The sequence below is a fragment of the Coturnix japonica genome, chromosome 4 (assembly GCF_001577835.2).
Source record: "Coturnix japonica isolate 7356 chromosome 4, Coturnix japonica 2.1, whole genome shotgun sequence".
Taxonomy (NCBI): Eukaryota; Metazoa; Chordata; class Aves; order Galliformes; family Phasianidae; genus Coturnix; species Coturnix japonica.
This window is the reverse complement of record NC_029519.1, coordinates 81708828-81997185: the sequence shown is the minus strand read 5'-3', so window position 1 is coordinate 81997185 and position 288358 is coordinate 81708828.

Here is a 288358-nt window from a genome sequence, read left to right as displayed (position 1 = left end):
AAACAAATTGAGGCCATCACCTCTCATCCTATTGCTGGTACCTGGGAGCAGAGGCTGACCCCCACCTTGTTCCAATGTCCTTTCAGGGAGTTGCAATGAAGGCTCCCAAGCCTTCTCTTCTCCAGGTTGATCAGTCCAGGTCTGACCCCACAGAGCATCTCTTCTCCCTGGGACAAAGTGAGAGCAGCATGCAGATCTCAGAGTCCTATTGGAGCCTATTGGAGCACATTGACGACAAAAGACCCCTCTGGCAGCCTCTCAGATGCATTTGCACTGCTCCTTTCACCACATCTTCCACTTAGGACCTGTGCTCAGGTGCATATACCTGGGGGCATAGCATGAAAGCCCAAGTCAGCTCCCATTGTAGATAGGCACCAAGTTCCTCTCAATAAGACTAAGTGAAGAGCTGGGAGCTGGACATGATATCTTTAGCAGGGAACATGACTGAAAACCCATGTTCTCGCATCCCAACCTTGTTCTTGAGTTGCATTTATGCACCCCTTTGAACACTAATACCAAAAAAAAGATTAATTGCCCCCCGGAGAGGCCAACCTCCCTCCAACATTGTGGAAGGAGTCTAGCAGAAGAAGCCAGAATCTGCTCCCTGTAAATCTGGAAATAAACCCAAAGCAATCTGTGCACTGAAACACACCAGAAAGCAACCTTTGGCTCGGATAGCAAATTCTTCAGCAGCAGCTGTTGCATCACTATAGGAAAAGGAGGAAAACAAACGGCTTGGTGCCTATAAACAAGGGCCATTGTTAAATGTACTTGAGGATTTTCGTGGAGACAGCATCGAATTTCAGGCTTCCTGCTACTAAGTAAACGCTCTCTGATATGTGGAGGCTGCTCCTGTCTCTGAGTTTGCAAAAAGAGGAATTGTTAGTATGTTAAAAATGTAACAATTATCTTCCTTCCCCGCAGTATCTGAACTTCATTTTGCCTTGAGCCAGGGTCTGAGGTAGAGAACAAACCCAAAAGAAACACAGATGCAAATTCTGAGGCATGGAGAATTGCTTGTTCCAGACTGGAAGACCGGATTCATTCTACTCCCATTCACCTGTGCTGTTTTAACCTAAATCAGGTTGTGCTGCAGGGGGGTTTATAAATGGGGTTGTGAATTCCCCATTGGATGTGAGTGGGTGCCAGACTGGGTTTGGGAATAAAACACAGCACACTATTCTGGATCCACACTCAGTGCTGGGCCTGACCACACCAGAGCAGTGTTTGTTCACAGGCAGGCAATGGGTTGGACCCCCCTCCCTCTCCATGGCAGTGGGTTTGGAACCAGATGATCTTTAAGGTCCCCTGGCCATTCTGTGACTCATTCCATTGTAAGAGCAGTGTTTCCAGCCACGATTAAAACCAATCTCCTCTCCCATTGTTTCATAGCTGAGTTCAACTCTCAACTCTCACCTGCTGCGTGATGGTACAGTGAAGTTCTGTATTTTATATTTAAAGGGGTTATCAGGAAACCAGGGGATAACTGAGATTGGAGCAGATCTCTAGAGGTGCCTATTCCAAGTCCCAGACAGAAACAAGTCCCCCAATTTTGGCGTCATCCAGAATTTTGCTTGGGTTCAGTCTGTCCCATCATCTGTGTGATGAGCTAACATGGAAAAAATAGGAGCCACAACGTTCCTCTGCCAAACTACAGGGATCTCTTTCAAGGTTCTGAGCTAAAAACTAAACCGATGTGGCCAGAAATGGGGACGTGGTTTATTCACATTGCTATTTTCCGTGAAACAATGTTAATGCCTCGGAGGCACACTGGAACCACCAAATAAAATGTGTTTTTTTGTGCCTTGTCACGATGGCCCTTGTGTTTGTCTCACAGCCTAAACAGACTAAGGAGGCAAGAAAGGTTCCTGGGAAGGCATTTGCCAAGAAGGCCATTTGGGCTGCAGTGCACCCTGACCACCCAGTGCGCTCTGTGAGCATTGGAACTGGAGATGTTTGTCCCACCATGGAGAAGCATCTCTGAAATGGGGAGCACAACACTGCTGTAGTAACTTGAACTTCACTGCCACCTCCCAGGGTTGGTACTGAGGTCTTCTGGGGGGCACAGTGGAACAAACAGCTTGGATATGGGGGAAAAAACACTTTAGGATCCCAAGGGCCTGGGTTTAGGAAACCAAGGACTCTGGGAACATCAACTCGCATCTCTCCTTTGGCCAACCCACTACATTATTACCCCAGATAAGATTGATCTTGCTGGCAGAAGATGCAGATCCCCCCTTCCCCTTGCTGTTCCTCAAACTCCATCCCTGGAAACCAGGCCTGACCTTGCTTAGCTGGAAGAATCTTAACACAAGCATCTGAGGGTTTAAAGCAAGACAAAAGCAGTTCCTGTAAAATCTGTCAGGACTGATCGAAACCATATTGGCTGCTTCAACTTGAAAGGCCCTAATCTCCTAGGGACAGAGCAATGGAGGGTTGTAGGATTCTTAGAGCACTTATCTGCCTTCACAGCCCGCATCTGGGTGGATTTAACCTCGATCCTGCCTGTGGAAGCAGCCACTGGATGTGTGCAGCCCATCTCTGGATCAGGGGGAGGGGAGGTTACGTTCCTGTTGTCTCGAAAGGAGACATCATTCATCCCTTCAAGAAAACACTCCCTGAATCTAAACAGCATCCATAGCAGCTGCTCGAGCCCTCATCCATTATTCCCCCCCACGCACAGTGATCCTCTTGTATTAGAAAAAAATGAAAAGAAAAAAAAAAAAAGGAAGAGAGAGAAAAGCCCTACCAAAACCTGAAGTTCTGAAAGTTCACTCGGAAGACGCATTCAGACTTACGAGACATCCATGGCACACGGCCAGCATTGGAGTGACCTGTGGGCTGCTCCCCCAATGGGACTCGGATTACACCGACCATCTCACTCTTTCCAGACAGGACCATTAGCTCTCGACCCTATCGATCATCCACAGCTCTCTCAGATCCTGCATGGCTGCCCCACATGTCCCTCCTTCTCCCCCGGCTGCCCCTCACGACGTCGTGCCCCAGCTCCAAGCTTCTCTCTTTCAGGCACTGAGCTCATCCCTCTTTCATTACACGGTTTGTTTTTCCTTTTTTTCCCTTCCTTCTTCTTTCCTCCCCAATCCTCTCCCCCCACCCCCCCTCTTTTCACTCCTAGGCTGCTGACACGTAGATTTATAGCCAAATGTCAAAGCTTTCTGGGTCTTGGACTAGTTCTACTTACTCTGGGAAACTTCTGGAAAAAGAATTCATGGGCTGGAAGGGCTTAAATGCATCTGTGGCAGATTCAGCTCCTTGCTGTTAGCACCCTTCAGAAGAGCTGAATGCAGGCCAGGTTTTGTTTATTTTCTTCACTAAATCCCCTTCCCTCTCACTTTTTTTTTTGTTCTCTGCTGGGGAGGGAAAAAAAGAAAAGTCTGATGGAACCTCTGACTCCCAGCATTCCCATTTCTTTCCCTTTCAGCATCTTATCACAATTCCTTCTCACTCCACCGCCTCTCTCCACCACTTCAGCATCCCCATAAAACGGGCTCCGTGGCTGCTGGAATTTCCCTCCCATCATGATGATGGCCGTGGCAGTTAGCAGGTTCTAATTCACGCACTCATGCACAGAGACTTGGCCACGGCTGCTCAGTTCTCACCAGTCTCAGGGTGGAAATTCCTTCAGAAGCCGAAGACCTGCTGCAGCCAGCCGGCAGGGTAATGGTCCAGAACTAGAGTCACCACGTTCATGGCTAGTTTAACAACTTATTTTGCTTCCAGCACCGCACACTTCTTGCCCAACCCTCAGAGGTATCCAGCTTTAGACCAGAAGCCCAATTTTAACCTGAAAAGGTCAACCCCCAATTATTCAAGCTCTCATTTCAGTCTGCATGTCTAGTTTTGAAACCAGGGCAAAGCACAAAGTTCCAAACTTAAGTTGGAAAGGCCACCAAGGCAAAGCAGAGAGCACAAACTGTCCATCCACAAGGATGTGATGCCTACAGCTGTCCCAGATCCCTTTTCCCCCAGAGCTGTCTCTCATACACTGATGAAGTAGAGTCCTGGTCCTCTTCTTGTTGTTCTCTGGCTGTGGATCTGTACAAAGCATGGTCTGACTGAACAGTAGGATCTTCGTTCCATTCTTCTCCAGCAGAATTCAAAGCAGCTAATTTCCCAGGGACAGAACGCTGGAGACAGAGATTGGAAGATGCCACGTCCTTATGAAAAGTCATTCAAACATTGGTCATTCTGAAACCCAGAAGAAAACAAACAAAGAAGTTTCCAGTTTAAAGTGTGTTTTGCAGCTCTGCAGACCACACTGATGCTTCTACAACTGTCTGGGAGCACAGACACCTAATGTAGCGATAGATGCTTGCATTGTGCACACCCAGCTGTAGGGGTCTGTGTGTGGCTGGAAGAGCCCATCATGAAAACCCAGAGGATGGAAAACTCATGATGGTAAAACTCAGATGTAGTGGGACTAGCAGTGCCACCTGTGTCCTCTATACAAGTTCACTGCTGCATCACCATTATAGAAAGAGATCCTTTTATGCTTCTTTGGTTACCTTGGCATCTTTCTCTTTCTTTACTTCTTTGGAGCCTTGGTCTTGGTGGGAAGATAAAATACTCCTGGGCAGCAAAACCTGTGTTAGGCTCCCTATAACCAGTATTAGTTCTTAAATCTTGAGATTTCTATATGCCGGTGAATATCAGCAAGTAAGTGATTGCTCACAGAGCACTGTGGAGTCCTTGGTCTCTGTCTCTTCCCCTTGGGCCTTGGAGAAGCCACTCTGCAAAGGTCTTTGGTAGACCCCGAAGCTGCTAAGCTTTTCAGCTTCACTCTTCCATCAGTCCTTAAGGTAAAACCTGCAGTCATGCACACATGTGAGCAGCCTCGCAGGGTTTGATCTGTAACCTGGATCACACCAGCTGGTCTTCATCTCATCCAAATGTAGACGTTGACAGTGTGGATTTCCCTACCTGTCATCTCGATTTCCTGGAGGGTTTGTGGCAGAAGCGGGAACTCGCAGGCTGCGACTCATCTGACTTATTTTAGGTATCTACATCAGAATGAGGTGAATCATGCCTGAAAGTTCCTTTTTGTTTCCCCCATTAACTGTTAAAAAAAAAGAAAAAAAGAAAAAAAAAAAAAGCCCAGTCTAGACTAGATTTGAGCTGCTGGCAAGACATCCGTGATTAAAAGCCAGAAGGACAGGTCAAAATTTCAGCCCGGACAGAAAGAGAGACGTATTGGAAGACAGAGGTGGATTTGTGAGTCATCCGCACAGACGATGTGTTTGTGGATGAGGTTCCCTGAGAGATGGGGCACACAGAGGGAAAGGAGACCACGTGCAAAGTGCCACTAACAGCCCCATAGGCAATGAGCAGGGAGGTCAGGTGAATCCTGCAAAGGTGACTGAGAGGTAGGAGGAGAACCAAGAGGGAAAGGAGTAGCAGAAGTCAAGAGGATCAAGAGGAATATGACCTCAAAGAGAAGAGTATGTCCAATGCCAGTGGGGCTGGTAGGTCCAAGCCATCCATGCATGCAAGGCAGACCTGAAGCTTGGCTGGGAAGAGTCTGGTAAAAAGCTTGATTGCAGCAGTTTCAGTGAGGTGCAGTAGGTGGATACAGGAGATGTCTTGAATAAAAGATACAGTGAATCACAATAGACTTCAGGTTTGAGAGAAGTAAAGCAGTGAGAAGTGGCAGAAAAGGGACAAAAGATGTGACAGAAAATTGAAGAGCTAAATGAGACAATGGGAAAGAGATGCTGGGAAGGTGTCGGTAGGGAAAGAAAGGCAAGAGAAGATGAAAATAACTGATGAGAAATGTTTATGTGTGCAGAACCAAAGGGAAAAAAGCCTTGATCTGTACGTGGTGACAGTCTGTGCTTTCACTATGGTTTGGCTCTGCTATGAAGTGCATAGACAGGTATTTCCAGGAATATGCAGAGTTAAGGACTGAAGAACAGTGTCGCCTTTTGGATGCAGTATAAACCTTGCTGCTGAAAGCTGATCTCTAAAATGAGGAGTACAAAACGATTTTCCTTACGGAGGGATTGTTCCATAGAAATGAGTTTCTTATATTTGCTCTACTCATCTCATGCTGCTCCACCTCCATCCTGGTGCACTCCAGTATTTCCTTTCCTCCTTACTGCTTCAAAAGAAGTCTAGCTAGTAGGTCAGGAGGGTGGTGGTTGCCTTCTACTCCATTCTCATGAGATCTAACCTGCAGTATTGCATTCATCTCTAGGGTCCCCAGTGAAGGACATGGAGCTGTTGGAGTGGGTTCACAGGAGGCCATAAGGATTCTCAGAGGCTGAAGACAGAACCTATTGATACAGGCTGGAGAAGAGAAGGCTCAGGGAAGACCTCACTGCAGCCTCAAAGGGGCCTACAGGAAAGTTGGAAAGGGACTTTTTGCAAGGGTATGTAGTGAAAGGACACGCAGTAATGATTTCCAACTAAAAGAGAGTGCATTTAGGTTAGATTAGATTAGGTATTTAGAAGAAATACTTCACTCAGAATGTGGTGAGGCTCTGACACTGGTCCCCAGAGAGCTGAAAGTGCCACATTGCTGGAGGTGCCCAAGGCCATGGATGAGGTACTGGGCAGCCTGAGCTGGTGGGAGACAGCCAGCTCACAGCAGAGAGTGGGGCTGGGGGGGCTTGAAGGCCCCTTTTAACCCAACCACGCTGTGATTCTATGTTTCTATGAAAAAAAAAAAAAAGAAAAGAAAAAAGACCCCAAAGCATAACAATTACAAAGATTAGGGAAAAATAAGAATACCAATTGCAAAGACTGTTGATGTAGGGCAGCCAGGGGCAGATGATCATGGGTCGACTGATCTTAGTAGTCTTTTCCTATATTAATGGTTCTATGATCCTATGATTCCATGACTTCTGCAGAACAGAGCATTGTAGATCTCTGTAAGGTGCTCTACTGTTTTAACACATCATATGCAGTGTCCTCTGCTCTACTCTGCCCACTCTGTGCCTCTTGGAGGGATCTGAGCATGGTGTGATTGAACCAGAGCTTGGCAATGATGCTGGTTAGCAGCCTGGTGGTACATCCAAACCCAACATTAGCTGCACAGGGTGAGCAAGAATGCAGAGAGAAAAACTGTGCTAGGACAAGAAGTGCAGCCCAGCTTTGGTGCAGTAATATTTTGACAGGATAGGGGCAACTCTGCAGGCTGATCCTTGTGTTCTGGTGTGTGTGCCCCATTGGGGCTTTTTAAAAATATTTTAATTTTTAAATATATTTTAAAAAATATTTTAATTTAATTTAATTTTTTTTAAGGAGGTTATAAACAAATCGATTTGGGTTCCCTCAGCCTCATCCACCCTCTTTCCCCCAGCTCTGAACCCTCCTTTCACTCTGCCGACAACCAGATGCTAATTTGTTCTCCCCCTGACCTTGCTCCTTCCCCTCCTGATTTGAAATTAGCTTACTAAAACATGTTTTCTTTTAAGAATCCACAGCCTAATCCAGAACAAACAAAACACATTTTCGCAAACCACCAACTGCATGAACTTCTGCCCTGGCCTTGACCGCACTCTCTCCTCCCCTCTCCTCCCAGCCCCCCCATCCCGCCATCACCATCCGACTGAGGTTTCCAGGACATTTTTATTCACTGACGAATACAGTTGCAAGAGCTCAGAAACGGTGGAATTTTTTTGGCAGCCGCCGGAGATGTTATTTTATTTACTTTCCTTCTGCATGCATGGATTTGGAGCGGTAGGTTCGGAGACATGCGTGATGAAGATGGATTTGCACACGTTGGCTTTCTTCGGCGGGCTGTGCTGTAGGTGGAGAAAAGCCCTGAAAGGGAGAGCTCTCCGTTCTTATTAATCTTAGGGGAGGAGCTCTTAACGCTTATTAACCTTAGGGTTTCAGAGAACAGATGGTTTGGGACCTGAAGCATTGAAACGAGACCGAGATGAGGCTGCTGGAACAAAACCGTTAATTATTCCAACAGCACACAGGTCAACCGTTGCCCTTTTTTTCTGCATTTCCTATGAATGGCTGGGTTGTTTGGTTGTTTATCTTTCTGGTTAAGAGCTTCCCCCGCTCCCTCCAGCACACACAAATTCAGTCCCAGAGAAGGTGAATGTTGAATACCAGCACTCTGCACCTCCATTCCCTTTTCAAAAACTCATTGTGACTTGCAAAAGAGAGAGTGAGTAGGGGGCAGCCCTGCTTTAGACGTGGGCTATTGCTTTACTGTGCTTTGGCTCTTCCTGTGGAGGGGTGTCAGCTCTGTCTCCAGCCAGGTAACAAGAGTTGTGGGATCACAGAATGTTTTGAGTTGGAAGGAACCCTTAAAGACCATCTGGTCTAACTCCCAGCAATGAACAGGGATGCCCACAGCTTCCATCCAGGGAACACTGCTGGCTTGTGGTCACCCTGTTAACCAGCAGGACCCCTAAATCCTTCTCGTAGCTCCTTTCCATCCGATCCTCCTTTAATCCATACTGATGCATGCAGTTATTCCTCTTCGGGTGTAGGACCTCTTGTTGAACCCCATCAGGTTCCCCTTTACCCAGCTCTCAGCCTGCCTAGCACTCACTGGATGGCAGCATGGCCTTCTGCCACTCCTCCCAGCTTCATGCCATCAGCAACTTCGCTGAGGATGGACTATATCCCTATACAGGGTAATTGATCTTAATGTTTGGAATGGACCTGATTGGAGTCACAGCTTCAAGGGATAAAGTTAGAAAGAGCCAGAGGTGAATCCAGTAAAACCCCTTTAAATGTCACCTTGACCACAATTCCTGAGTTATAGGATCTCTCCATAGAATCATGGAATCATAGAATGGTTTGGGTTGAAAAGGACCATAATAATCATCTGTTTTCAACCCCCTGCTATGTGCAGGGTCACCAACCAGCAGCCCAGGCTGCCCAGAGCCACATCCAGCCTGGCCTTGAATGCCTGCAGGGATGGGGCATCCACAGCCTCCTTGGGCAACCTGTTCCAGTGAAGGTAGAAGGTGGCATATGAATAAGGGATATATTTTCCTTCCTTTCTCCCTCCCCTCTTCCCTTCCTTCGTTCTTTCCCTCCCCTTTCTTTCCTTCCTTTCTTCTTTTTCCTGTTTGCATCTCCCAGCCCTGGGCTGCAGCAGCAAAATGTTTCACTTCCATGACAAAGCGTTGATTTCCAGTGGCACTGGCTAATGTTGGCCAGTCCCACTGGAGCCACACTGCCCAACCACAACAACAGAGCTTCCACCTTGTTTTTCTGCGGTGGCTCTGGCAAAGGGCATGTGGTGTCAGCTGTGCCATGGGAGAGGAATGGGCTTAGCTCATCCAATCCGCTTTGATGGTGGGAGGAAGGAAAGGGGAAAGATGAGAGATGGACACAGGGCTGGATTCCTCTCTGAATCTTTTACCACATTGTTAAAAATAAGTATCTCCAAAGAGACATTTGCATGACCTCGCTGTCCTGGTGTAGCTGCTCTTTGGCAGCGACCAAAGCCTCTGTTAATGATTAATACAACTCAGGAAATGCAGATTATTAAATCTGCAGCTCTGTTACCTGTCTTTACACGGAGACACTGGAATTATCTACAGAGTATTTAATGAAACACGACTTTGAAACCATCAACCCAAAGCACAGAAGGTTCTCTGGGTATATAGGACACCTGCCTGCAGAGCAACGTCCAAACCCAAATCAGGGAGAGCAACGCAGAGTAAACAGATGAAATTACTCAGCCTTGGTTAGAATCAACAGATCGGATTAAAAGGTTAACAGAGTCACTTCTCACCTTTTAATCTATACATCTCCAACAAACAAAAGCGAGAAATACAGCCAGGTTGTCAGGGAAAGCAAATATTGTTTCCTTAAATGTTTTCATGTGTTAGAAATCTAATTTTCCAAGGAAAACAACTTCAAGGCTGTGCTTCCTGACTGTCCTAATTGTCATTCCCCATTCAGAACTGCACATGCTGCTTCAAGAAGTCAGATTCGAGGGGACTGACAGGGCTCTCTGCCTGCCCAGCTTGCTCCTAGCTGACCCTGCTCCATTTGTTTCAGAATCCATGCCTGCCAGGTTACTTTGCTGAGCTGAATAGCTGTTTCAGATCATTTTTCTCCAGCAGTCTTAACTTTCATTTTCCAAGTGGAAGATTTTGTGTATTCATTTCCTGACCACGCTACTGATCTCTCCAGAACGTTTTTCTTTATTTTTTTTCCTATCCACGTCCTTGTCTCACTTTCAGATTTCATTATGAGGATTTCTTCAACTCGGTCTTTAAGGAAGATGTTAAGGGGTAACGAGTCAAACCAATCAGCCTCTCCTTGGACAAACTGATAGGACAAATGCCACCACAGCTCTTTATGTGCATATTTGTATACATAGAATCATAGATTAACAAGGTTGGAAAGAACCTACAAGATCATCTAGTCCAACTGCTCTTCCATGTGTGCATATATGTATACACAAAACCAACACAACATCAAAACAGTGCTTGAGTGGTGATTCCAGCTGGAGGGTGCTGGGTATGCATGTAAACAACAGTACCTTTGTAAAGAGAAGATTACAGCAGAATACACAGATAGATGGACAATAGTTTCGGCACTTTGGGCAGGCAGATAAATGCTCCCAGGTCCTGTAATGGAGACAATTCAAGGAGACCATCCTGAAATCTCAGCCTCCCTGGTCTTTTCTGATGGTAGAAAGAGAAATCCTTGTGGCTCTAAAGAACTCACACTGCTGTGTAAAGCCTCTGTAATGTGAATTCCAGTAGAATGAGCGTCTTTTCAGTTTAATACAGCTTTATAGGAAATATATCAATGGGGATGCTGTGTCTGTGTGTACACTTGAAAGAATTACCAACTACTTGATAGGACTGCAGAGCCATGGATCACAGGGAACATCCTCACCAGAGGTCACACCAGCACCAGCGCTATTCCTTTTTGCTAAAGCAAGGACACAGGAGGGAGAAACCAGGCTCACACTGCAGGCTGAGCAGCCAGGGGAAGCCCTTTGGAGCAATGCTCTGGAATAAGGTTTGTCCCAGCTCTTTGGCAAGCACTTGGGAAGAGTGAGGCTGGTCCAAGTCTTTCTGGTCTGGCTGGCAGTGGGCATCCCTAGGAGGAAATTTTCTCCATGCAACACAGCTCAGTGTGCTCTGCATCAGCTTGTAGCCAGCATGCTGACTTGAACACTCTTAGATGGAATGGCAGCATGTCTGGAACATCCCAAGCAGACTGAACCTGGAGGTTAATTGGATCAAAGCATCTGGTTTTGATGAATAAAACAGCAAATAAATAAAGAAATAAAATAAAAAGATAAAATAAATTTTAAAAAGAAAAAGAAAAAAGAGAGAAGAAATAAAATAAGGCACATTGCTAAAATCTTGCAATAAGTAAATGTTATCTCTGAAGTCGAGGAAGGAAATGAATTGCTGCATGAAGATCCCATATTTTGCTGTTGCAGAGGTCCTGTGTTCTCCCGACCAGGGCTCAGCTTTGTGCTGTCATCCTCAGTCACATTCATCACCACTCCTTCCATTCTTTATTTGTAACTTCTGTATCAGGGAATCGAGTGTCTGTCAGTCAGCAGCTGGTGCAGGAAAATGGCTTCCTGGGTGAGTTCAAAGCTGAGTGGTATTTGGGATATGATGGCATCTTGGTTGTATTCCAGTCAAGGCTATGAGAGATGGTGAGTCTCAGAGGTTTCTTCCCAGCATCAGCCTCACCAAGCTGCAAACACTTTTGGAGGTCATGGAACAGTGCAAAGCCTCTCAGCCCATTATCCCATCATCAAGGCATCTGACGTGGTGTCCCCCACATGTGATTCATCCCCTCTTCCTTCCTTTGCCTATGACATTTTTACCCATAACTGGGGTCCAACTCATCCTCTGAGCCACAGCACCAGCTCAAGAATATACTTGTGCAACCCTAGGTCGGGATTTGTAGCTCTAGGAACTGCTAGCCAGAAAGTCCTGTAGTGCTGGTTGCTGGTAGTTCTGGTCCCACTAAGGTGGGTCCAACCATTGGGCAACCAACAGCTGTGTCCATAGAAGGAGAAAGCCATCAGGAGACCCAGAATCCATGTAGCACACTGGGGACAGCCTGGTGTAATGGTGAGGTCAGAGCTGGCTATGAGTTTCCCATGCATGCAACAGAGGGAGGTGGGAGAATCATAGAATCATAGAATGGCCTGTGTTGAAAAGAACTACAATAATCACCTATTTTCAACCCCCCTGCTATGTGCAGGGTCACCAACCAGCAGCCCAGGCTGGCCAGAGCCACATCCAGCCTGGCCTTGAATGCCTGCAGGCATGGGGCATCCACAGCCTCCTTGGGCAACCTGTCCCCATGCTGGGGGGAGCTGTATCACTGTCCCATCTCCTGTCAGAAGCCTTCCAGCCTTTTTCAGGGTAGAGAACGCTTCGATCTCTGCTGTTTCCAAAATTGCAACCAGATGGGCTCCTGCTCTCTGGCCACTCAGCCCGGAGGAGCTCTGACTCAGTCTCCTACATTCAGATCCAGAAATTCCAGCTCCCTGCAGGACTTCTCCCAGCAGCTCCATGAGAGGCGGCACAAGGCTGGGCAAGCACTGGTCACAGCAAGACCTTGTCCCACATCCATTAGCAGGGTGACTAATTGTGCTTGCCAATCTATATGCCAAGCCGCACTGCTGCTCCTGCTTTCCGATGGGGTGAGGCCAGCAGTCCAGGGGACCCCCAGATGTCTCTTTCAATGGAAATTATTTTATGCTTCTATGAAATTCATTTTCTTGGAAAACTAGGAGTGTGTTACTTGGTAGTGATCAGATCTGTCATGCTGAGAATGGGTTGTTTCTTACTTAATTCTTTAAAAGATTTTTTTCTATTCTATTCTATTCTATTCTATTCTATTCTATTCTATTCTATTCTATTCTATTCTATTCTATTCTATTCTATTCTATCCTATCCTATTCTACCCTTCCTTCCTTCCTTCCTTCCTTCCTTCCTTCCTTCCTTCCTTCCTTCCTTCCTTCCTTCCTTCCTATCTTCCTCCTTCCTCTCTTCCTTCCTTCCTTCCTTCCTTCCTTCCTTCCTTCCTTCCTTCCTTCCTTCCTTTTTTATTTACTTCAATAATTACTGTACTGACCTAACAGAGAGAGTTTCTACTTGGATGTGCTTACATAAAAATAATTTGCTGTAAATTTTCCATCTCCTAAAAACTGTGAAGCCCTGGCTCCTTGACCTTGGCAGCTCAGGGATCACTCTACAGACTACTCATCCTTTTATTATATGGCCCGTTACCAGCAAAACCCTGACTTGTTTCCAGTAATTTAGTCCTGGGTGCTGATCCAGACCAACAGACCAACTCTGAGAGGTCTTCACCAAATCTCTTCAGCACTCACATCCAGGCTGCAAACCCTCCCATTGCACAGCATGGCTGTTTTGTTGGCTGGGGTGAAGGGATAAAGGGATAAAAGATGTTACTTCTGCAGCTGGTAATGGAGGCAGGTTTGTAGACAGAGGCCTCCTGCCTTCCATGTGCAAAGGAAGGTTTTCTCTTCTGAGGTTGCATTTACCATGGGACAGATCTCCCCAGCATCACATCAGCACATGAAGGGCAAATTCAGGTCCAGAGGGATCTGTACTGTCTCCTCCAGCACAGGAGTCCCTTCCTGTGCTCCTCCACTAGAGGGAAAGCCTGCTGCAGTAAGCCAGCCTCGCAGCTGGGCTGCAGGATCAGCATGGCTCTGCAGACAGCAGCCAGGCAAACCCCAGTGCTTTGCTAGGAACTACAGTAGTCTCTTACCTTGTTCAGCATCCTCTTATTTGTTCAGTATTCTCTTTGTTCAGGGTTATTCTATTCTACACTCTTACTCCATTCTCTCCTATTCCTTCTCTCCTTGGATATATCCCCTCCTAACTGCCTTCCCTGACTGAGGAAGGTCATAAAATCACAGAAGTGACCAAGGATGGTTGTGCTTGCTGTACTGGCATGGAGGAGATTTTGAGAGGTGCAGAAAGAAGGCAGCTGGCTCCATAACAGAGTCTGTGGTGGTAGGACCAGGGGAAATGGTTTCCAGTTGAAAGAGTGGAGATTTGGATTGCATAGAAGGAAAAAAGAGAGGTGGATGCCTTGTCCCTGGAGACATTCAAGGTCAGGCTGAAGGGGATCTGAGCACCTGATGGAGCTGTGGATGTCCCTGTTCACTGCAGAACTGGATCAGACAGCCTTTAAATGTCCCATCCAACTCATGCCATTCTATGGTTCTATGCTTCTAAGATTGATTCCTGCTTGCAGATGGTTCTCCTGAACCTACTACCTGACCCTCCTGTTTTTTAGGGGCTAACTGCACCTCTGAAAGCCACAGTCTTAGTGTTTCTCAGGATCACAGCATGTGGGGCTTTGTCCCAGGACAGGATCCCTGCAGGTCTTGGGCTTTGCAACGCGTGTGTTGTTCCCTTGGGCACAGCTGTCATTTTCCATTTTCCAGCAGTGGCATTTTTCCAGCTATGTCCTTAAAGAAAAGCCTCAACTCCAAGCTATAGAGGTTGCATTCGGTCAGAAACATTCCCTCCTTAGAGAGAAGTTAAGGCAGTAAAGCTGCTATTTTCTCTTTGCCTATGTAAAGTGCCCTGCAATGCTTGACTGACCACAAGTGGCCAGGGATTGTGTCTCACATCTCATTCCAGGGATGCCCCACTAATAACAGATGTCTTCTCCACACCATCCTGGGTTCCTTACTCCTGTCCCATGGGCACCGGGGTTGGCCCTGCGGCATCCCCAGCGGTCAGTGGGATGCAATAAGGTACAGACCACGCCAGTGTGCCAGGAAATGGGAACCCCTGAGGCGTGCACACTGTTTGTGTGACGGGGTGGGCTGGCCTACATCACCCTATGCTGTATGGGTACATTCCTGGGTGAGCCTTGGTCAGCACACTGCAATCACAGCCTGAGCTCGGAGGGAAATCCACACCCTGTTGCAGCCTGATCCAAGCAATCAGCTTGCCACTGGCAACACAAAAGCTTCATTTTCTTTGTGGTTGCTGCCTGAGCAGCCCTGAAGCCTTTTCTCCTCCCTGGTGGGATGTGCTGTGTGCATGCACTGGGGCAGCTGTGCAGAGGGCTCTGTGTGAACACTTGTGCATGCATGCCTGGGTTGGGCTTTTCAAAGAAACTCCATCCCTTTGGGCTTGCAGCCTTTTCTGCATTAGAATCCCTCTGATGTTGCAGCCAATGGGTTTTCTTGGCACTCATGTTCAAGGCAGAAGCATGCACTCAAAGGGTTTTGAAGAAATCCCAGTGGAAGAGGGGGAATTTTGCATTCCTGGACTCAGAGCTCCTCCAGTCAGTGCAACCCTCTCCAAAGCCTGGTTATGGGGGCTGGAGCCATACTCTCACTATTCACCCAGGCAGAACTCAGCCAGCATATGAGGATGGAGGTGGTGGTGTAACCAAATCTGGGGTGCTTTCAGATGAAGTGGTTTACTGGGATCTGAAGTTTTCTTGCTGAATGAAATAAGAGGGTCAGAGAATCCCATAGCAGTCCCATTCTGTCTGGCTTGATCTCTCTGGCTCAGCCTTGCCTCAGCCTTAAGCAAACCATGGTGGGGTTGCTCCTGAATTGGAGTGGCTGCTCCTTCATGAAAAGGGAAATCAGGGAGGTCAGAAAAGGTTTTGAAAGCCTGAGATTTTGTCTTTCTGGGATCAGATTTGCAGTTTACTAAGTATAGGACAAAGAACATGGGAGCAAGGTGTTAGTAGGATCAGGTAGGACATCACAGGGAAGATGCTCTCTGGAGCATCACTCCAGCAGCTTGGTATTCTCTAAGTTTAATTTGCATTTTCTATCTCCCTTTCTACATCCCCTACAGGCACCAGCTCCCTTAGGATCACCCTGACCAGGTGAGGCTGCCCTTCTGTTGCTTCTGCTGCTGCTACTTTTTGCTTTTTGCTGTGGGGAATTTGCCTAGCCCAGGTGCCAGTGTTCTCTCTTCTCATTAACCAGGAAATTTTTCTAATGAATTTCAAATTTTTTGTTGTTGTTGTTTTTCTTCTTGAAGTGGGAGGAAATGGGACCAGATCTGGGTTGTACGTGGCCAGGCTGATTGCATTCCCTGCTCTTACAGACCCACTCGGAAGAGAAGCGGAGGAAGATGAGGATGGGGTGCTGAGAGGCTCTCCAGTCAACTTGACTTTTGCATCAGTGTCTTGTTAACGTCGCAGATAATTTTCCCCTGGAAATAACCAGAAAAATCTGCTTGGGCCAAAACAGTTCAAGAGTTTAGAAAAATGAGGAAAGGATGGGGCCCTCGGCTTCCTTTGTGAGCATGTGATCCTGGTGTCAGTCCCTGGCATCTCCCATCCCTATGGGGAAAAGAAAATGTTTGGGCATAATAAAAAAATAGAATAACTTGAAAAACAAACCAGAACAGTGTGAAGTGTCAGAACCAAAGAAAGCAATGGCAGCGCTCCCACTGCTGCGAGCAGGCCTGAGGTTACAGCCTTTCTTCTCAGAATCTACCAGCATGGGAAGGGGACATTTCTGCAGTGCTGAGAAGGAAAAGCCCTCATTTCCCAAGGCAAAACTGTCTCACAGCAGGGACTGAAATGGGAGGGATGGGCACTGGGTTCCAGCAGACTCTGGTAAGGAGAGGAGAGGAGAGGAGAGGAGAGGAGAGGAGAAGGAGGGAGAGGAAGGAGAGGAGAGGAGGGAGAGGGAGGGGGAGGAGGAGAGGAGAGGGAGAGGAAGGGAGAGGAGAGAGAGAGGAGAGGGAGGAGAGGGAGGAGGAGAGGAGAGGAGAGAGAGACGGAGAGGAGAGGAGAGGAGAGGAGAGAGAGGAGAGGAGAGAGAGAGGAGAGGAGAGGAGAGGAGCAGGAGAGGAGAGGAGGAGAGATGAGGAGAAGGAGAGGAGAGGAGGGAGAGGAAGAGGAGAGGAGAGGAGAGGAGAGGAGAGGAGAGGAGAGGAGAGGAGAGGCATCATGACAATTCTGGTCCCTACAGGATCAGAGCACTGGGACAATCACAGTATTACATTCATTATGACTGTCCCCTGCTACCTCAAGTAAAAGAAGGTTCAAAGATCTTTGTTTGAGGTTTCCTATGATGGTTCCATCCAGTTAGCTCATCTGGAGCTTCTCACCTTTATCCCCTTTGTACACAAAATCACAGAAGCCCAAATCTTGAAGACCAAGCCCAACCCACTATGGGAGCAGAAGCCAACCTTCACCTTGCCACAACCTCCTTTCAAGGAGTTGTAGAGAGCCAGAAGGTCACCCCTGAGCCTCCTCTTCACCAGACCAAATAATCCCATCCTCTCTTCCACTCCTTATAAGACTTATGTCCCAGACCCTTCACCAGCTTCACATACAGGTGTCCAAGATGCAACAGACCAAGCTGAAGTGTTCTTCCATCCTATGTGTCCTTCTTATGCCTTGTTCTTGGCAAGGCAGCCCTTGGGTGCGTGCTCATCCCACATCACCACCTGGTGCTCCCAAACCTGGACACCAGGCATCTCTCAGACACCAGGTGGGGATTATCAGACAGTTCTGTAGTCCATGTGTTCTGAATTGATTCAGCTGATTTTAAGAGTTTGGTGCAAACCACGTGCAGCCACCAAGCTGTATCCAGAGGCAGCTGAGCAGAATTGCACAGCCTGTGTCAAGATGGAAGATGTAATCGTCCCCCCCCTGGTGCTCAAGTGCGTAATTCCTTAACATCCCTCCAGTGGATTCAGGTTGTCATCTTCCCACTGTGCATAAATAGGGTTTGTGCACATGTAGGGTTCATTTGTATGGGAGATTTATGGGTGCATTAACGTGCAGATTCGCAGATGAATTCACTCCACAGATGAACATTCATGTCCTCGTGTCTGATGAGATTCAGCCAAAGCTGGTAGCAAGCCAAATATCTGCTCTGCCATGCTTTTGATCTGCAGTTTCATGTGACTATTTCTCACTGAGAAAAAAAAAAGCGGGGGGGAGTGGGGGGAAATATGTAGCTGAATTTGGGTTTATTTGTAATTATATCTGACTGAAATCTCATCTGACACTATCAGTTATGAACAGCCTACCCTCATAGGCACAAAAGAAGAGTACATGCCAATTAAACACCATTGAACATGCATAGCTTTCCTCCAGTCCCACCCCAGTGAATGCAGTTCAGAAGACTATGGGACATTGTGCAAAGGGAACCGTGTTACTTTGCTTTAGGGTAAAGTTTGCACTTCTGTTTTGTTTTCAGCTTGGATTCTGTGGGTTGCCAGTTTTACATGGGGAAAGTCTGAAGATAAGAATAACACCAGGAGGAAAAATGTTCTTGGGACATTTCTGGTTCCTCCAGCCCAGGACACTGCTAAATATTTCCTGTCTCACGTCCTCAGTCAAGGTTGATTGAAGAAAATGCAACCGCGATAAGCAACCAAGGTCTGAAACTTGTCCAAACCCAAACCTCTACAATTTCTGAGATTTACCAACTAAATAAAAGAACTCTCAGTCATGTTCCCATTTTTAAATGCTGGACGAAGGACTTCCTGACTTTCAGTTCATGCTGTAGGATGGTTAGCTGCTTTGTGTTCTCTGTGGCTGGAGTTCAGCCAAAACATCAGAACTTGAATCCAAATTTCTTTAGAGTTCCAAACTTTGAAGGATCTGTATAAAGCCAGTGTGGTCATCCAGCAGTAACTTTCCTCTCAACTCTAGAGTTTCATCCACCGATTCCTACCTTGAGGTCACTGCTTTCTGGCTGAGCAGCTCTGCTTCAGAGATGTGTGATGCAGTCTGGGGAGAGCTGGCTATTTTAAAGCCAAGACCCAGACATGGAAGTTACATCCAACATAACCATTCACCTCGTTTTAGACTGTTCAAATTTATATGTTTTGGGGTTTCCAGAAATTCTGCTTAGGAAATCTTCCCATGGCTGAATGGAAGGTGCCAATTCTCCCTGCATCCAGACTATATGTCTCATCTATTCCACCCTCTATAAATGATTCCCCCTTTTCACTCTCCTTTGTGGCTCCTGATGCTCATGTAGACCAGGCTTTCCAGGAACACTGGGACTGTTGATGTTTTGTCCCAGTTTTGTGATAATTGGCCATGTAGACTTTTGTCTGCATCATCTGGCAGACGTCTCAGGTCCTGGACACTCAGCAGGGACTGAGCAATCTGCTGGCTGCTCTATATGTCTCCAATGGTGAGAGAGTCAATGGGGTTTTACAGGGGCCAGGGTTTGAAGCCCCTCAAAGCCAACAGATTTGATATGCAGAGCCTTGGTTTTCATGTGTTTTTCTTTTTGCAACATTACTGAAGACTGCTATCAGACAACACTGAGATCCAAGCTAAAGGAGAACTCCTAGCTCAAGAGGAGAAGGTCAGCTTACTCTCTTTTGTACAAAATATTTGGTACCAAGGTACCCAGAAAGGAAATGAATTCAATATGAGTTCAGGTTTTGGTAGACTTTCACAACGAAGAAAGTAGAAACTCTAAGCAGTGTGGGCTAGGATAGGTTTTTTTCAATCAAATTCACTATAAACAAGGCAAAATGAAAGGAAAACCGCAAAGCAGTTTTGTGTGGAGATGCCAACATAGGGATCAGTGCTCTGTAACGGTGCCTCTGAAGAAGAATCATAGTAAAATTATTCAGGTTGGAAAAGAGCTCTAAGATCCCCAACCCCAACCCATCCCACCATGCCCATAACCACGTTCCTCAGTGCCACATCTCCATGGTTCTTGGATACCTCCATGGATGGCGACTCCATCACTCTCTGGGCAGCTGTGCCAGTGCCCGACCACTCTTTCAAAGAATAAATGTTTCCATAGGACAACTTCTTGGGGGTTGAACCAGAAACTGATGGATGAGGTAAAGCCACAGACCAAACGGAAACACTACCTACCCCTCAAGCTTTCTGAAATACACCAGACAAGGAAGGGGTGATCTTTCACATGAATTAAACACCCTAGGAGCTTGAGAATGCGTTGGAGATATGCTAGGAAGAGACAAGGGGAGAAAAAAATGCAACTGTATGCACTTACATCAGAGAGAGCTGTGAGACGGCATCAGCTTTCCTATGGCAAAGTCTCACTTATTGTCTGCATTATTGCTGGATAATGCTAAGGTGTCTCTCAAAGTGCTTCCAGGCATAAATGTTCAGTGCTTCTATCCAGGCCTTAGTAACGAAAAATCTCCCTGTTGCAGATTTATCTGGTATTACAGGAAATCCCCTGGCTCTGCAAAAGCCGGCATTTCTCCCATTGGACAGGAGGTTCTGTGAGAAGTGTCTCAGCCACCACATCTGCATTAAAGCACGAACTCTTCTGTGCTAGGAAAGGCTTCTTGCTTCAAGCTGAGTGCTATAAAGGAAAAGAGGAACCTCCCGATTGACGTCAAATTTCAAACTGCTCTGTTTTGATATTTCGGATTTTACAAATGCAATATTTTAAATGGCCACATGGCGTGACTTTTCTTTTTTAATTAAAAATAATTCAGATGGAAGAGTCAACATGCATCAAAATGACTGAAAAGAAATTGAGAGCTTTCAAGCTTCCTTTGTAAAAGTTCAAACACGGAGTATTTCAATAAAGTCCTCCTTTCCCCATCTCTAGATTTCTGGGTGTCAGCACTTGGAATATTTCAGCTTTTTATCACAGTTTATGATGGGAAGCTTGCTGAGATTTTAAAATAAAATTCACAGAATGGGGAAACCATTTCACACCCAACTGTAACACCCTGCAGACAGACTGTGTTCAGTTAAAGATGCTAATGTTGTGAAAAACAGATTTCTTCACCGCCTTTGACTTTTGCAAAGCAGACAGCAGTGTGGGATTTGGAGGGATCTGGAGTCAGGCTGCTCTTCTACATCATCAACAGAATTGTTTACTGAGTTGGCTTTACATGAATACCTTGTTCACATCTGCTAATAGCCCAAAGGTAATGGGCTTACATCAAGCCGGAGTCTGAAGAAAGTGATGTCTCCCAGGTGTCCTTAGGATTTGTAAGGAGGCCAAAAATGAGAGAAGCAGAATCTACGGAGAATGTGACTTTTCTGAAAACTTCAGTGGAAATGGCAGCTTTCTTCTGCCACTGTATTGTGCTGCGAGTCCAGGTTTGGATGTGCTGTCCTATGGTCACTGAGCAGCTCACTGAAAAGAGAGCATTAAAATGCTGTCTGTTTTGATTAGCACCACTGGGAAACACTCGTGAAGGTATCGATCTCAGAATCATAGAATGGTCTGGGCTGGAAGGGAATGAAAAGTCAAAATCTGACAAATGAAAGCTGACTGTGGTAGGAAGCTGATTTGATAGAAAGGTGGTATACCCTGAGCCGAAAAAATCAGAGTGTATTTCATTCATTTTCATCTCCCCTTTACGGAACCTTAACTTGAAAAGGATGGATAAACAGGGAAACCAGAAAGGGAGCTTGTTTGGCCAACTTTGACTGAACAACTGCTCCGCTAAAATCAAGAGTCAGAATGAGATCTTTATTCAGTACAGCCCGAAGCAAACTCCTCATTAGCAGGATGAGGTAATTGCTTGGGGATTGGGACCCCAGACAGACGGCTTGAAGCCTCCACAAATGGCCTTTTGAAGCTTTCCATCTTCCTCGGGAAACATGGAACCTCTATCTTCTTTTACTAGAGGTTTTCAGATGAACTCCAAACAAGCTGCAAGTTGGCTCCATGCCACGGTATTACTAACACAATCTGGCAGGAGGGCAAACAACCTCACATTGAAAAAAAGAAAAAAAAAAAGAAAAGAAAAGTCCTTGTGCTATAACAAGTTGATTCTGTTGGAAAATTGCAGTCTATTGTCCGGTGCCAAGAACATCCAAATCAGGTAGATCATTGGCTTTATTTTGCGGGCGGCTTTGATTTTGTAAGAATTTAATACTAATGTGTTTGGAGCCGTCAGTGCGGGGCTGAACTTCCCCCATCGTCTTATAACGTCTGGGACCTCGCAGCAAAACACCACGTGGTCGTGTCAGGTAGGGGGATGAGGAACAATAGGATTACCTGGCATGAGATCTTTTCCACCACGCGGGCCAAGGAGGCCCAGAGCTTATCCCTTTGGCCTTCCCAAAGAGGAGAGATCAAATGCTTTGCTGTCTTAGGGATTATGGAAGGAAGGGAGTGTGGTTGAGCACTTTCAGCTCAATAGATGAGTTGGGCCTGGCAGGAGAGCGGTAGAGCAGGAGGGAGCTCATGATGGAAAATGAGAAGGAAGGCGATATGGCCGGTGGCTGAAGCCTGGGACATTTGGTTGGAGGTCCTCCTCAGGTCAGAAGTGGAAGCAGCCTGCTCACACCACAGAATCCTCTTGGGTGTGTTAGTAAAACTGGAAAGTCAAGGGGAGAAGAGTGGAGGTTGTTTTGTGGTGGTGACTTTTCCCTGCTCTGCTCCCACATTAAGTGAAACCAACTGACCCTACATGTGCTGCATGCTGGTCATGAAGCCATGGATGGTTATGGTCTCCTGGTCAACCCTTGGAAGCTATTGATGTCTTGACTGGGGGTTTGTGGCATTAAACTTATTGACTGAATCAGGGACAAGCTGAAAGAGTGCCAGAGAATAAAAGGGTGATGAAAGAGAGGGAAAGTGGCTCTGTACTTTCAAAGCTCCAGGTTTCTATGGTTTATGTTAAGGGAGAAACACAGTGAATGAAAAAGGATGTGAAAAAAAGCATTTGAGCATTTCTACTTCTTTTTTGTGAGGGTGTGTGTGTTTGGGTGGGGGGAGAGGGGCATGCAGGTAAATCTTGATGAAAATCTGGGCGTGCTATTGCAGGTTATCTGCCTGTATTATTGTAGAAAATCAGGTGGAATCACCTGGTGAATTTGTGACTGAGCTTTGCATTTTACAGGGTCATGGGATAGGTAAGGCTGGACCTCAGGAAGTGCTTAGTCTAACCTTCTGCTTAGAGCAGGTCAGCTAGGAGGACAGACCATGTTGCTCAGGGCTTGATCCTTCAAGGTCCTGAATGCTTTAAGGATGGAGACAGCACAACTCACCTGGGTAACTTCTGGCACACCTGGCTTCCAAATTAATCAACACTTCAGCAATCAGCAGGGAGTTCTCTTTGCCTGCGTTATAACTTCCTGAACATCTTCTGTGTGTGGAAGGAAGATATGGGAGACTGAGAGTGGATGGACCCTCCCAGGTGTCCTGGGGACAAGTGCTGCACTGTGTAAGTTCTACAGCCAGCAGACCTGAAAAGCCCGAGCAGCTTCTTAATTCTGCCAAAGTGGGAGGTGTGTGTGCCTCCTGCACCCTGCCAAACCCCATCAGTGTCTTTCCCCAGCTGTTACCTCATCTGGCCAAGCACTCTGGAGCAGTTTGTCTGTTCTTTCTCTGACGCTTTTATCTGATTGGATTTTGCTCCTGGCACAGCTGTGGGGCTGCTGGGTGACCTGGGGTAAGTGATTTCTTCTTGCTAAAATGGGGCTGGGGCTTTCTCTGCCAACTTGGGAGTGTGCAGAATGGTGATCACTGGGGTAATGGGGTATGACACCGGGACCTCTGCTTCTGGCTGGTGGGGTGAGATGGGGAGGGGAGGCAGATGGATGGGGGCTGTGACAAGAAAAGCCTAGAGTTGGTGAACTAGAGTTTTTCACAGCTAACCTACACTTCAAGCAGCACGAGTGCTGTATACTGACCTGGCCAAAAGGTCAGGGAGGTGATCCTGCCCTTCTAATCTGCACAGGTGAGGCCATACCTGTGTCCAGATGTGGATTCTTCAGTACAGGAGAGACATAGACCTGTTGGAGCATATCCAGAGGGGGTCCACAAAATGATCCACAGAATGGAACACCTCTCCTAAGAGGGCAGGCTGAGAGCTGGAGCAGTTCAGCCTGGAGAAGAGAAGGCTCTGAGTTGATCTGATAGCGACCTTTCTATATCTAAATGGGAGCAACAGGAAAGAAGGGGACAGACACGGTGTGTGGTGATAGAACAAGGGAAAGGCCTCCAAGCTTAAAGAGGGGAGATTTAATTTGTATATAAGGAAAAAGTCTTTTACAGTGAGGTTGGTGCAGCACTGGAATAGGTTGCACAGAGATGTGGTTGATGCCCCATCTCTGTAGACTTTCAAGGTGAGGTTGGATCAGGACCTGGGCAACCTGATATAGCTGTGTATGTTCCTGTTCATTGCAGGGGAGTTAGACTACATGGCCTTTAAAGGTCCTTTCCAACTCTACTGATTCAACGATTCTATGATCCTATAATCTCTGGAATGGTCTACTCTTCTTCTCCATCTCTACACTCATCTGACTTCAACTCCAACCTGCCAGGCTCAGCTCTCCTGCTTTGACAACAATCTATCCCATCTCAAACACATCCCATAATGGATATAGTCACCCTGTTAAATCATGCAGTCATATAACATAATCATAGAATGGCTTAGGTTGGAGGAAACCTTAAAGATCATCTAGTTCCAACCCCCCTGCCATGGGCAGGGTTGCCAACCACTGGATAAGGTTGCCCAGGCTGATTTCCTTCTGGAGTGGGAAGCTCAGCTGTAATATACGAGATCACTTATACAGACTCCCATTCTATCTGCACCCAAAATGACTCGTGTATTGGTAATTCTTTAGCACCCTGGATGTCTTTCTCAGCATGGGACTGAGCAGGAGTGTGGTCCAACTTCCCTTCCCTTCCCTTCCCTTCCCTTCCCTTCCCTTCCCTTCCCTTCCCTTCCTTCCCTTCCCTTCCCTTCCTTCCCTCTCATTTATCTTTTTCAGGTGTGTGCCCAGAAAACCTTTCTTTTCTGGGAAGCTGTTCCACAGGACTGGCAGCAGCCTCAATCCAGTAACTGAGCAGGGCCATTAGGAGAAGATACATCAGGATTTCTTTCTTTTTTTTCTGTCAAAAATCCATATTCCTACAGGTGTGAAAGTTCCCTTTTCCCAGAAATCCTGACAAATGGAAAGTCTCTCCTTAGCCAGGCTGATGCTTTTTAAATATAAATATCACTTGAAGCATACAAATGGGGAGACAGCGTGAATGTCAATGAGTGGAAATGACCTTTCCCTGCTGAGGCTCAGTGTATCCATTCAAGCCTGTGGATGCAAGAAAAGATCTGAAGTCTTGTCCTGCTGAGGCAGGGAAGGCAAAATGTGTGCGTATGTGTGTATGTGAGTCCAAATATGTGTCCAAAATATCGAGGTGGCACAGAGTCCTGGCTGCAGCCTCCAGTCTGGATTTTCTTGATGAGACATTAAGGCACCAGGATTATGTGTTTGTGTAAGGAAGAGAAATGGAGAAAGGGTGCTTTGTTTTATTATTGTTATTTTTATTAAAATAAAAGGGAAAAACATATTATGTTAGGAAATTAGGAAAGCGTTTAAGTTTATTTCTGGAACAGAGCGACTCACCCAACATTCACTCTAGTTGTGGAAAATGTAGATTTCCCTGCAGAGCTTGCAAATGAGAAACTGGGGAAGGAAATGAGCCATTCTAACAACAGTGTAACTCACCCCAGGGCATTTACCTGCTCCTGCACAAGCAGGAGGACATCCCAGAGTGACACAGGATTGTGGCTGAGAGGAACAGAGACAGTCCATGCCCCAGAGCAATGACAGAGAGACCAAAGGGTACAAGATGCTGCCTTCACTGTAGGTCTGTTCTTGGCTTTAGAGTTGCTCTGGGCATCTCCTTGTGAAGGGCAATTCACTTCCAAAGAGGGGTCACCCACTGGTATGTCCTTAGTGTTCCTGGTTTGTTCCATCACTGCATCTTAAATGTGTGTGTTTGTCCCCCCTTCCTCCCCCAACTTTCAAACCTTCCAAAAGTTGGTTAGATGGAGCAGACCAGTTTCAGCCACATTGCACAAAGCAGCTGGAAGGTGCTTGATGTGGGATAGGGATCGCTTCACTTTGTTCACCAGGGTGAAGATGCCTCCACCAGAGCTACTGTAAGTGAGAGAAATTATGAATTCTAGTGTGCGGTAGTCTCATCAGAAACAGAAAACAGGCAGCTGAGACCATTCGGAGCAGTCACACGCTATTTCTCTGGCTGCACAGCTAGTGGAGTGTAGGTCATTAGCACAACATCAGCAGAGCAGACGTCTACATGACATTAATACTGATTCAAGTTCCTACAAAAGCTGGCTGGGCAAAGACGTGGAACAGAGACCCAGCTTAATGTCTCTGTGGAGTCAAGGACATCATAGAATCATTAAGGTTGTAAAAGAACACTAAGATGACTGCTAACCCATCCCAACATGTCCATTAACCATGTACCCAAGTGTCACACCTCCATGGCTCTTGGACCCCACCACTTTTGAGCTCAGCCAAAGCAGCAGCATTCAATGGATCTGCATGAGGAATTCTCCACTATGGGAGATGCTTAGAGCTGGGTTAGCATCTGTCTAGAAGGCAGGGAAACAAGTGACAAGATCTCCTCTGCATCCAGAAGAGAGATACAAAACTGATCCAAGGGGTGGAACACCTTGTTTATGAGGAGCTCAGAGAGCTGGGGCTGCTTAGCTTGGGGAATAAAAGGCTCTGGGGAGCTCTGATAATGGAAGAAGGAAGGGGACAGACTCTTTATTGGGCTATGTTATGATGGGACGTGGGGAAATGGTTTCAAACAAGAAGAGCGGAGGTTTAGATTGGATATTAGGACAAAGTTGTTTACATAAGGGTGGTGAGGCACTGGCACATGTTGCCCAGAGAGGTGGTGGATGTCCCACCTCTGAAGACACCCAACATCAAGCTGGATGGGGCTCTGAACACCTAATGGAGCTTTGGGTATCCTTGTCCATTGCAGGGGAGTGGAACAGAATGGTCTTTAAAGGTCAAGAATATATGATTCTATAGGTTTTGGAGTCTCAAGAGGACATTCTCTCTTCGAATTTTTTTCACCCTGTTACAGAGTGACTGACTTTGCACCCCATCTAAGGACAGAATAACAAATGTGAGAGAAAAAAAAACAGTAATTAAAAACAGAGAGCAAAAAGAGAAGGATGCTTTTTTTTTCAGAGAACGGTCTGGTCTAATGTTCCAGCAGAGCTGTGCTTGGCACAAAGCTGGGCAAAGATGGCTCCGTGCCTACTTCCATGTCCAACTGAAGTTGGTCTGAAGCTAGAGAACCTCCAGACTGGTCCCTAGGGAGCTCTAAATTATGCTCACAGTTGTCTTTGGCTCTTTCAGGGGTGATTCACAGCTTTGTGGACATGAAGGAACCCTTGGATCACAGAACTCAATGTCCCGAATAAGGCCATGAGATTTCTCTTCTTCCTTTTTGCTGCTTCAGGCAGTCACCGATGTCTCTGCTGAACTGCAGGGGATGTGATGGTGGATGTGGAAACTGGGAGCTCCTGACAGCTTACTGGCAACAGGGTAAGATGGTCTGAGGTGGCCATGAAAACGATGCCGCTGGTGCTTCAGAGGATGACAGAATGAAGGTGGTCTTTTGGCATAGCGTGTTGTCAAGATGTGGACCTCCTTGACAGAAGATGTTGCTGTGATGAGTAATTTTCGTGTCTAGAAGGAAAATCTGGGGGAGAAATGTTGTGTTACTGATCAGAAAACTTGCTCCCTGGGCTTCAGAAACCACACATCAGAGGGGACTGGTGGCAGGGACAATGCTCTGGAGAAGCAGCAGTACATATTTGCCCTCTTTTTGTATCCTTGCTGAAGGACCTGCTGTTGGCCAGAGCTGAAGACAGGAGATCATATAACTGAACACTTCACCCAAATATCCAAAAGTCCATAAGCCCATAAGGCCACCATTATAGAATCTGGGACTTACAGAAGATGACTATGAAGAAAACAGACCTCAGAGGATCTGAGCAGAGTCTTGAGCCCAGCTAACACAAAGTCATGTGCTGGAGGAGCGTGAGAACTGCTGGTGCAGCCTTGCAAATGTAGAACCAGGGAGGTCGGGGCACATGTGAACTGCCAAGGCTGGAGCAGAACTTCTCCCCCTGGGCTGCCGTGCTGTGGGGAGGGGGAACTGGGGAAGCACAGCAGCATGACCCAGATGGCTCCATATGTGGGGTGGTGGTGAGTCATGGCTTGTGTTAAACAGAGGCTGGAGAGGGGTGATGGAGGAGCACATGAGGCTTTGCTGAGGACACGAGGAGCTCAGCATGGAGGTGCCAGTGACATGACAGAGTTCTCCTGTGTGGAAAACGTTGTTTTTTGTTGTTGTTTTTTTTAATCTCGGAGGGCACCACAAATAAGTATCAAGTGCAAAAGTAAATCTTGATATTAAAAGGGGCTAGGCTGTGTTAAAATACAAGCCTTTGGCTGATTTCCCAAGGGATCACAAGACCCAGCTCCACTGCCTCGGAAATAGGAATGAAGCTGCTGCAGATGTCCCTCTTAGAAATCACAGGATCATAGAATCACAGAATCACTAAGGTCAGAAAAGGCCTCCAGTATCATCTGGACCACCCTATCATGCCCATTGACCACATCCCTTAGTGCCACATCTCTACTGTTCTGGAACCCCTCCAGGGATGGTGACTCTACATTTCCCTGGGCAGCTGGGCCAGTGGTTGACAACTCTTTGGAGAAGAAGTTGTTCCTGACATCCAACCTGACCCTCCCCTGGCACAACTGAGGCTATCACCATTCATCCATCAACACAAAATCATGACAAATCTAAGGATGAACTGTAGGGTGTGCAAACACCATGGTGGTTTATCTTCTAGCTCTGGTATTCATCTTATTCAAGCACGCCCTTCTAGATCCAACTCTGCTTACTGGTTTCTGCCTTTTAATCCTCTAGCTATGCATTTGGTGGTTATGAAAGAAAAGACTTTGCATCCTATCTTTGCCCCCTTTAACAAACAGTGCTTAGCCTTTGGGATATGAGGATATTGTGCGCTCAGAGATAAAGTAATTCCAGGAAAGAAGGTGTTTCTTAATGGCAACCCTAAAGTAACTTACTCTGGGATATAGACACATCTGGTGTTAATTCTTCCAGTGAGTTCCAGTGAGAGCTGAGTGGCTTTTTTTCAGAGGTTATAGGACTGAAATGATACAGAAATTCAGGGAATTGTTTCCTCTGGGAGTAAAACAGTGCCGAGGCCTTTTTTTTTTAAATAATAATAATAATAATAATAATGAAGCATTTGGAATTCTGGATTTCAAAATGATTCCTTGTCTCAGCATGGAATTCAAACAATTTTTTTGCAAGGATTAAATAAGCTGAAAACAAAACAGAGCACCTTGGAGTGAAACAAAACATTCAGAGTTGCTCTGAAATGAAAATACAGTATTATTTGTTCTCCAAAATAAAAATAGAAACAAATCTCTCTTTGGGGTTGATGTTCAGCTGATCCACTTTTCCAGCAATTCAGCTCTACAGCTCTGCTCACTGTTTTTGGAATTTTAAGAATGAAGGTAACTTCTCCTTCTGCTGGCATGGACAGGATGGAGCAGCAGTGGGGGTGTATGTGTTTCTAAACAGAACACTATTACAAAGCTCACAACATCTCTCCAAGCACCTGGCAATGGGGTGAATACTGGTGGGGTCACTTTTCAAACCAAATATCTGTGGATAGTGAAAGTTCACTCTCTAGACAGCAAGATACATTTCACCCCAGTCCCTGTGTTTCATTTTTCCATAGAACCTGCAAAAAATACTGTGGGTACGGAGGGTACGCTGCTGTCTGTTAAGACCTATCCAGAAAGCACAGACCACACTCCCTTCACCTTTTGCTTTATCAAAAGTTTGTGTGTATAGAATTATGAATGAGACAGAAATATCACTTTTTTATCTTCCTCTCCTCTTGAATTGGAGTAATCATCTTTATTTGAATGCCTTGTTCCCTATTTTTCCCAGATCTCCCTGACAGGATGATCTTAGTGTCTTTCTGAACATCCAGGCCCAAGAAGAAGGTGCAGGTTGTGCCCACAAAGACATGGTTTTGTTAGTCAAGTTTGAAATGCTATTCCTTATTCACAGATAGGGAAGGAAGAGTTATGGAAATTAAAACTCAATTAAGTCCTGCCCAGGTTCTGGTGCATGGTGTTTTCCACTGGTCAGGTACTTGTGGTGCTCAGAGATTTAGCAGAGGCTGCGGTTGGACTTGATGATCTTCAAGGTCTTTTCCAGCCTGGGTAATTCTATGATTCTATGATTCTGAACACCTGAAAATGGCCCTCAAAATCTTTAGGCACTGGAATTTGGCTGCTGATATTTGAATCCAAGACATTTTTCAGAGATAATAACAGACAGGAAGGTTGGTGGAGCTTGCACTCAGATCTCCCAGCTCTTCTTCCACCAGCTGAGCAATTTCCCCTCTATGATGTTTCTAAACACTGAATGGAAGGAATACCTCTAAAGACCTCATCATGATTGCACTTCCCATTGTGCAGTACATGTGTAGTAGAGTTGATGCAGAAAAGGGAACACACAAGGCCTCCAACCTGCTTGAACAATTGTTTCTGAATCACAGAATCACAGAACCACAGGGACTTGGTGGGACCTCTGCAGATCCCCAAGTTTAATCCCCCTAAAGCAGGTTCCCTACAGCAGGTTGCACAGGAAAGCATCCAGGTGGGTTTGAATAAGGGTCACCCTGTTGGCCACCAGGACCTTCAGGTCCTTCTCCGCACAGCTCCTTTTCAGCAGCTCAGTCCCAATATGTACTGATGCTGCAGTTGTTCCTCCCCAGTAGCAGGACCCTATACTTATCCTTGTTGAATCCCATCAGGTTCCTCTCCGCCCAACTCTCAGCCCACCCGACTTTTGCTGGATGGCAGTACAGCCTTCTGGGGTGTCAGCCCCTCCTGCCAGTTTCGTGCCATCAGCAAACTTGTTGAGGGTGAATTCCATGCATTCACCCAGGTCACTGATGAAGACATTAAGCAAGAAGGAATGAAAGCTTACCCACTGCTACACTAGGATGGCTAAGAGCAATGAAACCTTTTCCAGTCCCAGGAAAGAGGATGCTCTAGGAATGCAAAGTATTCTTCAAGTTAAAATTGTACTTTCTCATCCATGCGTAATTTAAGTTTCTGAGCCTTTGGAGAGATTGAACTAGTATGTATGTTCTGGCCTGGAAAACTTCTGTGCCTGTTGATGTGCTTTGAGCAATTCACAAGCATCTGGGAAAATCCTCTCAGCTCTAGTGGAACAAGAACAACTATAGGGTTGGTTTGAACTCGCTGGCAAGAAACAAGTCGAGAATTGAAGAGCTCAAGGCTCTCTGCTGAATACAGAGTGACTTCTAAGAAGGAGCTGGAAGCAATTCAGACCTTCAGCAGAGCTCCGGAGGCCTAGGAGCCCGGCTTGTAGCCCAGTGCTCATATCCAGTTCATGTTCGCGGCGGCTGTAATGGAAAACAGCAGCCACTGATAAGTAACAATGGCCACGCTAACGCTGAGCTCAAACAATAGGAAGGTTCACACAAGCTACTGCTCTGGCAAGTCCAGAATCCCAGGGGCACCGACTACACGGCAGTTTCGCTGGCAGCAGAAGCAGAACATCTGAAATGCTCATTAAGAGCTGGTGAATGTACTATGGCGAGACGCTGTGGGATTGACAGGGAATTGAACAGGCTATGGGACCCTACCCCACGGCCTGGGAAGAAAACACAGAAATGGCTCTTGCAGCCTTTGACAAGGACAGAAAACAGAGTAAGAGGCCAAAATTAATGGCAACGTCCACCAAGGACTTTAGGATCACTGTGACTCTCTCAGGGATGTCTGGTTGTAGATACTGGGCTGTGGTCTCAATAAGCTGCAGATGTGGCAGGTCTACAGAAGAATCTCGTGGGCCATAAGGTCAAAAATCACAGATATTCAAAGCCCAGCCCAGTCAAAATGACCAAGCGCCTCCTACACTAACTCCATGCCTTATGATGGAGCAGCTCTGCCCCATAGTCCTATAGGGCTAAACCATTTATCTCAAGTTTTTTGTTCAGCAAAGGGCCTGACTGCCAAATCCATGTAAATGCAGACTCATATGGTTCAACAACAGGGATGGAGATGTATCTGTAAGACTGACCAAGCCTGTGTCCATCCTTTGTATTTTTTTTTTTAATTTGTTTTTGTGAACAAAACAAATTTGGGCCGATTTTTTAATGTATTCCATTTCTTTGAACTCAGATGCTTTCATTACCTGGTTTGGAAATGAAGCCAGCAGTGGTGTTGAGCAGCTCCTGGAAGGAAAACTGTCACTTGCCTGCAGGCAAACTTCATTTCCACTCAGAGAGTGGCCAGAAGACCAATTTTACATTGAAGTCTTACTCCATACCGATAGATTGGCTTTGCCTGAGAGTGAATCTCCAGCCTGGGGACTTTAATTTTCTGGAAGGTGTTTCTCACACAGCTGGATGCAAGAAACATTTCAAGAGGAAGCCTGATTTCATGAACTTTACGGTGAAGATTAGCAGAGGATTTGGATGGCATTCCTGGCCTAATCCTAGAAGTGCTTATGCGGGCTTTGTGCTGGCTGTTTGCACTGGATTTGGAAAATTGGATTGGACTCAGAAGAACGACATGTTATTTCAGTTCTGGCATGCTGAAAAGAATGTAGAGAAGCCCAGCTCTCTGTGCCTCAGTTTCCCCTGTGCAATATAGTCTCATTAAGACAGTCTTCTCTGCTTTCCAGAATTAATGAACTAATAGATAAAAATCTAGACAAAACCTATGCTGTTAATTAATGGCTCAGTAATATCAGTCATGCCACAGTCCTTAAACTAAGCGTAGCACAGAGCCCCCTGCTACACCACCCAGCCAGTTGCAGTCTGTGCTTGCCACTTGGCTGCATGGGAGTTTCCCAGTACATGATGCATGTGGCTCCCTGCTTAGATTTGTTGGAATGATGATGAGAGAAAAGGATTGAAGCAACAGGAGACTTTTCTGATCTTTTCTCAAGGGAGAAGGAGTAAATAGAACAGCAAAGAGACAATATATGCTTGGAATAACTACTTCTGTCCCTATCAAGCCTCCAGGACCCAGTGAAAGCATTTATATGCACTTAAATGTATTTCTTATCAGCGCTATTGGCTGAAGAACTGCTGAGCTTTCCATCCACTGGTGACTGCCATTTATTTCCAGGAGATAGGGTTGGTCTTCCTGAGAATCAAAGAATTACTAAGGTTGGAAAAGAACTCCAAGATCACCAAGTTCAACCCCAGCCCATCCCCAACATCCCCACTGACTGTGTATCACTCAGTGCCACATCTCCACTGTCAATGAACAACTCCAGGGATGGTGACTCCCCCACCTCCCTTGGTTGCCTGTGCCAGTGCCTGACCACCCTTTGGAGAAGTATTTCCTACTATCCAACCTGTAGCAATCTCTTTATGGCAGACCATGACCCATTATAGAAAAGTAGAGCCATCAAGCAGCTCTGTTCAAAGTCCTGAGGGTCCTGAGATGAGGCAGTTTGATGCTGCCAGAGGAACCTTTCTACAGGCATTGCAAATCCAGCTGTTCTCCACCTGCAGCATGGTTCAGAGCTGGCAGCTGTGTGCAACAGCATCACAGGTTGCCCAGTGAGGTTGTGGATGTCCCCTCCCTGGAAGCATTCAAGGCAAGGCTGGATGGTGCTTTGAGCAACCTGGTCTAGAGGGAGGTGTCCCTGCCTATGGCAGGGGGTAGGAACTGGATGTTCTTAAATGTCCCTTCCAAACCAAACCATTCTGTGGTTCTATGATCACGGGGCTGCTGATCTATGAGGTGGCAGCATCTTAGTTTTGGCATCAGTCACTTGCATATACCCTCACAATGCAAAGCTTCTTCCCCACCTTCTGCTGCTGAGGATCAGAGCTTGCTCCAGATGTTCTCCATGTCCACCAGGAGCAGGATGTGAAGTAGCAGATTCGTATGGGATCATAGGATTCGAATCTGGAGCATCATGGAAAAAAAGCCTTGGGTGAGTCACAGCCCTCCCAAGTGGATTCTTGCATGGCCATTCCCCTGCAAGCAATGGTCCTCTGCTGGACATGACACTGAGGCTTCAAGGGAGCATTTAGCATGTCTTTGCATCTTCATCTCTCTGTCTTCCCATGCTCCACTTGACCCTCTTGGGAACTGAATCTAACATGGAAAACAGTAGGATGAGACTCTCCATGGCCATCAGGGTCCTTGCTCTTCCCCAAGTGTGGGATCAGCTCTACCCAAGACAGTCCTGATCACGAAGCATCTGGCCCTAAATGACTTGCTGACAGGGGAAATCCAGGCTGGGCTGGAGATCTGAGGCAAGACCCGTGCATTGTTCGAGCCTGGCAGTCAAACAACACACTGGTTTTTTTGCTGGCATCCTTCACAGGGTGATTTTTTTCCCCCAAGTGAGTTTATGGCTCAGCCAGAGGCAGTAGTAACGTGCCAGCACTTTAACAAGGCTTTCCTATAAATATTTCTCTTTTAGCTTATGATAAAGGCAGTGTCTACTCAGATGGAGGGGAAGGGAAAGGCTGGGGAAATCTATTTGTTTTCCCATTTAAGCAAAACCACACATCCTCGTAATTATAACCAGGGAGGGAAGCAGCATCCTCTGGCAATCATGTTCCTCTTAACGTGCTTTTTTGTTGGAATTATTTATGTCCTGTTAGTGGGAAATATACGGAGTATGGTGATAGTAGAGAACAGCCTTCAACTTCTGTAATGTGAAATGGTTCCCATTTGTGGCTAAAAGAAAAGCCCTAGAGAAACAAATAGAAAACAATTGGTCTTTTAGTATGTCTGAACATCTGTAGGATTACATTAGAACTGCTGATTGGAGGGAAAAAGTCTTTTTCTATTTTTTTCCTTTAAATACTGTATTTGTTTTTAAAAACCCTTATTTGACATCATATATTCTTATTTTTTCTTTCTGAAAACTTGCTAGCTGCCTAGGTGGCAATGGGGAAGATGCAAAAGTTGTGCTAATGGTGGCTATTGCCAGTGTTTCCCAAAGCAACGCTTATGAAGTGGTCAGAGAGGAAAATCAGAAACATTGACTGATGTCACACTGGATTTGAGTCTACAGTACCATGAGCATCTATCTCACAGTATTTGGAATGTTTTACCTTCTAGCTCCTACGGGAGACAGGAAAAATACATTTCTCTGCTGGAGGAAAACTCCAGAATCCTTTTGCAGTTCTTAGGAATCAATGAAAGGGAGCCATGGGGAGAGCTGCATGCCTTATGAATTTATTACCAATGGATCCATGCCCCGAATTTCCAGAAGCCTGTGTGCTCTTATGCAAGTTTCATTTAGTTATTTACTTATTTATTCATGTCTAGTAGAAGAAAAGCTGGCTTTAGGCAATGCCTGTGCAGCTTTGAATGTGCTGTCATTAGAGCACCCATGACCACAGGACAAACAGCCTCCTGCCCTGGGTTGGCTCAGTGATTATGACATGAGGAAGCAAAGATACAGGTATTTATATAAACAGACTGTCAGAGACTCTTACTTGGTATTTGCAAGTCACACTGCAGTGCAGCCATAGGTCTGGTGTCTTCTCCTGGACTTCTATGAGTGGGGCAGGTGGAAGTGAGGACTTTGGGACCATTAGGAGGAAATACGGTTTCCTTTGGAAGCACCTTCAATGGTTGTTTGACAGCAGTGTGTAGTAAAGTGCAAAGTCTACAGAAGACTGTTGCAGATAAAGCACTCCTCATGTATCTGGTGTAGATTCTCCAGCATCTAAAATGGTGACTGAGGCCACAAAGCAGCCAAACCCCAGGACATAAAGTTGCATCCTGACCCAACCTCACACACATCCCTTCAAACACACATGGCTGCAGAAGCACTCATAGCCCTGATAATTTACTTTCTACTGCTATGAACGAAGTCCAAGTGTTGGCAGGAATGTATATTATTATTTTGGGGTGTAAAAATACTGATTTATCTCTATCAATATTTTTTCTACAAAGTGTTGGCATTGACGAAGATGTCAACACAAACACTGCTTGAAAAATACTATAAATATTTTTCATTTTCATGAAGAAGATGGATGTTATTTCTCTGGTTGCAAATGTATTTTTGTTTTGGAATGTAAACTAATAGTGCAGAAACTATACATTGTAGTTTAAACTAAACCGCAACGGGATGTTTCCTAATTATTAAAATGAAATTGCTAACTCAAATTAATTTTCCTCTCATTTGCTGTTTGAGATTAATTTGGAGATTGCTTTCCCTGCATTTCAATTGGAGAACATGTTTCAGTATCTCAGCTTTTTTCAGGGACTGTAAAAGTCACATCTCCCCTCTGCCTATTTTCCATAGATAGAGCAAGATATAGAAACATGGTGGGGAAAACTGAGTCACCCAAGCCCTCATGACAAGAAGTACATTTTATGTGCCCACATTCCTATGCTCCTCCATCCCTCCTCCCTGAGCCCCATTGCCACCAAGAGCTGTAAAAGCTCTTGTAGACATCTGGGTGATTAGTTGTAGATTTAGACAACTTGCTGTAACTGCTGAGTGTTATGTTAATCTTACAGGAAAGGGCTCTGAGTTGAGGGGACAGATGTTTGTAATATGGATGTATTGATTACAAAGAACTGGGGCCCCACCCAAAAGGCAGCTGCATTTCATTGTAAGGAAGGACCTCTCCTCTCTTCTCCTCTTCTTTCCTCTCCTCTCATTTTATTTCCTCCAAATCCACTCTGTAGCCTAGAAAAGAAGGAAAGATGTACATGTATGGCAGGTCTGCTAAGAAACCCTAATGAATCGTTTAATCTCTCTACGCTTCAGCTTACCCACCTATAAAATGGGCCCAATGCTATGAACTATTTCTCAAGGTTTTTGGAGTTTCTCCTGTTCAGCTGATAAGATTCTGTTTCCAAATCAATGACCGTGAGAAAGAGCAGAGTACGTGAACTCCAGCCTGGAACAAATAATGCCAACATATCGGCATCAGGCATGGACAATGTGAAAAATGCACTTCAAATGAAGTCACCTAAATGTCACTTAACACCATTCTCCTGTGTATCCCTGCCCAGATTGAACACAGTGGGAAAACATTCCCCACCCTAGCTCTCATGGGCTGCTCAGAGATAACATCCCCATATCCCAGGGCTTGCTGGTAACCCCATATCGGTGTGACAGAGTTGTTCTCAAAGGGCTGAGAGAGGATGACTACATCTGTTATTCTTACTGCATCCAGGCCACACTGCAGAGCCTGGTGTGGAGAGTTGGCTCTTGGAAACCATCTCTGTTCACGATTAAAGATATTTTCTTTAGAAAAGACTTGAATGGCCAGCGTGGATTAATTTTTCCTTCCCTGTAATCGAGGTTAGTTAACATTTGCATGTGGTAATCTTTTTCATAAGTTCCTGGACATAAATCACTCGTCAAAGAGAGTCTGGTGGCTTGGAAGCAGGGAACAGCCATCCAAAACACCACTGTGTGGGCCAAGGCTTGTGTGAGCTCCTCTCTCTCCAGCTGTAAATATCAGCAGAAAAACGAGTCCAGCCGTGGTGAATGGCTGGATTCAGTGCAGAGAAATGGCATTTCTGGAGGGGTGGTGTTGGAACTAGAGAACCAGCGCGAGAGGATTTGGGTTCACTCTGTGAAAGTCATCGGGAACGTATTTGTGTGTCTCCCATCCAAAAGCAAAATGAACATAAAACAGGCATTGGGCATTACCACAACAGCCTGGTCACCTGGTATTGAAGCTCATGCAGCCCAACAAAACAATAAACATCATATGGACTCTTTGGGCAGAATGTTAAACTGCAGCAATAAATGCATGCACGTACATGGACTAAGATTTATGTGCTCTGGGACATAAAGGAAAGAATTCCAAACTAATTAAAGGCCTGGCTTTGAAGCAAATGTCACCATTTAATGTCACCATTAAAGCTTTTCCTGAGTAAATGGGCTAGGGTGGTCTGCTACACTAGTTTGTATTTTCACCTTGAACTATATCACACTAACTTTCCCATGAGCTCTCTTTAAGCTACTCAGACAGACACAGCTCTGATGTGTGTATCCAAGGGAACATATCACAGATAATCAGTCCCTTGTATGATTACAGAACAGGACAAGGAAGCCAGGATTTGGTTCTGCCCCCAGTTCTGCTCATTGTTTTGGGAGTCTCTTCACCCCACAGGGAAAAAGGATGGACCCTTGTGAGATGATGTACTTGCAGCTTCCTGCAGAGCATGAGAACACTTTATACCATGGTAAAACCTCCAATCAACACCTGATAGCGAAGAAAGCTTGAACTGAACACACTGAACCTATACATTCATTGGTTTCCTTGTTGGGTTCTCCCCCAAGCACTAGTGAGACCCAGCTGCCCGTCATACATTAATTACAGGACATCCAACACCATCTGAGGGGCCTCCCAGGCATGTATGGATCATATCTGAAGTCTGCATTGTTCAGGGGATCCAAGCATCTCGTGGGGATGTTGGAAGCTGGCCATACAACCCCATGGGATGGAGCCCATGTGCATTGTTTTAAGCTCTGTAAACATCATAGAAAAATAACTGTTTCTTGATGGATGTTTCTTTCACCTGGCCTAAAACTCAAACTAGTCCAAGAAAAACCTGTTCAGCAGGAATTCAAGGAGCAATAAAACACATGTTACTGAGTTATCAGACCTAGTCCTGGTCTAGTGTGCTTTGCCTCTTACAGCCCCACTCCACTCCACTAACTAGGCAGAGAGCTACTAAAACATAACCCCAAGTTTATTATGCTAAAACTGCAATAAATCTGTCATGGCCATTCAGGCACTAACATACGACCATGGAAAATATGTTGGCCTAAGATTTGATAGCAGCAGATGGGCACGTTGCTATTGTTTCATCATCGTAAACTGGGGGGAAATGCTTACTTACAAGGATCCAAACTCTGTAGGACAGATCTTTGGCTGGTGTAAAATGGCCCAAAGCCAGGGAAATCCATGGAGCTCCCTCAGTACAAACCAGCCAAGGATCTCAACCTGCGCTTCCCATTGCCATCTCACATGGAAGTAAGAAGGGCCATCCTGGCTCTGTCTGGAGGGTCATCTAATCTGTCCTATCTCTGCCATAAAGCATTCTTGTAGAAATGGAACATAATTGACCCTTTCCCCAAACACCATTTTCCAGCTTTTGGCTACTAATGAGTTAGGGATGTTCTGTGCCAAATGAACATAGTCAGTACCCACCAACAGCTCTGTCTCCATGATTTCTTCTGTTCACTATTGGAAAAGTGATTCGTATTTATGGGCATAACAAAGTCATTTGACTAAGTGCTCACCTGCAAAATCATACAACTTATGTAAAACAAACAAACAAACAAACAAAAAAAACAACCAAAAAACCCCCCTCTTTTTCTGTGTTTTAAAATAGTTACCTGAAAGTTTTTCACCATCTATTATCACTTGCACAACGAGAAGACATGCACAGTGATCTGCTTTTCATTGCTTCATGTCACTCGTGGTTTGGTGGACATTAATGCTACCCACTTAGACATAATCTATTGGCTAATCTATTATGGCCAGTCGTGCCTTTTCAAAAGTGGAGATTCCCTATCTACGGGTATTATAGAATCATAGAATGATGTGAGTTGGCAGGGACCCTTGAAGGGGAGTCTGTCCCCTTCTTTCTTACAGCCCCCCTTCAGATAATGAAAGGCTGCCAAGTATTTAGAACTTCTGTTTCTCTGATCCATAAACTCTGAAGAGGGCAAAAGGAGAAAATCATCCAAAGATGGAAAATGCATAAGGTGTTTAAGCTGTGGCCTAAAAATCACTGCATATTTTAAGTAAGTCTACAGTTAAATCAGTTGTAGGTAAAAAAAAATAATGAAAAAGACTTGAGAGTCTGACTGAGAATGACACTGTGAGAAGAACCGAGGCGCTGCCTAGTGAGTCCTCATGTCAACAGGACTCACAGGCATCAGGAGATGACTTTGGATCCGGCTGTCAGAGCTCAGCCAGGCATGGAGAGCTACAAGACATCCCTGGGGCTGGGGAGCACAGAATGCAGCAGCCAGACATAACGGAGGTCCCTCAGCAGAGCTGAGTGTGTGTGTTTGCGTGGGTTGAAGGGGTTTGTGTTAGCAGAGGTGGATGGCTGAAACAGCAGGGAATTGTTGTTTTGGTGCTCTGCTGTCTTACAGTTCAGTTATTTGCAGAGTGGAGGTAAAATGTGATGGAGAGGTGGTATTGTCACTAAGACAGTGGCTTTACAGAGCTATAGAATAACCTCAGGGGTCATCTCTGATAGCTGCTCTCATAGCAGATTTAACCCTACTTTGTCCATTGCCTCTTATCATTTGCAGTGCACCTGCCAGGAGAACCTGGCTCATCTTTTCTTAGGGCTTCATTTAAGTATTTCCTGCTATATGTGAGATCCCCCTTTTTGGCTCAAAAGCAGCAGTAATAGTGATGCTGACAACAATAACAATAACAAGAATCACAGATTACTGCCACCTACAGTAATAATAATATTAACTGGAAACAATATAGTACAGTCTCCAGAAGCAGAAGGAATATGTGATTTCAGTGAGAGATATTTGCTCTTGCTGCTTCTAGTCCAGAAAATACGTAAGGTTTTGGCCTGTGATCCTTATAAAATCCCCGGAAAACACTGTGGCAAAAACCTTATGATGCTGTCTGTATTTTACTAAGATTTTCAGGGCCCCATTCTGCTGAATTTTTTCCTTTTCAAGAGGGGTAAAACTCAGTGAATTGTTTTCTTAATGAAAAGGGGGAAAATCAGCGATGTTTTCTATGAACTTGTCTTAGTTTATCATTGGTAGGAGGAGTGTTCTGTAGCTAGTTAATATTTCTGGATGTAAAATTTTAACAACAAAATAAAACCCAGTAAAAAAAGACCTGAATCAAGTCTAAACCTCCTCTCTTCCCATTTGAAACTTCTGCAAGGGCTGAGTTTCTGCACCATCAGACCCAAAATGAGTCTCACAAAAAGGAAATGCTCATTCCCAGTATTGGGGCATTTCTTGGCACAGCACTGGGAGATCTATTTATATGTTACATTTCATCTATGCCTTCCCAAACGCAAACATTTATGGATTTGGGGAAATTCAGCTTCATAGTTCCGTTTTCTTTAATATAACAGATTACTGTGGAGATAACAATGGCTTTCATGCTGACATGTGACTCAATTTTTTTTACAAGCTTCAGAGAATGACTTTATGTCAATAACAGTAAAAACAAAACAACATAGAAAATCCATCACTTCTACCTGAAAAATATCTACCCAGTAAATTTTGCTCTATCCATGCTTCCCGTTCTCTTTTGGCAGAAGCAGATGCAGAAATAGAGAGCAAAACTCCTCTGGACATCAGAGAACGCACAACTGAGCCATCGAGAAGTTGTGAGAAGGTCTGGATATAATGACAGCCAGAAGGTTGGAGAAGGGAGCAAAAGAATGCACAATCTGTACATGCCGTGTCCTTATGCCGTGCTAAACACCCACAAAGACCACTGCTGGAACTAGGATGAAAGGCTAGATGGACTTCTCCTCTATTCTATGGCCATATTTATATTTTTATGAGCTGGCTTCTATCCAGTCAGGTTAAAAGTCATAGAATCACAGTATCATTAATGTTGGAAAAGACTGTTAAGATCACCAAGCCCAACCCCAACCCATCTTCAACATGCTCAGGAACCATATCCCCAAGCACCACATCACCATGTTCCACACTGGTGACCCCTGGGGTTATTCAGTATCAGGGTGGAACAGTCCACACATTCATTTGCAGGTCTGAAAATCAGGATGGTCTGGAAAGAATACAGATTATTTTTTGAATGTCTCAACCTGGCATCTTTTACATGGGATGTCCAACATTAGAATACTTCTTGCTCTAACTTGTAACAAAACACATGGCAAATAAAAAGGTAGTTCTTGCTAAGGTGAGTCCTGATACTTACAGTGAAATCCACTCACCACCACCTGTATTAGAGGAGGGGAGGATGGGGAGAATGGGAACACTGCTGCACTGATTAAATCTGCTCACAAATCCATATGTTACGTTATTGGAAAAGGGGAGAAGGAAGAAGAAAACAAGCATTTGTAACAGGATGAAATCTGGGAAAACGGGACCAAAAACTCTCCGTAATTCAAAGCAGTTGTGGGAGTTCTGAGCCCATAAGCCATAAATGACTAAAACATGTCCCTGCATTTTGAATTATGAAAAAGATATTAGGGTGGGTTTTTCTCTCTTTTTAATGGGATTTGATGGAATGCCAGAATATCAGAGTTTGGGTCTTTCTCTTTATTTTTAATTTTTTTATTTTTTATTTTTTTTATTTTTTTTAATGGCTCAACTTGCCAAATGTGCTCGTGAATGCAACTTAGTCTAAAAACACACCAACTCAGGGGGAAAAACACAGACACACAAAACTTGTGTTGTGTTACTCGGCATGTAAATCTTTTTCACTTGAATTTAAATAGTGAAATAAAGCATAAGTCCTCCAACAACCTGGTAGGCTTTGCCTGGAGCTGGGGCTGGGATCTTCTGCAAGTTGGAAGCAGCTCTTTGTTCATGAATGACTCCCACTTCTGAACGAAAAGCATCTCCTCCCTCCCCTCGAAACATTCTCATTTCTGACTTAATGTCGCCATTTCCCATCCTGCCTCAAAACTGTGGCACGTTCCCAGAGCTACCGATTTCTGATGGCTTTGTTTGAGATGAATTCCACCTGCTCTTTAACTGGTGGGGAATGCTGTGTGTCTGCAAATCATGGCCTTTTTTGGGAATGTATGAACAAAAAGGAGCTGATTTGTTTGCCAAGGCAACGTGTTTTTTGCATGCAAACTCACAATACATACAGATAGTGCACAGTTCTGTCATGAACAAGAACAGCAATAAATTTTCACAAGGTACAAATTTCATCCATGTATCAGGCTTATCCTTCCAAGCTGTCAGCCCGTATTGAGAGTCCAATGCTATGTCTGCCAATGAAACATTCCCTCTTTAGATAGTGGGGCAACGTTTATTACTGTTTTATTTGTTACAGTAGTTGCAGAGATGTTTTGGATGAATGATATCCAGACATATAACAAACTCTGTCTTAATGATGGTGGTTTCTGAACTGTGGTTGGCGGATATCTCCAAATCCTTGGAGCCCATCAAAGGTGTATGCACAAGAAGCCAAGAAGCATCAATGTATTTTCAGAAAGCTTCAGATAACTCAATAGAGATAAAAATGCCTGCAGTCCTGCAAATAATAAAACACTGAAAAACTACCAGTATAGGAAATATCTGGGGTCTCTGGAGTGGTGCTGCAAAGAGAACCAAAAGCACAACTCTGACTTGCGAATGTTTGTCTTTGTCTTTCCAGCAGGTGACTTCTTACTTCTAATAAACTGGGAGTACTCATTTTTAAGACTCTGTTCAGTGACAGTTTATGGAGGCTGAATATATGACCAGCAGAAATGGTGAACACGTCCAAGTTATGGGTTTGAGTGCTGCGGACAGTAAGAAGCACATCAGTGGAAAGCTCTATAAATACTTCTACTCAATTTCCTGCACTGTTGGGTTGTATAATACTCCCTAGCTCTTTGTGAACAGTTTACTGATTCTTTATAGACTAGACACGACTGAACTCCTGGATTTATGTGGGACCAACAAGTTGCTGCAGGCCTGGAGCATCGCCCAGGCTGAGTTTTTGCCGTATTGATTCTACAAAATTATCTGTCTTCTGCTCAATCATAAAGCTCCCCAAAGCTCGGGAATACAGCCACGAAGAAGCAGGAGCACATTTGATAAAGACTCTGCAGTGCCTTTGCTGGCAGAGCTTGCTGCAAGTTGCATATTTCTTTATTTATTTATCTTGGATTACTCCAACATAGCCAGCATCCAATCTGGGACCTTTGGGCACCCTCACACATCATTAACCAGCACCAGTCATTACTTGGCATGTGCTCGGCGGTCAGAAACTGTCCTCAGCTTTATCGCAACCAGCCTTTGGGACTCTCCAAGCACCTTATCAAAGCAAGAGGGGATTTTTGGTGTCTGTTCCACAACCATCCACCAGTTTCAGAAACGTCAAGCACTCGCAAGACCTTTCCTTCAGCTCTCTGAATCACTTTTTTGGGAAGAAGCTCTAAGAAATGGGAACGTTCTTGCTGGGAATGGAAGCGCACAGGGATCTGCTTTGGCTGGGGGTGGCTTGCGGTGCTGTTTGCAGTCACACAGGGGGGTAGTTCTTCTGCAGGGAGACTGTTTAAAGGAAAAGGTTTGATAAAGCCATGATTCCTATAGATACGCTGCCTCTTTCTTCATCAGGACAGTGATTGAAAACACCAGTTGGCCGCGTTGACTCCCAGTTTTCGGTGTAGTTCATCTGACAGATTTTCTGCAGGGAAAGAAACTGCCCGGCATGTCAGAGAGTCCTGGCAAGCACCACGAGATGCAGGAAATAAGAGCACAGAGAGATCACAAAGCTCTGGAGAAGCTGCTCTCCTGCCAAGCGCTCCGAAGAAAGCCAAACATGGCTGAACACTGTGGAAAAAGAGTTGCCTCCACTTTTTGGAGCAGGATGGCAAGAAAAAAGGTCATCCGACCACAGAAGGTTCCCCCAGGTTCTACAGTACAAGCTGACAATCCCAGTGGGAGGGTGGGCATCCAGCTGTAACGGTGTTGACTTAAATGTGTACCTTGGCTGATGTGCTGGGTTAAAAATGGAAGGCTGTAAACACCCCCTGATCAGCTGCACAGCTCCCATTGACGTCATGGTGATGAGTACAGAGAGTTCAGGGCCAAACTGTGGGCTTTGCGTAGTACGGAATATGAAGTTATTATTTATTATTTGTTGAGTCTGTCATTATTGCCTACAGCCCTGCTCAGTGGGAAAATCTGCTTCTAATGACTGCCAGCATCTGCCCCTCTGTTTTCTTATAACCTTCTCCTTTTCTTCATCTCTTCACCCTTTCTCACATCTCACATTCCTTTCTGGAGGTTTCCCACCTGCTTGTCCATGGCGTAGTAGATGCTCCAGGTGTCTTCATTAGACAATGAAAATCAACCCATCATCTAGAAGCTACACGATGTTCTTCACTCCTCCCTGCTCCCCACACCTTTTTGTAGGATCCTAGAATGGTTTGAGTTGGAAGAGACCTTTAAAAGCCCTCTGGTTCAACCCCCCAGCAATGAACAGAGATACCCACAGCTCCATCAGGTGCTCAGAGCACCCCTCAGCCTGATCTTGGGCCTCAGGATGAATTTTGAGCCATTGCACTGTTTTTGGGTGAAGTCTTAAGAAAACTTCTCCGTCTCAGCATCCCATGGATAATACTTAGAGTTTCTCCATGCATTCCTAGTAGATAAAAATGGACTCTTTGTTTAACACCTGCAGTGTGAAGTTAAATGTAGTAGGAACACATTGCGTGAGCCAGGTGTGCAAGTCAGACAGAGTGGAAGTTTGGTATTGGCTGCTGTGTGCTGCATGGCACAAAAGCTGATATGTAAAGCTGGTGGATGAGGTTTGGGGGGAAAAAGGTTATTCTGTGCAGAGAAACAAAAGCCTGAATGTTTTGTACTGCTGATTCCTAATGCTCAGAAGTCGTGAAGCAGCACCCCATTCCCGTTCCCCTGGTACTCCTCTTCCAGTTGACTTAAAAATCATGAGTTTAGAGAAGGAAAAGAAGAACAAAACAAAAGCCAAGAGGTAATGGTGGATTGTTTTTATTTCTTTTCCAGCTTTTGAAAGCTGAATGCTGTGGAACTTTTATCACCAACAAATGGGCCAGACTCTCACTTACGTTTTGAAAAGAAAACTGAGATTCTCTGTTATATCACTCTGGATTTGGCAGTGTAATACCATGACAGTCAGAAGACAGTCTTAAACAAGCAAAAAAGGTTTGCTAACCAGAACTCAAGCCAGCTGGCTGCAACAGGGCTCGAACTCTGCGCTGTCATCTGCAAATTAAAATTATCAATGGAGAAATATATTGATTCTACAACATCCCTCCTAGCATTAACTTGTAGAAGAGAATAAGATTTACTGATCAGTTCCTTGATCCCAGGAGACAGAGCACCTGCATCCCATTTGGAGCTCTGCCATTATTTGAAAATTTGCCCATCAATGTCTAAAACGATGTTATAATAACAAGTCCTTTCCTCATCTCTAATTTCTGTGATTTTATGAGTACAGCCCTATGCTGTCTAAACTTCTTGGGAAAACATTCAGGGCATGCCCATGACCGTGCTTTCGAAAGAATTTGTGGGATTATGTCAGACAGTTCCCAGTGAGCCAACATCAAAGATATTGGGTTGCAGTTTTTAATAAAGCTTAACTGATCGTGACAGCTAGTTCATTCAATAGTTTTGAGCTGACAGGATGGATTGGAGGAAATACCCAATTACAGAAGATTATACGTGTATGAAGACAATGGGTGCTGCTGTGTTTTATTTTTAGTGAGAACTGGAAAAATAAGAAATTGAAATAGAATTAAAGATGAGGCTATAAAGGAGATCAGATCCAAACATGGTGTTGATACATACAATTTCAGATTATCAAGGGACACTTTGGTTACACAAACAGAAGGAGCTGCATAGATAGAAGATGGATAGATAGATGGGAAGACTGATTGCTGCACACAATGCAGTCATCTAGGGTGGTATTTACACTGACAAGCACCAGTGCACACTGTTTGGGTCAAAAAAAGGCTATTTAAACAGCTACCGCACAGCACTGTCTGATTCTGGAAACACTTTAAGCTGTATTGACATCTCCTAAATTTAGGAAGATCTACATTTGGAACAGAAATTTGGTGGCAATGTAAAACTTCATAGTCTTTGGAAGGAAATACAATTTTCTTTTATTTATTTTTTCCTTCTTTTTCACATCAGCTGGACAACACCATCACTGACTGCCTCCTGCTTCAGTCCACCTCAGTCTCCCTGACCTCTGAATTTTGGGGACATCCTTCCCACTGAGCTGGAAGCATTTCTGAGCATCTCCAATCATGCTCTTTTTGGTGTGTCTGTCCTACCCCTTGCAATATGTTTTGATGCTGGTCTCATGTTTTGTTTCTAGTGCTTACTCATAGAATCATTAAAGTTGGAAACAATCTCCAAGATCAAACTCAACCCCTACCCATCCCACCATGCCCACTGACCACGTCCCCAAGTGCATTGAGAACCTCCATGGTTCTCAGACACCTCCAGGTGCCCTCTTTCTTTATGCAGCATCACAAATTCTTACTAATCCAGATGCTAGTTATGCAGTTCAGCAACTCAGACACAATAGCATGAAGACAAGAATGTGCCCATGTTGGCTTCTGGTGGTGGATCTTAAGCCTTGTCATGGACGAAATCTGTTTTTCAGTTCAAAATTGCTGCTTTAATGATTTATCCCCCCGCCCCCCCCCCCTCTGTCTTGACAAGGTTTGCTCAAACCTGGGAAGATCATGTGTCAAACAGATATGGAATCCTCAGGAAAAGTATCAAATTAAGTATCCAGTGGCAAATTCCACACCAAGCAGGTTGTGGGAAGGAGTTTGACAGACTTCCTTACGATTCATTCTGGGACACACTGAAGTATTGGGGTGTTCCAAGAAAAATAATCAACATCATTACATCTTTCATTGGCCAGAGGGCAGCCTCTGTGGGTCATGAAAAGCAGTCCCACTGCTTTTCTATGGGTTGAAGCAGATACTAATGTGAGACAAGGATGAATTTCATCACCCATCCGATGTGGCACCAAATCCTCTAAGGGAAAGCAGAGACAGCTCTGGAGCAGATCATCAAAACATGTCATCCTTGCTGCTGACAGTACTCTTGAGCAACAGTTCAACTGCTCAGCAGGAAGAAACCAAACCATTGTCCACATTACAAAATCCAACGTGAGGTTAATAGCTGGTGATGAAAATAAGACAATGAGATTCCCAGAAGCTTCCAGTTCAAGGCTTGCCTTTTTGAGGGCAGAAGGTTACAAAAGGTGAACTTATTTATATGGCTTGGCAGACTTGCGATCGGAGTGGAAATTCAGGAGGAAATAATGTCACAAATTGGCACAGTAGCTGCTGATATTCAGGAGCCTGGATCACTGAAAACCTACAACTGACAGATCAAACCCTGGCTCTTCAGCTCAGACATCCTTTCCACACAGATGCGAGTGCTGGAAATCCACCAAAGGTATAAAGAAGATACCTCAGTGCTGAGGAAAGAAAAGGCCCAAGGAAAACAGAGCAAAACCCTGAGGATTAAATGGAATGAGTCTGTAAGAAATACTGGGATTCCTCAAACTTCTGACAACCCCTTATCTATAGTGGGATATATGCAAGCTATGCAGAAAATATGAAACCAGAGTGTCTGCCACAGCAGGTGGGACACTAAGCAGCAGGAGAAGCATAGGAAAGAAGAGGCTGAAAGAAAAAGAAATATCAAAACCCACTCAAATGGTGAAAAACGGGAGTAATTGCCAAGGAAACAAGCAAAGTACGGTAGAAGTCAGAGAAGAACACAGAAGCTGTTCAGTACCCTGAAGTTTCATCTACATTAGCAGAAGTTGATGACCAGGAACAAGACTTGAGCAATGATTTGATGACTTTGTTGATATGGTTATAGAATAACTTAAGCTGGAGAGAATCTCTTGAGGACTCTTATTCAAAACTGCTCAAATCAGGGCTGAGCCTGGTTTGGAGTGTGTGTGTGTGTGGGGGGGGGAGGGTGCCCTTTTGTATTTTAAAGATGAGCATGGCTCTACCAATTCCCTACCTTCCCCTCATGAAAAAGAAGACAGCAATAAAATCCCTAGAGGAATTCAAGGCCAGGCTGGATGTGGCTCTGGGTAGCCTGGTCTAGTGTTTGGTGACCCTGTACACAGCAAGTGGGTGAAACTAGATGACCTGTGAGGTCCTTTTCAACCATTCTGTGAACATTTTCCCTTAAATTTCCCTTCCTTGGGTTTAGCCACTTCCAAGTAACAGCCTCCCAAGAAGTGCCCATTATCAGAGGATGACTTCAGTCAAGGACTTTTTGTAGCTGGAAAGATGGATAAAACCATCAAGATTATGGATGACACCCCCCTGGAAGCACGCAATGCCAGGCTGGATGGGGCTATGAGTGACCTAGTCTAGAGGGAGGTGTCCCTGCCTATAGCAGGGTGTTGGAACTAGATAACATTAAACATCCCTTCCAACCCAAACCATTCTATGATAACATAAGCATTAAGTTGTGAGGCTTCTCCTCTTTTATTCATCTGCTTACAAAACACACTTAGTTCTTGATAAAATGGCCATGGGGTTGAAATTATGGTGAACAAAATTAGCACATCTATCAGAGAGAATACTGGATGGCTACAGCCCTGTGAAGAGAAGGACCTCAGGTAAGCCACCTATATACAAAGATTTCATGAAGCAACATCAGGAAACAATCCAAGAGCCACCCAGGGCCCCATCCAGACTGGCCTTGAGCATCTCAAGGGATGGGGCACCCACTGCTCCTCTGGGCAGCAGTGCCAGGGCCTCACCACCCCAAATGGGAAGGAATGCCTTCCTAATATCTAATTTAAGTGTTCCCCCTTGCAGTTTATTGTATGCATGAGATGTACACAAAGCTCACCACCGAAAACTCCAAGTCAGTAAGACTTACAAGGCCTCTTACTTCAGCTTTAAACATGGAAGAGAGAAACACAGCTTACCTTTTCTTTCTCTACAGTAAGCTGATAAACGTTGAGAAGTTGGAAGGATACTTACAGGTAACTCCTTCTGGAGTTGCTGATTTTGCTGTGGTGTATAAATCTGCATGGAGTGCAAGGTTTTTCTATGCTGGGGGTCAGCATGCTTGATTTTCTGGGCTGAGGGAGGTGGTTGGTAAATGTGGCTTTTTCTCCTTCCATGTTGTTAGGGAGCAGTGTAGATGGCATTCAGCACACTGACCCTCAGTATGGCTATAGCTTAAGAAGAAAAGGAAAAGCAAAATAGAGGTAGAGATTAGATGTAGTGATTCTTACGGGTCCCTTCCAACACAGAATGCTACGTGAAACACAGGCAAGAAAATCAGTGAGCCTTGGAAAGGGAAGGAGAAGTAAAGAGAGGAGAAAAAAAGGGGCAATGTGAAAGCAGGAAAATTGAACTATAGACAGCAGAAAGGATAGTGGTGGGGAAGACAGGCTTTCAAATGAGAGTATTTTCAACGTGAGGCTTGGAAAAGCAGGGAGGATGGAGTAAGGAAGCCCTGTCAGGAGGGAAGAGGCTGCATCCTTCCTGGGTTTGTGAGTCCTCTTGCGGGAGGAGGGACTGTCTTTATTTCTTCACTTTCCTTCACAAAATCTGCTTTGGAGCTAATGGTCTCTCCAGCCCCAGACACAGCTCAGCAAAGCAATTTATCCATATCCCACAGCTCCCCCCATGCAAACCTGCTTGCCATCCACGTGCGATCTGTTTTGACAAAAAACAAAGCTGAAGTCTCAGCGACCCCTCCATGCCCCCCCCTCCCCCCAAACCTCCCCCCTCCCACCCACACGTGTGCACGCAACACGCTAATTCCTAACCAAACAATTCAGGGGCTGTTGGCTGGGTGCGTGTCCTTTGGCTGCCCCGGTGTAACCCCCAGAAGCAGCGGAATTAAGCCCTTCTCTTTAAATATTTTTGAATGATTTGCTTCAGTGAAAAGTGAAATCTGGAAAAAATGCTGTCATGTTGCAGGAGTGGTGTGAGACCTCCCCTTAAGCCTCGAACCCCACGAGAGCCATTGCCTCCGCTGGGACCAGTGGCCAAGACCAAAAAGTGCCTTCTGGGCTCCCTTCCAGCTTTAAAAACATATTATTTATAGTACACAAATAGCCAAGGGGAACTTTGTTTGTTCTTCCCATCTGTGTGCTGCAATCCAGGCTGCAAACTGGCGTTCAGGGTACCATAGGTGATAACCTTCCATGGCAAAACCAAAGCATGGGGCACTGCCTCTCACGTGGGACTCATCACAAGTGGCTGCAGAGAGACGGGAACAGTTTTCACATTGCTAAGCCAGCTGCCGCTCATCCCATCTCTCTGCAGAAGGAAGCATTGATTTCTTAATAAGTTTGGTGGTTCCCTAGATGTCCCTTCCCTTCCCTTCCCTTCCCTTCCCTTCCCTTCCCTTCCCTTCCTTCCTTCCTTCCTCCCTTTCCCTTCCCTCCCTCCCTTCCCTTCCTTCCTTCCCTTCCTTCCCTTCCCTTCCCTTCCTTCCTTCCTTCCTTCCTTCCCTTCCCTTCCCTTCTTCTTTCCCTTCCTTCCCTTCCCTTCCCTTCCCTTCCCTTCCCTTCCCTTCCCTTCCCTTCCCTTCCTTCCCTTCCCTTCCCTTCCCCTCCCTCCCTCCCCTCCCCTCCCCCCCTCCCCTCCCCTCCCCTCCCCTCCCCCCCTCTCCCTCCCCTCCCCTCCCCTCCCACTTTGCTCTGGGTTTGGGGGACCATGGGGCACAGATGCTTTGGCACTTGCAGGCTGTAGACAAACCAAACCTTGGAACCAGCCTCCCATATCTGAGTCAGTCAGGTTGATGACAATGGGGCATAACAAGCAACTCTCAGCCAGACTAGGGTGGTAAGAAGCAAAAAGTCATGTTTGGAGAGTAATATTTCCTCAAAGCAGGATCCTCTTTCAGCTCTGGAACAGGTATGTGGGTTAAAACAAGCTTTGCCTACACTGAACAGACGATATGCTTGAGGGCACTGTGCCTAATTCATTGATGCTTTCTGCTTTTCAAAGTGACTGCAATGGTGTGAAGGCTGTTTCCATGGTGTGTTCATCTACATTTTGGCTGTCCTGTGGCATAGCATGTGTGTTTGACCATGCAAGGTGCAGGAAGAGTGTGGCTATATGGTACCAGAAGGCCATGCTCTCTTCCTTCTTGCTTATAGGAAGAGGACAGGTATGGGAACCACACTTAGTCCTGCATCAGAGTCTATTTTGGAGGAGATTACATCACTCAACTCAATGCACTGGAATAATAACCTTTGCAGTGAGCATCAATAGAGGGAAGAATGGGACCAGGCTGGGAAACAGGGAATCAGAGATATTTAACAGGGCAGAGGACTCTCAATCTATTCTTTAGATGCAAACACAGGCTGCATGCTGCACTATGGATTTCCCAGTGGAAACTTCTGCTCTGATTAGTACAAACTCTGCCTTAACCAAAAAGAACTGCACCCATTGTGAACACTGCAGGGAATGGTCATGGTGTGCATGTTCTCATGAGAGTCTTATTGCAGGTCTCCAGGATTTGGAGCACTAAAACAGGAAGTTTGCAGCTCTTCCTCAGTCATTTTGAGCTTCCAATAGGGAACACAGGCAGCACAGCTGATCCAGAACAAAGTACAGCAGGAGCCTATGGAGGATGTGCCTTCTCCACAGCATTGACCAGCACTGCTCTGAGCTTCAGTGAGATGCAAGAAGTCCCTGAAGGTAAACTGAGGTCTGCCATGGAGAAAAGGAAGCCAGAGGATTTGAGCTCTCCAAACACATTCCAAATAAATATTTGGTAAACTTGACACACTTTGGCTATATCATTTGCTTTTCTCCGACCTTTTCTTCCACATCTGCCTGCTGCAGGCTCTTGCATTGAGGATTTCTTCACCAGAGCTCAAGAGTGTGTTAGATATATCCAGACTCCTGGGCTTACCTTGTACTTCTTAAAAGAAAAAGATGGAGACGCTTTACCCCAGGGGATGATTTTAGGAAGCCTGTTGGAGAAAAGCAAAGGTATGAAGAGGAACAGGAACACTTGCTGTTAGTAGAGGAACAGTAAATGAGCATGGGGAAGGAGAAGGGGATCTGTGCGGATGCTCTGATTCAGGATTCCATCTGCCACCATGCTGGAGAACTAGACACTTCCCCAGGTGATTCTCTCCCTTCTGACCTTGTCCTCTGAAACTGTGGTTCACCTAAGTTCAGTCTGATCCCAGCTGTTTTGTGTTTACCTCTTTTCTTCAGTCCTTGAATACAGAGTATTAGCATAATATGTTTCATCCACCCCCCCCTCCAAAGTTCCCTTGGGAGAGAATGAATACATCAACACCTCCCACTGACTCATAGAGGTTGAGGGGAGCTGTTGATTTTAGGTTGGAAAGATTGCTAAAATTAAATAAACAATATGCCAGACCAAAAAAAAAAAGAAGTTCCTTTGTCCATAACTCTCTGGATCCACTTACAAAATTTTAAGCTCACCAGAAACCAGACCTTTGTTTGGAGAGGGAAACGAGGAAGGGAAACACTAAGATGTTAGTCGACACGTACAGGAAGAAAAAAAAAGACAGTGAATAGAAGTACATGTATCCAGAAAGACCTTTCTGGGCCACTGAACCCACCCCAGGGCAACACAGGCAACCATAACATAGCATTGCTTTCCTAAAGTGATTGAGCCTACATTTAAAATGTTGAGGTTATTCTCTCCCAATGGCAAATATCTCAGAGGATAATGCTGAAACTCCAATGCTCACAAACTTTCACGTCCAACCTAAATTTATCCCCACCCAGTTTATAGTTTTGCCAACACAACTTCTCTGATGTATCCTCATTTATGTTTGTGGCTAGAAAATGCTCACAACCTCCTCAGCTCTCGTTTTGCCAAGTCAAATCAGTGTTATGTAGAATCATAGGATTGCTCAGGTTGAAAAAGTCCTTTAAGATCATCAAGTCCAACCACAGACTAACCATACTACCCTAACTCTATAGGAAGATTTCTCTTTTTCCTGGTCCTCCATCTGGTGTTCTATAATCATTAAGGTTGGGGAAGAGATCATTCAGTCCAACCATCAGTTGTCAGTTGCTTTTCTTTGGGCAATCAAGCATCACCAGAACTTGGAGCAAGGTTTGAGCTTATCTAAACCAAAGGAGTACAGGCCTGGTTTGATGAACCTCACAAGATTTTCTTAATAATTGAGCTCTGTTAGAATGTGTTGCAGGCTGACTAATTTCTTAAAAGTGGAGGTTTTTGGTTTTTTTGCCTTATGTCCAACTATAAAAGGGGGATTTCTGTCTGTAAGTCCTGAATTGCAGGGCTTTACGTTGCTATTTTCATTTTGCCACTTACCAAGATTTCATGTTTCTTGCTTCCTACGTAATACTGCAGTCTTTGCTGTAATGAGAGCGCTTCCCTTTCAGCAGCAGATTTTGTGAGAGCACATTCAATTTCTCAGAGGGAGGATTTGTTCAACAAACCTGATTCCAAAAGTTGTCTGTAAATTGCTCCGTTATGTGAACATCTTTCAAATCCAATAGAAACTTTTGACAATACCCATTTTCATCTCCTCTCCGGACAGTTTTGATGGAATTTCTATTTACTATTTAAACTCCTCTGTTCTTCTTAACTGAAGACATTCTGTGTGTTGTCTTATCAAAGGCTTGACTGAACTCTGGACATTTGGGATCAGCTTCGTTTCCTTTATTTGTTCCCATGTGTTGCATGGGAGTTGAACTGGATGACCTTCATTGGACCCTTTCTACTCAACAGATTCTATGATTCTATCTACAAATGTCTCACTTTGTCTACTATTTTTATCTCACAAAGACAGGAATTTCACAGAAAGTTCATTTTTTTGTACTGTTAATGAATCCTTTGATTAATTACTTCTTCACCATTTTTAGTGGAAACCCCAAATGGTGTTTTTTTGCTTTATTCTTTAGTATACCTTACTCAGAATGCATTCTTTCTCTAATCCTTACTCAGTGGTTGCATTTCTTATTCCTGTATCCTCTTTTTATCGGCATAGCTGAAAAAGTTTCTACTTTCTATTTTAATAACTCTCATCAAGGAACAAATCAAACCCTTCTTGACGGTGCACGCTTTCCCCAAAGCCTGGCTAGTCAGTCTGTTTTACTGCTGTTATATGTATCTTTTAAATTTATTCCGTCAAGATACCCTGATTATTTCTATTCTGCAGGATTTTGTTTTGGTCTGGTTTTATGTTCCCTTTCCATGATTCAGATTTTTCACATTCAGAACCGTCTAGCCTTCTGCTGCTGTTCCTTACCCACGTGTTGGGCTCACTGTTATCAGTTAAAAACTCCCAGTGTTTGTGTGCTGATGAAGGGGTTGGGGTACAAACTGGAAGACCTTGAACTGTGTGTTCAGAATATGAAATGAAACGTTAAAACTATTTAATAAGGTTGGTAGGAAAAAAAAGAAAAAGAATGGGAAGTTCTGTTCCTAAGGAAGGACAGAGATAAAGAAAGAAAGGAAAATATTTACTGTATATACTTTAAAGGTGTGAAAGGCTGGAAAGAAATGAAAATGGATTTCTTTTTTATCAAAGTAACATGATAGGAAGCACAGCAGGAGGGGCAAAGCCTGTTCTCAATAGACACTGAGGTGTAGACTTGGAAGGAGACAGCAGATTCTGCAGGATTACAAGACAAAGTTTTTGGAAGAGCCGTGTTGTTATGCAAGCATTGAGTTTCATGTCTCCCTGTCTACCTACCTAACTGTACGTTCAGGAACTTATTGCTAGATGTGATCACTGAAAGGTTTCATCATGAGCATATTCACTTCTTGCAAGGAAGTGCTGTACACAGACGTAGTAGAGTTGAAAGGTGAGGAAAACTTTATTGAGAAAGTTCTTTGCTTCCTCATCATCTCATGTGTTTTGCAAGTATATACTGGTTTATGACTGTATAGTTCAGTCATACGTAAATTATCCTAAAAGACAATAACACTATTATATTCTAGCAATACATTGCTTTCAAGTGACCCCTTTACATCTCTGTTTCAATCCTAACTTGGAAATCCTTTTACTTGCTAGACATAAATTCCCAGCCCTGTGCAGCCACAAGCTCTTTGTTTAGAAGATAAAGGAATGAATCACTTTAGAAATGCTCAAGTGGTTTACAATATGCAATGAAAAATAGACATTGTGTTTAAAATAGATGGCTGTACAGTGTGTTTTTTTTTAATAAAATTGTGTTTTGCAACTCATATCCCATAGAGGACAGCAAGCTGACAGCAACAGAAACATGAATCCAGGGTGAGTCAGGGTCAGTTCAGTTTCAGTACGTGGATCACTCTAACCCCTTTGAGAACTGTACTGTTCAGGAACTTATATACCAAAAAAAAAAACCCCAACCAATCAACCAAAACCCTGTGAGTGTGTGTGTGTGTGTGTGTATGAATCCTCATCCCCAGGACATAACAACTAATTTTTTGTCCATTGGCTCATTTGTTTATAGCACGTCCTGGATGGCTCTGTCACATGCCTTCCTGCCTCGAGGCCACCAGGTTGCAGGGTACGTGCCCTCCCTGCAGGCTGAGTTCTTCCCTCTGCAGCACAGGGAGGTTCACGGTAGGGTTAGTGGAGATGTGAGCCTGGTGTCAGGTCACCGTGACACAGAGTCAGGCAGCACAGACCTCGTCTTGTTCTACAGGTCCCAGTAAAACAGCACCTCCAGGCCCTGAGATTTATTATTGGAGGTTATTAATTCCTCAGGTTGTGAAAATACGGGATAACAAACAGATCCTGGCATGCTTTGTTCATTCTTTCTCTCTCCTGCCTATTCCCTCCCTGTTCGCGTGCTTCCTGAGCACGAGAAAAAGGTTAAAAGCACGAATCCTAAAGAAACTTTGGAAGTCGGGGATAATTCCATGTGCAGTCTGGATCTTGGGAGAGTTGCCTTCAGTGCCTTGTCCATAAACTGTGTGTGGTCTCAGTGAAGTCATTGAAAGTCCAGATTTTTCCACCTAGCTGTGCTGCCTGAGCTGGAAGCCTAGGATGGAGGAGGAGATTTGCTACAACTCTGTAGAGCCTTTGAAAAACAAGGTGACAAGGCAGGATGATGGGCTGGATTTCCCATGTGATAAGTAGAGTGGGGCTGAGTTGCTTCAAAAGGCATATGGTGGTGCAAATCCCATCCTGGTGCTGAGTCACCTGCTGTTTTTCCCTAGATCTTGGTACAGGGAGGTGGTGGGGTCCCTGGAGGTGCTCCAGAACAGTGGAGATGTGGCACTGAGGGACATGGTCAGTAGGCATAGTGGGACAGGTTGGGGCTGGAGTATCTTCTGATAGACTGATTGATGATCTTCTCCACCCTTAGTGATTCTGTGGTTTCCAGTCTGCTTGCTGTGACAGAGCTGTCTGTGATGCAACAGGGACAATAAAAACCCCAGCTTCCTCCTGGCACTGAGCAAGATGTTGTATACTTGTAATGACAGCCTCTAAACGTTCTGATAAAGAAAGAAGCTCAGAAGACACAACCAGATTGGTTTTCACACACTTTTCCTGTGGCTTGTTAACAACTTTGCCTGACAGTCCAAGGGAACGCCCTCACATTGTAGTTTAATGGTGCAAAGTGCCTTCTGGAGTGCAGCTCTTTGAAGTGAGGTACATTCCATCATCAAGCCTCCTTTTTGCTTCCAGTGTGGCAAGTGCCCAAAGCTGTTGCAGATTTAATAGGTAACTGCACTTAGATTGATTTCCCTATGATCTAACCACAGAGCATTGCTAGCAAACCTTTTCTTGCAGATCTAGCTCAGCTTGTCTCACATCTGCATGCACTCCATGCATGGCTAAGATGCCATCCTCATTCCCAGGTGATTCTAGGTGGCAAAGCTTCTAGCCAGAATGAAATCAGGATGAATTACTTCCAATAATCCCACCAGCATGTCTGATTAAGGCTGGTGATGCTGGTAGATCACTGTGGTGGCAGCCAGGTATGTTGTGTCTCAGACACACTGTTGTGTGTGCTCACACATGCACATAGTCCTACCACATCAGAGGCAATTGCATCTTCTGTAATTTATCCTCTGGTAAAGTCTAGCATAGATACTTAAGAAAAATTAAAGGAATGACCAAAATGGTGCCATAAGGTTCATCAAGTGGAAAAGTCTTTTTTGGTTTCTTTTTATTGTGTAGTAATAGGTCTTAGGAAGAAAAAACTCATACTGTTCATCTGGCATCTTTCCTTATCGTGCCAATTTAAAGTGAGTCACCATAGTCCTCTCTGAATATTCTCCCAGCTCCTGGAAATTGCCAAGCACAGCAGAAAATGTGAGACATTGTAGAAAGAAAAATAATGATGAAAAAAGAGCTCTCTGATATCCCCAAATGACACAAGACAAATCACATTTATGAACTGAACAAGGGAGGTAAAGAAGGGAGGGAGGGAACAGCTCCATTTGCTGGTCCTAAAACCCAGGCTGAATCCTGAAGAAACCCCTTCTGAGTTATGAAAACACAGAGTAGACATTCATTCTGGTGGTGTTTCTGCCTCCACCCTCTCCATTTACACATGCTTTGGTGTTACTGCAGTCTTCTAGGATCAGACACAGAGTCACCACATCTCCGGAGAGCACTTTGCTTTCCATTTGTCTTGAGCCAGCCATTATGGATTGTGAGTTTTGGAACCTGAGATCTTGCCTAAAGGGCTCTGAATAAGTGCCACACGGAATCCTTTTGCCTAATAACATTTTTGCTTTGTTCATACTAGACACGATGGAACCAGCCTTCCAGAATCTGCTTCAGGCCACTTGGGTTGTGTCTACATGGCAAAGAGAAGCAAAGCACCTAGGTCTCCAAACCAGCACTGAGCCCATTTGGTGCCTTCAGATTGTGCTGTAAAGAGGTCTTGCACAGCTATTCCACACACAAATCTCAGGCTTGCACGTGCTGCAAAAGCAGGAATCTCAATCGATTGCTCTACTGTCCATTATGCCTCTGTCCCTCCTCTCACTGTAGACCACAACTGAAGTGAGATGTCATTCGAACCCAGAGATCCTGACTACTTCCACCTTCAAGCACTTATTATCCTTGCTATTGATAGAGTAAGGGAAGTGGGTTTTGCAGACTCACAGCAAAAAGACCCTCCCTGCTATAGCGAGGGAACATGGCCCAACACAGAGGAACAACAGGGAGTGGGCTGGGAAATGACACACAGCCTTGGTGGTGATGCTTCACACATGCCTGTCTTGTTAAAGCACTCTGTCTTCAAAGTAATTGTTCTGGACGCATTTGTGGTGTTTTATGGTTGGGAAATACTCACACAGAAGGCAAAAGAGTATATACTGGGGTAACAGCCACTGACTTCTGACTCAACTTTCTTAGAGCAAATCGTTGTTCTTTCCCAGAAAATTGGGGTCAGTATGATTTCTTTTTTTGTTATAGAAGCAGCAGATGAGTGCTGTCAGCATTTTCTTTGAATGACAGAACAATGCAGGAAACATTTGATTTTCCTTGTAATTTCCAGCTTTGCTGACCAGACGCAATCTTTATCCCTTTTGACTGCTGCTCTTTACAAATGCATGGCAAATAAGTCTCAATGTAACAACACAGAAAAATAATGAATAGCAAGATAAGATACTGAGATATTTCAGATGTCCCAAAATGGGTTTATACATTCATAAAGAAAGAAACATGAGCTGTTTTTGTTGCCTATGTGCCTTTATACAGCTGAACTAAAAGAATATAGTGAAGACTAATGGGCATGGGGGGGAAGGGTTGGGGTTGGACTGGATCACCTTAGGGGTCTTTTCCAACCTCAATGATTTTGATTCTATGAATATACTGTGCACTTATTTTTTTTTAGAGTTTTTGACTGCTGTACCACCTCAGCACCCTTCTTGCCCACTTTTCCACCCTGTTTTCTTTGTAGATCTTAATGACCTTTTCCAACCTTAATGACTGGAGGAAATGGCCACAAGTTGTACCAGAAAAGGTTTAGATTGGACATAAGAAGGAGCATCCCTTCCAACCTAAGCTGTGGTATGTGTCCCTTGCTTTCATATCTCTTGAAATCCCATGTCTTTTTTTTTACTATAGGATCCTATGTATTATGTTCTATAGAGCCCTACATCTAGAGGAACCCATATGTTTTCTCTACAGGATCCCATGTCTTTTGATTTATAGGACCTCACATCTTTTTTCTTTCTATAGGATCCCATGTCAGTCTTATCTTTGGTACAAAACAGAAAGACATCAGTGAAAACATGAAATAATATTAATGATATCCATAGTGGAGTGGATGGTCAATAGATGGTAACCATATCCCTTCCAAGTGTGATATGGGAGACAAGATTTTGAGAGGAACCATTTGCTGCGTGCCAATTTACCTTGATAAAGGAATTCCTTGGTATCTCCCCTCCTATACTGACCTTACGCCAAAGGGCTTTGGGCAATATATAGGATCCAGACTGCCTCTGAATTTTGGGATGTTGCTCCTTGCTTTGCCTTTTGCCATCCGCAGAGTGCTGCCATTAGCACCTCATAGAGGGGTATAGGGAGCTGAGACGTGTAAAATTCTTGGGCTGTAAGTGCTTGCTATTATTAGATAAACATTCTGAAAAGCTCATTCGTACAAACATCTGCATTGTAACTTAGGAAATTCCTTTGAACTGAATAGCACTCAGCCACTGGTTATGACAAATGTCCTCATGTGGGATGACCTCCTTTTGCTCCCAGAAAGCCACTGCACCCCACAGAGTGACAGAGTGAACCCCAGCTCCCAAAGGCATCTCCAGGACTGGGCTTTATTCCTATTCTTTCCCTTGGAGAGAAGGAAACTGAGGCACTGAGTGGTTGTAGCAATCGATACCATGGATAAACCCGTGTTATCTCCAACCTGAACACATATCTGTGTCCAGCAACCTGAGCTGGTTTAGGTAGCATCTCCAAGAAGCTTCTCTGTTAAAAATCCAAACTTGGCTGTCGTTTGGCTGATGGCTACTATCCTCTTTTGGGGTCTAACTGAAAGGCTCTTAAAATAATTAGAGACATTTGTAAAGTAACTCATCTGGGCCCTATACTACCCTCCAAATGCCCCAGATGAGCTGGAACTCCACAGCTCACATGCTGGATGGAGGCTGTTCCCCACGTGAGTTTTTCTGTTTGGGTTATTCTGATTACTGTTTACTTTTCCTCCTTGATTCCTTCCTGCTGGGAGCACATGGCAAGTCCCGATCTGCCCTTCTGACCCAACCTGGAGATGCTATGCCTCTCTTATCCTTGCACTGGAGTAGCACAGTTCATTGTAGAAAAGAAAATGATGCTGATCTATTCTTGTTTGTTTTCAAGGGTGATGCACAGGGCTCCATAAATAAGCTCTTGTTTAAAGATGACCCAGAAGATCTCAGGCAAAGCTGGAAGACAGCATCTCCCGAAGGCACACAAGTATCTGAAGAAGCCAAAGCAATAAAATAGATGAGCTATCTTGTGCTGTAAATTTCCAATTGGAAATTGGATTGACTGGGAGTGCTCATGGACTCTGATGAAAAGATTTCATGTTTTGGTTGAGAGATGCTCTAAGGAGAGCTCAGATTTGAGGGAAACCTGTGGGAGAATAGGTTGGGTTTTGGATTTCTACCTGTGGGCCATGGATAGCTGGGGTCAGTGGTTTCATTCCAAGCAGGATTCAGCTTGAGGAAAAAAGAGCTTTGTCTGCAGCACACAGATCTCCAAGAGCCAGACTCCCATAGGGAGCCACTTCTCCACTGGAAAAACTCCATAAGGTGAAAAAAGATGACAGCAGACAACCCCTGCCAGTCCAATTAACTCAGGCTTCTCCTTACCCTGAACCTCACTGGGAAATTACATGAGCTCAGGATCTCCATAGCAGAGAGCAGAAGTCACATCCTCTGTCCCCAGAGTGTTGCTTCCAGTCTGGCTGAGGGAAGACCCCTGTGCTCACCCCTAGATTCACAAAGTGCAAGCGAAGGACTTCTGGTTCCCTGCAGTAGAGGGCAGCAATGACACATACACACAAAATAACCACTAAATGACAAATGGCTTTGGAAAATAATAATAATATATACATATATGTTACATGCCTAAAAAAAAAATAAAAAAAAATAGTGGTGGTGGAAGGGAAAGCTCAACTCTGCCATAATAAGTTCTAAGGTCAAGGCTTTTCTTTATTTTTGCAGTGAGTGATTTCATTAACATCCAAAACAGTGGGAGCAAAGCAACAGCAGAGACTGTTGGAAAGGGGATGTAGCACTGCAGGCTCTGAGTCCTTGCTATCATAGGCTACAACAGGAATCCTCGAGCCCTTGTTGCTTCCCAGCAGGAACCCTTACATCTTGTTGCATCCCAACAGGAAACCTCGAGTTCTGTTGCTTCCCAACAGGAATCCTCAAGTCCTTGTTGCTTCCCTGAGGGACTTGGAATTAAGAACAGCACAAGGGAAAGTTTACCAGCTTGTATGAAATCAGACCTGAACCAGCTCCTTGTCACCAGCTCTGTAGCTCTGGGGAGATTGGATTGTATTTAGGCTCCCTGTTCCAACTCTTCCACTAAAGCTGAGGTCTCAGGATAAAGAGTGGCCTTAGGAAACCTGCCCAAGGCTACTGTGGCATCAACAGCTGCTCAGGGTATATGACTTGGAAGGTGATACAGTGCTGCTGGCATCCACACGGTGCTTTTGATTTGATTCTTTACAGTACAGAAAGTTGGGCTGTAGGTACCAGTGCAAAGTGGACACCAAACCTGAATGGCACATATAAAATGACAATACAAAGTGAGTGCAAGGCAACAGGGGGCCAAGCTGGGAGTACAGCTACACCTGAGGACTGTGCTAGTGAAAAGCCAGAAAGGACTTCCTGGATAGTTTCTTCTAATTTATAGATACCTCCAGGGCATCCAAACATGCAGATATTTTTCTGGATCTCTGGGCCATCTGATGGCCTTTTCTCATCTCTTTATATCCCACTTTTGGGATAGGAAGCAATACTTGTGACATCCTCTCACTGAAATCATGACATACACATCTCAGAACTGCTAAGACTGTAGAAAACATCTTGGGTCATGAAGCCTGACTCCAGCCCATCCCCACCTTGCCCATGTCCTCAAGTGCCACATCTCCATGGTTCTGAACAACTCTGGGGAGAGTGACTCCACCACCCCTTGGGCAGACTGCACCAATGCCTTTAAAATCATGGGACTTTCTCTTCTTTCTTGGAGTTAGGAAAGACAAAGCTCACCTGGAGTCAAATCTAGTGAAGGATGTAAAGGGCAGCAGAATGGGATTCTACAGGTACATCAGCAGAAAAAGGAAGAATGGGGAAGATGTGGATGTCCTGACACACAGAGGGGCAGTATGGAGGCAAGAGCATCAGTGGAGGAGAGTTAGGTTAGGGAATGCTTAAACAAACAGCTTCAAGCTCATGGAATTTGATGGGATCTACCCACAAGAGCTAAGGGAGCTGCTTGGTGTCATTTCAGAGGCATTCACAATTATCTGTGAAAGGTCACAGCAATTGGGAGAGGTGTCTGAGAGCTGGAAGGAAGCCAATGTCACCCTTAGCTTCTAAAAAGACAGGGAGAATCTGCAGAGAACCAATACCACTGTATATATATGTATATTATAATGAGAGTAACTGAGAACTGGACCAGGTTCTAAGAGAACTTAGGGGGGCTATGGAGTCCTGAAGATAATCAAAACCTGAAAATGTATGGCCCAAGAAATGGGTTGGAATTGACCCTGCTTCGATCAAGAAGCTTGGTCTTCATGATTACCAGACTTTCATTCCAACCTCAACCTTCCCATGATTCTGTGATATGGATAAAACCTGAAAGGAACATAGAATCATAGAATCACAAGGTTGGAAAGGACCTACAAGATCATCTACTCCAACCGTTCTCCCTTTACCATACCTACAGAAAACCACTAAACCATATCTCCTAGCTCCCTATCCAGACGCTTCAAATCCATCTTATTTTACTAATTATTATTAATCCAAAACATCTTCAAATCCATCTTATTTTACTAATTCCAACAACTTCCCTATAACACCATGCACAGAAGTACTAACTAATAATTTTAATCAATGAGTTGTTCATGCTTTGGTAATGGTTATATATTACTCCATCTGTCCACTGCGCTTTGCAGTAGTCTAATCTTACAGAGGTTCAGTGATTTTCAGGGCCTTAGGTATCCAGTTCCAAAAGACTGGCTTTTCAAACAGAATTCTATTTGAAATTAAGAAGGAAAAGAAGGAAATCTCACCATGCAGAGAATTGGCACCTACATCACGCCCTATAAATGCATTCATGGAGGAAGTATTCCAACCTTCAAACAGGTTGCCAGACAATCTGACCTAAGCCGGGACGACTGAGCAGAAGAATTTGAGGAGGTCTATCAATGTTGCTTTTTCACATACAAGTTTTATTGTATTGTCAACACATTCCTGATGCCTTTCAAGATGAATGCACATTTTCCAGATTTGATTTCCTCTCGGCTTCTTTTGTGGCTTCTTAGTTCAACTGTGCGAGGAAAGGGAAACTAAATTAAATTTAAGCAGCTCGGAGCTCTGCAAGGGGTGGTGCTCGGGGTGTGTTGGCTCCCATCCGCATCTGCACAGGCGCCGCTGATTCATACATATGAACAAGGAGGTGACAATCATTTATTTCAGAAGCCTGGCCATTCATTGTAGAAGGCTTGTGCCCCCCTCCTGGTCCTCCAGGGCCTCCCCCTCCAGAATAATAATAATAATACATGATTGAGGGAATCATATTCTCAGAAAAGAGGCTCGGAAATGGTTCTGTTGCTCTTCGGCAAACTTTCAAATAAAATAAGAACTTTCTATTCTTAACCATCATTATGGGACGGAATTTTCCCACACTGAGCAGAGAAAATAGCTCGAGAAGGATTCAATTTCAGTGAGTGTCACAGGAGGCCATGCAGCCCAACAGGTTCGGCACTGCGAAAACTTGGGAAAACCAGCATCTATTCCTGACTGCTCCAGTGCTGACTTTCTCAATGTCCCATATGTTACCCGGACCAATTCACAGCTCCTGGACCTTTTGAGCATGATGTTACTTCCCAATGGCATCTATCTTGAGTTTGTGGGTGATTCTCTGCAGTTTTAACAAGTGCATGAAAAAAAGTGAGGATCTTGCACAGATTCCCTTGTAGAGAGGTGGCAGAGGTGTTGCCTTCTTACGTTCTTCCACCTGCAAGTGTGTGAGCATAGAGTGGACTTCTCTTGAATGACACGGCTTCCCTAGTTTTAGTGGGGATAAGTGCTGACAACCCCTTCCAGAGATGAATGGATGGATGGGTGGGTGGATCAATGGAAGGAAGGAAGGGAAGGAAGGTATAGGTATAGGTATAAGGAGAGAAGAACGATATATTTCTGTGGGATCCTCTTGTTAAAATATTGGCAGTGCTTCACTGAGTTTAGGACAGGAAGTGATGAATATTTCACTCAATGGAAACCACATAGGGGATTTGAGCTGCTTCGAATATATTTGCCATACCTCCTACCAGTTCACTAGACATAACAGGAAACTGAACGTTTTATGAATGTGCAAACCTACCTGCCTATAAATAATACAGAATAACTTAAGCACAGAGTTAAAAGGGGCAGAGCAGGTTGAAAATGTTACTGATCTCTATCCAAAGCAATAAGCCTTCATGCATTGTCTACTAGGATATTGCTGTACCTTTCTAGAACATGATTGTTTCTGGAGGTTAAGCAAATCACAGGCCTGACTGGAGGGCGGTATGGAAAATGCAAGAGTTCTATATACCATGTTGGATGGGGATCTCCATGACATATGAGAGAGAGAAATCCATTCCCATGATCTGTGGCTGGGAGGAAAGGCAACAAGCTTGAGTGAAGGATAGAGAGGACTTCCCATCCTGGGCTGTGTCTGCCAGGAAATGTAGATGTGCAGATCTAGGTCACAGGCTTCTCCTAATGCTGGAAAAAGGCTTCAAACCACATTGTGCACCTCTCTGTGTGCCTGTCCATGGACACTGGTGCTATAGTCATGATGGCAAGGTGGCACAAGGTGTCATGATTATTAATTAAGGTGTCAAGCAATTAGTGAATAATTGCTATTAAAGTAGAAAATGTTCTCTCCTCATATAGATAATTTCCACCAAACTGCAAACCCTGTCCCTTTAGCTGGTTATGGAGTTCTATGATGCTTTTCCTTTTAAATAAATACAGAGTGTTTGGACAGGGGGCTTGACATGCACTGAGCTCACACCAGTCCTGACAGCTCTGAAAAGGTGGGTAACATCTGTCTCCCTTCTCTGGACTGTATTTTGGAAATGCCCTGGGTAAAAAGAAAAGTCTGAATGCCTTTCCAAGCGATGACTGAGCTTGAAGCACTTGCTGTCCCTGTACTTTGCAATGTGCTGTTTCTCCACAGCTCTTTCCTGTAGGGAAAAAAAAGAGAGAGAGAGAGAGAGAGCAAAGTATGCAAAAAGAAAAACATTGCCAGATTTTCTCCTCAGAGCTGGATAAGAAAATACAGGTGCTAGGTGGTTTCCAAGCAGCAATAGCATTTTCACTCTGGTTGCAATGCTGGAAAATCTTGAAGTGCATGTTTGACCTTTCCATTTGGGAATAACCTCATTGAAATGAACAGTTCAAGCCTGAAGCTGCATGCTTTCAAAAGCTAGGTCAATATCTTCCCAAATGTTTGCAGGACAGCACGTCTCCTCTGTGAGCTGCCACCCCAAAGAGGGAGATTCACCAAAGGCCTTGTTAGAAAGACTGCTCAGTAATTATGCCAGAGGATTTCTAAATCAGTGGGGCAGATGACAGAGCGACTGTGAAGTGGAAATAAAGCTCTGATGCTGCTTTCACTGGTGAAAGAGCACGAGTTTAGGAGTTCAATCTGGTTATCCAAACATCCTCCCAAGACAGAAGGCTGTAGCCAACATACAGCAAGGAAAGGAGCTGAGAGAAGTGCAGGATCTTATGGTAACTGTTTAAAGTAATCTGCACATCTCTGAGTTCCATTCAGCAGAAATTCTGTATCCAGATACCTGAGGAATCAGGAGGCAACTGGATGTCCCTGAGAGGGGTCATAGAATCATAGAATTACCCAGGTTGGAAAAGACCTCAAAGATCATCAAGTCCAACCACAGCCTAACCATAGTACCCTAAATCTAACAACCCTCTGCTAAATCATATCCCTGAGCACCACATCCAAATGGCTCTTAAACACATACAGGGATGGCGATGGGTCCCTGCCCAAAGGTCCCCATAGTCCTGGCAGAGGATGGATGAGAAGACACTGATGGTTGAGGAGCAAGATCTCCTAGCAGAAAGCAACTACCCCTTCCCTGGAATGATCAGTGCATAAATCATTCATCCCCTTGGCACACTTAGTCCTTGGTCTCTCACCCATACTGAATTTCCTCCCCAAATCTGACAGTGCTCATTGGGAGCCCACCAGCAGCATCGTGATCATTCCAGGCACAAAAAGGAAAGGACAGCTTTGGGTCAAGAAAACATGCACTCAGAAGTCTGTGAATCGCCCACATACAGCAGAGATGTTGGTTAAAGTTAAGCATCTGCCCAACATCTTGGCTGGGTTCAGGTCACATTGCTGATGAACAGTTTATTTCATGAATTCCACTCTGTCAATTAGCCATTAACACAGTGCACATATCTTTGGATGCAAATATAAATACGTTCTGAGATTTGTATAAATGAACGTGCACCCCCAAATATTCATTATTTTAAAGCATTTACTAATGTATTTTCAGACTAATTCCTGGTATTTGGATCACTGCCACTGTTAATACTGGGCTGCTTTTAAGCTTAATAGTAGAATTATATTTTAAAATATATGTTCTCTGAAGCCGATTTAATGTTTTTTTAATGTTGAGATTTCTTTACAATTGCTTTAAAAATGACCTTTTGACCAAAGAGAAAACACAAGAATAATTCTTCCTTTTATTTCTGGGCAACACGATAACGTTTAAATGAGAAAAAAAAAAAAGACATGAATGCCCCCCAAAACCTAAAATCTTTCAGTATATATATTTTTCCTTGTTTTCAGCAAGAATTTTTAATTTGAATGTGTTGAAACACCACATTCTTTATTCCAAAGACTGCTTTTTTTTTTTTGCTTTTTCTTTCCTAAACAGTTTTTGATGTGTGACATAGCTGTTATTTTACGAGAAACCTGAAACATTTCGCTGGAAATTTTTACTGGAGAAAAAACAAAAGTTCAGTTTTCAAACTCTTGCACTCACACGCACCAATGGTATTTTTCATTCATCCAGCCCTGGTCTTTACTCTGGATCTCCGGTTGGAAGCAAACAGCATAGGGATAGAGCAAATTAGCTGAGCTAATAAAGCAATTCAGATTAACACAGCAGGAAACGTTCCTTTCTCTCATTCATCAGCTCCTCCTTGAGGTAGTCTGGGCTAACGTTTAGTCTCTAAGATTTTTAGAGCAGGGTATGAGCATCATCCAGTTGTGATCCAGATGAGAGAAGGAGAGATGGGTGGGGGGTGGAGGGAGGATTAGCTGCTCCCTTGTCAAAGACCATCACCTTCATAGCTTGGCTCAGACTCAAGAGCTGTCATGAATTGTCCTATGGGACCCGGCCGGCTGGTGAGGTCAATCACATCCTTCCCACAAACCATTCTGCTCAGACTCTTCCTATCACGATGGTGCCTTCCAGTCCGATCCGACGGCAACACTAAAAGGGAGAGGCGTGGGGGATGTTTCACTGCTGTGTATTTATAGCGATACCCGAGCTGGGCTGTGGTCACTCCAGCGCTGCAAGCATGATGATAGTAAGGAAAGAATGTGTCCAGGAGAAAAGGGTGGCTCACAAACAGATGGAGGGAGCCCACAGACCCAAAATCTAGCAACACTCAGCAAAAAATACATTACCACATGGGCAAAATTCTGTCTCCCCCCTCACCTCATCACCACTCACATTCCTAACATACAAGGTGCTATTGTTTTCCAGCCCTTGATTTACTCTTCCTAAGGGTGCTGCTGTCTGGAATTAGATGTCAAGAAAACGTGGCTTCGATACTTACTGTCCCCCCACAAATTACCCCTTTCTTTCCAGAAGCATCACTCCCAACCAGGATTCCCCCAGCAGATGTTTGCATTTCTATTCCCTCTCTCCTGTGGCTCCAGTTACAGAACTTGAGACACACCAGGATTTCTGATGGATTTGGGTCCTTTATCAAAGATGATAAATTTGGTTATACAATAGCAGAGAAGTGTAGGAAAAGAAGGAATAAGGGGACAGAGGCTTCTGGTTTAAATTCTGAGGAAACTCCCGGTGTTGAAGGAGAATATTCTGCATTACAATGTAGTGGGTTGCAAGGATGTAAGATCTGTAACTGCCTTAAGACACTGAGAATGCCTTTGAGTCAACACCCACCTCTCCCAGTCTCAGTTATCTTCTCAAAAGGACAGGGAAGTTTCTTGTTCCTGGGTTTCAAGTTGCCTCTCCAACTTAACTACACAAAATGGGTTACACCATAGCAAAAGATGTGGTACTCAGGGATATGATTTAGTGTAGGGTTTTTAGAGTTAGGGTACTGGTTAGGCTGTGGTTGGACTTGATGATCTTCAAGGTCTTTTCCAACCTGGCTAATTCTATGATTCTAAAGCACTTGCGCTGGGCTGGTTGCAGCACCTGTCCTATAAACAAAATAGCGATAGATTGGCTTGGGTTGCAATGTTTGGGTTGGAAAGCTATCTTTTATTTCCAGTTTGCACAGATGCAAATGATAATTCAGTGCTGGTGAGTTAAGTTTTTTGGTTCATTGCCCTTGGCAGGTATCATCAGGATTAGTCGTGGTCCAAGACCTCTTCTACCCAAAGACCCAAAGGATGGGGGTTTGCAGGTGAGTGAATGACACTGTACATTTGGAGGTGGACATCACTTCTTGCCCGTGGGCAGATCCTTCTGCTATCTTCAAAGTGAGCTATTATTCTGAATTAGATTTGCAAGTTTCCTCAAGATTCCCAGATGAAGCCCTGTGAAATTCATAATTTTAGTACCTGGTAGTTAGCCAAGTAATCGTTCGTTCCAAGTGCCTCTCTTTTTATTTAGGCATGTTCCATTTGTTTATTTACTAACCTTTTAATAGACACATAAACGTTTCACCCATCGTCCCTGTAGATTAAGGCCAGATGGGATGACCTTATCATAGAACAGATGATGCTGCATCTTTTCCACAGCTTTGTTTATCGTGTATTTTGGAAAGACATCAAGCCTTGGTTTAAAGGCAGCAACTTGCAAAGAAGGTGGCATACTCATTAACAAAAAAAATCAAGTGATTAATGCCTCCCCATCCCTGGAGGTGTTCAAGGCCAGCCTGGATGGTGCCCTGGGCAGCCTGGTTTAGTTTTAAATGTGGAGATTGGTGGCCCTGCATGCAGCGGGAAGGTTGGAGCTTGATGATCCTTGAGATCCCTTCCATCCCAAGCCTTTCTATGATTCTGTGATTAAGTGTTCTCTCCATTAAAAACCTTTGAAATCTTTTTGTGTTCTGAATGTGGCTGAAGTGACGGAGTTTGTTGGTTTGTTTCTTAATTTAAATTGAAAACACCCAGTTGGTGACTTGCAACCTAGCGGAAGCAAAGACATTCATTTCTATGGAGAGGCTCTGCTTTGTTGTTACTGGCATGTTCAGCACATTAAGTAGACACATTCTGGAAATATGCTTTTGATCAGAATGGTGATGATATAAGATAAACCTTCCTTACAGAGCCGCCGAGCCAGTCAGGACTTGTCTTTTATTCCATGAATGTCATTAAAAGCAAAGAATTCTAGTTTTCATCAAAATATTTAGCTTATGTCAAAACTTGAAGTGTTGGAGAGGTTTTGGTGAAAAAAAAGAAAAACAAACCTTCCCCATTTTTTGGCAAACAGAAAAATGTTAGGGGGAAGAAAGCTAAAACTTTCAGTAACAGTGAAAAAGTCAGTTTTTTATATCTATAATTTCTCAATGGAAACTTAAAAACGGTCAAATTTTGGTGTGTCAGTGGAAATTTTCGCTCTGATTCAAACCAACTGCTTTGAGTCATTGGGAGCCTCTTGAGATCAGACCTGCTCACTTTCTGAGGGTGTTTCTGCCTTGTAATTGAACATTTCCAGAAGGAATTAAGGACCTAATAGACTTGGGGGTCATGGGTATGCATGGGAGGACACAGATGCTGTTGTGTTACGCTGGTTCCAATGCAAACCTGTTCCCTGTCCCCATTTATAATTCAGGATCAAAGGTGTACACAGGTCTTTTGTTGCAGATAGAATAGACTGTGCACAGATCATGAAGAAAGGAGCCACAAGCCAATGAGGATAAGAAGGAAATGTAAGCCATGGCTAGCAATGGGAAAGAGCTACTTCCTTCCTGCAGCTCTTGCTGCTTTGAGGATGCTTTGCTCTATCTCCTGTATTGATGCTGAAGTGTAAATGATAGGGGGCAAATGAATCCATGTGCAAGGATGAGTTCCTACCACAGGTGTCTACATACACAATGAGAGCCTTTCTATTTATGTCTGTATTCCCTAATAATCCCTTTACTTATTAACCTATGCCAATGAGGCTAGAGAAGGAGGAAGAGATCCTAAGAACTTGTGAAGATAAGCAGCCAGATGGAGGCAGGGTACCCTCGAAGGAAAGGCTGCAATGTAAACATGCCCCTTATTAGTCACCAGAGAATCCACAGAGGAGCTCACCCTCCAGACATAAATCCACAGCACACAGAGCCAGAGGGCTGCGTGTTGCTTATAAATAACAGCTCTTGTTACAGCAGTAATTTGAGCAGCGGGAAAGCAGAGGCATGCTATGACTGCACTTGTTCTCTGCAGAGAAGACATAAATCCACATCTTCTGGTCTGCGTAACAGCACAACACGCTGCAAGCACCAGGAATGGCTCCGGCAGTAAATCACGGCCGGCTTCCAGCTGCTGTTGCTTCAGTGATTTTTGCTCAGCAGTTTGTGCTAGGCTGCATGTAGCAGCGTTGTCCCTAGAGGATGGAGGTGCAAAGGGTCAGGCCTCCTTCTGGGGGAGGCAGGAGGCACAGAACCCTGACTTCAGGCTCTACACTGCGATGGGAGGATCTGGAGAAATGTTCCCATTAGGGTATGATTGGTCATTGCTTTGTCACAATTAGTTTACTCTCAGTTTTAGGAGAGTAGAACTACTTCAAATGTCTGGGAGATGTCTCAGTTTATAACCATAGAATCTATGGTTATAGAAAATACCTCTAGGATCCCGAAGCTCAATCCCAACCCATCCCCACTGTGCTTGCTGACCATGTCCCCAAGTGCCATATCTCCAACCTCCAGGGACAGTGACCCCATCACTTCCCTGGGCAGTCTGTTCCAGTGCCTGATTGCTCTTTTGGGGAAGAAATGTTTCTTAATAGTCAGCATGACCCTCCTCTGGTGCAGCTCGAGGCCATCATATAGCCCCAGTAGCTGGAAGTTAGAAGGCTCAGAGCATCCATGCCCTTCTGTGCTGGCACATGGAGGCCACACTGAATGTCTCAGGATGGCCACAACACCTCTTAATGCTTTGGGGTTTTAATTAAGTCACAACAGCCTTCCTCTCAGAGCTAAATGACACCCTCAGGCCATTTCCATGTATGCTTACGACTTCCATTATATGGAATCAAATTACTTGCTCATTTTCAATGTAAGATAGTTTCAGTTTTCAGGGAATTAATTTTTCTCCTTACCAGGGGTAGGTCAGGAAGATACGGGTTTGGATGACAGTGAACAGCAGACATTAGGAACCTCTCTATAAATCAAGGACAAAAGGAAGGAAAGTCATTCCTGTCAGTATCTAAAAGGGGTTGTAAAAAAGAACAAGATAGACTCTTTAGCAGAGACTGCTGTGATAGGACACGGGGAAATGGTTTCAAACTAAAAGAGAGGAGATTTAGATTGGATATAAGGAAAAGGTTATTAATATAAGTGTAGTGAGGCTCTTGCACAGGTTGCCCAGAGAGGTGGTGGTACCCCATCCCTGGTGACATGCATGGGATGGGGCTCTGAGCACTGATGGAGCTGTGGGTGTCCACATTCATTGCGGGTAGTGGGAACCAGGTAATCCCTGAAGAGCCTTCCAGACCTTTTATTTCTCTTAAGCTATTTGAGGGCCATGGGCCTTACTGCAGAACCACCCACGAGCCAAGTTCCTTCCCTCAGATTAGAGCAGGCACTGTGGAGGTAATCACTATCCCAACGGATTTACATACTAAAAAGCTACCTCTCTGAGACATAGGAAGAAGTGTCTGAGCCAAAATCATGGAGCAAGTCAAGCATCAGAAAAAGGAATTAGCTTCAGGGCTGCTGACCCCTAACCCATGGTGACCAGACCCTATTGTTAGTTTTGACTGTATACCCTTGGTCTTTCACATGCCACTTTGCTCTGCCCAGGAAAGGTAAAAGGCATTTGTAATAGGGCACAATTCTGTTGCCAAATGAATTCCTCCCTGCTGCAAATAACCCTTTGATTTGGGGAAGGGAGCAAGCTATTAGTGAGCCACATGCAAGTGCTTCAAGGAGAAGAAAGGCAACAAAGGCTGAAGCTGGCCTGAGTTCAATAGCAGCAATTAAGAGCTGCTATTTGCAGGCAGGGTGAGTGTGAGGTAAAGTCCTCGTTGTGCAATCCTGGTTATTTCTTCTGAGCTGGCCTCGTGGAAACGTTGGCAACGCTGCTTGCACGGTGCAGACTTTCTAGCTCGTGCCAGGAGCCTCTGCTGCAGCCACAGGTTCTCTTTCTTTATGCAACTGCGACTGTCATAAACATTTCTGTGTGCAATGGTTTGCCTTGACACTCAGATTTTCTCTGCAATAAATGTTGACCTTTCCTGCTTTCAATTACCAGTTAGCGTTGTGTTGGGTATACTGTGTGCATGTTGTGGGTTCTCTAAGTGTGTCATAACCTCTTTAGGCTTCAATGAATGAACAAGAAGCAATTCTCTGGAGTCTCCTCCAGAGCTCAGGAGAGGAAGCAGAGCTGTGTGGTCATTCTGAGTATATCCCTGATTGCATCTGCATGCATGCACCATGCACTGTGATCAGAAATGCCCTGCCAGTTCCCTTTTGCTTTCTTCTCTAAGAGCTTTACCTGTATGATCCATGGCCCCTGGACTCTGGTGCATCCCACAGCCACTATACCTCAAATGTTTTAAGTACCAGCCAGCAGACACTCCAAGTGATCCAAGATTACTGGATTGCTGATATCAGTTGTATTTGGGGTTTGGGAAGAAACAGCCAGAGCCTCTCGTGTTCAGGAATGAGAGAGTTCAAAGGAGGGTAGAAAAGAGTGAAAAAGGACAAAATAAAAATAAAAATAAATAAAAATTAAAATTTAAAAAAAAAAAGGTAACAACAGTAAAAATGGAGAAGTTTTCTTTAAAAAGTTAAAACAGTAAAAGGAAGAGGAGAGGAGGGGAGAGGAGGGGAGAGGAGGGGGGAGGAGAGGAGGGAGAGGAGGGGAGAGAGGAGAGAGGAAGAGGAGAGGAGAAGGAGAGGAGAGGAGAGAGAGGAGGAGAGGAGAGGAGAGAGAGGAGAGTGAGAGGAGAGGAGGAAGAGGAGAGAGGAGAGGAAGGAGAGGAGAGGAGGAGGAAGGGGGGAGGGAGGAGAGAGAGGGAGGGGGGAGAGAGAGAGCGAGAGCGAGAGAAAGAGAAGAAGAGAAGAGAAGAGAAGAGAAGAGAAGAGAAGAGAAGAGAAGAGAAGAGAAGAGAAGAGAAGAGAAGAGAAGAGAAGAGAAGAGAAGAGAAGAGAAGAACTTCTTGATTCTTCTTCCATTTTTCATACCTAGCAGTATTATAATAATGCCACTATATTTGATAAATTTTATCTCATTCTCTTCATAGAGAGAAATATCAGTTTATCTGGGTTTCTACAGGAACAAGAGAATCAGTCCTCTTCATGGATGGCTTTTAGGTGCTGCAGTAGCAGCCATAAAAGAAAGGTTGTCCTCAGTATTTGGTGGAAAACATCTACGGGAACCTTGGGAAAGCTGACCAACGCTCCCCTCTGTCTGCTAATCTCCTTGGGGATAAAAGAATGGAAAATCAGGCAATGGAACATTTATGGCTTAATTTCCATAGTTTGGATGACATCCAGTGAGGAGAACATGATACACGGCATTGTAAAAACAGAAGGTGAGAGAAAGAAAAAGAAAGAAGCGAGTCATTGTATAATAAAAAAGGCATGGTCAAATAAATGAAATATCAAGCAGCCTGGCAGGATTTCAGCGTAGTGGGTTAACAGAACATAGCAATAATCAACTCAAAGCAAGCAGCTTGGCACGGGAGGAAATCGAGCAAGTGAAGTGGTGGATGGGGATATGGTAATGAGGACTGATGTGGTAAAACACCAGGAAAACCCTCTCTTGAGGGGGGCACAGGCGGCAATTTTCCTGTGGCTGAAGTAGCTGACAGAGTACCAAAAGGCGATGCCAAAGCATTGTAGGTCAGGGAGGAACAGAAAGGCGAGAGGCAGAGTAAGTGAGAAGCAACCAAATACAAACACAGAGAGGAAGCCGAGGCTTTGAGGGAGAAGATAAGGGCAGCCAAAAGGCACTCTGAGCTAATGGATAAGCAGTATAAAAATGTGCTTTTACCAGTGTTTCGGGAGAAAAAGGAGGCACAGGGCACAAGTGACTCAGGCAGCTGAAATACCATGCCCTTTATATAACCCTCCATCAGCAAGGGAAAGAAAAAACTAAACCAAGCAATGAGGGGGGAGGGAGGGGAAGTTTGTTGGTTTTTTTTTAAGGAAAAGATGCTTGAACAATTCAGAATCAACCTGCAAAATATCTGTTGGTCTGAAAGATCTAGAGAAATATGTGATAGAAAGATCTAGAGAAATAGGAAAATGGGATGAGATGCAAACTGGCCAGTGCCAGGTGATACGGATCTGGGAATGCAGTAGTTACAAGTGACCAGGTTTTATATAACGCCCTGCAGAAACGGGTTGAGAACAGGGAGCTTGGAAGAAACGAAGGTTGTGCCAGACTTTCAAACAATCACAAGAATTTCACTCCTGGTAATTGCCATCCTGGAAATGGTAGCCTCTGACTCAAGTACAATAACCGAATAAGTATGAAGGGAAAGGAGTTGGGAGTGAGCCTGAAGCTGGAGCCTGACCACTGAGACTGAGTATCAAGAAAACCTTCCTGGAAATCAGAAATATTAGCCTATGGAATAGCCATCTCAAAAATACGATGTGAGAGCTGTTTGGCTGACAGTATTTTCACCTACAGGAGGTGGAGGACAGAAATCCAAGGAACAAGCTTGCACTAGCATGGAGATGGATTGTAATGACTCTACAAAGCTTTCATCTATTGGACAGTTGGATTTGATTATCTTTTTGGTCTTTTTCAACCTTAATGATTCCGTGATTCTAATTTCTAGATAGCAAGGGTATATTATTGGTGTCTTGAAAAAATGCCTTGGAGACAAGAAAATTGCAGGTTGTGTACTGGTATTTCTGCAGGTAATGTAGATTGCACTTGCATTTTGAGGATAGTTGAAATGGTAACCTCCATTTTTTTGTCTTCTTTTACAACAGCTTTTTTAAAAGAATAATCAAAACAAAAAAACTGTGAAAATGTTATTTCAGAAGTTTGACACCCATCTCTGTCTTTCAGTGCTCTGATAGAGAACACAAAGTTCGGTATCTTAAATTCTGGTCCCCTATGTTCTTCCCTCAAAAAGCCATCTCTTTCTTCTAATGCGGTGCTGCTGTGCTTAGTTGATGGAGAAAGAAAGATGAGAAATGGATCCCAGAATGATCAAGTGTTGTAACTCCCATGGGCGTAGCTATGGTTCATTTATATAGGAGGAGGTGGCAAATTATGGAAAAATAAAATCTCAGAAATAAGCAGAGATGCTGAAGAAGAAAAAGTGAGCTATGGGAGGCAGAGGGGAAGATGAAGGCTGTCTGTGAGTGTGGGTAGAGAGGAAGACAAGGATGGTCCTTGATGGTCAGCAATCAGATCAGAAACTGCCCATACAATGCCCAGACTGCAATTCTCATATATCAGATGCCAGGATGCTCCTCTGTTATGCACATACAGCTCTGGCTCAGCCTCACAAGGTAAAATGTGGCACAGGTTGAGCACAACTGAAGTCCAGAGTAATGCCAGAGGTGTTCCAGCTGTGGGGAATGTGTTAGGTCAAAAAGCCAGGGGAAAAATTGCATAAAAATAATAAAGAACTGCATTCTCCTACAGGGAGATATTTTGTTCGAAGCTGTGCAACCAGCACTGGCAGTGAACTTGGCTGGAGAATGACATTCTCTTTCAGTGGATGCATCAGTCACAGTTTTTGCCCATTCCTCAAGTTCCTTCTCCCTGCTAACCAGCATCACTCCTGCCTTCCTCAGGCTGAGTCTCAGCGGGTTCCTTCTCATCCAGCTCCCTGTGGTGGGCTGGCCTGGGGGATGCATGGGGTTGGATCTGCTTGGAGTGTTTTTTTAAGCATTGTTTATAGTTTACTTCTCTTGAGCACTTGTGTATTTTTGTTTCAGCCCACTCACATGCACAGCTAGCAAACACATAGGCCAGGGCTCCATGCAGTCCCTTAGCACTCCAGGACTCCGCATCGTTATCTGAAAACTGCAGGAGACAACTTTTATTTGAAAAGAAAACAGTCATGTCAGGCTATTCCTCACCCTGCTGCCTCCGCCTGAAAGTCCCCATTCCGCACACCAAGTCTTTCTTGGAGAGCAATTTTGCATACCGAAGCTAAGATTGCTCTCAAAGATGCCAAAGGAATTTGGTTCCTTGGCTCCCAAGGAAGTGCTTAGAAATGAGGTGTACACATATCACTGATCGCTCTGAATAGTTCCACTGATAACATTTTCAGTAGGCTCATCCTCACCCTACACTGCAAGGGAAGGTATTTCTGTCCTGTGTATGCTGTTAGATATGTCTTCAAGATGCTTCTTTGACCCAGCTTATTCAGATAGCAGCAATCCTTCTCCTACAGAGTCTAATGGAAATAGGTGTCAAGGTACTGATAATATAATAATTGTAATGCTGTTAGCTCCTCTTCCTGGGTTTTATGCTCTTTCTGGACATGGGCTTTGCTGGATAAGGAGAGGAAGACAGTGGTGATCCTTCTTGCTTGGTCTCTTTTGGAGACCATACTTCTCACATAAACACCATTTCCAAAGAAACACAATTTCACTGCTTTTGGAAACTATGGCCAACTCTTGCTCAGAGCTGCAAGGTGTTCTGCAGCAAAGGAAGTCCTTCTTCACCCTTTGGCTGCCTGAAGCTCATTGACAGTGAGGGCTGTGATGAAACCATGTATAGACTATCACAAATACACATACATATTCATTGTTCATACCAATGGAGAAGGCAGAGGAAGGATTTTAAGGAGGAAGGTCACAAGGCAAAATGAAGAAAAATTTGGATTTGCTCTAAGGAAAATATGTGAATGTGTGTTGTGTTTTGGAGTGGTCTCCCAGTGGGAGAAGTGTAAGGGTGGAAGCCCCATGACTTAAGTCATTTGAAAGTGGCCAGGACAAAACCCTTGAGACTATACAGCACGGAAAATCCTGCTGTGTCTGGGGACAGCGGGAGGACCAAATGATTTAGTGCAATAGGTCTTTTCCATCCCTGATTCCAGTGAATCTCTGAGAACCCTTTGGACTTAGTGGGAACCATAAAACCAAAGACCCATGAATATAGTTCACATACCAGGATGTTCATATCATTGCTAGACCTTTGGTCCTTTTGGCAGAGCTAGCCAGTGGACCTGGGAGTCCCTCCAGTATCTTTGGTGATTTTAAATCCTAATCCAGACATCTGCTGTTGTGCAAGGGCAGACCAAACTGCAAAGTGTGAAGAGAAACTGTAATTAATGTACACAACTTGTTCTTACTTGTTTCATTTCACATCTGATTGCAGATGGTCTCCATCTCCACCTTCCTTACAATGGAGACAAGTCAGCTTGGCTACTTGCACATATTCATGCGACAGTGGCAGGACTGTAGTGCAGTGGATGTGAGCAAACCTATTTTATCTTTTGTTCTCCAATTACTTTTAATGGAAGTTTGGGCAAATTCCTGTGGCAACTGGAAGGTATTTAGTGGAGCAAAAGCCTGAAAATAGCTGAGGACTTGGTGTTGGAAAAGATCTGTTAATATGAGCATTTGTTGCTCTCATGAGGAAATCTAAGTACCATAAGACTGAAATGACAAGTGGATACAGCTTTGATTTTACATCCCATCCACATAATGATAATTCCAGCAGAATAACTCACCTTTACAGCAGGCAGAAACACTGTCTCCACAAATGCACAAAAATAATCTGCTAAAATGAGAGGTTTTGTTGCAGTTTCTTGTCATTGGCCATTTCCTGTCAATCTCTGTAAGGATTTTCAGAAATTTATAGGATAATAGAGAATGCTGCCATTTTTTTGGGAGCCAAACTGTGCAGAAAGTGCCCTAAGCCCTTATGTACAAGTGTTTGAGATGCTGTCAATAGATTGCAACCTCTTGAGTTGAATGGAATTGGGAATTTATAAGTGGAAGAACTTAAAAACTGGTGATTAATTCTGGAAATCTTGATCAGCCCTCCATGTTACCCATGAAAAAACTGTTTCTTTGCCCAGTTGTGGGAACAGAGTGTGCCAGGGCTTTGGACACAGATTGGCCACTTGCTGCATCTGCTTCTGCACAATTCACTCATCTCAGAAAATTTGTCAGGATACACAGAGGGGGAAATAATTGCCCAGACAGAAATGAGCCCTGGAAGTGTCAAAGCAATAGCCATAGCAAAAGTTTTAAAGCACTCCCAGTGTGGAATTTCTTAGGATAGTCCAAGGAGGTTAAGCTCAGGATTAGTAGGATTAAATGGTGCAATGGAAAGATGAGAAACTATTTCAACAGTCTATGAGGTGGTAGAATATATTCTCACAGAATGCAATGGGTGAAGCACTAAGTCTTTCATGGGGAATAACTGTCCCCAGTTCTAGTTTTGGGCCAGCCCCTATGACAAATACTTGCTAAGCTTTGGAGCATGAAATGTGAATATTATTACATACATAGTATGTAGCAGTGCACCACAGTACACCATCATTGTCTTCCATTGGAAGATAATAGCACCTTTCATGGGATGGAGAGCTGGGTCACTCTACTCACTCACCTGATTCTTATATGCTTTTTCAGAGCCAATTAGTCGTTATTCATTATTATGACCTGGAAACACTCTCTCTAAGGGATTTTAACACCATATTTCCCTCTCTCAACATCTTGCTGTGAAGAGGTAGTGTGCCATGAAGGCACTCATCCTTGTGTGCAACCTAAGAGAGCCATAGCAAGGAGTTGAGGAATTAAGACTGTAGGTTTGGTTTCCAAGCTAGGATGAGAAGAATCCACTCACTGAAACATTCTGCCTGGAAAAAAAGACTGCCAGAGTCATCATCTATTGCTCTTATTTCAGAGAAATTAAGCAAAAGAGTATCAAATTGGGTGGTATTTTAGAGTGGGAACCCACAGAGCATAAATTAAGTTTTCCAGAACACGGTTTAAGTGATGCAACAGAAACACCTCTTCTTTGCTGGTACTAAATTTTTCTTGCCAGAATTATCTGGAGGGTCTTTCTTTCGGTAAATCCCAGTCACCACTCCCAAGTTATCCAAGTTCTTCTGTGTCTCTCTTCTCTTTAGTAAAAGTAGATGTTAGCTGATTTCCAGTCCAAAATCTGATTCATATTCTTCCTACCCACATTTATTTTTACAGCAATTTTAACTGGACACAATTCTTTACTTGGATACAGTCATTCTCTTCCCTTCCTGTGCTAAACTGATGAGGGGTTGCACACTTTCCAGCTTAGAGGCAGATGCATTTTAGAGTTGGGTAATGCATCCTTTATGTTCAGTGGATATACTAACAAGTTTGGAACCAATGTTATGTAAAGTGCAATGTGGAGGGAACTTGCAGAGCTACTCTGCAGAACTTAATCAACAACTGAGAAGTTCTGTTCAGCTTTCTTCTCTTCACGTATTAGAGCCATAGGAGGAACACTCTTTCAGATTTCTGCCTAGGAAATGGTGTATTCCAGTCCTGGAACTCCTTATGTGGATTTGGGCAAGTCATATCTCTTTGCTCTTGACCTTGAACAAATAGGGTCAAGAGTGCTCAGTACTCAATAAGGGAAGCTCTCAGAAATTCTGGGACTTGAGTTCTTCTTTTTAAACATGCACACTAAGAAGCGCCCTGAATACTTTCCTTCTTTTCAGCCAAATCTTCACTGTCTTCTTTTATTTAACAGTAATATCAAGTTAGATGTTCATTGAATCTTTGGCTTGTTAGGAAAAAATGAACCTCCTGGAGTCTGCCAGAACCTGCAACAGGCTGGGTATGATGACAGAAGCTGCCACCAGATTGCTTAGCAATTCTTAATACTAAGTAGAGGAATGCTGAATCGTTTTGATGAAAGAAGGTGCAAGCTAATCAGGAATAGGCAGCAGTTTGTATCAGGGAAGATAATTTTTGCTAAAAAAATCCAAGAATGTTGTTGGATTTTTGCTCAAGATACACTTTTGTCCCTGGAAAATGGGTAAGACAATATATGTCATTTTCTGGATATATATGATGTCACATGGGGCAGATCACAGGTCTGTGCAGCTCTGTAATGTCTGGTGATGGGCATATCCACTTGTTTCAGTTGTGACAGGCAGTTCCAAGGATGTGATGATACTCAGCACGACCTGAACCGTGGTCTCACCAAGGCCGGGACCAGAAAGCCAGACTCTGTCTTTCATTTTGCACCATGTAGAAATGTCAGCTCCTCTTCTATTCCCTTTGCCCTCTGCTGATTCAGCATAAGGAATAATCCTGCTGTAACTATGGCCTTCTCATAACTGATAATTTCTCCATTTGGAGGAGATTAGCCCAGCAGCTTACTGTGCAGCAAAAAGGGAGAACCTTTGCCATGTGGGGACACCAGCATTCATTCACATCCAAGGAAGCAGTTCGCCACTTCTATTCCATCTGAGCTGACATTTCACCATCTCTGACTTCAGCAGAAATGGGCTCCAGCTTTTCTATTTTTATTTTTCACATGGTCTTCCTTGCTTGCAATGCTTTAATCAAGGAAAACCAAAATAAAGCTTCTCTCCATCAGAGCTCAGAAAGCCCCTCTGAAGGAGGAAGCTGTTGGAGTCAGCAGACATATCAGTGAAAGAATGAAGGTCATACTTTGCATAATATATTTATCTTGGAAAACATAATTTTATTCAGGCTATCCAAGAATTCAAGTGCTGAAACTAACACTAAGTCAACAGCACTTATAGTAATGAAATAAATTCTTTATAACAATCCAGCAGAAGGAGTTGACAAGGGTTTTGAATGGCTTGTTTTTATTAAAATTCTTTCATTCTTGCAAACCAGCATTGTCTGTGTTTCTTGGATGTGGCCAACGTAGAGACACCGTGCAAAGTCTAAGCTGGAGTTTATTTAGTCTGCCTGCCTGCAGCAAAGAAAAATAAAATGCTTAATAAAAGATTTCCTTCTGTGGGAGACCCTGCAATTTGCAGATTGTAAGATAAGGGGGCTGTTTAGAGGAAGGTATAATTCTACATCTAAACAGAGATGGCATTCCCAGTTGAAGTTAATAGGAATATATCTTCAGCGTTTGGTTAACCACAGACCTGAGTGAGAGCCACTAGAATTGAAAGCTTAAACTGTTCTTAATTGTACTGTAAAGCTCAAATGAAAATATTTTTTATGCTCGGCCTTCTTTAATCTAAACATGATTTAAATTCATCTGTACTATTTACCTACTGACAGCAGTATATCAAGCCTCCATTTCATGACCTCTCACTGTAGGCTGCACTTACATTTGAAGTTTAATTTCCAGTGGCCCTAAAACTTGGACATTCAGTTTTGTTACCGCTACACCATTTACCTGAGCAGCAAAATATGCCTTTTACTTCAGATCATGTTAACTTTGCCTGGATATATGTTTCATTAGTGTTGCTAGGAATGATTTTGCGGGTGTGATTGCTGTTACTACTCTTAGGCTCTCTAGGCAAGGGGGTTATTGCCTGTACAATAAATACTTTGAAAGAGAGCGTGTACTGAAGGACGTTTTGCAGACACACTGATAAGGTCTTGGAAGATGAAAATGTTCTGAATTTCAGTGTTCTGACTCCCAGCCTCACTTTGCAAGGAGCATCACATAGCCCTGTACCCCATAATTCCATGAGGCTTCTCTTCCTTCCCACCAGCCAAAGAACTTCCACAATTTTGCAGTCCAAATATCCTAACTCCCCCAGCCATAAAACAGCAAAGAGAAGAAAAAATCCTCCTCCGCTCGCTTTTGTAGTACTGAGATGAGACGAAATGTAATATCCTTCTTTCAGAAGATGACCTAAAAAGGAAAGAACTGGTCAAAGTCATTTCAACAAGCCTGCAGCAGCGCCAAGAAGACAACTCATGTCACCTGCATTCCTCTCTCCTACTCTGACCACAAAATCATGATGCATTTTCTTCATCTTCTTCAAAACGCACCATCTGTCAACACCTCATAAAGTTCAGACCAAGTTAAATTTTGCATCTCAGTTAAATTTCCAGTGGTCGCCATGTCAAAATGTTTGGATCTTTAGAATGAGATGAAGTGGTCCATATATCTCAATGGACTTTGGTTGAGATTAAAACTGAAATCTCAGGCCCCACCAATCACTGAAGGTTTTTTTTTGCCTAAGATCTGTGATTCTGGTTTAATAGTTTATGTAACTATGGCTATCCTTCCTCTCTTTTCTTTGTTTCATCCAGTAATCAACTTAGCTTGCACTATCTGTCTTCAGATCCAGTATGCTGTCAATATGGATTTGTTGGATGGAGGGTTCTTTCCAGACAATCCCATTCTGTTGGCTTCTGGAACCGCATTACCATTCATACTTCTACCCTCTTTTTCACATTATTTCCTTTAAGAACAGCATTTGACTGTTTGCATGACATATTTGCAATATGACATCTATAAACTGAGTCATTAGGAATTAATATTTCTTCCCTACCTCCTTTTAGGGTCAAATTTTTGCAATCTGAGCCTACGTTGAGCAGACGTATCCCACAAATAGCCTTACTATGCCAGACCCTCTCTGGGTATAAATGGTTATAACATCCATCTATTTTCAGATCTTGTACAATACCATCATAATGGCTTTCAGTGTGTCTACACTGTTTTGCACTAGCTGAGGTCCCAGCAAACAGAGTTTAGTGCTACCACTCTTGGAATAAGGTGTGATACCGTGTTTGAATCAGTTGCCTGCCCTAGCCCTGGAGAAAGAATTATGTGCTTGAAGCCACTATGTTAAAATGTCACTTTCTTATACAATACTGTTCCCAGGACAGCTGTAGGTTCCAACAGCTTGCTTTATGGGAAAACCACTTTTTAAAATTTTCCTTAATGTTTTGGAGTTTATCCAGTTAGAAGAACTTCAGGTTTCCAAACTGAACCAAGGGATGAAATGCTGAGCACACTATCTTGATGACCACCACAGCTTGCGTATGCACAACTTGATTCTCAGACCGCAGATTGAATTCTGCATTGATAGGTGATCAATACACACTAGATATAAATGAGTTTTCTATCTTTGAAGGGAAAAAGCCTTTTAAGAGCTGCAGCATCCCTCTCTGCCATTCTGGTACAATCTTTTTTAGAATTACCTGGGATTTTTGAGAACACATAGCCAGGGTGAGCAATGGCAGAGGCCAGCTTAAGGTAGGAGACCCGTGTCTGGTTCTTGCACTTTCAAGCCAGGGCACACCGTTGGATCAGTGGTTAAAACAAACATGGGCTTCTGTAGTAGGAAAGAATGATGAAGCACGGCATTTGCTGAAGTACAAACTGTTGTACTGAAGTGTTGCTTGGACCACAGAGCCCAGGGATCCAGCATGAAGCATTAAAGCTGGGGGGAAAACCAGAGGAAATTAATGATTGAATAATGGATTCCAAATGTTGCAGTTCAAAGTTAAATCCTAATAATACAGTCACTTAAGGGTATGTTGAGCTCCAAAACAGATTGTTTTTCAAGGCAGAGTTGCAGCAAGGAGGATTCTGGGTAATACTATCTGAATTCCCAGTAAGGTAATAAGGGAAAGATTTAGCTACACTGAACACTGCTCTGAATCTGTTTGCTTCCATGCATGCAGGAACAATCGCGGAGCGCTCTTCCCAAAGCTTTGCTTTCTGTGTTGACTGTTAATCCTGGTGGCAGGTGGCTGCCTGCCATCTGGAACATCTTTGCCCATTAAGATTCTCCCAGAAAGAAAGAAAATAGCTTACTTAGTAGCTGGGCCAGGTTTTCAGGAGAGTGCTTCTGTACAGCAGCCTTGGGTCAGTGCTCACGGCTAGATGGATTGGCTCAGACCATTGGCTCAGCATATGGGACTACTTGTTCCCCTCTTCGAGGGAGAATGAAGCAGTAAGTCTATGGAGATGCCTCTTCTCCCAGATCCTTATTTCACCTCCTTGCTATATATCTCTGCTTCACTGGAACAGGTTGCCCAAGGAGGCTGTGGATGCCCCATCCGTGGCATTCAAGGCCAGGCTGGATGTGGCTCTGGGCAGCCTGGTCTGGTTGTTGGCAACCCTGCACACAGCAGGGGGTTGGAATTGGATGAGCACTGTGGTCATTTTCAATCATTCTATACCGTTCTTGAAATTACCAGGGGAGCCAAGGCTGTATTCATTCAGAGTTTAAACTTAAGTCTTGCAGGTCATTTCTGGTTCATCTGATGTATTACCACAGGTTGCGTGCCTTTGTAGAACACACAGATCCTCAGGAGGGCAGAAAATCCAAGAATTAGACTTCTTTTGTGTCCAAGAAACAGAGTGCAATTTGGTGGTCTATTTCTTTTCTCATTCTTTTTGCTTCCTTTGTTCCTTCCTTTGAAGGTTACAATTATTTACAGTGGGTTTGCACAGAGAAGGGACTAATTGTAGGATACACATGCAAGTAGCTCTCGGACATGTAGCCATCTTGCTTTCACTTTGAAGTAAGCAGCAAGACCTTAAAAGCTGTCCAAAAAAATTGAGGAACTGGTCTTGTTGTTCTTAACTCAGGTTCCTTTAATTTGAATCAGTTCTGTGACTGTTCCATAGCTTGCTCAGTGTGTTCATACAACACCTAGCACTGATGAATCCCAATTGCATCCAGCCAATGTTGTGTTAATAATGCCTTCACTTTTCCAAAGGCAATGGAGCTAAATGTTATCAGCGTTCATTCTTTGGCTTAATCCAAAGCATCTGATCTCAGTGTAAGGCAAATTCACGGAGAGATTTCAATGACAGATTAAAATAGGAAGTGAAGTAGTTTGAAAACTAGGTGAAGAAATCCTCAAGGAGCTTTCAAATACTGTGGATTTATCACTTTGGACATAGTATCAGGAGAAAACTAAACAGAATCTTCAAACATGAGGCCTGTTGCTCCTATCACTGCTGAAGGAAAGAAATGAGATTGAGGAAATGGAGGAAAATGAGTGTTTCGACACAGAATCATAGAAGTGTAGAATATCCCAAGTTGGAAGGGACCCATAGAGTTCATCAAGTCCAGCTCCTGGCTCCATACAGGACCACTCAATATTCAGATTTTTGGCTCTTTTGGCTCCAGAGCACACTGCTGACTCAGATTCAACATACCACCAACCAGAACCCCCAGATCCCTCTCTGTGGCACTGTCTTCAGTGTCTGTCTCATCCCACAGTTTGTAGACGGAGCCAGAGCTGCCCTGTCCCAGGTGCACAATCAGGCACTTGTTCTTGTTATACTTTATGCACTTGGTGACTGCCCGGCTTTCTAATCTGTCTAATTTGTCCTCAATTATTCCTTTTCTTCACGTGGCTGAAATAGAAATGGATCCATTGATCATAGAGTTAGAGAGGTCTCCTCCCATTTAATGTGGTTTCCATATAGTTAGGAGGGGAATGGGAATAATGGACAGGACCAGGATCCCTATGCTGATGACCCTATGTCAAGGGTGTACTCATGCAGTGCTGCTGATGCCATCAAGGCTGCCAGTTTTAAAGCTGAAATCTTTACCTCTTATCTCTAGCTCACCTCCTAGAATTATCTGGCTCTGCATTGTGTACAACAAAGAATCAACTAGGTACCAAAGTTAAGTGGCCAGGATATTGGAAGCCACATGTATTTACCAGACCACTTTATCTGAGAAGGACAACGTTAAGAGTAAAGACTAGACAAGGATGCAAGAGGGAGAGAGGTGGGCTCCTTTGCACTTACTGTGAGAAACACCAAAGGAAGACAGTGATTGCAGCATGCATGCTACCGTGAAGTCATCCTGTACTGAATTCACAGCTCCAGAGAGCCTTGAGGATATCTAACCTGGGAAACCTGACGTGTTTGTCCCTCATTGCATGTGCTGCACCCAAATGGTTTCCAACTGGATTCACTCTGATGAATCTCATGTCCCTCACAGTGGCTTTCATATGTCATAGCTGACTTGCCCTGCTGGCTATGAGGGAATCCAAGCTACTCTTGTTAACATCAGAGAGACAAAAGCAGAGGAACGTTCTGTGACCTCCTTCTCTAGCTAACTGCTCTTTATAACCTTAAATCTCTTTTTTTTTGGCTTCTTGGGATGAAATTCACATTTGTTCAGACTTATGTACCTGCAAGCAGAAATGCAACACAATATAAGAAGGATGAGAAGCATTCCCTAAAACTCTTGCTTCCATCAACTGCATCCAGTGTAGAGTTCCCCCAGTGCTCAGCACTTCAAAGGGTCGGGTCTTGTGTCAGCATGTGCAATATAGCCTTCCTTACTCACCCAGATGCCTAGATCAGAAGGAGAAGTTCAGATAAGCACCTGAACCCCTAACTGTTTATCTGAAGGGAACGCTAACTGAAGTTGGCTCATCACTATCCAAAGCAACCTGTGGAAATAACTTGAACCCAAATCAGGCATCTTGGAAGGATCCTATGCATTATGCTATAGCTAAGGTAATCTGAAAAAAAAAAGAGAAAAAGAGTGCCAGATGGAAAAATAAAATATGCCAGTTTCCCCTACACGCATAAGCTATATTTGTGCTGCCTTGACATAGCTCTACTTCCTCGCACCATTCTTTTATATCCGGTTGACGGATATTTTTCCATAGAGTGGTAATGCTAATCTTGGCAGAGGCTGAGAGCAAATATAGAAGCTTCAATGCGTGCCTGGAGATTTCCAAGCCATCGGGAATCATGCCTAAGAACGACTCAAGAGCAGCGTGAGGAAATATAAAAGAGTCGGAGAACTGGAGAGAGCTTGTTTCACATTCACAAATCCCCCAGTGCCACTAGGTTTTAGAAGGTGAGGGGAACCCCGCCATCTTAAATGATAGGTTGCTGCCGAGCCGGCTGCCAAGACATACCTTGGCAAGAGTCCTCATCAATTATTATCTTATTTCTTTTTACTTCTGCTTCTGCTACAGATATCTGGCCTCAATCATTACAATATCAAGCACCCTACCGTCTTTAATATATTTATCTTTACCACATCCTCTAAGGCAGGCGAGTGTGCTGATCCTCAGATTACAGAAGCAGAAAAGGACCAGAGAGGCCCAGGCTCACAAAAGGACTTAGACACTTATATTTCATTTAAGACAGACTTTGGATCCCTAAAGAAACAGTTCATAAAATCCCCATTTACCTACTTAAGACACATTCGTACGTGCATTACTTTTGAATACACAACTTTGACTGGTTTCCACTGCTGTGATTTGCCAGAGCAGCCACCATCTCAACAGCATGAAACACCACTTCAGTCCGTGCACAATCCTGCTCCTCGGGGAGATCCCAGCACAAAGAAACACCAGGCACTCACAGACCTATTCATTAAAAATGTGTAATCTGAAGGAAATTGTTGTGCTTTTTGCAAACAGTCCCACTGTTACAGGGCTGGGAGGATGGAGCTCAGGTACCTTCTCACATTCTTGCACTCTGCTCCCAGCTCTGTTTATAAAAGCATCTTATGAGTTAGGAGTGCCAAAAACACGGACAGAGATGGAAGCAAGAACCAGCATCCAGTGTAAGCCTGCAAAACAAATACATGGGTTTGGTCCAGTTGCCTGAGCAGAGCTATCCTACTTAGTCTCCAGCTCCCACTGGTCCAATGCTGTACTGACAGCCTCAGGAAGGTATCTCAGATACCACCAGGTATCTCAAATGTTTCTGGGCATCTGTGCCTTCACAGCTAAATTGGTTCCACTAGATAGGAAAGCTTGAATGCCTGAGGGCATGAGGAGCCTGTGCAGGGATTAAAAGGACTTCTCTGTGCTTTGAATCAGTCTTCACACCTTAAGGAGGAGAAAAAGGTGTTCTACCAGGTCCTCTGCTGGGCTAAATAGACATATTTCTGTAAATGCAGATTGTATCCCTAAGATAAGAGAAAAACAAAGCCAATATAGACACAGAATTGTAGCATGAAAATTTACTTATGAGCTCTTGGTTACCTATAGATGAATGATGCTGCAGTGGAGCATTCCCTTCCTATTACTGGTGTGTGTTTTTGCTTTTCTAATGAAAGTGAGGTGTAGACACATTGGTTGTTGCAGTGTGGCCTCAGCTTTTATAAACAGAACAGAAGTAGCCCAGCGAAGGATCCCTTTGAGGCTGCAATCTTCCTTTAAAGCCCCTGCTCAACTACTGGCATAATGCTCTTTGGGTTCAGTGTGAAAGCAGCTTAACTTGGTATCACTCAGCAGCACTCAGAAGAAGCAGGTTCCTTTTTCAACCCCCAATAACCTGGCCTTGCACGTGCAGCTGGCACCTCAGCTGATCCCAGCCCTCAGAGGGTCCTCACCACTGCTGGGAAGGCCATTGAGCCCCAGCAAAAATTCCTGACTGGTGTAATCACTTCTACTTTGGTCTATCTGAAAATTTCCCCCCCTGTAGTTTTATTTGAATGTCACATTCCTTTCTCCCGCTCCTAAAAAATAATGTTCTTTAGGACTTTGACCTGCACACGGGTGGTGGTACACTGGTAGCAGGAGGGTTATCTGTTGACGTGGGACAGCATCCAAGGGACTGACGGGCCCCGTGTTAAAAAGGACACATTTTTGGTGGATAACTCTGCTGTGGTGTATATTTATTACACTCCTGGTGGCTAGTGAGGACAGGTTTTTCCAGAGTGCTGCCTGCTAATATTAATGGCCGAGGGTGAGGCAAAGCCCACATGAACCAGATGCTGGTGAAGCTGCTGTTTTGCACTTTTGAAAGGAAAAAGGTTGCCTTGTTTGAGGTTACTTCCACAGCACCTCAGTGCCTGGGATTTAGATCCTTGTTTACAACAAGATACTCACCCATAGGCAAGTCATTTTTTCACTACAAAGCATCATTACTTAATAATGTAGGCAAGCGCAGAAAAGCTATATTGCAGAAGTGACCTCTAGAGGCACGTATGGACATCAGAGCCTGCTGGATAAGCTCAATTTCAAAGGAGGAATCAAGGAAAATTGAATCACTAAGGTTGAAAAAGACCATTAAGGTCATCTAGACCAACCATCACCCCCATAACCACCATGCCCACTAATCACATGCCTCTGTGCTAGTGGAAGACTCAGGATGGACATGAGGGAAAGGCTCTCAACAGCAAGAGCAATGAAATTCTAGCAGAGATCACTTGCAGTCTGCCTGTTAGGATGGACCTGTACAAATTTTGTAGGATGGGAATAGCTCTGACTGCTGGAGAGCCTCTGAATCTTGCAATGCAACTGCACTTGGTTGGTGTGGGACCACCAACCAAACCAGCCACAGGGATCCATGTGTAGCCACTACTGAGCTGGGCTAGACAAAGTGATATTGTCAAGGTGAAAGGCTGTGTATCCCATTGCCAATGCCCAGAGTCATCCCATCTTCTGTCTTCATTTCAACACAAATGTGCTTGGACCAAAAAATAATATAAATAAATATAAATAAACATAAATAAATATAAATACATATTCTCTCTCTCTCTCTCTCTAAATATATATATATATATATATATATATATATATATATATATATATATATATATATATATATATATATAATTTATTTATTTATTTAAATGAGAACTGTCAGAACTCTAATGTTCAAAAGTAAGGGGGGGAAGGTAGGGGGGTTAGGGTGTAGCAGCAGGGAAAATTAAAAGACTAAGTTCTGGATATTCAAAGACTTTATTTTTGGAGTTGGGAGGGGAACAAAAAAAAAATGTTGGTTTTCTTTTTTCAAGTATCTATTTCTGTTTGAACAAAAAAAGAAAAAAATTAAAAAAAATTAAAAGAATAAAAGGAGAAGAAGGAGAGGGGGATGGAACTGTTGATTTGTTTCTGCCAAAAAAATGTAATTCGTTTCTCCTTCATTGTTTCCAGAGTCCTTTGCCATTTCAAGAGGTTCTCACACCCACACAGGAGTATCTCATATAGCCAGGCAGCAGACTCTTTCTGCGTGACCCTTCGGCCATTGTTGATTTATGAATTATTTTTATTAATAGCATGTAGAAAAATCCCAAAACTTCAGGACTTTCCCTTCTTGCTCTTTCAGAACAAATCCAAGTGTCTCCATGGAGCTTCCCTCATGTATTGCAAGAAGTCCAAGAACTTTTCCATGCTTAATAAGGAGAATGGATTTAGGGAGTGATCCCTTGTTAACCCTGTTTATCATTGATTTACAAGCTGCTTGTCACATGTGCAGACCTCTTGAATGAGGTTCAGATCAAAAGACCAGTGATGTGATCACCTATCATTCTGAAGTGATCAAGCAGTCTAGACTTAAATCCGCTTCTGGATGTCAAACAATCTCAAGGTTAGGTGTGAGACAGTCTTGAATTTCAGATAGCCCAAGCAGAGGCATCCCTCTTTACTAAATTCATACCAGACCCAACTTTGGATCATCTCTCTTAGCTTGCTCTGAATTAGCAGTTCCCTTAGAAGATAAACAGTCTGAATTTTCAGAAGTGTCCTCAAGCTGGCGTTTCAGGAGGATGAGTATTGTCAGCCAGACAAACATCTCTTGATGGAACTAGCAGGTGTCCTGAAGAACTCTGAAAAATCTGGATGGAAAAACACAGAGAAATTGTTAGCAGATCTCTGAGTGCTGGATGCCGTGACCACGTAGATCATCTTGTTTAAATGAGGAGTGTTCAAAAAGAGAATGCATGCTTTCGGATGAAGAAAGATTAGCCCATCTCACCCACAAATATGAAGTGCAACGAGCTTGAGACAACATGCAAGAGTGATACTTTCCTCAGATGTGCTAATAATCAGGTATGAGCGGCATCCTACAGAGGCAAGAGAAGAATGAGCCGTGTGTTAGAATGAAAGGTATGTGAGGAAATAACATGAGAGGGAGTCAGGAGGTAATGAGAAGTGTTTGGGTCACTGGAGTGGGTGAACTTGTCATCTCTATACCTATGGACTTGTGCAGATGAAGCTATAGGTGTATGTGTGTATATAAGTGTGTTCAAGGCCAGGTTGGATGGGTCCATGGGCAGCTAGATCTAGTGGCTGGTAGCCCTGTCCATGACTGGGAGCTTGGTCTTTAAGGTTCCTTCCAACCCAAGCCATTCTATGATTCTATGGTAAGTATATGTTTATGCTAATGGTAATGTCTCTTAAAAAAAATAATAAAAAATGACAGTCTGGAATTTCATGAGATGGAGCCAGTGCAGGATATCAGATGGGAGAATCATTGTGATAGAAAGCACAGAAATGAATGTATTGAAAAAAAATAAGTGGGAAAACTACTCAGATGACTTGGCTGTACCCAATGCAATGAGCAAGTACAAATATCTTAAGAAGCTGAGCTATACATCAGATAGGGCAGTGCTGTCAAGGTGAATTTTATTTATTGATTGTGCTTAGGGTATACTGTTGACATCTGAACTTAGATTAATGGGGGAGTTGTCCAAGACACTAGAGACCAAGGTTTTGTTTTGTGGCCAAAGTACAGTCTGTCCTAAGAAGCAGTGATTAATGTGAAAGCCACTCACTACTTCATCTTCTGTGTGGAACTGAAAGTTTTCCAGCATCCAGCTGGGTACCAAAGAACACAGTCAGATGTGTCAGGTTCTCCTATCGGGACCATCTATGGCCCTCCACCTACGGTGGATGCTTTGTTCCTTATGGCTTGAAACAAAGAGTGATGTTTTGAGAGAAGAAGTGGCTGCATTCTTCCTGCAAGAGGCTGAGGGAGGGGTGGACATGTGGTGGAGATGTGTTGCTCTGCAGTCAAGCACAGCAGTGCTGACAGAGAAGAGAAATCCCAGTCCTCTTTCTGGCCCTGCACTCTGGCTGTTCTCTTTCCATTCATGTTCCCTTCCTAGGCCTGCGCAGTGCTGATAACAGTGCCTGGAATTATCTCACCATCTTCTTTGTTGTGCAAGATCTGTATCTTCTTTTGAAACCTTCCTCAAAGCCAAGTCCTTTTGGCATCCAACTCTGACCCCGCGTTTCTCAGCCAAAGAACGAGGCGAGGAATGGGTGGTGGGTGAATGCTGGGTAGCAGAGGATGGGGAAATTACAGGTTGGGTTGGCAGCCACCCAGACACTGGCCAAATCCAGCCAAAAGGAAAGAAGAAAGAGATTCACAGAATGGAATGAAGATGTTCAAATAAAGCAAAGCAGAGCCGGAATGGGAGGTGCAATTACTTTGCTTCTTCCTGGCTCTGCCAAAACCTTTGTGGGAGTTATGTCCCTTTTTCTATGGATGACCTCTTCTCTGAGAGGCAATAGTTTCACCTTTTGCAAAGGCAGGATAAGCACTGAGGAAATGAAATTCATTTGGAAAGCAAGGAGGCAGAATGCTGGCTGAAAGCTTTTCTGAATCAGGGCTGTTTGTGCTGTTGCTGCTGTGCAATAAAGGGATGGGGAGACAATTTGGTGTTTCCCTGCTCATTTTTGTTGTGTTCTCAGAGATGGCTAAAATGAAGGCAGGCAAGGGGAGAAGGACCCCAACATTTCATTGTGGAGTGCAATACTTCTTCCTTTATTGTGTCTGCACTATGGAAAATTAATGACGGGAAAAAGAATACAGAAGATCCCTCCCATATCTGTTCTTTGGCTCTTGGGGCTGGAAAGCAGTGTGACAGATTACGTGTGCATTTCCTAGAAGTTCTCCCTTCTGCCTTTTGACCTCTTTAACACATCAGCATGCAGCCATCTATCCCACACATGTCCTGGCAGCAGCTCCACCTCCCAGCTCTGCTGAGCAGCCCTTTTTCAGGGCAGGTGTTGTGAGACACTCAAAATGATCTGGAGGATCAGGCATATCTAAGAGGGGTGGATTCCTGTTCTTCCCCAAGTAGAGGGTCTCACACACTGCAAACCTCATGGTTTCAGATCTAGGCATTTGAGTACAGACACTGCACCTTTATAAGTCTTAGAAGTGCACTGGTTTATATGTGTGTTTTTTTTCCTTCATTCTCTTATGCCATTCAGTCTCATAAGGCTAACAGCATGGAGATGGACTTAAAGATCCCTATGGGTACCTTGCATCTCAGCTGGAAGAAATCCTTAAAGGTCAAAGCTTCTGCTTTAGGATAATGACCCAGGGAAGGAAATACCTTACCTGTAGGGTAAAAACTGTTGTAGAGGCAGTAATAATTGCCTGGAGGGCAACAGACCTGACAGGATGAGACTGGATGATCTTGGAGGTCTTTTCCAACCTTGGTGATTCTATGATTCTATGATCTATTTTATCCTAACTTTGCAAAGCTTGATCCTTTTGAAGACTCCTGAGAGGAGCAGTTCAGTTCTTCTCACCAATAGCTGGAGATGGATAACCAAACCTGGGCATCATGGCTTTATGCAACAGATATTGTAGAAAATAAATGTATTCAGGCTAACAGAAGAACTGGAACACAATGAAAATGCAATTTAAAAACAGTATCAAGTTTTAGAAAGAAAATCCTCTGGAATTCTCAATGTTAATTTTTGTAATGTAGGGAGAAAAGCGTATTCTGATTCTTTTTTGAGCTGAGAAATTCCAAGATCTTTAGCCAGCAAAACAGAGAGAGCCTTTGATAACTGTATGAGCCCTTTGAAATTGCTAATATTATTTGAGCTGTTAACTCTATTTTATTTTAAATGAAACAAATTCCATCCAGTTCTAATAAATGCTTTGTTTCCCAAAGGGAAACATTATCATTTATGGCTTGTCTGGTGATCTTATCTAGCACAAACATCTCAGTGCTGCACAGTGAAAACCACTGTCCTTATCCTGGAGGTCTCTATAGGCCCTTGTGTCTTTGAGCCCTGTTTCGCTGACCTGCATAGACTCTTGCCATAAGCAATTTGATGGAAGCCAAATAGCTATTTTTGTAAATGAGGATGTTGCCAATCTCAAAGAGATCGAGGTGATATTAGGGCTGATAACACAGTGTAATGGAATGAAACTGAGCAAAGGGAAATGTGGTAATGAAGACAAGCATTCCATGAGCAAGTACAGCCAGTTTGTATGACTGTCTCTTCAAAGGAAACTGATATGTGAACTCTTCAAGCCTCGCTTGGGCAAGGCAGCCAACACTTACTTTGGAGTCATTTGGGACTGGAGGAATTGATTTGATGACATTGGAGGTTGCAGGGATTTATATGGTGAGGGCAGATTTTTTTCTTAATGAAGAGAAGCAGGATTCAAGCTGAGGTCCCACTGTGAGGAGCACCCCAGGAGCATCAAAGCACTTTGCTTTACCTGGATGTATTGAAAGAGAAAGTGCTCTTGAAATGAATTGAAAATGCCACAGTTTTTTGTCAGCCTGGGCAGATGGCTTGGGACATTTTCTGAATTTAAGAGGTGACAGTATGACAAGCAAAGTGATCAGACAGCATTCATGAGCTTTTACCAGAAGTTTTATAGAACAACCTGAGGGTCTCACCTTGAGATTTATAGACTAATAACCTCCTCTTTACGATGGGCTCCAGTTATGACCATTATTCTTTCACTCTTTGTGTGCCAACACTGACATATAGTCACTTCTCTTTTGAGTCACTTCTCCTGATTCTGCTTTTTCCTAACCTTTAATTTTCTTCCTCTGCAGACTTTTGCTTCAGTGTCCTCTAATCTCCGTGGGGTTTCCTGGGGAAACTCCAGCACTTCCTCCCTCCGGTCATCATTTATTTGATGGCCTCATTGGGAAAGTCTTCCAAACTGACGTGAGGTTATCAGAAAATGGCTTTTCCATTTTTCCCTTATCGTGGTGTACTTCCAGTCAATGCCTGGGATCCCCTATAAACATTTGGTCCCAGGGGTGTTCCTCTACCACGTGATGTTCTGAGAGCTCTCCCATTGTCATAAATTAGCAGTGAGATCAAGTCTGATCTAGGTGCTCTTTCTCAACTATGTCTGACACCAAAGCAATTAGGGAGATGCTCTTCCCAGTTCTGCTGCCAACTTTCCTTGGTTATCATCAAGCTTTCTGAGTAGGTGATCAGCCTCATCTTCTTCTCCTGGTGTGACTTATTTGAATTTATTGAGTGGTTTTTTTGGGGGTTCAGACACTGCCTACCTTCCTTGTGCAGATGGCTTTTTCTAGACTTTATCTGTGTGTTTCTGGCTCCTCAGAGATGGTACCTAGCTCACTGTGCCCTGTGCTCTTCTAAGTCATGGGGAAACTGATGGAAACAGAGCACATCTCAGTCTTCAACCTATGGCTCCGAGCCAAGGGAGTTGCTCACATCTACACATGCCTCAATCAGCATCTTGCTCCTGCAAGCTTCCCTTCCATCATCCCACCTCAGGGACCAGAGAACACCTTGGTGCCCATCTCCTCAGGGTGGCTTCTTCCTCTCCTCCAGTTCCCCCTTCCCTTTCTCTTACCCTACCAGCTGGCTTGGTGCAAGCAGCCAGCAGCTGGGCCTCCTCCCAAAATCTCCCTGGCACAAATGCAACTGCTGAGAGCATGCAAGACAGCTGCCTGGTGTCTCTTCCACAAACCCCCCTTCCACTCTTCCTGACCACCCTACCCATTCCCTTAGCAGCCTGGCTGCCCACCTCTCTCCTGAGCCACCCTAAAAGCATGGTGGCCCACACCAATGCTTGGCATCATCTCTTTCTTCACCCAATTCTCTGCAAGTGCAGCGACGTGGAGCATTTCTCCACCCCTCCTGCCACATCCTGCTGGCAGCCAAGTAGGATGACGATGACACAGTAGGGCTCGGGTACGTTTTTTGCTCTGTCTTGTCCCACAGCCAACCTCTTTGACCTCTGGATGAACCCAGTAAAATAGAGTGTCTTTGGAGAGCGCTCTTGCCGGTTTTACATCTGTGACCAGTTGCAATTTAAATTCCCCTTCTGTCTGGGAGAGGAAATGAGAGAGGAGCGAGGAAGAGTGATAGTTAAAACTGGGGGAAAAAAAATAGAAGAAAGGAAAAAGAAAACAGAAGCTGGATAAGAACAAACAAGAAACAAAGGGAACTGAGGCAAATCTTGTGGTTGGAAAGAACTTGGCATAAAGTGGAATAAGTCAATGTTTCATAATATGCTAATATCTTTTTTCTAAGAAAACAGTGGAAAAATAATAGGGCCTTATCTCGAGTCCATCACTACTTCACATGTAGCTTTGCAAGGTCACTGTCAGGGTGGGAATGTGCTCAGCATTTCACTGACACTGGCTGAGAAATTGTCCAACGTCATGGTATGACAGGTAATTAAAACTTAGTGCAAAGGGCAGGTCACAGCCCCAACTGCACGTCCGATGGTCAACGCAAACAGTGATGGATCACCTCTGGTTGAGCTGGTGAGGATTGAACTCATCACTCTTTCTGCTTAAAGCTTCTCCTGCCTCCAATGGGCAGCCAAACCTCTTCTCCCATAACAGCAGCACCATCACAATAGCACTATCAAAATGGTCAATCGTGGAACGTCTGGAATGGGACAGGGAAGCAAATGGCATAAATTTGCCCAGAGATGGGACAGTTTTGACTCATTCATTGTAAAATTATTAAAGGCTCCGCTGCTGCTTTTGAGAGCTACCAGGAAATGTTGATCTGCACTGTTGTGCTTCATTTTGTTTCTGCTTATGATCATTACACTTGGTGAAAAACTCCACTGAATGCAATGAGCAGTAAGTGAGACCAGGACAAGGACACTGCAGTGATTCAATCTGCCTGTGCTTTCCAAAAAACATCTGAGATTTGGATGCTACAGTTGTAATGAGGCAAGAGGATTTTAAGCTTTTAAACAGTTTTTCAGAGTACTTTTAGTTCTGACAAGACAGCAGCCTCCCAGACACTAAATGTGCTTATACCATAAATTGCCTGGGGAAAAGATTGTTCATCTTTATGTATTTGTATCGATCTAACATTAAAATCTCATTTTCACCTAGAATTGCTTATTGCTACCCAAGTTACGTAGTAAAAGAGTATAACAATAATATGTTAAGGCAGGAAACAGTGCTACGTATTTCAACTTTAAAAACAAACAAACAAACCCAACTTTATTCTAAATTAAAGAAAAACTAACTACCTCATTTTCCTTAGCAAAGATGCTTTGATAATTTTCACTGGGAAAACAAACAAACCATTTTCATTTGACTTTCAGGTTTCTTTGTGTTGCATTCATGTCAGATTTCTTGTAGATAAATGAAACGTGAGGTGCCACAGAGGTGGAAAGTCTAACAGCTCTCAAATGGGAAATATTCAGGTTTCTTGTCTGGAAATGAAAAAGTGGAAAGAACCCAAGCTCTGGGGAGTCCAATGCTCTCAAGAGGCTCCAGGATTTTGGGAGTGTGTCATGGAGGATGGACATCTGTGGTTCCCAAAGCTTAGGTCAGCATAAAGAGCCTGGTGGGACTCTCAAGGTTTTGGAGGCTCAACCATCTGACCAGCCATGAGGTGAGCTGGTAAGAAATCAGGTGGAAAACCCTTTCCTAGCATTTCAAAACCAGCTGGTCAAACTGTCCACCACTTTGAAGTATTTTACTATGGAAGAAATGCTTGTTTTCTGATTAAACTACTTTGTAATTTTACCTAAAATTCCCCAACCAGCCAGAGTAAATAATAGGTCTTGAGCCTTGGATTTATATATATATAGGATTTATATGTATATATATATGTGTGTGTTCTTGAGGGAAGTATAGGCAGGGAGAGAAAAACAGTAATTTTCACAAGACTGAGGCATGCTCAGGACAGCAGCCACCAGATTCCAGCCCCCATTTTAAAACACAGAAAAGCAATGCTATTCTCTTTTCCATCCCCTCTTCCTGTCAAAAATGCAAATGGTTTCTGTATCCATCCAGGGGCTTTGCTGACTATTAGCTCAGCTGCAGAGCGTTCAAGTGGAAAGCTGCAGAGCTGAGAATTGCCAGCAACTTCTCCCAGCACCATTAACTTGTTACTCACACAGTTTGTCAGTGAAGTGGCTGTAAGGAGAGTTTTTCTTTTTTTGTGATTTTTTTTTCTCCTCATTTCCCATTCTGAAAAATCATAGGGAGCAATCATTTGCCTCAGCTGAAACGCAGCTACCTCTGGAGAGGCACATAGTGGCAATTTACCATCAGGCACAGGTGCATCATCAGTCTAGGGAAGTAAGGTGGAATAAGTGCTCCAGCTGATGCACAAGAGAGTTTAAAGATGGGATTTGGATATTAAGACAGGCTTCTTCACGCCAGCTGTGTATGAGGTGCTTTGTCTTCATCTGCAGAGCTTTCCTTGAGTCTACTGCCAATGGAAGCTCACTCTCATGGCATCCCAAGGAGAACAACTTGGCTATTGCAGTTGTGCTACTGGACCTGGCTTAATCACCACTGCATCAATCTATGGTGGAAAGACTGTGTGTGCTCCATGTTTTAAGCATCTTTGGGATATGATTTTAGAGGTACCTTTATCTCCAACTGTTCCATTTTTTATCTCTGAGAAAAATCCTGACCTGAGCTCCTCTATACACTGCCTGATGGCTGACAGCAGAAGGAACTGAGGAACAGTGAAGCACTGGGGAACCTGGCAAAAGAGATAACATTGTGTGGATAAATGAAAGCTCATTAGAATAAAGGAAGAAGAATTAGCTTTAAAAGAATAAAGACTGCTAGTTTGCTTGGCTCCACCTTGACTCCATGAAAGACACGTGTATTAGGAAGGCTCGGTGTAAATCTGATGATTTTCCAAAGATATGATGTGTTTGGATCCTGGATCTGCAATGTCTGCTTTCCATTGAGACTGTGTCATAGTTCTGCCTTTATTCTGTGGTGTTCTCTGAATCTGTTCTGTCTGATTGTGGTCACATTCACTGTGGCTTCAGAACACAAAGGCCCCTCACCTGTTGTCTCTCATCCTCTGCCAGCTAATGCCAGACACTTCCAAAGAAGGTGAGGAATCACACTGCACATCTGATCTTTGCTCTGCTAAAACTCTGCCCTAGATGGAGGGTCTGAGATCCAACAAGAACATCCCATAATCCAGAGGTATGATGGTTAGAAGTTATTCAGTCTATCAGCCCGTGTATTTATAAGGCCTTCAGTATAAATACACAAGAAAAATCGGATGACCTTAAGCACAGGAGTATTAGAAATAGAATGAAATGTAATAGTATGGAGTCGAGCACTTAGATACTGATAACAAGAATAGCTGCTTTAAGCTGGGGGCTCAGCCACTGGAAACAACGAAGTTACAGGGGAAGGATGTGGATGCATGTGTTCATCACAGCACAATTAGGCACTGTTGATGGGATGCAGTCATGGAAAAGCAGAATGCAGTAGCTGAACACAGTACAGAAACTATTTATAGTGAAGACAGTGAAGCGTTAATAACATGGGACAAGATTTCCCTTGGCAAACCAGAGACAGTTCTGGTGCTCAATCTCCAAAAAAGGTGATTTTGTAGTGGAACAAATAAAGAAGTGGGCTTCTTTGGTGATCAGGTAGACAGAAAGCCAGTCCAATGGGAAGAAAGAAGCAGGGCTTGTTTTCTTTAGCCTAGCAAAAACAAGGATGTGTTGGTCTTTATTAATACATGGGGGAGGTAAAAATTGCAGAGTGTGACAAGTTACTCATGTTAAAGGACAGTGCTAGGACAAGAACAAACGGGTGTAAACAAACGGGGAATAAATTTAGTCTGGAAATTAATATAAGGTTTCTAAAGCTCTCATCATCTTGGACATCTATTCTTACTGCGCCTTCCTCTCTGGATTTGGCCACTACAAAATTCCTCCACTGCTTCTACAAGGTCATTGCCCTCACCTGTCTCTTCCTGTCTCTCCCCTTGTGTTTCTTTTTCTGTCACATTAGAGGTGTTGCTCAGTTTGTTTGTCTGCAGTGTCAAAGCTATTCCTCCTAATCCTTCTTTCATCTTCAGGCTAGCACTAAAGCCAAATCCTTTATGATTTCTCCCTTAAGTATCTCCACAGTAGATGATACCACCACCTCTCTGGGCAACCTGTCCAGTGCTCCATCACCCTAAATGTAAGTTCTTATGCATGTGAGTACTGAACTTTCTGTGTTCAAGTTTTAGGCCATTGCTCCTTGTCCTATTGCTACACACCACTGAGAAGAGACTGGCTTCATCCACTTGCCTCCCACCTCCGTAAAGATGTTTATAAACATGAATCAGATCACCCTCCAGTCTTCTTTTCCCCAGGCTGAACAGACCCAGGTCATTCAGTTACTATCACAGAATTGTAGGGGTTGGAAGGGACCTCTAGAGATCATCGAGTCCAACCCCCTATTGGGTATCTGGAAATGAGCACAGGGTCTGTGTTGTGCCACTTTGAGGGTCAGAAAATGATCCTGGACTTTGTAGTGGAAGAGATGTAGCCTCTAATGTGGCATCTGTTATTTGCAGTTATGTTCCATTAATCCATAACTCAGATAAAAGCTCATTTATATTGTCAAATTATGTCTTTTCTATTATAGCCTTGAGCTGAGCATTTTATGTTTTACCTTCCTTCTGTAACAACTTGAAGACAGTGATTTTTTTTTAACTCGTAAATTCGGAGCCAAGTAAAAGCAGAGGATTTACAGCCCCAGACATTGAGTATCTGCAGCTCAGTGATGTCAGGGGAGGAGCACAGTGGTGTACCTCTTCTCTTACTGCCTTTGTGTGCCCAGTCCTCTCTGCAACAGCTGCTCCAGAATATAGGGTGGTATTTCTTGCTCTCCCGTGGAGATCTGAGTCCATGTTGCCTCTCTCCTAATCACTTCCCATTCATGAGGAAAGGGGAGGAAGCAAAAACCAACATGTTTCAATTCAGTGGCAGGGCTGAGACCCATTCCCTGTGCTTTTTGCAGAGGATCTGCTGTTTAGGGATGCAAACTGATGTTTAACCAATGGATCATAGAATGAATTGTAGAATGGCCCGGTTGAATAGGACCTCAAAGATCATCCAGTTTCAACCCCCCTGCTATGTGCAGGGTCACCAGTCACCAGACCAGGCTGCCCAGAGCCACATCCAGCCTGGCCTTGAATGCCTGCAGGGATGGGGCATCCACAGCCTCCTTGGACACCAGTGACAAAGACCTTGACTGTTAAAAAAGGCAGTGACTTGCGTGAAACTTTAGAGGCAGTTGGCTCCAAAGATCAGTGGTTGTGTGCTTCATCTTATGCTATGCCCATATCATCTCACACATGCCCCCTTGCTTTTTCCAGTCCCAGGGAACAAAGGATCTGCCCTTATCAAAGTGGCTCATTTTACTGACTTTGCGGTCACTTCCTAGAACAGAGCTCAACAGCACTGCACAGTAAGATGTGTCAAACTCTCAGCAGTACTCATCTCTCTAATTCTGCATTGGACTTTCTACAAATAGCCTTCATTTTCCAGGTGGAAATGGGAGCCTGATGTCCCTCTGAAATGTGGGTCAGGTCATGAAGCTCCCAGTAGCTGCTTGCTTTCTGGAATCGATCCTGCCCTCTTTCCCTCTCCTATGGCTGTCAGCACAAGGCATCAGTACTATGTTTTGGCCTTGGCAGGCAGGCTGTGTTTCCACTAAACACCTCCTGGAGAGTTGCTAAGTCACTGACTGAATGGTCTGCATTGCTGAGCTGTCTTCCAAAGCTGGCAATTAATCACCCAACGCTTGAGCTGGCTAAAATCAAAACTACTGAAGACAGAGAGACAGCAAGAATGACAGAGCAGGGAGTGAGAAAAGAATATCCAGCAAATAGGAAAAGAAGAATACAAGACCCTTCCTGGAGTTGCCTGCATGGTGTTCTCTGACGCCAGTCTAATCTTCCCTGCTTGAAACAGAGCAGCAGAGTTCAACCAATGTGACTAATGTCAGTGGGAGCCGTTGCCATCACCTTCAGTGCTATAATTAACAGAGGAAACATGAGTTTCACAGGCTCTCAGACATGATCTTAGCTTGCTGGGGAAATGAACCAATGATGATGTGCCCGTTTGTGTACGCTGTCCCCTTTGCTCCCTCCCTCCCTACAAAAGTCCCATTCCCGCCCCACACAAGAACAACAGCAGCTGTGTTGGTATTTATATTCACTCCAGACTGGAAAATCACCACCGACACAGAGCCAGGCCCTGCCTTTGCACAGACCTTCTGCCAAGTGCTGATGCTTGCAGCTCCCACAGCATCCTCTTTTGGTTTCATCGGCTCCAAGCCCATGTCGCATCACCATTCATCTGCTGCTGGTGGATGATGATTGTGCACATCCTACCTGCAATAGGTTTGGCATACAGGACGCATCTCTTGGCCCACAGCCTGTTCTCATGCTGGCCTTTCCTAAGAGCTCCTTCCTATGGTCAGATTACGTGATGGAGGAGACAGCTTGCCCCTGTTGCCCACTCACATCACCAAAGGATGCACACCAGTGTTGTACACTTGGTGCTTACTGGTTTATATAATGGGTGTGCACTGGGCTGGTGAGCTGTGTAAGTACAGAACTGAATGTATACCTATCACATGAAAGTATATATATCACTAGCTTGGCTATGTCTCTGTTCTCCATAGGAGACAGGAGAAAAAAATAAGACTGTGAACAGGCTTTTGCAGAACAACTCACAGTATGCTGTGTGGAGCCAAGACATATGTTCTCTCCTCTTATAGATCTCTGATGTGTCTATCAGAAATATATGCCACAAATACATATATATATATACAGTAGAAGTTTATGATAATCCAGTGAAAACTAGATCACTAGAAGCTACTAGAACAAATGGTTAGTCAGGGCATATAACCACACCATTAGATGAAAAAGAAAAATGGTTAAAAACAGCCATAGATATGACCCCATGACCACAAATAATAACCTCACTACCCTGGAGTTCACCCTCTCCTCACTGGCAAGGCCCCATACTAATCAAGTTTCACTCCCTCCCTCCCTGGCCATGCTCCATTCAGCTCAGCCCCATCTGCTCCTGCTATTCTGAATCTGTACCAACCAGGAGTTTCTGAGTGGAGACTTGCAAGACTGACTGCAGCCAGCAGGACTAAGGACACCCAAGATTGCTGAGCAATCCACTTCTTTCTATTTTTCACATTATATCCAGCTTTTAGAGTCGCAGACTCGTAGGAGGTGTTGAGTGCTGGGTGGAGGGGTTGCTGGCATTGCTTCAGGAAACACATGGATGAGAGTCCATCAGACTTCAAGTAAAAGAATCACGGAGTCACTAATGCTGGAAAAGACCTCTCAGATCATCAAGCCCAACCCCAACCCATCCCACTATGCCCACTGACCACATCCCTCAGTGTCACATCACTGTGGTTCTTGAACATCTCCAGGGATGGTGACTCCAGCACTTCCATGGGCACCCCATTCCAATGGCTGACCACTCTGAGAAGAAATATTTCCTAATATTCAACTTCTCCCATAGCAGCCGCTGCTCTTACTATTTTGATGTCAACCAAGGACAGAACCTCAGCCCCTAAATGGCCAGAGTACATGATGTAATGCATGAGTGCACCCAGGATGCTGTCCTCAGAGGAGTCAGGCTGGTCTCATTGCCACCAGCAAAGCTGCCCTACAAAATCAGTGGCACGTAGATGAGAAACTGTCCTCTTTCTTTCTTCCATACTGGCGATGTTTGCACAAAGCCTGGCCAGCAGTAGAGTGGGAAGCTAACAATTATTTTTTAATGAATTCTTGGCATATTGAAGCCTCTATTAATCACAGCTCCCTGCTTCACCCTTGTTTATTGGCCATGGCTTCAGAAAGGATGGGGAGAAAGAGCCAGCGTTTCTCACCCAAGTCCAACAGAAAGGCTTATCAGCGGGGACATCTGACATGGGAGTCTGTCTGCCCTGGCTCCAACTTAAAACTCAATGGCTCCAGTAGCAGAAGAGCAGCAAGGTTACAAAGTCTTGTCTGAATCCTTATATTGGATTACAAATAGTGCCGATGGGTCAGGCACAGCTGAGCCAAGAGCCAAAGGAAACTGCATTCAATCCACTGCAGGACGTATGAGAGAACATTTCATCTCAGCAAAGACCAACAGAGAGAAAACGGGGATCTGGAGGCACAGCGTGGCTCACTCAGCATCATGCTGATGTTCAAGGGGTAGAAGTCAGAGCAGAATCAAAGGCTTGTAAGTCCTAGCACAGCACTTTATCCATTAGGCAACTTTGCCCAATTGTGGTTGTATGTTTGTGGGTGGAAATACGTTTTGTTAGCAGCCGTTGAATCACTGGCCTGGCACAGCAACAGGCTAAACTGGAGCTTCCAGATGACAAAATACCCTCCTGTGCTCTTTCCTCACCTAAACTTCCCCCAGATTTCTATTACAAAGAAAGATCTGCTCTGGTATGTCTTCCTTGGCATCACTAATAATCCTAGCCTTTGCCCATGGCCTACTAAATGTGGCTGTAGGGTACCTCTGTTTCACTATGTTTCATTTATTACTTCTGTCCTGTAAAGCATTCCAGGAGATTTCAAGACAACAGTGCAACAGCATGCAAGAATCAGTGTTTTCTTATTTAGAGATTGTTCACTTATGGAAAGGCATGGCTACAGAAAGAAAATAAAGGGGTAGGGGGATGCACTTTATCCCAAAATGCCCTTTTTTGACATCCAAACTTGTCTTGAGATACCTTCCACTTTGGAACCATCTTCTTTGCAGACTGAAAATCAGAACAAGGCATTTTGACCTTGTTGAATGAGCTTCTGTTTCCCAACTTTTAAAACGTTCCTATCAAATTTGAAAAGGCCGCAGCCAGGATGAAGTGGCTCAGTTTTTAGAACAGATCATTCTGATTGTGATTTGCAGGAAATTTTGGGAAAAAAAAAAAAAACCAACAACGTGGTGCTTGTTTGTGTGTTCTTCCACTTCAGAACAAAACCAGATTTCAGAATCATGACATTTTCTACCAAAGAAAACGGAGTGGTTCCCACACTGCCGTCCTGTTCAGGAAAGACAAGGAAGGGTTTGTTGAATAATTGGCAAGAACAAGAGGTATCCCAAGAAGGAAAAAATGAACCGGGAGAAGGTTTGAAGAAGGTTTTGATTCCAGTCTCAGAGATCAGCCCAGACCTGAATTGCTCTGTAAGCATGATACACACTAAGAACACACCAAAACCTGAACAAGAACTTCACCATCACCCACCCCAGAAGAGCCATGCCATAAAAAAACCCATCTTCTTACTGGCTTGCTCTGGATAGAGCCTTCCTATAAATGCTCTTATAGCAGTGGAAAGTGGTTGAGGTTGCCCTCAGCTCCTTGGCTGCCCTCTCTCCATCAGCTTAGCATTTCCAACCATGCATATACTCTCCTTAGTTTTCTTTGGCCAGAGTGTTTTGAGGCTTCATGGGGGATAAAAAACCAAACCAAACCAAACCAAACCAAACCAAACCAAACCAAACCAAACCAAACCAAACCAAACCAAAAAAAATGTTGGGACCCATCCCCAGGCCCTCCATCTACCATCACAAGTCCTGTTTACTACACATCTTCAATGCAAACCTACACAGATGCCTTGGATACCTGTTGTTATGCACAGGTAAAGTGAAGGCCATGATGAGTCTGGCTGTGCTTTTTCTTTGCAGCTATTTGCTGCCTCCATTTTCTCTGCAGAGACAATTCTCTCTGCTGGTTTTGGCAGCCTTCATGGAAGGGTGAGATCTACACACACCCCCTGACATGGTCTTAAGTTCCCCTTCTTTGGCAAATAGTTATTAGCACCTCTTGGAAACAGTACAAATAATGATAAAAGAGAAAGTTATAGGTTGGGGAAGTTGTGGATATGAGCTTATATGAATTTTTTAAATATTTCAGGGCCTGTGCCTGAAATGAAATGAGGGTCATGGTTTAGTGGGCACGGTGGTGATGGGTTGATGATTGGACCAGGTGATCTTAAAGGTCTTTTCCAACCTTAATGATTCTGTGTTTCTACAAAGGTCGTTCTCTTTCTGCAGTTATCCTCTGCTGATAAATTCTTCAATATCAAGCCTAAGAACACTGAGGCAATCAGATGCATAGCTGTTTGTTCTGTCTTGAAATGTAAACGTGAAAAGTCAGAAACTGGTTTTCATGCCCATGACTCATTGGCCAGCCCAGCTGAGCCAGTAAAAGGAGAAAATCTCATTTTCAGCCTGTCCAGCTCAGATTTAAATACTTATTCCAGATATCACTGGGTGAGAAAAGTAGTTGGGCTGTGCCCTCAGAGGCACAGCTTGCTTGGATATCCTCTGGGAGATGTGCTGTCGACACCGTTCCCTCTCGGTGCTGCAGAACAACCTCAGTTTTTCACAGCTCCCCAGGGTGCGTGCCCTCGAATGGCGCTCACCAGATCCTGACCCAGGTCACAAATCCTCAAGTTCCGGAGTAATGTAAAATACACATCATAAATAGACGTGTCCCTGGCCCCAGCTCTCTCTCAGCTTTGCTTCTGTTTTCTTGAGCCTAGTCTGCCTGATTTTCTCCAGTAGTTCAATCATATTTATTAGGAATTTATAGTTCTCTGTAGGGTTTTTATATTTAGCTGCCTACACTGGAAAACCACATTTTTATAGATGTTGGATACCACACCTTTCTCTGTGGCTCCTTGAGGCTTTTTTTTTTTTCTTTTTTCTTTTTTTTTTCCCTTTTTGTGCTTTATATTTGATTTCTGTAGTTTGTCTCCATCCATTGCTCCAGTCCACCAAGACTGTAAACTGCTTATCAACAAAGCAAACAGTGGGTCATACTTAAATGGCTACAAGTGCTCAGTTGGGATTGGGTCATCTTTGGGTAACACGCTTGGCTCTGTCTCTGGCACAGAGGAGGAAGAAAAAGAACAACTTTAAGGTGTTGGTAAAAGACCAGACATGTTGCTCAGTTTCATAGAGGCAGAGAGTTCCTAGAATGATAGAACCATTAAAGCTGGAAAAGACCACTGAGATCATTTTGTCCAAATATAGTTGCAAAGTATCTCATCAGTCCTTAATGTCCAAGCTTGCAAGGATTGGACAATCCTTTACATGTGTTAGTAGACTTTATTTTAGGTTGTTCAGGGCCAATGCTCTCCCCAGAGTTACTGATCTAAACCCAGAGAAAACCAGTTCTTGTCAATGATTATCTCCATTTCACAGCCCTTTAAAATTCAATTCTTTATGAGCAAACAGAGATAAGAGAGGCCAAGACCTACCGTGGCCTTGCTGTTTGCTTGTAGCAGGTCAATGGGAAGGCAAAACTAACCCATAGGCTGTGCTAAGGGCTCTAAAGCTATAAATCTGAGAGGAAAAACCCATTGGTCTGTCATTTTCATAGGTACTATTTACAAATATACAATAAAAGGGAATGCCAGTGAACTCATCCTGAGCACAAGTTTAGTCTGTTTAGATTCTTTAAGGTGTTTAAAGAGGTTAATATTCACAGGACATGCAGTAGAACTTGAGAGATTCTATCCCAAGAATGAGAAGAAGAACATTTCTGCAAACCCAATTGTATATGCAATTTATTTTCTCACATGCTAGAAATTAAACCAGGGAGCCAGAAGGCAGCTGTCTTTTTTGCTGTCCCACTACTATATCTCCTTATAAAATCTTTTCAACTGCTGTTAATTTTTTTGTATATATAACATCTCTGCCAAGATAAGGAGCCAGATAAATGGGAATTAAGAAATCCAGGATGAAGAAATTCCTGGATGGAGCTTGATGCTTTGGTGAGTGCATGGCTAAGCATAGACATAACTGTTATAGTCATGGAATAGTTATGGCTGGGTGGTATTTCCGAAGGTGTCTGGTGACAACCCCCACTCAAAGCAAATCTAGCTTTAAAGTCATATCCAACTTCAAAATTTCTCCAAGATTGTTTTTTTCCATTTATTTCCAAGAAATAGTCCCCTTGTTGGTAAGCTATCTATCAAATTGTCATTGAAATGATGAAACTTTATCATATGGGAGACTGAAAGTCATCTTAGTGCCTTTTTACAGAGGGATGCTAATGGCTGGGAAGATGAAACAACATACTCATGGCTACACATAGATCCCTGTGAAGCTTGCAAATGAACACACTTAATACTAGTGATTTAAATCCACATCTACTTTGCCATTACCCAGTTCCCTTTTATCTACCCAAGCCCACATACTTAGTTGTAAGAGGAAAAATAATGAGATTACTGAGATTACTGGTATTTTACTGTAAGTAGCCAAAAAACAGCCCAGGGTGCTTTGCAAGTATAACCTACTGCAGGAAATCTTAACACCAGATAACAGCCCACAACTACATAGCAACCCCAAAGGCAATGGAGTCTCTGCTCTGTGCTGGAAGCTGTCAGGCATGACGTATCTAATAATGCATCACTTCTTTTTATGAAGAATCTGGAACCTAGTAAAGACTTCATGTTCCCTTAATAGTCTTGCCCTAAATTAAAGAAACCACCAACAGCTCATTAATACCTCATTAGAAGGTGTGAATACAAGATATAAAGGGAAGGTACTGTAAAGTAACCATTAGGAAAAAGAATTGAAAAATCAAACTCCTCCCAGGTAATCTCATACTTACCAATTTATCAGCAAAGGCCAGATCCCATCACTTTTGGCTTGCATACACTAGCTCCTTTATTTACGGTGAGTCAGACTGGAAATCCTATTTATTCTGCAGTCCTGGCACAACTGCAGATACCAGGGTTAGGAAATTAAGCCAGCCAAATTTCAGGATTTCTAATTCATGGGAAATTTTGGCATTTGGAAATTTGCTTTTATTCTAACTAAGAAAATAAAATTCTTTCCTTCACTGTTGCCTGTGACTGGAAATTCTGACTTAAAAATATGACTTCAGAAATATTGACCTGAGGATTATTGTTCATGCTGGTGGAAATCTGCATTATTGGTAAGGCAATTATTTGTTATAGAGGAAGAAGGTATCCTTCAGATGTGCAATTCAATGTTTTTTTCTTATCATAAGAGAAAACCAACTTCGTTTGGGGAGTTGGACAGGCAACCTTCAAATATCCCTTCCAATTCAATCGATTCTATGATCCTATGATTTAGAGTGTATACACTGAATGCATCCATACATGCAAACGCAGTGGTGAAAGGAGCAGTAGGGACAGCTGCTCCACCAGACAATGCTGTCAGTTTCTCTGTGTTTTTCTTTTTCTGGCTATAAGGAACAGTCTGATCTACTATGCAGCAAGGTGCTAAGGAAGATCTAATCTTAATTTCCTGGCACAAGAAATGAGAACGTAACACTGAAGAAGTGCCTGAGCTGTAGCAAGATTAATTTCAGAAGAAGTTTAGCACCTGAACATCAAAGGCACAGAACATAGAACCATATAAGCCATCCATGATAGCAAAAACCACACAGAGTTACCCAGAGAAATCACCTGCAGCAAGAAGAGCCCAATCAGTGATTGAAGCCATATATGAAAAATGATGCACTGGAAAATCCAAGAAACAGATCACACCACTCTGTTTTTATTAGAAAGTTTTCTAGTAAGATCTTATTGCAGTGGGATAGCTCAGTAAAGACCCTCATTTTCATAAAGCACGTAGGACACAAAGACACAAAGCTGACAGAGCATTGGTGCCTTTATTTATGTTATTTCTGACCAAAATCAGGTATTTAATGTCTGATTTAGTTATTTCAGATTCCTTGAAGAGAGATACTCTTCTCGAGGGTATGGTTCATCTACTCATAAAATAGATAATTGTGTTTGGTCAGATAGCTCAGATCCTGAAAGGGCCTCACAACCTAAATAACACTTGAATGTTGGTGTCTATGTTGGGAATACATGGGAGAAGTTGGTCTCATCTTGCTGTAGGGGTAACAATCATATTCAGACTGAAACACCTAATGTATAAGGGTTGAATGACACCTCATTGTGATGATCAAGTGGGCATTTTGATGTAGCCAAACCAGCTTGCTTTGAACTGTAAGTTTAAGGATGGTTGATGGGATGGACTGATCCTAAGTGAAAAGAGTGGTAACCCATCCCATTGGAGGGTGCTTGCAATCCTATTTCAAGTCTTTTCCTTGGTAGAAATACATGATAAAATGTTTTGGGGTTTTTTTTTTTGTGATGAAGAAAAAGAATCAAATGATGAACTGGCTGCTCCTGCACCCCACAAGCTCTGGGAGTCCTCAAGGTACTTTCAATTGCACATACCAAAAAACACTACTACAAAAAGGCTGAGGAGAAATCATGACATTTCTCTGCCAGAAGATATTGACCCAAGATGCTGAGCAATGCAAGGGAAGGGATTCAACCGGAGGGAAGGGATTCACTTGGCCTGGTGGTTGGCGATGCTGCACATAGCAGGGGGGGGTTGAAGCTAGATGATCATTGTGGTCCTTTTCAACCCAAGCCATTCCATGATTCTGTGATTCATTCTATGAAAAACAACAACAAAAAAAGCAAAATACAGAGCAAACCATGTGGGACCCATCCATACAGTAAGACAATGCTTTTTGCAACCCTCTACTGTCAAGCAGTAGTGCCTCTACGCTAGCGTGGGAAGGCCGTGATCTAAAGCCTGTTGAAGTCAGTGGAAAGACTCCCGTTGACCTCAGAGGCTCAGTTTTATTCTCTGAGCAAAGGAGAACTCCAGCTGCGGTTTAATAACTGCTGGTGGTCCGAGTGCCTGTGGTGAGTGGGCTGCATCTAGGCCATAGAAGCCTATTAAGCCTAAAGACATATGAGCTACCAAGTCTGCGTTTCCTAAGCTCGAATGGGTGTGCAGTGGTTTGCAAGAAAATTTGAGGGTTGGCAGAGTTCTTCCAAAAAGTTTGGGAATTAGTGATCTGGTACCTTCACTAATGGCTTTTTACATGTATTGCATGCCAGGAGTATTCCGTGTATTCTGACAATGATTTCACTGAGGCTGGGCACAGTTACTTGTCCTTGTTCCAGTGTCTGTTTTCCTAGAAACCCTTTATTTCACCCCAGGGAGCAGATGAAACCAAGACCTGTAGCCTAAAGCTCTGCATTGCTCTCCACTACTGAAGTGATAGCACAGGGCATTGGTTAGCTTTTTTCACTTTTTTATTTTTAATTAATTTATTTTTTAACTAGTTTCTTGTCCCTTTCCTTCCATTGGATGTGCAAGCCATTGGGGAGTACTTTTGCAAAGAATATTAACTTTCACTTCCTTATGTAATTAGAAGTGGATGAACTCCTAGTCACCCTCTACTTGACTGAGGGAAAATTACCTCATGTCCAGTCGTTACTGAGTGAAAATCCCCTGCTGTTACAACATCTCCCTTTTACAGGAATCCCAGTTAAAACTTAAGAATTTCCTCTTATAATCTTCACACCAAACTTCCCCCAATGCAACTTTAGAGGAAAAGATTTCATACCACAAGTTCACCCTGGGACAAAAATCAATCCATTTTGGTTTTTAACATCTCAAGTGTGGACATCATGACCGTAGCCCAATATTTTAGCAGTGGTCCCAGAAATACTGAAGAGAATCTGAGTGCTGTATCCACCAGGGCTGTGCTCAAACATCCAAAGGCTTCATTATCCCTCACCCTGCAGCACTGTTCCAGCACCACAATCCCAAGCTGGTCAAGGCTGATGCTTTCCAGGATGCTGTCTCCAGTCTCATGTGAATTGCATTCTTCATTTGCCAATTACTGGCCATTAATTTGGCTGCTTTAAAATTGTACGCTGTGCAAACGAGCTGCCCAAGCAAGTGATCCAGACCACATGGGCATTACAGACCTGTTTCTGGCGATTTTCATTGCTTTTCAGTAGTCTGCCACATTTGTGGATTGTGCCAGCAATAATTTTTCTGCTTTTCTTGGATGTATAAAATATGTAAATAAAGGTGTTGGCTGAAGGTGGATTACTGTGGGACCCCCTCTAGCTGTGCTTCAGGCAAATTAGGAGCCCCTGTGTGCAGATATTTCCTGAAATCTATCAAGCAGCCAGTTTTAGTCCATTCAAGACAAAGATTTTAAGTTCTGTAAGCACAACCAATGATCTATTTGAAAATTATTCTCATTTTTTCCACCCTTTCCTAACATTCCCCTCCAGAGGTTTTCTGCATAACACAGCACAACTCAACACAACACAACACAACACAACACAACACAACACAACACAACACAACACAACACAACACAACTCAGTACAACAGAACTCAACAGAACTCAACACAACACAACACAACAGAACTCAATAGAATTCAACACAACACAACACAGCAATGCTAAGAAATAATTCAGCATTTAGTGCCAATGGGAGGGAATTATATGTTGTTGGTAGCTGGGGATGAGCAGTGAGAGATGAGAATCTACCAACATTGTTCCGCTGATGGTGTGATGTTTATTTTCCATTGGAAAATAATCTGGTTTCATCTGTTTTGGAAGTAACAGGTTCTGCCCAGTTTTCCCTCTCCCTCCATCTTTCTCTGCTGGATTTCATAATGAGTGAATGCCACATTAACTATTCAAATAATTGTGCTGCAATGGAGGGGTGGTAGAAATGTCTCAGGAAAGGATAAGGCTCTTTTTCCATGATTTCAGTTGTTTCTCTTCAGTGAAAACCAGCAGCCGCGAGCCAGATCCTACTTAACAGCTCTGTATAACGCAGCTCCATTTGTTTTGCTCAGTCCTAATGCCTTGGCTGCATCTCTCTCCCCTGCCCTTATGTCTCTCATTACCAATCCGAGCCTTCCATTTCTCATGGAAATACTTTGTCCTGAATTCCAAAAGGGAAACTAGGCACAGGTAAACCAGCCCTGTAGGGTCTCAACAACCCATAGAATCATTCAGGGAACAGAGAAGAGGTAGAGAGGTCTGCAAGTCATTGAAATATATCAGAAAGCAGCTGGGTGAAATGCCAGTTGGCAACCCTCTCAGCAGCCCTGTAGCTAAAGCACAATGGTTTTCAAGGGTCGCATAGCCATGCTTTTCACCAGATAACTTCTCTTTCTCCTTTTTTCACATGCACAGATTTGTCTATCTACCACCATACACAAATATCTGGAAAAGCTGTTGTATTCCCAACATCCACGCCAACCGGAATTATCCTTTGATCCTAGGTTACCGTAATAGACAGATATTAACTTTCCTTTGGTTTGTCTGCCTGGCTTTCTTTAAATAGTGGCAAGAAGAGCTTCCTCCTCTCATCACTCAAATATCAGACAGTACACAGAAATTTTAGATTTTTCTTCCTGATACTCCCATCCACATTCTCACTCCACGCGAAACACTCTTCTGTGAGGTATTTTTAAGTCAGTATGCTGACATTTAGAAAACGTGAAAGTAATATATAGATATTAAAGAGAGAGAGAGAAAGGACAAGCCCCAACCCCTTTTTCTTAAATAGGAAGAAAAGTCCCAATTTTGGATTCATTTGAGGCATTTGAAGCCCCTGCCCCCCTTGCCCCCCCATCTGCACGATGAGGCACTGTGTGCATAAGAGGGAAAAGGAGGAACACTGCTCCAAGGTGACTGACAGAGCAGCTTAACTCCATGCAAATTTCTGCCAAGCTCCACTTCCCTTTTTCTACTGCATGGATGTCATAAGAGTGCATGGAGTAAGGATCTGTAACCTTGTACTTGCAGGTGCAGGTGGAAAGGCATGGTACGCATCAGAGTCTGCAATTTGAGCACAATGGCACTGATAATCTTTGTTTTAAAATCAAGCAAAAACAAGTTTTCTGTGATAATCAGCTATATACACAACAGACTGACCAGCAGAGAAATGAATGAGCGTTACTATGGTTGTCTGAATTACCATCCAAATGTCCTATAGGAGCTTTAGTTGGAGCTACAGCCAAATCTGAGAGCTAAGAGCACCTATTTGGAACAGGGGTTTTTTTGGCCATACACATGCCCAAACTGTCAACAGCCAGGACAAAACATAAGAACGCTGGAGCAATCTCTCTGTACCATCAAATGTGAGAAGTGCTCATGTCACCAGGCTACCCATCCCAAAGTAAATGGTTTGAATACAGCCTCTGAGAGCTTGCCTGGGTCACGCATCCCTTTCTTGTGCTGAACAGTGCAGTGATAACAACTAAGTTAACCACTGAGAAGAAGTGAGCATAATATCACCATCCCAAAAAGCATGTATCTGTAAATGAGCAGGGCAGATTCCTACCACCTCTGTCAGGACCTAGAGACTGAATCCTTGTTTTCTTCTAACATATCTGAAGTCCCTGCATAAATGCTGCTATTTACATGCAGGGTTATTCTCAGGGCAGCAATTAAATACAGAGCAGAATTGCAAGCAGATTGTTCTGTTTACTAATAATAATTAGGTTTCAAGGACTGTCCAAAGATAACCCAAGTCTAAGTTACATTCTTGGCACGAGGTGCAACCAAGATGAGGGTGGCCAGCTTCAATCAGACATGGAGCATCAAGCACAAATAGTCTGAATGTAAACTACCTGTACTGGAAAAAATGGGGAGAGATGGAAACAATGTGTAACCATTCAGATACTGTGACTTCAGGAATGTCACACTCAGCAAGCACACGCAATTCTTCTCAAGCTATTTCTGTTAATTTGTGTCCTTTTATTATCTCAGTTCCTTCTGGCTGAAAAATAGGAGGCATTTCTATTGTTAGGGAAGCCTGGAGGGATCAGAGCTAAAATGATTCTGAAAGGAGCATAGGAAAGGAATAGAGTTGACAATATCTGCATTGAACTGAAAGAGTAAACCTTAGAGATGTCAGCATCTCTCTGAGATCCTTTCCAGTGCACACAGTTGTCTTGCAGTTCAGCTGGGTGAGCATCCTTGGCAACACCTTAATGCCTTGGGGATTCCTGTGCAGTCCAAACCTTCTGAGAAGGTGTTGGCTTGCAAAGAAGAGATAGGAGAGTCTGACCTTGAAAAGACTTCAAAGATGAGAGAAACATCAGCCTGATGATCAGCCAGGATTTCTTGAGGGTCACAATTACATTCTTATTCTGCTACCAGAATAGACTGATTTCAGAAGGCCTAGGCATACAGCTCAATGACCACAAGGATGAATGCTGTGCTCCCCTCTTGCTGCAGTCAGGACGTATTAGAAAATCTTGATCTCAACATTTCTTTGTCTCCAATCCCTACTTGCAGCTCCCATTTACAATGCTTTCCTGAATTTGGGTGAATCCAGAGGATGGTTAATTAACTGTTATGGGAGGAGTCACTAGATGGCAATGTTACTCATACTCATCAGGACAAGGTATTTTGGCCAGCTGGTGAAAGATGTTTTGTTAAATGATAAAGAAAGGTTGTTTTGCTCAAGTTTGTTGTGAGGTAGCCTTTAGAGAGAAGCTCTGTCTGTAAGCAGAGAATTTGTTCCTCATTTTGGCCTTTGAAAGTAAATTCTTAGGAAAAAACCCTAAGTTTGGTGTTTAGGTTTGCATTTTCAGAGCAGAAAGCTGATCAAGATCATCGCATTTTCAAAACCAGGGCTTAAATACTAGAATTGAATCAAACCAAAATACCCCCAAACTCTTTCTCTCATGTTTTTTCTTCATTGAGAACACTAGGCCTCAGTTTTCTGTACCTGTTATGCAGCATCTGTTATTGCAAACTAGGCAAGCCCAGGGTAAAATAACTGGATTGCTGGGACTTTCCTGTTGCCCAAGCAGTCTCCAATCACCTTCAAGCCAAAACTAACCACTTCATCCATAGTCTGTTCCTGGGCATGTTTTGGAAGCTAGCACAGACCAGGGGCCATGTAGGCAACCTAGAGTCAGCCACCCTACCTTAGAATGTGAGAGAATATAATCACACAGATACGATCGTTCTACAACAATGGATTCAGACCAGGGTATGGTCCCAGCTACACTTAATTTTCTAGAATTAATTTAGCCTTAGTGTCTGAAATCTTAGGGACATGGCTCAGTGTCTATGGTGGGAATGGGTTCATGGTTGGACTCAGTGATCCTAGAGATCATTTCCAACCTCAACTGATTCTATAGTTCTATGAAATGAAGCAATGAAAAAGGAAGTGACCTTATTCTGGATACGTGGCATATTTTGAGAATATAAAACAAGAAATGTTACTGCACAGTGCATGCTGAAGCTCTGGATGCCTATCTCATTTGGATATGTGTTTTAAATTAGGAAGCTTATCCAAGGTGGATCGAAGAGAGGCTGTGCTGCCGTCCCAGTTACTGTCATCAGACGATTCTTGATGTATCCCAGGAACAGTTTGGTGGCAGGCTTGTATTCCTGACAGAAGGAATTATTCCGTAATGAAATTAGATGAGGAATTTAGCTTTACATGGGGACTGCGAGTATCTGTGTCTCTATACAATGTAAATCTAAACTTGTGCTAATTTCTCCAAGTCCTGCTCTCATGAGGGGGAAAAGGGCCTCCCTCGTCCTGTTTACATTTTCCTAATTACCTCATTTGTTCTTTGTTTACTGAGGGATTGGGTTCTTAGGAGACATCACAATACTACCAGGATGGCCCTTGATTGGAGAGGCCCTGAGCAGACCTAGGGAGAGGATCGGATGGCAGAGATGGGGATATGCTAATTATCCTCAAGAATTTGAGAGCTTTAAACACCAGCAAAAGAGCATGCATGGTCTGAGGGCATGGAAAGAGAGGCATGATATCAAGGAAAGAAAATACCAGCCAAAGACTTGATGATCCTTTCGGGCCCCTTCCCTTTCAGTGTGGGATATTCTATGACTATGGGTAAAATTTGGGAAGCATTCCCTAACTCAAAGAACAGCTTCAGAGGGCACATCCCAGGAGCCCTCTCCTTTTGGATTAGTATTCCTCACATAGTGCAGGGTGCATTTGAGCCTCCTGATCTATTACAGGCAAGATACATGGTGCAGCTCAGGGTGCATTCAATTACCTGAATCTAGGAAGAGCAAAACTTGCTGAGGGCATGCAGCACTGTCAGTTTGTGGCTTTCTGCTTCCAAGGCTTAAACAAAATCATGTGGGTTCTCTGAGCACCTTATGCACTAGCACTGTAGCATTCATTCCTGCCATCTTGATGCTCTCTTTGGATGAGGCACTTTGCTCCAGGAACAGTGAATCTCTGGCCACTTTCTCTCCCTGAAGATCATGGTTAAGGCTGAGAAAAATCACTATGATCATCAAGTACAGTCACCACTAGCACATCAAATTACTTCATCTGTTTCATCTTGTATGACAAGGGTGAGGTTCACTGGCCCAGCTCTTAAATATCCAGTGAACTGCTGGTTACAAAAGGAAATCTGGTCCAGCCCTTTGAATACTGGTCTGGGACATGGATACCTTGGATTCAAGCCACAGGCTTGCTAAAAGGTTGTTGAGCAACTCTGTCTAAATGACAAGGTTTGCCAACAGAAATGAGGTCTCATGGTGCCCAATGGTGATTCCAGCAGTACTGAGGTTACCAGCTCTGAGAATTAAGTTCCTGCTTTGAGTTGGGCTTTGTGGATTTCAGGAGGGGAAGAGGACTCATCCCTGAACCACATGGCACAGATCAGGGCAGATGAGCAGCACTACCACCACAGAGACCCAGATCTGGGTCTTTGCTGGAACCTAGTAACCTTGACTCATAACTTGTGGTTTCCCTGGAGGGAGAAATACTCAGTTCAGAGCATCCAAAATAACAATGGGGTTATGTTGCACCCTACCAGCGATGGCTCTGTAGTGATGTGGGTATTAAACATCCTGAAACAAGGTATAAACTTAGAGAACTTGCTGACAAGTAGGAGGCAGGCTGGTGCAGTCCAGATGGACAGAGTTGGAGGATTGCCCTGGGACAATAAGTAAACTCAATGCAATATACATCTGCACTGTCTGGTATGGACTCATGAGTGAATTACCCCGTCAACTGTAACTAAATTTCTTCTTTTAGTGAAACAACTACAAGGGAGCCTGGGAATCATCAAGTGTGCCTGAAGCATGGGCAATCATTGGAGCAAAACAGGAATTAAACAGAAATTGTAAACTTATATTCTCTGTGTAATGGAAGAAGAATCATCACATCCATTTTGCATTACAGTCTTGATCTCATTATACACAATAAATAGAAGATGTGGATTCATGTCTTTTCTTGACCTTGAAGGAAATCAAATCCACAGCTCCGTTATTTTAGAACTTCTTTTGCCAATGCCTGGGAGAGATGGGCCACTTAGTGTCCAGTTGTGAGGGTAGGTGTTATAAACTCAGTGGTGGGAGACATTCTCCTCATTAGATATACAAGTTTACGTGCCTGGATAAATCCTGGATCCTGGAACAAGGAGTGATTATTTCAATTCATTGTTTTTAGCTGAATTCAGCTGTAGCATTTTGATTTCAGAATGCAGTCATACAAAGTAGCCCCAGTCAAGTCTGGGGCATGACTAGCTTTAAGCCTGCTGAAATCAGTAGGAGAATTCTTCAATGAATCAGGACCAGAGCCCTCAGCAAAGTGACCCACATATGCAAGAAGCATCCTCACATTATTTACCATTGGTACTACCAGCTGGGAGTGACCACAGCAACAAGTTCCCCAGAGATCTTATCCTGTTTGTACTCCCAGTTCTTACAGAATTCATAGGCAAATTATACCAGTTTTACTGAGATATCAGTTTAATTCAGCTTGAGGCTGTCTGTGCATGTTATGTCTGTGCACGCAGGCACACCATGCCTTAAAGAAACAACAAAACTATCTCTTTTTCAGGAATAGGGGTGTTGTTTCCATATCCCCATGGCTTTCTATCAACTCAGGTCCCTTTAGCATTGTTGAGAATAACTCAAAATGTGAGCATAGTGGAACAGACTCAGGTACAAGGAAGAAAACCCAAGGACAATAGCCTATAGGGCTGGGGGAGCCATTCATTCCAGAGATGGTGATTTTGAAGTCTGTAGTCTTTATGCTCACTGCCATTGCAGTCACCACCTCATAAACTTAGCAGGTTCCAGGAATTCGTTTATTTGCTCCCTCTGGAAGACTTGCTTCAGTTGTTAAAAATCATCTTCCACTTTCCAACCTAAATTTATTCATGACCAGTTTATCCCCATCTGTTCCGATGCCAATGATGTCTTTAGGTTTAAATAGCTTTTTTCCCTCTCTACTCCTAAACTCCCATTCTATTTATAGGGCATGATCTTAACTGCTCCAACCTTGCATTTTGCTGAGCTAAACATGTCAAAGACTTTGAGTCTCCTAAACAGGGCACACCCTTCCTCTGATGGTCCTTGTTGCCCTTTGCACCTGTTCCAGGTTGAATTCATCTTCCTTAAACACAACAAACTAAAATCAAACCTTAGAATCCAGTAGCTTTGTATGATGCCGCTAACAGGGTCACCAGGCTAGAGAAGCCCTTTGTGCAGCACACTCCTTTTAAAAGTCATCTTGCTCCATCTCAAGATAACTGTAGCCATAGAATCATAAATGTTGGAAAAGACCTCTAAGATCACCAAGTCCAACCATCAGCCCATCCCCACCAAGCCCACTAAACCATGTTTCTATGTGTCGCATCCCCATGTTTCTTTAAAACCTCCAGTCTTTTCTATTTACCTCTACTGGAAAACTGCTGCCCAGTCTCCACCGTAATCTTACACGTGCATATACTTCACAGTCTTTTCTTTTTTCTTGTGCCAAAATAGCCCACGTGTTTTCCTAAAGCCATTGGACAAGTAATACACAACATCTTTGTCTCTCCCATCTAAAGGAGGAAACACTTTCCCCTTCATTTCTGGATCATATAATTTTAGTGTTAGCTCCCCTTGCACTTTTAATCATGGAAGGCCACACTAAAGTTACTCTGATTCTTCATCCTCTTCTGCATTTCAGGAAGTGCTACAACCATGGCTGCATTCATGCTATCCAAAGCATGTTAATCCTGGAGTAAACTCTTTTTTTCTCTACACCAGGTTTTCTTAAAAAGGAAGCCAAGCAGTTCAGTCCTTATTAGAACACAATATGTGATGTGGGTGATCTGTGGGGAAAGGTATTGGAAAGGAAAAGAAAGTAATCAACTTGACAGTCATATCAACATTCCCTTCCCTACCAGCAGACAACCCATGTAATACTGAAAATGGGCAGAGTTTGGAGGCACCATTTCCTCCTCCCAGTAAAAATGAAACCAAGATCAAGAAGCCCCAGGGAGCTCATGGCATGAGTCCCAGGGATAGGGAGAAAACGCCATGGTCCTTACAGCTGAACCATCTACTGTGACTCACTCCAGTGATTCATCAGAGCCAAGCTGAATTCAAAAGTGGGAAAGAAAGACTTGCCACCTTTCCCTGCTCTTTTTGCCCAAGCATGGTCCCCAGAACTATATCAAACAACATCAGAATGCCTTATCAGGAAGTGGCATAAAAAGGACATTATGGGCTCTATTTTAAGCCACTGCTAAGAAATTCCTTCTACTTACTATTCTACTTCTCTGTTCTATCTGCTCTCACTATCAAATCCATAACCACCAGCATCTGCAGCAGTGAGAACCCATATGGCTTTGTGTCTTCAATTTACAGATGAGAAAACGAAGGCTTAGGTGGAGTTAATGACTGCCTCCCAGTGAGCCACCAGCAAAAGCAGGAAGGCAGTGTATCTGCCTCCATTCCCCAAGGCTGTGGATGCCTTGAAACTAAGCTCCTAGCCTTATGGGAGCAGAACAGTATTACTAGTCCTCTTTTCTCAGGGGGAAGAACCCCCTGTAGGAGGATGCTTAGTAGAGCGTATAAACAATAAAGGGAATGGCTATTTACAAGGGCGGACAGTGATAGGAACAGGGGAATGATTTTAAACTGAGACAGGGGAGGTTTAGATTGGATATTAGGAAGAAGTTTTTCACCCAGAGGGTGGTGACGCACTGGAACAGGTTGCCCAAGGAGGCTGTGGGTGCCCCATCCCTGCAGGCATTCAAGGCCAGGCTGCATGTGGCTTATAGCTGGTGACCCTGTGTATAGCAGGGGGTTGAAGCTGGATGATTACTGTGGTCCTTTTCAAACCAGCCAATCCTATGATTTTATGATACTGCTGAATCAAGATGTGAGTCTCAATGCTCGCCTTCCACAAATGAAAGGAGAGTCGACTCCTCAGGCACTGAGTGCTACCACGTGTCCTTGCAGAAGTCCCTGTCTAGGAGATAATTTCCAAGCAGAAGTCACGCTAAGGATGAGGTGCACTCTGAAGTGAACTCACTCATTTGCTGTTAATTTTGCAATCCGAAAATCTGACACCCGCCAGGGAGTTTCTTCCCCTTCTCCTTCTGGCTCAAGATGAGAAACATTTATTTTTAATTTTTCTTTCTCTTTCTCTCTCTCTTTTTTTTTCTTTCTATTTTTTTAGTTCTTGTTCAGGGCTATAATACAAGGAAGTCAAGGAAATTGCAAGTGACTCAAGAGGATGCAGAACATTTCATCTAAACAAGTCAGCTCCTCACTGCAACTTTTTCCATAGTTGGAGCCACACGCTGCTGGAAATCCCACCAAACGTTGAAAGGAATGGAAAGAAATGACAAATATCTCATGAACTTCTTGCTGGCCTGGCATTAACAACAGTCATGGGCCAAACACAGGTCACAGTGGATGCAGCCAGCTCTGATGCAGAGCAGAGTAGCTAACACACAGTTGCTTTGACAGAAATGCATGGCTGGTTTGAGTCCTCAGTTGATCGGAGCAGTCTTGAAGAAAAGAGTGTTTAAGAGTTACAGCAGAGTGATGGAGCAGCCCACTGTTTTTGCAGGAAAAGAAAGAAAACAAAAATGTAGAGCTGAGTTCCCCCTGCATTATGAAATGGGAAAGGTCTCAAGGATGATGGTAGTATCTGCAGAGATATCACTGTAAAAGAACATTTCCTTAAGTTGAGATAGTGTTTAGCTTGCAGATACTCACACACTGAGATCATAGAATCATTAAGGCTGGAAAAGACCTCTAGAATCACCAACTCCAACCCAGCCTACTGGTCATGTCCCTCAGTGCCACATCTCCATGGCTCTGGAAACATCTCCAGGGATGGTGACTCTACCACTACCCTGAGCAGCCTGTGTTAATGCTTGGACACTCTTTTATAGAAGAAGTTTTTCCTAATACCAAGCTTGACTGTTGGAAGATGGATGTTTACCCTTGCATGAGACACCTAAGCTCCCGTTATAGCCAATGGAAATCCAGTAAGAGTGACCTAGAGAGTGATCCACATCAACCTAAAGCAGACACCAGGTGATCTGCTCCACACAGTGGTAACCCAGGGCATAACAGGAGGTCCTAGATGCCTGTGTTATGGCAAAAGAATCACCCTGCGGCATCACAGCTTGTCTCTGACAGATGAGAGGAGGCAGTGGTGTGGAACAGATGCAACACAGAACCTGGGAAGCAAAGTTTTCCCATCTAGGTGATTAGAAGGAGCAGAGCCCCGAATGGATTTGACAGTAGAGTTGGTGAGATGAACGTGGCCTTCTTGGATGTGATGTTTGCCACCAAGGCAGAGGAATCTGGAAGCATGGGATCATGGGGAATCACAGTGCCTGGCAGGCATTTCACAGCCTGGGGACTTGGCTATTCCCACCTCCGGTAAATACACGTTTCCACCAGGAGGGCTGGCAGCCAGCCTCAGCACAGCCTGTCCTCAGCACCCAGGGCCACAGCAGGGCTGGTGTGCAGTTGTGTGACCGACAGATTCCACAGAAAGAACGTCAGTAAGGTCCACATCTCTCTTTTTATTTTTTTCTCCTCCTTCCTCCTTTTTTTCTTTTGCTTTTCCCCCCTTCTTTTTAAATATAACTCCTTGCATTGATGCCAATGAAAACTAGTTAAAAAATCAGACTGTTCCCTACAATTTCAGTAAACCTGCCCAGTGTTGGAAGTCTCCCAGCAGGGTCATGAACTGCTTTCTATATGTCCTATGCCTCTATTTTTAAACTGGTGGTTGGCACTCCGGCATTCAAATTGCTCTTCCAAACAGATGTTCAGGAATAGAGCATCCCCTAAAACTTCCTTGCTGTCACACAGCCTTAGATCAAGGTGTGATCCTCAGCCTTACAGTTGTAAGGACTCTAAAGAGCTTACAAGCCAACAGGGGGAAAAAAACAAAACAAAACTGCCCCATAAAGTTATTCTCATTGAGCCAAGAAGAGAGGCTGGAGGTCAGATGGTGGAAAAAAAAAATCTCAGCACAGGTCTCCCATTGATTTCTATATGGCTCTTGCTTTTGTGTAGGTCTGAAGAGTACTCAAAGTATTTTCTCCATAAAGGATTTTCCCTTTAACAGAGGAATTAGACACTATCTCTGGTATGTCTGAAAACAAACTGAACCAGCTTGATCCTCACCTCATAGACCTGGACCCATTTGGAGTGATCAACTCAGATGCACATGGAGACAAAAAACAACATCCTGAATCTTCCTAGCCTTGTTTCACACAGCCACAGAGACTAGAATTGGGTTCAGTATCACAGGAAAGCTTCCTAATACCCATTTCAACCTGGGGGCATCTTTCTAGAATTCAGACATAAATTGTCCCCTTAACATTGAGAAGCATGGTGGAATTAGACTCTTCCAGCTTTTCGTCCAAGTTGTTGCAACGCCAGCTGAGAGTCTCTTGATTCTATGATGCCCAGCATCCTTTAGGAGAGATGAAGATGAGTTTATGTATAAAATCCTGCTGGACTGTAAGACTTAGGATCCTAGAACCCAAGTTGACCTAAGATCTAAGACCCTAGGAACAGAGTAGAAAATTGTTTAGAATGGTTTTACAGAAGAGAATATGTATCTTTACCATCAAAAATAAGGCTGGAAGAGACCTTTCAATCTTGTCTTATCCATCTTTTAGCTCCATCACATTATTCTTCAACCATTAATTCCTTGAAACATTTCAGACCGCTCTGTGATGTCAGTTTTCCTTGACAATGGGTCAGTGTTTGTAGGCTGCAAAGCCAAAACAAACCACTGTGATCTGCTTTTCTGCTCTGTCAACAAAAAAAAAAGGCAAAGAATTCTACTTCCCCACTACTGACTGCTAAGGACCATGTGTGAGGTGCTTTCAGGACATGGGAACATTTGGATTTGATAAATACAGTACCTAGCTCTCTCGGTAATTAAAATATAAGGATAGATCACAGATTTCAGCTCTTAACTCCTCCTTCTCGGTGCCGAGTTTGCAGGCAGATCATAGAATCACAGAAGGGATGGAAGGGACCCATGAGAGTCATCAATTCCAACTCTTGTCTCCACGCAGCACCACACAAAAATCAGACCACAGAGATGAGATACCACTACACAGCTAGCTGGTTAAACATATTAGGCTGAACAGGACACATCTGATGTTGCTTTAGGATTCTTTATCATAGCTTCTGAAAAGTTCTTAGCAGCTCCAAGATGCTAAGATGAGAAAAAAAAGCCAATTGAGAAATTACTAGTTACAGTGGGCAAGTCCTACGTTGCCTACTGTTGTCTTGTTGATTTCACATATCTGGGTCAATAACTGGACTGAAGTGAAGAGTGACCAAGCAAGGTTGAGGTGTGCATGGAGTAGTTGTCCTTGTAGTGAGCTGCTGGCTTGGAATCAAAGTTTGTGATTTTTATCTTTTCTTCTGCTCTGCTAGAATTTATCAGTCCCACGGAACTGTCTGCCATTCTGGGTGGTGACTCCTATCATCACAGTGCTGCTCCAGCTGCATTGCAGCCAATAGAGGTAGATGGTACATGTGGCAGAGATGCTCATCAGTGAGAGAACTGGTGAGCATAGCTCTGTCATATGTTCATAGTTAAATGGGAAAAGGCAGCAGAGATCAGTCATGCAGATCCATGCCAGCAAGACTAGATAAGTGCTGAGTGGCACCTTGGCATGCAAATATCTGTATTATAAATCATACCTTACTCACAGGGCACTGCTGATTTCAGGAAACATGTTCAACTCGGTCACACCCAGAATGGACGGAAAGGTGGGAGCAAAAGGGAACAAATGCCTGTAGTTTTTCCAGCTCAGCACACCTAAGGAATGTTGTTACCAATGAAACTTACAAACAGGTTTTGGCCCATGTCTGCAGGTAGTTCCCAAGATCATAGAATCATAGAATGGTTTGAGTTGGAAGGGATCTTTAAAGGACATATGGTCCAACTCCTCTGCAGTGAACAGGGACACCCACAGATCCATCAGGTGCTCAGACAGCCTGACCTTGAGTGTCTCCAGGGATGGAGAACCCATCACCTCTCTGGGCAACCTGTGCCAGTGCCTCAGCATCCTTTGCGTAAAAAACTTTTTCTTTATATCCAGTTTAAATTTCCCATCTTTTATTTAGAAACCATTTCCCCACATTCTATATGAGCAGACTCTGCTAAGTGTCATTTGATACTGACAGTCCATTTAAAGTGATGCACCACCATGTACTTGTGGAAGCAAGGAATAAACCCTCTCATAAACTCAACGCAAACAGCATTGGAAGCACATTTATTTCCTTTCCAGGTCCACACCCATCTTGAGTCAGCTGCTGCTCCATACCTTCTCCCTCTTTCCCCCAACAGCTGATACTAAATACAGTTTTCTCAGCCAACATCTGGAGCTCCATGGTGGCTGTTTCATTCTTCCAGCACAACTGCATGAGCGCACACACTCATGCACACATGCCTTGGGACCTGCCTGAATCATCACATCCCCTCTTGGCTGCAGCACCCGCAGAGACAGTTATTCAAAGATCAGAGACACAGAGATGTTTTCTCATGCAACAAACAGATGCAAAAAGCAATTTTGAAGCATAGTGGTTATCTATTAGAATTCTGCTGGGTCACTGTGTATATTTTCCCCTTGTTTCGAACCCCCACTAATGCAGAAGATGTGACCTCTATATTGCCTCAGGATGATTAATGAAAAGACGTGAAGTAGCGAGGAAGTATAGAATCATTATTTGATGGTGATGTGGTTTACTCTCTCGTCCCCTGGTCCACAGTACTGGGGAAAGATGGAAAATGAGGGACTACATAGGAAATACAGAGACAAGATCTAGGAGCTTGTTGATAGCTGAAGAGAGCCCACAAGTACATTGATATTAGCAGCAAATCAATTGAAGGCAGCTTATCTAAGAATTACCTTGCCCTGTGGTCTTACTCTTCCCAGCCATCTCTCACTGGGGCAATGAGCTAAGTTGTACTTCCGAGCACGTCAGAGCCCATCCTTGCAAAGCCCATGGTTGGGAACTACCTGGGTGGTAACCACATCTACAAACAGCTTAGGAAGTGACTGGTACTTTTTCTTTTGTCCTTTCTTCCCATCCCAGACAAGAAAGTGCTTGATGAGTGAATCAATGTCTGAGAGCTTATGCATGGGAAGGTATGACAAGTGTGGGTGTGCAGGTAACAAGAGTTATGATACAATGGCCTACACCATGTCCAGTCCTAGATGAGAATATGGGATTTGTCAGATATGCACACAGGATTGGTAGGAATGATGGAAGGTCCTGGGAAGCCTAAAAACAAGTGTAAGCTCCAGAGAGACCTTATTGGAGCCTTCTGCATTTAAAAGTGCCTTCAGGAAACCTGGAGAGGACTCAGCCTCAGAGTGTGGAGGAATAATTCTTTACTCAGAAGGTGGTGAGGTACAGGTGCAGGCTGCCCATAGAAATGTAGGTTGCTCCATCCCTGGAAGTGCTCAAGTCCAGGCTGGATGGGGCTATAGGGAACCTGGTCCAGTGGGGAGATGCTCATTGCAGGGAGGTTGAACTAGATGAACTAAAACTTCAAACCTATGCAGAGTCCTCCACCTGTGGGGCTTGTAGAGCAGCTCCATAACTCAAACCACCATTGAGAAGGTGCTTTGATTCTGCCAACCCTGCTAAATAGCCAGCAGAGACTGTGAGGTGGTAACCTCTTAAATCACCCCCATGTGAGTTGCCAGAACTTGTCTGGAGAAAACCTACAGCTACCTTTCATTGGCAACTTGCTTCCCAGTCTCAACAGAGAAGCCAAGGAATCAAGTGGAATAAGCTGCCTTCTGTCCCTCAGCTGGTTTCTCCAGGTCAAAATCAAACCCCTTTCTTTGGCAGGAAACTAAAAAAAGAAAGCTAATGCTCTGGCTGCTGGCACGTTACCTGGCCTGTGCATACACAGAGTAATTCAATCTGTAGGGCTGTCTTTCTGGCACCTTTCACAAGCCCTAAAAATTCAATCCACAGTGAGAAAGAAAACAGAGAGGTGCTTGTTTGGTTCTTTGCGCTGTTGTAGGAGTGTGGGACAGTCACTTGAAAGAGAGATGTGATGTGAAGGAAGCAAAGACTTTTGGCCTGCATAAGATAAGATTCTTGTACATCATGTTTTTCCTCCCTCTGCTTGACTGACAAAACCATAAATTTGCAATAATTTTTTGAAGAAGGAAGAGGTCTAAAGTAGAAAGTGCTTAAGGGCTGCATCTAGACCACTTATTACAGCGTTGAAGACAAACTGAGGTTGGAGTGTTAGAGCCTCAGCTCACCTTAACTCCAGTTTTCTCGTCTTGGTATTTCATTAGAGACAGTCACCCACAGCTTATGTATATAAGACATGGGGAGAAATAAGAAACTCTAAAAATTAATTAATCTCATCAAGTGAAGCTGAGAACATTTAGAAACTTGTGCTGGGAATGCCTCCTTTTCTCTGATGGCTATAGTTGGAGAGCAGGCTGCCTTGTTCCTCTGCAGAATTACACTCCAGTCACCAACGTGGCTCAGATGCCCACCAACATGTCCAAGCTCAGGAGAAGCATAAGCCATGCAAAGCACCTCCTTCTTAGGTTTGCCAGAGCCTGGCTCCTTGCCTGTTCAGTCAGGGGAGGGAAGGGGTCATGTTGCTTACTTGAAACATCTGTAATAAATGAGGTGCTTTCATTCCCTGCGTCTCTCTACTGCCTGTACAGAGAAGTAAGCTCAGATAGTAGGTGGTCTGAATCCCTTCACTGTTATGAATGTACTCTCTTAAGAGGTAGGTCAAACACAACTGCAAGTGATAGAGACATACAAGTCAACTTGAAAGAGAGCTGTGCTCTGAAACCACTTCAGTTTTATCTGTATAAAGTCTATATCTGCATGGGAGTACTTGGGAAAATGAAGGTCAGTCAAAGAGAGGTGTAGAATTAGCATAAATCTTAGTTAAAGCATGTTCAGTTTTAGGTGTTGTTTTTTTTTTTTTCTTTTTGGATTTTTATATTTTTTTTTCTTCCTAAATAAATCAAGCAGTTTTAGTTTTATTTAGTCACATCAGTCCTGGAAAAGAACATCCCTCCCTAGCTAGAAGTACCAAGCTGGTTTCATATAATGGCCTGGATCCAAGACCATGCCATTTAGGGCTAGCTACATTCATCAAGAAGAACTAAAACAGAAAGTGGTGTCATAAAGGAGGATTGTACTGACAGTTATGTTAGAATTGTATTGGTTACTGCTGCTCCATTCTGCTACCTGGTACTTCCGAGATGTGTCAGCTGGAAACAGCACAGCTATCCTCCCTCCACACCCAGGACAAATATCCTGTCAAGCAGATATATTGCTTTGGGAGCTCAGGTTGGCATGTCACCACAGCAGTGTGCTGTTCAGTCCAACTGTGGTGGTTTTGGATGGATTCAGGCATCTCAGGGCTATTTCTCATTACCACATCCAGAAGGTCATGGAGGTCTATGTGCAAGTGGAAACCACATAACAGTTGGGTTGGAAGCAATGTAGAACCAATCACGTCTGCTAACAAGGGCTGTTGATCTCTACTGATGGTTAATACTTGTACTCAAGATTTCTCCATGTCACGAATCATAGTTTCTACCAAATCCTGCAGTTTCTCCCATAATCAAAGCCTTCCTCAGGATGGAGATCACGTGGAAATAGTGCTTACAACTCAGAATAGTCTACAATTTTATGATTCTAGTAAATTAAGTGTGCCATTTTCCATTATCAATGGCCCACAGGGACACGGCGTGGTTAATATTATGCACAACTTCCTCTCACTTCATGAGGAAAGAAAGGTCTCTGTCATTGTACTGAACTTAGGGTCAAATTCACCCTGGACTCTGCCAGTAGATGCTATATGGTTTTGGTTTCTACATGCACTGCAGAAGCTGCAAAACAGTTTTGTATTTTCCAAGCATCAAGAGCTCCATTAACTATAGCAGAAATGAGGAGAGGTAACATAACATTTCTGGAAGTTAGAATGCTTTATCATTTAGGGCTTTAAATGAAGATAAGTGGCTTTTCCCCTTCAATGATAAAACTCTAGGAAACTGTGAAAGCTCAGAGTCAGCTTGGCACCCTTATTTGAAAAGTGCATGAATACTTTGTGTTGGGGCCTGGAAAACAGTGGAAATAAATCATTCTTAATTGCTGGCTGCCAGACATTCTTTCACATAAACAGAGTTGGATGTTCCTGATGTTGACATGGGGATTATTGGCTGTTTCTCTTACATATTATTTCACCTTGTATTTCCATATTAACTGGGTAGACTAGAAACATTGAGATACTAACCAGAAGCAAAGCATCATTGCTGTAACCAATGAGTGAGCCCAGTCTCTGAGAAAGACACAGTTCTTACCAGGAAGACTTCATATTGGAATGTCAGTGACACTCTGGCTCCATTGGTGGAAGTAGCTGTTACAGTAAATGGCACTCAGTGAGACTAAGTAATGGACTGGTGTCATTCAAGTGAGCAATTCCTGTAACTCCTGCATTGCAAGTGATTTTCAGAGTAGTGTGACTGTTCTTCCAATTCCTTCCAAGAGTCATCAGAAATAAACTGAATTTCTGGGGATTGCTTGGAATGAAAATCCATTAACAAGGGAGGTGGCTGTTTCTCATGCTGACTGCTGTTGTCATGTGGTGGCTTGTAATGCTTTAATTGGCTTCTTAAAGGAAGCCCAAATCCCACTGTCCTCATTAAGGCATTCTATAGAGTCATAAAAAGAAGATCGGGAAAAGACTAGATCATTTTGTCAGTTCACCCTTGACCAATATGAAGTTGTTCCCTACTGTGTAATTCCCCCAGGACTTCTGAATGACTCAAGTCCAAGGGCTTCCACTGCTGTCCTCCGCAAGCTGTTCCAGAGCTCTTTAGGTTGAAGAACTTTTCATCCTTCCATGCCTGTTTTCAATTACTTGATTTCATGCCGTCACTCCCATTTCTCATTCCTTCTCCTTTTCTAAGTAATTTGTTTCACTTACTCCTTTCCTAGTATTCCTTTTTTGACATAAGATTCAAATGTCTGGAAGGGATATGACAAGATCTACCAGTCCACCCTCTGCTTCCATTTCCTCTATGGCATTTTTGGTAGATGTGGCTCCAGCACTCACTTAATGGATGGAGTGATGGAGATGCCAACCCTTCTGCCAGAATTGTATTCCAGTGTTTTGGCACTTTTCACTTATGAAAATAGAATCCTAGAATGGCTTGGGAAGTTCATCTAGTTACAGCTGCTTCTATGGACTGGTTGCACCTATCAGCTCAGGCTACTCCGGGCTCCATTCATGGCCTTGGGCACCTTCAGTGATGGAGCACCCAAAGTTCTCCAGGCAGAGATGTCGTCAGGATCTCACCATCATCTAAGTGGAGAATTTCTTCCTAACATCTGAACTAAATCTCCCCTTTTTTAGTTTAGAACCATTCCCTGCTTGTCCTATCCGCCTGTGCTAAAAGCTTGTCCCCTTCCTGTATATTAACACTCTTTAAGTACTGGAAGGTCCTAATCTCTAACTCACATTTACATTCAACCTTTGCATTTTTCCCCCTTTTTTTCCCATAGTCTCTTATTTATTTTAAGTTTGTTGTTGACTTCTTCCTTGACCTTTCTCATTTGATCTCTTCTTACAGATCAGCCCTCTCATCATCATCCTCTCGCTCCAGATGGACGCTCCAGTTGGTCCATATCTCTCTTAAAATGGATTAGCCAATACTGACTGGAGCAGAACTGTTCCATTCCAATAAGAGGTTCTATTCCTGCTGCACTCTGTCGAACAATACTAATTTTTTTTTACAAGAGCAGGAATTTTTGGATTTGTGATCAGTTTGTAATCCTCCTTAACTCCCTCAAAGCTTCTCTGCAGAACGGAGACCTGAGCAGCTATTCTCCATTTGACATTTATCCAGGCAATTCATCTTGCTCAGACACAGTCCTTGCACATAACTCCTTGAAATATAATCTGCTTTTTGAATTTATTTATTTATTTATTTATTTTTAACTGCTTGGCTATGAATTTGCTGTCTGGGCCAGGAGAATCCCAACTGTGGGCTATAACCATAGGACACACATTTGCTTGCTTTAGTGGCCTCTCTTAAAGAAACTGCTACGTGTCAGAGCCAGCTTAGTGATCCTGTGATGGATATTTTGGGAAGAATAACATCACCATTTCCAGGCTTGCTTTCCTTGTATCTAGATGGCTTTTGCCATAAAAATTTCAATAGGGCTTTGTTTTCAGATCCTTGCACGATCTGTCCTCCACGTTGCCTCTTGTAGGCAGTCCCACATGAAATGTTCATTGCTACAAACAAAACGCACATCCAGAATGACAAACTGCTCTGCTACTACACGCTGAGTTGGGTGAAGGGAAAAAACAGCTGTGGCCAGGGAAAAGCTGAAGTGGCCCCTTATGAGATAACATGTAAGATCTGGAAGATGCATAAGGTCATCAAGGGGAGAATGTGTAGAGCACCGGCTGGCCCAGAGTGACTTGGAAAAGATGAAGGAGAAGAAATGACCTGAGTTTGACTTGTGCATTCCCAAGATGAAATTGAAAAAGCTGCCAGTGTAGAAAGGAAATCTCTTTTTCCTTTCAGACAGAGACTTCCCAGGTACAACAGCTCCCATTGCACGGTGCTGGAAAACAGATTCCCCCACTGGCACCTCTCTTCAGTCTAGGTGGTACCAAGTCATTTGTCCTCACCTGCCTTCCAGCCACCTCACCTCCAGCAGACACAGGCATCACTGACCTCATCAGCAGCCTCTTCCCCTCCTCCTGGCAGCCCTTGCACTGCCAAACACCCCAAATCTCAGAGCCTGTCCTGTGCCCCTATTGGGCAGCTCTCAAAGCCCCATGTGTGTCCCTGTGCTGACCTGCCAAGATGTTTGTGTAGCTAAAGCAAACCAAATAGTTCACCTACCTTCCAAAGGATCACCAAGTTAAAAACAGATGGAGAATGCTGGCGATGGAGGACTATCTTTTCTTTTTTTTTTCCTCCTGCTAATGACTCAGAAGGTCAGTAACAGCATTCTGGCCCTGGCATTGGCCCAGCATATCCTGTTGAGTCATGGCTGATGTCTGTACTCTAATCTTAACACATGTGGATGGGCTTGTTAGAACTTGTTATCCATCCCTGGCTACCAAAATATCCTCCTGCTTGACCTATCCCGTGCATTACACAACAGAACTTCTGTGTTCGTGCGTGCATGCATATGCACGAATGTGTGCATGGGCTTTTGTGAGTGCAAAGAATTATGAATAGGAGAGTGGTGCACAAGTGGATATAGTGGAAACAGGATAAGGAGGCAGAAGGCCTAATTCCTTTGTTTTGTTGCTCTCCCCTTGCTTGAAAAGAAATAATAATAACTAATGAAAAAGGAAGGTTTTGAAGGTTTTGACATTATTCAGGCAGGGTCTGATGCTGGCCTTGCATGCAGCTGCAAACAGCAGCATCTGCAGGATTTTTAACCAGGCTGGTTTCTGCCACTGGGTGATACTGTATGCCCACAAACAAGATAGGAACCAAGGGAAGCTGGTGATGTTGACCAGTTACTAAACTAAAAAATACTAGTGAAAAGATAGTGTTGGGCAGGAGTCTTTTTAAACTTTATTATTGTCATTATCTGCAGAGCCACTAAAACTTTCCAGTGGAAGGATAATCCTACATGTAGTAAATCCAAGCTTTCTTCTAGCAAGCCTTCAGGTTCTTGGTCATGTTTTCAAAGTTAGCAATAGCCCATAGATCTCTTCTCTCTCTCCAAGACAAAAGACTGCACATTTAAAACTGATGTTCTGGACAGATAGATAGATAAGCAGCCAAACAGGAGAATGCATTTGTGAGATGAGATGAGATTAGGACACACACTACAGAATTTATGTGCAGACCCTCCCCACGTTGAAAGTACCCAGATGGGGGATTTTGCTTGGCCAGTGTTATAAAGATAAAGCACATTTGCAAATGCAGATCCAGACTGAAGTTCAAACAGTCCTAACACTCAGGAATGTTCTGATTTGTGGTTTTGGTTTTAGTCCATATCAAACTATAAAATGAAAGATGAAGAGAGATTGGTCTTGAGATAGCAGAAGATAGACTGATGTGACCAGAGCTCTTGAATTTGAGGCGGTAGCAGAAACTCTCCAAAACAGAATTTCTCTTTCATATGCAAAGCTACAGAACAAGAACACTTAGCACTTAAGTTTTTTGTTTTCTTTTTTTTTTTTCCTGGTGAAATGCTGGGACACTTGCCATTGACTTCAGTGGAGTTTGGATTCCCTCCTAAACATTTAATCCTCCATATGGGGTAAGTATTTTTCATACTTTTTTGCAGATGGGGAAATGGAAAGGAATCACGTTGTAGCTACTCACCCAAGGCCAAAGCACGGTCAGTGCGAACTCCACATTTCCTGGTGCTGAGCCCCATGCTTGGACTTTGTGCCACGCTCTTGCTGGAGACAAGGATGCTGGAGGCCACACACAGTGTGTGTATTCACGTTCTCTGTTTTCCTGGGCCCAGGAGAACAATCTTCATCTTTCATGCCTTTCTTCCACCACAGCAGCAAGCAATTCAGCCCTGAGACAGAGCAGCAGCAGGGTCTGCCCAGGGGGAAAAACACATCCACAGCATGGTAAGAATTTGAGTCACCTTCTGTCATTGATCTCTGGCTGAAATGGAGAATGATGGCATTCTGGCATTAAGTCAGACTTGTGCAGGACTGAAGCTGAACATCTGGGTTGACCTGCTTTCAAAAATATGAGAAAGAGCATGAGGTTACTGCTAGCTTTATGGTGCTCCCTATCTTCATATATCAAAATTGTTCTTAGGAACAATCCTCTGCTCTGGCCATCAGGAGAGACCAGAAGAAGGAAGCAAGAGTATAAGCACTGCAGTTCTGAATGAGGTAGGATGAATCCAGAGCCTACAGAAAGTTATATCGATGCAACCCAGTTCTTCACTCTTGACCTGTGAGAAAGGTCAAGCCCTAATAGAACAACCTGTGAATTGCCTGTTTCTTTTGTCTCATTTATCATAGAACATCCCAGATCTCTCTTAAGAAAAACTAAGCAAGAAATCTGCACATATCTCTGACATATTAATGAGGAAGCAAAGAGAAAGCTCTTGTTGGCCAGAATTTGCCTAGCTCTAGCAGGAGCAGGTACAGCACATGCAGTTGAACAAGACTACAGAATCACAGAATCACAGAATTATCAAGGTTGGAAAAGACCTAGAAGATCATCCAGTCCAACCATCACCAATACTTCCCAGTTAAATCATATCCCTCAACACAACAACACATAGGACCCCATAAAGACCCTATAAAACCCCATAAAAACCCCATAAACCCCATAAGGACCCCATAAAGACCACAAAGGACCCATAAGGAATCACAGAATCACAGAATGATCAAGGTTGGAAAAGACCTAGAAGATCATCCAGTCCAACCATCACCAATACTTCCCAGTTAAATCATATCCCTCAACACAACATCCAGACGTTTCTTGAACACTCCCATGGTCGGTGACTCCACCATCTTGTATCTTCTAACATAATGGCCTCCAGTTGTACCAGGGGAGGTTCAGGTTGGATAGGAGGGAAAGAAGATAGGATTCTCAGAAGGAGTGGTCTGGCACTGAAAAAGGCATCCCAAGGAAGTGGTAGAGTCACCATCCCTGGAGGTACTCATGAACCATGGAGATGTGGCACTGATGGACATGGTCAATGGGCACGGTGGGATGGTTTGGGGTTGGGGATCTCAGAGGCCTTCTTCATCCTTAATGATTCTATGATTCTTCCACTGTGAGGTCTGCCTTGATGCTGATGAGAGCTACAGCTGTGAAGTGAGGAGATACTTACTCCTGGGAGGTGATCCTGGGACAAGTGCACAGACAGACAAGGTTTCTCCATCCCAGAACTGTTGGATGACTGACAAATCCTCTCCTTTCTCTGCCTCAGTTTCCTGAACTGTGAACTGGGAATGATGAAATCATTTGGAAACCATTTTGAGACCCAGGGGTGAAAAAAAGTAGGAGCTGATTGTTGCTAATATTATGCTAACATTTCATCTTCTCAGTAGCACTAGCAGAGAAAGAATAAAGGGCACCATGCCAGGAAAATGCTTCTAATAACACAGAAGTGCCGTGAGCTTTTCAAATAAAACTCTCACTTGGAAATCAGTGTGCCCAGGAGCCTGTAGCTCTATACCAAACAGGCTGCTGGCCTCCAACCAAGTGCATTGGTAATGGGTCCCAGCTGCACGCAGAGGAACAGGTGAGGAGGGAGACTGGGGAGCAAAGCAGCCATCTGACAGTGCAGCTCAACACCATGAAAACACACAGAACAGGCCAGGGAGGTAGCAGAGAGCAGCACAGAGCACTGATTGGAGCCACAAATATCTGAGAGTATTACAATATCCAGCTGCGTCCTAAAGAGGTATGGAAGTGCATTTCACAGACACTTAGACTTTGCCTGTTGAAGTTAAGGGATACTGTGCAAGAATTGCAACGCACTGGCTTGGCATACAAAGAGAGTCCACTACATCAAAGCTGGATTTGCAGTGACTTAGTTTTACGTCGTGGTACTGATGTTAAGGGTATCCTGTCACATCAGAATGAACCACTAACAGATGGCCATAATAAGAATGCATGCTTCAGTTGTCCAGTTTATCATCTCTCCTAATTGACAGCTCAACCATCCTTATGGGCTCTTCTAACTCAGGATATCCTACATTCTATGATGAGATGAACAAAATGCAATATAAATTTGGTCACAGAGGGAACGTCTCAGAAGGTGTTAAGATTAATCTCAGCATTCCTTTTGCATTTTAATCCCATGAGACAGAAGTGGAGACTGTCAAGGTGTCAGACTTAGGCAGTGGTTTCCAAGTGTGTAATTGCAGTGTATACAGTGGTCAGAACCCAGGCAATTTAGCCCCTCTGGAGTTGGGCTGAAGCTGTGTATCTTTCATCATCACTACATTTTCTTCTTGCTGTCCCAAACATGGCCAAAAATATACACCTCCCTTCCATTTCCTGACCTCATTTCATTGTCAGGAAATGTCACCGTATCTTTCAAGACAGAACTCGAGGAATAACAGCTGTGCCACTATGTAGATTAAATGTCAGTTAAAGTAAATGCAGTGCCATGTGCAGACAGTCTCCCAATTTCTCATCTTTAAATAAAACAGCATTCTCATATGAAGAAGGTATTGTGATCTTTGAGATGAGTTTCTTGTGGTTCATCAGTGAACCCTAAGAGCTACCATTGGGATGCGGTATAAACAGTTTAAATAGATAATTTTAACTGTATGGCTAAAAGACTCAATAAATGAGTTGAATCTCAGTCTGCTTGGCAACAACTGAAAAGGACAAGATAACGTTAGCAAGGGGTACAGTCTAGGTAATTTATTCTAAAGAAGAGCTTCTGAATTTCAACCAGATTCATTTGCATTACTTCCATATACACTTACTATGATGCTTAATGTGGATCTTAATTCAAACTCCATTTATTCTCAACAAATATAAAGATGCCTATGAAAGTCAATATAGAGTTAACAGAGGTTTCAGTTGGCCTTTGTAAGTCTCTCTCCATTAACTAAGAAAGAAAATGAGGTCAGTGAGGCTCCTTATGCTTAGGCCCTCCACTAACTGCCTATAGTTATATGGGGTGAATCAAGATGAATTGAAGCCAAGCTTAGATTTTTTTTGGTTGCTAGTAAAAAAAGCCAGGCTTTACTCAGTGGCAGTATCAACAGAATACCAATTCTGTCTCGAGAGACAGTTTCAAAACTAGAGAGATGAGTAGAAGCTAGCACCTTTTACAGACACATTTAATGATCTGTGGGTTAGATAATCATAACTGTATACCTGTGTGTGCAGTAGAAGTATACATAGAAGAAGAAAAATTAGTTAATTTAGTATACTGCAGTCTTTAGGTATTATTTTATTTTTTTTAACCTAATTGAAAGTTCTCCTTTGTATGTTTTGGTGATGAATTATGGACTTTAGAAAGACTCCATTGAATGTTAGACTTGTTTTGAATTGCCCAGTAGCTCCAGTGTTTGACCTACAATAAAATGCTTATTTGCATGTTTTTTGAAATGGTAACAACAAAATAAAAGGCAAATGCTCATGAAGCTCCTACAAGCCCAAGTTGGAACTCAAAGGACAAACTTCACTCTTTCCTGGTTTGAGCAAGACCTTTATTTGTAGGACGTAGCTGCTTGGGTTGCTTGCAAACAGAGAGCAACAGCTGTAAGATGAAGTCATAGCTTTCTCTTGTCTGGAGGACAACCCCACTGGGGCTCAGCTGTATTCTGGTGTCATGATTTCTATCTGCTCTGGGCACTGAGACAAATCTGAGTCAAAACTGTTCCAAAACGGCCACTGGTTAGAGAATGGAAGCCCAACGTAGACACAACAAGGCATTGGATGTAGTAACTCAGAAGGAGTGCAATCTAATGCCGCCAAACTTTATTTAGAAATCTGTAAAACTGAATTAGCTGATGTCACTGTACACTGCTGCTTCTGCTATCTTGCCTTGAACTCCCATGTCCCTGTTAGCTCCTGTAGGTTTAATCTCCCTTCCTGAACTGTCTTGAGAGCACCAAGCGACAATGCTTCCATCCTGCAAGTCAACCTCTTCTCCACTGGCTTTGCTCCAGGACTGGAATGAGGAGGGAAAGATGGACACTGCTGGAAGATAGTTAAAAAACTGCATCTGAAAGCTGATGAATGCTCCCTATTCTACCAGCAATTGGTCACGTGTTTTGATCCATGACCTATCACTCTTCCCACTTGAAAGGAGAACATATAGAATATTTATTGTTCTTCTCACAAGGCAGAACAGAAGCTTAATTTGCTGGGAATTGCTATGACTCCAGTAGGTTAACTTCAAACCGGTAACCCCAACCCATGGCACTGAATAAGTTGGTCAGTCTTGTCTGAATGTATATTCAAGATCATGTGCATAAGAAACTGATTTTGAAATTCCTGCCCTACTCTTTTGTCAACACTCAGTTGACATGTGTTAGTCCTGTTAAGATATTTACTGTTGGAGTATGGGTCCAAATATCACCACGTGCATCCAAGGACCTCCAGTGCACAGTCAGCAACAACAGACACTGAGGTCCGGATAACAAAGCTCTGCACTTCTTTAGGCTAGAGGCTTGAGAAGATTAGTTCAATCATAGGTTCTGGTGTTCTCCTACTTGCTTTTAGTTATCACTGATATATTTGAGTTGCATTGGAAGCTGAAGGCTTTGCCTGTGTTCCAAAGCTCCAATATATTTGCCAGTCAAAAAGTGGGTCTAATCCTGAGAATATTGGCTAAGTCCCTGCACCTTTCTGGGCCCTGTCTAGGAGGAAGGTGATTAATTATTACGGAAATCATATGGTTTGTTTCAACTGGGGACAGAATCAGGAACTCCAATCCCGAAAGAAATTCTGTTATGACAAAATTTAAACTTTTGCTCCCTCCATATGTGAGATTACACAGAAATATGTTCTGTATGCAAATATTTAACTTTTTCATGGAAAAGAGGGGAAACATATTGGCTCTGAAATACTTCAGAGAAAAACATAATGTTTTGACATTTCTGAATCAGACAGTTTTGTTTTGCTTCGTTGAACCAAAATGAAAGTTTGCACTTCAGCTTAATCCAGGGTGGATTCGAGTTTTGTTGAATGGTTTTTTGGATGTCTTTTCTTTAGAAGCCAAAAGACAGACAGGAAGCAAAGAAGCCTCAAACCAAACCTACCCTCTCCCTCTTTCCACCTCTAACAAAACACATTTTACAGTCTTCAGTCTGCTCAGCAATTTTGCAATACTCAGGAGGGTCCTGAAGGGGATGGAAGTTGTCATACATGTTTGTTCTTGTTTTTCTGTTTATGGAGTATGAAAGAAATGGAGGCCATTCCAACCAAAGCAGCATAATGTATCAATGAAATATACTCACAATCAGTGCCAGACGGATGATGAGAAAATGTCATGAAACCAAATAAAAGAAACCACTCCAGAAACCTGTTTTAGAGGAATAACATTTAAAGGACAGTGGGTATCTTGCTGGACCACATAATGACTTAACCAAGATTCAGCACCCCTCTGGGAGCAGAAGGGCAGAGTAAGTAAAGACTGTAGTTGTTCACAGCAAAGCGATCTTATTTGTCTTGAGATCATGGCATGTGGATATTCAGCACTTGATACTGGGACACCAAGGCTAGGTGTTTGCCTGTGCCCTTCCTCATGTGCAGGTACTGAGTGCCCATAGGACAGTCCCTGTCCTGCATAGGAAAAGAGTTGCCATCAACGATTCTACTGAGCATCCTGAAACAATATTTTTTCTACTACACTGGAAAGGCTGATTCTTGTCAATGTAATTTGTTTCCTGTTCTGATGCTAGCAAAGTCCAGGTGGGGTGAAGATGCACTTATGAGATGTCCCAGGGAAGTGCTCCAGATAAGTACCTTCTAAACATAAAAATGGGTTTGATCATGGTCCCTGCAGAGCTGCAGAGCTGGGAATGACTCAAAAATACACCTTAGTGCATCTCAGTGCAGCTTGTGTGGCTCTTATGCACTCTGCAGAGGAGTCAGACCTGTATCAATTAATCTTTTGCATCTCCTTTCCTTTACTGCTGTGCCTATCTCCTACATAAGGGCAACTTGACCATAACTCTTTCCTTTGCTCATTTCCATCCAGGCTTTTTTTTTTCCTCTTGGAGATAGCAGAGTAGAAAAGCTTATCTGAAATGAAAAGTCCATATATAGTCCCAAACAAAAGAAAGGACAATGCTGTGAAATACCTTGCCAGTTACAGGAAATGGCCTTCCTCGACGTGCTCTTTTTCCTTGGATCTATGTCACGTCTCACCCCATTTCCCACCAGAAATTCCTGTAGACAGTAAATACTCTTACTTTACTTCTTGCTCTAGATTCCTGCAGAGTGCTAGTAGATCACAGCTGCATGATCAAGCAAGGCATATGCCCATCCATTTTACAAAGAATTTAATTTCTTGTGTTTTTAAAAGGAGGTCTTCAATCTTACATGTTCCTCTGATACAGCAGGAAGGGAGGGGGTCTTTCTACAGGATCTCAATACTATTCAGTGGCACTCACCCTGCTGGTCAGGTGGGACTTTAATGCTCCAACACTATATATAAATGTAAGATTGTTATCTTGGAGGAATGAGACAAAATGGAGCAGAGGAAACTTTGAGTGAAATTATCAGGAAATGTTTCTCAATGGTGAGACAAACTGTCAGACAGCAAAAGAGTCTCTTGGGGAGAAGGAATGATTTTCCCCTTATGAGTCACATTTTGTTGAACTGGGCAAAAAGTCAACAGTATACAGAAGGGTAAATCTTGTAGTGTTGGGGAAGTTTAGGGGGACAGGTTGCCCAGAGAACCTATGGGTTTCTCATCCTTGGATGTTCTCAAGGCCAGTTTGGATGGAGGCCAGGGCAGCCTGATCTGGTGATGTCAATCTGCACATGGGAGGGGGGTTAGAAACGGATGATTGTTAAGGTCCCTTCCAGCCCAAACCATTCTATGATTCTATGGCAGCCTCAAGGCCAAGTTGGATGGGACCCTGGGCAGCCTGATATAGTGGTTGGCAACCCTACCTATGGCAGGGAGATTGGAAGTAGATGATCTTTAAGATGTCTTCCAATCTAAGCCGTTCTGTTACTCTATGATTCTTTGATTCTATGAATCAATAAATATATACTCCCATCTCAGTCCCTTCTCCCTCTCACAGTCAAGCCTTAAAGCCACAGAGATCCCATGGCTGGTCCAGGCAACAGGGCTGTTTGTTGACAGAGGCCTTCTCTTTCCAGAAGTTGTTTGACACAAGTCACATAACTTCCATGAAGCACCAAGTGACCTTACAGCCTGAGCCATGGAAAGGCATGCAGTGTTACTCAGCCATTCAAGTTGCCCAGTTTCCTGGAAATTATAGGAGAAATTCAGGAAACTTGATGGAGAACATGAGTAATTCTTGTTTCTTTTGCAGGGCAGCAAACAAGGGAGCATAAATCCCATGAATACAAAAGAATGAAGAATATTATCTGGAGCTTAGTCCCTGGGCACCTTCCCAAATCCAACTACTGGGTTTCCTCAGCTTTGTTGAGCTTGGATTGTTTTTGTATTCACATCAAAACATGCTCTGAGCACTACCTCAAAAGCAAGGCTGAGAAAACCCAGATTTGATTCATTTTCATTCATAACCACATTCCCTCCCAGTGAAGTCTGGGAGGAGCAGTGCACTGTGGGTCCTCACTGCACATCCTCAAGTCTCAGAGCTTGCCCTCAAAATCCCACTTTGGAAAGATAAGGAGGAGAATGAGGAGACATTGGTTGCAGTGTGGTGGCAGAGCTGGCTTCAGGCTGCAGCAAGTAGGAGATGATGGCACAAGGAAACTGGAAGAAAAGAACTCAGGCCCAGGTGCTTTATTTCCATCTGAGGTTTTGCAGTAGATAGCAGTGCATGCAAGCAGCAGCCAAAAATCTGTGAGCAGCTTATATTACATCAGAGCACCTCAGAGGACAGGCTCAGTGCAAAGTTCACTCACACTATTTTTTTTTTTTCTTTTGAATGACTGCTTAATTGCTTTCAGTTTGAGTCAAGTTGCCTGTTGCGCTTCCTCAAAGTCAGGGCAAAGCCAAAAATCTAAGGATATCAAAATAGTTTGTTTAGCTCCAGTACACCAAGAGCATTTAAAGCCAAGAAAACCGCGTTGAAATGAAAATATTAGCTCAGAATATTCCCCAGTATTCAGGGTGTGTATGGCAATCACAACACATCAATTGGCCACAGAAGGCTCATCATTTTCATATCTAAAGGTCTGGTCTAGCTCCCTACCTCTGAACTGCAGTCGTGGGAGGTCAAGATTGGCAAAGGCTGGTCTTGCTCTATGGCACCTCTCAGCATCCCACAGTTGCGTTTACTCCATTCATAAATAAGAATCTAAATTTTCTAGCAAATTTGCAAGACAGTTGCTGGTATGGAATTCTGCTACAGAAGTGTTTGAAGCAACATAAAGTTACAAGTGGTCTGATACTACCCTATAAATCAGTGAAAATAAAGTTTGTGCAATTACAGACTCTGGTTGTACTGTGGGGTTGCATTGGTTAGAAAACTTTATCAGACTTAATGCTCAGTCCACAGGAAGAGATATCTAGTACAAATAAGATCCTATGAGTTCTACAGAAGTGAAGTTCATGCAATTGCAGATTTGTCTGTTCACACATGTACATATACAGTCTCATCTGTTCACACGCACAAATTTGTACATTCATAGAAGTCTGCTTGCTTTGGATATCAACAGGAAATTTCTGCTGTCCTATACGGCATCTCATGTGATTTCAGCTAAAAACCCTGCAGAAGGAAGACTAGTACAGACAGAGGAAGGAAATGTTACAGATCCATGCAGAAATAACAGCATTTTACAATAACTCCATCTAAAAGTTAATCAAGTAAGAGACATAAATCCTTGGAAAACCCTCTTTTGTTTGTTCAGCTGCTCAAGAAGCCTGTTTTTATTATCTATGAAAAAAATTCTGCCTCTCCCTTCACCTCCCCTTCTTCTAAAGAAAGAAAATACACATTAGTTTCTTTTTTATTTTATTCTATTTTCACTTTCTCCCTCTTTCTTCCCCTAAGATCTGAGCAGTTATTTTCTGTGTCATACCAATTAGCATGTTGGGAATGCCAAAGCTGATGCCTGTCTGCACATCACATATCAATGAAGAGTTGTCAAGGCTCCACTAATTTCATTTTACTTCCTGGAAAAAACTTTGGACAAGCAAGGAAACAAAGAGTTTCTGAACACAGAAGGAAAGAAGATACTGACCACCAACCAACACGGATGTGTCAAGAGCAGGCTATCTCTGTCCAGTCTCTTTGCTGTTGCTGGTAGGAAAAATCTCTTCTCCAAAAGAGTGGTTGAGCATTGGAGCAGGATGCCTAGAGAGTGATGGAGTCGCTGTCCCTGGAGGTGTTCAAGAACAGTGGAGATGTGGCACTGAGGAATATGGCCAGTGGGCATGGTGGGATGGGTTGGGGTTTGACTTGGTGATCTTAGAGGTTTTCTCCAGCTTCTCTGATTCTGTGATTTTTCACATACAGAAAGATGGGGAGATCTGGCTTGGCAGTAGTGTTGTAAAAGGAAATTCAGGGCAACTGTGAAGGTCATAAGCTAAACTTGAGTCAACAGTGTTGTGATGTTAATGCATACAAACCCAATGCTCAGTCTGTAAAGAATACGGTAGCTTTTAAGGTAATATCATAGCCATGTCTTGTTCTGCATCAGAAATGATATCTGTGTCTAGGTTGTGTGCTACACTGTAAGAAATCTATGGAGAGTGGCCAGAAAGAAGCAAAGAGAATCAGAACCCATGGCTTGTGGAGACAAACCAAAAGGATTTTTCTTTTATCTTTAAGAACACATGGGCAAGGAGAGGTGATATGAGAACTGTCCCATAAAATAATTATAGAAGAGGAAGAAATCGTTCACTCTTCAAATTCACACTTCAGAACATGCAAGAAGATCTGGGTTTCAATTAGAGAAATAGAAGATCCTGCCTGGGCACTGTTTGCCCAGGGAATGCCCAGACTTTGCCATTCAGTGTCCTTCCTGGCATGCTGACACTGCAGTCAGGGCTGTGATGGAAGGTCTTTTTGCTAATTGCTGGAAACACAAAAGTATGCAGAACAGAAGCAATTTCTGCATCCAAACCACAGTTTACTCATGGGAAAAAACAACTGCTCCTTAATGACCCCTTAGAACCATATTCCAAGGAACTGGTGAAGGTCTCTTTGCATAAATACACACATGCATGTGTGGACTTCTCTGGCTATTTTTTTGGAATTTCCATAGCCATGGACTGCCTTGGCTCTGTTCTCACCAGGGAATTTTTATCATTTCTGCCTCTGGAGCCCATCCAAGGCAATGTTTCCTATTCTCAGTAATAGTGATTATTATTGCCTTTGTATGTGGGAACCCCAAGTGCAGACCAGGCACCCACAGGAGTTCATTTTAGCCTGCAGAGAAGCAAAGAATGAGATTCTCTGCCCAATGAGCTCTTGGTTCGGCCCCCGAGGAAGAGAAGTTGTCCAGGTTGAGGTCTGAGAATAGATGTAAATAGAATGAATTTAAGGAAAGGAAAATTCAGGCTGAATATCAGGAAATGTTTCCTGACAGTAAGAAACACAAGGTTGTGACTTGCTGCCCCTAGGGATGCTCTGGGAAGATCTGTGGTCTGAGTCATGTTACTGCTGAGCTGGACAGAGCAGCAGATAATAAAATGCAAGGGAACAATCCCGAATTGCCCCCTAGGGATGGCAGGGATGACCTCAGAGGTGTTCTTTCCACCTCTAATCTCTCTGGTATCAGTCTGAGAGTGACAGGAAAGGCTGAGATCACACCCTTTGCATCCTCCACTATCCCTGGGAAGGTAAGGAGAACACCAGGGGCCCATCATACTTCACATGCCAGAGGCCAGGAGAGGTGAGAATGGGTAATTTCAAGCAGCAGGATGGGATGGAGCAGCATTCTTTGAGGCAGACTGTCTGGAGTTTAAAGAAGTTCAATGCACATCAAGGAAAATAGTCTTGCTCGTTTGGACTCCTTTCTGCAAACTGCCAATGCTATTCACTCTTAATCTGACATCAATTTGGGGGACATAATCCTTCTCTCAGGCCAGGTATGGCAAGTCCATGAAGCAAAATAGGAGAAGTGATATGGCTGCCTACAATGGATATTAATGTCTTGCATGATGTTAGTTGTTCAGGGCAGAAGTAGCTTCAGACACCTGCACAGCTCCAGATCTTGTGAAGAATTTGGGCATCTTTTCTGGGCTATGCTAGGTTGTGCCTTGCAGTGCTTTCAACTTGGAATCATAGAATTATGGAATCGTTAAGGTTGGAAAAGACCTCTAAGATCATCAAGTCCAACTGTCCACCTACCACCAATATTGCCTGCTAAACCATGAACCCACTTACCTGCTATACTACTGTAAACCTGCAAGAAAGGGCTTTGCAGGTGTGTTCCTGTTGCCTTCTGCCATGGCATAAAAAAATGACCATGGTAACAGAGACAGGATCCAAATATTTGCTCTTTGATCTGAATAATCCACACCAGGGGTGTGTTCCCTTTTGCCTAGAGCAGATACATAGGTAAATGGCTTATGAACTAGAGTTATCCCTTCATTGCGTTGATGAAAGCACAGAGAAAGGGAGCAATAGCATCTCCACACAAAGTCATGCAAAGTCCAGCATCCTTCTTCCCTCCTTCCAGAAATAACCCAACACCATCAGGCACAAAACTCTGTACCAGATTTGAAGCAGAAGTTTGGTTCCACTTCTGGAAGATTCAGCAATTGGATTGCGTTATGACGTGCCTAAAAGCTACCTCTGCGTGAGAGTGACTCACATTGCCAACGGGCCAGGAACTTATTGAGCATATGCTGAGTTTTTTTCAGTGTTTCCTCTGCCATGATGGCTCTGGTGCAAATGTGTTCTACTTGGAAACTGATAACAGCTTTAGGGACACAGAAAGATTCTTTCTGAATAGCTCTCTTCTGTGGTTCTCCTTTTAATAGAAGGGCAACTGGTATGACAGTGGTATGATGAAGGATGGTGGGAGAGTGTTGGGAACCAAAGGCATTACTACTCTTATTCGTATTGTCCCTGGAGCAAGAGGCTGAGATCAGGGCTCCACTCCATTAGTCACTATAGTGGTACTTTGTGTCACCGTTTTGACCTTTAAAGAAATGGAAAGAGGCAAAATGAGTTATTCAGAGCCAGAGACGCAGCTTTGATCTGGAGACCAGACCCATGGGCAAGACAAGATCATCTCTTCCTGTTGCAGTGTGACACTGAGAGGGCATTTCTCCTGCCTGCTGCCACCATCCTGGGTAAGGTTTTGGATGGATGAAGGCATAACAGCCCTATTGTTGGGCCAGCTACCAAGGGAGCCTGCTCCTAAGGCAGATAAATGAACGGTTTTGGAGAGCTCACGTGCAAGAGAGGCTGAGATGGTTGGGCCATCCCATGTGCCAGTGATGAGGTCCCTATAACGTGTTCTTTTTGGAGAAAAGGAGAGAAGAGTTGGAAATTTCAGAGATTAAAAACAACAACCCAACAACACATCTTGTCATGAAGTCCTTCCATCTGCCACAGAGCCGCTGTCATTGTTTAAGCTCCTGGTCTCTGTCTGGTTGCTGTTGTTTGTTGTTGCCAACACAGCCAGTCCCAGGAAGGGAGGAAACTTGGATGGCAGACAGACAACGTGTTTTCCCTTCAAGGCAGGGTGTGAGCTGGGGCTGGCTACAATAACACTTTCCACTTTCCCCCTTTAGGGATCTCCTGCTTCAGGCAGGGAAGGCAGGATAAACACAGCGACAGGTCAGCCACAGATCTTGGCTCAAGGGAGCCATGACTGCAAAGAGAAGAACCTATTTGGAGACCAGTACCTGGCAGCTGACTGCTGCTTACATCTTCCCTTGAGCGCCACTCTTTGGGACAACCAGTGCTCCTCTCCCCATCATCTTCCTTCAGTTTGGCTTCCTTCAATTTGGGATGTCCTTTGGTTTTGTGGTCCTGCTTAGGGCCTCCCTGCGGTTCCCAGGTCTTTTGGAGTGCATTCTCCTCTGGGGAGTGCATGTTTGCTTCCCTCCCATCACTTCTGACCTCTAGTACACCAGCACTCTCCTTGTTGACACACCTAATGCTAACCTGAGGAATGTCTTCCTTGGGGCTGGGAAGAGTGAATCAGTTTCTTTCCTATTTTAAATTTTGCATAATATAAAAAAGAATTCTGAGCTCCACCCTGCAGAAATGGATGCTTACTCATTGCCCCACGCTCCCCCAGGCTGAAACTCCCTGCCTACCTCACCAGTTTGAATAAATCAGTGCAGGTTCATTTCAGAGAAATTGGGCTGCATCCATGAGCCCAGAATGTCCCCTTTTGCCTCTCACTACTGCAGTTCTTCCCTTGCATCCTATGCATAACATTATCTTAAAGGCTGATGAAAGAGATCTTGCCAGACTAATGGATATTTCTTGCAGGTGAGTACAAATTGCTTTGCCTCCTGACACTGGGACTATCCATATAGTATCCAATGCAGTTTGGTGCATGCATGGTAGGGACTGTAACCTTCTGGGAATACAACCAAACCCAACCAGATGCTCTCAGTGGGTCTCTGCAGAAATCATCTGAGCAGTGGCTCGTCACAGCTTGCTATCCTTTCAAATGGTAATTCCCCAGGGCAGGCTACATCATGGCACTAAGTAATGCAAGCCAGCTTCTGGACAACTGAACCCTCCTGCAACCCCTGATTCATAGTTTGCACATCCTCCATGAATAAGCATAGAACTCTTCCTCTTCTGCAAGGGCAGTGCCTTGGAGATAGCACAGTCAGGATAATTTACCTGACAGCAAACTTGCACTTTTCCTTCCTTTGATTTCAACCCAGCTTTCAGGCAATGACCTTCCCTAAATCAAACATTTGTTAAGGTTGCACACTACAGCACTTGTCGTTCTGAGCTAAATTTATGGTGCAGGACTGGATTCAAGAGACCAGCGGTCTCTCCTGTTTGGACTTTGGCGGAATGGTGAAGTCTTTTCAATGAATCTATTTTTAGAGAGGGGTGAAAAGGGAAAAAAGTCACCGAAATGTTCTGTAAAATCATCTGAGCCTTGTCAAAGTGTTTTTGCCAAAAGGATCTCAGTGCTTTTAATATTGCCGTATTTTTCTATGATTCTATTTTAGATTGTCCCCATTCCTCCCAGTCAAAATGCCTGTTTGTTTTTAATGTCAGAAAAACAGGGCTGTGAAATATTTTAAGTATTTCCTTACAATATGTTTCGATCCAAAGTGACATATCTTATCCAGGTCCAGGGAAACTTTTTTGCTAAATATGCATTTTATAGGATTATTTTTATACTTTCAATTAACAGGAATTAGTGCCATATAGTACCAGCATGCAGATACGTTCTTAGGTCTTTTCAGAAAGAGATTTTCTTAATTCATTTATTTCCATATCCACAGTCCCCAGCAAATGTATACACAAGTATATATGTGTGCAAAAAACAAATATATGTATATATATATGACCTTGGTAAATCCCTTATTTTTCAGTCATCAGTAGGGGTGCTGTAAACTAAGTGACTAATGCACATGCAGCAAAGGTGGTTTGCTAATGTAGGTCCAGTGTGGGCTGTCAGGCACCTGCTATTCTTAGCTGCTTGGCCACCAGAAGCTGACCCCATGCTTCCTCATGCTGTGTATGGGAAAGATCTGCTGGAGGTGAGGACATCTGCAAGTAGCAATGCCTGCTATCAGGGCCATTCTTCCTGCTCTGTGTTTCACACGCTTCAAATATTTGTAAGCTCTTGTATCACCAACAAGCCCAAGTCCATTCCTAACCTTTATCTCTTTTCCCCTTCCATTACTACTTGGCCTCTCCAGTCCAGCAATTTCACTCCTGCTTTCTGGTTCAACCAGGGGCAATCCTGCCGCCTGCTTCTACATCCTCTTCCCAGTCACTATAAAACACTTCTGCTAATGGTACATATTTATGATGGTGATTGCTCTCTCCTTTCTCCACCCTCTGGCTGAGTGAGAAGAAGGTGACATATTTGAGTAGGATGGAGGAGCAGTGACCTAATCCAAGCCAAATAACCTGGGATCCAGTGCTAAGCTGCTAATTACTTGCACTTTTCAAAGGACAGAATAGCAACTGCTCAAGTGTTTCCTGGAAACGATTTCTCTCTTTCTTTTCCATCTACTTTTTTTGAGGCTGTGGACAAGTCTGGAACAAGCACCCGCCCAGGCTGTCTCCAAGCTAAGCCTCCTTGGGCTTGCCACGCAACGTGTTGATCATCGCTGTGTTGGCCTGCATGGAGAGAAACATCACAAGCAGCCTTTCAGTGCAAGCCAGAGCTCACTGTGGATGTCTCCCAGGAGAGTGAGCTCCACCTTGAGTCATCCAACCTCACAAGTCTGGTGTGAGCAAGGCACTAAGCTCCCTCTATGGAGAGCTAATCAATAGGCAATTGCAACTTCAACCCATGCCTAGTGTTATTGGAGGTGCTTTGGGACATCCCAGTGGTGTCTGGTGGCTACTCCAGGAGGACAAGTGTCTAGCATAGGCCAAGCATTATAAAGCTCAGAGTCCTTTGTGTATTTCAGATATCCCAAAGTCTTATCTAATCCTATTTATGGTCCTGTTGAATGATACCTGATGGTATGTCATGCCTATGTTTAAGAAACTGAATCAAAACCCTGCAAATGGCAAAGAGAACGCTCAGTGTTAAAGGGAAGTGAAGAAATGGATGAATAAAAAGAGAGGTGAAAGAGAGATGGATGGATGGATAGATTGGTGGATAATTCTCCATTATTTCTAGTGATTCCCAGACAGATGGCTAAGGATGAAGCAAGCAGGGGAGGTTCTTTTAGCACACATTTGATTTCTACCAATTCAAGGGAAAAGCTATACTGAAGGATTTCTGTGTAAAGAGCTGTAGGTTCAATTTCTCTTTAAACCTGGGTCTGATGAACCTTAGGCATGCCGGACACTTAAAAATAGAGGTCCTGATTTGCCAGATCTAAAAATCTCAGTTGAAATCAATTATTTGGTGGGAAAGGACCTGGAGTCTCAGGATGAGAGGAGAAATAGCAGCATGGATCCAGAGCTGGTAGAGATGATAGAGGAAAATCATTAAAATAAGTTTCCCCCATGGGAAAAGCTAACAGTAGGAGATTTGAAATGTCATATCAGCTGTTTTCCCAAGCAATGGGTTGTTAACTGCAAGAAGAGAAAGAGTGGTGAGGTGGCTTTTTAGCATGCAATGCTGAATTCAGATGCCACCCTATCAGGTGTGTTAGTCTGGATTGGCTGCTTGAGACTTCTTCTCAGTAGAAGTATGGAAGAATCAAACATTAGCATTGATCCCATCTTGTTGGTGAGGAAAGAAGGAAATTTCAGTGGCCAATTCTGGCATGACTGTAAGGATGTATTTGTAAATAATTCCAAAAGAAACACAGTGGTTTGGCAATCATCCTGCTCAGATATACAGATGCACTGTGGAAACTGCATCTAGAAAAGGCGTTCTGTGCCTCAGGTTACTGCCTCAAAGATTGCCCAGCTGCCTTCTCACAGTTCTTTTTCCCAGTTTTCTATCTGGTTCTTCCACCCTAGGACTTGCTGTACCTTCATAGAAGCTTCTGTCTTCACAGTTTTGTCTTCTTGCTAACAGCACAGTCTATCAGCCAGATGCCCTTACCCTTCATCATGACCACATTTGATTGTGTTTCTTCATTTAGAGCATTTAAATACAAAATTGAGGTGCAATCCAAGAACACCAAGGCTGGGCCAACAACAGATGCTGGTGGAGCCCCGCTGTCCTGACATCCTGTCCTGGCCTCCACAAAGCTCTGGTTGGTTCTCAGGATCTTATTTCCAAAATCCAAACCAGCTTCTTGGAAAAGAATCCCATGTAGTCACCTCTTCTCAGAAGCTTTTCCTGATAGGCAGAGTTCACTAAAAGCAACCTAAGGAAAAAGAATTATTAGAATTGTAGAATATCTCTGGTTGGATGGGACCCATTAGGATCATCAGGTCCAATTCCTGTCTCCACAGAGCACCACACAAGAATCAGATCATATGTCCAAGACCACTGTCTGTGTACTGGATAATAATAATAATTATTATTATTACAGTCATGGAGTTGACAATGACCATGTCCCTACTGCACATCAGAATCCCATGGGCTGCTAAGATACTCATTTAAGCATCACCACACACCTCCTGTTCCTCAAACACTGACTCTACAAGGTAACTGTTCTGCCTTGTGCTTTCCATCTCCTACAAACCAGCAAGAAGAGCACACCTTGTCCACAGCTTCCCTGCCAGGAAGCTACCCACTGATCAAAGTGAAACCACTGTTTGTTATGCTCTCTTTCAATACACATACATCAACTCTAGAGATCCCATACCGGTTCCACCACTCTCACTATGGAATGAAGAAGTGTCATCCACCACTTAAGGCACTGTTGCTTCCTTAGCAAATCTAGCCAATGCATTTCACCTCCCAGGGCATTCCTCAGTAAGATATAGATAAGACCTAATGGGACAATTGTGCAGAGCCAGCTCATCCTGCACCCAACCCACTGAGCACCCAGACAGGCAGATGCTCCTCCTGCACAGCCTGAATTTCCCGTCTCCCTCTGCCTCTCAGCTGGATCCCCACAAAACAGAGCTCTCCTCTTGTTTTGCTTTCAGAAGAGACTTGGAAAACTTATCATCTTGAGCACGCATTGTTATTTTGCTTTAATTACACAGGCTGCCTTTTATTTTGAACTCTGTTTGGCTTTTTTTCTGATGGATGTTTTAGTGCTCTCTGGGCATTGGCACTCTTGTTTATGAAACAGTCGGAGAGCTGTGGCTGGTGGGTGCCATAAAAATCAAATGCATTATTATTATTGTTATTGTTATTATGATGACTTGCTGGCTAAGCATACATAGCCTAGGAATGAAAAACATCTCTGTTATGTCAGGAATGGGGAGAAAACAAATGCACTCTTCAGCATTACAAGAAAAAAAAATTGTAATAATAAGGCAAGCTCTGATTTCAAATAGACTCTCAATTGGTTGTGAAAACATGTGTATTTATTTAAGCCAGCAGTGTCACAGATAACCATCTATTACATGGTTAATTTTCAATGGATATGTTTCTAATAATCAGTTGATATATAAACATACAATAACTGTCATATTAAACTTTGCATCAGATTTATAAGATAACGATTTTGCTGTGCTGCTATTTCAAATTCGAGATGATTATCAAAACCAGCCCAACCCAAAGATCAGTGTCTTTATCACTCCCACACTGCTCTCGTTAATTCTTAATAAATCTGCTTTCAATAATCATTTCTAAATACGCAATTACTTCTTTACTGCACTGGAACCGAATGACGATTTTGTTGGGGGAATTGCAATCCGAGCAGATCTCAGCTCCCATTCATGAGATGTTGCATGCTGGTGGCAAGACTTGGGATTGCTGCGCTTACCAGTTTGTGTCTGACTGTGTGCTTTGTCCTCACATGCCGTGAGGATACACAGGAAGAGACCTGCAAAGATTGCAAACCCAAACCACCATCCTGTTCCATTGGACAGCAGGGGAACAGTCCATGGGTGACACATGGACCTGTGAGTTATCAGTTCTGCTGACCTCCTGCAGCACATAGAATCATGGAACCACAGAATCATTAAGGTTGGAAAAGACTCCTAAGATCACAAAGCCCAACCCCAACTCATCCCTATCGTGCCTACTAACCATGTCCCCCAGTTGCCCACCCCCAAGTCACCCCCAGTCTCCACAGTTCTTGAGTACCTCCAGAGGTGGTGATGCCACCACCCCCTGGGCAGCCCACTCCTATATCTCACCAAAACTTGAACCCTTTTCTCTGTTACCTGTTTTTATGTGTGAGATGGTATATGCCCAACAGTCTGAGCATTCGGGCTTTTGAGGACTGTCTGTTGCATGCTGAAGACATGGGGACCTAGCCAAGAGATCAGACCTGAGAGAAGAACCAGGGCAACTTGCTCATCACAGACCTCGTTCTGCACAACCACCCTCTTTTGGGAGTGCCAACTCCTTGCTGCAAGAATTTCATTCAATAGCTTGGCAGCAGGCAGGACTCCAAACACTTCGTGTTTTACAGCATGCAGCTGCCAGGTACTGCTTCCCCTTGGCAGGTCTTCAAACCATGAGCCATGCACACAGGTTCAGCATTACAGGTCTGGTGAGAAGAAGGTCGGGAAGGGGGGGAGGAAAGGGAGCAGAGCTTGACCAGGATGCTGAGCCCTCATCCTGTTGTCTGGCTCCAGTTTAGCATAGTTACAGCAGATATGGCTCTAGGGCTTAGCCCCATGTTTTGACATGCATGTCCTTTCATTTCCAAGGCAGGAAGGCCCAGCCCTGGGAATAGTTAAGAGTTGAAAGATATACGGTTTCATAGCAGCGCTGCTCTGCCAACAGACAGCATCTGAGCAGCCCAGCAACCTTCACCTCTTCCTACCTGAGGTTTCAAATATTTCAGTGAATGGGAGAGAGCATATGGTGATGCCCTCAGAGTGATGCCCTCTTCATTTCAACTAAGATAAAGACTCAGGAAGGACATGAAGCCCAAACCAGGCATGGGGCCCCCAGCACAAGAAATGAATGGAGTTTTTAGAGTGGGTACAGAAGAGGTCCAAGAAGATGCTCTGAGGTCAAGAGCATCTCTCCTATGAAGAAAGGTTGACAGAGTTGGGCTTGTTTAGCTTGAAGAAGTTCTGGGAAGTTCTCATTGTGCCTACCAGTACTTGAAGGGAACCTATAAACAGGAGAGGGAGCTGACTTTGAATATGACCTGGTAGTGATCAGATGAGGGAGAATGGTTTTAAACTAAATGAGGGGAAATTTATGTTAGATGTTAAGGAAAAATTCTTCAGTCAGACAATGCTGAGACACGGGCACAGGCTGCCCAGAGAAGTGTGGGTGCCCCATCCCTGGAGGTGCACAAAACCATGGATGTGACCCTGGACTGCCTGATCTTCTGAGTGGCCACCAGCCCATGGCAGGGGTGGAGATGGAGGGGCTGTAAGGTCCCTTCCAACCAAAGCCATTATATGATTCTTTGATTCTACAACTTGCCTCTCTTGGCATATAATGGGACATGCACAGTCTGCCATTGGCAGCTCATGACAGCAGATAAGCCACCAACAGGGACTCATCTCTGTAATCTTCTGCTAAGTCCTGAAAACTGTTCCACACACGGGACACGGGTTCTTGCTCTTCTACCCAGTGCAGCTCTCTGTATCCTGACTTGTTTGTTCTGCTCTCTCCCCCTTGGGCTCCCGCAGTGCACAGCTTGCGTGGCGACGCCAGCACCCTTCGCAGAATGGCTGCAAGCCCACGGTTAGAAAGGGCAGCTAAAAGCAACACCTTCAAAGACACAGAGCTTGCAATAATCCTTTTCCAAAGGGCTCACAGGGATATCTGCTGTGTTCGCGTTCTTCACGCAGGGGGACTGTGGGCAGAGTCAGCACCAGAGACAGATGCTGCATTTTTCTCCCTTTCTCTCTCCTTTTTTAGCGTTCCTCTCTTGTTTTGTTTTCTAGCAAACTGGACTGGACTCCAAGAGTAAATGCAATCCCTGCTGCTTCAGCACTTTCCCCTTCTCTCTATAAAGGGCAGCTCTGCTGTCATCTTCTAGGCTGTCTGAACAACCATCAGGCTGATGGGGATTTCTTGTATTACTGCTGTCCAGGAAAAGAAGGGAAGGAATGAGAAAGGGCAATAAGAGAAAGAGAGCATTTGTTTGAGTATTGGGCATGAACTTTTCTACCAGTTTTTTAAAATTTTATTTTAATTAAGGAGCTTATAAACATCTGAGCTTAATTGATGATCATAACAAGAAACTAGTAGAGACAGAAAGAACCAGTGAAGAAAGCAGGAAAGTGGAGAGAGAAGGTTCTTGCTAGCTCTGAGAAGAAGCTTTTTGATAATATGAGGCTAGTTGTCCTTCATTCTTCTCTCAGGATTCTCTTTGGTTAAAATATTAGAGTCATAGAATCATAGACTCATAGATATTCCAAGCTGGTAGGGACCCAAAAGGATCATTGAGTCCACACTGCTTCACTGAGAGAAGAGTTTCCTAAAAGTAAGCCCTTCAGAAATTCCTCATCTTCTTATAACTCCAGGTGGGAGCAATACAGGTCACAAAGAGAGAAAGAAAAAGTTATTTTCCCCAGTTATGCAACCTTAGCTTGGCAAACTAAGCTAAACTAAACTAAGCTAAGCTGAGATGCAGGCTATGGTTAGGAGGAGGAGAATAGTAGGAGAAATGGAAGTCTCAGTGTGTATATACATGTTTAATGCCAGTCTTCTGAATTGGAAATCCACTGGACAGTGCCAGTTCCCATTTGATGAAGCAGAGGAAAAGCCTCAAAGATTTTCACCTACAGTAAATATTTGCACCTATCTATGCTTTTATAGAATGAAAACTGTTGATGTGATCATGACCACCCGACCAGCTTCCAGAGCACCTGTCCTCTTAAGTACTCTTGAAATTAAAATCCTGTTTGTTTTTCTAGGAACAGCCTACATGGCACGTACCATTTATATCCCCATTGGGAATAAAGCCAACCACCCATTGCATCATTTTGCTTTGTCAAGCAATTCCCAGCTGTGCTGGATAATGCCCTGAGACAGAGAAGGCCTGCAGAAGAGAAAAGCACTGATGAAGAGCTGTGGGAAGAAGCCAACTTGTATTTCTTCACCTGCATCTAAGAGACAAGAGTGAAAAACATCTGTCAAGGCAATTGCAGGCAAAGACTTGGTCTTGAAACACTCTATGGACCCCAAAGCAGCCAGTAGGAATGAACATTACCTAAAACTAAACACCTTCTACAAGCATTTTGTTAAACTGGGGTCATGTCAGGCTAAGTTAGATGTGAACAATTTAGAAGTTTGCCTTTTGAGTTAAAAAATAGATAAATCTCACTTGGGGGATGGTCAGAAATTCCAAGAATTTCCAGAAATGCAAAGAGACACATCTGAAAGATTTTTCTTTTTTTTTTCCTAGTGACTGGCACTTCTGCCTAAGAAACACAAATTAAAGACTATAGGTTTACATTTGATATTAAAAGAACAGCAAGAATAAAAGAACGAAAGAGTAAAGAGAAATGAGATGACACATAGGCAGAATTTCATCCTTCTCCTTGAACTCCTGTTTTTAAAGCTTTATTTTCTGCAGACCTGGGGGGAAAAATGACAAAATGAATGTAAGGTAAACAGGTGAGAAAGACCTCTGTCACAGGAACAAGCCTCAGGTCATTCAAGGGACCTTCAGACGTGATCAGTGATGCTTCGTCTTCTCCCACCACAGAATTTTTGGTGGTTTGTTCATCAGAAATGTCAGCAGTGCAGCCTGAGGTCACCTTTCCAGGAAAGGTCAGCCTGGTGCTCCATCAGAAAGTGCCATTTTCCTTCATCTCAAACATGGCATGGAGATATTCAGTTGACCTGTCCCTTAAAAGAGCTGTTTGGTGTTCTGGTCCATTGTTTTGGAGACGGTCACCATTTAAAGTGGAGCTTTATGATCCATTGAAGTTGATTGAGGTTGGATGAGTTTCTGAGTTCACAAGTAGAACTGGGCATTGTCACTTTCCATTCTGAAAGTGATGGAAATGAGCTCTGGGAGGCTGGATAGATTTTGCTTTCTGTCCCTGATCTCAGGTCATGGGAAGAGAAAATGCAGTTTGTCTCTGTCTGATGATAATGCCAGGAAGATTGGTAACTCTGGAGATGTTTCATTTCTCTTTACAAACAGACCAGTAGTATAAAGTCTGGAACCTTTAGACTTGCATTTTCAGATTGCATAATCTTGCAAAGAAAGAGGGAGATTTCATGGCTGGCCCAAAAATATCATGATGGAAGCCAGGTGACGCTTGTGAGCTTGCTGAAGAAGAGCCTTGTATTGCAATATCATTTATCTGGACCACTTTTGTCTGAAACTGTTGTCATAAGGAACCCAAGTTCCTTATGTTCTACAGTTCTAGCAATGATGAAATATACATGAAATGTTCTCAGCTTCACCACATTGCTTATATACTGTTACCCAAAGAGGTATATGAAATATTCTTTTTGAAGCATTCAGAACACTGCAATTCAGAATTTTGGAATAAAATATTGTTAATTTTCCTCCCACTCTAAGTTCCATATCTTAATGCATCTGAATTTTTAAAAAATTGGGTCTCTGTGAGACCCAAAATAAAATGCTTTTTCAATTTTGATTTACCAAACACATTTAAATGCGTTACATCTCCGTAGGTCCAAAACTATTTCCTTATTTATTTAGAGCTTCCAGTTAACTGCAAAAATTAGTTAGTCACAGGTCAAGCCCAGAAGACAAAGTACTTCAGAGGTCAAATATTTGTCAAAACGATGACTCAAAGAAGGGTGAGTAGATTTCTTCTAAATAAACTAACCACAGAAGTCAATGGAATCATGTTTCCTTCAGCGTGTTGCATGCCCAAACAAAGCTAGCCATTTCTGGCCCTCCACAAAGCAAGGAAAATGTCAGGCCAGAAGGAAAAGTGTTCAAAAGATCCAATGCTTTGAAAATGGACAGTTGTCCAAGGACAAGGTTCGACCACAGAAATTACCAGATGACGTCCTCTGGCGTATGCTGAGCTGGAATTTAGGCTGAAGAAGTGTAATTTCTCTGCTTTGGTTTTAAAAGAAAAATATCACGATCCCCTCAGTGCTGGCCCACCCCAGGTCTGGGGTTTTAGTCTACCATAAGGATCAGAAAAAATAGCCACCAGAGTCATATTTTCCAGATTTCCAAGCTGGTCTTGCAGTAAATCAGAAAGACAATTGGAGTCCAGAATATGTTATAAATAAATCTCCCCAAAGAGCCACTCTGTGGTGGGAGTTCAGACCGTAACTGATGACATCAGTCTGTCCAGTGCTCTCTTTGTGTACGTCAGCACAGGTCACAGTTTCTGCTCCTCGTCTTGTTTCTGGAAGTACAGACCCTGGGGTACAGAGCCCACCCAGATGAATCTCTCAGTTCCTCCATCCATCTCAGCCTAATGGTGGGATTTACATGGGGAATATCACTCAGGACCAATCAGGATTGAAGTTTTAGGATTATGGAGAATCATAGGATCACAAGGTTGGAAAGGATCTACATATGTGGGGCTATATGGGACAACAAGCCCACCTTAAAACTGAAGCAAAGAGGAAAACCTCGAGGACTGTATGTATGTGTATGTCACTTTGTGTATGTCACTGAGGAACCAAGGTGGGTCATCAGCTGAGAAGGCACATGTATTAATCAAATACGAGGCCTTCTACCTTACCCCAATTAATCATCTCCCACCTCAAGAGAGGTGGGAGAAAGCCCCATTAATCACAGCACCCATTTCACAGGTATAGCATACAGTGAAGGTTTAGGTGGAAGGAAAATCCTTGAATAACCTGAGCTGTAAAGGAGCCACAAGAATCACTGAGTCCCAACCCTAAAAAGAACACAAGAAAGCCCAAAGCATCTTGAATATTTTTGATATGTTTGCTCTCAGCGTTGTTTTGTTTCAGAGCAAAGGAAGTCAAACAATGTTTTGCAGGGTTTCACACTTGGTGATGCTTTCTGCTTTTCTGTGGTGAAAGTCTTTGATGCCTTGAAAGCTGCTTCTGGCAGGAGATAGATATGCTTGAGTGCACAGCTCTGCACAGATCTTTGTATTCTAGCCACACTTATCAACCTTCCAGGAATGAAGCTTTTTCTTGTGTATATAGACAGAAACCTTTTGAAGATCCTTCATTCCAGGATTAAGGTAATCATATTAAACAACCAAATCTGTCTATCATCATTCCAGCAACAAGCAAGCCAGAAATAACCTTGGCGCCTGTCTGCATTCAGTGTTTTTGGTATTCATTCCTTTAAAGCTTGACAATCGTGAGTGAGTTTTGTCTCTTCCGTCCCCCAAGATGATGTCCCAGCACATACAAGACTTATTTGACACGGCACAGAGGTGCAGTGCCAACACCTTTGCAGTGCATGCAGCCTCATGCTGATGGTCGGTAGGTGACTCAGAGAATGACCTTGTTTCCTGAGACTTCATGAGGAAGGACACAGACCAAGATCTCCATGAAAGAAGAGACAAGAAAATCTCCTCACTTTATAGTTTCATAGTGGAACAAAATAACCCATTCCAAAAAGGATTCTCAGTTCGTGATCCTCAAGTGCCTCTAAGCAGCAATTGGCTTTGGCTGGAGGAGCTGCACAGGCACTTAAACATATGGATCTGATTTTCCTGTTACTCAAAAGGACATCCCACTCTCCCCATAAAAAAAAAAAATCCTGTATGCCCAAGTCAGAGCTGAGGATACAATGAGGTGATAGAGGAGAACTCATGCTCTAATTAACATCCAGTGCCAACCGTATTCACACATGGTAGCTCACAGTCATTGGTGTCAGCCAACACAGACTCATTTAGAGTGCCAAACCCAACATCCATGCTGATGCTTAACCTTTCCTGTTCCAAAACATGCCCCAGTTTTCAATGCTTGTGATGAGCAAGCTATGTTCAGGCTTTCCTGCTTCTCAGTCCTCACTTTCCAAAGTGCATTCTCTTCCTGTGGTGACAGCATGGCTCACAGACCACAGCTCATGGGGAGAGGTGTTGCAACAAGATCCTCTAATAATCACAGCCCCAAGAAAAGAAGGAAACAAGACAAAGCAGAATCTGTGGTTTATCTAGATCTGAAACTGACATATTGCCAACACACAGATATCTGTCTGTCTGTGATTCCCAAATGGATATCATCACTTTGTAAAGTCAGGCTCATAGAATGGTTTGAATTGGAAGGGACTTTTAAAGGCCATCAGGTCCCACTCCCCTGCAATGAATGGGGGCATCCACAGCTCCATTAGGTGCTCACAGCCCTGCTCTGCCTGACCTCAATGTCTCGAGGACAGAGCATCCATCACCTCTCTGGGCAAATGTGCCAGTGTCTCACCACTCTGAGTGTAAAATATTTTGCCACTATATCCAATCTAAATCTCCCCTCTTTTAGTTGGAAACCATTTCCCCTTGTCCTGTCACAGCAGACCCTGCTAAAGAGCCTGCTTTCTTCCTTCTTCCAGACCCCCACTGGATGCTAGTCCTCAGAGGGAGGACATTGTGTTTGATTCTATGATCTCAGGTGGCCACTGAAATGCCAACATGGATGTTCACTTCCCTCTTCAATCTGATTCTGCCTGTTCCAGTTCATCACATAGCAGAAGTTTCTCCAAACTTTAACATGCTCCTGAGCTGTAGGTTGAAAGGCTCACTTGTATGTTTTTATTATGCATTTGATAACTGCATTTTCAGTTGGTGCCTAGATTAAGTGTCTGTTCCTTGCTTAACTTCTCCGACAGTAAAAACCTGCACTGCAACTGAGAACAGAAGTCCATAAAATTGCCTGCTTCCCCCCTCCCTTGCCTGCCAGCCACAAGTCTCTGTGGGAGGACACAGATACCCTCATCCCTCCATCCTGCCCAAGCGCATTCATCAAGGATCCTCGTTGTATAACACGAGCCCCAGTTACTTCACCAGCAGATTTACAGTGGATTTAAAACAAAGGATTATTTACACTGCTGTGGGGCCAGCAGCAAATTAAAAAGAAATGGAGGTGGCAGAGGGAGCCGCCAGTGTGGAGACTAATTGCTATTAACCCACGGCTTCATCACTCAACTTCTGAGTTGGAGGAAAGTTATTGCTCCCGGGGGCCTCTCACACTTAGGCATTGAGAAATATTGTTGGGAAATCCAATCAGTCATGTAGTCTGGATCATAAAACAATGCTGTCCTCTCAGGGCTCTCTCCACACAACTGGCACTAGCTTTCTTCATTTCATCATTTCTTTTCTTCTTGGGGCTGAATTTATCAGGCAAACAAGCATCACACCCAGGAGTGCTGGGCAGTTCTCCTGCTGGTATAGCCCACCACCCCCTGCTCTTCCCCCCTCATTTGACCTGCCAGCATGCTTCAGTGTTGGCTTATATCTCCAGGGATGCACCATATCCCTTCTCAACCCATCAGCTGTGCAAGGGTCCATTCCCCACCAGCTGCCAACAGCAGCTGAATTCAGCCCTGTTAACAGCCCCTGTTATTCCAGTTCTGCCAATAACCCTCCAGTTTGATCTGCACAATCTCTGAACAAAAGCAGTCTGGCAATCCCTTAGCACTTTCCCTGCAGTTTGGTGACACATATGTTTACATAGCACCAAAAACCTGAGTCAGAGATAAGACTTTTTGCCAGGTGCTGCACAAACAGCACAACAGGTTTTGAATCAGAGAATCATTATGGTTGGGAAATACCTCTAAGATACCCAAAGCCCAAGCCCAGCCCACCCCCATGCTCACTGACCATGTTATAAGTGCCTCATCTCCATGGTTCTGGGACACCTCCAGGGACAGTGGCCTCATCACCTCCCTGGGCAGGCTGTTCCAACACCTGACCACTCTTTTGGATAAATAATATTCAACCTGACCCTCTCCTGGCACAACTTGAGGCCATCACCTCTCATCCTATCGCTGTTACCTGAGAGAAGAGGCTGACCCCCGTCTCTCTACAGACTCCTTTCAAGGACTTCTAGAGATGCTTGGCCACAAGAGCTTCTACTCTACTCCCCAAGAGGGTGATACACACAGCAAATGACAAGAGCTGGCACCAGTGCTAAGGGTGTTTACCAGGAGTGCCTGACTACTATAAGAGCGGAGCCCCTCTTTGGTCAGGAAAGACAATCATTAACCTTGCTAAAAACATCTGCCCCAGAGCAAAGTTTCACATCATCAGGACAAACCCCATTAGAGTAGGCTGGGGAAATCCACAGGACTTTGATGCCTTAGAGCCCTGAGATGCAGTTTTATCATTTTTTGCATGTGCCTTTGGGAAGGGGGTTTCAATTCAGTGTGTGAAGTATGAAGCTCAGGCTGTGTTGCAGCCTGTTATGTTTTCTATAGCATGGTGCCAAGGGTTTGTTGTGTGTTTTCCATGTCCTTGGCTGCAATAAGAGCTACCAAGTTTGTAAGATGTAAATGAAGAAACACCACGAAAGTCTTCAGGGACTGTGGAAGGATCCAGACATTTCCAGGTCTCATTTTCACTGTCTATAGGGTGATCTCTGGAGCTTACCATACCTGGAGGGTCATCTGGGTTTTGACTCAGGGCAAAACCAATTGGTTTTCACTTAGAAAAATGATGCACTTGACATTTTCCTATTATTCCCCATTGCTTGCTTTCCAGCAGTAGTCAGGCATCACATATTCACAGCTTCACTCTTCTCAGGTCTCCACGCTGGAGAGAGGAGGATTCCATCTGTTAGAGTTGAGAGCCTGGCTGTGGTCCTGAGCTGTCTCACAGGGCAGTGCAGTGGGAATGTGTGAGGATGCATTGGATGGATGTTCTCCATCCTAAAACAATCCACAACATGCAGGTAACATATTTGGCAGGCATGGGAAAGGCAACAGTTCTGATATGGACCCCCAGCCCAGCCTGTGCTGCCACTGTCTGACCCTGAGAAACCAGGATCAGCCCAGAGAGGTGGACTTCCAGGAACGTATACATGCCAGCTATTAAGGTGCATCCTTCAGTCTTTGATGCATGGAGATTTTTCCAAGGCTAAGGATGGGAAGTTTTTAATAAATCTAGAGATCCGAGTCTCCGGGGCAATGCAGGTTCTGTTTTATCACTGTTGCAGACTCTAGATGGGACAATCACTCAATTTTGATTGCCTATATTGGGAAAAGTGATCTTTTCTATATGTTTCCATGTATTTTTTGACCACGTGAACTCTAAAATTCATATTCACTCAGTCTAACTTCCATCTCCACACTTCTACCTACCTCTTACCATCAGCTGATCCCCTTAGGACAAGCCAAGAAGAAAGAAACTCTGGGCTGATGTCTCATCCAAGCCCTCCAGTTCTGTGTTGTTTATGGGGAAAATCTCATTGATGAATGCTGTGAAGTTCTGCAGGGCCCCAGGCTGGTTCCTGTTGTTGAAGATTAATGATACTAGTGAGTGGGAAAAATAAGAGTTCAAAAAGAAATCTAAACTCATTCTCAAAATTGCAAGGTTGAGATGTCTACGTACTTCCAGGTTTGCTTCAACTCACTTTTAAACTACAGAGACTGCGTGCAAAATGATCTGGGAAATCCACAAGAGACAGCTGCTGCTAACGTCAATACTGACAGTTCCTGGATGGGTGGGATGAAAGCATCTGGGTAATCAAATAGGAAATTTTTAAGGCCAATGAGGTTGCGAGCCCTTTTAGTTTCATGGTAAGAGACATTTCCAGCTCTGAGGGATGGGTTTTGAGAAGCTCCAGTGTGGTTTCCACTGGGAATTTTCTCCACGGTAGGTGTCTAGAACTGGTTTCTTTCAATCAATCATGCTCATATATATATATATATGAAAGACCAAAATCTACAGGCTTGTTCAGAGTGAGGAAATCATGACTGTCAAATAAATCTCAGGAACAATTATTTTATTATAATATATTTATATTTGGAAGACAGAGAGAGAGATGAACAGATTTAGACTGTAGTTGGCACTTGTTTAAGGCAACTTAACAACCAGTGTAGGAACAGAGACTCTATTGTAATCCCCTATATACACTTGCCCAGTAGCCAAAAACAACAAACAAGCTTGTCATGAAATGGATGTGTAAAGGAAGCAATCAGAATTTGAGAGTGAAACAGAGAGAAGGAGAGAGAGAGAGAGAATGAGATGCAGAAAGAAAGAATTTTAAGTGAATTTTTTGTTCTGGAAACAGTAAAAAGGGGAAAAAAGAAAGCAAAAAAAGACTTTGGGCCTGATTCTAAACGACTCTTGTGGGGTGAATGTTGCAATGAAGACTGGTGGTACGTGCATTTTTTAAGTTTAAATAGCCTGCTATTCACTGATAAATGTAACACTCCTGCAATGGAGATTTCTGCCCACCAGGCTTCAAATATCAGCATTGTATTGTTTACCACCACTCTATCTTTTGTATGGCATTCTAAGGGAGCTTTGGGCTCTATGCAGACTGAAGAAGGTGAAGCAGCCCTGTTCTCTTTCCTAGCTGGAAGAGCTTGAAATGGGCAAGAGGACAAGAGCACGGGGAAGAATTGCTCTCCCCTCCTGTCTTCTCCCTGTGTAACTCCAGCCTGCATTTGAGCTTCAGCTCCAGCCACCTTACTGTGCTCCTGTACTGCAATATGATCGTATCCAAGAAGTGAGGTCCTACTTTGACATCCTGCTAACACAGGCGTGCATTGAAAAAGTCTAATGGGTGGGCAGAATAATTATATGCAACCAAGGAGAAGCAAGAGACTGCAATGACCTTGTGCTCTTTGCAATTCTCCACCAGGGGAGATGAATAGGCCAGCACTTTTAGAAATGTCAGATGATCCACTGGCCTATGATTCAGTCTCCCCAAGGCACACGATGGAAGGGCCATTGCCTGACATTTGACAGTGCACCCTGAATACTTCAGGGCAGGTATCATATCCACCCTCATGGGATGCCAAGATCAGATTAGCAGCAGACATGTATTCATTACAAAGAAAGAACAATTGTTGAGATACTGACTGCCTTCACAGTTACAGTTGCTATGGTTTTTAGCTCAGAAAAATCAGTGGCATGTCTTCAATTAAACAACAGATCTAATGTGGACTGGCCTGTTTTCCAGGCATGTATGGGGTATTACATACAGAGAGTATTTGCCTTCCTCCCAGAGCCTGTCCATGAAAACAAGTGGGTTTGATTTACAAAGCCTTGTTCAGGGTTAACAGTGGAACCTCCATGCATTTAATTTTTGAGCAACACAGGTGTGCAGAATGAGTTCTGTAACTTCAGACTAGCTACCATACAAGTCTTCAGCCTTTTACTAGTTGGCATCAGCTTCTAGTTAAAATGATAATCTTCTGACACTGATGATCTCTGAATCAAATAACTCGCACTCCATGCAGGCAACTATAAGAAAGTATTGACAAAAAATAATCCTTTGTCTTTCTCATAGTGTCTGAAAGCAGACAGAATGGGTCATAGAGCAAAGGAGAAGGACATCTCAGTTATACAGATGGGGAGCTTTCACTTCAGCTCAAGGAAGGGTTTCCTATGCATGAAATTCATAGAATCAGAGAAGCACTGAAGTCGGAAAAGACCTCTAAGATGATCCAGTCCAACCCCAACCCATCCCACCATGCCCACTGTCCATGTCCCTCAGTGCCACATCTCCATGGTCCTTGAACACCTCCATGGACAGTGACCCCAGTGACCCCACCACCTCCCTGTGCAGCTGTGCCAATGTCTGACTACTCCTTCTGAGAAGAAATGTTTCCTAATATCCAACCCGAACCTTTCCTGAAATTAAACCCTAGGCTGTGAGAATGTTTCCAGCAGACATCTGTCCTGCACCATCACGATAATGACCTTGGTGTGCATGGTGATGTACAGCAACACTTTTCAGAGGCCCCTCAGTTATTGTGAAGTTTAAATGGATTATTAAGGGAGAAAAGTCATATGTGCAAAACCCTGAATGAGGAACCTGAAAACATCCCTTCTTTTTGCCTCATGATGAGGACAAGGATAGATGTTAGGGGCAGCTTTTTCACATCAAGCTCCGCACTTGCTGGACACCTCACAGAGCCTTTTCGGGAAATACTCCTCCCTTGTGAAACATATTTCTGATTGCAAAAGTTGACACTCATTTATTAAAATGGAGAGAAGAGGAAAAGCTCCATCTTTCCGAATCCGAATTAAAACAACAAAGGAGAGTTTTTTTGTAAGTAACTAAAACCCCCAAATTGGGCGATTATAACAAAAACAGGAGTGTTTTTGATACAGACGCTTCTTGCCAAAACATTCACTTCAACCAGAAGTTTATTTTTCATTATTCTATTTTCTGAAAGGGAGAAAAGATTCAGTAGGAAATTTCTGCCAAACACATGCCAAACTTCTCTCTGTCTCTAACCATACACCGAGCAGTGAAAGCCCTTGAGGGGAATGGAGTCATGAACATGCATTCCTCCACTTGGTGTGTGAACAGGGCTCAGCTCAAGAGAAAGTATTCTTGGAAAACTGCCTCCACCTCTACACTCCAGAGAGCAGCTTATCACCAAAGTAAGAGAAGCCGAGGAAAATATTCCAGCTTGGCCAAAGGAAACCATTTGTTGCGGCAGACATGGTAGCCCAAAGGGATGAGCAGGCAGAAGACAAGGGCGGTGTGCCAGCATTGCTCCCAGTTATTCAAAGCCATAAAGAAATGTTCTGTGCTGTCTTGAGGAGCCGCTGAGCTCACAGGTGTGAACTTGAAAACAGGAAATAGACAGGAAAAAAAAAAAAAAAAGCCATTTCCTCCTTCCAACAATAAATAAATAAAAATAAAATTTAAAAAAAAAGAAAAAAAAATCTTGGAAATGCATTGTATGGGACATTAGTTTCCATATCCAAGGAGGGTTTTTTTGTGTGTGTCTGGGGACAAACTAAACTACATAGCATGAAGCTAAAAGGAAGAACCCAGTCTCGGTAAGGGGGTGGCTCCTGAGATAGATTGCTTGTTATTCTTTCATAAATCAGTATATAAAAGGGGTAAATCTTTGTTCCCAATGATTCTCCTGGAAGGGAGGCACAATAGCCAGATTTGGAACATGGGATACAGTGATGACAATGTGAGGGGCAGAAACAACCCCCAGCATTTGCTGGTTGATGGTGGGGCTGTAGAGGTTGGAAGCCAAATATCATCCTCTCCCACTTGGAAGGGACGTGGTGGTTTAAAGACGTTTTTAGCAACAACGGCTTCTCATTTATCTCCTCTTCACCCTCTTGACCCCAAACTCTCAATGGTATATAATCTTTTTCTCCCTGGTTCTTATTTATGTAGGACTTCATTTGCATACAGCCAGGCCCAGTGCTGTGCAAAATGATCATTCTGGGTCTCTTCCAGCCTGGGATATTCTATGATTCTATGGTAAATGGATGATTTTAGATAACAAAGGCTGCTGAAAACTGGAAGCAGTGGATTTAAGCAGGTGGGTGCCACCTATCCTCCCAAGTTCCTTGGGGATCCATTGGTCATTTATGGCATTTAATGACAAACTGTATCAAAAAGCTGGAATCACTCTTTTTACGTAGGATAAAAATGTGTTTGAGTTGCACATCGTCGGCCAGACAAAAAGCAATAGACAGAAAGAAGAAGAAAGTAGTGTTTTCCTCATAAATATATTTGCCAGCATTACCCCTTAAGTAGGGGAGAAGGTATAAAATATAGGTTCTGGGAGCAAGCAGGCTTGTGGCAGTCAAGTACAGCCTCAGCTTGTTTGAGTTAGCAGCCATCAGCTGTGAGATGATGGCTTAAGGACAGGTACTGAGCCCAGGGTTATAAAGAGGCACGTAGGTCTAATTAATGAATGAGATGGGAAGGAATAGGTCTGGAGTGGGGGCAATGGGTTCAAGGAGGGAGATAGATTGCTTTTACCTTTCTATGTGATCCAGTCCACAGGATGCAGGAGACATTCAACTAGTTACATGGTTCTACAAAGTCCTTCTAGAAGAGACTTAAGGCTTCCTACATCCTTGAGCAAGTATTGTAAGCACTGATGAGCATAGATACCCCATACTGCTTGGTATAGATGCTACCATATGCTTGGTGCCAGACAGGGCTTTGGCTTTATTGGCTTTACCAGCCCCATGCATGGCTCATCTCACTATTACTGATCTGCCTGCAGGAGCAAGGACGTGTCACCAGCACAGCAGCTCTGACTTGGGTCCATGGGGAGTGAAATGATGCACATGCTCCCTGTAACAGCTCCTCCAGCCTGTTTGCTCCAATAATAGTCTCCGTGTGTGAAATTTCACCTGACCTGAACTTTCCCGAGTTTATCCAGCCTTCACCCTGACAGTTCAGAGCAGAACTGTTTTTATGCCTCGCAACCCAGACACCAAATTGGAGCTGAAGTGACGTTTATTGTTTCAACAGTGTTATTATATGAAGATTGAGCTCATTACAAACACGACCTGTTTTTGAGCCAGGACACATATTAATTTGGATAAAATACCAGCTGTGTCCTCTCTCCATATGGCCTTATCGGAAAACAAACTGGGTTAAGTTTCATTCCAAAGAATGAAAATATAACTGAATACTTGCTTCGTTTGAGGAAACTCAAATAATCATTATTGTCACGTCTCTGCTAATCGCAGCAGAGAGGGGGCAGAGGTGTTTATTTCTCTGTGTATCTAAAAATAAACCAAGGCACAATTCCTGCGGGGGGAAACAGAGGGCAGCACGGGGCAGACTTAACTCCAGCTCTGGGAAAGAAGGAGGTCATCACCCAACCTATGGTCCAGAGGTGCATATTGAGGTTTTGCTGTATTTTTGTGGTGATTTTGCATTTGTTTTGTGGTTTTATTTTGTCTTTTTTGTTTTCCCTAGGGGAGACAGATTATCTCTGGGAAGGCATAGAGGTGGATATGTAGAGGTCTTTTCTTCTCCCCCATCAGCACTCTCAGCATTGTAATTAAGGGCTGAGGGCAAGCACTGCATGCCACCACTGCATGCTGGCCTCAGACATCCCCATCAACAAACCAGACAGACAAATTTAGGAGTAGGGGGTGCTGTCTTCCTCATTGTTGTGAATCTGCATGACATTAACACAGAACATGGAGCAGCACTTTGTGCTCCTGGCCCTGGGTGACTTCTGACCTCAGCTGCACTTGCACCTTAAAAATGAAATAAAGCACATGGATGGGGAAAGGAGCCCAAGCTGCCATTGAAGGTGTCCCCTTGAAAGACTTTATGGTGTTTGCTCTGGTGCAGGGGAGAGCTGTGCAAGGAAGCTCTCATAGGGTTTATTTTCCATGGAATCATTTGAGTTGGAAGGTTCCTTTAAAGGCCATCTGGTCAATCTCCCTGCAATGAACAGGGATGCCAATAGCTTGATCAGGGTGCTCAGAGTCCCAGAAAAATGTCAATCCTTGAATGCCTTTGGCTGTCTGTGATCTGGGATTTCTGGAGTTAATTCTGTCCCTGATAGCAGCTGACAGATTTTTATTCCAATAATAAATAACAATAATTAAACAGTAATAATTCACTTCAAAGAGAGAGCCCTTCATGAGACAGAGGCTGGGACTTTGACAAGGTCCCATGACTTTTGCAACTAGCAGAAGAAATAGCCCATCCCTACTTCTGCACATGGATATTGAGATGATGAGAGAGCAGAGGATTGATTTCAGGGACTGTAAAGGTGTTTCATCATCACGCCTGATGGATGGACTGGGATGGTTCAGTCTGGAGAAGAGTTATTGAAGACCTCATTGCTCTCTGCAATGCCTTGAAAAGAGGATGGAGTGAGGTTGGAGTTGACATCTGCTCCCAGGTAACAGCAATAGGATGAGATGTGATGGCCTCGAGTTGCACCAGAGTTGGGGTCAGGTTGAATATTAGGAAACATTTCTTCTCCCAAAGAGTGGTCAGGCACTGGCACAGCTGCCCAGGGAGTAGTGGGGTCACCATCCCTGGAGCTGTTTAAAGAACCATGGAGATGTGATATGTGGGGACATGGTCAGTGGGCATGGTGGGGTGGGTTGGGCTTAGACTGGGTGATCTTAAAGATCTTTTGCAACCTTAATGATTCTGTGAGCCAAGGAAGATTGTTAATGACATCAGCATGTAGCAGAGGAAGAAATGAAGGCAACAGGAGAAAGCTGAGTGAATTAAAACAGCTCAGTTTGGAGCTCTGTTTTTGCAACTGGTTGAGGGAAGAGAAGACATTTCACCCATGCATTTGCGTGAAAAATAAATATGGCAATGACCTTTTTTTTCAGTAGAAGAATTTGGGATGTGGTTTGGCTTTAATTTCAGAAATTAAAAGAAATGGTTTTCTGTTTGCAAAAACCAGATTCTTTTCTACTAAAATCAGGCCTGTCCTTGGTTCCTAAACCAAATTCTTTTGTTAAAAATAAAAAGTCAAACCTTTTTTTTGTTGTTGTTGTTTGTTTGTTTTTCTTTTTCTTCTGAGGAGTGACTGAAATCTTCAAGTGGAAATAAATCAGAAGCCCAAATAAATCTTCTGCTCCAGAAACTCATTTACTGGGTGTACAACACCGGCTGTATGAATGCAGTTTGCATGTGGGAAACCAGCACAGCAAGGGCAGGTGAGTGATATCTTCAAGGGACTCCTTTGGGGCTGAAAACTGTTCTGGAGCAGCCAAATTTGGGATCTTTATGTTTGAGCAATAGCAGCACAAACAAAAGTTTGGTCCTGAGTGGAGATGCTCTGATCCACCACCTGGGTTTTCCATTTACAGACCATTCTATGGTCAGACTATGCCTGCACCCAACACTAAACAGACCCAGGTCCAGGAAAAGAGTTATAGGGACAGCTTATAAGGTTATAGGGTAGCTTTGATGTTACTAAGGCATGGGGAACCTGAGATCTTATCAGGTGCTGAAATAAAATGCATGATTAAATAACTAAGTAAATAAATAAGGAGAGAATGAAATCAGTGTAATGAAAACAGCTGAGCCTGGCGCATTAATTGGAGGCTTAGCATCACATCCATCACCACGTCACTGTATTTCTCTGATCTGTGGAACAGTCTTTGCATAAAGCCATACAGTAACTTAAAATCCCAAAGTTTAAGAAGCCAAAAACTAAACAACAACAAAAGAGTAACACCCTCAATGTTGTCCTCCTCCATAATAATAAATGATGTGTGTGTGGGGCTGGGGAGAAATAAATAAAATTATGGAAAATGAGTATTTCTGAAAATTTCTGGGGGCCATCTGTAGGGTGGAGCCCATCTGCTCTCCCTGCTGCTATTATTGCCAAGGGAAGGCAGCTGAGTAGAGCATGAGTGGGAGCTCAGAGGGAAAGACAGTCTCATCCCAGGACTTGGTCCTCAGTCTGTAACTCAGTGTGCTTGCATGGCTTTGAAGAAGCTGCCAAACCCCAGAGCATCTGTCTCAGCATCTAAAATGGGACTTTGAGTGGCTTTTGGACTTCTCTCAGAGATCGCTATTCTTTCAGAGCTTTCATTTTGGACTGCAAAGAACATCAGGTGCCCAAAGCACTGCTTTCTGCAGAGACAGGCAAGTGTCCAGACTCAGCATGAAGGTGCTTTGCTCATTCCTGCGTGACCCAAACATGTTCCTAAACCAGACTGAGGCTCCCAGGAGACCCCACCATTAGGTCTGTGTCAGATTAATTCTATTTGGGCAGAGGTTTGCTCTCAGGACCACCACCACCCCCCTCCAGGTCACATGGAGAAGACCTCAGTGCAATCATAGTGGCTCAGACATGCCCTGTCCCTGTGCTCTGATGGTATTGCATCTGTTCAGCACTGGGAATCTTCAACCCAATCTACAAAGGTACCCAACATCAGTTGTTTTCAATAATGTATTTGGCTTTGACCAAGAAATTGCAGATTTCTACTTGTAACGTAGAGGTTGTAATGTAATGTAGAGGTTCTTGTTCACCTGTGTATCAAAATCCACTCCCTGATGCATCAGGATTTAATTATGAAATACTACTGGCCCTGTCTTCATTACAATGTAATTAAAAAAGCTTTGGGATATTGGACATGGAGCTGATAGGGCTCAGTTTTGCCAGAATGGATAAAATTCCTCCCAACGAGGTAGTTCTTCTCACCCAACCGAGCTGCTTTCTACTTACAAGGAGCTCTGAATGCCTTCAAAACACAAGGGCCTGACCCCAAGCTGGCTGAAATCAAGGGAAAGACTCAGAAGCTGGAGCCAAAAACCTCTTTTCATTGGGATTGCAGAATGAACTATCGCACTGCTTAAGTTTCCCCTTTGACTGCGTATGTTTTCTGGCTAATACAGTTAGTTAGGAATTGGCATCAAACGTTTCTTGACACCTGCTTCATGTCCTTCCATGGTGGAGCTGTGGACAGGATCACTGGAGCTAAATCCTCCACTTGTGCCTTGGCTACACAGGCTGAACATTCTGTGTTGGTTTTTAGCCTGCCTGGAGCCCAGAGCCTCATGCTGGACGACAACACAAAGAAATCCAGCCCACGGTTCAAGTGGTGGATAATCCATTGCTTTCCTTGCTCATTTACTCCATTGGTTAGTCACCCTCTTCATTTAGGCTCCGTGCTTTATTTTTAACTGATGTGAGTGCCGAAAGCTCTGTTTTCTTTTTCCCACTGCATACCACCACGTTCCCCTACAGAGATGAAAGCCGTCGATGTTTCTGCGTTATCCAGGTCACTGCCTGCCATCCACGGGATGCAGTTGTTGCTCTGAGATGCATTTTTTTCTCTTCATGTGCCTAATAGTTCAGTAACCATCACAAATGCTCCTAAAGTGGAAGCGTTCGCCTGCTTGCTCTTTTCAGATGTCAACTTGGCAAGACAGAATCCCAATATTTCCTGCGTGGGCTTGGCTGGATTGAATCACGGAGTGGTGCAATGAAACAAACACGTCTCACACAATGCAAAGCAAGGAAAACTATCCCCGTTCGGGGCAAGCATCTCTATTGGCTTATCCCTTCCCTACGAAAAGCTGACATTTGGTTTAAGGTAGAACACATTCCTGACACACAGGCCTATGATCCGTTACAAAAGGGAGCCCACTTCCTGGATTTAGGCTAAGGGACAGGGTTCAGGCAGGGGGCAAGCTATATATGTGTCAAAATGAGCAATGTCTTTTTGGGTCACATATACTTTTGACTTCAACACTGCTTTATGTAGGCTGTAAAATTAATAGGTGGGAACTAGATTTATTTGTCCCCCTGGCCTGGTAGTTGCTTGTTAGGTTAAACTCACTGATTTCCTGGTACAAAAGTGCTTGTTAAAATAATCTCCCTGAAAATATTCCTCTGGGACTACTTTATCTTCTGAAATCAAAAATTCCTAAATAATGAAATGCTCGAGATGTGACAGACGGGCTCAAGCAAAACAAAACAAAACCCCCAGAAAAGAAGAGCTCATTCCCATAAACTCTGTTTGGGGAATTCATCTCGTTTCTGGTGTTTTGTAACAAATGCCAGCATCCGTGCTCCATGTAGAAATACCCTTCTGCAGAACTCACCTGTTGCTCTTTTCTTTCCTGAGCTTTATCCTTCCCTCCTTGTTGACCCATGTTTCTCTGTGGTCTAATTCCCATTGACTGTACCCAGCTTGGATCAGCTGGGTATTTTATTTAATTTAATAATTTCCAAACAAGGACACAAGCAGCAAGAAGACTTCCATGCTCAGCAGGCCTCTTTTCCTATGCTTTCAGATGGTCTGCTCCCAAAGCTTCACTTCCCCCCAGCCCTCACCTCCTCAACAGGGGGCCTTGAATCTGCTCATTTGCTTATGTTTGTTGCTCATCTACAAATCTCAGCCCATAAATTAAAAATCCAACACTATGTCTCCTTACCTCCCAACATGGAACTGGATGAGGTCCCTTCTAAGCCAAGCCATTCTATGATTCTATCCTCCCACCCATCCTCAAACCAGTCTTCATCTACCTCCACTTTTACCTACCTCCCCTCTCTATGACCCCACTTTCCTTCCATACACCACAACTAAATCTCTCACTGCAGGCATTGCTCCACCTCATCAACCAGCCTTTTCCAGTCGTGGCTCTGTTCCCATATCCTAATCCAGACATGGCACTGGAGAGCCCAGTGGGACAGAAGGGACATATGCATATGTCAACAAAGTGTTTCCAGACCTATGATGTCAAGTTTTCTCCTTTGAGTTAAGGAGTTGCCACTGGTGGGTGCTCCTTGGGCATAATTCTCCTTGGATATGGATCTCTTTGCATACAGACATTGTCCCAGGATCCAGGTATGGTCAGCATGTAAATTTAGATCCATTCTCTCTACCCAGGCTTACATAACCTATTCTCATCTAGGTTCTAAGGATTTCATCAGCACACAGCAATAGGACTCAGCCTCAGCATCCAGCACATCTATTGTAGTTCTAATATTTTTACCTCTGTAGGCTATCTTGGTGGTTTTAGGAGTGGTTTGTTGGGTTGATTTGACTGTTTGTTCAGGCTTTGCACATCTATATGGCTCTGTATAGTGCCATTTCTAACCTTTGTGGACCTGCTTGGCTTGTTTAGGGGTGCTTTGTTGGGACATGTGGCTTTGCACACCTATATGGATCTATATGGTGCAGTTTTTAACCTCTGTAGTCTTGTTTGGCTTTTATTAGGTTTGGTGCGGTGGGAGAGTGGTTGTTTTGTTGGCTGGGATTTTTTTGTCAGCAGCTGAAGAGTGCAGAGAAAAAGCAGCCTGAGGTTCTTGCTGCAGCTGAGGCCACACAACTCATCACACTGCAAAACTCAGCCCTCCCTCCATCCCTCCATCCCTCCTCCCCTTTACTTTCTTGCTCCAGCTCAGGGGAGGCTGTCAGTCTGCACTCCCTTACCCCCCTCCTACCTCCTCCAGGTGTGGGTACTTGACTGCAATCAAATACTCTCTCCAGTAAAAGGTGGTGGAGAGGTATTATTATGGGCTGGAGCTGTGGTGCCTGGGGACCTGTTTGCACAATGAGAGCTTTGTGTGGTTGTGTTATTCCGGCTGCTGGAGGAAGAAACCTGGAGTGCTGGAGGATGTTCGTGTGTGCTGGGAGCTCCTAGGTGAGAGTGCAAAGGGCATGTCCCTAACGTGACTGCAGAGGGGGAAAGGAGCTTGCGTGTTCTCTGGGGACTGTCTGTCTTTACCTAATAACAGAGATTGAGGAGCTGGTTTGAGCTACCCAGACATTACATCAGCCTGTGGCCTCCCTCCCATTGGTCCTCTTGCTTTCGCCCCTTTAATTCGGCAGCGTATCCTTATAGTCACCTTAGTGTCCCGACCCATGAATCATGTTTGTGTCTCTCCACTAGCAATGGAAAAACTCTGCATTTCTTCTGGTTGGTGAGATCAATGCTGCAGGCAAAGGAAAGCTTCCTTCAGGGAAGTAGCAGTGCTTTTCCTTTTTCTTTTTTTTTCCTTCCCCCTTTCCTTCCCCCCCCCTTCCTTCCCTCTATTTTCTCTATTTTTTTGTATTGCCTTTTTTTCCCCCTTTTCTTCTTATCTTCTCTTTTTCCCTTGCTTATTCACCTGAAGTCAGATCCAACTTCCCTAAACAGAACCAAACTATGTTCCTTGAAAGCACATGTGAGGAATAAGCTGTGTCCCAAACATCTCTCATCCTACCCAGATAGAGAAACAGGGTGGGAACCAAACCACAGAGAGATCAGTGAGAAGATTCAGGCATAATTTATAGCCCATACACAAGTAAGCACATCAGCCACAGGGTTGCCCTAGGATCCCGCAGTGAGGAAAGAGATAGTCTGAATCACGTTGCAGAGCTCCTGTATTTCTCTCAAGTGGGATTCCTGATTCAAGTAGCTGGTGGCAATGACCTTCTTGATAGGATGACTGTGGCCTTGGGGACTTCCTCAGTGTCTCAGCTTGTGGAACACTTGAAACTCAAAACTCCATTCTCTATCCATGGAAGCAATGAGAACTCCTGTTATCTGGGGGGGGCACCTCCTGACCTCCTCCCCCAAGCTACTCCCTGAAATCCCACAAGGCTGAAGGAGAACTGGCTTCTCTGGATCATGTGGATTAGTTTCTGTCACTCATGACCACAGAAAAGAACTTGAAATGATTACCCAAGCGTGTTTTTAAGGTTTAAAAATATGATGGCTAAGGAGGAGAAACGAGTAAGAAATTATAATCTTTCCCTAAGATCTTGTGGTTTGGGAAGGAAGGGGCTCACTTCAGTGCTTTGTCTTCTGGACAGATCATTTTTTCTTGTCCTCTTCCCTCCTTATAAGAAAAATCCTGCGTGAAGGATGAAACAAAGAGGTATTTGCCTCCAGCTTTCTTGTAGAGAGTCTCATTGCCCAGACCTTTAGCAAGCATCCATCAGGCTTAGCTATTAATTTGTTATTACTAAAATAATCATTATTTTGAAACAAAGAAATAATCTCTATCTGCTTATTCCGATGCCCAGGAGCAGCTCATTTGGGATAGCTGGATTAGACTTCACACAATGCATGGGAGCATTGAACTGAAAACCTCACTCGTTTTTCCGAATGGATGGGGTGCTTCTTCCAAGCTGGCCCAGCTCTGTCTGACCGCTCAGGAAGATCTGCTTTAACGCAACATCTGTTTACAACAACAGCATCTCCAGATCCAAACAAGTCCTGATTACTTTCACATTTCTGATATAGATAGAGCAGCTCAGTAGCTTTGGTCTCGAGGTTCCCAGAACATCCTCCTCCAAGGACATCATTTGGAGGTAATTGCGGGGCTGTTGTTGTAAACAGTTTCTCTGCAATCTCCCGGCAAAGCAAGAATCCCTTATTGAAAACACTCCATCCAGACAGCATTGCTTGTCAGTGATGAGCTGCAGGGATGCTGGATCCCTGGCCCTTTTATAATCTGCCGCGGTCATGAACTAGGCAGCTTGGAAGGATCTGTTTGAATCAGGGGGACTTCCAAGAGGAATCAAAAAAAAAATAAAAATCATCACGCCAGGAGTGCAGCCTGTTCCATTTATCCCACTTTCCCTTGCTAATGAGGGTGATCTGTGCAAAACATGAGGCCCCAGAAGGGGCTGACATACTGTCCTAAAGGCCAACTTTTAAAGGACATTACAGGGCCGAACTTTTGTTGCCATGTAGGTTATGAAAGGATGCATAGCAAGAAAGCAACCATGGCAGGATTTTTTCTTTACTAAGAGATTTGCACCATCAAATCTGTTCTGCTTATTGTAGGACACAGTAATCAGCCTCAACATTAAGCAAACAGGCCTATAGCATATGTACCTCTGTAGGGTGTCTGTGGACTCCAAGCCCCAACAATTATATGAGCCTTGAAGGATCTGTCCTATAACAGGCAGCAGCTGGACCACACCAGTTATCTTGTCTTATGGACCAGCAAGAAATGGTGGGAGTAACTCCCCAGTGCTGCCAACTGTTATGATTTTTATTGGACAGCTTGCAGTTGTCAGTGTTCTCTCCATAAAATCCCAGCTGCTGGGTTCAGGAGATTGTGTGAAGAATCAAAGGTTTTATTCAACATCAAAAGAAGGGGGGGGGGAGGAGAGGGGAAATAAATAAATTAAAAATGGCCCTACCCCCTTTCCTTTGACTGTAACACAAAGCTACGAAATATGGAATCAAAAGTGTTCTCCAAGCTGATGTCTGGCAAACAAAGTATAAGAATGCAAAATTGGTTATTTTTAAGCTGATCTTAGAACCTGTAAGCCAATCTTACAGCTTTGGTGGCCAGAGCATTGGTATGTGTGGGCTGGCAATTCAGGTCACTGCAAGGCAATATTTGGGGGGTTTAGGCAAAAGGTTGTAAGTTATGGGATGGCATCAGCTTTGGAAGTTAAGAACCTGTGGGTAGGATAACCCATCACATGCTGTTGTTATGTACTTGACTAAGAAGCAAAATAAAGCTCTTGCAGGGGACAGGAGGAACACACAAAAAAGCTTTAAGATGTATTTTTTGTGGGCTGGGAAGACAAGTGCTGTCAGCAGAGCTAATCTGGCAAGTGGTAACTCATCACACTTTCCTATTAGTCTGGAAGAGAAATGTGTACTTCCAGGTCTATAGGAAAAGTCATTGTCATTTTGAGACCAAAGGCCACCGACTTGATGAGCTCCAAGAGCACATCCAGGTTCTGTGGCCAATTGGAAGACTCAGGTGACAAAGTAGGGATGGGAGATATGGAAGGCAGCAGAGTTATCCTCTCCTTCTCAGTGTTTGGGCTTGCAGGGGTGGTGGGTCCTGGATATCTTCTGCAGCATCCCCACTAAAGCAGGAGGAGGAGTGTGCTGGGTTCAGCAGATGGCGCTCCTCCCTTGACTAAGTGCCGACAATTAGCAAATTAACTTAATTAGGGAGCGATTGGGACTGAGGTTTCCTCTGCCTGCATGTGTGTGGGCCTCTTCACTGTCCGCTGAGCAGGAGCCTTTTGTGTTGAGTTGGAGAGGGGATGGCCATGTGCCCAGAGGAGGGTGTGGGGAAGGTGTGTTGGTGGTACACCAAAGCAAAAGACCAACGATAAGCCCTTGTGTTCCTTATTGCAAAGGACAATTGGTTGAGGACAATTGGTGAGGGACAAGCAACCAAGGCAACTGTTGCTCTCACCCCAAGCAAATTTTGCCTCAGTTTCCCTATCCACACCAGCAAGCTGTGGGGATGTCCAGCCCTGGGACCTGGAACCTATCCCTATGTACTTGGATAGGGCTGCATGCAGCCATCATTGCCTTCGTGCACCCCCCCAGTGCTCCTCTTCATTTTGAGACAAGCTCTTTAATGGTTTGCTCTTAATTAGGGTGAACTCTGAGTGCCCTGCTAGCACGCCCTTTCCTTTGTCAGCTAATTGGCTGGGCTTTCTGATCTATTATGTAAATAGTCTAAGTCTCTGCGGCACAGTGTCGTAATGCAATGCATTCCTGGGAGCCTGGGCTTCTGTTTCATGGGATCGTGCTCCAGCCTCAGGCAAAAACAGCAGCAACAACAACAAAAACCAGGCAAGCCTTTGGCTCACTTTCTCGAGGCTCCAGAAACAGAGTTGCAGAAGAAAGTGTTCTGGGCAGCAGTTCAGGGCATGCAGATGGAGATGAGGGTGCGTGAGGAGGCTTAGGACAGCAGGAAGAGTTAAAGACTTCTCTCCTGCTCTCCATTTTGCAGGCTGGCCTCAGGATAAGCCATGACCTGCTCTGGGCAGCCAGGGCTGTGCTCAGACCCGTGTGCACCAATAGAGCTGGGAGGATTTGGGAAGGAGCAGACACACTCTTTTGCTTATGGTCCCATCCAGGCATCAACCCCGTTGTGTTGCAAGGTGCCTCAGCATTGCATGTATTTAAACAGTGCTTTGTTTAAGCAGGAAGGGAAATTGTGCGCTGTTGAAGTAGCAGGCACGCTCACCTAGACAGCTCAAGGGACTCTTCTTCCATCTGCTTTTTGCGGATGCTCTGGTAGGAGAATCTCAGAGTCATACAATGGCTTGGGTTCACCCTCCAGTGTTAACAACCAGCAAGTGGCCAGCTTCCTAAAAGGGATCAATAGGCCAAGCCTTTTCCAAGTGTGAGCAGTTTTGCTGTGTGTCTCTGTTTTGAGGTCCACTGCTACTCAACCCATGTCACCATTTCATATGCTTTGGCATTTTGCAGGTAGCACAGGGGGACAGCCCACATAGTGTTAGGACTTTCCAAGCAGTGCCTGACCTCACTCCTCCAAATACCAGCTAGTGCTCATATATAAAGGGAGAAAAAGGGAGGGAGAAAAACTTCAGAACTATAATTATTCCACAGACAAGGAGAGCTATAAAATAAATGAGCAAAGTCCCTGCTCCGATAAATCCACTTAGAAATCCAAACCCAGTAGCAACAGTGTAATTTATGTCCCATTGAAAGAGGTCCAGATGAAAATTGATGAAGTCTCTTATTTGTGTAATAAATCAGTTTCCATTAATGTAACCGATACGCATATTTATAAACACAGGCTGTACCCTAGGCTTGGCATTCAGGTGGTTGGGAGGGGGGGTTGGGGAGTAAAGGGTGCTCTGAACCATAAAGTCCTTTCTGATAAATCCAGAAAGACAATCTGTGAAAAGATAGTGGGCTTAATTTATGACACCTGAAAAAGAGCCAAGCTTAAGTAAATCTTCTGTTTGTGTAAAAATAAATCTGGTCAAGTCTTCTTCCCCCTTCATGTCTCTGGAGGGGGCCATAGAGCCAGTAAAAAAACAGATTATTTCATATAGTTGTTTGCTAGGACCACATCTCTGTGCCCCCAGACCCATTGGTTCCGTTGCCCATCTGTCCGCCTGTTGAGCACCATGAGGAGCTTTCCTGCCTTAAAGCTTCCTGGGAAGCAGCAAAGTGGATTGGGTTTAGTGCTGGTCGTTCAGTGGAGTGGTTTGTGCATGCAGTGATATGTGGAGGTTGCAAATGATCAGAAAGAATGCCATGTATTTTATTTACAAAATGATGAAATCACAGAATGATTAAGGTTGGAAACTACCATTAAGATCATCAGATCCAAATATCAACCCATCCCCACCGTGTCCACCAACCATGTCCCTATTGCAGCAGGTCGTTTTTACTTCAGCCAGCGAAAGATGAGAGGCTGTCACATTCATTGTTTGATTTGTTTTTCTGGTGTTGTCAGGATTTTTCAGCAGGCACATGGCATGTCCTGGCTGTACTGAGGGCTGTGGTGTGCAAACTATTGAAGTAATGTCTGTCTGTCCTGGAACAGCACAGCCACAGAGATGCAGGCTTAGGCTTGAGATCAAGTTAAGACCTCACCCAGGGAGTTATGATGGTGTGATTAAAGGATTTACTCCACCATCCATCCTTCTTGTCCTGAAAGTAAAGAGCAAACCTCACAATCTTGAGTTCTTGGAAGAGTCCATTGGCTTGAACCTGCATGACCCCATCTTGCATCAGTGTAAGATGCAAGGTGCAACAGGCAAGGAGCAGGCACACCATGCATTACCGCTGGGTGTGCAGCAACCTCTGGTGCAAGGCTCAGGCCTAAGGCTCTTTCCCTTGATAGTACTCATGCGTACAGTGCCCGAGGTGAACTCTGTATGAATAAACAAAGCAGAGCTGAGGTGCGGGCTCACCCGGTCTCCAGGTTTGTCCCAGTCAGTCAATAGTCTCCCTAAAAGCATCAGGGCACACTTGGACAGACTCACCAAGTTGGATTGTGTATCTGAGCTCTTCTCATCCATAGCCACATCCCAGCCAGGTCTCAAGGACACTGTAGGGATGTGCAGGGTGGCTTATGCTTCTGCTGCTAATCCATCCAAGGGGTCGACTGCTGCTTTCCCTCCTGCACAGCTTGCAGTGGAAGCCTTGCACAAACCACAAGCCTGAAGTTACTGAAAAACTGAAAAAAAAAATAGCAGCAAAGAGAAATCTCATGTTTCTTTCAGTCTACCCGCTTTCTTGCCAAGGCATCGTGGCTGTTAATGATCTTACACCATCAGCTGAAATAATAACTGAAGATTAAAGCAAATAATTCCTGATGAATAGTTATTGGAAGACTGCTGGTAGCAGCAAAGCTTCAGATGTTGACAACAACAGTGGCACACAGCAATGAGGTGTGTTTGTGCCAGAGAGACCACATGCATCCCACCCTGTTCCAGCACCGTGTCCTCTGCTAGAGGTGCCATGAGGGAGAAGAGCTGAAGACAAGAAGAGCTTGGTGGCTTTGCACAAGAGTGTGGAAATGAGCTGCTTGAGTTGTGTGCCATGCCAGCCCAAGGACAAGCACAGTGTAGGAAGGTGCTCCAGCCCCTCCTAGGCACCTGGGGGAGAGTTCATGAGAGCTGCCCAGGGAGAGGAACGTGTACTGGGAACACGGAGAGCCAGGAGGCAAACACCAGGGTTATCACAGGCACCATCGTGAGACTCAGCCTTTGTGGTCTAACGAAGCTGGGTGATCTCAGCAGCACCTCATCCCCTAGAGAGCTGGGGTGAGGTTCTGGAGACGTTTACCAAGGGAGACGCAAGATGGTTTCAACTAAAGGATTGAGGCTGTAGTAAGAGCTGGGTCAACAAACAGCAAGCACCAAAAGAGGATTAGAGATTGGGATAAAAGGATATGCCCTACAGAGCTGAGTCATCCCATGCCTGAAACCCATGTCCTTTCCATACTGCTAGCTGAATTATTGAGTTTGGTGAGAGCACTATGGTGGTCCCCTTGGTCCCCTGAGCTGAAGGTCACAGGGTAGGTGCTTTGGAGGGCTCACTTAGCACTCTACCCAGGGCTGCTTTTCTGGGAAAGCCGTCTTTAGGGACTTTCCCTGAGCATGAAGAAAAGCTTTCACTGCATGCCAGATGTGATGCTACTGAGCTTTGGCTTAAGGTTGAGCAAAACAGTCTAAGACTGTAGAAAGCTTTGATTCAGATGATGGTTGGATGGCTTCTATTTGAGTTTGGTTTTCTTTCCACAAGGCTCTCAGGTCATAGTGTGGACCTGCTGTGCTTACTGCCTTGGAGTCATTCATGTTGTTCTTAGATGTGCCTGGAGCAGAAGCTGGTATGGGGATTCCACTCTGCAATGGGTTGGCCTACCAGTGGCTGAAAGTGGGTCCTCACCTCAACCAGACTCCAACAGAATGAGAGGCTTCTAGAATGAAAAATGGAAATCAAAACACAGGAAGCATGAAGTGGGGACTTGAGACCCAGCAGCAAAGGCACCTGCACCAATCTCATGGGTACAACTCCATGGCTATATCCCTGGCCTAGCACCAACGAGAGCCTAATTCAGATCCCCATTATACTTTTGAGACTAAGTCACACAGTCAGACTCTACTAACTCCTTTTCTATAAATCTGGATGTATCTCCTTTGCCTCAACTATGTCCTCTGTAAATTTGGGGGGAGGAGGGATAGGGGGAGACAGGGAACATCCTTTTTCCACCACAGCATCCAGGCATAATAGGGCTCCTATTTAGGCTGGGGGACATTGCTAAAATTCCTTATTTTGGAGGAACCAGCACAGGCATTCTGGGAAATGACCCCATTCTGCTCAGTTTGCTCATGCTCTCCCTGTTTTGGCAGCAGGAGCTCTGCTGTGTACATATGGGTGTGGGGCAGGTTCCAGAAACAGCAACAAACAGCTGCGGATTCATAAATCTTTCTGCTTCCATACCTGTGCAGGGAACCTCACCTCACCTATTCATGTGCTAATTAAAAAAGGAATCAGGGCAGTGCATCAGCATGGGCAGGGCTTGAGCAACTCCTTTGCAAATTCATATCATTTGCAGGCCTCCCTGACACTTTTTTTTTCCTCTTTCACACTACACAAATTCCAATGACTAATTTTTTAAAGTCTTTGTAGGGGAGCTCATGGTTCTAACACTCACGGTTTGATTGACAGTGCTGTTTATGGCATGTCTCAAGGGATGCCCCTTGTCTGTATTTTCAGCCTGCTTGACACAAAGCATTGACAAAACTTCAGCTCTCTTTCTCCAGAGACAGAAGACCAAAATGAACAGCCCATTGTGATTTTCTTTTTCTCTCTCTTTAGCAAACAATGAGCCACCAAAACGCTGGTGTACTACATTGTCCCTCTAGGTTCTACTGTAGGCTTTGTGCATCCAGTTCCTCTCAATGGCATTTGATTCCCTCAGAGTCCGGGATGCAACTCACCACAAACTGTCACCCTTGGGGAGCTCTAGAAGGACCTTGCCTCAGTTCATGCTTGGAGATTGAGAAACATTTCCTCTCTGAAAGTGTGGACAGCCACTGGCACAGCTGCCCAGGGAAGTGGTGGAGTCAGCATCCTTTGAAGTGTCTCAGAACCATGGAGATGTGGCACTGAGGGATGTGGTCAGTGGGCATGGTGAGAGGGGTTGGGATTGGACTTGGTAATCATAGAGGTCTTCTCCAACCTTAATGATTCCGTGGTTCATGCAGAACTACAAGCAACAGGATCCCCATGAAATTCAGCAGCTGTTGAATCATACAACCATAGAATCATAGAATAGCTTGGGATGGAAGGGACCTCAAGGATCATGAAGTTTCAAGTCCCCTGCTGCAGGCACGGCCACCAACCTCCACATTTAATATCAGCCCAGGCTGCCCAGGGCCCCATCCAACCTGGCCTTGAACACCTCCAGGGATGGATGGGGCATCCACAGCCTCTCTGGGTAGCTGTTCCAGCACCTCACCACTCTCTTGGTAAAAAAACTTCACAAACACATACATTTTCTCCCATGTAATTAACTTCTGGAATCCTCTGGATTTGCAAGCACAGCTGGGTCACATTACTCTAACCTTAAAAAAAAATCTCAAACTAAACCCAGGTGCTCAAGTGCTTTATGTGATGAGAGCCCTGAGATCAAATTGAGAAGAGCAGCTGGTGTTCTTGATTGTGATCTACAATAGAAGGTCCTATTGGTTTCCTCCCATGACCACTCAGAGACACCTTTCCCTGCCCTTTCATGACTGAGTTGACTTTTCTAACAGCACACCTCGAACTCCTGATATGACCCATAGTGTCAGCTTGATCTCCATAATTGTATTGGAGGGTTAGAGACTTAATGCAGAAACATCTACAAGCATCAGATTTAGGCATTTACAGCATGGAGACGAATCACTCCTCAAAGTCTGAGCTCTTGGAGCAGCTTTCCAGACTGTCTTAGAGCCTGTGTGTATGCTGTTTTCCATGTTTCCTATGGGTAGAAAGACAATGGCGTGTGCATCCCCACATCGGTATATAAACTGCATGGTCATCTATATATTCATGTGTGTGATCACCACTGATTAACTCAAAATCAGATGGTTTTTTTTTTTTTTAAAGAAGAGTAGAACTTAAACTATAGTTGGGCATTGCTGTATAGCACAGAACAATAACAGAGTTAAGAAGTTTTGACTGCTACTCTGTACTTTTGAAGTGTCTCCAGCCTAAACAATGAAAGCTGCACTGAGCTACAGGGGTTTCCAAGAGGTAAAGCAAATACCTCACTATCACGCCATAGCTTGGCAAAGTTGAGAAGAGGACACAAATTCCCTGGGTGTCTCATGCCTGAGCTGCAAGGCTGCTTGGAGCAGGCCTTGTCATTTACTATGTGTTTGTACAGCACCTGGCTCTGTTAGACCCTGACCTAGGAAGGATCCTGTAGCCCCAGTTTTAAAAATAATCATTAAGCAACTTCCCCAGAGGTGCTGAGCAGAGCAAGAAGCTTCAGCTGCGCTCTCCTTGGAACAAGAGCTCCCTTCCATATGGGCACGTGGTCCTCCCTCCACCAATTGCCAGCTCCAGGCAGATTCCCCACCACTTGCTAAACATAGCCCAAAAACTCAGTGCCTGTGTAACATGTCAAGTGTTCGTTGGGGCTAATCATTCACATTATGCAACCGAGTCACATGCATGCATGCGGCATACATCAAGCAAGCTCCTGCCCTGGTTGCAGCAATAGCCCTACCTCCATCTGGGCTGTAATTATTGTTACTCTGCAAGATGAACGAGGTAAAAGGCTTCACCACCACTCCCTGCTGTGCTCAGAGGTTTTTTGGTAACCTCAAGCTGAAGGAACCAGTGGCAGCTTCTTATTAACCCCATCCCATATATGCCCCCACGCTAGACCTCCTTCCAGAGTGCAGAGCTGTGGTTCCAATGGGTTGACCCAGTGAGTAGTCCTCCATCCTGCCTTGAGTGTCCTCCAGTTCCTTCCTACCATTCCCATTCACAAAAGATGACAAACTGAGAGAATGTGTGGGGAAAGAACCACAAGGCATCATCAGCTTCCTACAACACCAGGGCATTTCACCTCTGGATATCTTACAACCCATTGGGCAGTTGTCACCTAAGCCAATTTCTCAGTGAAGACATGTCCAAAGCTGACACACCATCTATCTTCCAGGTACCAGGAACCATTTGACCTTCTAAGAAATTCCCTTTTTCCCACATTTCTGATTTTTCTCTTCATTTTTCATTTGCAGATCACAAACGATCCCTGCAATTCTGAATTCTCTCTGCTTTCTGCATTTGGCATTTTTAGATGGCATTTTTTCCCCCTGTATTTCTGAATTTCCCCCGTGTTTCTGTATTTTCCCTGCATTTACCTTTGCCCAGGGAAAACAATTATCTGATTTCTCTTCTAGAAATGGGGACTATTCTTTGTTAGGTGGGCAATAAATATAGTGGAGTTGGTCCCAGAGCTCCCCAGGTAGCACACCGTCTCTCTCCCCAGGTAGACACAGGTCTCTCTCTACCTCTCTCCTTTCCGCGAGCCATTCCTCAGTCTTGTGTGAGATCTAAAGCAAATTCCAGTCCTTCACTGCAATGGATCATTTACATCTGGTTCCAGCCAGCTTTTGTTCTTCATAAAATGATATCCCTAACTGATGTCTAGGGTATCAAGCCCCTCCAAAGGCCAACAGGTCCAACTCCCCTACAGTGAGCAAGGACACCTACAGCTCCATCAGTTGCACCCCAGGGCAAAAGAAAAGGTTGAAACTCATTTAGCCCCATGGTAAATCCTTACCCATTACCCATAGCTCCTGTTAATGCTTGAGCTGCAAGAGGCCACAGCTGTGCTGGACCTGGAAGGAGATATTTATTCTACCAGGAAACAGCAGAGAAAGAATATTGCACGAGGAGATGCTGCAGGGTTTGATGTACGTTTTAACAACGGGAACTTGACAATGCTCCATGGATTCAAAAGGATGTTAGAGAGCATTAAGAAATGCTTTTGGCCTCAGATGGAAATTCAGTTGCAACTTGACTGGAGTTTAATCCTGACTGTTAGCAATACGGCACAAGGGATCATCTTCTGCTTTCCCCCAGGGGCAGTGAAGTTCCTCTCTTTGTTACTGGACGCCGTACTTTGGTGCACTAAAGGCAAATTGTGCTAAGAGAGCTGAGTAATCCTCTAAGGTGGGGGAGATTGATAGTGTTGACTAAGATGTACAATCTGCCTACTTTGTACAAGAATTTCATCATCAAGTTGCTGCCTTTCCCAGCAAGCTTAAAGTCCATGGGGGATTGCATTAAATGCTTTGATGAGGCATTCTTAATTGTATTCTGAAGCTATATATGAATTACCTTATATATAGATTAAATGAGTTGCACGAAGCGGTTAGGATAATGGAAATCCGACTCTTCTTCTTCACTTTCCCATAACTTTTTATAGCTAATTCCCTTTGTGCTGAAATTTCCCTTAATCCAACTCTTTCTCTAAAGGTGGATATCCTCTGGGAGAGCAGTGGTAACGTTTGAAGAATGTCATGCTAAAAATGTTCATATAAACACACACCAAGAAAGAGGGAGAAACTAATAAGGGAAAGAAATCATGAGGGGAAAAAAAAAAAGTACATTTCTCCAGACATTCCTGATTACAGTTCTTGGACACACAAAAATTAGAAATAGCTGAAGCTATTCTTCACACTTGGCCTGTTTTGTGGATTTTTAAGGTATCTCCAAATTTCCTTGTCTTTTTGGAAGGAATTGGCTCAATGGTTTAAAGTTGTAGAGCTTTTTTACTGACATTTGACATCTTTGAAAACAGGAAGCCTTGCACCTTCTTTGTACTATTTCCTGCAATGTTTTCTGAGTTGTGTCACTCTTGGGGTGCTGGAGTTCTCCAAATATAAGTGGGAAGAGATCTAAAGGCTTTAGGTTCTGTATGTAGATGTGCATGTGCTGTAGGTTCCTAAAGAAGTGGAAATCAAAGTCCTTCACCTTACAGCACAGCCCAAGAGCTGTTCCTTTTTCATAAATCATAGAATTGTAGAATGGCCTGAATTGAAAAAGGCCACAATGATCACCTGGTTTCAACCCCCTGCTATGTGAAGGGTCACCAGCCACCAGACCAGGCTGCCCAGAGCCACATCCAGCCTGGCCTTGAATGGCTCCAAGGATGGAGCATCACGCTGAAATGAAATGCTGTGTCCATACATCAGTATCTCAGAAACTCACCCCCAGCTTGATTAAAAATACCAAGAGCTAAAACCCATGAACCCACACACAAAGTGACCTGGCCTCAAATCCTCTGAGTATCTTTTCCTCACGTTTGGTTTTGCTTTTGAGTGACATGGGATTAGGCAAATACCAACTTGCTATTCCACTTCTCACGGTTCGCGGGCCGCCTGGCTCTGCCAATGCAGAACCTGTGTTTTCAGCAACAACCAGGGCTCTTAATTGTTTCACATCATGTGAAAAGTCTTAGCATCAATTTAATCTCATGTACTTTGAGAACAGAAGTGCCTGATTTAATGGTTGGCAACCGTGCCTGCAGCAGGAGGTTTGGAACGGGATGATCTTTGGGGTCCCTTCCAACTCCAGCCATCCTGTGATTCTATGAACAGAAGCAGGAGGACTCATAGTGACTTGCTGCAGTTCAGGGAGGGGTAATGGATGGTGAACTGCTTCCATCTGGCTACAAGTGCTAAAATACAAGGTTTGGACATTCATGTGTGGGACTTAATGTTCATTTGCAAGCACTGAGAAGCACATCCAAGGACACAGAGAGGTGTAAAGAAGGAGGATTTCATGAAGGCTGACTTTGTGTTGAGTTTCAGGACTGCAGGTTTCAGGAGAGGCCAAGGAACAGCCAGAGTGTTTATGATTTCCTCCAGCAATCTGCAAGAGCAGTTTACATTGCATGCAAATAACAAAGGTTAATGAAATGGAAATTTTGAGACATTGAATTCTCAGAAATTAGGAAACGCAGAATTAAGAATGTAAATTTAACCACAAAACCACATTTTGCTCTTTATTCCTTAAAAGAGACTTATCATATCTCTTAGATGTCCAAGCAACAAAGCTGATGTTTTCTTGACTACTTGAAATCTAAATAGAATTTCATTACTGCTTATCTAGGGAGAAACATAACAAATCTCAGGAGAGGTTCAGACTGGATGTTAGGAAAAATTTCTCCTCCAGAAGAGTGGTCAGGCACTGGCACAGCTGCCCAGGGAAGTGGTGGAGTCACCATCCGTGTTCAATAACTGAGATGTGGCACCAAGGGACGTGCCCAAGAGGGCATGGTGGGATGGGTTGGGGTTGGACTTGGTGATCTTAGAGGTCTTTTCCAGCCTAACGATTCTAGCATGGGAAAGACGCATTTCTGGTTGCAGGACTTTGTAAAAGCTTGGCCAATGCTGTTTTCCTGTACAGGCAGAAAAAACGAGTAGAAAAAAGACATTGATCTATTGCAATGGTACATCTTTCAAGATGATTGTCATAGAATTCTGGAAGCATTATGGTTGGAAGCAGATCTCTAAGATCCCTGAGCACAGAAGCCAACCTATCCCACCATGCCCACTGACCATGGCCTTCAGTGTGACATCCCTGTGGTTTCAGAACACCTCCAAGAATGGTGACTGCACCACCTCCCTCAGCAGCCTGTTCCTGTGCCTGACCATTCTTTCAAAGAACAATTTTTCCTAATTTATCCAATTTATCCAACCTGAACCTCCCTTGGTATGATTTAAGGCCTATTATCCTATCACTGTTACACTGGAGAAGAGACTGACCCCCCACCTCACTGTGTTATCTCACCCACCAAATCCTGAAGCAGACTGAAAACAACTCACTTTGAATGTGGAGGGAAAGGTCTTAAAACTCTTCACAAATATCATGAACATGGGAAAAGGAACAGGCCCTCATGGTGCTCTGTTATAGAAAGTGCTTCAGCTCTACAGAGAATCCAACAATGACGTCCTCAAGGAGTTAGCCTGTTTTCATTTAGCATTCCTCTGCTGCCTGTTTGAACATACAAACACAGTCCTTGCACTAGAAACGACTCTCACAGCTTTGCAGAGTGAGTTCTCGTTCCCCAAATTAGCAGAATTTTGCAGGTTTTTTAGCATTAGCAGATTTTGTTTTTATTTTTTTCCAGTATATCCCCAGTACTGTCTGGAAGACGATGTGTAAAACCATGAGGATTTAGAGGATTTGGAGCTCTCAGCCTTTCTGCTGCAAGTCCTAGCAGGACAGTTTGATGTGCAGGCAGGGAGGATCTCTCTGCTTGGAGGAACTGGATCCTTCAGATCACCTTGTGCTAATTCTCGTGTCCTCAGATAACATGAGCCTTAGGCCTGTAATCTTCATGGGCTGGGCTGGAGACCACAGCCCTTAAGAAATAGCAGCCAACAGTTCAGATCCAAAAGCTGTGTGCTCACAGGGCCAGCACAGCCCTGCTCACACTCCCAGCCCAGCATCCAGGATCTGTGGTGGAGAGGGGTTGACTCGATGACCTTTTCTAACCTTAATAATTCTGTGATTCTACACAAAAGCCTGAAACCCAAAAGAGGGTGATCCCTCTGTAGCTTGTTCTTGTAACAACACTTCTCTCCATGTCTACTGTTCACCTCTTTCTTATCCTTTACCTTACTCTTACCCTACAGGAGCTAGACTTGATCCCTGTGGGTCCCTTCCAACTCATGATTTGAGATACTCTACAAGTCTTCTCTGCAAAGCAGCATCCTGTGCAAGAAAGAGAAGAGAAACTGAGGCAGTGATCACCAATGTGACCACCCAGCAGGAGTCAACAGAGAGGCTAGAATTAAATTTCCAGTCCTATCTTTAAAAAAAAAATTGGCAATCTGCTTTTATGTTTAGCCTGCTGTGTATATATATAAATGTATCTGAGCAAGAGGCTTGAAAACCAGATTGCCAAAGCAGCTGAGAGGGAGTTTGAAGAGAGAGAGTTGGCTTGCTTATTTTCTTAGTGTGAACTTGCCTTTGAGCAACCAAGAAAGTACCGAGCAAAATCCATATTTGCTTTAGGAAAATGAAAATAAAAGAAAAACTGTAGTTCAGGATACTTTCTGATGCCAGCATTCAAACTCTTGAGGAATACCTCTTCCTCTTTCTTTCTCTAAAGAGGAATCTCACTGCTGGGAAAAGAAAGACATTTGGTCAAATCTTGGTTCTGGTTTAAGAAAAATAACACGCATGAAAGTGTCTTTATCAAATTAACTTCCAACAAGCAGAAAATGGGCTGAATAAGCCTTTCTCAACAAGTCTAATGAACTCCTCAGGTTGTAGAGCTGGTCCGGCATTCAGTTGTCTGAAGAAAGTGAGACTGAGGAAAGAAAAGAATAGTGTCGGGCTAGGAGTATTAGATGATTAGCATTGTTTTAGGAAGCAATCTGAGATGTCATCTGGAGATACGCTACCGATCCATCTGGGGCAGAAAGGAAAGAAGACAAGAGAAGAGAGAGGGGAAAAAAAAAACCCAACCCAACAACCCTGTTTTGTTTCTGATTACTGCTCTAATTCTGGTGTAATTGAAAACGGACTGAATGTGTTTAGGAACATGTAGGACATCTGTTTCTCATTGGAAGAGCTCCGCTTTTTCGAGTGGCGCCTTCCATCTTCATCACAGTCCAAAGATTCCCACATCACGACTTGTCCTCTTTCTTTTTCTCCATTTTTTTTTTCCTTTCCAGAAAATGTGAGGCTGAACTTTCGACTCCATGTAAAACAGTTGGAGAGAAACCATGATAAGTCCCTGGGGAACCATTGAGCCTTTCTTCCCATTATCCTACTTGATTCTTTGCAGCTTCTCAGTTCTTTAAATACAGCCTTGAGCTATTTAATGCTGGTGGCATGAAGAGAAAGGGGAAGGGACAAGAGGAGGGGGAAGAAAAGAAAAAAATGGAAGAACAATTTGTAAGGTCAGACATCAAAACAGAGAAACAAAGACAACAACACTGAAAGCTGTCCTTAAGCTGGGCCAGGACTTCCTTCTTTGCCAAAGGGAATTGATCTATACAAATACTAGTTCATGCAGTTCTGGCTCTCCTATGTGGAGGAAAGAGTCTGAGATCCAAGAAGATTTGTTTGTGGGTTAAACCAAAGGGCAATATACTAATTCTCCTCTTGGACCCACACATTAAGTCTCCAGCATTCATTTTGGTTTGGATGACTGCAGAACTGACTCTGGAGGCCCCAGAGCTAAGAGGGAGATTACAAGTTGAGTAGACAATAAAGAGATTGTGGGAAACATCGCTACCTTGGCAGGGAGAAGGGCTGCATGGTCTGATAACTCATAATTCTCTACCATTTGGAGAAGGTCTGCCTGTAGTGAAAGGGACCAAACCAGCAAGATGCATGACCGCAAGCTAGAAATGTGTCTTGATTTCATAAATGGTTCCATTCTGTTCTAATAGCACTTTCCATCAACTAAGTTAGTTTGCAGACAGTGACTGCTCTTCGCCTGCTGTGCCCGCCGCTCAACCCTCACCATCACCCATCACAGGGGAAGGTCTTTGACTGTGGTGCATGAGGAAATACAACCACAGAGAGAGGTAGGAAGGACCTTGGAGAGCCCTTGGTATGATCTTGGGTCATGAGTAAGCCTGGCCCTGAAGGAGAACTTTGCAAATGAGTGTAACAGTCCATGCGGTCTCTGCCTGGCCAATTCTCACCATGGAATCAGCAGGTCCGATCTTGGGATGCCACTCTATGCCCTTTTGATAGTCCAAGTGAGCCTCAGCATTGGCACTGATTATATTTCCCCCCACTGCAAAGCCTGCTCAGGTGGCCAAGGTGAAAATGATCTTCCTTGGAAAAGAAAGGTAGACATCACTTTTGATTTCACCCAAGACTCAAGATTTAGTCTTTACAGCCGAGTAGCTGGGACTGGGATATGTTCCATCTGAAGCAGAACTTGTAAGAAATCAAATGCTAATAACATTACAGAGAATAGTCAAAGGGAATTATCTCCTTCCAACAAGGACCTGCAGGAAGCAATCAAGAGGCATCAAAAAAGCCAACAAAGGCATCTCGCTGCCAGGCAATGTCTTTTTATTGAGTCTAGTGCTTTGCTGGAATTCTTCGTAAGAATCTTTAAGAAAGTTGTTGGTTGCTTTCTCTTCATTCCACTTGACAGAGGAGGATTAAATAATTTTATTTTGATTTTATTATTTATTTTCAGCAGGCCCATCCTGAATTTATTATCCGTCCCATTTTGAACTGTATTCATGTTAATACGCTGTACTTTCCAATATGTGTCATACTTTAGTGGGCTGGATTTAAACTACTGCTTTGTCTTTATCAGATCGTATGCCCTCACTTTTTGAAGAAAAACATATCTGTATCATCAAAATGATGTATTTATATTATTGGGACTTTTTTTTTTTAATCTGTCTGTACTCAAGATTTAGATCAGTTTCTTATTTTCTCAGTTTCGTTTGAAATTTATGAATTTTACTAGGAATAAGGAATCTACTTTTCTCAGTCAGATTTAGGATGTTGATCCTGTCACTGAATTATGGTTATATATATTTATACAGTTACACCATAAACTTTCATAGGAAATTCAGAATGCATTGTTCCATTAGAAGACTACTGCTGGACGGTCAAAATCTCTCATTCTGGATTCTGGACTTTGAGCTGTAGGTAGAAAATGTATTTCTCTAAAGAGGGCCCCAGTTCAGTGTGTAGTACTCTGAAGTGTGATGGCCTTTAAACTCACAATCATTCAAGAAAAATAATGAAAACCAAAGAAAACTACTAATTCATTAAAGTGCATTAATTGCTATCTTGGCCAAGGCGGTCAACCATTATAAGTCTGATAATGGTCATATGGATTAATGCTTCAATAAAGACAGGCATGACAGAGCTATACAAAAGACATCATGTTTTAGGAAAATCTGCATTTAAAGAAGCTGGGAAGAAGCCCAAAAAAAAGAAAATAAAGACATTCATACATGGAAAAGTATTCATTACTAGGAACCTTTCCAGAGTAGGTGGAAGAGGAGCTGTAACCACTTCCTTAGTACAGGCATCAGACTTATAATGTATGCAAAAAATAGGTACTTATTATTTATTTGTTGCTGATATCAGAGCCGAGGGACAGGCCTGGGGTAGGATGAATTAAAGAATTCAAATGAACCTCCAGGTGAAAAGCCTTCAAGTGTAACTCCATGAGGTAGGAGAGCACAACCTCCAGACTAAAGAGCAGATTTAACCTGCATGACACAATATGATTTCAGTAGTCATAAAAAAATAAAAAAAGATTCAAGTCAAACAAAGAAGAATTCTTCATGCAGATCACATTAGAAGTATTACCAGATACAGATGAGTTTTGGAACGTAGGGCAAGATGTGTCTATTCCTTATTTGCTAGTCCCACCAACCTGATCTTACGCTGATCTAGGAGTTGTCTATTTGTGGCATGAGGATTCTTCCTCCCAGAGACCATACCAAGTGTGTTTTATCAACTGGAGGAGGATTAGTGCAAGGGGAAGCATCTCTTCCATCCTCACTTGCAAGCTCGCCCTAGCATTGCTCTGTTAGAAATTAGTTCTGTTGCAAAAGAAGATAAGGCCAAATTTTAATTAAATTGAAGTAGTAATCAGTTAAATCAGTTAATTTGTACCCAAAGTTCAGTTCATCACCTTTTAGTGTGATCCCCACCCCACTTCACATTTTTCTTCTCATTTAGGTATACGCTTGCATGATTCCCCTTCCCGTTAGCATCACATTATTAAAGTTTGTGAAAAAAAGAAATGGTTTGGCTTAACTTGGCTTAGGTTGGCTTGGCTTGTTTCCTTTCCTCTTGGAAAATGTTTATTTCTGTACAAATTTCTGACTGAATTTCGGGAAGAAACCTGAAAGTGATGGATGAGCAGTTTCCTAAAGGTAATTTTATATTGTAAGACCAATGAATACTAATCATTACCAAATCATGAGGCACTCAGGAGAAAGAGGATGTAACCGGGACTGGCTGCAGCCCTCATGGGGAGGGGGAAGTTGCATGGAGGTCTCACCTCTCTTCCTGACATGACTTAAAAGCTCCTCTAAATGTGTTCCTGGATAGATGGCAATGCAGGATGCAGCCTCCACTCCCAGCTACATACCCTTTAGGTCTTCTCATTGTTATTGCTACAGCACTGCTATGGCTCCAGCATGGCAAATACAAACCAGATGCCCCAGCTTCTCTAGACTGAACTCAACAGCCAGATCATAGCTTCAAAGTGCAGCTCACCTTTCTACTGGCACAAAAGCTTTTCCCAGAAGCATATGGGGTGCTGCAAGTGGTGGCCCTAGGTATTTTAGGCAAAAATAATACTTGACACAGCACTCATCTCCTTTCTGTTGTGACTTCAAATGGCTTTATGTGCTCTTGAAATAAAGAAGCCATTGCTTACGTTAGAACTCAAATTAGAGTCATGGAATAAGAGAATCATTAAGGCTGGGAAAGACACCAAATCCAACTGTCCTCCTACCCCCAGTATTGCTCACTGACCACGTCCCTCAGTGCCACATCTTCACTGATCTTGAACACCTGACCACTCTTTCAGAGGACAAATGTTTCCTAATAACCAATCTGACCCTTCTCTGGTACAATTTGAGCCCATATCCTCTCATTCTTTCGAATTTTGAATTTCGGAACTGTATGTCCTCAGTGTCAGAGATGGTCTTCATCCATAATCAAAGAATGGCCTGGGTTGAAAAGGACCACAACGATCATGCGGTTTCAACCCACCTGCTATGTGCAGGGCCACCAACCACCAGACCAGGCTGCCCAGAGCCACATCCAGCCTGGATGGATAATCTCACAGTACAAGAAGAGGAACTGATGCAGAAGGCGGCACCGATGCTCACAGATTCCCATTTTCCCAGGAACTTCTACTGTTTTCATTTGGAATCAGAACAAAACCAACTTCTTTTGAAACTGCCTAGATGAGGGAATTTTCACTCCAAAAACATAGTTCAAGAAATTCTTTGGTTATTTTATGGGTTTTTAATAGTATTTTATTATATTTATATTATCTCTTCCTATGTTATGGCAGGTACTCCTGGCATGCCATAATGACCCAAAATTGTTTAAATATTCTATTTTTATTTTCTTTTCAAAATCATTATGAGCAGCTGCTACTTAGCAGTGAGAGAAATACCTTATCTTCCCTTCCAGATCAAAGTATCTCCTGTTTGTGTTGTAATTAAGGTGTTTCATTACTTATTAATTACAACACAAACAGGAGACACTTTGATCTAGAAAGGAAGATAAGATATTTCAGCCAGTGCTAAATAGCATTTGCCCTAAATGGTTTGAAAAGGCAAACAAAGGGAAAAAAGAGAATACTTCCATGACTGTATTATGACATACTGATAGTCACATTGCCTAATGACTCCTCTACCACTGACACACCACAGAAAATCGTACAACAGATTCACCCCCAGAGCAGAGGTAACAAAAGTCAAAAGAATCACCAGAAATCTAAAGTAGAATTCTGAAATGTTTTCATCTTACCCTCTTATATTTTGTTTCTTAAACAGAGGGATTTTTTTCACTGAAATCTCAAAGCTTCCATGAAAAGGGCTCTGAAGGTGGGGGGTAATGGGGGACTTGGCCGCATCCAAAAAATACTATTCACAGTTCAAAATGATTTTGGCAGATGTTTTCCAGCCATCTCTCACAGCCAGGCCTGGGGCTGGCTGCCCATTGAGCATCACTGTGCGGTAAGTCAGCTGTCTCCAGCACAGATTCCTCCTGCTTTAACTTTCTTTGTGTCCTGCAGACCCTGCAAATCACTGCAATGGTGCACCCCTCAGCAAAAGACACTTTTATTTAATGGCACATAGAAGACTGCAATATTAAGGGCCAATTCTTAATTTATTTTTTTTCTTCTGCATTGACCAAAAAGAAAGAAAGAAAAAATAAAAGGTTAACCGAGTCCAGATGCTTAAAACAATTAAAACAATAAAGCTTGGAGCAGAGGCCAAAGTGGGAAGAGAACAAGCTGCAGACTGTTTAGATAAGTCATCTGCAATGGGTGGGCAGGTCCTGGTTGCATTGAGCCTGGAATACTCCAGAACCAGGCTGGGCAATCTCTGAGCCATTAGCCATTATCTGGGGCAACTCATACATGTCACAAAAAGTGTGTGCATCTCTGTTTACTGGGCAGGGCTTTTAAAATATCTCTTTAATCTCCCAGCCCACAGGTTCCTAATGTGTCCATCATCGTGGAATCTAGACACAAATAAGACAATTTCTTCTGCCCTTGCTACGAGCATCCAAGCCCATAAGATGCTTGGTGACCTCTCAGATGGCCAAGGGTGCAAAGTCCTGCTTCATTGGTCTTTGATCTCTAGCCTGGGAGGAAAGAGAAGAAAATAAGTAAAGTGTTATAGTTTTCCAATTAACTCCTGTCTTTTGTCCATTGGGATCCTGAGCATCCCCACTGGAGCACACTAAAGAACAGCAGGGGATGTGTGTGCATGAGCACAAGGGAAATCAGGAAACTTTGGGAAAGCATAAACTGCCTTCAAAAAGTGGAGGGGATGGTGAGGGAAAGAGAAATCCAAGGGACTGTATCATTGTCCCTATAACTTCAGTGTTAACAGAAATCTTCCAGTAGTCAATTGAACATGCCTTGTTCAAACCTTGGAGGATTAGGAGGTGGTAAGAAATGGAATTCCTAAGAACAGGTTGCATTAAACCAGCCTAATTTCCAAATCTGGCAAGGTTACCAAGTCTCGTGGGTAAAGAGGAAGCAGTAGAAGCAATATCCTGACTTCAGTGAGTCCTGTGGATCCCTCCCAGGCAGTGGTTTCACAAGACACTGAAGGAAATTATTATCTAAATGGCATTTCCACAGAGCACAGCACATCTCATTGAAAAATCGCACTCAGTGAATCACTCTCCATGGTTTAGGGTAGGGTTCAGCTTGCAGATCACCACACCTGTATTTGGGTGCCTGCACATGGGTGTCTACCTGCACGTGGGACAATTCAACAGGGTCTAACGATCAATGCATGAGGGTGTCCAGGGCAAAGCAGGAAGGATGCTGAGTGAACAAACGGACCTGGAATGCTTTCAGCTGCCTGTACAACCATGTGGTTCTATTCTAGGTATTGTGAGATATTCCACCTGGTCTCCACCTGCTGCTCCAAAGGTCACAGATCTCCTGCAGGTCCTGTGCCAGCCCCATGAAGATGTCTCACATGCATTTGAGCGTCTCAGCTAGCATCATGTTCATGTGCGTATTACCAACAGAGCCTTGGATGCCCATTTATTCAAAAGAAAACCCCCTACACACCAAGATTATCCAAATGCACCCCTATGTAGACTCCCAGCTTCAGGTGTTTTAATTCCTGTGTTGGTTTCAAATCTAGTGTGGGATTCGGTGGTCCATACGCAGATGATTGTAGCAAGGTGGGGGATGCCTCTTCTTCCAGACATCAGGGGCAAGAGGAAATGGCCTTAAGTTGTGCCAGGAAAGGGTATTAGGATATTAGGATATTAGGATATTAGGATATTAGGAAACATTTCCTCAGAAAAGGTGGTCAGGCACTGCCATAGGTTGTTCAAGGAGATGGTGGAGTCACCATCCCTGGAGGAGGTGTTCACAAACTGTGGAGATGGGGCACTGAGGGATATGGTTAGTGGGCATGGTGGGGATGGGTTGGGGTTGGATTGGGTCATGCTTGTGGTCTTCTCCAACTTTAATGATTCTACAATCCTATGACTCTAATTTCACGCATAATAGCATATATGAGAAATCCACTTGAGACAAGTGGACACAGCACTGCTTCCAGTAAGCTCTTCCTGGAAAAGCATGTGGAGAAGGCAGGATACAATACCTAATATGATGCTGGACATCTCTGTGGGCAAATGAATCTGACCCTTACTAGCAAAATAGGATGACAGCCCTATTTACCAGAGGTTTGTAGACCACGCATCATTTTCAGATAGTGGTAGCATGAGAAACTTTGCGCACAAGGAGCCTCATTCATTTCTTGAACTGAAACATCTCATTGACTCAAATGTTTTCTTTTCTTGCATTCCTCAATTTAGGCTCATTAGAGCAATCAATTGGCTCCTGCAGCTTCTATCTAGCTGGGACCTGTGTCACAGGTATTTAAGTTCTCTTCCAAAAATACCTCTTCCTTTTGAACTGTCACCTACTAAAAGTTCACTCTACCACATTTCTCTGGTGTCCTCCCCACTGAGAGCACGTTTCATCCAATGGAGATGCACTTGCAGCCTCATTGCCTCAGAGCTGTTTGTGCAACCGCTTGGCAGAGTTATGAATCATTTGTAATTTTTTATCTCACTGTTTTGATATGGAGAGTAGCTCAAAGGCACTGTTTATTAAATTTCTCCACCCTTGGCATTACCTTGAATCTGCCCTTCACTGCATCCACAAGAAAGTGGAAATCACTCTAATGTAATTGTGGGCCTCTGGATTTCTGTCTGACGGTGTTCTGGTTGCAGACATAAAATGAAACCCAGAACTGGAAGAACATGAGACCTTATGATCTCCTTGACATTGAGAAAGTTTGCCTTGCCTAGACACGGGACTTGTACTGCATCCAGATTCTCCATGGGATGGAATATTGCTTTTACACTCATATTTTTATCTTCCATGTTGTACCTTTTGCTGTTTCTGCCTCTGAACTCACATGTTGCCAAACTGGAGGCTACAAGAAGAGCAGTAAGAGGGAATTTGCATCAGTCTTCTCACCTCTGGCACAAGGACATACTGCCTCTCATTTTTTGAAACCTTAGCACAGAGCAAGGCCATGAGATGGAAGCTACCCACAGAGAGAGGTTACTTTCGACTGATTCCTTTGATTTTAGCCCTATCATGTACCCCTCCTTGCCTTTATTTCCAATCTGTTGACGGGGCAGATCGAATCCAAGTCATGAGAAACACGCATTAAAAAAATGAGCAGCTCCAACAGCTTAAGCCAAAGACTGAGTATTTCAAACAGGAACATTTTCAGTGCAGTTCTGCTGTACTCACCGCCAGGAAGGAGTTATTAAACATGCTGCTTTTTCGTTTTGTAAGAGGATTTGACATTTCTTTGTGAAACATCATGTAATAGCCACTGTACAGCCTCCCTCTTTGCTTTGTGACTGGGTGCAGCAAGGATGAGGTGCTCCTTGAAAGCCAAAGTGTGCTGCAAAGTGCAGAGCTGGAGCTTTGGGACTGGGCAGCTTTCAACCCCTTAGAAACAGATAGTTGCAAGTTATGAACTTTTTACTTCTATTCTCTTTTCCCCTCCCCTGAAATTTTAGGTTTGAGCCTATCCCTTCCTTTCTTGATATGTGAATGTGTTGCAAGCGTGTGATAGAGAAACCAAGTTATGGGATTGCAGTTGTACTATCTCCAGCTCTGGAGAGAATTATCTGGGCTTTCTGTGGCATTTTCTGCTTTCCTTTAAAGATGCTGTTCCTGGAACCAAAAGATTTTTGCTAACACTTCTGTTTTCTTTTTCATTAAGTTCACAGTGAGTGTGACCAATATATCCCCTTCTTAGCTCAGACTAACACCCAGAAGCTGCTCTTTGGGGAAGTGGAGAGAAAGAAAGGAGTAAGACATCCAATTTTTTAGCATTTACAATGCTGGAAGTCTTCAAGAAAAGGAAGGATGTCATACTGAGTGACTTGGTCTGCTGTGGTGACAGGCATGGGTTGATGGTTGGACTTGACTATGTTAGTGGTCTTTCCAACATTAATGATTCTATGGTTTTATGAATTATCCAACAGTTTCTTCTGCCTTTAGTACCCAGAAAATCATAGAATCATAGTACCACCAAGTCTGGAAAAGACCTCCCAGATCATCCAGTCCAACCATCCACCTACCACCAGCATTTCCCACAGACCATGTCCCTTAGTAGAACTTCTAAACATTTCTTGAACACCTCCAGGGATGGTGACTCCACCACCTCCCTGGGCAGCCCATTCCAGTGCCTGACCACTCTTTCAGAGAAGAAATTTTTCCTAATGTCCAACCTGAATCTCCCCTGTTGCAACTTGAGGCCATTCCCTCTAGTTAAGCAGGAGAGGAGGCTAACCCTCACCTCGCCACAAGCTCCTTTCAGGTAGTTGTAGATAGCAATAAGATCTCCTGTGAGCCTCCCATTTTTCAGGCCTCTGAATCAGCAGAAGCAGGGTTAAACAAAGACAGAACTCATGCACACTGACTTGGCACCAGCTTCCAAGGGCCTCGAGGCTAAAACAAAACAAACCAAAGAGAAAAAAAAAAAAAAAAAGAGAGAAAAAAAAAAAGAGAAAAACAAGTTTTGTTTCCAAATAAACAAGTTTCCTCTCCCCTCAGGTATGGGGCTCACTCAATTAAATTACACTCATCTGCCAAGGCCTGTGCACCATGTGGATTTGGTTACTGCCTCTGCAAGAATGTGTGTGATGCTCCAGGCTCTGAGGAAGGCTACAGCTGACCCCACCCCTCCCTCCAATGCTCTTTGCTGTGCAAGCTGAGTTTTCTCCTTGCCTGCTAGGGTTTATTTTATTGCAGTTGTTGTTCTGTTGTTGTTGTTTCTCATAAGCCCAGCCCTGCCTGAGCCCCGTGCCTGCATCTGAGTTGGATGTTAATTGCTTGCAGTTAGGTTCAACGTGTCTGTGTTCGTACAAAGGCTCACTTGGCAGGGAGCAGGGGGAGGTGAGGGTAGCTGGGGAATAACAGCTCATGCTCAGGGAAGCTCTGTTGAAGCTCTGAGCAGGTTGCACCACGGATGGGGAACCTCAGCAACCTGACTGGAGTTTTCCTGCTTCATTTCCACTTGTTGGGCAACTTCTTTACACTCATCTTATTTTGATCCAGAATCATAGAACCATAGAATGGCCTGGGTTGAAAAGGACCACAATTATCATCCTGTTTCAACCCCCTGCTATGTGCAGGGTCACCAACCAGCAGACCAGGCTGCCCAGAGCCACATCCAGCCTGGCCTTGAATGCCTGCAGGGATGGGGCATCCACAGCCTCCTTGGGCAACCTGTTCCAGTCCCACCCATCCTGAGGTATTTCTGAGGTAGGATAATAAAGACAGGGTAAATATCACCTCTGTTAATGTTAGGATGGAATTCTACAGGTCTGGAGACTTTTAGCACCTAAGATCCTCAGTAAATTGAAAATACATCTGTACTTTTAACCAAAGGAACAAATACACCTGGCACACTGGGTCTTTTTAAGCCAGCTGTGTGCATTAACATATAAACTCAGATGTCACTGCACAGACATACAGACTTTCATTGTCTGAGGCAGACTTGTAGGAGGTTCATGCATCTTGCCCTTGAATAGATGTCTATATCTCCACAGCCATTGCTTGTAATTGTGAATTTTCCTATGAAAAAATACAACCTTCAACTGCTCTGGGAAGATATCCTTTCAACTGGGGAGCCCAGCACTGGGCACGGTGTTCCCCTCAGGGCAGAGCAGAGGGGAGGGGTGCCTCACTTGCACTGATGACCACACTCTGTGCCATGGACCCCAGGGTCCCATTGGACTTCTTGGCCACCAGTGCTCACTGCTAACTCATGGTCACCCTGTGGTCAACCATTGGTCAGTTATTGGTCAATCACTGCCCAACCATTGGCAACCTGGAGGTCCTTCTTTGCAGAGTTCATTTCCAGTAACCTGTGTTGCTGGAATAACATGTGATTATATGTGTAGATTCAGGATCCTACACTTGCCCCTGATCAGGTTCTTCTCCACCCAACTCTCAGCCCACCCAAGTCTCATGAGCACTTATACTTTGGTCACATTTTTGAAAGCTTCCTGTTGATTTTTCTCAACAAAATGATTATTCTGCAATCTCACCTCCCTCCCACACATTCTCACCTCTTCCAGACAGGCCAGTTTTACTTCTTCTTGGCAAAGGGAGGGTAATCTTGAAGCTTAACTGAAGCTATCTGCAGATGTCATAAAAAGCAATAGCTAGGTGGGAAAGATGTGCATGTAGTGCATCCTCAAAGGGCCTTTCTCTAGCCTCAGAGCTATCAGCCAGCTGGCCATCAGCACATACTACCAGCTAATCAGCAAGCTGTGAGCATGAACCCATCCTAAAGCACATCGCCTTTCCTTCAGGCATAATATGAGGCAACACAGGAAGGAAGTGAAAAATAATAGTTTAAGGCAGAGTTTCAATGTAGTTTTGCGTGAACACCAGAAAGGATCCTGGGGACAGTGACAGCACCAGTCCTTTCTAAAATCTTATGACATTGATGATATCAAGGTTTAATCAGTTTTTCCTCCAAATAGATACCTATGAAGCTCTCAAAAGAGCAAAACCAGTTGGGTTCGACTGTGGATAACTCTAATATTGCATTGAACAGGTCCTTTATCTGCAGCCTCTCTCCCACCACATCTCCTATTCCCCAGCATTACTGGGAGGTGCCATTGGTTTCACCCATCCAGTTGGGTGTGAGGCAATGAAAAGCATCAGAGGACTTCAGGACTTGAATGCAGCAGTTTTTATTACTTCAGATAAAAGAGAGCACCGGGCCACAGAAACAAAAATCTCCAAGCTCTGGAAATACCAGCACAACTTCATCACCTTTGCCATGTGCCTCCAGTCAGGCAGGATGAACCATTGCCTCAGTCCATTTTGCACCTGGGGAAGAAACCAGGCCTTGCACATTTGACCTTTCCTCTGTTTTTGTTCTCTCCTTGCTAGGGAAACCCCTGTTGACATTAATAATATTCTTTGCAGGTGAAGGGTAGGTAATAGCTGAGTAAGGACCTTTAGGCTGGGTTCAGGATGAGTAAGTGGAAAATCCCTGAATTTGAGCCTGGCTGTATAATGGGGCCAGAAAGGAGTTCCTGCCAGCTCAATTTTCCTGGCTGTATAATGGGGCAGCAAGACAACCCCAGTACCTGAAAGCAAGATAATTAATAATGGAAAGGTGTTTTGGCCATTGTGATTGTTGTGGATGATTCAGGACCTTTTGCTGATCTTAACTAACCCAACTGACGCAAGCTGCCCACCCCATAGGTCAGGGTGTATGGAAGCTGAGGCTGAAATGTGAAACAACACGTCCTCTGCTGGAAGGTTCTGGCTCCAGAATGGAACCACTTTGTTGAAGCACTCTTTTGATGCCATGGCAGATATGACTAGCTGGGATCTGAAGGATTTGGACCAGGCTGTGGTGTGGGGTATTTGATCAGCTCTGTGATCCAATAAATGGTTATTATGGTCAAACCTTAAACATCTCTGGGGTAGCAGCAGTGTCCTTCTGTCTTTGTCTAGCACACCTATTACAAGGAAGTCCCTACCCAGCTTAGTTAACTCTAACCAATAGCAACAAATGAAGAGTAAAAGATGGTTCTCAATGCCAAAGAGAAAAGCTTTCTGTTTTTCAGAAGTGTTTGAAGAGGTGGGAAGAGATTTCAGTGCTGTTAGGGACCAAGACACATGTCAAGGCAGAGAAGGTATTGCTGTGAAGTAAGAGGTATCCCAAAGCCATGCTAGGCCATGAAGATAACAAGTAACTTGGAGAAAGGGGTGGAAAATGAGGCAAGTTCAAGGCAGCAGCTGGGGAAGGAAGACGTGGAGGTGGAAAAGGTGTGGGTTTGTGTTGAAAGGGGTGTGGAGGAATAAGGTGTGGTAGGCAAAGTGATGCCAGAGGCCTCAAAGAGTTTGGCAATCTGTGGGTAAGAAAGGGCAAGACAAATTGTGACAGGGTCAAGGACAGCATCTATCCCTTGAAGATCGCTCTTAGGAAGCACAGTTGGGAGGACAAAGGAGCAACCAGAGGGAGAGCTCCAATATCACGCCAATGGTCCCATGCCTTGCTGCATGAGCCAGGGGAATGCAAAAAAGGCAGCGCGGATGAGAGTCTGAGCCAAGAATCAAAGTTTATCAAGAAATCCTGAATAATCTATTTCCTAATGCTAAGTAAGTCATTCTGTTTCTTTCAGGTAATAATTCAGTTGCCCCCCAAAAAAATCAAATTAAAAATGTATGTATATCAAATTCACGTCCATTATTTGAGCTGCTTTTGGTAGCCAATTAAAAGAATAACAATAAAAAAGTCAGAGGGATAAAACAAAGGCAAAATGAAATGGCTTAACTTGCCCATCTGATTTTTTTCCTTCTGAAATTTAATTATGGGAATATGTTTACAGATAAAAACCTGTGTAATTCATCTTGGTCAAAGGATACAACCCATTCATCCTGAAAGAGAATTCTAGCAGCTTGCGTAGTTGAGAAACTCAGTCTTTTTCTTGGGTTTGGTTAAGAGCAGTCCTGTGTTTTTTTGGCTCCCAAAACAACAGCTCAGCTATTTAAGTGCACAGCCCCACTGTGATGGCCAGAGAGATGTCTGGGTGAAAAGTTAAACTTTGCTTTTCATTTAGGGGCCAAACAAGTTTCATCTTGTCTAATGAATGGTCATTATGACCTGTCTAAAATGTCCACTCTTCTTCAGTTTATCTTTAAAAACACATTTAAGAAGGACCATCTCCATCAGTGGATGAGCACCTAGAAACAACGAGCTTCTTACACAGTGCCAGGTACCTCTGATGCAACTGCAACCCCTGGATATCTCAGAAGAAGACAAAGTATGTTTAAGCAGGTTCCTTAATGGTGCTGATGCTTCTCAACACATGCTATCAGCGATTTCAAACTCTACTCCTTGGGTATCGAGACTCAGTGTTACACAGCTTTATGTGTTGGAGAAAAATAGAGAATTTAATATCCCATGTGCAAACCACACCAACATCCGTCCCTGTCTCTGGGGTAAAGCTGGGGGTTTCTGAGTCTCCCAGGGTTCAGATAGTCAAAGGCAGAGAGTCTGCTCATTGTCTTCTGTCCAAAGCTCCTTCTGAGATAGGCACTGCTTTGGATCATCTTCAAAGCCAGCTGGGTACTCCAGGTTGTAGATAACACCATGGAACAAATGAGGAGGCCAAGGATAGAATGAGTCGTTCAAGCGTGTACAGAGAAGAGCAACAAAGCCAGATAAAGGTCCAGAAAACAAGAATAATGAGGAGTCACTGAGGTAACGGGCTGTTTAATCTGGAGAAGGTGACTGAGTAGAGACCTCATTCTTCTCATCAGTGACCTGAAATGAGGTTGCAGCAAGGAGATGGTCTTTTTTCTTAAATGACAAGTGACATAATGCAAGAAAATGGTCTCAAGTTGTGCCATGGAAGGTTTAGATATGACATTAGGCAGAATTTCTTTATGAAGACAGTGGTCAAGCATTGCAATGGGCTGCCCATTGCGGTGTAGTTCTCATCCCTGGAAATATTTAAGAGATGTGTGAACATGGCACCGAAGAATACAGTTTGGTGGTGGGAGCTGGTAGATCAGGTTGACGGCTGGACTTGATGATAAGATCTGTTCCAACCTAGATCAACTTATGATTCTATAACCATACAGTGGGCTTGAAGGAATCACTTGGTGTTTGTAGCTTCTCCTATGGAAGAAGGATTATTTCATATCACTTCCTCCAAGTTTGCTCTGTGAGTGTCCAAGCACATCAGTCTTGACTTTAGGTGCAAACTCCATGGGACTGCTATCAGATACCTGCCTTACTTGCTGTGTGCTTACTGAGATAAAAAGTCCTACCTGCAAGAGGTGTGTTAGTTCAAGAGATTCTGGGCAAAGTCATGCTACAGCAATTTCCTTTTACATTGCCAGTCTTTCCCAGAGTCCTCATCCTATACCTGAAAAGCCTTGGACATGTGGTCATCACTAAATGTCCTGTTCCTGTTTCAACACATCCTTAAAACCAAGTGAAAGCCATGAACTCAAGTGTTTGCAGCTCAGTGTTTTGTCAGGTTACTGCAGAGGGATGCAAGACTAAAGGTGAGGAGTGTATGGAGGAGAAGGCTGGCATAAGGGATTACCCTTTGCCTCCACAGTAAGGAGACCAAAAGGCTTCAGCCAAAGGTGATTTTAGTCATCTTCCTTGATGTAAATCAAGAAAAATTCTATGATCCTTGTCAATAGGGCAAGAGGTAATGGCTTTATGTTGCAGCAGGGGAGGTTCAGGAGGCATTCAAGAACCATGGAGATGTGGCACTGAGGGACACGGTCATTGGGCATGGTTGGATGGGTTGGGCTTGGACTTGGTGATCTGAGATATCTTTTCCAACCTCAACGATTCTATGATTTTCTATGTCTTCTGTTTGAGGCTAGTGCTTTGGAGGTCCATCCTTCACAACTGCACACAGTCACAAAGTTGTTTCTCCTTCCTCTCACTTCTCTTTCAGGGCATCTTGTGAATCCAGATGGGTTTGAGGGTTTCCTCCAAGGACAAGGTCTTGGAAAAGTCAGAAGGGAGATGATAGCAGAATTCCTGAAGTCTTGGGGGAGAGGGAAGGGTGGCACAGACATCCAGACAGGCTGAGCCTGTGGGAGCAGGTACTGTCCGCCCTGCCCTAGGAGGGCTGCCAGGTATGGGTGCAGACAGGCCTTGAGGGAGTGGTGGTCAGAAGAGGCAAATCAAGCGTTGGGATGTTTTAACTAGGCAAGGTTTATAAGGAGGGTGTGAGCATGTGTCTGTGTGCACGCACATCTACATTAGCCAGCCTAATGAAAGATGCATCACCTCTCTCTGCAGACCTGACTTCATTGTGATGGCTGAAACAACGTTATGAGGATGGAAGATGGAATATGAGGAAACGAGTGCAGCATTTCACACACACATACACACACAGAGAAAATATAATGTACAGTTATACAGGAAACCTCTGGCTTGGACAAGCCACTTCCCTGGAGTGTTCAAGACCAAGCTGAATGGGTCTTTGGGCAACTGCAATGATAAAGGAGGCAAGTGGGACATCCTATGTCCACTAAGGTGGCTGGATCACTCCTGACTGCATTGGGAATTCAAGTCCATTGCACAAAATTAAAATACGTACCCAGATACCTACGGTGAGGGTTTATCCAAGGAAGACAAGTATTGCTCTTAACAGCAATGGAAGGTACAGTGATGAAAGGGTTGAGAGGAGAAGAAACAGGACACTCATTCTTGCAATGAGAAGACAGAGGAAAAAACTTCAAATGAGAAGATAAAGTGACAAATAATTTCTTCCATGATGTCTGAACTTCAGTTTATAAGGAAATAAGGGTACACAGAATCATAGAATCATAAAGATTGGAAAAGATCTCTAAGATCATCAGGTCCAACCTCCAACCAACCCATACCCACTATACCTTCTAACCTTGGCCCTAAGTGCCATATGTACACATTTCTTGAATACCCCCTGTGATATTCACATATACATTTCCCAGATACAATAATTACAATGTATAAAAGCTAGATAAGGAACCCAAAGAGAAAAAGTCTAACTAGACGCAAGACTTGAGTGAGTACAAATAGACCTTTTGTAGGTCCTCCTCTGTCTCTAATGCATGGATGCCCAACCTTTTAGCTTGCCTGGGCTGCATTGAGTGAAGAAGAATTATCTTGGGCCGTATCTACAGAGTTCATGTCATTCCATTACTTTTGGAGCGGCCCTCATTAAACATATAGTAATGCATATAAAGTAACAACACTTATTTAAAAATATATCTATTATTTAATTTAAACATATACAAAGGAGAGCACCAAAAATATAAAACCAGTAGGATGTGTGACCTTCCTGTATTTCAGCCTTCAAAATACTTGTTCACAAATGTACATACTGACTAAAAGAAGTGACTTGAATAAGGCATGACTATGAAATGAGGGATGTTTCTCCCTGGTAAGGGACCTGCACTGTGAGCTGTCCTGGGCTGCAGGTTGGACATGCCTACTTTAATGCTTTCATTAAACCACTTGCTGTCTGCATATAGGAGCTTCACTATCAAATAACTGCAGGGCTGAGGCTGAAGTCAAAGATGAACCTTGAGTGCCAGCTTCACCATAGGATTACCCTAAGAGGCAGCATTATCTGCTGAGCTCACTGAGGCATGCTCAGATCACAGAACCATAGAATCACCAAGGTTGGAAAAGACCTCCAAGATAACCTAGTCCCACCATCCACCAGCAACTAGTACTTTCTCTCTAAACCAAGTCTCTTAGTACAGCATTAAAATGTAGGCTTGTAGCATTGCCTGTGATTGTTGTAGCCAAAGTGCCAAAGGACCTGATGCTTAGTCTTGTTGAACTTGATGGGAAACCAAAATAGCTCAACTATAATATGATGAAATCCCATCATACATATCAATATCTGCCAGGAACAGGACCCTGAAAACCTGAGGGTTTTGTGAAAGGGCTTCATAGTTGAATAGTGAGATACCAAAGTGAGGAACAGATGGGGCTGGGAAACCACTTGCAGGTTCTCCAAACCCTGCAGCAGTTTGTCCTCCCTCCATCTTTTCTGAGGGGTTTCAGCCCCTTTCTAGAAGCAGAAGTCAGGAGTAATTCCTCTTGGAAAAACTGCAAGAGGGAATTTCAAGCAGGCAGGAGGTAATTACCCAGCCTGGAATTTCTCCAGGCCATTCTCTTAACATATGCGAGACAAGGAGAAAACAAAAAATGCAAGGGGATCTTTGACCACAGGCAGTCCCAGAAAGTTGGCCTGAGCACATTCCCTTTATTTGTTTGAGCGCCTCAATTGAGATGAACAGCTTTGAGCAGTTCACAGCTTTGAGTCAGAGAGAGATCTGCGGTATGCCTATGCTGCAGAAAACCTTTCTTCCCCAGCCTGCTATTCCTCCAGGAGGAGACACACCTCTGATAGGAAGGCAGGTGCCTGGGGTAATGGGGGTAGGGAGAAAAGTGCACGTCAGGGTTTAATAAAACGTGTCCACCCAACCTATGATTTTCTTTGGAAACCCAAACAGGGAATTTTCCAACCACCTGGTGTTCACTTTTCCATTCACGTTAACCTTGGTGATGCGCCCTGTGCTGCTCTCGTCTCCCCAGCATGAGAAATGAGCGGGACGTGAGATAGAGCCACCTCACCTCTTCAGCCAAGCCCATTCCTTTCAGCCTCTGCATGCAGCTGCAGGTCCTCAGATGCCCCCTACTCAGTCACCATGCCCCAGGCTCTGAGCCAAGGCAGTAACTGCTGATTATGTGACAAGATCAGGACTAACAAGTGGGGCTCCAACACCAGGCTAAGGGGTGACCACAGTGACCACCCCACATCCACAAGATCCCTTGAGAAGGGGAGGTTGGTCACAGTTCCTGTCTTCTTGCCACCTTCTCCCTTCTAGGTGAAAAATTAAAGTTTAATCAGACATGCAACTTCAGGTTTTGGATACCCCATCTTTCCCAGGTTCTCCATGCTAAGAGCTGTCAGCTGTGCTGGGCACCTCATTACCTCTTGGGTATCTGGGTGCTCTGCTTGCACACTCCTACAATATTCACTCTTCCACTGATAACAAACCAACTTAAAAAGAAAATACAAGGCAGCTCCCCAGAGGAAGTGAGATCTTCCCTTAGTCAGAACTCTTCAAGATTGGGCTGGGATCTCTTGGTGCTGCCATAGAGGGTATTTTGGTTAAGGTTCCCAGCCCACATCAGCAGGCATCAAGAGAGAAGAGGAGCACATAAACACTTCAGAGTATCTTGGAATGCTCCAAGTTGTAGAAGTCACCCCAGCAACACTGCAAAACCAAGCCCCAGCCTCCCACGCCCCAGCTGAGCACGTTCTACTTGGAGCACAGAGCCATAGCTCTCACCCCATCTAACAAGCCATCTCCCACTCTATCTCTTTGCCCCACAGCAGGAAGAACAAAACCATCACTATCAGATGTTCACTCAACCTGTGCTCGAAGCCCTCCAAGGCCGGAGTTTCCACTCGCTCCCCAGGCAGCTGATTCCCACTGTTCATTATCCTCACCACTTCAGTTGTTCCCTCTTTTCCTAATCTAAATCTTCCTCATCATGGTTTCTTCCTCTACCCACTATACATACAGAAAGGAGGTTATACACTTCCTCTTTGCAGCCAGCCTGGTCTTAAAAAGCCATATCATTTTCCCTCTTTTCTAAACTAAACAGCATTAGCCCTATGAGTATTTTCTGCTTTTTTATACCAGGCCATTTTTTTTTTCTCCTAGGTAAATCTACAGTTTGGTCTCTTTGAAGATACCCTTGAGCCATCCTTCTTTATAACCAACTACTTTGTACCCTTACCCATTGCAGGTCCCTATGGGCACTCAGTATTTAGGGGCTAATGTCACCTCAAGCACTGTCACAGGTGTGATCCCCACAGCAAGGATCTGTCCAGTACTTTCACAACAATGTATTTCAGTTACTCAAGTGGACAAGATTACTTCCTGGCAGAGGCAATAGGCCGGTTTTGCCAGGTAGCTCAGTCATAGGGAGGAGATAGATAGGTTTGTTGCAAGTGTATAACAGTCACATGGAAGCATCTCAGTTCCTACCAGCATGCCCAATGTGTCAACACTAAATACTGTTACTATAAACTCTACCTACAACATACTGTAATACTCTTACAGAGGCCACATCACCCAGAACCACAGGATCACAAAGAGACAGAGGTTGGAAGGGACCTCTGGGGGTCATTTGGTCAATCTCCCTACTCAAGGTGCTGGATGCTCAGGACCATAGAATCATAGATTTTCCCAAGTTGGAAGGGACTCATAAAGACCATCAAGTCCAACACTTGGCTTCACATAGGGCCACCCTAAAATCAGACTGTATGAGGATTGTCCAGATGCTTCTGTAATTCTGGCAGCTTGGTGCCAGAATCACTGACATGGGGAACCTGTTCCATACCCACTGACCATGTCCATCAGTGCCACATTTCCACAGTACTGAGACACCTCCAGGGACAGTGGCTTCCTGGGCAGCCTGTGCCAATGTCTGACCATTCTTCTGGAGAATAAATGTTTCCTAATATCCAACCTGACCTGAGACTTAAGGTTATGCCCTCTTGCCCTACTTGAGGGCACAGGGTTCATCTGACTTCTCAGGACATCACATATTAGAATCAAAGACCCTTTCAGCCCCACCATGGGACCTTTCCCAAAGTGCCAGCACACACAAGCATCTTTTGCAAGAGTAAAAGAGGAGGAAGTGGAAGCGAAGCTGCCTTGCACCTTGCAGCTGACTGCTGGTGGTTGGCTCACTCACCCGGAAAGCAGCAGACCTGGGTTCACTCTCAGTTCACCTCCCAGGGAGGTCACACTGATCTGCAAGTGAATTTGTTCTTTTTAATCTTCCAAATCTGCACATATCAGTAGCAGAGGCAGAAGGAGCATTTAAGTGATGATAGCTGATAACAGTGCTCTCCTACGAGGATGAGATTGTGACTTTAAACCCTCTCCAGGTGAGATCTGTGCCTGGGGCATGGTGAAAGATCCAGCTACTGTACAAAAGCACTATGATGGCAAGACCACTGCTGCTTTCTTACAGGAGATGCATCCTACCCCTGTTTGCAGACAGGGTCAAGCATCGTACCCGAGGACTGAGCTCCTTAATGTGGTCTCCTTTCTGCTTACTTTCAGGATACCAGGAGGGCTTAGGTGGGAATTGTGCAAAACTGGATGTGCAGAATAATCCAGGACTTGCACAGGTCAGCAGCTCCAGCCATATAGAAGTGACTGCCTGTACCCACAGTCAAACAAGGGTCAGATGGAGGGCACAAGGTGAGGCTAGAGCACCATTTGGGTCAGGGTGTCTCCATCCTGTCTTTGTCATCCTGAAAGCCATTTCGAGAGCATGACTTGAGGTAAAGCCACTTTGCATCTCAGTGACTCAGGTTCCCGTGGAGTGGGGCTCACACTTCCCTGCCTCAGAGGAGTAAGGCAAAGGTAGATAGATATAAGAGATGACAATCACCAAGCTGTTTAGATAGACAGTTGACATGCAGGTGGAGCACTCAGTCTGCCCTATACTGCAGCTTGCCTTGCCCCTCCCTGGTTTCCTCTGGCTGCAGTAGGACTTCTCCCAAAGGTCCATACCACCAACACCCTTTGTATCCAGAGGCTGCAAGGAGAGCACAGTGCATCCTCACATTGTCCAAAGCTCTGCCTCATTATCTCAGAACAATGGATAGACTAAAAGCCAACACACGTCTGTCTACCTTATAGGAAGAAGCACAGTATTAGCTCTCATCTATCTTCTAAAAAAATACCTTTCTACAGAGAATTTAAAATATATTTTTGAGGTATGGTGCACATGATTCATAAAAGATTGCAGAAAATCCCATATTCAAGCGATTAGCCATGACAGACAGTCTGGTCTAGTGGCTGGTGACCCTGCTTGTGGCAGGGTGGTTGGAACTAAGCGGTCATTATGGTCCTTTTCAACCCAGGCCATTCTATGTTTCTGTGATTCAATGCTGCTCAGCATATCCCAGGGTTTTGTGAAATAGGAGCAGGAGTCAGAGCAGGGAGAGTCCTTGCTCTCCAACTTATAATTGCTGAAGGAGTGTCCCCTAATATAATTAACAAGGGTGCTTTAATTAAGGACCCAAAGTAATAATGCTCAAAACAACTCCATCTGCTGCAGGGGGGAGGGAAGACACATTTATACATACATATATTATATATGTTATATAGCTAGAAATAAATGAGGCTGTGGTAGTGGGTGCTATTTCCAAAGGGTGAGGATGTGAGTCTGGTCTGTGTCCTATCATTATGTACCGTGAAATCACCCAACATCAAAGGAGCATGAAAGGAATGCGGTGAATGCCGCCTCACCATAATTGTCTGGAAAATTAAAGTTCAGTTGTGCCAGCCATTGTGTGTTAAATACCCTTAGGCGGGAAGGTCGATCCTGGAACAAGTAGGTGTGTCTTGCAGCCAGGCCAGGCAGCATTTCTAAACAACTGGCACTCACCAGATGGTTCCCAACTATTTGGGCACTGGGTTCCAGTCCCATATTGGCAAAGGGTCACCCTGGGGCTCAGAGCGCGAAGATGAAGCCTAAGGGAGTTACTCGTCCTTGGGTCGATAAATCAATATGAGGTTCCTTGAGCAAGAAATGAGTAAACAGCCACACAAGCCAGGGAGAGTTTATCCAAGGCTTAGGGAGAACTTGAGGATTTGTCCAGCAAAAGGTTTGGCTGGTGTTTTGCTTGGGTGAATGAGAGACTAAGGAGAGGGGATAGGCTACAAGCAACCCCTTGCGCTTGTCAGTGCAGTGTGTTTGGCCCTTCCCATGGCTCCAGTGGCCAAACAGGATGGCGAGCTGCAAGAGCTCAGTAGGAAAGTCCTTCTTGCTCCCCACCATACACAACACACCCACCCCAATGATGCCCAGCTGGCCAGGCCAGCATGCTCGCCTCCTGTGCAATCAGCATCAGGCAGTTTGCTATTCCTGAACCCACTTTTCTTTCAGTGCTGGCTCAAGTACTTCAAACAAGAGCATGTCCGCAGTTTCCTGTGTGGTGAGCCCTCTCCTTGCACCACAGATCCCAAATGCTGGCCCTTCTTTCCTGACCCAAAGTGACCCTGCTTGGAGTGGTTCTGATTCCAAACTTGTTTTTGCCTCTGTTAGCAGCCTAATTGCTGACCTGCATCCTCTGTCCGCAGTATTCAGAGACACAGTGCTGCTTTACAAGTGTTCCATCCACACCTGTAAATGATGGGGAGTACAACAGGCAGAGGCTGGAGGAGCTGCTCCTTCCAAGCCAGCACCCATTGGTGCGCTCCTGCACAGTGCTCCTATAAATCTGTGCACCAAGCACTAGAGAAGTCGTGGCACTTTTTTTGCAATAGGAACATTGTTCTACTGCCCTGGCTGAGCTTCAGCTCCTCCATCTACTCCCGCTTGCTTTTGCAGTTTCGTTTGGAGATGTTCCTTACCTCCCCTGGGATGTTTAAAACTAGTCTGGACAAAGTACAGGACAGAGGAACGAGCACGTAGGGGTAGAGGGATGGAGTAAATTACTTAATGAGTTTTTTCCCAGCCCTAACGCCTGTGATCGTATGACTTCACCTCCTAAACAAGCTGTTGCTTAACACTGCTGGCACAGGGTGCTGCTGCGTTCCACCCCAGAGATGACCGCGTTTCAATGGGAGGTGAGCAGGCCCCCCTCTATTTATGGCTTGCAAAATGATTTATGATCTATTGGAATGAAAAGTGCAATATGAATGTCAGGTATTATAAACTGTTATTGGGCTTCTGCTTCTGAAAACGCTCCCCTTTGAGTTTTTGAACTGTTTAATGGCAAGATAATATCCACAGCAACAACTCAAATTACAGGCTCCTTTAGGCAACTCATTAATATTGTTTTATAAATGAACATAATATTCCTGGGCAAAAGTTGAAAGTGCTCAAACCCTCTTCTTTTATTTTTTAATGGCAAAATACCCAGAAACAATTTTCAACATCCAATAATTATGATTATTAATAACTCGCGTTTATGTACTACCTTTGATCACGACGTCTGCTACAAACAATCGTGTATATATGCAAGAACACACACACGTGCAGAACCAGTATCTCAGCATAGTACGGTGCTATCAGTCCTTCTATCACGAGATCCCAGAAAATGCTGCATAATACTGCAAGATTTGCCCACATCAGCTTTACTCATCTCTCTGTTTGCCCTCAAAAATCATCTCTGCGCAACAGCCCTGAAAGAGCATCGTATGCAACCAAAACTGCAGCAGGAGCCTTTGGGGTTTTGTTGTTTTGATTTGGGGTTTCTTTTTCTTTTCTAGGCTGGGAGATGATTAGCAAAGCTGGAAATGAGCCAGGGCTAACACACCTACTCTTGCAAAATTGCCAGGGGGACTTGGAATGATCACAGAAGTGGCCAAATGTTTTGTTTTCCAGCTCACCCAGGGATGCTGCTTGTTTCAGGATCCCTTGAGAAGGGCTGTGCTGAAGCTCCAGAAGAAGCAAATCCATGGGCAAAATGGGCAGAAGAAATAAGGAAGACTGCCATGCAGGACATAGCCTGCAGTCACTACAATTAATACAAACAGTTTAGGTGCAATTATGCTTCTTTGTAGGGTTTTTTCTTAGCCACATGGGTCTCTGCATCCCTGGCAATGGTCAAGAGACACAGGAGCTAAAGCTGCCTCAGCACCTAAAGAGGGTCTGTAAGAAAGGGCAGACTTTGTAGCAGCGTCTGTTGTGATAGGGCAAGGGGAAATGGTTTCAAACGGAAAGAGAGGAGATTTAGACTGGATATAAGAGTGAATATTTTTACGCTAAGAGTGGAAAGGCTCTGGCACAGGTTACCCAGAGAGGTGGTGGGTGCCCCATCACTGGAGATGCCCAAAGTCAGGCTGGATGGGACTATGAACATCTGATGGACCTAAGGGTGTCCCTATTCATTGCAGGGAGTGGGACCAGATGGCCTTGAAGGGTCTCTTACAACTCAAGCCATTCTGCGACTCACCTCCTGCATTGTCTATGAGGAACAGCAGAGTGGCTCAGTTGTGCTTCTGATACAGTTTTGCAGTCAAATCCATGGTGATTCCTGCTTACTTACCTCCTCCTTGCAAGACATCACCACAGAAAGCACTGAAAGTCCTGATCCATGCTGATGCCCAGTACCTAAACCCACTGTTAGTTGCTGATACCCTTGTGAGGCCTTAGTGCAGCCAAGATTTAAATTCATGCTCCATTTTACCTCTAAGCAGAGGCAATATCTGACTCACAGGGGCCAACAGGCAGAGATTAATGTGGGAGCCCCGGACCTCCTCCCAAGCACACCCTGTATAAATTGCATCAATATTTATCTCATCTCGTGGGGCTCCTTTAGCCTCAGAAAATTACCCTTGTGGCTCACCCCTGAGAGATGCTCAATGATAGTCCTCCATGAGAGAAACCGGAGCAGCGGGTCTGGAGGAAACAGGGAGTGTGGATACTGGAGGAAGCTGCCCTCAGGGATGAAGGGTGGACAAGGAGGTGGAAAAGTGGAGTAGTGAAGCCCTGGCATAGGTTGACCGGAGAGATGGTGGTCAGCCTGAATGAGCACCTGATGGAGCTGTAGGTGTCCCTGATCACTGCAGGAGAGTTGGAATAGAGTCTTTCTAATGGTCCCTTCCAGCTCTAACAATTCTAAGATTCAACATGCAGGAGCACAGTCTGCAGATGGTAATTTGTCCCATGAAATCCACTCCAGAAAACTCTCCATGTGCACTGGGATATTTCCTGAAGAACAGTTGAAGAAAATCCTGATGAGGGTGGAGGGGAAGAACAGAAGCCCAGCAGATGTGGACAGCAAGGGAAGAGTGAAGGAAATGGGGAGGAATCGTCGAGGGAAGACAATGGGAGCAAGATGGGAATCTGCTCATGTGAGGAAGAGGACGGATCTGATTGCTGTGCCCTGGCTGGTTAGAACAAGGAGTCCTGAGTTCAAATTCCTGCAAATGATGTGAGACACTGGGGAAAACACAGATAAGGAAAGTACCAGAATAGACTGTCAGGATGGGGGTAAAATAGCCATCACTGGAAGTTTTCAGGAACAATTCAGACAGTATCTGTCAGGAATGACGCAGGTAAAGCTCATCCTGCCTCAGGGCAAGGAGGTGGACTGGATGACCTCTGGACTTCCCTCCCTCTCCCAGCTCCTTTAGTTTGGTGACTCTCAGTGCTGTTTATTCCCTTGGTCTCAGCAAGACCTTAGCCCACACCAGACCATAGGCCCACAGGACAGTCTGTCAGAGCAGGGGGACAGCAAGGCATGGATACACAGAAGACCCACAAGTTCTCAAGGGTTTTACATGGGAACATACCATGATTCAGTGCATTCCCATAGGAATGAAGATCCCATAGGAGTGAAGACCTCCCTGGTCATGTGTATCTCAGGACAACATGACAGTGAGACCTTCAAAACCAGACAGTGAACAATGAGATGTCCCACATGCTTCATCTGCCCCAAACTCTGACCCATTTTGCACAGAACCACCAATAGCCACAACCCAGACTTGGAGGAATAAATTGAGCCTGCTGGGGAAAGATACTGCAGAAACATGGATCATTATATATATAGATATATGTATATATATATATATTCTGTATTCCATGTTATTTACAGAGCACTTCAACTCCCTTCCTCCTCCCCCCTTCCTTGCCCCCCCCCCCCCCCCAAAAAAAAAAAAATCATGATTTGCTTTCTTATATATAGATATGTAGATATATTTGTATTACTATTTTAAAAGGACCGGCGCCGGGGAGGAACTAGACAGATAAGCAGTGGGAAGCTGCTTTCCTGACCTTGTGGGCCAGATTTTCTGGCATGGTGCAAGTCAAACTCCCTCCATTGTACTCCTTCCAAGGAGGCCAATTTTCACCCACTGAGGATAATAGAGCCAGGCTCATTTACACCAGCTGATGAGCTGCCTCATGACTGTCCAAGATCCCAGATGTGCGTTTCACAACAGCAGAGCCCTGGTATCCTGGCCAAAATCTAATTTGAGTTAATTATGTTCTGTCTCCTTAAATTCCCCCTAAGGTTTAAATTGGATTCTTCTTCACTTCCTGTCCTAACCTGTTGTGTAGTGTTGATGTGCAGAGTTCAACAGCTGCTTTCTTCCATCCCGCAGCTAATAGCTCCCCAGACATCCATGGCTCTGAAAATAAATACGAAATTGTTTCCTCATTATCAGGAAGGTGCTTTTCCAGAGCTACCTGAAAAAAAAAATAAATAAAAAAATAAGGCTGATTATCCATTGATAAAAACCAACTCCCACAGGAAGGCATGTTGGTTACACAGCCCAACGACTCCTTAAGACCGCAGCAGCTCCCATTGGCAGCAGATCCTCCAGCTTTCAGTCAAGCTGAGCATTTGGTCATCAAACAGGGCATAAATCCTGGATTTTAGCAGAGCTGGGTCAATTTGTCCTTCACCAAACCTCACCAGTGCCAATTCACATTGGAAAATGATACGGCTTCCATCCTGCCCACAGCTTAATGATAGAAATATGTCGTTTTCTATGATATAAATACGAAATTTAGTGCTAGAGAGAAGTCTTACATAAATCTTCTAGACCACCCATCTACCAAGGCTTATCCACTTATTTCCCCACACTGTACAGTTCAGTTTTAGCTATGCCCACTGAACTGGACCCCATTCAGTAGCAACTCAAACATTTCAGACCATGGTGCACAGAGCAAACAATGGTGGTTTAATTATTCAGTGTGAACTATCAGTCAGATTCTCTTCTCTTTATGCACTGTCATGAGAACACACTATGATTTTTACTCATTTACTCCCAATTCTCAGTGGTTTATTTTTAGTCCAGAAGTTCTTTTTCTTTTCACCAGCTGTTTCCTCAGTTATTCTGTGTGTCAAATTTGCTCCTTGAGATGTGTGCATAAGAGTTAAGGAAAGGTTTAAAAAGAAGCACAGGCTTAGTACCTTCCTGAACTGGAGTCACAAACCTTCATGCTCCAGGGCAGCCTTTAATGATGTGGATTAGGAATTTATGGACTGTTTCTTTCATAATCTGGATGTTTCTTGCACTTTCCAAGTTGTGCATATCAACTAAGCTTCGACTGGAAGATTTCCCAAGTGTCTACATCACCACTGATCATCATCATCATTGATGATACTTTGGATTCCTTCCAACCCAGGCTATTCTTTGATCACAGGACTTAACTGGCTGAGACATTTATTTCCCTGATGCTGGTCTCACTCTTCAAAATGACGCAGGAGAAGTTGTGACTTAAAACTGTGCTGTTACATGGGTTACTCTACAGGAGTGACAAGAAGAGATGCTGCTCTTGGCAAGTCTCCTTACATCTACCTGCATTTTTCTTCTTAAAAGATATGGATCTTTCCTTGTTTGCACATTTTCACATCCCCACCCTCTGTGTCTGGGAGAGGAAGGAGTGAGAGGAAAAACAAAGATGGTTTGCAATGATTTATCCAGAAGGTGCTTCTTTTCAGCCTTGTTTCCCCCTGTCAGAGATGGCAGTGATGCTGGAGGTGAAATAGCACCTCTGTTTCTTCTCAGACTTCTCAGTGGACAACTGGGCAGACATGAAAAGGTAAATAAGCTGAATTCTGTTCTATTTACACTGGAGAAAATCTGAGTTACTCCCAGTATAGAAACTCTTAATGTATATCAGATATACCAAGGAACTTAGTCATAGGCTCGATGTTACTGCTTCTGGTCCAGACATGTAGTCCAGAAGGAAAGGAGTGGAGTAATTCCAGATTCAACCCTGTCCCCCAAAATTTAGAGGCAGTCAAGGCAAGGTTGGATGGGGCCCTGGGCAACCTCATCTGATGGGTGACAACCAGCCCACGACAGTGGATGGGGATGGGGGTCTTCAAGATCCCATCCAACCTAAGCCATTCTAAGTCATCCTCATGCCTGGTACAAGCACAGAAGTTGCTCCTGCATGGTCCAAGCTCAGCCTCTCTTCTCTGGTTCCAGCGATGTTGCACTGGTTTCTGCTGAGTGAAGCTCTGGTTTGTTATCTCCTGAACACACCTGGCCCTGTTGGGACCACATGGAGTTCAAGAGCTGCAAGGGAGGACAGCAATCTGACATGAACATGAAACGAAGACATGGAGAAAGCAGGAAAGGATCAGGAACCAAGCTGAGAATGTGTGCACAGTGACAGCCCAATGCCTCGGGCTGCTCCCACTCCAATACTGCACTGAAATCAGCCCACATCCTTGAAGTCAACCAGAGTTTGCCTGTGTAAGGACTGAGTCAAGAGGCTTTGCATGAGTAAATCCCCCAGGCATGGTGAACTATTAGAGGAGCAGAACTATTAGAGGAGCAGAGAGATCCACAAGAGACTGGTAGAGGGCAAGGAGGAGAACAGATGCAACTGCAATTTTGAATGCCCTAAATAACCCAGAAAGTTGTGTTGACTTGGTTAATCCAAAGCCCAGCTGGTGCCAAGGCTCTGGGTGAGCAACCGGGCTTCTAAAAGCTTGGAAGCAGAGTGGGGCCAGGACAGAATGACATTCCAGTTTCACTCCAACACAGGGCCAGTGTGGATGGAGGAGTTAAAGAATGGCAAGAAAAAGTGGGGCCACACATCTGATGGAACCTCTGAAACTGGGCATGACTTTGTCTTCTCTCTTCTACCTCCCAGTCCACAGTACAAGGCAGGAGTTTGCAACCTGAGTGTACTTCACTGCCACTTTTAAGCAGAAATGAGGTCCTGGATGATGGGACCCTCTCACACAAAGAGTGGTGAATATCCCCAGAGAGTGATGAGAGAGAGAAAACAGCACCAAGATAACAGGTAACTGATGTGTTCCTTCCATTCGGCATTTACTAAGCCTCTTAAAACTGGGGAGAATAGGGAAAACGGATTCTAGAGCAATCATCACAGCAAAAACTGAAGCAAAGGCAGTGGAAACAAACAGAGGTTTATCACAGGGCCTGGCTGCATGTCCCTACCACTTGTGCAGGGCTCACATTAGCCCAGGGGACACATCCACTTGGGACAGAACAAGAAGATGGACCAAACTGTATGAAGCAAAAGGGATTTAAATTAAGTTCAATGAGAAAATTTTCCATCTGGAAAGGGAAGAGAGTTTCTAGGGAGGTTCTGGAATCGCTGTCATTGGAGGGTTCTTGTCCTTCTTTTTCTGAGAAAGATTAGGCAGGCAAATCTGTTAGAGATGGATTAGGCAGAGCTGATCCTGCCTTGGGGCAGTGGAAGAACCAGTGTAATCTCAGATGGTCGCCCCAGCTCTTTTTTCCATGATAATATCCATCACAGGCCCAAGGCAGATACTGGCATTACTTGTGAGTGGGTGATGTGGCATTAGGCCAATGCCTGGTCCACAGGGAGGGTGAGGGACCTGCCTCTACAAGTGCTCTGTGCAGGAGGGGCAGGTCTTCTTCAACCCAGGCCAACCAAGAGCTCCTTTATTATCGCAGTGGCCTAAATCACTGGCACCAAGGTGGGTTGTGCCTTCACAGAGTATCACTGGAGTTAGAAATTCAGAACCTGAAAGACATGAGTATGAGCAAAATAGCAAAACATAGACTATGAGATATTTTCTCAAGAGGAAAGAAAGCATGTATATTTTAATCCACTTGTTAAGATAAGTGTCCTAGGAGCAGGATGGCTGATGGCTCCAGCCAAGAATGTCCTATGGACTGACTTTGGCTGCAGCCATTGATAAGGGCATGGTGCACAGGTCTCATGGGGAGCAGCAGAGGGAACTGGGATGGTTGGCTACCTGCTGTAGGTGCCCTTGCCTGTCAAGGTCCTCTTGTCCAGACCCAATTCTGCTGCTGAAGCACGTGGCATTAGTGCTTGTAGATCTTCTAAGTCACGTTCTGCAGTTTCTGGAGGAGAGATCAGACAGAGATGCAGTTTGGGACATTATTGTAGAGTCTGTCAGACTTGACACCTTCCAGCAATTCATGGACTATATTTCTCAATCATGGACAACCAAAATGAGCAGCTGCACTGTGGCAGGAGTCTCTGCATATGAGGTCAGGCTCCATGAGAAGCTGAGAGCTCCAGAGGCTTTCCTTACCTGACCCCTTCCTTCTGGCACATCAACCACAGCCTCTGCTCCCACTCCAAAAACAAAATGAAGTCTCTGGAAAGCCCATAACCACTGCACTTGCTATGCCAGAGCGAGAAGGGAGTGAGTGGGTTGTTTTATTTGGGGTTGCTTTAAATCCTGTTTTGAATTGATTGGGAAACTGATTAAGGCAAGAATGCTGGCCTGAAAAAGCACAGAGTCATTTTCCAAAGCCACCTGAGCTTGTGCTGAGCAGGCATCACAGATCGCAGACAGAGCAAATCTCAGAAAGTGGGTCTGAAACATGACAGGAGTAGAAGGCAGTGGGAAGATCTGTTTGGTTTCCAGCCATTCTTGGGAGTGGAGAACAGCATGGATGAACCTGAGCACATTCCTGAGTGATACCTGTGGGAGAGATCATATGTACTGGACAAGGGCCAAAGCATGAAGGATCAGTGTGTTCACGTACTGCTTGCACTCAAAACAGCTTGACTCCCAAAGCACAGAGCAGGGAATTAAAGTAGTCCTGATTCAGACTCCTATAGCAGTGGTGGGAGTGGGTGAAGCATTCAGGAGTACCTGGGTGTCATGGTCCAGAGGCAAGGTAGCCCAAAGCAAGGCATGAAATGGCCACTTCCTAAAGTCACTTCAAAATTAAGCCTAAGAAGTGTTCAGAGATCCTCTGGCTGCCAAATCCCTCTTCCAAACTTGCTGAAGACAAAATCCAACTGTAAATGCCATACTGTCACTCTGGGTTCAAGTGCAAACTGCATGTTTCAGAGCACTCCTAAGAGTTTAGTAACCCTGATGCTGGCCAAAATGCTGGGCTCAGGTTTCCTTCTCTGACATAGTCATTGCAACACATTTTACAGATGTACTGTGTGGAGATGGTGGCATTAAAGTCTGGGCCACATGGATGGATAGGATGGAGAGCAGAGGTATATCTTGCTATGCCTGTGCAGCTGAGCTGGACTCCACTGTTAGTCTACTTCAGGTGCAAGACAGGACTCTTTCCTTAACCTATTTCAGCACACCAGTGGCTTGAGGTTCTTTCAGATGTAGCATACATCTGATCTCATAGCACCAAAAACTTACATTAAATGAAATCCAGTTTCCATTTTATGTTTCAAAATTGGCCAAAACCCAACCCAAAATAAAATAAAATAAAACAAGCAGCTTTTGATACAACTCTGTGATTTCAAAATGCATTTCTTCATCACCACTGCGTCACCCAGAAGAGATCAAGAGCTACGCTAGTGGTCAGCTCAATGCCATCTACTGCATGTGTGATGCATGTAAGCTGCGCATGTTGACTGGATGTAATCAAGAGAAGAAGGCACAGCGACATATCCATAGAGGCTCAAAGTGAACATCACAGCATCATAGACAAGGCACAGCCTCAAGCCTGCAGCCACTTTATGCTGGCTCACCTTTATTTCCATCCCTATGAGGAATAGGACAACTATAGAGCAGACCACACTATAGAATCACCAAGGTTGGAAAAGACCTCCAAGATCACCCAGACCAACCGTAGACATATAGTGACAGCAATGTCACAGCTGCACAGTGTCAGCCAGGATTCTCCCTAGAAAAGTTCATTTCCTTACCCCGAAGCCAGACAGGACAGAGCCCAAAGCAGACAGGACACTGGCAAAAACATGAGCACCATCAGCTTTGGCCATGGGCTTCCTATACACGGTAGTATGGATGCTCAGGTGAAGGTCACAGAGAGCACAAGCCACTCTCCTCCAGATAAAGTTAACCAATGCATCTCCCCTCAGAAACATCAACCAGCAACAAATTCCTGGTGTGAAAGCAACAAACACAGTGGCAGAAGACCCAGCAAAGGCTGCAGCCATTACTGACCTGCAGCAGCAGCAGCCAGAGAAGCAAGAGGAGAAATACAGTGCGTAATTTTGTGAGCAGAGCAACTCCCAATACTATTGCTCCTTGGCTCTGCTGTAAAGTAGAACGAAGCTAGACTCATAAATTATTATTCAGATTTGGGTTAGCTTTGGGTTTTTGTTGTTGTTTTTTTTTTTTAAGGCAAGGATTACAAACTCATTGAGATAAACACCTTTCCTTCTTCTTCTTTTTTTTTTTTTTTTTATCTTTTTCTAAAGAATGCCTCCAGGGACAGGAGAGCTCTAGCATAAAATACAGATACAATCTATTACAACACAGAAGCCATCTGTCACTGAGATAAAGCACACAGACTATTTATTACCCAGCTACAGCAACCAAAAAATTAGTCAGAGATCCTACCATCTAATATAATCTTTCATTAAAAAAGTGGTTAACGAGCTTCCCCAGAATGATAAGAAATGTGTTGAAACCTGACAAAAAGGAGTTTTTTACTGCTTCTTCTGCAGAGCAAGGTAGAGCCGGTTGGGTGACTGTGAGTTTTTATAGGGCTTTACCCAAGCACACGGTAGCTTTAAGTCCCCAGTGCAAAAAATAAAGCAGCAAGAGAGAGAAGCAGAATTATCATTTCCACCACTGCTGGCTTTTCCCTTGGCAACTTTAAAGCAAGAGGTAGAACATATCACATAAGTATCTGCTCAGCACTGATAACATGGAAGAGGTCAATGTCAATCCACCAGGAATATCTGAAAGACAACCCTTTGGCTTGGGAGCTAGCCATTCCCTTCAGGTCACTGTGCATATATCTAAATACATAGAATGGTTCTGGTTGGATGGAATTTTAGAGATCATCCAGTCCAGCCCCTCTGCCATGGGCAGGGACACCTCCCACCAGACCAGGCTGCCCAAAAGACTCATCCAGCATAGCCTTGAGCACTTCCAAGGACGAGGCATTCAAAACCACCCCATAGCTAGTGGGAAATCCATCCTGGTGGGTTTAGAGGAATGGGAACAGAAGTTAAAGTCTATAATAAAACCCAGGATTCACTCTGACAAAGTTACTGTGTGCCCACAGCACCTCTGGCAGTGCCCAGATCTCACTGTGATCATACCATGTTGGGTGGGAAAGTCATTGAATACATGGACCCATTGAAGCATGTCCAGAGGAGGGCCACCAAAATAATCCCAGAGATGGGTCACATTCCCTGTGAGATGGGGCTGTGCAACTTGGAAAAGAGGAGACTCAGGCAAGACCAGAGAGTGGCATTTATGTATCTAAAGGAGCTGTAAGAAAGAAGGAGACAGACATTATTGGCTTGGTTGTAATAGAACAAGGGAATATGGGATCAGACTAAAGAGGGGGATTTAAATTGGATATAAGTAAGAAGTTTTTTTTGCCAAAGATGGTGAGGCACTGGCACAGGCTGCCCAGAGAGGTGGTGGGTGCCCCATCTCTGCAGACACCCAAAGTCAGGATGGAGGGGGCACTGAGCACCTGATGGAGCTGTGAGTGTCCCTGTTCATTGCAGGGAGTGGGACCAGATGTCCTTGAAAAGGGTCCCTTCCAACTCAAACCATTCTATGCTTCTATGATATAGTATCATGTACCAGCCACCACAAGGACTTTATTCTGACACTGCCATTTGTGTGCTCTCTCGCTCCCAGTTCTACCATAGCCTGCACTGCTGCCTTCGAACCCATGGTTGAAAGAAGAGTCTGAAAGTTGGCAGCATGATACTACTCAGTGTATGTCTCTGGGGCACTACAGTAACAAGCCTGTAGAACCCCAGGGTCCCATCCTGGTTGAGACTGGAGGCCCTCCAGGACCCTCTCATTCAGCCTTGCCCCAGCAGGGATACCCAGAGTGTCCTATATGGTTTTGGAGGTCCCCAAGGAGGAGACCTCACATCCCTCTGGTCCCTGTACTGGTGTTCCAGCACCCACCCAGCACAGCATTGCTGATGGGCAGAGGGACCCTCTGGCCTCCTGGCCATGCCCAGTGCTCCTGGGTTTGGCCCTGGGCACTGCAGAACAGACAGCTCTGTACCCTTGCATCCTCTCACAGGGATTTATGGCCGCAGTGGGATCCCCCTGACTGACCTCTCCTCCACACTCCCAAGTCTAGAGCCTCAGGAGAAAGGATCCTACTTATTGCCACCACCGAAGCAGAAGGGCAAGAAGCCAGGTGGCAGGCAGGAGCTAAGATTCAATGTCATCGCACTGGGAGCCCCACTGATGTCATGTATTGCAGCGAGCCTTGGGGACAGCTGTAAAGGACCATAAGCAATGTCACAGCCCAGCCCAAAGTCATCACCAAAGCAATGTGTCAAGATCAAGAATGAGATGAAGAGGTCGTTGCTGGAAGACCGAGGCACTACTGTAGACTTGGCATTATTATCTCTTTTTTTATTATTATTATCCTTGCTTCCAATTCCCCCGCACCCACCTCCACCAGATCAAAAGAACAATGCAGTTCTGCCGTGCCAGGAGCTGAGTGGATGTTTACACAGTGCTTTGAGATCCCCCAGGTAAAAGGTGTTAAGTGCAAAGCACTGTCATTACATTGACATGGCTGCGAGCAAGTCTGTCAAACCTCCACCCCCGAGCTCATTAAGGAACAGGAATAGGGAGCCACATTCCTGCCTGGTCTCAACTGCTGCTCCCGTTTACGGAAGGAAAAAGTAAAAGTTTAATTGCTTTGTTTATGTCAAATGCCACTTGCAGATGGTTCCTTGCCTGCCCACTCTCCTGATTCTTTGCAATGGAACTGGGCCCACCTTATCCAAACAGCACTATAAGAGGGTAAATAAAGCTAGCAGAAAGCAGGATTCAGGGACAAGCAGCTTGGGTTTGGCTTTCCTCTCTGTCTCAGTGCAAGAGGAAGGGTGGAAATTCCCAGGGAAAGGGCTTTGGGGGGCTGTAATTCCCCTCCCCCCACCCCAGACATCCTCATCAGACCTCAAGGATGCCACTGCAGCAGTGGGGCACACCTCCTGCATACTCTGCCCCTACACTCATACTTCTTCCACCTCATCCCTGTCATGGCTGCCTCCATCCCCGAGCATCACTGAACACTGCAGTGGGGCACCATGGTTTGGATCAGTGCTGCCAGTGAAGCAATGGAATGCAGAGATGTGGAGGATGCCCCATTCCTGGATTCATTCAAGGTTGGGCTGGACAGTGTCCCCAGTAATTGCAGGGGGTGCTGGATCAAGTGGCCTTTAATGCCCCCTACAAAAGTAATGCTGTGCTCTCCATGGGCAGACTCACTGGCACCATCAGCTCCATGGGGACATGCCCCCCATATCACAAGCACCAGAGCAACCCCCCAGCCTTCAGCAGTAGCAACAAATGAAGCTGGGATCCCTTTGGTCCACTTCTTCCACAGCCATAAAGCAGAACAGCTGTAACCAATGGAATTCTGCTGATTTACCCTGACCCTCTTGTCCACTTTAGTTACTTTGCACTGCTGGTTCAAGGACATCTCTGTCCTCTTCATTTGCCCTCTGTGTAGGTACCATGATGGTGGGAGGGCAGAGATGTGTCTGCAGGTATCCAACTGTGCATCATCAATAAGAAAAAGTTTTAAAGGTGTTTCTTATGGGAAGGAAAAGCTTTATGATGGGGGGCATTTTCTTCCCAAGCACAAAACCTGCAGTGCCCTGACAAATGGGCACGTTGCACATACCAAAAGCTTTAGCCCACTGTCTCCTTTCTGACCCTTAGCAAGCCTCAAAATTTGCTTGCACTCACTTACTGGGGGCTGGTTACACCTATATCATTTAGTGTGACTTGCAAATCTGATGTTGTTTGGTCTTTCTCTAGCAATGCATAAAAGATTTATGGCAGGGTGTAGCCATCCTGATGTCTTAATTCTTTTCCTTTGCTGAAAGACGCCCATAAAACCTACCTGTCTCCTGTATTTTTCAACAGAAATGCAAGGAGAAAAGACTGTAGCAACAAGGAGAATATTCTTGGCACACTGAACTGTGCTCTGATGAGCCACAAATGGGATCAGGTCTGGATTTTAAACTTTTTTTTATTATTCACTCTCTCAAAGTAAAGGCAAAAGCTTCTTCTGAGGTCAGCTGAATAGTTACATGAACTTGAGCAAAAGAAATATCATCATCACTAGCCCTAAAGTACAACAGCAGCTCCACTGTTGAACATTCTGGGGCTCCTTCCAAAGATTTAAAGGTCTTGGTGTTGGCAAGGTGATGGAGGTGGAGGCTCCAGCAGTGTAATCTCTTTGCTTCCCTTTTGCTCAGAGAAATGTGGAGTTGGGAAGCCTGGGGATGAGTTACAGTATAAGAACAGAAGGATCTGGTCAGCATTTCAACATGCTTGTGTCTTTTTTGGGAGTAACACCTTCCCTACCCCATTAAGCCAGTGGGGCTACTTTGAGAGAGGCACCCCAACCCCTGGTTCCCTGTGCAATTGTTTTACCTACTCTCTGTAGTCAACCCATGGGGTCACTGCAAGGATGTCCAACAACAGACTTCTGTCCTACAAAGAGTTGGTCAGGGTGATGCCTTTCCAAGCTGTCTCATTCTGCCTGAACTCCTCAAAGCCACGCCAGCTTGAGTGACATGGCTACTGGTCACGGTGGTGATGAGTTGATGGCTGGAGTTGGTGATGGATGTTCTATAACACTGTCATTTAGACTGTGGACAATAATAATGCAAGCTGTAGGAAAGGTTTGCAAGAAACTGTCAAATAAAGAAAATAATGAAATTAACTATGCCTAGGGAAATCATCACCTTCTTGAACCTCTCCCCTTGCCTTCTTCCCTGTGAGGTCAGCTGTTGCATCAGATTTTTCCCTTGCGTCTCCTAATTTTTTCTATCTAATGCATCTGAGGGTGGGTCTCATCCTCACTCCACCAGCCTAAAATCTGAGTTCATGGACTCAGCATTTCCTCAAGGCAGTGAGGTCTGCAGGCCCAAGGTTGGAGGCACGTTCATACATGATGCCCTGGTTATGCTAAAAGATCTCACATGCAGCAAGGCCCAGCTCTCTGAGGTTCTGCAGTATCCAAATGAAGACACCAGTGCCACCCCCATCCAGTCCTTATAAGCATTTTCAGCTACACCAAAGTCTTGAATTGCTGGGGGATGTCAAGTCTGACAGACTCTACAACAGTGTCCCAAACTGCATCCCTGCCTGATCTCTCCTCCAGAAACTGCAGAACATGACTTAGAAGATCTACAAGCACTAATGCCACGTGCTTCAGCAGCAGAATTGGGTCTGGACAAGAGGACCTTGACAGGCAAGGGCACCTACAGCAGGTAGGTGGAACCCCAGTTGCTTTTCATCACAGATTAGTTTGTAGAGTCATAGAATCATAGAATGACTTAGGTTGGAAGGGACCTTAAAGATCATTGAGCTCCAACATCCCCGCTGTGGGTCAGGTTGCCAGTAACCAGATCAGGCTGCCCAGGATCCCATGCAACCTGGACTTGAATGACTCCAGGGATGAAGTTCCTGGGTATCAGTTTCAGGAGCAAATGGTTAATTTTTGGACCCTGATCAAGATTCCCCCACTGAAAGTCTGGAGGACAGAAGGAAAACTACACGACACCTCTTACAGACTAGCCCGGTTTCACATACAAACATCTGAGATGTGAATGAGTCAGCCCCACAGCTAATTCAAATTCAAAAGGCTTTTGTACAGATCTTCATTGCCTTTCCATAAATGATTAAATCTGAATCAGCTGATCTTTATTATTATTATTATTATTTTACAAAGCAGAACTTGTGCTGTGATACAGAGTGTTTGTGGACCCTTCAAAACAGGACTACAATGTTTGGGAGCAAGAGCTGTAAGCCATTCAAAAAGTTCTCTCCTACCTATCCTGTAATAACTATCTATGTCTCATCACTAGAAAAAATGTACGTGCATATGAAGGTAAAACCCTGTAAATCCCACAGTGGTGTTGTCGTGGAATTATATTTCCCCTGTTCATTGCAGGGGAGTTGGACTAGATGACCTTCAAAGGTCCCTTCCAACTCAAACAATGCTATGATTCTGTGGCGTTCCAGATAGACAAATAACCTGCACTCCCATAGACAGGACATTGAAATAGTCACAGTGCAGAAGGCCCTGGTGAACCTAACTAAAGTTTTGCAGAGAGCCAAAGTAGTGTCAAGCAGCATTTATCCCACGCAGAGTGGAATTATGATCCCCACAAATATGAAATCCTCCCACAAACTCAGGACTTCCAGAGATCTAACTTGATACACAACTGCAGTCAAACATCCCTCACCAGTTCTGGTTTCTTTCTCAAGGGGATGCTTAGTATTAGTCATTTATCACAGCTGGGCATAGCACAGGGCTTACTAAGTCATTAACCTGCAGGGGAGTTTTATCAATGGCATACTCATGATCCAGCTGCAAGAAGGGGAAGGAAAATATTCCCATCTTGCTCAGATAATTCACCTGCTTTTGTGATTCAGCACTGCAGATGGATCTAACCAGGCCTTCAATGTGACACGTAAACCTGTATACACATGCAGGATCATGGGCTAAGACTTGGAGACTCGTAAGCCTCTTCAGTCTGTGTTTACTGCTAACATTTTATCAGCTTAAAACTCAACATCCTGCAGAATTCAAGGTGCTCTCATGCCTACTTCACAAAGTCTTACTCTGTATCTGCATGTTCCCAGTACCTCCAGAGCCTTGCCCAACAACATTGCAGCTCCAGTGGCCGACCCCACAGAGGGTGCTGCTGTTTGTTCCCATAGGATTCTGCTTAGAAGTTTTCCACCAGTTGCAACCACATGGTTTCATATGGCCATCAGCCAAACTCAGGGATGGTTTCAGTTGCGCATCAGTAAGTAGGTCAAAAGAGAATCTAATCAAGGCAATGTGATGTAGCACCACTGAACTCATCCTCCACCTCACAAGGGGAAAACAAGATGGAAGAACATACAATCAGATCAGGAATCATGCAGGGAAGCTTATGAGAAAGCATTAAGTGAATCAAGGAACTTTGCACTCGCTGTTCACCCAACTTATCCCCTGGGATAATTGCCCCTGTCTCTTTTGGGAACCAGCCCATGTACATGGATGTGTTTTGGTCAAATTCAGCCTCAGAATGAAGTACTGTCCCATTCCCTGACATATTTGCACATTACCAAGTGACCAGGCAGCATCCAGATCCTGGCTCACAATAGACGATGGTTGGTCTTGATGGTCTTCAGGGTCTTTTCCAGACTAAATGATTAAGTGATTCTATGAAAATAAATTCACTCAAAACAAAGAACAACTAAGAAAAAATGGTGCAAATGCCTCTGAGAACTCACTGTAGATTAGATCCTAGGTAAATATAAAGAAAACTCACTCAGCTCGGCTCTGTGCTGGGTTGTGCACATGTCTTAAGCTGCACTTTTAGACCAACAGACTGCTCAGGGAGATTGGATCAGGAGTCCATCTTGCCACACATTACCCATCTCTGATAGAGGATGACCCAAGGAGAATACACAAGGACAGAATAGCAAAGACAAGCATAGAATCAGAATTCTCCTGGTGTGTTTGTCCAGCTACTGGAAATCAACAGTTTGTAGGAGTTTGAAAAGTGATCAACATTGATAATTCCAATGGACATCTTCAAGTAGCTGTACTGCTTCTGCTGACTTCAGGGATTTTACACCAGGTTGGTGTCAGAGAGTTGATTAAAACAGACTGTATGCATGGGCTAGACAGGGAATTTCTATATTCCAGACAAGTAGAGAAGCAGCAACCACAAAGCTGACATGATGTACAACGGGGGTTGAAATGGAAAAAAAGAAGGAAAATGCCCAAATACATGGCAGTAAAAAAAAAATGAAAGTTTTCTGGATGCCAATAAAACATCAATCCACTAAATTTTCTGTCTCTTTTTCTGCATTCTAACCATGACAAAGTGTCACAGGGATCTCTGGCTCACTCCAAAAGGACTGCACAAATCTAATCACAACTAGTGAAGGTCAGTCATGGAAACCAGTATCAGCCTCGGGAAACAGATTCAGCCCAAAAGTTGGCTAAATAAATAAATGAACAAAGGTGTCCTGTGTCTTTTTAGATTTTTCAGGTAGAAACCTCAGCAAAACAAAATACTTTTGTAGAGGCCACAGCACTCAAGTTGGAATAAACTATTTGTTCCATTTTGCATAATTTAACCTTTGCAAAATATCAGACCAATGTTTAATCTAAGAATGCCATTACAAAATTAAACAGGAAAAAGGTTTATTTGGAAAAGGCAACAAGAAGTGTTTCATTTATTTATTTCTATATTTCCAGAAGAAGCTGTTTCAGATTTTGGACTCACAATGCCAAATGTTTTTGATCCAAGATGGTATTTGGGGTGAGAATGTTTTCAGTCAACATTACTTTTTTCTTAACCAAAAATACTTGTCTCAGCCCTCCTCATTCCCAGCTCTTTGGATTTCTACATCTTTGTTCAAAAGCAAGGGACAGACCAGGTTTTGAATTCAGGTTCAGTCAAAATTCTACTCAAATCTCTCAAAGTATTTCCCATGGGTCTTTAAGCTGCTGAGATATCACAGCTTTCTTCACACTTGGGACACTTCCAGACCTAGAAAAACTTGTTCCAAGAGAAAAACAAAAAGTGTAGTTGGTGCCAGGAAAACACGAGTATCAAAACCCACCCAAGAATTCCACAGAGGGGCTTCAGACCTTGGATTCCCTTTAGGCCCATCTCAAGACTCTCATGAGGACTGATCTGGATTCACCTTTGTGCAGAGCTATTTTTCTCATTGCCGGTACTGGGATTCTCCATTTGATGCCTGTTGTGGGTCTCAGATCTCTTCCTCAGGGTGGAAGTGCATGCATCAAGAGAAGCAGAGCCCTGGAGTTGACATCTGTCGCCTTGCCTGCAGAGGAAAGTTTTGCCGCAGGTGAAGATGTTCAGATTGGGCTGGGCTGCGTGTTTTCCAGTGGGTTCCAGTCCCTATCAGCTTCACCCATTTAGTAGGCTGGTGTTAAACAAGTTCAGAGGCAGGTGTGGCCTCTGTAAGGAATTTCTTTGGCTGTGGGAAACTTGCACTGAGAAACAGTTTTTGTAATGCTTGTTCAGGCATGTAGGAAGCCTGTCCCCAAGGTCCCATGAAAGCTTTGGTGGTAGGTAGTATGTTGCCTAATATGGAACAGCACCCAGATAAAACCAACTGGTGGTATCCAAGGAAAGCTCTAATACTACAGTAGACCAAGCAATGGATTAGTAGAAATTAAAAAACTCTTTAGCAATCTAAGGAAATGACAAGATCTTCTCATGTGGCATAGACTTCCATAATGAGAGGCCCATGATCCAAAATCTTTGGCCCTCTACAGACTACAGGCATCTCTGGCCAAAGGAATATGTGTTTGCACAGCACCAAGCACAATAGGGCCATGAACTTATCTATTTACTTCTGAAATAGTGATCAAACGTTTAATGAAGTCCTTTTAGTGCTCTATCTGCCATGTTGGCAGTACACAAGAAAACACACTCCCCAGTTCATCTTGTTCATCCACCATGGACATCCTTCCTCAATCCCAGAACCAACACTCCGCACTGATTACTGCTGTATAAAGGGCTGGTATGGCCAGAAATGTAATTTGCACGTGGCAAAGCATTAAATCTCACAGGCATTTATTTCTGTTTGCTGCCACTATGAGGCAAATTACCCTTTAGACATAACTGCACCAAGAATTATTCATATAGAAGTAATCAGCTGATGGCAGAGTGTTCACTTGGTATAAAAAAGTACAACTTGCCATGAATCTACTGCATAATATTCACCTAGTATGGGAGAAGTCTGGGTGATTTCCAGAGCCTCTTGGCTACATGCACCACTTGAGGACCTGGCATCCCTTTTCTAAGTATTGTGCTCATGAGACCGCCAAACTAGTTTCTCAGCAATTATTAGTGCTCCTTGGTTATGCATAGCTGCTGCTTTGATGTCCTCAATTCTCCACACTCAGCACCAATGTCCTGATCAGAGGTGCAGCAGAATAATGCTTGGAGGTGGGTTTCTCCCCTGAGGTTTTGCAATTAGCTTTCTTTTGCAGTTTAAGCTCTTTTGTGTTCTCCACTAAGCCTGATTAACATCTACAGCCACTTTGCTGTACACTGCTCCTCCCCAGGCATGGAGGTGGTTTTCTTTCTGAACATTAAATTATAGGTGTTTAACATGCAACCTGAAAGATTTCTCTAATCTTCTCTCAGCACTCCTTGCCTTTGGTGAATGGAAGGGGTGCTGTGATGGGTAGCCATCCTGTATGGTCCAGTGTGCCCTTGACTTTCTAGAGCTTGAATAAACACTTTAGAGCTACAGTTGTCAGTAGATCCCCACCAACACAGCATTCATTGGTCACTGAAAAAGTGGTCAGGCACTGACACAGCTGCCCAGGGAGTGGTGGGTTCACCTAGAGGTGTTCAAGAACCTTGGAGATGAGGCACTGAGGGCCATGGTCAGTGGGCAATACTGGTGGTAGGTGGATGGTTGGACTTAGAGATGATCTTAGAGATCTTTCCCAACCTTAATTATCCCATGGTTTTACGATTTGTCAAATCCCCCTTCTCAAAAATCCCTGTTATTACGGGTTTTTCCTCCCGCTGTTCCAGCTGCAGTGATATACAGGGGCACTGCTCCATGTGCCCACCGCTGTCCATGGTACCGCGGCCGCCCGGCTCCCCGCTGCTGCCTCGGGGCTGCCTACCAGGCTGCTCTCCGTTCCCCGGCTCTAAAAGCCGCAGAGAGCTGATGTCACTGTTTAAAAGCACCCAGTAGTCCCAGAATTTCCCCGAGTTAAGCGTCCATCTCTCAAGGGGCTGCTGAACCTCGGCTTCACATCACAATCTGACCTGGAGGGGCTTAAGAGATAAATATTTTTCAGGAAGAATAGCTCCTGCATTTTATTAGCTCTTGTGTTTGACTTACTGGAGGTTTTCTTGTTTACGGTGCTCCTTTTTAAGCTAAGCTTAATTATCTTTCCTACACTTGAGACACGTGTGATCAGAAAGGTTCTGGATTTAATGTGTATCCTATGGCACTGGAAATAAGAGAGAAACAGTGGTGGAGTTGTCATGTTATCCTTCATGTAGACTAGCATTTGGGGCTGAGGAGGAGATACATGGTGTTAGTAGCAGACGTTCTGAGTCTGGGAGGTTGTTGAAGTAGACAGCAGCAGACACAGGCACTTCCACATTATTCCTCCACTGCTGCATTTCTTCAACTCCTTTCCTGGTTTAACAGTACTTTAAGTCTTATTTTTCTCCCATCCTGATCAGTGTAATCATAACAAAAATTCTGTTTCCACACCTCTAACATCCTCCACTATTATTATCTGTGCCCACACTATATACAGTAGATGATGGACTTCATGACCCTTTTGTTTCCCTTCCAACTTGTCATATTCTATGATTTTATGATACTATCCTTCATACTGAGCTTTGTTTCATGAGCAAAAGCAAGTCTGATATATCAAATTGTCCAACAAAGTTGTCTTTCCCACTTAATGACCATACTTCCACTTATGGACAGATGAGCTGCTTTTGAAATGCTCCTGAAGTTCTGCTGAACTTGTGAAGTTAAGAACACTATAGATTTGAACTGGACTTGATCTTATGAACCAGAGGGAGAGAGATGTTTTACACTGTCTTATAGTGATAGGACAAGGGGGAATGTCTTTAAACTAAAAGAGCGGAAATACAGGTTAGACATTATGAGCAAATTCTTTACTCAAAGAGCAGTGAGACCCTGGTACTTCTGCCTAGAGAGCTGTGGGTGTCCCATTCCTGGATGTGCCCAAGGCCCAACCATGCTGTAATTCTGTGATTCTATGATTCTGAACAGAAGAGCATAAAATAGCAGAGGCTCATGTGCAGGCCAGCTGTCCATGCAACAAGGGAGTCCTCACAGGCATTGTCTCCTGTCACTTGAGGAAGAGCCATCAGTCATAGGACTCATCAGTTCCAGCCATCCTAAATGAGCATGGATGGGATTCCTCCACCATTTGCAAACAGGTCAAAAGGAGAGACTCAAAGGGCAAAGAGAGCCTAGAGAAATTAAGTGGATGATCAGAAGATACCTGCACTTCTCCCTCTGCTCTTCTCATACTTTAGGACAGTGCTGGGTAAATGGTTGGACTTTATGACCTTAAAGGCCTTTTCCAACCTAAATGATTATGTGATTCTATGACAGACAGGACCTTAAAGGACAGTGAAAGATCCTGAAGAGATCTTTTTATTCTCACCACTCCAACATAGCCTGAAACACGCTCCCATGCCAGACAGTTCTCTCAGCTTCTCTGTTTCCACAGCCTTCCTCCTATTTATGCATAAATGTTTCACAAGATTTCCATGTTCATCAAGCAAACAAACAAAAAGTTTGTAAAAACTGAAAACTTTGTAATGGCCAAATTACTATGAAACTACATGCTGAGTACATCCCCCCTGCTCCAAGCCTCCTTGGACCAACACACAGCTCTCCTAAATCTAACGTTGTTGAGATGCCTTCTCCAAAGAGCCCACCTGATTGTGGAGATTGAAGTTTCCTAATTATATTCCCCAGGAATTAAGCAGTGGGAAAGCAAAAAAAATTTATTTTACCTTTTTTAAGATGCTTTTTTAATATACCATTTTTAAGATGCTGAACACAGATGTGTTCAGTCCCTCAGCCCAGCCGCATCAGTCCTATACAGTCACCTGTCAGATGTTCTCAGGAACTGTCTGTTAGTGCCCTTCCAAAGGACCAGCAGCACAATGAGACTCCTCACATTATAATGAATTCAGTCCATCTCTTTACAATCTCTTTCTCTCTCATTTTTTTCCCTAAATGGATATTTTATTAATATCTATAATTCCCAGCCAATGAGCGAGACACTGCTGTCTTAAGTCTGCACACAAAAGCAGCAGATATTTGCACAGCTAAACTTCTGCAGTCAAGTGTTTAACAGAATATTCATAGAAGAACCTGAGACAGCATTCTTCAAAATACACAAGTTATGACCTCAAGCCAGAATTCTTTTTGGGGAAAAAAACTTGTTAATACATTTGGAAAACACAAAGTCCTGGATACAACGTGTCTGGCAAACTGGAAACACCACCAAGCGGAGTTAAATCTGAAATACCTCCCTAAACCAGGAAGTCAGGCATCTGAAGTGTGATTATAATCACAAGCTATGCTTCTGCTCTCTGCTATATTAATATAAAACCTGCAGTGACGTCACTGACTCACTGACATTAACTTCATTGACTCTTTGCATATACTGACGATGCTCATTAATTCAAATGTGCTCAAGAGATAACAGTGTGGCTTCCTCAGTATCAACCTGACCCAATCTAACCCTGCAAGGGAAAAAGGATTTCCCCAGAAGGGAGAGATAACAGGATGTGATGGGCTTCAGGCAACCCACAACTCCTGTCTGTCATTGGGAGCACATCTACAGACACCATCCCAAGTTGAGGGGTGACATTATCACAGCTTAGTCAACCCAGCACAACAAGATACCAGAACCCTTCCCTTTAAAGCCACTAAAGCAAGCCTGAATTGATGCGAATTGGCTAAAGCAAAAACAAGAAAAGCTCCTCTGAAAATGAGGTAAGCGTCCACTGTGTGTTTTCCACCTGTTTTACTAAATTGGCACATGTTTCTCATGTAGACAAGGCCTAATTTACTTGACCCCGGGCAAATCCCACAACCTCTTTCTGCTTTATGTTTTCCACTTAGTAAAATGAAGGCAACGCTGTACCTGCTTTTGTGGAGTGCTCGGAGATTTATGGAGGAGGAGTGCTGCATTAAATTGAATAAGTAGGAATTATTTTACCTTGACATATCAAAAAAAAAAACAAAAAACAAAAAAAAAAACAAGTGCTCCCATCCAGTCCCCCACTATTTTACTGGCATCTTGTGACTTAGCAGAAGCAAGAGTTTAGGGAACAATAAAAACAAAGTTAAAGCATTCTCAGCTCATTACACATTTTCTCAATGTCTTTTCAGACGCAATTAAACCAAAGAACCCTGAAATTAACTAGTTTCCAGCCTAAGAAACACTGGAAACATTTATTTCCTACCTTACATGTCTAATTAGTGCTGTTTAGTCAAAAGAGAGCAAAACTCCAATTTGTAAGTGAAACTAGACATATATTAAAAACACACTCTGTAATAATGCCCCAGTGCTTCTGTAATGCTTCATGCCTTCAAAGGGCTGAGCGAGTATGATCTCATTAATTCTCACAGGTAGGTAATTTGGTGTTATTAGCCTTGTTTTACAGCCAGATCTTACAGAGGTGGAAGTGATTTGCCCACAGGCGCAGACTCCACTCTTGAGACTGAACTAGAACTTGGGAGACCGACATCATAAGCAGAGCTGGGGACCCCCTGTGCCTCCCGAGGGGAGCTCAGTGTCTTGCAGGATTAGACAGCTTTTTAAGGATCTGCTCTAAAGCCCATTAAAAAGTCAGAGAGAAACATGGGAAACATGGGAACACCAACCTCAGTGGGAGCTGTGCAGCCACCTTTCTCCTTGCTCTTCATCCCTAGTGCTAGCAAAATCAAAGCTTCCCTGTTTATGGCCCTGCTGCAACTTGTGCTCCCAGGGAGAAACATGGCTTTGAACCATGCTGCTTTCCGCGGGTTCTCTCTGAAGGGTTGCTACCACTGGAGACTTCAGTTCTGATCAAGACAAATCAAAAGTAAGGGCACTTCACACTGGAGTCCATGTGGCAAAATCCATCAACTGAGCCCAAAGTTTCATTCTCACATCCCTGCTCACCTACCATGCAACCTTAGAGGCAATGAGAAAACTTCATTTTTACAATGAGGGTCCCCAGCCCAGAAGTGTGACACTGGGACTTGCTCAGAAGTGCCTCAGTCCACGTAGGCTATGCCTAGCCAACGTGATGTCCTTTCCTCATGTCACCTCCAAGGCCTGGCCCGTAGGTGTTTGCATCGCATGCCTACCACATCACACACCATTCTTATAACACACAGGAGTAGGAGGTAAAACTCAAGTTCTCTTTTCCCAATTAACAGCTGAAAGGTTAGAGAGTATTCCCTGGGTATGAGAAACCGCAGCTCCCTCTGATGTAGGAAGCAGAAATCCTCCTAATCCTGCCCGCCGTGGGCAGTGCCCCTACCCAACAGCCTGGAGAGGGGCTTACACCCTTGTTCTGGGGAAGCTATGCAGCAGGGTGTTAAAAAAAAGAAGAGAAAAAAAAAAAAATGGAATCAAAACCTGAAGCTCCAGAGGGCAAGAGTGAGCATGACTCCGCAGCCTTGGGATTGGGGCACTCCCTTGGGAGTGGGGAGATCTGAATTCCAGTTACCAGCACCATGGGTTGTTTAATTTTAAAATACATAAACAGTCCTTAGAGCAGGAACGGGAACTCCGTCCTCCCTGCTCCCAGGTGAATTTCCCCAAGCGCTAACACAGCCTTGCTTGTTCTTTCTTGCTGACCCACTGAGTTTGGTGTTTCCCAGCTGGAAAGTGGAACAGCTTCCCCCAAAACAGTGGGAGCCAAGAGCAACCTGCCACCTCCACTCATAGCCCCAGGAGAGTGGTAGGTGAGCATAGTGGGAGATGTGGATCGAACCCTTCCTAACAGCAAAGGGACTTGAGCCCACATTTCCCCCATTGTGAACACGTGTTGGGGCTAGAGATGTGGGGAAATGCTGACACAGAAGAAGCCCTATCCTCTTGCAATGGTGCCAGAACACATATGGTTTTGGATAAAAAAAGGGTTTACATGCTGTACGTGCTGCCCATGCATTTTCGTCCAGGGACATAGCTCTGAAGAGCAGCAACATCAGACCAAACACGTGGTGCTTGCATTGGTTTTGGAGCACAGTGTTGGCTCTGGAAGGAGAAAACAATAAAGCCTATCACACCAACATAAAAACAGGGATGACTTCACCCCCCCTTTTTATTTTTAATTTTGGGAGTTTGTGAACTCAGCCCAGCCCTGACCCTGTTGGTCTATGACCATAAGAAAAAATAGAAAATAATTCTTTTCAGTAAGAGTAGACAGGCCGCTCAGAGAAGTGGTGGAGTCACCATCCCTGGAGGTGTTCAAGAACTATGGAGATGTAGAACTGAGGGACATGGCCAGTGGGCATGGTGGAGATGGATGGATGGCTGGGCTTGATGTTCTCAGTGGTCTTTTCCAACCTTAATGACTCTGTGATTTTTCACCTCCTTCATTATAGTGGTGGAGGAGAAGAAGAAGGTGGTGTTTCTCCATCTCATCATCAGGGTGAGGAGTTGGTTCTATGCTCCCTCTGCACCTGCCCTGACCTCCAGCACACCTTGCTGCCACTCCCACTGCAGCACAGCACAGCTGCATCAGTCAGCACCAACTGCTTAAAATTCATTCTGAGGCACGGCAAGGAAACCCGTCTCCTCCAGGTGTCCACAGACTCCGTAACTTCTCTAGATGGGTTGATTATTTTGGGAACTGGGGCCTGTTCGAACACTGCAGTGCTCCAAAAAGTTTTTCAAAGTGTGGGGATGGAAATGCATGCACACTCTCACACACACCTCACGCCCACGCTTGCTCACTTCCAAATACTCCTTTCTCACACCCACAGACGAACTCCATCTCACATAGGGACACTATCACACAGCATCGGCAGCTCTCGTTCCCAAGTCCTTCTTAGGCTCATGCACACACTTTTCCCTTTCTTGCATCCCATTGAATGCTGGCTCAGTTCTCCCTTCTCAGCAGCTTTATCTCTCTGGAACCATACAAGCAGTGGTCTGAAAAACCCTAGGAAACGTTCTGGAGGAATCTGATAAGAAGAACAAAATAGGAGAGAAAACATGTAGGCCAGAGGAGTTCTATGAATTGGGCTTTTCCAGCAGAAGTAGACCAGAGGAGGTCTATCAGTTGGGTACTTCCACCAGTAAGGAGCTTGGAAGAATAGCTGCCTTGAGTATAACACAGAGAAAAGTGTAACCCATAGCTGAACCCCTAGTTACCATTCCTACATGAATGACATTAAATTTATTCAGGAAGGTCACCCAAGAGTTTAAGTGCTCGACCCCGAGGGCCTGGTTTCCATACACCAACTCTGAACCTGAGATAGGAGTTCCTATCTCCCTGCAGAACACAAGGCAGCAGAGATGCCTGCCAGGGCTCATCCCAGAGCCCACAAGCCTGAGGCTTCATCCCAAATCTCCCTCCTCACCAGAGCTGCAGGTGCTTCATGCAGCACCAACCACTGAGAAGATCCCTGTGCCCCAGAGCTTTCTCCTAAAGGTGATTCTTTTAGAATCTTTTAGATTGATCTTTTAGAATGATGCTCATTCTTGTCCCCCTGGCACTGTTGTAATGGCATTTATAGAGAGGAAAGGGAGAGAAAACAAACCTGTGGTCTGAGAAATTTCCAAGGGTGTAAGAATCACAGAATCACTATATTGGAAAAGACCACTAGTATCATCAAGTCCAACCATCAACCCACCCCCAGCATGCCCAATAACCATGTCCCTCAGTGCCATATCTACCATATTCTTGAAAACTTCCAGGGACAAAAGAAATGGGGATTCTGCTCTCTTTTGTTTGGGGAAGAACATTAAGATTCATGTATTCCACCTCCCTGCAGTGCAATTTACCTATCAGTCAAAGACTCAGCTCTGTTATCCCTTCAAGCTGCTCTTGGAGTTGTTTGTTGATATTAAGGATCATCACACCTCCAAAAGACCCTTAGTCACATATTTTTACTAAGCCTTGGTGCCACAGAAGACCACAAAACCTATGTGGTGAGCCAGGCTGCTGAGCTGTACTGATGGGACAAGGCTGAGGAAAAATTCATGACAAAGATAATCTTTAGCATCACCCTCCCCATTTATCTCCTCCTTTTGGTGAAACAGAAAGGATTTTGGTATCAGGGCAGAGGGGAGATGCAAGAGAAAACCAAGGATGATGTTTCTGGCTGGAAACTGAGAGACCTGCACTCAAGGGCTTACTCAATTTAAAACAATTACAGTTCAAGAAGCAAGGATTGCTACCAGGAAAGCTCTCCCAATATGCACGCCATTTGTGGCCATGGGCCCAAAGGGTCTTTTCAGTACTCCACTCCACACCTCAAGCAGCATCAGAAATGTATTTGTTTAAATACCTCTGGACACATTCACTTCCAAAATACTGCAACAGTACAGTTCAAATCTTCCAGACTTGTAGGGAGGGAACATAAGCCTGAATAAAAAAGCCCAAATGCTCCAGCTAACTCTTATGGAGTGGAGGGTTGCCAAATGAGCATTTTCTCCAATCTCTGCCACTGCATAGCATAGATCTTCGGTTATGTTTTTTAGCACAGGATAAGCGTGGTCTTTCTTTTATTAACAGCCTGCTTCCTAGATCCCAGGCCATTCTTCCCTACCAGGTTGAGATTAACCTTCTGGTGAGTGCCTGTCTCACACGCACCCGCTACCAAACAAAGCCACTAGCTCACATCCTCCAGCAGCGCTGCTTCTTCTTCAAAACATCCCTCTGCTTCATTTTTGTGATGTTTTCCTTTCAACCATGCGGTTTGCCAACCACTCCTCCCCTCCCTCGCTAATTGATTTCTCAGGAACCACAGATGTAGCTTGGCACGTCGGATCCCCTTGGTCTGTCAGCCACAAAATCACCTCCTCTCTCCCTCCCCCTTTCCCAAGCCTCGCTCAGGGAGGGGAAATGCCTTCCTGCTTATAAACCTCCTGCCCCAGCTGTACTCCATGTGGGGAAATAAAATACGCATGAGATAAGAGATTCAAGAGGCAAGGGCCATGCCCAGATCAAAGAGAGACCATTGCCAAAACGCCTCAACATGGAACAGCCCTGCCTACTCCTCACCCCGCTCCAGCTCAGGCAATACTGACAGATAGCAGAAACCAGGGCTATCAGGCGCCTACATCCCTTGGGTACTTTTGTAAATATCTCTTCCCAGAAGTCCCTCAGGGGGTATCTGCCCCACACTGTGACACTGGAGGCAGCTTCAGAGGAGCCACCCAGAGCAGGAGCAGGAGGAAGGAGGGGCTCAGTGGAAGCTGATCTATTCTGCTTCTCATGAACGTTTGCAGTCCATGCACATTGCTGCAGATGGGCCAGTACAGAAGTTCAGTGCTGAGCACTCATTCAGGCCACAGTCTGGGTCAGTCCATTGACATTCCTGCCATCTCTACACACCCACTGTGAACATCTAATCCATCAATGGCTTACAGAACCAGTTTGCTCTAGGTCATGGACCTCTGGTCATCCCTAGTGCATTCATTAGCTTGTGGAATGAAGCTCTGCTTTCTGAAATGAAGCCCACATACTGTTTTAAGGATGCTTTGCTCCCAGTTTCCCTCTTGGATGTGTCTTGCCCAGATTTGGTGTTATCCATCCTCCACAGTCCTACAGCTCTTGCAAACATCTCCCTACACCATCATGACACACCTCACAACATACTACAAAATCAGCTCCTCGGTGGGTTAAAAGATGGACCTCGGTTTGAAATTTTCAAGGAAAGAAGAAGTTAATTTTAACAGGGAGTCATGAGGGACCCAGAAGAAAGCTGATCCAAGCGCTACATGGGGATTTTAGGATAAACTAGGGTTGTTTGGTGGCAGGGCAAAGTTACCAATGAAATGTTCCTACAGATCTTATCTACAGCAACTCCTGGGGGAGGTCCCAAGTCTGGGGAGGAATAAATAATGATAGAGATGTTAGTCAGAGATGGGCAAGTTTCCAGTCCTCTGTGTGGGCACAGCAGCTCCTGCTGCTTCCCACTGTTACAGTCCTTTCACCTTTTCGTTGTTCTCTGAGCCACCACTTCCCTGGAATTTACAAGCACTCCAATTTGGATGTTATTTGGTTTTCTAAATGAAGCCAGCATAAATCACATGCTGTCTCAGGTCAAACAAAATCCCTTTCTTTTTTGGAGTGGAGTAAGAATAAATAATTATCAGTTCCCCGTTATTTAATTTTGGGCAAGTTTTCTATTTGAGATCTGTGATCTTGAAATAAAAATGTGAAACATTCATACTGCCTTCATGATACCTGCTGAGATCCACTGCTGAAACCCACTGCCCATTCCCCACTGGCGTGCAATGAAGCCTTGGCAAAAGATCAGGTGGGTCATGGATACTTCACATCCACTCTGCCAAGCTGCACTTTGGCACTGGGTATCTCCACACTGGGAATAATGGATGAAACCTCATGGACCTCACCTGGTTCATCTGCTGCTGTGTCAGATGAAGAGCTGGCTCTCAAGATGGTGAATAAATAAAGAAGGGAAGAACTGTTCCTGAAGCAGAGACAGTTTTCATAGCCAGACCCCTCCCTGCAACTAGTAAAATTAGTTTTATGTCTGGAGAAGCTACATGGGGAAGGAAAATAAATTGAAGATCTTTCAGTGACCCTGAGCTGCACTAAGTAGGAAAAGCCACAGTTATTTGATTTTGTCTGCTTGGCTGCATGGCTAACCAGCCATTAGACAGAGCAGATAGATATTCTTATCTTCTAAGCAGGGAGAAACACAAAGGACAGCATCTCTGAACCTTCAGAGCATCCCACCAGCCACGTCAGCTCCAGCAGAAAAAAAGACCCAACTCCAAAAAGGCATTTGGCATTCAGTACCCATGGATTGCTATGGGTCTTCAGCACCTGGAAACCTTCTTGAACCCAGCCCAAAGGCAATGGTTGTTGCTATGGGAATAGGAGAGGGGAAATTGTGTCTGCTCAGATGAGTCAGACCAGCTTCATAAAGGAGAAATGAGGAATCATCTCAAAGGCCTTTGTCTGAGGTTGGGTCTGATAGCCAACACCTTTCACTGGAAGCCCTGTCTCTTCTTAGCTCTGCTCTGTGACCTTGAATTTCTCTCATTTCCCCAGATGAAAGGGTGTGTATTTGTGGAGTCTCATCCTTCTGAGACACAAAAAAGATCTGAGTGCAATGTGACTTTCTGACTGCTCGCTCACCGTAGACAGGAAAAGTGAAAGACCAACATAACCACACTGAACTACATGCAAAATATCACCATCACTTCTCAGATCACTTCTTGGATGCTCAGAGACCTCCCAAAGGACAATGTTCACCTCTGCTCATCTCTGAACAAAGCAGGTTAACAGCTGGGGTGGGTGGTACAGAAAGCTGTGCTGAAAGGAATGGATTTACAGCCTTTCTCCATCACTGGATGTTCTGGGGTAGTATTACACCTTTCCAAAGCCTGTTGTCCGCTCTAGACTATGGCACTCTTGAGGAAAGTATATCATGGATAAAAAACGCTGGTCCCAGAGCCTGAATTCACCATTTCCACCCTGGCATAGCTCCACAGAGAACAGTGAAATTCTCCTGCTTTGGGAATGTAGGTCTGGAAAGGATCTCCTGCCACTGGCAAGCAGCACTTTTCCTCTGCAGCAAAAGTAAATGAAGCAGGGTCCCAACTTTCACCCCATTAGCCATCTAGTGAGCAGTAAATTGCCCTAGACCATGAAAGCTTGCCAATGGCCTTGCATTCTCCTACTTTAGTAAGAATCCAAAGCAACCCTATCTAATTCCCAAATCAATTTGGATTCACACCAGTGCAACAACATTAAGTCAAATACAGTTGCACCGATGTGTCAGTGATGGCAGAAGAGATTCAGAGTAAGGTCTTTTTGGAACTGTTGTGCTAATGCAGGCAAGCAAGAGACCCTTCAGACACGGTCACAGCTAAACATCTATGCCTCTATTCAGGAAATAGTAATTGTGAGTGTTGTTTCTCTTATGGTAATGCATATCTGAAATTTGAGCATTTGTAATGGTATGAAAATTACATACAGAATAGGAAAGTTAGAGCCTAATTGTTACGATTCCAAATACCAGTGTTCTTTCCTTAATCTTAACTATCTGAGACAAAGGAAAATGTCCAGTAAATGCATTTGGTCTGCGTGTCTCATCTGCAGAAGAAATTTAGAGCTGTATACCTATTTCATGAGATCTCACTGAAATTAGACCAGAGGTTTCATGGACCAAAATTGCACCTCCGAATTTGAGCTCTGAGCTGGAGGAATGTTGAAACTAAAAGTGCTGCTATGCTTTCATTTGTGCCCAAGGACCAGATGTGCATCTTGGATCAGAATCCAGTCCGAATACATCCCACTGAAGTTCCTCAGGATAAACCTGGTGCTAGTGAGACCATGCATAGGCCCCCAATGCATAGGCACCAATGTGCAACTCAACCTCCAACTTATACAGCACTTCAGAAAGATCCTTATTTTTCAGAGCATTTCTACATTCCCAAAGATAGTAAAAGAGCAGTGATGGCAGTTAATGGATTTGGCATTTAATAAGTTCCTAGATGAAGGGCCCTTAAGCTCTCAGATCTTCTAGTAGTTCATTAACTGACAGAAATTATCTAGTCATCTATCTCAGGGATTTTTCATAGCCTCTTTGCTGTAACATTTGTATATTTCCAAGGGCCTGAGCCTCTACCTATAAACATTAGAGATGCACTTCTCACTGATATTCAGGAACATAGAATCCAGTACCAGCAGCCTAGAGAAACACAAGTAAATCCCATTGCTTCCACCAGAAACTAAGCTCCTGTACATCCTCTAAATCCATGTGCTTCCACAGTAAAAGTGAGGGCTCTAGGGCCATCCTTTGGGGGGAACCAAGTGGAATAAGATCTGCTCAGAGCTCCTTCTAGCCCAAGGCTGCTGGGCTTGTATCCCACTAGAGATGCCAGTGAGAAGTTGCATATTCCAGGTTAGAATGAATAGAATCATAGAATAGCCTGGGTTGAAAAGGACCACAGTGATCATATGGTTTCAAACCCCCTGCCATGTGCAGGGTCACCATCCACCATACCAGGCTGCCCAGAGCAATCAGAGCTCAGTCCTTTGAAAGTGATCTTTTTCTGTATATGTTTGACTTAAAAAAGAGAAATATTTTTTCTATGGTCTCCATACAAAATCTGAGCCTGGTGTCTCCAGAGAGAAGGTACTATGAGTCAACTGTTTGTTTTATTTTGTATCACCTATAGGGGTGAAATATATCCTCGAAGACGCTCCTTACCATTGCTCCACAGCACAAGCAAACTGGGAATGACTGCACATCCTTGGCCAGAATCCCAATTGGTAGAAACTAGCATAATTTCCTGTCATTGGCAATGCTTTTCTGATTCATACCAGCCAAGGGCCTGGCCTGAGAAACAAAAAACCCACAATAGTGGTCATTTTTCCTCAAGAAGAGATGCATGCTAAATTGCCGTTGCTGGTTCATGACTAAGAAATACATCTGTGTCAATACTGAAAATAGATGATGGTTGCTTCCCTCCCCTCACATCCACAATGGCCCAGTGGAGCAGCTCGCTGCATCCTTTGACTCTGCTTCACCTCCATCACTATTTATCACAGCAGTCATTTGTCCCACCAGAGAGCATCAGGTCCTTCTGCCATACAAAGGCTACCACTCCACTAGTAAATTACATCGTGTCAGTGAACATTCCCAGGCACAGGAACACCACGATCTATCTCGTTATGCTCCTACAATAGTCCGTGGCATGGTTTTGGGACAGGCCAAAAGATGTGCTTGTGAACAAGGCCTGAAAAGGAGCTAGAGACCATCTCCAGTATGGGGATGCAGCCACTCTCTCAGACAGGAAGAGAATCCATAGAAAACACAAGATGTTGTATAGAACTGTTAATATTCCAGGCAGAACAGAAATCCTGTAGCATTCCCAGCCCCACTGGCACATTTTACCATAACACATCAGTTATCTAACCTGGTTTTCAGTGATATCCACATACATCCTTCAGTTTTTCAGGGACAAAAAAAGGATTCCAAGCAAAAAGAAAAAAAAAGTTCATGTTTCCCCAAAAGCAAATCCAGCCAGCTCCAAGCCCAGAGGATCTTGGAACACTCAGCTGACTGCTTGCAGGACTGTTTGTTCCTATAAGATACCACAGCCCTACTGGGGTGAGATTCCCCACCCTACAGCCCATCCACAGGACTTAACTGTCCTTCCAGTTCAAAACTCATCACCCTCAGTTCACCTTACATGTCCTTTGCTATGCACTTTGTCCCCAGCGGTTGTCCGGCCTCCTCAGGCATAGATATCCATAGCTGATGGATTTCCTGTTGTTTAAAGTAATTTGTACACATGCAATCTGTTATCTGCTGTTAATCCCAAGTCTTCCCAGAGCTGCTGCCTTCCAAGATGCTGTCTCATCCCCTAAGCCTTTTTACAAGTGCAAACTTGCCTTTGGCTGCACTAACACAATAAAGAGATGGTCTTCCACCAAGTCATCATCATCACCTCATATAACTGTCCTGTCCATATTTGACCTTCCTGCCAGCATTGCACCATCTGCAAAAAACTTTACCAGGCCTTTTGTATTTTCCTCTAGATAGCTGGGATAGTGCACAGTGTTAGATCACAGACCGACCCCAGTGGGCCATTACTGCTGATGAATAACCATTGTCTGAGTAATTGGTTGTGCAGCATCCACATGAACAACACCCAAGACAGAAACACACATTCCCACATAACCTCTTACGCAGAGAACACTCTTTATGTGTATTTATATTAAGATATTAGCCAATTTTTTTATTTTTTTATTTTTTTTAATTAAATCTGAACTTTCATAGCATGTTTTTTGCGAGGGCCAAGTGATATGCTGCTTTAGGTCAACTTCTGGATTCATCTCCCTTAGGCTGCAGTGTCGTAGCTTCTGTCCTGTTCATTGGGAGCTCCTCAGTAGAGTTACTGGGCCTCATGAGGTTCATCAAAGCCAAGTGCAAGGTCTACACCTGGTCTGTGTCAACCCCTGCTGTCAGTACAAGCTGGGGGGTGTAAGGATGGAGCACAGCCCTGCTAAAAAGGACCTGGAGGTATTGGTGGATGGCAGCTGGGCATGAGCCAGCATTGTGCCCTTTCAACCCAGAGATCCAACTGTATCCTGGGTGCATCCAAAGCAGCGTGGCCGTCAGGGCAAGCTATGGGATCTGAACTGGGAGATCTCACCTGGACTATTAGATCCATGTGGGGAGTCCTCAGCACAGGAGAGACATGGATCTGTTGGAGCTCATCCAGAGGAGGGACATAAAAATGATCTCAGGGATGGAATACCTCTTCTATGAGGACAGGCTGAGAGCTGGGACTGTGCAGCTGGAGAAGAGAGGGCTCCAGGGAGAGCTGGAAGTGGCTTTCAGCATCTAAAGGGGCTGTAAGAAGGAAGGGGACAGACTATATAGCAAGGTCTGTTGTGATGGACAAGCCCTGCTCCAAAAAAACCCTCTGCCTTTCAAACCTGCTCATTCCCACAGCAGGAGGCAAGAGCAATGCTGTTTTCTCGGACTCTGAAGCAGTCGCCAATGGCTTCGTTTTCCTGGTGCGCAAGTGAGATGCCCAAATTCTGTCATCCCTGTCATCCAAAGAGCCTGTTTGGAGCAAAAGAGCAGCATAAGCACATCTTGAATTTCATCGGCAGCCTGTCACAGTGTGCTACCGCCAGCAGCCCAAGAGGTAAATGACCTTTCTGGCTTTTAACAAGAAGAATCCAATGAGCCGCTCACCATCCTGCTTCCCACCCCACCTCTAATCTCATCTGAAATCTTGTCAGAAACACAACATATTCAATTTGTCAGGCCTCAGAAAGGCTTCATGGATCTGTTCTGAGTTTCAGGTTTGCCGTGGGCAGGGAGTGATCCTAAACACGTAGAGTTGGGGAGGGGGGGTTCCCAGCATTGCCCCTATTGCACTGACAGCACCACTGCTGAGACCTGAAAGAGATCAGTGCTAATTGTTATTTTAACAAATTACTACAAATGTTCCTATTTTAGGGGGAGAGATGAAATCATACAAATGAGCAGTGTTCCCTCGCTAAAGCTCAGTGATGGGGAGGCGTCTTTGAAATGGATATGAAGTTCCTCAGTATTCCAGAGGTTTGGCTTTGTCTCCTTGTTCCCTCACTTTCTCAACAGGTTTCTCATGAGGTTCAACAAGGATGAGGGCAAGGTGCTGCACTTGGGTTGGGGCAACCCTAGATATGTGTACAGCCTGGGAGAATAGCTCCTTGAGAGCAGCTCTGAGGAGATGACTTGGGGTTCCTGATGGATAAGAAGATGAACATAATCCAGCAGTGTGCTCTTATAGTCCAAAAGGCCAAGAGTACCTTGGGCTGCAAAAACAGGGGTGACACAGGGTAAGAAGGGGATTGTTGACCTCTGTTCTGCACTTGTGAGGCCCCACCTAGAGTATTGTGTCCAGATCTGGGGCTTCCAGCTCAGGATAGACATGGAGCTGTTGGAGTAGGTCCAGATGAGGATGATTGGAGGGCTGGAGCAGCTCTGCATGGGGACAGGCTGAGGTAGCTGGGCTTGTTCAGCCTACAGAAGGCTCAGGGGACACCTAATAGTGGCTTTCCTAAAGGGGGCTCATAAAAAGCAGGGAAATTAACTTTTGACAGGACTAGATAGTGATAGGACGAGGGAGAATGGTCCCAAACTAAATAAATGGGGAGATTTAAGTTACAAATCAGTGGGAAATTTTTTACTCAGGGGGCAGTGAGGGGCTGGCACTGTTGCCAAGAAAGGCTGAAAATGTCCCATTCCTGGAGGCATTCAACATCATGGACACGGCCCTGGGCAACCTCATCTGGTGCCTGATTCAGTGTTTGGCTACCCTGCCCATGGCAGGGGGCTTGGAACTTGATGATCTTTGAGGTCTCTTCCAATCCAAGCCATTCTGTGATTCATTCTGTGATTCATTCTTTTTTGGTTTTTTACATGAAACATGCAACTTGGATGTATCTATCTTTCACAGCTGAACTCATCCTGCCTCCCAGGGCTCACTCTGAGCTCTCTTCCAGACTCCTGCTCAGGGCAGCTCTTATTGGGAAGGAGAAGGTGGACATTATGGTGAAAGTCACTAAACATGGTCCTCTATGGATGGCTCCACCAGACTTCTAAACATTTTTTGCCTTGTTTTTACTTCATCCTCAGTTAGAAAAGGGACTGAGGAGAAAGGAAGACTTCCAAAATCTAAATAGAGCAGCTTTGTATTTGTTAAAGTTTGCTGCCATTCTCAAGCTGCAAAACATATAATCCCAAGAGCCTTTAAAATGAGATAATCTTTCTCCTTTCCAACAGTGCCACTCCTTGCAATCCAAGCAAACAAGACATAAACAGCCAGCTCATGCGCTGACTAGTACAGGTGACTGATTAACTTGGGAAGAGAGCTCAGCCTTGTCCCAACCAACTAAGGCTCTCAGCATGATTTCAGGAGGGACTATTGTCAGACCTTATTAAACCCCACGCTTCAGCTGCTGCAAAATTAATATACTGTGACTATTTCAGGCACCACTTAGGAGGCCACGCGTTAGGAGTTCAGCTTGTGGTTCATCTTGGGGAAGCAGGAAGAGGAGAGAAAAGAATGACAAATTTAAAATTAAATCAAACAAGAAGAACAAAAATAAAAAGACTCAACATCCAACTGTTCACAATGGCCTGCTGGGAACTCAGTCTTTTTCCTTCTGATTTACAAGTTACATATGGCGGGTTGTTTACATTCTGTTACTGGTTTATGTTCTTCCAGAAAGGAGAAATTCCTCCAGTAGATTTTGACTGCTTTCCTGTATGCCTCTCCCCCCATCACCCCCACCCTCCAGTATCTGGTTTCGCTTAATATGCCCAGAGGTTTCCGGAACAAAAGAGGTTGTTGGATTTTTTTTTTTTTATGGCTAAACAAAAAGTCGACTATTTTTTCCAGGAAGGTCCAGGCTGATTCATATTATATGACTGTGAATTCATCCTTTCAAACTCCTCTCTGTGTTCATGCTCTTATGGCAGTCACATCTTCATGTGTCACACAAATGAACAGCTCCAGCTGCATGGGTTGCACGCAACTGCCAGAGACATCCCAGTACTACCCATGTCTTTGGTCATGTTCACAATGTAGATTCCCCAGTTCAAAGCAAGACTCTTGATCTTGTAGTCAAGCCTCAAAATCCAAACAGACTAGACAAAAAGAGCAAGGGAGATGTATATAGTGAGAGAAAATAACTGTTTTCTTTACTCTTCAGAGAACTTAAAGCAGAGCTAATGCCTCCTCAAGATTGTCTGGATATTACCTTATGTAGATGCCACAACCCAAGAAAACTGCTCCTTTAGATCCCATAGACATAACACTTAATTACTGACACATGCAGCCTGAAAAAGTCATGGATGTTCCATCCCTGGATGTGCTCAAGACCAAGCTGGATGGGGCCCTGAGCAGCCTGAGATGGTGGGGAACAACCTGCCCATCGCAGGAGGTTGCAACTGGGTGATCCTTAAGGTCTCTTCCAACACAATCCATTCTATCAGTATGACTCTATGGCTCCAAATCCATTGGATGTGAATTCTAATCCTGTTCCCATAGGATCTATTTCTTAGACTGGATTAGCAAGAATGCTGCAGCAGGTCCAAGGACATGACCCTTCCCATCTATTTGATCTCTGTAAGATCACAGGTTGAGGACCATGCCCAGTGTGGGACTCCCCTGTGCAAGAAATGCATGGACATTGTAGAAAAAAGTCAACAGAGACCCAAGATGGTTGAAAGTTTGGAGTATTTATCCTATGAGTGCAATCTGAGGGTATCTGTTCTTTCCAACTTCAGAGAGCAAAGGATGAAGGAAACCCTGCAACTGCCAAGAGCTGCCCCATAAAAGGATGCACAGAACACCATCAGAGTCTTCTCACAGCAAGAGGACAAGAGGCAACAGACAATAGTTAAAGCATGGGAAGCTATGATTAGATTTGAGGACTTGTTTTTACTATGAGTGGTCAAATGGTGCAACGCTTTCAGAGAGTACAAAGAATCTCAATCTTTGAAGGTGTTAAAGACTCAGTTGGGCAAGTTCCTGAGCAAACTGATCCTAAAATTATATGATTCTGTGACATCCTGAGGTTGTCTAGCCCAACTCCTTACCCAAACCAGGTCTAATGGATCAGGTAGCTCAGGAACTTGTCCAACTGAGTCTTGAACATGAATTCTAATTCCTAATTTCTGTAATGACCAGATCATGTGCCAGTTTGGCCCCCCTTTGCAGACTAAAAAAGTAGTTACCTCATCGTTGAAAAGCTATTTTCCAAGCTGACTAAGAAACAGAAGTCAACAGGGCAGATATCACAATCTTCACAGCAGGACACTGTCACTTGTCTCTAATGTAGCCCATACTGAGGTATCTATGTTCATTAATTGGTGCTATTAACCCTTTTTCAAAGGCCCTGGAAGCTACACTTCATTCATTCCTTATGAGAATAGACTGCCTAGGACATAAAGTTAGCACATTTAGAGCTAAGCTTAACTGTCAGGTGCAAATTTTTCACACCCCAGACACAGCTGAAGACAGATGCTAACCTTTCCAAAGAAGAAAATGATAAGTTGGGAAAACAAAAAGAAGAAAAATGTCAGAAAATGGAAATAATCATTTCTATTATTTCCACTGTAAACCGGGTTTGGTTGCTATAGACAGCTCTGAAAGAAAGACAAGGATCTCCACATACTGCCCCAAAGATGGGAATAAAAACATAAAAACATAGTAAATCTCAAAGGAACCAAGATGCAACGTGTATGTTTAAATATACATGCTTAAACATACAAAAGAGATTTAGTTTAAATAAATAATTCTGCTCATGAACTTAATGGAACAGACTTTTTGACAACCATCAACATTTGTAACTGTTCCAGAACACTAAAGAGAGAAAAGCCAAACTGAGTCCACCAGGAATTCTTTGACCCCATACCCTGACTTCAACACCATGCAAAAACAAAGGAATTGAGGTTGGGGAAGAGGGTCGATTTTGGAGAAATATTCCAGCCAGAATGGCTTCCCTGCATCCTGCAGCAACTGAGCATACCTGAGGGCATCTTTAGGTCACCTCTTCCAACCCTTCTCAATGCAGGTCTGATTAGATCAGGTTGCTCAGGGTTCATCCAGTCAAATCTTGACCATATGCAAGTACAGGGATATCCATCATGAATGTCTCTGCCATTAATTTGTCTGGCTTACAAATGGGGGTAAATGTGCCTTTGCAAGCATTTCCCATCCTAACCACTTGCTGCACAGAGATCTACCTCGTTACTGTTAGCAGCAGTCACTTAAAATCAAAAACCAATGGCACATCCGGTAGAAAAAGATGGAGATAGTATCACCATCGTGATTGCAATAGGAGTCTTCACTGCACATACTCTGCCCTAAAAGAGAATGAGAGATGAGCAACAAGAGTTACAATGCTGCCGGAGCCTTCAGACAAAAGTATAACACACCTTTAGAAAATCAGCAGCTTCCCATAGATTGAAAACCAGCAGAACAAAACATGCTTCCTCCCTGGTATTACAGTAGAGGAGAAATTATTGAAACTGGAAGAAAATAATGTTAAGAGGATTAAAGTACCAGAGAAACAGCAACATATAATCAATGTGAATCATTTTTCCAGGACATCAAAGACAGAGCTAGGCATTTAAATGTATAGTCCGTAAACAAAGTCCAACAAGGAATGCTTAAAATCTGGAGTCTCGGGGCACTGAGACTGATTTAAGAAGAAATTCACAGCACAATCAGCCCATGAAGTAAAATGAGTAAGAATTACAGCACATGAGCTCAGTTGTCATCGCTGACTGCTTTAAAACTGTCCCTTCACAAGCTCTGCTTACACATTAAAAAATAATAATAATTAATTAATTAATATTAAAGAGTGAGGTTGGGTAGACCATAGTTTGGGGCCACTAGAATGAAAATAACCAGGAAAATGAGGTTTTATTCCCGGAAGCTTCTGGCTTTATTCAGCAACCAACAGAGCTGCACCAGGGGAAAGCAGAGCTCCATCACCAGCCCTGCCTCATAACCTGCTGAAGGACCTAGGAGGCAGTTGCTCACTGGTAGGGTTTTGTGTGAGTGGAGTGCGTTGAATGGATGACAGAGCACCTTGGAGGAAGAGGGCTTTCTCATATCCAATATGGACAGAAGCAGAACTGAGATCCCATAGAGCATTGGACCACAGGGCTACATCCCAGCTTTGCAGAAACACATTGAATGGCTGATGAAGGGACAAGAAACCATTGAAATTAAAGAAAAGCTGGGCTCATTTGTGTTGAGCGATGGCCCAAGAATTCAGTATTCATTTACTAAGAAGCAATGTCAATGGAATTACACTACTTTGCTTGTCTGGTTTTTATTTACCCTTCCTCCCCTCTTTGGAAAAGCATCACAGAGCAAAGCAGCCCAGAAGGGAAACTACCCTGATAAATAGACCATCAAGAGAAACAATTAGTCTAGATAGGAAAATTAAATAGGGGGGAGCCACTAATCAGCTGCTCTCTCTGCAAGGACGAGGCTGGGAAAGTAATTTAAAAAACCTTTTGGAGGAGACTCTGAGGCAGAGCGTAAAGTAAAAATACAGATGGCCAGAAATTAGAGCAAGTCTGTGTGCACAGGAACAGGTGGAATTGGTTAGAGGCAGAGCTCCCTCCCACCCTGCTTACCCCCTCCAACTCTTCTCATGACTTTACCTTCTGCTTGGCAGCACTGAGAGCTGGGAAGAAAAAAATATCTCCCTGCAAGCTGGTGAAGTCGTCTCCAGCTGGGAGACTGCACTGCTAACAGTCCCGCTTCATTCCCAGGGGCTTCACACGAAGCCCCATCACCAGAAAAACCAATCCTAATTCTGTGCTGGCCTCACAAGTAGAGGGGTAGCTCAGCCCTACAGAGCTCCCACCAGCACCAATGGGAGGGAAGCTTTGGTTGTGTGAAATGATGCTAAATAAAACCATCAGAACCTCCCCGTCTGTTACCCTCCCAGCACATGAAGCTTTGCTGGGACTGGGATGAGTCAGTCCACCACCAAAGCACGAGGGAGCAGACCACAGTTCCACACCAGACTCCTTATTCCTCCAGTAGCTCATAGAATCACCAAAGTTGGAAAAGGTCAACAAGATCATCCAGTCCAGCTGTCCACCTACCACCAATATTTCCCCATTAACCATGTCCTGACCTGAATGTTTCCTGAACACTTCCAGGGACAGTGACTCCACCACCTCTATGGGCAGCCCATCCCAGTGCCTGAATGCTTTTTCAGATAACACTTTTTTTTCCTAATATCCAACCTGAAAAACTCCTTTCATTCCTGCAGGCTCCCCGGCTGAGATCACCCACTTAACCATCATTATGGCATCTGGTCACTTGCAAAGACCACTGCTTCACCAAGCAGGGCTACAGACCAGCAGGTCTGTAACGGTGCTCTGAATTCCGAGACTGCATCGATGTCAGAAAGAGTGGAAGACCTGAAGGGAAATTAGGATAGACAAGGCTTTGGAACAGAAATAAAAAGTTTCACCCCAAGGAAGTTTGAATCTTCAGCTTCCATTCAATCTGGGAAACTCTAGCTGACTGAAGCCCAGGGCTAAGCAAACTCATGTCTCCCAGAATGGAATCCATTACCAAGCTGGAATGCCTCTAATTATACTAACACTAATAACGTTAGCTACTAAAATAGCTCAGAAAAGGATAAGTTACAAACGTGGTTTTCAGCCCATGAGTTTCAAATGCATGGAGATTGCCAGGAGGGGTTGAGAGTAGGGACACAACCCACTCCTTTTCATTTCACTTGCATCTAGCAAGCTTACCCGATGTTTTCAGATTCAGTCACATAAAGAGCAGACAGTTTAGTTTCTATGTAAGCACCCAAAGAAGCTGTACAGGCTTCGGAAGAGAAGGGTGGAAAGATTTTTCTGTTTTTAAAGATAGCCAGGAGAAACTTGTTTACCGTGGGCAGAAATGATAAGGTTTCCTTTCCTTTCTATATGTGAAATCTTGCATCATATGACTATACGAAAGCTTCAGAAAAAAAATCTTTTTTTAAACAATAATAATAAAAAAATACACGACCAAGAAACCAGACTTCTGTCTACATCACATACCAAAGGGGAAGTTCATACCAGGTTACATCTGTCAGTGCTCAACAACCAGGAATTTGTATGATGTCTCTACCCCTCGCTAAGCGATGCATTATGGAAGATGACCTGGCTGAACGCCTCGCCCCAAGGAGAAAACAGGAGCCTGAAGAAAACCGGTACCATATTTTATAAAGGATTTTCTTTGGCTAACATTTCTCTTTTCCATAGAAAATTAAATTCCCACCCAAAATAGAGCTTACTCTCCAAGTAAATCCCCTCTGATTTATGGATTGGGGTGATGGTTGGGATTTTTTTTTGTTCCTAACATCAGTGGCAGGAACAACTGCCTCTAAATGCAGGTTTCAAAGGGAAGCTCAAGATTTCCTTTTCATCCTGTTTTGGGACTTTTAAAGAATACGTAGTATTTTAAAGCTTTAGATTTGGGAACTGCTTATGTTCATCAGTGTCACTGCCAGGTTTCAGATGGATTTGAAATTCAAGTCCTATGGGACTGGACAGAGTACAGAGAATATTTGCATGCAAGATGGTTTCATGTTAAGAAGCAAGGACCAAGTAGGTGACTGAATAAATGAGAAGGAATAGACACATCAAGACAGGGAAATTCCAGTCAAGGGATTTTCACTTTATTAGGCAGGAGTGCTTCTGAAGATCATTTCTGCCATAAGAATGCTGATTCCTAACACAATCATCACAGGAAGAGGTAAAGAAAGATGCACGCATACGTTGCAGTTTGTGGTAACACAGACATGGAGGTCACAGCTAAAAATCCAAGCCCTTATTAGAAATTAGGGGTAATTACCTCTCCAAAGACATGCCAGTGACCTTCAGCTTCTAATATAGTCTAAAGGGATTTGCAGGCCAGCTGTTCATACACACTCAGAACACCCAAATTGCAGTTGATTGGTATGACTCAGTTTGCCACCTTTCCTAAATTTGGCCCCACTGGATATAAACGTTGATTGTTCAGACATGAGGGAAAGAGGGAAAGCAGCCATTCCTCTGAAGTTTATAGCCCAGATGCGCTCTTGGTCAAAGATTTACCTGACCTACAGCATTGCATTTGGGCATTGCAACAGGAGGTGTTGTAAGAAAGTTCTTGCAAGCGTTTCGATGGCTCCATCACCACCATTTTGAAGCCTATCAAACCTGAACTAAAATGCACCAACAAGAGATGCTGCAGCCATAGATGGATGGGTTGGTCTTTCAGAGGCAGCTGTAAGGCAGGCTTAGTCTCTGAATGTTCCTATGAGGGCTGAAGCTCTACTCTTTCATCTCCTAGTCTCCAAAATTCCCAAGTAGTGCAAGATGCAGAACAATAACTAACGCATGTTGAAAGCCATCGTTTCACCAGTCCACACACTCCCACTGAACATGTCTTAACCCAACAGTAGTTTTATTTCCCACAGCGTTTTGTGTATTTTTCCAATGAAACCAAAAAGGGAAAAACAAGACGGTTCTGTCACCCCTTCCTCGGCTCGTTGGAAAGAAAAGAAGTTGCAAAAGGAGGAAGACAGATGAATAAAGAAACAAAAGATGAACAAAGACAGCAAGGGAAAATGAACATTTTTCAAAATTAAAGAGATGATTGTTCAAAGCTCCCCGCAAATCTCCTTTTAATGAAGAGCCAATTCCTTTTTAAAGCCTGTGGAATAATTACTCTGAAGCTTCACAGAATTAGTTTCACCTCAAGCAAGTTAGGGAGTGATGAGCCAAGTTTCAATAAATGGATGTAAATCGAGACCCTCTGGCCCCATTCCAAGCTGGCCAGACACAAGGAAGCTCTGGTCTTGAAGTCTCATACCTCATGCATCCAAACTCGTAGCAGATCGTGACTCTGCCTGCATTCATCCTGTCCTTGCTCACAAAGCCTCACTACTGTTCCTATACAAAGCTGTATAGCTCCCAGCAGCAAGGTGCTGATGGAAACAGGTGAAGGTGCTATAAATGCATCTCTAACAGGTTTCAAACCACTCATCTGAGCTCAAAACAAATAAACAAAATTACTTCTCACCTCCCTTGGAGTTCCCTTTCTACGGGACTCCACATAAAAGGAAAAAAGCTCCAGGCTTGCCTGGCCTGGAATCAGAAGGCGCTTGCATGCGGAGGAGGAGAAAGGAAGGCAGCTCCAGTCCCCTCCCTCCCCTGTCCCACTTGAAACGCTTTCTTTCCTTCAGCCCTGAACCCATGCCAGGATGACTCCAGATCCCGTGGATGGGAGAGCATGCGTGGTGAGTCAGATCCCCGAACCTTCCTCAGCTGGATTTGGTGCAAGCAAAATGCCTCTGCTTCAGCACAAGCTTTTAGCAATACAGTGCAAGACGGGATACATGGTAGAGGATGAGCTGCATTTCTATCGGGTCAACATTCCACTCAGAGTTCGAACACAGAGCTTTGACTCAAGAAAGATGAAAGGTTTAAGCTGTCAGGTTGGATGTTAGGAGTAATTTCTTCTCCAAAAGAACGGTCAAGCACTGGGAAAGGCTGCCTAGGGAGGTGGTAGAATCATCATCCCTGGAGATGCTCCTGAACAGTGGAGATGTGGTACTGAGGGACATGGCCAGTGGGTATGGTGGGGTGGGCTGGGGTTGGACTGGATGATCTTAAAGGTCTTTTCCAACCTGAATGATTCCATGACCGTGATGTATTTTCGTAGGTAAATAGATAAATGTCACCACATGGAAGTTGAAGTTATCAAAATCTAAAACTGGGCTTTTGGTGAAAAAATACAACAACAACAAGAGAATTAAAGACCAGAGCCTACATGCACCACATGGAAAGAGACATGCTCAGAGTTTTAGAAAGGATTCCTAACTAGTGAAGCCCAGCATGGCTTAAATGTGAGACTACATCCAAAAAAAGTGTGGCCTAGACATATATAACAAACCCAGAAGTCATCTGGAGGCCAAGAAAAGAACAGATGAATTAAGACTGGGTGATCAGAAAAAAAAAAAAAAAGGAAATAGAAGTTTATAATCCGTCTAACCTGCCTAGAAAGCACAGGTCTTTCCTACATCAACATTCCTCGGCAGTTAGTAAGAGATAATAACATGATTATTATGGGGTTTCTAGAGACAGATCAGGCAAAAGTAAAGGAAATTTATGCTGCCACAGAAGAAAACCACAATAGAGGGTTGTGCATTTAAAGGTTGTCTGCTCTGGACATTTCAGCTATTCATTGAGCAAATATTAGTCACTGAAGTATTCGGTCTGGCAAGGGATTGGGTTCAAATGTGACCCAGGCAAATGATTAAACCAAGCATTTGTGCAGCTTTCTTGGGATAGACTGTGCTTGCACAGGCCGCGGGCAGCCTCCCCTCGCTTGGGTTTGACCCACAGACAACACCAGGCTGCGGGTTCTGCAAGGACTGACGCGGCACAGGAGCGTTTTGGATGAATAATTTATTCACTGAAAAAGCCTGGGTTTGGGGCCCACCAAAACTATTTGCAAACTCAGTGAATAGTTTCCACCAAAAGCCTGAAAACATTTCAAGGAAGCAGTGTTTTGTTTAGATTTTTTTTTTTTTTTCCCCTTTTCACTTCTATTTTTTCTTCTTCTTTTTCAGAAATGCCTCTGCTTGAAACTTCACATCGGGGCCAGATTGCTTGACTTTAAGCAGATTAAGCCCTAGATGCTTTCATTTCACACTGAACATGGTCAGTGTTCTGCTCTGTGGGCCAACCCAAAGAAATCAGTGATTTGCACAGCTCTAGTAGGAACAGCTGGAACGAGCCTGCTGGCTCCGTACTCGCAGGGAAAGACTGGATCTGGTGCCAGTAGACCCAGTTCAGGAAAAGACACAGTGTGACCTGGAGCAAGTAAGAAAAAGAACATCTGGATTAAGGAAATGCTTGATATGGGCTACCCAGAAACCGCACTGGGAAGCCTGGGGCCAAGCAGAAAAGACTGGAATCTACAGAGTTGGGAAGGAGCATGAAGGAGCCCAACTTGGCTCCTTCCACAGCACTTTGGGAAGCAGATAACCCAAGAAATAAAAATCCACTGGCAGCAAAGAGAGCAGCCGAGCTGATTCTCAAGGAATTCACGCAGCAGGAATCAGCTCATGACAGCTCCACAGGCTCCACGAAGCTCTATATTTTAGCTTATACTTAAGGGCAATACCAAGCAAAGGGATGATGAGCTCCCAAGGAGATGGTGCCAACACACATGTAGGCATTCTGGTGGCACATGAAGGGGCAGTGAGTAGGTCCCATAATGGTGCTAAATCTTCCCAGAGCTACTGTACAGCACATTTGCCCTGCACCCTTCCCTTTTCTATCAGCCATAGGTAGTTTACCAACTTAAGGCCAGGTTGGATGGGACCCTGGGCAGCCTGGTCTACTATTAAATGTGGAGACTGGTGGCCCTGCCTGTGGCAAGGGGGTTGGAGATTCATGATCCTTGAGGTCCCTTCCAACCCAGGCCATTCTGTGATTCTGTGTAACTGAATCAAAGGCTTCCATGGGGAAAGAGGGAAATCCCATGCCCAATTTTCTTTCTCAGACTTCAGCAACAAAGTATAAAACAGCAGGATAGGCACTGAAAGATACGAAAACCCCATTCCAAAGCAGACATCAGTTATTTGCAGCACAGGGACTTTCTAAAGCAGGAGGCATCATCTTTATACTCTGAAGCACTTGATGGAGTATTGTTGCTTGTCATCAGATGGCTCCATGCTGGAGGCTCCATGGTGGGGGCTTGTTGAAAGGGATCTGATCTCATTTTGGTTGCTCAGGGATTTCAGCCATCACCACAGAGGTTCTCTGGATACGTGCAAACACACACCTGTTCACACTAACTCCTGTTCTTTTTCTACATAGTGGCAGAGCCATAAATCAGGTCATGGTGTGTCTGGCTATTCGTTCCACCATGAAGAATTCTCTGAGAATTCTGTAGCTGAAGGCAGGGAATTTACAGCCGAGACCCATTCCAGTGCTGGAGTCTGGGCAACTGGCAAGAAACTGCAGAGAGAGATTCTGAAGTTATTGAGCTAAGATTTATGCTGCTGGAATTCATCACAAACATTGCGCTCCCAGCAAGAGGTGAGAAGGAAGGAAAGATCACTTTGCATTAGCTTATTTATGCAGGGCCATCTCTCATCTATCTTTGGAGGCATCACGAGGCAAAGAGTTGTAGTCCCCAGTGCCATATGGAAGGCAGAGGATGGCTGTGTAGCTCCATCCAAGCTATATCCAGCAGCCTCCTGGAAACCAGCTCTTCTCTGTTGCTTCTTAGAATCATAGAATGGCTTGGGTTGGAAGGGACCCTACAGATCATTGAATTCCAGCCCCTGCTGTGGGTTGGTTGCTGGATCAGGCTGCCCAGGATCCCATCCAACCTGGCTTTAGGAACATCCAGGGGTGGAGCATCCACAACTTCTCTGGGCAATGTGTTCCACTGCCTCACCACCCTCTGAGTAAAGAATTTCTTCCTAACATTCTTCTACATAGGCAGCATCAACTGCTTGCTTTTGCTGCTATCAAAGTGACTACTTATTTGTGACCTGAATACACTTTTTCTGGGGTTTCTCCTTCTAAATAAACACTGGTAAGGGAGGAGAACACCATAACAAGGTGAAAGTATGGCTCAGGCTGTTTGCACTGCCACAAAAGCACTTCTATAATTGGGCACTGCAAGTCTCATCACCTCCAAAACAGCAGGGGAACTCTGCTGACAGCCAGCACAGTAACCACAGCAATTCTTGCATGCGCTGCCAGCACCTAAGGTGGGAGAGGTCGCTTTACCCAAGCTGAACAAGATGCCACAACACCAGGTTAATTTCTATGCTATGACTTCGGGAAATTGATTTTGCAGAGTCCAGTTAAGCCCTGTGGAAACACACGCTTGGAGTTGCTCTTATGCACACAGCAAAAAGCGTGCCTACACAGGCCAGGCACGCTGGAGCCACCTGGACGTGCTGGCACAGCCTTTTACCTGGGCTGGGACATATTGCTGAGTGGGCTGTGCAGGAGATGCTGCTCACCTCCAGCCAGGTCTCCACATGTGTGCATGCTGTGCAGGTGAAGCACTTTTGAAGTGCACGCGTTGCAGTTTGCACATTTGACTGGCACACGCTAGGGCAGCACAAGGAGTGAACACCACCAGCTCTGATACACCCATGTGCCAATAGTGACCTCCCCCATCCCAAAGGGCTGCAGAACTGCAAGCCAGCATACAGCCTTTACAGTCTGCTATATTTAATTCACCCTTAATTTGGGATTTTCCTTAACTATTTTTTGGCAGAGAAAAGCAGTGACTGAGCATCTGCTTGTCTGTAAAATGTCTGAACAGCTCATGGACCAGGGAATGGAAGAGCAAGTTGCAAGAGGATGTTGGTGAGAGGGTCGGAGCTAGCGATAAAAGAGCATTTAGCCCTTGGTGCCACACAAATCACAGAATCAAAGAATCACAGAGTGGTCTTTCCATTGTAATGATTAAGACCATCTAGTCCAGTCACCAACCCATAGCCAACAAGCAACTAAACCATGTTCCTCGGTGCCACATCTCCACAGTTCTTGAACACCTCCAGGGACTGTGACACCCCACCTCTTTGATCAGCCTGTGCCAGCGCCTGACCATTCGGTCAAGAAGAAATTCCTCCTAATATCCAACCTGACCCTCCTTTGGCACAACTTGAGGCCATCACCACTTGTCCTATCATTTTTACCTGGGTGCAGAGGCTGACTTCCACCTCACTACAGCCTCCTTTCAGGGAGTTGTAGAAAAGAACTCCCCATGGGCACCCAATTCCCGCACTATCCCCAACACATCTGCAGAGGCCTCCATCACCATAGCTAAATCCAGCAAAGAGAGTGAGTCACACACCTGGCAACTCGTTCCAGTGACACTTGCAAGAGCAGGTTTCATTCTGTGATCATTTCTTCCTCGTCCTCCTCCCCGCCTTTAATGAGTAACTATAGCTAAATACCAAAATCTGGTTACTCTTGCACAGCCCTTGATTTGGAAGGAAGTTGCGCAGATGAGACAATACCTGAACTTCAACCTTTTGCTCCTTTACAGATCTGTTCTTCTTGAATAGTTAATATCACCCCAAGAAAGTGTCCCGAGTCTGTATTCTCTGCACAGTTCTGCTCTCATTCACAACACCTCATGATGCAAAAAAGAGCAGGAGTCCCACTTTATCTACTGACATTGTCCTAGGGTTGTACAACTTGTTTACAACAGCAAATTTTGGCAGCCAGCACAAGGAACCTGAGGTGAGATTCCAGTTAAGCTCGAACCGCCTCTCAACAAGTCCCAACAAAAATGCGCGCCATTCAAATTTGGCCACGCCAAACTCATCCCCTGCCTTGGCTCCAGCAGCACGTGCGTGGGGACATTCTCCCAGCTGCCTACATCATTGCATTCCTCCCCGCACATCTCGCCAGATAAGTTTCCCCTTCTAAATGTGATAGGGCAAGAGGGAAGGGTGTTAAGGGACGTGAAGGTGTCACTGTCCCTGGAGGTGGCTGAAAACAGTGGAGATGTGGCACTGAGGGACATGGTCAGTGGGCATGGTGGGATGGGTTGATGGTTGGACTGGATGATCTTAGTGGTGATGCCTTGGTGATGAGTAGTTAAACACAGAGAAGGACAAAGATTGACTTTCCCCTACAAGGTCTAAGGACAGGTGGCCAGGGCCAAGTTCTTACCCTGACCCAGTGAGACCAGCATGTGCAAGGCAGTGCAAGCAACAGCTGCCCACAGGTCATCTGGTGAGAGAACAGAGATTTCCTGGTCCAGTTCATCTGGTGACTTGGTTATTCCAGTACCAGCTCCTTGAGTGATAGTAACAGAAACGTTCCACCTGACTTCCAGCACTGTGAATTTCTCTGCTAGCCATTCATTAGGAAAGTCCATTCAAAATCATTACATCTGTTCCATTTTCTGGCACAAAACAAGCAAATGAATAAATCATGACACAAGAATTTTACCTAATGCTTATGGCCTATTCTGTTGAGTTGAGGAAAGCTGTTTTTTCCCCAAAACAGAGAAGCATTCCTTAGTCACCTTACCATGACACAAAAGTGGAAGCAGCTCCTCTTTGCTGCTTACTCAAATATGTGACAGGGAAGGAAAGTCTGCTTTGATTTTTGACTAAAGGAGTATGAATTAGAACCCAGAAGTTTTGTTTCAGACTGAAACAAAATATTTTGAACCCAAGAGATCAAATTTTGTATTAATTCAAACAAGTATTCTTTCCTATTTTCTGGCCTGGTCACCAAGCTGAAGAGTTTCAGGGTCTTGTCTGCCTGCTGCTGAGCAAGTATCCCCCCCCACAGTTTGGTTCTAGTCAGACACATGATGGCTCTTTGAGGGTATAGAGCAAAGCTGAGATCCATGTATGAGCTCCAAGCACAAATGGAAATGAGGAGGTCCCAAGAGTGACAATACAAACATTTTTTTAACTATCTGAAGTATTTGAATTCAGGGTACTGGATATGGATAAAATCTTCAGCTCATGACAATGTCATTCATTCCTTTGGGAAGACTGTCTCAGTTTCATCAATGGGCTTAGCATTTAAACAGGAAACGAAGATCACAAAGGGGAAGTGGAAAAAATGCTTTGTCCAAGGTTGGAATGAAGGTCAGCACCAGATGAGGATTAAGAAGCGTGCTCTGCAACATCCCACGAGTGCAATGCTGTCTCCACAGTACAGACAAGATTGACAGATGATAACAAGTGAGCTTATGACAGAAGTATTTATCCAAGAAAAAAAAATAATTCCTTTATATGGCATTTAAAATCCAGCTGTGAAGAAGGTGACTTTACCCGGATGTCCTAACCTACTCTTGAAAAGGAAATATGCCAGGAATGCAAAATGATGAGGATGGTTTCTCAGAAACCCTCTCAAAGATCTCCAGCTTTTTTTCAAAAAGAAAGAGGAAAACAATGAGAATGGAAGGCGTTTTCACAAACATGAAGCCATTTAACTTTCTTGTTCATCAGCACAGAAGTGGTAAAAGGAATGCAAAGCATTTATTAGCAGGGCAGGAATCATTCAAAATGCAGCGAGTCCATTAATTACAGAAGCAAATATAATTAACACAGCCTCCAAAGAGTTTACATAAGCTCCTTTTAAAAAGTATCCCCTTCTACCAACCTGAAGCTTCTAATCTAGAAGTGAAATTAGGAAGCTGGCTGCAGATAAAACAACTCGGAAGACGCTTACAAAATACAGTTCCTCAGCCTGTGCTTGAAGAGATAAATGCTATGAAGCCACCAAGCCCGTTAGCGCTCTTAGAAACCGCTGAGTGTTTGGTAGACACTGTAACGTAACAGAAGATGAAAGAGAATACTGAGGGGAAAAATGAAAGGCAACACTTTCCCCAGGATATAGGCACAGTAAAGCAAGAAGAAGCACAAAAGACACTGAGCTAGTACCTTCTGTTTAGGAATATCCCAAGTTGGAAGGGGCCCACAAGGATCATGGAGCCAGCTCCTGAATCATCACCAAGGTTGGAAAAGACCTACAAGACCATCCAGTCCAACTGTCCTCCTATCACCAATAGTTCTCACCAAATCATGTCTCTCAGCACAAGGTCTAAATGTTCCTTGAATGTGCTCCTACTTGGGGTCTGTCCACATCTGGGGTTGAAGGGGCAGCTGAAATGCAAGATTCCCCCTTCTCCCCTCCTCCTAGGATTGCCATGAAGTTTTGTTTTAATTCATTCAAATGTTTCAGGTCAAGAGCTGAAATCAGAGAAGCCTATCTTGCATTTTCTAAAGAAGAAATGGAAAGATCTTCAGCTGGGAAATGAGTCCCAGCATCTCGCACTGCACATACAGCATGAGAAGAAAACAGAAATGTGGGCAGTGCTGACTCTGCACATTTTTAGGATAACTTTGGAAATCTACAGAGGGTAAAGAAAACCTCTGAGCAACACATGAAGAGTCTTTTCAGGGCATCCCCAACATCTTCATTAAAACATACAAACGTCTCCACAGAAAACACTTTGGGGCTACTAAATGACACCTCCTTCTTGGATGTTACAGCCAAGACTGGGACGTGATAAAACAGATTCAAACCAAGGAAAAGCCCTAGTTAATCTGGCTAATCCCTGCCCCAGAGGAAAAGCTTGCAGTCCTGTACGTGCCTTGCGTGGTGACAGCAGTGGGACGGGAGGGTGGAGGCTCCATCTCCCAGCCCCAGCCTTGTGCGGTTGGCAGGCACACAGGTTGAGACCAGCCCATGCTTTTATCCATCCTCCAAAGAGTGTTTCTGCTGGCTAGGAAAGCACTGAGGTACAACCAATGATCTATGATTCTATGATTTGTAACTTTATGCCCAAGGTCAGGAGCCAGCTTCCCTTCTGTAGGGCTATTTGCATTCAGTACCTCACTTCCAATCCAAGCTTTTCACTCATATGCTCTTCACAGAACTATAAAGATTGGAAAAGACCACTAAGATCATCTAGTCCGACCATCAAATATCTAATTTAATGAAATAACAGCAAAAAAATGACCAACAATTTGAGGCTCATGTAGACTCGTAGAATTGTTTGAATTGGATGACACCATTAAGAGCCATCTGGTCCAGCTCCCCTGTAACAAATGGGGAACTGGACCAGATGGACTTTAAAGGCTTCATTAAATGCTCAAAGCCCCAAGCAGTCTGACCCTGAATGTCTCCAGGGATAGGGCATCCACCATCTCTCTGGGCAACCCGTGCCAGTGCTTCATCACCCTTATTTTCAGTCTAACACTCCCCTCTTTTAGTTGGAAACCTTTTCCTCTTGTCTTATCACCACAGATCCTGCTTAAGAGTCTGTCCCCTCCATTCTTACAGCCTCCTTTTAGATATGAAAGCTGCACTGGTCTCTCCCAGGCCGAGTGGAAATTTCATTTTGCTCATCTCAGGTGGAGCACTGCAGGGGTTCAGCAGGAACTGCTAAGCACAGCACCACCGAACACAGCCTGGCCTCATCCGGACCTGGCACAGCACAGCCCATGATTTTAGCTCAGCTCCCACACAAGAATTGGCAGTTCAGCTCTGCCTACACCAGCAAGATAGACATGCCCTTTGGCTATCAGTTTTGTAGGTGTGGGGCTGCACCCTCAAAAGGAACTGATGCACTCAGCTTGCCTACAACCATGACAAGAGGCAAAAACATCCAGCTCTTCTAAAGGATGAAAGGCAGCGCTCAGAGGATTAAGTCATCAGCTCCTTCCCTTCCTTTCGGAGCTGGTGAACCATGCAGCAATGTATGTCAGCTGTGTTGGTTTTGAGTCGGGAGCCAGAACAATGCAGTCTGTCTTTCCTGGTGTGCACCTCCAGGGAGGATTCTGCAAGCCTTCCTCCAAGCAGGGGCAATGGAGGTGGCAAACAAAAGAGAAAAGCCCTTCAACTTTTGACCCTCTTGGAGTTTACAAACTGGAAAAAGTTCATGTCGTCATGAATGAGTCAAAAGGCATCTCGGAGCCCTTCGGCCCACACTGCACGTGCCTCTACACTTTGTCACCTCCTGCCAGTGTTTGTCCAAGTGGGGAAATGGTTTCCAACTAAAAGAGGGGAGATTGAGGTTGGATATAATGAAGTCAGTTGTTTACAATAAGGGTGGTGAGGCACTGGAGAGGTGGAGGTGTCCCATCCCCAGGGACACCCAAGGTCAGGCTGGATGGGGTTCTGAGCAGCTGATGGAGCTGTGGGTGTCCCTGTTCACTGCAGGGAGTGGGACCAGATGCCCTTTAAGGCTCCCTTCCAACTCAAATGATTCTGTGATCTTATGCACTTAAGACCCTCATGTCCAAAGGTCAAGTCATATGTGTGATACACATTCAGTCTTGATCCACGTGAGACAAGAGCAGCTTAAATATATCTAGAAAGACTGTCAATATTTTGGCTGGGATAGAGTTAGTTTTCTTGACTGAGCCCTGATGTATGATGTCATGGTTTGGATTTTTAATGAAAATAGTGTGATAATACATCAATGTTTCAGCTGTTTCAGAGCAACTCTTGCAGAGAGCAAAGGACTTTTCTGCTTCTCATGCTCTCCAGTACTCATCCCAACTACTGCCTGGAAGTAGGAAGGGAAAGCAGCACTCTGGCTTTTTGCAGGTGGGGAAAATGAAGGCGTGTTGGCTTGACATAAAGTCATCAAGAAAGACACCATCTAGAGCTCACATGCCTGGTACACATATTACTCTCCCTGAGAAATCTTCTGTGAAATGAATTGTACCTACAGAGAATCCACATGAAATTGTGACACGTTCGTTAGAAAAGCATCAAATGCTCTGGAAAGACAACATCCATGCTTTCATACTAGAAGGGAAGTCAACCATCCTTCTCATGAGAACCAGCGCTGACTGTCCAAAGTGGGCAGGAAAAAATACATAAAATCTGTATAAATGGATTTGTGTATTTATTTATATGGAAGCAACTTGGACAGCAACAACTAGCGTGTTAGTATTCACACTCTAGTGAAACCACTGATGTCAGACTGAGAACCAGGAGGCCTTTCCTCTTGGCATGAACTTTGCTGACATACCCTCCTGCCGTACATCCACCCCATGCAATTCCCAGGCTGACTTTGTAGGACCTTTTGTACCTTCTCCTCTTGCCACCACACTTAGTTACAAGCAAGCACAAGCCAGGAGGGAAGGTATAAAATATAAACCTTCATTAAAGATTTTGTAAGAAGTCAATGAGGCCAAAATAACAGAGGATGTAATAGGGCCATAAATATCTCCCACAGCCATAAACACTTCTACCTGCTGCATCCTGGACATTTATAAGTGCTTCAGGCATTCAGTGCTGTGTTCACGCTTATTCAAGCATTTACCATGCAAGAAGCCTGAAGTAGGCAAAAATGGTGCCATGCACAGACTCAGCCATCAGCCTGGTTTTGTGATGTCAGCCTGTGCACCTTCCCTGAGCTGACCTGCTCCTGCAGGTGCTGGTTAAGTGCTTTAGCTGAGCTCAGGGCTCGTCATACTCAGGTGCATACAGAAGCATCTAAGAACAGACTTTATCTAAGCAAATGGGACAAAGGGTAGAAAACAAGGAAAAAAATATGCTTCCTGCTCACCAAAACTGCAGTTACAAAAGCCAACCAATGCTTTTCCAATGGATGTCCTCAAAAAATGGCATCTGAAAAGCAGAGGGTGCTTCTAGGGTCATACAGAAGGACAAGTGAGTGAATCCTCACGAGCACCAACCCACTGTGTCATCCCACTTCAAGTCTTCACAGGACATTGCCTAAGCAATCTTTGAAGTGAGGTTATAGGCAAGAAGTCGTGATTCACCTCCAGAGGGACCTCAAGGTAAGTGACATTTGCAAGGCTTAATCATGACCTCGTGAACAATGGGTGAATCAGAAAGCTGAACTTTACATCACTCGCCCAGATTAATGTGGCCTTGGACACCTCCTTCGAGATCCCAGGCCAAACATTAGGTAGTTCCTCCCCTAGATGATTCAGAACTAAGATTAAGGAGAGAGAAAGCACCAAGCCAAGCAGAATTATTTGCAAAGCTTAGTTAAGCAGGAAATATTTTCCTTATCCGTGACTCCAAGATCACATTATCCCACTATTATGCATCCTCTGGAAATTTTTCATAAATATGGTGGAGCTGAAGTGGAAGAAGGAAGATGGACAGATAGGCTGGTTATTAGGGAGCTCATGTGAGATGTGAGAGTGATTGCAACCCTTTGCTCTGCATGAATCACAAACGGAAATTGAACATTTATGACCAGTGTGCCAAACACCAGCAAGCCTGACTGCAGGAACCAGCTTCATCCTAGGCCATGGACATCCTTCTAAGCAGACAAACCAGCTCAATCTTCACAAAGAAGTCATTCTTTCAACAAATCAGCGTTTACCAGAGAAACACTAAGAAAAGGTTTTGGGGGCTATTTAAGGCATTACAAGAAATAAAGGGAACCAAGTCCATATCCCACAAGCACCAAGAACCTGAAATTCATGGTATTCATCCCTATGGTTTACACCATATCATAGGTCCTGGAAGGCAAGCTGGAATAATAACAGGTACTCCAGCTTTCTCCATAGAGAAGGTGGGAAGGAGTTGTTCACCTTGCTAATCCTCCATGCAGTAAGAAACAACCAGCACAGAACCTCAGACCTTCAGCTGCTGCCATCATTCCAGATCTGACTCATCTCCCAGACTAAAATCCCTACACAGCTGCTATTATCTCCTTAAATTTAAAAGTGCTGATGATTTACCACATTCATTCAAGCACCTGAGGTCTTCCTAACTCCAAGCTAATGCACCTACTTTAGTTTGGACCTATACCTTCTAGGAAGAGAGACCTGAAAGCAGAAAGCTCAGCAAAATCCAGCTAGGACCTGCCCATCCAGTTGCACACCACCTCATATGGAAGGCTTTGCCTTGTCTCAGGAGCAGAAGTGAAGGTTGCTGCTGGCTTGGTAACTGCTAATGCAGGAGGAAAGTGGGTTGAGGGTTTTTGGTAGCTCCTACTGCATCCTTTTCTTTTAAATGGAATGGTTGACAGCAACAAAAATCAGTGATATCAAGCAATTGCGGTACTAAGGGACACAGTTTAGTGGGGAAGCATAGGTGGTGGGTGGATGGTTAGACTGGATGACCTTGGATGTCTTTTCCAACCTTGGTTATTCTATGCTTCTATGTAAAATATGAAACAAGGTGAGCTGATGGTTGGTCTAGATGAGCTTAGAGGTCATTTTATTCTATGATAAAATGGTGCAGTAGAATAGACTGCTATAAGAAGTGCCATTGAGTGTCATTGCAAACTTCTTCACAAAAAAAAAAGTGCCCAGAGCTTTCCACCAGTTCATCCAGCTCTGTGCTAACACTTCCTACAAGCAGTGGCTGGACAATTTGGAATCTACAGGGGGCAGAGCCATCTGTTATTGTGGTCAGCTCTAGGGATCATAGAATCATAGACATATTTGAGTTGGAAGGGACCCTTTCAGGTCATCTAGTCCAACTTCCCAGTCATCCAGATGCTCATGCATGACTTAGAATGATATAAAGAACAAGAAGAGAGAGAGAAAAAAGAGAATCTCTGGCCTGAACCACATGCTCACACACAGAGGGCCCACTTCAAACCCTTGCCATACAACACAGAAGGGGATAGGAATAGAAAAACCTTAAGAGTTGTTGACCCTTGACTCAAGATGAGTTCAATCCACACTCAAACTATGGAGCAAGCCCACGCAAGCCTTGCAGAACCGTGCAGGAATGCATCATTTTTTTCTGCCCTGGATTTATGCAGCTCCACGTGAGAATCAGGGCCAAAAGCCATTACTGCCTGCTTTCTCTCTGCCTTCGATTTCATAGCCTAATCTCCAGTTTAGCCTACACCGAACCACAGCAGAACAAACAGTGGCCACCCGCCTCTCCCCTCCTCCCTCCCCGGGAGCACTAGCTTCTATTTATGGGTCCCCTGGGGAGAAAACAGTCGTGGCCATTGTATTTGTTTAAGGGTTTTCTGTAATTTCCTTGGGTTTGACTGCAGCCTCTGAGGTTAACCACAGCCAGCTATTGTGGCTGTGTCTTCATCATTCTCTATTGTTCCGCGCTAGGTGGCTCTGCCTTGTTTTCTTGGAAGGTCGAGGGATTGTTCGTCATTTCTGGCCTGGCATTCAGTAGGGTGATGGAGGGGAGGAAAGAGAAAAAGCGGCTCCTTCTTTTTTAGGACTGTGGGTTTCTGAGAAAGACCAGTGTCAGTGACCAGCTAAGGTCAGCCCGAGGTTGCTTAGATGGTATTTGTAACAGCAGGAGGCTGAAACCAGCTTTCTACTTTGATAGGATTCCCTTAAGGGGTTTCAAGAAAAATGTGAAGAATCCCCCACTTCTGGCTTCTTCCACTGGACTTTTCTGAAAGACATTTTTCCTGAGAAAAGGAGGACAGGGTTGTACCATATAAAGCCTTTCCCCTGCCCCTGCTGCTGCAGGATTAGCCACATTTGCACTGCATCCTGACCTTTTGCTACTGTAATGTTGAACTTCAGAGGCTCTGCCAAGAGGCGATCCTTTTTCTGGTTTCCAGTTTTGCTCCCTTATGGGAGGACACAGTCATTCTCCAGCCACATGGAGACAAATTCTTCCCAGCTTGTTTCTGTCAGTGCCTAAGACTGGAAACTTACCTCATCATCATGGATGCGTTCTGGAGCCAAGGGGCTGGAGTCTGATTCATGCCTAGAGGGAAAGGAGGAAATGGGAGAGTACAAACCCATTGACTTCATTGGAGCTACACCAGGAACTCAACAAGAGGACCACTGTAATCTAGTGCATAGAACACCAAACAAGGAATCAGGGAATCCAGCTTCCAACACTAATACTACAACCTGCTTTTTGATCTGGGCAATGCCTCTGTCTCACAAATCTTTCACTCCCTTTTTCCACTCTTTCACCTTTAGTATCTGCCCCCAAGTTACAAGATGTGACATCAGTATGCCTTAGTCTTCCCTTACTCTGTACAGTGGATCGCAGAGAGACATAGACAGAAGAAATTACCTCACCTCAGCCCAAACTTGTTGTCTAACAGAGCTTAAAGGAGGTGACATGGACGTCCTCATCATACCCTTTCCCCACCCTTCTTCTCTTTGATGAGGAAGACTATGACAATCCAACCAAAGACCTCAGAAGGTAGAAGCTGTCTGGGGAATGAGTGTATTCCTTTCTAGTTGAAGACCATTATCAACCTGCTTGCTGCCAAAACAGGAGAACTGCTATTTTGGTACCATGCTGTTTTCTCCTAGGACCTGAACCTAAGTCGAATCATAGAATCACCAAGGTTGGAAAAGACCTCCAAATCATCCAGTCCAACCATCTAAATGCCACCAATATTTCCCGACTAAACCATGTCCCTTACTACAACACATAGTTACAAACCTGGTAATTAATTAACACATTAATTATGAGATTCTAGAACTCATTAGTAGCATTATCATTGCAGCTAATACTATGCTTTTTACATAGGCTCCAAGCAGAGCTGAGGTGCTTGACTAACTTTTATATGACTTTATTGGTGCTGTTGCATTGAAATAGGGCTAAGGGTCAGACAGGGAACTTAACACAATTTGGGCAAGGAAGTAATGTTGTTCTATAGAAAAGATGGCAGAACAGAAGAAATGAGAGAAAATCTGAATCAGAAAATAAATTAGGTATAATAATTACCTGCATTGTAAGGTTAGAAGCTCTCAAAACAAAGAAACCAGGCTGACTTCCTGGTGTGTGAACAATAAATATCTCCAGATAGAATGCAAGAGCAGTCAGGGACAAGGCTCAGGTTGTTCTGTTTCTTGGTGAGCACTGGAAGCACCAAAGGCAGCTGAGAGGAAACCAGAAGACACTCAGGTGCTCGCCCACCTAAGTGGGCAAGTTTAGTATCCTGTGCTTTTGAACAGAGGTTCCAACCTCCAGCAAGATCAGTCCTGGGGTCAAGGCTCCCTTCTGGGGGTTTCCACTTAGCAAGTGGGACCTGGGAATTCCCATTTGGCCAAAACACCCATCCCTGACACTGTCAGTAATGTGACCAGGGATCACAAGGGCAATCTTTAAACACTGGGATTTCCCATAGACCTCAACCCTTAGTGGGAGGATGAGAGTTCCAGACACAGTGTCCTGAGTGACCTTTCCAATGCAAATCAGGATTGGTTTTGCCTCCTTCCCATCAGCAGGACATTTTAGGGATGCAAAGGGAAATATTTAATGGAGTATCCATAAACATGCCCTGTACCTATTCAAAGCATGGATGAGCTTTCACATGCGAGTGGTGGAAAATCAGCAACACTTAGACCAAGGAATAAAAATCATCCCAGCTGAGAATGGAACCTATAACATTCAAACCAGGCATCAGACAAAATCCTTACCAGCAAACAGAGCTTCTGGGTGCACTTTGAGCCCCCTGGAGTGGAAAACTGGCTGGAAAATGACACCATTGATTATAATTTTATCCAGCCATCTTCATCCAATTTCCCTCCCTTCTCTTCAAATCCACCATCACACCAAATCACAAGACTTCCTGAAGATCTCAGCACATCCTTGGCCATTAGGACAAGTGCTCAGCACCCCACTGATGAGAATCAGTAGGAACTGAAGTACCTTCAGCTGCTGTGAACAAGTTTGTACTGAGCACTCAGATGGCAATCCTGGTGTTTTTTAGCCCAGGGAAGCTCTGTTGGTAGCAGTATCAGCAGGGCATACCCCTGACATGACTGTGAGTATCAGAGAGCTGCAAAGGAGAGCCTGTTAAGAAAAACCCAAGGCCCCAGCCAGAGAAAGGAAGGACAATTTGACAAGCCAAAATCCTCCCAGCAAGATGAGCAGAAACCCACAAAGCAGCTAAAAGTGAAGGCTGTCCCTCTCATGGGACACCATTGGCCAAACCTCATTTTAAAAGGATTTTCTATTTTTCCTCTTGGGCCCAACACTGATGTGTTCCACTCCTGGGAAGCAGGGGATATTTATGCCGATTAGTTGAGCCACTGCACCACGATGCTAAATAAAAATGGATATTAAAGCAAATGCAATGAGTCACCCATCCCAATCTTTAACAGTCATCAGCCTGGCCGTGTAACAAGCTGTTGACATACCAATGGGAAATGAATGCTAGCAAGAACAGCTTCTCGTCTCTGCCTCAAGCACCCTTGACCTTGCTCTGAGATCTCAGAAGTGGCCTGCGAGACATATGAAGCCAATTACCTTCACCTCAGATTGCCCTTCAAGGGCCTCATTCCACTGCACACCCTCTGCCAAGCTTCCGAGTGTCACTCAGAAACCTGGGGTGCAACCGAAGGCTGTGCAGCATGACCCACATTAGGCATCACCCAAGTGCAGGTTCTTGACTGCTGTTGCTAATGAATAACCCCTTGGCTGTCCCGGGGAAGGCCAGCAAAACTGGGGCATGGGGTGCTGTGCTGGGGGGATACAACAGTGAGGAGACTTGTATGTCTCATGGGAAGGGATGCAGTGGGTGGAGATGGTGCAAGACTTTTCTACACTGGGGTAAAACAAACCCCGTGGATCACTCCTGCAAGAAGAGAGAGGGCAGAAAGAATTGGGAAAGAGAAGACAGAGCTTTGGAGAATTCCTGAATGCTCCTGCTGAGGAGCAGAAGAGGGAAGGTGATGGAGGAAGGCACTCCTACTTTATCCTGGCATCTCCAAGCCATCCTGCAGCAGCAACAGCCACCATGGTTTTCATAGAATCATAGGATGGTTTGGATTGGAAGGTACCTTTGAGATCATCTAGTTCTGATGCCCCCACTACAGGCAGGATGCCCGAAGCTTCACATACACAGAGGTTGTGTCTGCCACAAAGGTTGGGCAAATGCATCTCAGAGCCCTGAAGGTGCAGTCCACCAGCAGGGAAGGAAGTTTTTGGGCTCAGAGGCCAAACAGGGGCCAAATCCAAACACCTGGAACAGCAGCATGGGCCACACAGGGGACAACTATTTGTCACCCATGAGAAATGGATGACACTGGTAGGGCACTGTTGACCTCAAGTCCTTTTCATGCCACCTACCTACAGTGATGTGCCTTTAAGCACATGCACCAGCCTATTGCGGGCAACACTTTCATCCTAAAAATAAGCAAGTAAATGAAAAAAGGAGGAAAGAGTGGAAGGAAGGTAAAGAAGGAAAGAGAAAGGAAAAGATGGAAAAGAAGGAAAGGAAGGAAAGAGAGGAAAGAAGAAGGGAAAAGAGGAAGGAAAACGAGGGAGGAAAAAGAGAGAGGAAAGAGAAAAAACAATATGGAAAATAAGGAAAGAGAAAGGAAAAGGAGAAAAGAGAAAGGAAGAGAGAAGGATGGAGAAAGGCAAAGAAGGAAGAAAAAGGGGTGATGGTAAGAGAAATAAGAAAAGAAACCTCCTCAGTGTGAACTGACAGTGACCTGTCAGAAATATGTTGCGTTCAAACTTTCCCATAGAGCCCTGAAAATTTGTTCCTTATTAAGGAAGGGGGGTGGCGTATCCAGTTCAAAGGAGAAGACGGAGCAGAGAATTCTGTGGCTACTACTGTGGTGTATTTTTTTCCATTTGCTTTCCCCTGCTTCCCTCCCTTTCCCGCTCCCTTCCTTTCCAACCCCAAATCCTTTATGGTCTCCCTGAATCGAACAATTCCTATCCAGAAGAGAAGGGAAAAAAGAAAAATGAAAAGCTGGGGGGAAGGGAGGGAAATCTCCAATTTGTGGGAACTGCTTGTGTTTTAGTGGGAATGCAGAGAGGGTTTTGGACTTTCCCATGCTTTTAGCTCGAAACACTATTTTTACGTTCCATTTAACATCGGAGAAAGAAGGGGGGGGAGACATTAAAGCAGCATAAAAACAGTAAATTATTTTAAATGTTGGTGGCTTACATGTAGCAGGAGCTATTTTACTATTTCATAGAATTCATAGAATGGCCTGGGTTGAAAAGGACCACAATGATCATCTGGTTTCACCACCCCTGCTATGTGCAGGGTCACCAACCACCAGACCAGGCTGCCCAGAGCCACATCCAGCCTGGCCTTTTTGACTCCTATTCATTTCTCAAGGTGTCCCCAGCAGCCTGAAAGCCATGATACAAACTCTCGAGCTATCTCTGACCCCTAGAAGGTGTTCTGTGACATTATATGGTGGAGTTTTTGTACATTTTACCTTAACAAGTTGTAAAGCACAGAGAACAAATGAAGGAAGGCTTGAGTATCCCTCTGCCATTCATAGCAGAAAGTGTCCTGTCTGAGAACGGAATTAAGGCGCATCTGGAACCTTAGAAACCACGTGAAGCATATAGAAAGCATCACATTTATAATTAGACTTGCTAACAGTGAAAGCTAAGAGTGGCAGGGGAATTAATAACAAGACTAGGAAGTATGCAAGATGTTGGCTTTTCATTGAAGCATATTTGGTGAAGAGGGGAAGGATGGCATGGCCTGGATGCAGCACATGAAACTGGGTCTGCCACCCAGATATACACCAAGATTTGACCTCTCTGCTCTTCCATGTCTTTCTGGCATCATCTACCATGGGGTCCTGATGTCATCACAGCACCCCCTACTTAGAAGGATAGAATGGCCTGGGTTGAAAAGGACCAGAATGACCATCTGGTTTCAACCATGGGCAGGGTCGCCAGCCACTAGACCAGGCTGCCCAGAGCCACATCCAGCCTACTTCACAGCTATCTCCTCTACAGAAAGAGAATTTCAGGTGTTTCCCCACCATCATCTGGCAGATTTTCATCTCAGCTCTCTTCTTTCTTATAATTCTGCTTGCTCAGCTTTCCTTGGGGACTAAGTTTCCACCAGCTGCTCTGTATGCAGGAGCCAACACTTTGAAGGCATCAGGGAATCAAAATAGAGGTGGGATGTGCTGCACGAGGCATAAGATGTGCACAAAGGAGAAGTGCCTTGCTGAGTCAGGGCTTAGGCAGCCTGCAAATTAAAATAGGAAAAGAAAAAGAAAAAAAAAATAAAATAAATACCACTGTTTTTAGCAAAGTGCTTGTTTTCCTATTTTTAAAAGAGACTGTTGTTTTCCCATTTTTAAAATAGGCTGGAAGAGCAAAATTAGCGGTTGTATTCTAAATCTGAAGAGGAATTTTCTGATGGCTTGACCTATAGTAATCTGCAGTTTTGGTACAAAGCACAGTAACCTCACCATGATTTACAGCCATTCTTTACATGGTATTTGTATGAAATAAGCCGGACTGCTCCAGCTAAATGCAATTTATCCCTCAAGCTACATCAGGGACAGCCAATGCTTCAAATATCTGTCCATTCACAGTGGCGTGAAGGATGTTCTTGCATTAAAGCCATTGGGCAATTTGGCTTGGAGCTTAGCCTTGAAACCAAGCTCTCTGGACAAGAGCTGAAGAGTCCTAGGACCTGTGGGGTTAAGAGAATGTTTCAGCTGGGAATGCATCCCTGACAAAACCTGGCCCAGCAGAGAGGCTGAGTGCATTTTCCCCTCTAGCTTCACCTTTCTGTTCCTTATCATTAAAATGGAAATAAAAAATATCCTTCCTCCTCCTTGCTTGTCTATTTTGATGGCACAGTCATTTTTTTCTCAGAACATCATTAAATCTTCTGTCATCTGGGGCACTGTCTTGTCTACAGCAGCAGACAGTACTCTTCTGCAAACTACAGGCGCCAGTGCTGTAATGAATATCAGTGATGGCAGAGGACCTTGGACGTGAATAAGCAGTCTGGGACCTTGTTTTATGCCACAGACAAAGCTGTATCACTATGGCATCTCCTTGTAACCCAATGGCACCCTGGGCTCCAAACAAGAATGAGACATTACCTCTATGCTGGGAGGAATCCAGAGCCTCCAACAAGCCCCGACCCTGCTCCAAGCAATCCATTGTTAAATCACCACTTCCAATTGCTTTACACTTAGCTGGGAGGAGGACACAGACTTTGAGGGGCTGCTGGAAGGAGCGGGCTGGACTCCAGAGAGTGATAATCACCCACAACTCCTTCACATTTAATTTACCCTGAGAAAGATCTGCAGTGAGTCAGGATAATTTGCAGATGCTACCAGCCTTCCATCAGAGGCTTGTTCTTCCTACTTGTTTAAAGAAAGATTCAAAAAATGGTTTCTTTTATTGGTATATATTAAATTGGCATATATAAATACCCAAAGAAAACATGGTGTGCAGCTACCCTGGCTCAGGGCATGTGGCAAACAAAAGCAACTTCCTTGGTGTGGAATTATGGAATGGTTTGGATAGAAAAGAACCTTAAAGCCCATCCAGTGCCAATGACTTGCCATGAGCAGGGACATCTCCCACCAGCTCAGGCTGCTCACAGCCCCATCCATGGCTTTGAGCACCTCCAGGGATGGGATACACACATCTCTGGACAGCAGTGCCAGGGCCTCACCTCCTTCTTCATGAAGAATTTCTTCCTAATATCTAATATAAACCCACTATTTTTCAGTTTAAAGCCATTATCCCTTGTCCTACCACCACATACTCCAGCAAAGAGTAGATGGAGGAGGCTCCAGCTTTCTGTAGATCCCTTTCAGCCACTACAAGGTCTTCCTGGAGCCTTCTGTTCTCCAGGCAAGAAAATAAACAGCTCTCAGCCTGTCTTCATAGGAGAGATAACCCAGCCTTTAAGCATCCTTGTAGCATCCTCTGTACCCACACCAACAGCTCCATGTCCTTGTGCAGGGAACCCAGAGCTAAATGCAGCACAGCAGGTGGGGTAATCTGGGCTGCTCTTTCACAACATGGCCCTGTGATAGGCTGTGACACTCTGTGATAGCTAACTCTTCTTTTTGTTCTTCCAAAACCACCACAGTGAGATGAATGAAAACGATGCAGCAAGACTTCATTTTGAAGCTGTTCCCAGCACCTGCATTCAACAGAATAACTGAAAGAAACCAGCAGCTTTTTGCTGGATAGGTCTCAGGAGTAGCATCCCATTTCCAACTCCATGCTGAAGAAGATGGCTGGAGGTATTGTCTCATAAATATGGTTTTCTGTGTCAACCTTTTCTTCTGTCAACCTCCTCCTTGGGCTGAGGTCACTGGGGACTTGATTCATTTCTGGGCACCTCAGCAGCACTGGAATGCTTGGAGCTGGAGAGAATTCAAGTAAGGACAAAATGGGTGATTTAGTGGCTGGAAGGATTGACTTATGAGGAAAAAAACAGAAGGAGCTAAATATGTATAGTTTGGCTCGAGGACAGCAAAGGAGGACAACTGTCTGCCGACTAGCTGACAGGCATAAATGTCGAGGAGGGGGAGGAATTGTTTAGGTTAGCCCAACAGGGGAATAACCAGGAATCACAAAACGGGATTAAGGAATGGAAAATGAACACTGAATACCAGGGGAAACATTCTTAACAGTGAGATCTAACCTACTGGACTTTAGAACATCCTCCCCAGGGGCTGTGGTGGAAACCCTGCTCTTTAAGATATTTAAAAATGGACTGAAGCACAGTCTGTTGGGAATAATCCTCCCTTGACCAGAGACGGACTGGATCCAGGCAGGGTGTTCCCTGCAAGAAGCACATTGTGTGATGCTGAGCACGCATGCACCATGGGAAGGTACTCACAGAGCACAAGCAGGCCCCTTGCCCAAATCTAATATAGGAATGGAGTAGATCTTGGGTTTATTTTTCATGGCTGGGAGCAGCCATAATGCAAGGAAAGATGCTGACCTTCTTTCTTTCTCAAATACTTGAAAGTGAGGGGAAGCTGAGACACAAGGATGGGCATCTTGACTGGAGAGTGCTTTTAAGAGCTCACAATAAAAGGTCATCTGTGTACTGTGTTTGGACATGCATATACCCCTTCCAGGTTATGGAATTAGCACCATCTACCATACAGATTGCCCAGAGATGTGGTGGATGCCTCATCCCTGGAATCTTTCAAGGTGAGGCTGGATCAGGCCATGGGCAGCCTGATCTAACTGTGGATGTCCTTGTTCATTGCAAGGGAGTTGGACTGGATGACCTTTAAAGATCCCATCCAACTCTAAGGATTCTATGATTCTATGATATCAGGGAAGCTCTAGCATCTGTGTTACACAACTGAACATCACAATTTATGACTTTAAATCTATGGAAAGGACTTCCTATGTTTCCAAAAAGGGGCTGGAACTAGATGATCTTTAAGCTTCCTTCCAACCCAAGCCATTCTGTCACTTTCTTATTCTATGGTGAGAAACAACAGCAACGATCTTAATAGTTTCTTATTAACCTGAAATAATCTCAACTGCTCCAAAGGCTTAAACCATAAGGATGTAGTAGCTTATACAACCCAGGATGTAAGAGAAAAGCACTCAACATGAAGTGTTGGAGCACTCGAGAAAGTGAATAACTAGAATAACTAGAGTAAGTGGATAGCCTCTTTAAGTCAGCATTGTGTCCAAATCCAAAAACTTTTCCATTCATGCTGCTCTGATGCAAGTTCAAGCCTACTTACAGTCCCAAACAAGCCTATGTTTGCTTGGAAGTCTCCATATGATCCTTACTGATGAGAGCAATGCAAACTGGATCTCATGTCTGTCTTCTTTCTGCATGCAGAGGAAAGTCTGAGAGCGTAAAGTGAAGAGCACTGAGTGCACAGAGACATCTGAGGACATGCAAAGGTACTGGCACCACAATGCTTTTGTTGCCACTTGTCATCAGTTGCTGGGAAAGCACCTCTGGGTTCAGTGGTATCACTGTGTTTTTTGACAAATACAATCACTGAATTTTTGAATTTTGGAATCAGAGAATTGTAGAAATAACTCCACAGTCCATTCCCTTGCTTAGAGCAGGGTTCCCTGGGAGATCTGACCAGATTGCACAGGGCTTTATTCATTCTGATCTTGAAAACCTCCAAGGATGAATAAACTTCAGCTACCCCATGTAGCATATGCTCCAGCTTCCAAATACCTTGGTGGTGCCTGCTGAACTTGCTCTGTTTTTCTATGTACTTTCATGTGTGAGAAGAGCCCTAAAACTGGACATAGTATCTAGACATGGCTTAAACAGTGCTGAGTAAAGGAATATTATAAGTTTCAGATTCAGATGTATCAGAAACACCAGCAACATACCCGCCCGAAACTGAAAGATCACTGACAAAAAGCTTGGAGAGGACTCTGCAGACTACAGGGAAGCTATTTTCTCATCTCATGCTTTCTTCCCTTTTACACACACACACACAGATCCACCTGCAGGTGAGCTTCCAGAAGTCATAAAATCAGTTCTACCAAAATACGTTTGCTTGACAGCTTCACCTCTGTAAGTCTTCTCCTCTTGTCCAACCCAAACGTCTTTCTCTTGACTTAGATCACAAAAACAGGCACGTTTCTTTCTCCTAATTTAGATAGAAACGTGTGGTTTTTTCCTACAGAGGACTTAGGGAGCAAATTCTTCTCTTCATGGTAACCTTATGCATACTAAAAATCTCCCAGCAAATCTCTGCAGTCCTCTCTCCTCTAGACTAAACAATCCAAACTCCTTCAGTCCTTCCTTGGAGGTTATGTTTTCTGGACCTCTGACCATTCTACTGCTCTCCTCTGGACCTTCTCCAGTTGGCCTTCATCTATCTTGACATGCCTCGTACCGGACATGCGGGCTCCAGCTGAAGCCTTCTGGGACTTCCCAGATCAGAGATCTCAGTTCAACCCATTGGAGAGGAAAGCTTAAGTTACTAAGTCTGGATATGGTTCTGACTCCACATTTCCCCCGTGCTTAGGATGGCTCCACTTTTCCCACAAGGGATCGTGTCCGAAATGCAAATATCTGAACTGTTAAATACTTGAAAGCTCATCCTGGTCCCTGAAGAAAGATGGAGTAGAAACTTTTCCTTACTCCACGTCCCCAAAGCATGGAACATCCTGTGACTGTGTAGATCCATGCTGTGGTGCAGAACACATTGAGGAGGCAAAAAAAGAAAGGGAATTCTGTTGTACCCAACTGTATCTCTTGTTCACAAATGTCTTAACACAAGTCCATTTTTTGCTGCACGATGGAAGAAGTTAAAACAAAGTTAAATTAAATCAACGTAACTAAAAAGTTGTTTCCAGTTCCCTTAACCAATAACGGGAATTGTCAGATAAACTCATTCCAGAAAAAAAAAACCAAAACCTTCTATTAAGGATGACAGAATGGCCCCAATTGACAATAATTGACGATCAACCACATTACAGCAATCCAGTCCGTCCACCGCTGCATCAACAAAATGCAAAAACGAACAAAGAGATTAAAGGATGAAACATGAGATTTCTGTAGTCCTTTCTGCTTCATTCATTTGAAAAGGAGAAGAATTACACTCACATACAAACCCATTTGTTTTTCCTTGGCAGAGCATTGGCATTACTTTTTAGTCACATTTATTATTAGAACAAAGTAAACAATTTGCTGCAAACAAGAGTTGGATTTGTTTTGCATGTCTCTCTCCACTTACAAATTAGCAGGTCGTGAAATGCACTCATTTGTTTTATTTGTAATTAATAGCTTCTAAATCCTTGGCTGGTTTTAGCACTTCATTGTCACAGCTGTACATCTGTGCCCTCCCAGCACTATTCTGATATCTCTGGAGTGACACACACTGAAAATGGAATAACCCAGGGATAACCAAATGTGTTTCTTTTCCTCATTGGAAAAGCCATATTAGTTGCATGTATCATGCCATGTATTTTCATTGGAAAAGCACCAGCCCACCAGTCGTTGATTGTGTAGGTTTGAAAGTTACAAATTGCAAACTGTACCTAATTAGGTGCTAATGAGCCAACTCCTTGACCCAAGCACAGATAAAGCTCCAAATTCTTCTCATCTGCAATGAGACCTCAGAGCCCAGAGGCTTCATCCAGGCTGTCTTGAGGAGCACGGTCAATGTTTTCTGACTCAGAAAAGACCCTCCTTTCCATAGTGTTGGCTGCCCTATGTTGGTGCAGCCCACCCTCCAACCAACCTGGCCATGCCCTCTTCCCCTGACGTAGGGTCAAAGCATCACTGTTGCGCGTCCATCCTCACCCTCTGCACATTTGAATTCACCACTTAATCCCAAAGCATTTGCTGAGGCAAACACAAGACTTTCGTTTCCAGCTTGGGTGATGCACAGAGCTCTATGATCAAAGCCTGTGGCTAGCTGGCAACAGGGCGTAGTCTAGCAAATGCTGCCCCATTAACAGCTCAACCAAAACCTAACCGATCTTTCTGGATAAAAAGAAGGGGCAGGGAGGGGATCTTGGACTTACGAATTGTGACTTACCTGAAACTCCCCAGACTGTGAGTCATGAGAGTCCTGAAGGGGAATAATGCATTTCCCAACATTTGGAGAAAGGAATGGTAAAGCCGTGCCAATATTTTAACAGAAGTGATTTCACTCAAGTAGCCGTACGTAGGCTAGCTCAACATTAATCCTTGCTCCTTCAGTCAATGGAGACAGGTAGGCACATCCAAACAGCAATCATCCTACTGTAAGACAGATGTCTATGGTAGATTAGATGATTCAACAGCTGGAGGGCTGATCTCGCTCCGTTGACTGCAGAACCAACCTTGGCAGCAGGTTTGGATCAGACAGCAAACTATTATTTGGTTAAATTTAGGTGAGGTGACACCACTCTACCTTGCAAAGTAATTACATTTGCAACAAATGTCAGTCAATGTTTTTCATGGGAAATAGGCCTGATTTCATTTTCTGACAAAACTACGAGTTCAGTTCATCAAAGAGTCTCTTACAGGCATAATACAAACTTTCATGTGGTGCATGACTGAACATTGCACAACCTTCTGTTTGAAAAGCTTCTGCTACACTACTAAAATGAAACATGCATTGAACAGATCAGGAGCTGGCTAGCTTGTAGAAGCTGGAAGGTATTTTCTCAGTGAGAAAGTATCACCAGTGGTTGTCAGGATCTGTTGCCTTGCCCAGAGGTAGTCAACATTGTCGTCAGTTTTCTGAAAGTAAATATATTATTTTCAGCTGATGTGTGCTGTTTAGGTCACGGAAGCTGTTATGTTTTTTTGATGGGCTAGAAAGCTTCCCGAAAAGTGCTGGTGAACAGGAGCAAGGAAGAAGTCTGTATAACCCACAGATGTGAAATATCACATTCAGTCTGCAACACACATTCTAGAAAAGATGTCAAGAAGCTGGAGAGAGTTAAGGCAAGAGCCACAGAATTATCCAAGAGCAAGAGAAAGACGTTAAGATGGAAGACCATGAAAATTCAATATAATTTCAAAAGATTAAGGTGTTAAGAGTGGCAACATCCCTCTGCCATTTAGGAGCCTAAAAGGTGAGAGGCAGCCCAGACTGGACACTTGGCTTCCTTAAAAACCCATGGAGAGTTGAGGCAATTTCCAAAAGCCATTTCTCATTTGGATGAGATAGATTGCTCTATGGAAGGGCCAGTTTATAATGGGATCTGTTACCCCACACCTATTTTGTGCCATCTTTTTAGTAATCTTTGACAATGAGCTGATTGCCCTACCAGTCATCAGTCAGAAATACTCCTCCTTCATAAACAAAAAGATTTTGTATATCTACTCAATACTTGACAAAATGGTCCTCTCTTCCACAACCCCCTCCAAGAAACCATCAGCCACCACGAATACAATTTCCTTTTGTTTATGGTGACTTCCCAAGCTGTACAAGGATTTGGTGGCAGACAATCTGTAGATGAAATTCCCCATTAAAGGACAGTCCTTTTTTCCCCACAGGAGGAATAAGAAAGTATTTTCTTTTTCTTCCTTTATCCTACAGGCACTTCTGCATTATCTCCATTGGCCAGGAAGATCCTTGACCCAGGAGGATCCAAGTTCATCAGAATCTGGGCAAAGATGCCAGATAATGAGAGGCGCTTGGTTGGCCTTGGCAAGGCAGGCTTTAAAGTGGTGATCTCCAGTAACGGAGACCAAATAATCCACCTTCAAGTCCAAACCAGAGAATTGTGGTTGAGTTGAGTGAGAACTCAGCAAAATAAATAGAGCACTGTGGAAGCTTTGCCATGGGAAAGCTCTATAGCTAACACATATGCACAAACATACTCGTTGGAACAAAGGGACCTACATCTCATTTGATGCTTGCACTAGATGAACTGAGCCATCTTTTCCAACCTTAATGATTCCATGATCTCAGGAGGAACATGGAGGGCTCTGGAGCTAAACCAATAGCTTAGCTTCCCCGTTTTGCATTTCTTCCTTTGCCAAACTGAGACAACACAGTGCTTTTTAGAATGGAGCAAAAAGGGGAGGGAAAGCAGGAGGTTCTCCCACCCACCATGTGGTATTGATAGGCTGGTGGTAAAAAGCCCCTCACTGCCAAGGAACACCAGAAATAACAGTGTCAAACATGTTTTTGTGAGCAATTAGGGTAAATATAAATACACACACACACATTTACTAAAGATGAGAAGAATTAATATATATATATATATACATATAGGCCTCCTGCTTCTCATCCACTCTTCTCTAGGCCAGTATTAGAAACAGATTGAAGTAGCCTGAGAAAAAGCATTCACATGTCCTAATTCATTAAACAGTAGGTGGTTCTTCTTGCCATGTGTTTGGTATCATGGGGCTTGCTTCTCCCCATCTCTTTTGATCTGTCATCATTCCTCACCCATCACAAGATAATTTCCCAGTGCACTTCACACTTGCATGCTCCTTCCCACTCCCTGCTTGCCCTTCTTTTAGTTCTTCATTGATGTCCAAATAAAACTCCAAGGGGAAATGAAAGAAAATCAATGTGATTTTAGTAACTACAAGCCATCATGAGAAAAGTACTAAGCAGCGTGCTGTCAACGTGAACATTTTTTGGCCCACCTCTACCAATGGTTGCAACAGAACCAAGCAGATGAATTCTAGTGCACAAAGAGAAAAATGACCTTCCTAATTTCTGCTTGCAAAACGCTATCCTTCTTCTCACCTGCTCAAACCACAGAAATGTGCAGGCATTCCACAGAGCTTTATGTAGTGTGCAGACTACATAGAACCAGTGCTGATCAATCTGTGGCTCAATAAGTGCATTATGGGGAGCAGGAAAATCACAAATGTCAAGGAATAAACCAGAGATGGTTTGCCCCCTATACCAAACCCAGGGACTCTGATATAGAGCCATGGATGCATGTCTGCTTTGCTCCCAAAGCTACATGGGATAGAAGCCAGCTTCCTCACTTGCATTGGTAAACCGCTTGTTACCTCTGAGAGAGTTAGATTTGTCCTGATCACCCCGGTACGACAGGCAGCAACACATCCTGACCTAAATTCAAAAGCTATCCCAGCTTCCTGCAAGGTCCTTTTGAGCACGGCATCCAAAACCCATTAGCTGTTTGGGGGAGGTGGAACAGATGATCTCCACAGGTCTCTTCCAACCCTTATAATTCTGCAGTTCTGTGTTTAGAGGAAGGTAAGGCCATGTCTTTTGCTTTAATGACCCTCTCCAAGCTAATGGCAGTGGAACAGAGCTGGGAGGTGTTGGTATTTCCAGAGGGCAATTAGCCCACGGATGAGGCCATCCTCTTCCCAGCCACTCCCCAGCTACGTGCCTGCCCCACTATGCAATGCTCCCATTGCGTGTGCTGAGCACGTCGGCCAGCCTGCACACTCCCCAGAGCTAACCTGGCACATAAAGGGGACGCAAAATCCCCACGGAGCTCATTTAAGAGTGAGTGAGTCCATTTTTTGTGATGTGATTTGGGAAATCATTCTTGAATGAATGGCTCCTCTTCCACTTCTGGCCAAGGCTGTGGTTTTCCAAGGAGCAGGGAGGAGGGGACACATACCTTCAGAGCTGTCTCTATGGATGGGAATTCATCATGGTTTATTTTCTCAAGGCTCATGGCTTGTCACAAATCCTTTTAAAGTCATGAGGCCTGGAAGGGGAGGGAGAAACGAGAATGTTTGGGTGTTATTTTTGTTCAGATAGGAACAGTTCGTAAGTCATTCCGATCCCGTTATGCGAGCAACTATGAAGCCATTGCACCCCAGACTTTTTCACTTGGGGAGAAGCAGAGGGCAGCAAAACATCCCCTTTGTTCCAGATATCCCCCAAGTCCTCCCTTCTCATGCAATATTCTGGAAAATCAGTGTGGATCTACCTTTTGTTGTTGTTTTTTAGCCAAAATGAATCTTTCACTCTGCCATCAGTACCAGCAATGCTGCTACAGCATCCCATGTGCTCCATGTTGCTACTCTCCCGCACTGGGGGAAGGAGGGATGCTGGGAGAGCAACCAAAGCCCTGCCTGGGGGGGCAAACACAATAAGAATCATAACAGATCCTCACAGCTGGGAATCCTCTCACCTCCCTCCAGACACCAGGGAAGAAGGGGTTGGAGAAAGAGAGGTACCCCCCAAGGTGTTACATGC